Here is a 216,178-nt window from a genome sequence, read left to right on the forward strand (position 1 = left end):
AGAGAGTATGGCTGCCCCGGCCACCCCCGTGCTATGCCTGGTAAAAGCGTGAACAGAAGTTCCGCTTGGAGGTGCGTTCCGGCCTTCCTGAGCTCAGAGTCGATGGGATCAATGCGTGTTTTTACCTCTTCGGCATGTGATAGGAAGGTCGTGGTGAGGAAGCGGGTGGTTGTAGCATTTTTGGGAAAACACTAAATGAAGGATTCCAAGTATGAGGGCTGCCGGCTGCAGAGGGGTCAGATACTTGCTCGCGCAGCTCTGTAGGCTGACTTGCTGTTGCAAAAGTTTACCCCAGTATTTGATCCGGTTGGAGAATTCTGTGTGAAAAAGTAAAAAGCATGCGGTGAAAATATCACGAGCTTCAGTCTGCCCAGATGGTGCTTGCTGAAAGTGCAACAGAGGAGAGAGAGTTTTGAATTCCAAAGGGCTGTCCCAGGAGAGCTGTATTGATTTTTCCCTCTGAATTAGAAGTCTGTGTTTGCTTAACTTTTCAATTTTTAACACCTACATGTCATCGTGACGTGAATTACCAGACAGATTGCATTTAAGGAAGGAGTGTTTCATGGAAATTATTACATAGTAGTTTTAACTTGCAGTACCACTGTGGTACAAACCTAAGCGATTAAGGAAACTAAGCCAGAAAAAAATAGTCCCAGTGCACTTTGTTAGAGTAGAAGTGCTTTGCCCTCGCTTTCTTGGTTAACCCGCGCGATGTTGTCCTGTGCATTGGCAAGAATAGTTCAGTGACCGAGAGAGAGCGAACAGTAATGAGTGGGATAGGACCTGACAGACATGCTGTTGTTTTGTTATTTGCATGTAGAGGAGGAAAAGGGCAGAAAGTTTGTATACTCTCTGGTGTGGGTGTCTTGGAGCAATGGGTTTGTTTCGAAACGATGTCAGAAGGTTCAGAAGCAGTGCTGTGGTCTCCACCAGTGTAGCGTTACCCGTCTGTTTCCAGGCATTCATTGTATCAGTCCTGCATGTGGTTATCTGGTAATGTAGGCCTGAATATATGAAGGGCGTGAAATGTCACACTAGGGTTTCCACTTAGACATGAGGTGGGTCTGTCTTCTGGGCCTCTGAGCCTCTGATACCACAGTTCTTGACTTCGTGGTTGATACAGACCTTAGACGGGGAGGGTGAATGGAATTCCTGGCAAACAGGTTTGAGTTTGCACTCAAACAGACATCATCCATGCTGCCGGCCTGTTTGTTCACACTCTTCAATGAACCAGTTTGCTCCCTAATGAAGCCAGCTGGGACTTGGCCCAGGCTTGAGATCTGCCCCGAGGGGCAGCAAGAATTCAGCCAGGCCTGAGGAGCTGTAGCAGGACTGCCTGTGTGCTTGCAAAGGTAGCAGAGCAAACAGCACACAGACTTGAATGCCTTGTCATCCTCCACAACCACCTGAGCTGCCAAGTGAAGTGACTAAGAACTAGTCCGTGTTGACTTGCTTATATATCATTTAAGAGCAGGGGTGTGGAGGGTTAGACTCTAGAGGGTGATTGAGGCATCCTGTACGCTCAGAGGGATCCCCAGAAGTCACATTATGGTGTTGCTGGGTGAGCCACAGCTCCTGCTGCCGAACATCAGAGGTAGGCCTCCACATCTCAAGAGTTTTGTGTCTGCTTTTGGTCACCCATGTGCATAAGATTATATGGGCTCACTCTGTGACTCCTGGGCTCATCCAAAAGTATTGTTCTAGGGAGAGCTGGAGACTCAGCACAGTTACAGAGCCTAATACGTTATCTGCTGCTAGAGTGGCTCAAGAACCGATTAGAACAACTTCTTGCCAGTTTTAGAGGAAAAATTAACTGAACGCTATTTCACCTCTTTGCCCCCTGACCATACGTGTGAGCACAAACATAGATGACAGCTGGAGAAAAGTCAGAGGGCAATCCTGCACACTTCTGGGATAGCTCATAATAGTTTTCAGCCGTAGTGAGCAAATTCTATGGTCTGGTACCTTTCTGGCACCTTACGCTGTTAATTTTGGGTTAATTTTTCTCTAATGCTCTTTCTACGTCGGTGTAGCTTTGTTGTTGGTGCGAAGGTGACTTAAACCAAAATCAAGCCTTTTGTCTTCCCTTCCTGTTTTTTCCAGACATATTTTGTAGTGTTGCTTGCATCATACTGGAAACAGGCTAGATCCCAAGCCCGGAGCATGGGATGTCATACATGTGCACACACAAACATAGGTGTATACCCACAGTGCTGTCTGAGCCCTACAGATGTACTGTCTCGGATTGATTAAACAAGCGCATGTAGTAGAAAAGAGAGGAAAATGCTGCTACTAATTTTAAAATAGGAAACAAGGGATGTTTTCATTCTCACCAGGAAAGGCAATTTTGAAGTTAAAACACCTCATTGATGGTGCTAATACTGTGCATTTAATTTTCAACATTGGAAGAAAAGAGATGGTTTTGTTCCCACTAGGGAAGGAACTTCTAAATTCCACACTGATAGTAGTGTTGTTAGAGTCATTTGGGGCTTGATAATAGCTTCTTTTGGCAAGATATAACTAAAATCTCAAGGTGAATCATGCCAGTGTCTATAATCATGGTTGCACCTGCACTTCCTGTATAATAAAGTTTATTTCTGCCTTTGTAAACCAGTGAATTATTATTTCTTCAAAGTCAAGTCCCGCTGAAACACAGAGGGCAGTAGCCCCATTGGGTTCAATTATGTTCTGTGCAGTTAAGGTTAATATATAGTGACACTCTTTATTCAACTTAATATGAGAAGTGTGACCTTAACATCACAGCAACGCAAAGATAAAGCTCAGAGTTATTGCCGCATAAAGGCAATAACAGAGGGGTCTTACTGGCCTGGCACAGTAAATCCTCTGAGCACCATCTGTAGGTTGGTCCCTGCTATAAGTAGTAAGTAAACACTTGAATGCTCTGGCTTAAGTTCATTAGAAATACAGCTTGAAGAAGGATGGGGAAGAGCTGTTTAGCTGTTGCCTAAGATAACGTATATGCTCTGCTGGAGCAGGTCGTTGAAGGTCTCCTAGCCAGGCAGGGGACAGCGCTTCCAGGGAGGTGTGTCTGCATGTGCCAAGGTAGCCAGTCATTACTGTTCAGTAAACTAAGCCTTGGAATAAAAGAAAATATTTGCTAAAAGAGCATTATGACTATGTAGGCTTGTCAGTGGAAGGGAAGTTAGAGCAAATCTGTGTTTTTATTTCGCCACGGTTGCACAACTGCTGTTATGCTACTCCAAGCAGCTCTGGATTACAAAATCATCCACTAATCAGATTTCTCAGTTGATGAAAATGTATTGTGTAACTGCAGTGGATAAAACTAAAGGTAAAAATGAAAAGCTTAATTGATAATAATTTTCCTTTATGCGTATGTGCTCTTATTACTAGCCTAAATACAATTTTGCATTTAGTACGATGTTATACTTGAAATATATAACAATGCCTACAGTTGGGTTGTCAGTTGTTGTCCTTTAAATGAGTTTGTTAAGCTTAACTGCAGCTAAAGGTAGCATATCATGTGCTAAATTTTGCTTGCTAAACTGTGCTTCAGGTGGCATACCATTTGCTAAAGATCCATGGCTCGATGCAAAATTTTCCATACAGAGTATGGAAGTGCAGGATGACTTTACTGTTACCAAACATGATGTAAGAACAAAGGCAGGAAAAACAAAGGGCTTTATCTAGGATAAAATGTGTGGAGATCTTATCTTTGAAGTACTTAAATGCCTTTATGCTCTAGAGCAGACTTGGAATTTGTCATGAAAAACTGAATTGGGGGGTTATCCGATCTTCTGAGTACACTTAGCATAATTTATAGGCCTTTGAAGAAAATCCACATTCGTGACTTAGCATGTGTCCACACCACCTTTGCTGCTACTGCAGACAAGGCTACGCCAGCTGTGGGCTGCAGGGCCCAAAAGAGACCTCTGTTTGCCGCTACGGACTGGGTCTCTGGGCTGAAGGTGAGGCTATGGAGACCATCCCCTGTGCTCCCAAAAAGCTGCTGTTTTCTTTTTTTAACAGGTGCCCAAACATGTCTGATAGGGATTGTGAGGAGACCAGGACCTGACTGGGGAGGGAAACGGTAAGTACAGAGGCAGGGGATACGGTGACACTGAAACTACTAGGGGGTAGAAGAGCTTGATCTGAGAGTAATAAGGATGGGATACTGGGATTAAGTGAGGAAGGAAATGAAATTTTCAAGGAGAGGTGAAGGAGAATGAGTTCAAGGCAAGGGGACAGGTACATATAGATGAGGAATCAGAGGGAGACTATATGCAGGGAGTCTAGGACTAAGAGAAATAAGAGAGGATGGATGTGGAAGCCAGTGAGGAAACCAGAATTGGAGTACGTTCGTAGAGCCGGCAAAATCAAACAGAATCAAGTCTTGATGCTGAGCAAAGGGACAAGCTGTGATGGGAAGGGGAGCATTGATGGGGGAACCACTGGAATTTGAACAGTTACAGAAAGGAAGGCTAAAACTCTGCGAGCACAGAGACATTAACCTTCCAGTGTTTTTTTCCACTGCAGTAGGCATCTACTAGGGTAAATAAGACAAAATATTCTGCCGTTCTGATTTAGTATAAGTTAGTTTCTTGTCTTCTCTCTGTGCTATAAAGGAACAAAAGAAATCCATTTGTTTGCAGAAATCCGTCTTGCAAGCCACCTTTACAAAGTTTTTAAGTAGGAGGCCTTAGGCCTTTGGCAGACAGCTCTACCCTAGAGTTGGAAAAAGCAAGAAAACAGCCTCAGGAATCTTAATGCAAATATTGGCATGAGTTCATTGTAATTCAAGAGGATTCAGGAAAGCACTAAAAGGGCAGGGAGGTCTTATCTGAAAAAAAAATCTATTATGAAGCTATAACATACTGAACTTTGTGTGTGTGTATATGTATGTATGCAACACATACACGTCTACATATATGCACATTTGTAATACAATATAGATATGTGCAAATATGTTTTGAAAATACTTGTCTTATTGAGAATGTAAGCACCTGTAAATCTAGATATCCCTGCTCCTTCAGTCAAACTATTCATGCCTTGGAGGAAAAGAAAAATTACAACTAATATTTTATTGGCTTGGGTTGTGGATAGGTACATTACGGAAATGGATGCTATTAAATCTTTATACCATACTGTACCAGTATGAATTTTGAATGTGCTACATATTTTGCAGGCACAAATAACTATTTTAGAAATGAAATAAGGAGCTTTCCTGAGACTCCAGGCAACGATGTCAGATCTCATTTGAATTACTGCTATTGAAAAATAATGGTTCTGTTTTTCATTATTGTTATACCAATATCTCTAATATCCTGCAATTTACCTGGTAGGAACAGCACCTCCTGAAAATACAGAGCTGTTTCATGTGCCGTGGTATTTTTGTGTATCTTCCCTGTGAATAGGCGTGATATTTCACATTAATTCCACTGGATGGCACTAAAGGAGACAAGATTGCATGGAAATAGCTCCAGAAGTTGAGTGTTAACTCCCAAAAAGTGAGAACAGCTTACTTTTTGTTCCATTACTGAAATAGACAAATGTGGGCTCATTTTCCATCCTGGTGTAATGATTTGTCATCAAAAGCAACTCTTCAACACTCCTAACTGTAGTTCCAGGTTTTGACAGCAGCAGAATTAACAGTGGAGGCAGAGTCAAGGTTTCTGAATCTGAATACTCCTTCTCCCCTCTAAAGGTAAAGGCTAAAAGATGTGGCTTTGGCCCATTCTGGATTCTTATGTGAAGGTTTACAAAACAGCTGAAGAATTTTTGGTCCGTGTCCTCTATGACTATACTGTTGATACTGGCCACTTCTACATTATGAGCAAGTGCAAGTATGTTAGCTTTTAAACTCATTTGAAAAAAAAAAAAAAATCAGCTACATAGGAGTTCATTCAGAATTAAAAGCTTCCACCTGTTGAGGAAATGTATAGTGTTTCAGAGAACCTCCTGACTTGAAACTCCATCTGCTGTCCCCACACAAGGACCCCTGTTTTTCCCTGGGTAGGGACTTTGTGATCCTGCCTGGAAGGCACACAATTACTCTCTGTCAATCAGACCTGTAACTTGGGAGTCGTCTTTGACTCCACTCTCTTTCTTGACCTGTTTATCTTGATGTATATGAATTTTGTTTCCTTTTCTTCTCTAAAGTCTCTTCTTATCTCTGTTCACATCACAGATACGCTTCTTTTGGCTTTTGTTATCGCTCATCCTGCTTATGACAGCTTTTTTTCCTATGCCTGACCTGACCTGTCAAAAAGGTCCCTTGAAACGCTATTCTTGCACTTATCTCCCTGGCCTATTTCTGTGGCTTCTTTTTGTACTTACCTCTTTAGTATATCTCCATAGATTTCCCTGTCTCTGCAAGCCCTCTAGCCCTCTGAGAGTGCAGTCTGACAATTTTTCTGGCAGCTGTGCTGGCCTAAGACAGTCTCTGCTCCCAGCCATTCGCTCCTGTCTCTTTGATATGCCCGCTAGTTTGCTGGCACAGTTGTTCAGTTCAGCTGTGTGGTAAACCAGATTAGGAACCTGATTTGGCTGAAAAGCAGTATGGGGGAGGGAGGAGAGGCACCTTTTTCAACCAGCTTATTTCTCCAAGCTAGTCTATCAGGCAGCACTTCTGTTGGTGCAGCTGAGGGGTTGGGTCTGGGGCAGAGACAAGTGGTGAGAGACGCGGGGATGCAGAACATCAACGGCTTATGCTTGTTTATGTGGTGCTGTTGCTAGTTCTTGAGTCGTGACCTGATTTTGACGATAGAGCTAAGCCAAGCTAAGAGCTAGCTGCTGCCAAAAGGGTAGTGCTGTTACCTCTTTCCTCACCCCTCGTCATGGGTTGGTTCCTGGCCCTTCCCTTGTGCCAACACTGGTGCTTATCTCACCCAAGTGAGCCAGTTGCAGGAGCTAACTGGGCGCAGAAGCATTCACCTCTAAGGGTTTGCCTGGCTGTTCTGCTGAGTGCCCATGGAGCTCACCCGCTCAGCAGCAGCCGAGTGCTCCGTCAGCTCTGCCGCATTCTCAATTGCACCACAACACTTCACAACTTCGCCTTTTCCTGTCATCTACTCTCCTCTTCTCTCTCAGTCTCCATAACTACTCCATCTGCTTTTCTCATAATGTGTTAATGATGTCCTTTTGGTCACCCTCAACATATGGAGTATTCTTCCTGAAGCTATTGCTGCATCCTTCAAATCTCTCAAGATTTTTTCTACCTTGACATATAAACTGCCAGCTGATAACACCCGATTCAGTCGCTTGTAGGAATTTTGGATTTCTTTGCTACACTTAAATGTGTCCATGTATTAGCTTGAAATGTGCATACTTTATCAGTTTATTTGAGAAGCTAAAAGGGATTAAACTGCCACAGAATTTTTTTTTTTTTTCTGGAGGGGAAACAACAATTCCCAAAGCTATGCCCTGAAGGACATGTACATCCCTAAGGTCATATAGAAATACCAGAGGCTGATTTTCGATTCCTTCACACCTTGGATCATCATTCATGCTTGTGCTAATGGACATAGCATTGCTACTAAGCAGTTTACAGTAACATCTTACAGAATTGTAAATTAGTGCCCCAGAGACAAGATAGCAGAGAGTCAGCTCTTACATGAGCAGCTGAGCATAGAGACTTTGGGATTTCTTTTCACTTAGTTGTTTTCATTGTTTGGTTTCTTTTTAGACAGCGTAGAAGCATATCCTAAACACATTTTATCCTAGTATTTGGGTATTCTAAGCATTGTTTTTCCTATTCAGTTAAATAGGAAAATATATGGAAAAACAGCAGTGAATGAGGCTTCATGTTGCCTTGGAAGCAATAAAATAAAATTAACTGTGTTTGCTATTTAAAGAAAAAACATGACAGAGGGCACCTCTACACCATGCAATAGAGCACAGGATTTAACAAAGCATATACTCCTCGAATTACTTGCAGAATAGGAAGCAGCAACTGTAGACTTGCATGTGAATGCTGCTGCACCCAAAGTGCTTAACCCTGTTGGTAGGTGGTGCTAATTGGGTTGGAGGTGGTGCTAATTAGGTTAGATACAGCTCTGTGGTCATGTAAACCCACAGTGCCTGTGATCCTGGCTCAGACCTGGCTAGAGGATTCCACACATACTGCTGCATCAAGTCGTATGTGCGCACCCGGAGAGAGAAAGTGTTTGCCCGTGGCCTCTTCTTCATTACCCCTGTAAGGTTTGGCTGTGGTAACAAAATGGATTTGCCACATACAGGTGTCAGGTGTGGCTTTGTGCCAGGGGCTACCTCCCTCTTGGAAAAAACAGAAGATGCCCTTTTAAGTATGTATTTCAGGCTGTGAGTTGTTACTGTGGAATAATGGGCAGCCAATGTAGCTGCTTCTTGAAACTTGTTTTACTTCTTAATTAAGACCATAAGCACTGAGGGGAGAAGGGGGTGGTAATCTTTTCAGCCACCATAACTTTATAGAAATTGTGAATATACTGCAAGGTCACGGAGGCAGACAGCAGTATGGCAAAGAGCAACGCACAGTCTCCCCCAGTACATTTATCAGGAGACCCACCTTCCCTCTTCAGGGAGACAAAGCAATGTTTCAGGTTAGAGATAACAATCGTGACTACAGCATAAATCTGTGTGTAACTGGGTGGCAAGTATATTCCCAGAGTATCTGACTGCAGAATTGCTGTCTTTTCAAATAACTGATTAATATATCCATAAACATAGGATTCTTTCAAAATAATTTGAAGATTCAAGTTGATGTTTGTATGAAGGTTGGTGCTTATTAGGGAGAAAAAAGGTAAACTGAAGAAGCAAACCAAAAACACTGTTCAAGAGGCAGTGTTCAGAATGACCTGTGGGATGGAGAGTAGTGGAGCATCTTTCTCCTCTTGTATTTTTTAAAGGAGCTCAAGCAGTCATTTGGGCAACTTCTGCCTGTTATTTAGTTTCCATTTGACAGACAGATGAGATAGAGGTTTTTATTAGAATGTAGTAGAACCATCAGTAATTAGCCCATGGCAAGTTAGTAAGGAACTATGCAGCATAATATATTTGGGCATAGTGGATTGAGATTTGACACCTGTGAAATTATGAAAATTAATAGCTTCTTGATAGTGGAGTGGTTGTTCGTGGTGTTTTGTAAATTGTTTAATGTCACAGGGAGTGATCTAGTTCCCTGAAGATTTGAGCAATCATTGTAAACTTTATAATGTCATCAACCTATTTTTTTTATCCAAGGTATGACAGTGATAGTGAGCACACAATAGCAGGAACATAGATGTTAAAAAATAATATTGCTAAGCAAAAGGCAGGCACAGAGTAAGTAGTCAAGAAAATGAAGTTGGGTATTTTTTTTTATTTTTTTAAATCCTTGTTGATGCAATTTTCAATTAGTTTTTTTTCCACTGTGTCTGCCAGGAAAATTTATGCATGCACAGCTAGATTTCTCTGAGTTTTAAAGTCATGGCACTTAGCAAAAGGCTTTTAAAGAGACACACACAAAAGCCAATGTTATCCATGAAAATTACGTAAATATTTATAGGCACTATATGTTTGATTTCTGTGTTGGCTTTTTTTTTTATTTAAAAAAATCCATCTGCTGCTAGCAGATGATAAATATTTAGATCAAATTTGTGTCTGGGATACAAGGGCACTGTTTTTTCCAGAAGGGACATTATGAATTTGATACTGTAGGTCCAGCCTCAGTTCCCCAACTCAAACAGCACAGCAAGCACTCTGGGTGCATTCATAGAGTTGTATAAAAAGCCTCCTGGCTGGAAGGCTATAAGCAACCTCAGTGATCGCTTTGACTAATCTCTTTCAGGAGTTTTCCTGAAGGCTGGACTGAAGTACAGCTCCTGGGAAAATACTTTATTTTGCCTGAAAGACTACAAAGAATGGTGACTCTACCACCTCCCCTGGTAAGTTGTTTCAGTGTTTAGCTACCCCCACTTCTAAGAAATTGCACCTTATTTCAATCTTGAATTTGTCTAGCTCCGGTTTCCACCCATTAGATCTTGTTATGTTTCTGTCTGCAAGACTGAAAATCCCCCCCTACTACCGAGTGTCTTTTCCATATGTATATATGTATGCATAGTGACCCGGTCACCACTGGTCTCTGATAGATTTAATAGATTTCTTAAACCTTATACCCTAGATATTCTTTTTCAACCTCTGGGTCAATTTTGCTGCCCTCTTGTCTGAATTTTTTCTAGGGTTTACATATCCTCCTTGAATTATGTGCGCTGGTTTTTCTGATGCTGTGTGTAGAGCAAGTATCGTAATAGTTACTTCCTTTTTCTCATACAGCCGATAACCATTTATACATTACAGCTGATATTTGCTGGATACATAGTATGTATTGGTAGATTAATAGATACAGTCCCTAGAACTGTGGAGGTGTGATGCTTGCACTCTGAATGTATGTTCACATTACCTGGTGTGTGCTGTGAATTAAAGGAACGATGCCTACTGGCCTTCTGCCATATTATGTCCCTTTTTTTACTTAGATGACCTATAAATCCCACTAATACATATAAACTGTAATCCTACATTTTCTAAATAAAGGGTACTGCTGTATGGCTTTTAATTCCTGTAGTAGAGAATTCTAAAATCACAGAAGTGTTTGGGAAGGACATCTGGAAGCCATCTAGTCCAGCTCTGTGCTTGAAGCAGGCTATTGCCAACACTCACTCAGGAATGGATCTCCTTGGATCATCTGAAAATTTTGTCCGCAGCTCCTCCAACTCCTTATCTACTACACCTACCCACTTTTTCTTGTTCTGTCATCATGCAGGCAAATCTTGTTCAGCTCTAACATGAACTCAGTCAGGGAACACCTCCAGCTGAAAAAATGGTGCTTTTTTTTTTCCCCTCCAGACTTGTTGAGTTTAATTAGGCCCTTGATCCTGTCCTTCACAAGTCTGTATGACTATGGATGCTGGCACACAAGTGGTACAGGAGCAGATACGAGCATTCAAAAGGAACTGCTTACGCAGCACAGCTTTGCAATTGAACCACACAGCTCTAGCGGTTTGCCAGTGCAAAAAAGTGAGGTTGTTCTGCTTCCACCCCTCCTCCTTGGCCATGCATTTCCACTTTTCTGGTGGCCAGGGTGAGCTGAACGAGAGGAAAACAAACCTCACCATTAAAAAAAAAAAAAAAAAAAAAAGTAGTTATTGAATGGTTTATTGAGTAGCAGTGCCAGTTGGGGCAGGCTTGGATGGCACTGCACCTGTCAGTGGCAGCTAGCCATTTGGTTGGCTTTGTTGCAATGAGAAATTTCATCTCTGGAGTGCAGTCCATAGCAGTTTATCCTTATCTAAGTCAGAGCTATCATGGTCCCTCCTGGTATTTTTGCAGCTGAGCAGCAGGTTGGTCCAGGGAGCTTTGCGGCCAAGAACTAAGCTTGCCAAAAAAAAAAAAAGAGCTGCTCATTCTCGACTGGTTTCAGGGAACTGATGTGGCTGAAAATGAATTACTATTTTATACAGTGAATTTTCAGCCAAACTTGCGACCTGATCTGATGCAGTGTGCTGGTACATGTGGTGAGAAGAAGAAGGGAGAAAGGCTGGATCGTGAATTTGTGTCCTCAGACGCTAAGTGTCCATGATTTCACTTGTTCTTTTCCTCAAGCACATTATTGATGTGACTTTTTGTGTTCACAGTAGGTCTGAAGATTATTGTAAGATGTTGGAAGAGGCCTGTTGTGTATGGAGGCATGTGAAGTCAATGTTCTGTGGATCATTTTGGACTCCGTGATTATTTAATGACAGCTTGTGTTTACAGGGACTGACTCAGTGACCCAGATGGTCTCTTCCAGTCTTATGTTTCTAGCAGTATCCTTCCTAAGAGCACCCTACTGTTAAAACTGTCAAGAACTAATTTTTCTTTATCCTGTACTTTACTTCAGCCATTTTCTAATTTCTTGCATTTGCTACTCTTCCGTCCTTGGCTGCTGTACTTAACAGCAGAGAGAGAAAGAGCGCAAGAGAGAGAGGAGTGCTTTTGTTCTTAGCTGTGCTAGAGATTTTCCCCAAATGTAGCCATTAGAGACCAGCTGCAGACAAAGCAGCACAGGCATTTGATTTTTTTCAACAATACTACTTTTTGAGCTCCTGTCTGCAGTAATTAATTAGCATCATTGCTGAGCTGACTCCCTGTGGGAGTGCATGATCATGCCAAAAGCCAGGAAGGGAGCAGAAGCTCCCAAACCCCTGAGTAGGCTACTGCAGCAACTTTTGTCATCTATAGAATATTTCAAGAACATTTCAAGTGACGCTGGTGGAAAAGATTCACTTTCTCATCTGTGTGAGGGGCTTGCCCAGATTCAGTTAGGCTGCTGGCTAGGATCAGGCAAATCTACTTCCTGGGCAAGATTTTGTCAAAGGCTGTATAAAACCTGAAGGGTTGCTCTCAGCTAGTGCATCTTCATTTTGCTGATATGGAGACAGAATTATAGAATCAGGGTACAAATCAATGACGATGTAAAGGACTGGGGCTGTTGTGCCAAAAGCTAGCCCAGAACCAAAAATCTGTCAGCTAAAAATCAAACCTAAGTCCAGTAGAGACACAACTGAATCCAAACAAGCCAAAATGAAAGTGCTGGCACAAAAGTAAACAACTTCCTTCAGGTGCAGAAAAACAGCAGACACTGAGAGTATTTACAAATCACTTTCATGGAATATTTTTTTGTAGGCTTGGGATGCCATGTAATATAGTTTAATTTCTTCTCTCATTCCCCATGCCTGTTTCAGAAAAGAACGAGAAATTTAATCCAAACAGAGGATTAAGAAATTTCAGTAACTGGACTACTGCCATTATCCAGACAATGGGCCAGCTTTTTAAATGCTTGTTCTTGATTGAATTGAAGTCAATGACTAGCAGAGGGAGCAGAATTGGAATGCAGAAAAGAGGAAATGAAAAGTCTAGAAGAACTACACAATTATTTTACCTATTACGCCCTTCCAGCAATGCATCCCGTAAACAAAGCAGCTCTGAGAAAGGATCTCTCCTCACTGGAGAATAAGGTTAGGGGCAACTTTCAAGAGATGGACAGAGGAAAGAGAAATGAGATTTAATATAGATAAATGTAAGGTAATACACCTGGGAAGAAATCATAATTATTATATATACGAGATCAGGAGCTGCTGTTTAGAAAACAGTAATAGAGAAGAAGGCCTGGGAGCAGTGGTTTATAATTAATTACTGCAGACAGGAACTCAAAAATCTAACACTGGAGTGAAAATCAAATAAGTTCTTGTTCTGGGCCAGCACCAGAAGTTTGTTTCTACAGAGAGTGCATGGAGATCGTTTACACAAACAAGAGGAAGCTGGCAACAACACAAGCAAAATATTAAACTTACGGCTACTGTGTTATTAATTTTATTTATAAGCTAGAGCCTTGACTGCTGATACCATAAGCACAAGCTTGTGGTTTTCTATTTGCTGAATACAGTAAAACAATACAATAAATGATCTCCAAGATGCAAACTCCAGAGTTTGTGGAAGAGTGGTTTCTCCTGTCCTCATATATAAATTCAAACTAGGGGCTTAAAAGCAATTAGATTTAATCTAGCCAAGACTGAGGATACAAACTCCCTTTCTTAAAGAAAAATGCTACAGCTGAAAATGGCATAGAGAGAATTAAGACAATGTAACTATTCCATAATTTAGTAAGAGGGAATCTGCTGGTAAGAAATGAAGGCTAAATGTAGAGCTATGCTTCTATTTAGGTGAGAAGTGTTGCTCAGTAAATGCACTGAGATAATGAACAAAGATATCAAAACTGCATTCCACCAACGACCAAATGAATAATTACTATGCTGAGAAGACAGTGTCACGTGAAAGCTTGCCAGACAACCCAGACGGAGTGTCATAAAGAACTGTCTGATTGCAAGACCTGGTGGCTGTGTATTTAGGAGTTCATAGACTTGTAGATCAGAACAAAACACAAATTGATTCTAGTCCTAGAAAAGAGGGAAAACCCTAATAAGGCATAGGATGCAGAGTATTAAAGATTTACAGGACTATTTCTTCCCGACAGTGCTGTGAGCTAGTAGCACAGGGTAATCCTGTCTTTGATTCCTTACAGGCCGTGCTGGAAAGGTGGCATGTCTCCTCACTATAAGGCAACCTTGGGGTGGTATCATTTCTTCCGAGGCTGGATATAGCTTGGGCTCAAGCCACCAGGCTGTATGCAGGCACAGAGAGAGGCATTGGTTTTATGAGGGCAACTTTTTCTCCTCCTGGGAAAAGGATGGAGAGCCCTATACCTCAAAAAGCATTTGTTTTGATCAAGTGCAAAACTGAGTAACTTTTTTAAAAGCAGCAAAAAATATGGCAAGACTGTATAAAAACTTTCAAAACTGAAATTTCATCTTCCATCTGAGAAGGCAGATAAAGCTACATAATTAGTCAGGGAAGTGTCAGTCCCTTTCTCCCCACAGCCTATAGAGGATAAACTCCAGGATAAGCTTTTCAGAGACTGCAGAGCTTCAACTACAGAGGGTTTTAGTTTGTGAAAAGAGGTTTGGAGCATGCGATAATTAGCAGCTCACAGCTGACTCTTGCTAGCTGTCAGAGTATTCTTTGCTATCACTGCATGAAAGTACTCCTGTAGGTCTCCCGAGTCTCCCTAAATGTGTGCTGTTGGCTTGATTTGTCCACATGGAACTTTTTAATACAGAATTTTGTCAGTGTACAACACTTAAAGGCTTACAGCAAATCCCTTTTCCCTGGCAGAACAACACCTGGACAGAATGAGAAAATAAAGGTCTTTTTCTTGGACAAAGTAGCAACTGCTTTACTGTTTATGCTATACCAGACCTTTACAATCCAAGGGAATTCAGTATGCTGGGAGAATCCACGGGTAGCCTGCTAATCCAAATCCACATCATCTTTGTATCCCCAAATCGGTGCTCAAGAGTTCTGGCAAGAAACAGGCCTTTTCTTAAGGCTCGTCCTTCATCTCTGCTTGCTCAGTTTTTAAGTCCCAACGGGAAAACTGTAGAGACACTGGGAGAAAGACGGTAACTATAAACCAATGGCTTTAAACTTAAGTGAGGTTCACCTTTGTTTTAAGAAAGCATACACCAAGAACTGTCCAGTTTTTACCTGCAGTTCAGTGTGTGCTGAAGTGTTTTAGGACTAACGTGGTTTCTGAGTTCGTCTTCATTACTGCTGCTTTCCAGACTGCAGTCTCAGATTTGTATGAATTTCTTATAAAATATTTCTAACCTTTAATTACAGGACACTTAATGGTAGGATGCACTTGTGCTGGCTCTTGTCTCATTCAAGCCAGCTGTTCAAATTGTTAATCTGTGGGCTCTAGTCTGTTTTCTACAGTTGATTTCTGTCCTGTTACTCCTTTTATCTTTTTCAGCTATGCCCTGCTTACCTTCTCAGCTCCCATGGCCTTCTGCCTCCCTCCTCCCCAGAACAACCTGCTGGGAGCTACGTGCATAACATACATGCACTTAACAACACTTTCATTGTCTTTCAGTCAAATTGCAAAGGTCATTTTCTTGGCTTATTGTCCCAGTCCTGTCACTCCTCTTTTTTTGCACAATGCCATTGGCTCTCTTTTCTTCACTGTGTGAAATACAAATTACTTCTCTTCCCTTTACTTTTCAAGCCCTATGTCTCTACACCACCGGGAAGTAGTCCCTCATTGCCATTAGATAAATAATGGCAGTCTTTTAACGCATTCTTGTACATTCACTTTCATACTTTCACCCATGCTGCTGATTATGTATAGCAGGAAATCTGTGTAAATACCCCTAAGCCTGTCTTCCTCTGCTTTTCCACGTGTCTTATCTCAGCCTCAAGGTTTGTCAGAGTCCAAGCATAGCTACATAACTGTTTTGCTAAATATACTTTTTCATATGAACTAGTATCACATCTTCTTTCTGCTCATCTTCTTTCTATAAACCTAGTAGTAAATAATAGGCACTTTAAATTCAAAACAGCCTCTTTGTTTTATGTCTGTACAATACGAGCTACAATGAGGGTAGGTTTAGGTATAGTTTCAAGAGCAGTATTAATACTAAAAACAAAGTAAACCAGATTGTCTTGTTTATAAGTCTGTAACAAACTTCCAGGAAGTAGCTCCAATGGAGGATGTTCGATTTGCCATACCAAAGTTGCTTTAATCTGTTGATTGCAGGAATAAATTTGCTATAGGGACTAAGAGGGAAAGAGGGGGACAGGGACTGTGCCTTTTGTGGTGACTGATACTGGCTTAGTAGTACCAGACTGCACCCTGAGGGGCTGTAGTCACCCTATTTGTCTCAGTAAGATCCATGCTGAGGATGGTGTGATGGGGGCACGGTGGTGTGTTTTACAGGTCCCTTACCAGCATCACAATCAAATTCACCACAATGCTGACAGGACAAACATCTGCCCACATCTGTTCAGAATTTTGGTTTTAGAATGGGGCTACATGTGGTTCTACACAGTTCTGTTGAATGGAGAGCTAATATGAAAGGGCTCCCCCACCCCCCACCCCTGATTCTGTTCCTTCTGGAAAATCTGTTATTTTATCATCTCATGTAGGTAAAGTCAATATTCTGTTTTAAGGTATACCTTCTAAACAGCAGTTGGAAGTGATGAGACTGGAGCAGAATTTAGGCTAATAATAAAGCCATGCAATTTAAGATTCTTAGAGACTGAAGGCATTCCTGAGAGGTGGACAGAAAGCTAGAGAAATAGTGTGATTTACACACTTTCAATATTTAGCAGCTACAATATCACATTTTCATTCATGACCATAAAGTGCCTGGTTTATTCAGGAAAAATGGTTCTTGTCGAACAACTTAGATACTGTTCTCTGGCAAGATTACAAGTATATTTGACAAAGATGACTCTATTGACATAACACACTAGACTTTATGTAGGGCATTTGTTTTATTCTGTATGGCAGCCTGTGTAAAATTGATATGTGAGAAGCAAACAAATTAAACCTGTTTTTCTATATTGTTGTTTGCTATGTCACAGCTGCCCACAATAAGCCTGCCTCCTTTCCATGTTTTCTGTGACTTTATTACCTCATAATGTCTCTAGTTTAAAGAGGTCTAGTCTTTGCATAATCTCTAATATCTTGAAGTATTCAGAACAGCAAATAATGGGTACAGGAACCAAAGCAGTTTGTCACTGATCTTATCCTTTCCTAGTTACACCCCAAAACTGTTAAGGTAGACAGGTCTTCTTAGTTTTATAAAATAAGTATTATCAGATTCCTACTTGAATCATACATTTGTATATGAATAAAACACATGAATCAGTGATGCAACCATGGAATAAAGCTCATGAACTGCATATTTCAAATGAGCCCAGTGCAGGACATGACTCAATCCAGTTCACAGTGGATCTATTACCTTTACAAATATCCAGCTATTATTTGCACGCTGTTGGACTAGTTGCAAGGGAGTCTATGGATTGAATAGTAAAGGGGCAAAAACTACTCTCGCAGTCCTCAGTAGGACTGGAGCCCGGTAGTGTGAACACACATGCCAATGGAGAGCAGAGGGCTGCAGGTCCCTCTGGGATGGCAATCGGTCCCTGATGCCATTCACTGATGTTAAGTTACACAAAGTTTAATCTCAGTGATTTCAGTACAATTTTCAGTGCAAATCTCAGTAGATTTCTTACTAATTTCTCCATGCAGGCAATGAAACATAAAACTTTTTTTTTTTTTTTCTAGCGCTCAGGAACAGAGAGCACTGATTATAAAATGTCTCTTTAATTGTCTAGTAGTTTGGCTAATTAAGGTGACAGGCCATGAAGTTTTAGAACATTTGTGCTTTTAAAAGGTGGATTATACACCCAGTAAACACTGCTAGATATTTGACTCTTTAGTATTCAGAAAGACTTGATTCCCAAGCTGCAAAACCTATTAATCATCGGGATGTTAAGTATTGATTCTAGCAGGTACATAGTAAAAAGGCCTTTGACTTAAGTCATTCAAATAATGCACACACCGTATGAATAAACCATACACAGGCAAACCCTGTCGGACCACAGCTAAGGAAGGCTCCCTCCTTTAAGTGAAAAACTCCCAAAGGCTATACATTTATGTCTTTTTAGCCATGAATGTGTAGAGAGCTGGGGCTCTGAATATTTGTCTAGTGTATGCAGGAAAGAGAAAAATTGTTTTGTATTAAATCAGTTCAATTGTCAGCAGTCAAAACATTTCATTTTCTTCAAAAATATATTTTGATTGAGACAATGCTGAGACAGGCATATCTGACTATTAAACTAAGAATTGTGTAATTTGCTATGAGAGAGACAAAATTAAATACATTTTTTAGAGGCTTGTAATCATCTGATATGTTCTAAAGTAACAAAGTGCAACCTGTATTGTGCTTAAGAAAGTTTCTTGGGATTATGAACATGGCTGTAACCAGCAACTAGTGTTATCAACAGAGATGTTAAGTGAAGGATTTACTTTGATAGACTTGGAAAACAAACTCTTTTAGTATTTCAGCCCATAAATCCTGAAGAGAAAGATGCTATTCTTTTAGGTCACTGACAAACTAAAGAGAATCTTTGTTTGCAGAGCTCCACAGAGTTAATACTGTACTGGTTAATGATTTCACCATGGTAATTACTTTCTAGGGTCTGTCAATCAGGCAATTTTAATGTATTCAGCATGGGATGGATTATTTTTGTGCAATACTGCTATTTTACCTGGTTTCATGCTCTTTGTCTATCTGTCTGTCCATAACAAGTGTTGAATCTATGGACCAATTTCTGCCAAGTTTCAGAAGATTGTTTTTAAATATCAAAACCAGTTGGAATCATGCAAGTTTTGTTTACTTTGACAGGTGGGTAGAGAGAAACTTACATGAGGGCTCCCATGGTAATAAGGTTTTAGAAGAAGGTCAGCTGTTACCATTTCCTTAAGGTATGCTAGATGACTAGTTGGTATATGGCAAACTCAGAAATTGTACATCATGTGCTACCTCTTGGCAAGCTCGCAGGTAGGGGATGAGGTGGACTAAAGAGTACGTGCAAGTGATAGTTGTGTATTTTTAAAGGTACACATCCACCATTAACTTAATTTTCTCCTGCCCTGCACTAAATTAGCAGTTCATGAGCTTTATACCGTCGTTGGATTACTGATTCATACATGCTTTGTTCAAGCAGGCATCTAATAATACCTCTTTTATGAAACAGAGAGAAGGCAGGTCTAACCTTATAGTTTTGGGGTGTAAGTAGAAAGGGACAGATCCCTGGCAAACTGCTTTGGTTTCCATGCATATTATTTTGCTTCATGAATATCACAAGACATTAGAGATTATGCAAAGATTGGACTTTTTTAAACATGAGTTCATTGAGTATGCTTGCCAGTGTTTGTAAAGGACTCTGGCACCCAGTTGGAGTGCTGACATTGGTTTCAATTAGTGTGTGATGAGTCCCTTTGTCGTTGAAAGCATCGTGTTTAATAGTATAAATAGACAGAGCAACTGGCTAATAAAATGTAAAGTGAAATGAAATCGGTTTTAATATGTTTATAGGAGCTGGGTCATGACTTTTTTCAGCACAACAGTTGGAATCACAGCTTGGAGAAACTCGAGAACATCTGTTATTTCTGTTGAAAAATACAAGTACATTGAGTAGCTCGCACCTTTGAAATTCCTTTGTGGGGGTGGAAGACAACTCCTCTCCAACACAAAGCTGATTTACTCAGGATTTGGAGAACATTTGACTGGTTCATCCTTTAGGTCTGTCATAATTCAGACACAAATGTTCTTTGGAGGGAAGCTCTGAAAAAGTTTTTTCCTGTGTGACTAATCAGTGAGGTTAGTTGATTCCAGAAGGAAAGGCTAAAATGTCTTACAAATTTGCAATACATAGTAGTTAATTTTGCATATAAGCTCGTTTAGTTTGTAAAATACATGAAGTTGCTGTCTTTAAAAAAAGCCAGAAGTCTAGTTACAACTGAACTGCAATCCAAGACTAAATTTCTTTTTTACATCTTAAATGCAACTTTCTTATATTGTTTGTAATAGATTTTTGGAAATCTGTGTTCTTCTGTAACAAGTCCTAGGGGTAAGGAAAAAAATCAGCAGGAGCTGAATCATCAACACACCTATCATGTGCACATACGTGTTACACCTCGTGGCTTATACATCACAACACATAATTGAAAAATGTTCTCCTCTTTATGCTTGAAATTCTTTGTGGGTACCGAGTCTTTTTTTTTGACCTATAAATATGAAACCTTTGTGTCAGCACACACCAAGGACTTAATGTTTTACAAACACATTCACATCCTCCATCAGCCTCCTAACTAGCATTGGCTAAGAGGCTTGTTTCTGGGCTCGTGAAAAGGGTCTGAGTAACAGCTGGTTGAGAAAGAAGATTCCTGGACAGGCCGATGTGCCTGAAATACCAAGGAGAGCACATGACCTCTCATAGCAGACATACTAGTCTTTGGAGCAGACGGTGTCTAGTAAGTAAGGATGGGGGCAGAGAGAAGGCAGCAGTAATGTGGAAAGTGGTGTGGTAGTAGTGATAAGAGCATGGAGCATAGAAGAAATATCTGCAGGTGTGAGAGGAGGTGAGGGTAGGAAATAGAAAACTGTAATAGGCTGTAGACTGGAAGCAAATAATGAGTAGAAGTGGGAAGGGGAGGCTTTACGAAAGACAGTTCTGTGCCCTATTCCCATTTTCATATCTAGACTGGGTGTCCGTTTAGGCGACGTCTCCCATGACATACAGATTTTCCTGCAAGTAGCGTATAATGTAACAGTTTTGGCAGATGGGAAGCTGCAGTCCTCCTTGGGAAAGTTAATCCATTGAATGGAATGTGGTAGTTGAACAATAACTCCCCAGAAACAATTCACACAGGAAAAGTTTAGTTATAGATTAACCCCAAATAAGGGGGTTTGATTGGTTAGGCAAACCTAACGTCAATTCAGTTTAACTCAGAATAATGTATTTTGTTCTACTTTTTCTAACAGGATAGAAACATTTCAGGAAAATTGTGATCTGGACACTTAATTTTCCAGGGAAAAAAACCCCAAACATTTTGTAAAGCTTTCCTGGCTTCCTCTAAATCAAACAAAATTTAATTTAGATTAGGTTTAGTACAAATGAAGAAATGACAGATAGCTTAGGGTTTTCTTATTTTTTCATGTTTGTTTTTTTGCTTTTCTACCTCCTGTTTCTTTAGTGTAGCTTTGTGAATTTTCCCTGTGATTTTAATTTCTTCTGGATGTGCAACATCAGTATTTATCCTGGTTTTCCCTCTCATGGAACAATCCATGTTTCTCATGTCTTCCTCATGCTTTTTCCTTACCTCTCTTCCTGTACCTCCCTGTGACACCTTGTCAGTCTCCCTGATTTCTATACATATATATTTATATCTATACATTTCTATACATATATTCTTCTCTGAATTCATCTTTCTCTTTCCTCTTCACCAAATTCACCAAAACCACTATCTTACATGCTTTTCTAAAGTTATTTTAAGCTGTAATTCTGATCTGCCATTAACTTCTCATTCTTTCCCTCAGAGTCACATACTGAGTTATGTTTTCTTTCACATTATTAGGAAGCAGGCCCTTCGGTTTCCTTCCCTCTTCGCTCCACTCAGAGCCATGATTTTATTTTTCTAGATCAAGAAAATCCTTTTCTTTTTCCCCTCAGTTATTTTTCTTCCAGCTTCACCTTTGCCTCTAGGAGGAAGAATAAGATAGTGGATTTTGCCCCTTGGATAGCATTCCTCTCGACATGAGGAAGGATATTTCTGTTCTTGATGGTGTTTAGTCATTAACAAAGAGAGTTTGCTTTGCAAATATTTGTCAATAGTTTAGTTAAATAGTAACAAAAAGCAAACTGTTTGATTGCAAATCCAAAATTCCTTCTCCTGTAGTGGTTCAAGTGGTTTAGGTCATACATAAAAGGGAATTTCAGGTTACAGAGCAAAATACTTAAGAGGGCTTTTTAGCATGAAAGTGTCCATATACTGCAGGAACAATTACCAAAAGTATTCCTATTTCAAATTACATGTAACAACTAGAAAATAAAAGTTACAAGTTACCTTATTGATACTTTAAAATATATTAAAACTAACTGAAAGAATACACACATTAAACTTTAGACAATACAAAGCTTATTTTTCCCTCGAGAAAAAGAAATCATGGCCAGAGTACAAGAGTAGAGATAATTAGAGATTTGTTTCTTCTCTACCTCCCAAGGTAAGGCTTAATCCTACAGTAATCTCTTTATTGAGAGCCAAATGTTAATCAAGGAGCCTGCTGCACAGATTTCAAACTAGCATTTAGCCCATGTTTTCAGTATCTGGGAAGGAGCTGTCCTATGAATTTATAGTCTGCGTTGTTTTAAAGAGGTATTTTGATACAATTTTTATTTTATCCTGCAATGTAATGCATTGACATGGCTTCATGATACGTTTGCTAGCTTATATTGTGATACAGAGAGAGACTTTGCATTCATGACCAGTAAACCTTCAGAGCCCTTCTGTCTTTTAGTACAGAAAAGGGGTTTGTATTGGGCACAAAATAAACAGCACGCTCGCTCTGTGAATGTGCATAAACCAATTATCCTGGAACAGTTTTGCCTTTGAGCATTTCAGCATCATGATGCCCCATTGTCGAGTGTGCTTTAAGGATAAATGCCCAATGAACTTGGGGTTCATTCGAGTGGGGTAGATGTTAAGCGAATTGGCCTTCTGTCTTTTTTATTTCCAAACTGTGGCTTGTAGCCTTTTAAACTGGTTTGGTCTTGTAATTCCCAGGCTAGATGGGAAAGAGAAAAGTAGCAAAATGAGAAGAGTACCGGCTGAGGTTATTGGTTTTTTTTTAGAAAAAAGGCCTAAAGGTTAGATCCACAAATGGGTTTAAGTGGTATTTATGTATGTGAGTTTAAAATTTACACCGTGCTGCCATTTTGCATTGAAGGATCTGTGATCCACAGGTGCCTGCTCCTCTGATAATAAGGTTCCCACATAGCACATGCCATGCCCAGGGGTGTCTGACTCTTGGTGGTACTGGAGAGCTCTGGGCCTCTGTCATCTACGTAGGTTCCACTGAGGTTCACAGGTGAGGTACCTCCTTCATATTTGGAAATTAATCCAGCTGTCATTCTGGACTTAAGGAGCACAGGCTACATGCAAAACACAGCTATCTCAGGAACAAGCAGTGGTGCTTTTTAGGAGAGGAAATACGGAGACGGGATTCTCTATTGGCCTGGGAGAAGAGTCATAATATTTAATAAAACAGCCTGCGGATGCCTGATTCATACTCAACTGTGTAAATTGGATACCAGTCCAGAAGGAGAAGTGGGTGGTCTACAGATGAGCGTCTCTGGAAGGGATGGATATTCAGTGGGTGTGGGTATCCAGGTGACTCTATGTGATGGTGACCCATCCCTATACTCTGGCCTGAAGGGTTGGGTAGAAAAAATGTTTTGCAGTTTGGTGGGTTGACACGCTATGCTTGTTTGTGTTTAAAAATGAAGTTCAGATAGAAAGTTTTATTTATTATCTTAGGCTAGTAGAAAGGCAAGAGTGGCCTCTACCCTCCCCTTGTTTATCCAAGGATTTAAAGGTTAGAGCATTCATGTGGACAGTCAGTACACAAAGTCCATTTCATTTACTGCTTGCAGGAATTTGAAAGGCAATGCCCTAATTGCCAGGTTTTAAAGTGTTCTAGTAGTCTGGTTAGGAATTCCCTTTACTGAAGTTTTGCATGGAATAATTAAATATGCTTTGGATCGAGAAGAATGAGTGTCACCTGCTGGTGGGAGCACTCCCAAAGAAAAGGGAAGGTGGGGGTTTCTGGCTCTTAGAAATAATTACTGTAGGATAGTTGCCAAAGGAGGGACTGAAAGCCATGTGTCCTCCCTTGTGCAGATCTAACCACCAGGCTGTAGAGGTTGCTGTCTTTACACACAAAAATTAAAAACTGGGCCATTCAGTTGGGTACTTTCACACTGAATTGAGGAGCACAGCAGCTCCTCACTGCTGCTCCTGAACCTGATGAAGCGCACTGGCTAGAGTCATTTGTGTTCAGTTTTGCTGCATTAAAGGCAAAAATCTCCATGTTTTGTGGGGGAGGGAGGTGGTTTTGTTTGTTTGTAGAAAGCGCTAGTTTGGTAACTCAGCAGTTTCTACAAGAACATACCCATTCACCAAAAACTCTGGTTGTAAATGGCATTCCTAGTCAAAAGTGAGTACAAGTGTGTGAGCATACCTAAGCAACTGGGACACTCGTTTGAAATCTAAGGGACAGAGGTCAAAATCAGTTTGAATAGGCTCTTTGATCTTAGCTGAACACCCAAAACTGTTTACTCATTCTGTTCCTGTAAGTTTTTTAAGCCTATGAGTCCACCTCAAAGCAAAACAAAATTCTGAAACTGCTGCAAGTCTTTGTCACTGCAGAAAGCAGTCCGCTTCCTGCCCTGAGCCAAATAAAAAGCAGCTCAAAAGCTCCTGGATGTCGTCTTTATGCTACAGGCGTTGAAGTCTGCCCTCTTTTCACCATAGGGATGGGAAGTTATTGTGGGATTGAAGTGCAAAGGTATAACCCTGAATTAGCAGGAAGGAGGCTTAATGGTGCCTGAGTACCTAATTAACCCTCAGATGTGCCTGGGGCTGTGAGGAACCTGTGGCTGCAGCTGGGGAGGTGGCAGGCAAGACCTACAAGAGGAGGAAAACTTCCTGTGGTGATAGAGCTTGGCTACATGAAAATCACGAGATTCATGTGAACTACTGGAGAAATGCAGCTGGGAGCAGAGACATAGGTTTATGGTCTGTGCTTTGCATGAGAGAAGGCTGGGAATTAAATGGAAGCTCTGCAGAGCACTGTGCTGTTAGAGGGGCAGATCTATTTGCTCTTCAAGGGATGCAAGAGTTGAGAAGGCTGTGCTCCCCAGGAGGAGAAGTGCTGCAGCAAGGCCTTGCTCAGCACCCTGAAGGTAGCTCCATGTTTTGTTTTGGGTTTTTTTGGTTTTTTTTTGATGCGTGGCGCTTGTGCTTAAATCCTGACTGGGGCTCCAGTTTGCACAGTTCAGCAGGATTTGTATGGCAGCACTGGTGTGGAAAGTTGTTGTTTGCAGACAGAGATTAGATTGAACAAAGGGAAATGTCGAGTGGTTCCTTGGAAAGCGACTGATACCTTTGATAACTTGCCCCACAAATTAACCTTTTCCCTCCCTGGAAAAAGCTGTAGCAGGGTCTGGGCAGGCCCATGGCAGGGCAGCGGGTGCTGTGTAGATTTGCTAATCATGTTTCTGAGACACTGCTTTTTGCAGTTGTTTCCTGGCTTTCATAAACAATGTCCTAGCTGCCCCCTTGATGTGAATGTCTGGTGACACCCAGGTGTATTGAATGAGTGCTTATGGGTTTCTTTCTAATGCCTGAGATGGGGCTTTTGGAACTTTGCTTTTGAGAAGAGGTACAGGTGGCATAGCTTGACAGACTGGTTATTACCACTGGGAGGTTTTGACTGCAGGACTTGTTTGCTCCCTAGGCCTACCTGAACCCGGAATTTGTGACTTAAAAGGGCTGGTGGGATATCCCCCTATATACAGTCAACGCAAGCAAGGAAGCTTTTTTTTCCTGCATAGTTCTAACTAGCTTCAGCCCTCAAGAAGAGACATGAGTGACGCAAGATTTTCTCCCTTAATTAGTTGTATCTATAATGGTATTGTGAGGAAATCTATAGGTTCTTGTATCTATTGTTACAAAAAGGCCTATAGAGTTTACTGCTGGTGACACAGAGCATGTCTTGCATCATATTGGTGTGGTGTAAGAGCTGAATCTTGTCGCAACACAGGACAGGCCTAAATTCAGGAAATCTTTCTAGGTAATACCATCCTGAACTTGCACACTACCTGGCAGAGCTTTACTAGATTGTTCTGTTTCCATTTAGAAGTTACTTTGCTTAAAGGGGAAATGTTTAATTGATTTAGGGAAGATCTAGCCCAATCTTGTCTTAAGCAATTGTCTGTCTTGCAAAACCAAAATTGTCTATCTGTAGCTATGATACATATTTTGTCTCACTGTATAAAGGTTCTCAGCTGCTTTTCCTCTGCTAACTTTATAAATGGGAGTTTTCTCTCTTTATTCACCCTCAACACTTTTAAGTGGCATATATTAGAAACTGTGTTTGGCCTCTATCACAAAACAGGGCTGAACAAAGAAGAGGTGCTATTTATCTTCTAACTCTTCAGAGCTTTCATCTTCTACTGTGGCAGTGTATAATGTTGAAATGTTAGGTTCCGCTAATAGGCAAAACCGAGGTATTCTAATAAGAAATACTAAAACTGGCTCATTACAGCTATTCCTGTTAAACGTTAACTTTCAATTTAAATTACATGCTGGAAATTGTATTAGAAACACTTTTATGATTAAGAAGTTGTTTAAAAAGTCACTAAAATCCTCCTTAGGCATACTTATGTCATCTTATACTTTTATCTGTGTGTCTTAAATCTCACAATGCATCTCTCCATAATTCCCACTGGTATGCTGAAAGGTAGTATTAAGAAGATCATTAAGAGCATAGTCTCTTTATGTTCCCATAAGCTTTCCATTAATTTGCATTTAGCTGTCTAAACTACAGCAGAGTTAATATTTACAGCAAGATAATACATTACTAATAGAAATGTGAAGCACGCTTATTCCTCCTGGTTATTAGTACTACTGTCTGGGCACAGATGTGTTTTCATAGGATTTATTTGCTTGCTAGATACGTGCTAATGACAAGTGCACCCAGAATCTTGCTGGACATGCTCAAATTCCTAAGAGCATTCTGCCCTAAAAACTTGATTGTGTACCAAGCTGTGAGGCCCCTCTGTGTTTCCAAATGCCCCTGTAGAGTGGTGTTGGGAACATTGGCAAGCAGGCTTTACTCTAGATAAACATAACATACAGACTGTAGAGCAACAATTTTGGCTGAGCTCATTGTGTATGTACAGCTCCATTTTGGGAGAATTGTATGTTCGGGTCTAGCAGTGGGTGATGAGGTTACAACCCATACACAGTCAAGAAGTGATTTGTGTTTGTCAGAGCAATTGAATTAGGCTTTCTGCACATTCAGGCATGCATTGCTATGTCTAATGATCAAAAACTGGAAGCGTAGATTTGGATGAAATTGCAGGACTGTGTAAGCTGGTACTCCAGGCATGAATCTACTCTGCCTGTACTAGCAGGCTGCTGCTTTTATTTGCTGTTAGGGAAAGGAACAATGCTATAATCTTTCCAGATGTGATGAAATGAGGATTTTTGCATGTATTTGCTACTTGTCTGAAGAAATGTGTTAGCTTCCATCAGATGGAGATGTAGTAAATTTCATTGGCTCAGCTTGTTTCTCACTGCCGGCAGCCTTCCATGCCTTACAGGTCTGTTTTTACTGAGACCATTTCTAATGGAATTGGAAGCAGTTTTAAACAACTGTTTGTTTAAAAGCTGTCAAAGAGCTGAGGAGAATGAATGTTTCCTTTAACTAGCCCCAGGCAGCCCATCTGATCATGGGCTGTGCTCCTGGTAAGAATAGGGACCCAACTTAAAAGCAGAGAAAGTTGAGGCAAGTGGTGTTACTTAGCACAGCATCTAGTTTATTGTGCGCGGGTTGGAGCCTCAGTGAGCTTTTGCAATAATATTAAATGTGGCTTTTTTTTCATCAGGCCTGCAGGGAAACTGTTACAGAAGGTTTTAATCTTTTTTTTTTGACTGAAAGTCCTTCAGGACCAGGCACTAACGTTTTGTATGCTGTCATAGCCTGTCTCGCAGGCTGCTCCATTTGTGCCTAGGATCACTAAGTAGTTGTATAATGAAAGGAAAAACAAATGGCGAATGACTCTCAATTGCTTTTGCTTGTGCTAACTGCGCTAAGGCATTTGTTTAAAGGAAAGCTTTTAGCATAAATAGCTATGCGTACAGAAACCAATTAAAGTTTTGAGAGGTCTACCTAAAATTTCTATTTGCTTCAGCAACAGCTGTAAGAATGAAATAAACAGAATAGTCTGACAGGAACCATATGCCCTTTCTCATGTTAGAGCAATAACAATCAACTTGTCGTACATTATTGCACTAGTGTTAAAATGTTTGTAAACTATGTAATAAGGACGTTTAGCAGTTAGTCTCTCAGACGCTAAAGAACTCAAGCTGCATTTAATTGAAAACTTAATCTTTGAAAACTGTCAGCTCAGGTCAACAGAAGAGAAGTTGTAATGTAAGAGAGGTAAGTATAATGTTAATCAGTAGTCTGTTGTAACTTTCTCTGAGGTATGTAACCACTTGGTTTGGTTTATGAATACACATAAACTGTGTCTGGAAATAACCCCCTAAATGTCTCTCATTTAAGTGGAGAGGAAACTTCCTTGTGGGGAAACTGTCCAGAAGTGTTGTTCATCACTTTACTACCATTTGATCATGGTTTTGCAGAAACATATTTTTACATTTTGCTTGTTTAAAAATCGTATTCTTATCAAGGATATTAGCGTAGATAGCAACAGAAAACATTGTGTATGTGAATGACTTCCTATGTGATTTAACCCCAGTTGGCAACTAAGCCCCACGCAGCCACTCACTCCCCACGGTGGGATGGGGGAGAAAATTGGAAGGGTAAAAGTGAGAAAACTTGTGAGTTGAGATAAAGACATTTTAATAGGTAAAGCAAAAGCCACACAAGCAAAGCAAGCGATTGACTCACCACTGCTTCCTATGGGCAGGCGGGTGCTCAGCCATCCCCAGGGCAGCCGGGCTCCCTCACACGTTAATGGTGACTTGGGAAGACAAACACCATCACTCTAAACATCCCCCCCCCTTCCTTCTTCTTCCCCCAGGTGTATCTGCTGAGCATCGGCTGCCCCTTGGGCCAGCTGTGTCCAGCTGTGCCCCCCCAGCTCCTTGTGCCCCCCCCCCTGCTCGCTGGTGGGGGGTGAGGGGCAGAAACGGCCTCGGCTCGGGGTAAGCGCTGATCAGCGATAAGGAACATCCCTGTGTTACCAGCTCTGTTTCCAGCACAAACCTAACCCAGAGCCCCATACTAGCTACTGTGAAGAACATTAACTCTGTCCCAGCCAAAGCCAGCACAGTGGTTTGTTTAAAAGAACAAGCTTTACTTAAAAAGAGGTAAATCTGGCAAGTCAGGGCTAGTTTATGGTACAGTAAGTGATCCTAGCCTTCTTGAAAGTGAATACCTAGAGATAATAGCAGCATAAACGTAAACTACAGGTAAAATAGGCTTAAGAATACTACCACAACCCTTTACAACAAGCACCTTTTTGGTGTTGAGCTCCTGTGAAATCTGACTTTTAAGAAATTCAAACAATGGGAAGCATTGCCATATACGTAAGCCCCTGCCTCAGGTTGAAGACTCGTTATGCAATCTGAGTTTTACCTTGGAATACTTATGGGATGTCTGCAAAGGAACAGAGTTCTACTACAGCTTTCCAAAACTGAGAGAGAAAATAGAATAGAGGCTTAAGGGGAGATTGTTTAGTCCTGCTTCACTTGCATTTAGTTCTTCAGGCTCATGTTTCCCATTTCTTCTAGTGATCTAGTTATGCCTGACATCATAGCATGAGGAAGGTTTATATAATTCTCGGAGCTTGTTCCTAAGTAATCTTTTAGAGACATGGATTTTTTTTAATTGATTTTTTTCCACAGTCCTGTTAGGATAATAAAATGAAGGCAGCTATTCTTTACCTTAAGGCATATCAACCTAGTGACATTTACCTTCAGATTAGGAATATAAAGCAGCAGGAGATTGATTAAAGCACGATCTTGTTTCCTTGCGAATGTTACCACTGTCACATCCTACTAAGTTCTGGCTTGTGTTTTTATTGACCTTGGGTGCCTCAGCGGTACCTCAGTCAGGAAGAAAGATGGCTGTTATTATTATTATTATTTGAATCAATACCTACAGAGAGCATCTGGGACAAATTATGATGTATTCTAAAGGGACAATCGAGACTAGCTGGAATAGAATAGGTATTGGTGGGGCAGGGAGGGGTGGGGATACAAGAATAGCAAGAGGTAGAAATATCACTTCCTGGAAAGGAAGGAAGCACAAAGTTCTTAGCCTTCTATACGTAGCTGTGGTGTTGCTGCTGCAATAACAGATCCTGAAGTTGAGATTCCCTCCCCCCACCCCATGGATGTCTTGTTAGATATCATCTTGATAGAGGAGAGGGTTACAGCTGAAGTTGATAAAAGGTGTCATTCAGTTCAGAATTGCTTATTTTGGCACAAAATAAAATAAAAAAAGCTAATGCAATTTTAAACAATATTTTTGGATTTAAAGATTGGGGATGTGTAGCCCTGACTGTGATTATAGGGCTTGAGATTTATAGCTTGCTTGTTATTTACTCTCTAGGATGCTAATGGGATCCCAGAACTATGTATTATTGGAATTTATGGGCAAATGGCAATGTAGCAACATGCTGAGTTGTTGGAAATTTCCATATTTGCTGTGTTTTGATGAAAGACTCTGTTTGGAAATGCGTTTCCTAATTTGGTTTGGCTTCCTTGCTGCTAGCAGACTCCTTGTAAGGTTATGTAAAATAATTTTGTAGTTCCCGCAAGAAAATGCGGAATGGCAAGATATGTGAGAATGTAAGAAATTAGTCTTTTTAATCTTCTTTATGTGAGACTAAATATAGGCAGCTTGAGGGGGAAATGAGGTGTCCATGAAGGTGTGTCCACCAGAAATTCTAGAAATCTGTTTGTGCCACACGTCCTTTTGACACTTGGGAGCACTAAGGCAATATATCTTCCTATCCTGTTCTTGGGATTTGTGCACAGCAGAGTTCTGATTAATTAATAGGCATTGGGGTACCTAACTGACTTGACAGTACTTGTTCAGGGATGAGAAGGAAAGATATAAGGAGCAAAACATGTACATCTTTACCTTACCTGGAATCCTAGAAAAATCTGGCGTCAATAGGCGATTGAAAAGCTAGACCATTCCATGCCTGTTAATAAAAACATTACTGCTGCTGTGTAATTTTCAACTATTCACTCTTGCAGGATGAGGGAATTACAGCAGGGTCACTATTTCGATCCAAGACTCTGCTGGTTTATACCCCCGGTAACTTAATTTGGTAGGGTTTAATAGTGATTTCTGTGCTGCTTAAGTTACAGATACTTGCTATCCTTGTGTTGGTTTGGTTTTTATTCATTACTGGATTGTACTCCTGGCATGTTCTTACTTTTTCCTGATATATAATGGATCTCTATTGAATTATTGAGCAAAACTTTTAAATAAAACATCAAAGAATTCTCTTCTACTATCAATTCTCCTATAGTCGCAAGATGTATCAACCCTTAGGACCACTTTCCTCATCAGAATACTGACACTGCTAGACTTATTCCTAAATATGCTGTGCACTACGATGTTCATTCAATATAGCCTTTTTTTGTTTGAAAGGGAAATGATTTGCTTTATAAATACGCAAAACTAGATTGCGTCTTGTACAAAAATCTTACACAGTATCTGTTTTGTTCTTTCTGGCCACCTTAGATGTGCAATAGCTTATTTCTGCTCTGAATCCCGTTTTATAGGTGAAGAAAACCAAAGTACTTACTTTTAAGAAGTAATTTAACTACATTTTCTGTAAGTCTGTTATCAGAGTTGAGAAAAAGACCAGAGCCTGACTTCCAGCCCTTGTTCATCTCCCTTGTTCTACATGGTATATACTGCTTTGCTTGGCCTAGAGAGCCACACTGAATCCTGACTATGTTATGAAACTCTGAACTGTGATTATTTGTCAGCAGTTGAGTTTGTGTGGAGATGAAAACTTAAGCTCAGGTCTTCTCATAGCCACTTGTGTAAGCTCTGCTTGTTAATGCTTTTTGGGTATTTGTCTGCTTATTTCAATGCATTAAAACTGACTTTATGGTTTTGATTACTGTTGTACAATAACTTGATGCTGCTTTTGAGGTTCTTGTCAGTTCTGTAGAACCAGTAAGTCTGTTTTTTACCTGGAGGGAAATTAGTGTTTAGTTTGCACGTAACAAAATGAAGAGGAGGAATAAAGCACTTCTCAGTTATTCCAGAACCCCAAGAAATAGTTTGTAGTGTAAGTATTATGCTGTAAGGATAGATGAGATGAGGCTACTGGGAACAACATTCCGTTTCTGAAAGTAGAGCATAAGCTCTGATTCGCAGAAAATGAAATTTGGAACAGCTTATCATTATTATTATTTTTTTAATAAATGAAACACCAAAAGAATTGTGCATGTTTATATATAAATGTTTGATTTCTATAGGCAGTATTAAATATATATTTCTGTCATCTGGCTATTTTTCTAAAGGCTGGAATAGGCTTGCTAGGATATCTCAACTAGAAAGCCTTTCTATTATGTCTTGTTCTAGAATATATTTTACTGTCTTAAAAGGAAAAAGCAGGGTAATAGGTTGTACAAGCAGAAAAACTTATTTAGGTGCTGATTTAAAAAAAAGAAAGAAAGGGGGGGAAGGGACTGACTTTCACCATAAGCTAACACTGTTTCACTGGCAAGAGTCTTCTGTAGGCTTGGCCTGAGATGAGAAGGTGGTTTTTTGTAGCTAAACATGATTTCAGTAAGTGCTTGGACAAAATGACTAAAGAACAGTGTAGGTCTATTGAATGCAAAGACACCACCTCTAGATTCAGGAAGCCCGTGACATGCATTTAGGTGGAAGCTGGAGAAGATGTTGCAGAAATAGCACTGTCCGCTTGCCCTGTTCTTCTGCTCTTCCCTAGCATCTACTACCAGTCCCTGACAGAAATGGGATACTGGCTGAGCAGTGCTTTGGTGTATGGCTGTAACCTGGGCTCTTAATGTACCTTCTTGGATTTGGCGTGATCTGTGTGTGTCTGGGCAACAGAAGACTTTTCTTATTGTTTGGGGCTGTTGGTATGTTTTCAATTGAAACTCTTTGATCTCTTGTAAATAACCGATTCCCCGCCCCCATTTAAAATCAAAGTAAAGCAAGGTAGTCAGAGACAATTCAAGATGTATTTAGATACAAACTGCCTTTTGAATCCTGCGACAGCCCACCTGCTCGACTGCTTCTCATATGAAATTCTAACAATGGGGTTTCTTTGCTTTATGATCTGAACTATTTTATTTTTTGCCTTCAGGGTCCTAGATATGTGCCTGTAAATTAGGTTTTTATCTATACCAGATGCTCCTGGCAATGAAGAGTCTCAAGTTTTCTGTATTAATTATCTAATACTTAAAAAGATCTTGGAAATGCTACATATATTATGTTTTAGTTTGCAGCATTTCTGTGAGGCACACTCTCAAAGAAAGCTGTTTGTCTCAGTTTCTCCAGCTGACTGTAGACCTTTCTTGCCTTTACTGCTGAAATATTAGTGGGCAGCTCTTGGTTTTCTATCAGCTACTGCTTCTTCCCTGAGCTGTTGGAAACTCCCAAATTATGCATCTGTAGCTCCTGTTTCATTTGCAAGAGTCATTCATTTCTGCCCTTAATTCCTATTCCAGCTGGCACTGGGGACTGTGGCAGTCCGAGGCTGTGCTGCAGTACCTGTTGGCACTGTAGATCCTTCGCCTGCAACCTGTGTATCTTCCTTCCAACACACTCCAACGACTTTTTGTCTGTTATTGGTTGTTACTTACTAGGCTCCAACAGCGTATTTTTCACTCCTGCTGCTCTCTGATACAGAAAGCTAAAGCACACAAAAGACAAAGGAACCAGGATTTTTGTTATCTTTTCACCATGAGAACTCACAAATTTCCCTGGCCCGCTTCTCCTGGTCTTGCACAAATAATGTAGCTCTGTAGCCAGCAGTGGGTCAGAAAATCCTGTTGCATTGGGAGTGCAGGGCTGTGATGCAGCACTATGGCTGTATGCTGATAAAAGCTGTTCCCTCCTCCGACTGGTTTCATTACAGCTGAGCTCCTCTACCCCATGAGGATTGCTGGCTCTGCAGTTTAGGCTATCCCAGATCAACTGGAGATAGAACCGTGTTTTCCTGTGCAAGTCTGAGAAGCCAGTTTATTTGCTATCTTTTGTGGAAAGTGGCCTGATGCCAAGAAAGGTAAATGTTCTGTGTGGTGGCTGTGGGATGATTCGAGCACCCAAATGTTTTCTGTGCCCTAGAAAATAATCAAAGAGATGTGACTGCTCTGTAATTCAGAGGGAGAAAGTGCCAAAGCTTATACTGACTCACCTTTTCTTCTGGTATACACTATGCCTTATTTAGGCACACTAGTAGGAACTGAACTCCAGATCTTTAGCAAGATGTTCCAAAGCTATGTCCTTTCCCTTCCTTCTCATCAAGCCACCCCCCTTCCAGTCTTTCACAATTTGGACGTGATTGCGATTCAGAAATTTGAAAAAGGCTGCCTCACTCTTGCATTTGTGGAGATGTAAGTTTTTCAGGGAACTCGGCGATCAAACATTTCTGAAAGCAAACTGCCTGCAGAGGTGAGAGACAAAGGCTTTTCTGTCAGGGCTACATGGAGGGATACCTGCATGTTCCCCATGATATCTAGCAGGGAGTAGAGGAAGGGCAATGCTTGTCAGCCCCCATCTTCTTCCATACGTGTGCTAGGGGCTGGGAAAGGTCCTTGTCCTCTCAGCATCATCAGAAGACAGAATGGGTGTGTGTGCCTCAAAGAACGTGAACATCATACCAGAATTCCAAATGATAGAAAATCATAAACTGAATGTGATTTAACGGTGGCATCATCATCAACAACAAAAAGCAACTTCCTTGTAGGGATTGTAACAAGAAGAATGTTTTGTTTGTAAGAGAGCGGACAGCGCCCATCTCTGTGACATTAACCACTATGTGCTATTGCTTAAGAAAGGGGAACGTAAGGGAAGAACAAGAACATGGCCTTAGGAAATACAATCTGTATTCCAGTGCTTCATTAGAACAAGTTGCTTAGGAATGCTGTGCTTTTTCTGTCAGCAGAGATTTTTAAAGAAAAGCTAAGTAACTGTTATTTGTCTGTTTGCTTTGTCTTGTATGAAAAAGATGGACAAAATGACTTCTAATGCTGCTTTCAGTTTAAATGGGAACTACATTTCATTGTATTCCACCTTTGCGGGGAAACTTCTGAGGTTAAAAGTATTTCTGCACCCTGCTCTCCGCAGCGTTCCTGTGGTTGTGGTTCCTGTAACTGGACGTGTAGGTCAAACAGAGAAGTTCAGTTGCACTCCTTGAGGGACAGAATGCCTGTTTTCCCCTCTACCACAGCAGCAGCAAATTCTGCGATTGTTGTCCTGCAGAGAAGTGATTAGGTAAAGAGAAAGCATGATAATATGATGTAGCATAAAGGGTTTTCACATGAATACAGATGCATTACTCCCAACCACAGAACCTATATTTTATGAAAATCATCATGCACTTGGTGCCAGGAACACTTTCCTAATTTCATGCCATCTGTGTATCTGGCAGAATGTTACAGGAAACTCATTTGTGCATCCACTTGGGAGTGTATCCTTCCTATTTAAAAAAAAAACCAAACCATTTTTAGATCATATCTTACAGTGGAAGATACTAGATTTCAAGCAAACTACTGTTGAGAGAATTCATTTTTCCCCATTTTATTTCTTGGGCTAGAGTTCTTGTTTTCTCAAAATGGTGAAATGCAGATACCAACACACCAATATACCAACAAGATGGTGCTATTCACAATATTTCCAACTTCAGGAGAGATTTTAACGAGTATTTTTTTGGTCCTACAAGTGTATGATGACAGGAACATACCCATGACAATCATGATGGTAGTGGTGTGAAAGAAGAGAAATTTATTTTCCTCCACTGATCCTCTTACGGAATGATCGTGTGCACGCTGTATTGAACCCTGACAGTGGGAAGGTAGGATCACCACATGAGAGATCACCGCTGTTTCATCTGTTTAGAGATAACTGTATGTATAATAAGATAGGACCTTTTAGCATGGACAAGACCTCTACATAAGGTTATCAGAGGTATATACCAAAAGGAATAGTTTTGCAATAATGAATTAGTGTGGTGGTTTGGGCTGGGACAGAGTTAATTTTCTTCACAGTAGCTAGTATGGGGCTCTGGGTTCGGTTTGTGCTGGAAACAGAGCTGGTAACACAGGGATGTTCCCCTTATCGCTGATCAGCGCTTACCCCGAGCCGAGGCCGTTTCTGCCCCTCACCCCCCACCAGCGAGCAGGGGGGGGCACAAGGAGCTGGGGGGGCACAGCCGGCACAGCTGGACACAGCTGGCCCAAGGGGCAGCCGATGCTCAGCAGATACACCTGGGGGCAGGAGAAGGAAGGGGGGGACGTTCGCAGTGACGGCGTTTGTCCTCCCAAGTCACCGTTACGTGTGACGGGGCCCGGCTGCCCTGGGGATGGCTGAGCCCCTGCCCGGGGGACGTGGGGAGTGAATTCCTCGCTTTGCTTTGCTGGCACACGCGGCTTTTGCTTTACCCATTAACCTGTCATTACCCCAACCCACCAGTTTCCTCACTTTTACTTTTCTGATTGTCCCCCTCATCCCATGATGGGGAGTGAGTGAGTGGCTGTGTGGGGCTTGGCTGCTGGCTGGGGTTAAACCTTAACAGAAGAATAGTGAACATTACATGAGAACTAGGGACTAGTAGATAAAATGATCTAGCAGCGAGTTTATAATGACAAGGGATAAAATGATGCAAGGCACAATTAAACTGTGGAAGTTATTGTTGGTTTGGATGTAGCAAGTGTGCTTTAGAGGCAATTTCATAGGGGAAGGGTCCATCAAAGGCTACTAAATATGATGATTTAGACTAAAAGTCCAGGCTCAGAGATCTTTACGCTGCAGGATGGAGACAATATCAATCTATCCTTATCACATTGTTATGTTCTTTTCCTGCTGGGCTAGATAAACTTTTGGCATGGTCTGGCCTAGTGCTGCCATTCTTGTAGCTTTGCAAATGTATACCAAGCTCAGTAGCTTGTATCTCTGCATTTTCTATACATTCCTTTAACATGTACAGTTGCTACCTTTTGTTTACATGGGATTTTGTACAAAATAATACAAAGACTTGAGTATATTGCAGAATAGTCACTTTCCCAGTATCTCTTGCATGGTACTATGTAAAAGAAAAAGTAGACTCTTGTGACTGACCAAAGAATTCAAAGCAGATGTTTGCTAAAGTGAACACAGGTTATCTTTATATTGGGAAATACCATTTGTAATAATCTTCATGATTGTTTTCTTGCAGTCAGAAGCTAAGCTTCTTCACTGTGTTTCATTTAAGCTAAAGCATTCTCTGTTTAAATGTTTGAATCTGCGTTACAGAGTTAGCCCTCACCCTATGCAAGCGTGTTTAGAAAGTACGTGATACTTTGCAGAAGACACTTAGTACCTTTCCAATATGCAGTCATCATCAATGAGTTCAAACAGAAATAACTATCACATAACTATTGCAGAGGTGTGACTGTAGAAGTCTGCAGCAGTTTTCTCTCTCTCTGGGTTGATATTGAACATGGGCAGGCGTTATCTCAATCTACTGATGCAGAATTATTCAGAACTCCTGCAGTCTCACTTCTCTCAGCTATGCTGTATTTCGCAATACATCATGCATTAGATGTGTTAGTGGATTCTGTGCATCTTCCTTTTCACTTCTGCAGGCAGGATTTGACATCTGAGGATGCTGCTGGGTGGCTGCAGTCAGTAGGAGGGCCAGGGGAAAGTGAAGGGAGGAAACTGGTTTTCCTCCTTCCCTCCTGGCATGCATCCCTTCCTCAGGAGTAGCCATAGGCATCTCTACTTGACTCCCTCCTCACAACCCCCCTGAAGGAACCTGAATAGATAGAGACCTTTTAGCTTGCTTGATGTAAAGTAGGGAAGGTGAGAGGGAGCAGAGAGAAGGGATGGGGGTGAATATGGTACAAGATGACAGTAAGGTGTATATTTAAGTTCTAACTAATACTGGCAAATGTTAATGGTTTAATTTGTTAATGACAGGATGTAATGAACTCTTGAAACTATTAGCTCGCTTATATTTCAGTTGAGGGGGATATTTAAATCTTGGGAGGGAAGAAAAGCTTTTTTTTCCTTTTTTTTTTTTTTTAATAGCCAAAGACATCTGCAACGTTAGAGAGAACAGTAGCTTGCTAAGAAAGACCTTCCCTTTCTGCATCTCCTAGCTCCCTGCACCTTAAAAGGCAAAACACTAAAACAGTTTAACACACTAGAATCTGAAGAACAATCGTATTTGAAACAACTACCATAAATTTGTTTAGCTGCTTTTCTCCCTTCCCCCCAAATCTCAGTTACAGCAGATGAGCAAAATGCCACAGGAACCCCACGCTTCCTTCACCTCTCAGAAATTCGCATGGCTCATTTCACACTCTGGCTAGCTTGACGTTAAAAGGCATGTGCAGTTTTCTAATTTACGGTTAACAAGTCCATATTATCTTTGTAATCCCTATTGTCATGCAATAACATTTCCCCACGTAGGTTCAACTGGGTACTACAAATAATTTCTCATAAGTTTACTTGATAATAACAAACACATCTTAAGGAATGAGAGAAAGCTTATTATAATAATTGTTTGCAGGTGTTAAATGAAAAGCATTATAGAAATATGTGTAACACACTATTAAACCAGAATCTCATAATAAGGGATGGATAATGATAAAGAAGTCTACACATTTCACGGCTCAGAAATTAATTTCTTAGACTTCCATCATTCAAGGAAATCACATTCCAATCACTGTTCAGGTGACATGAGTTTTCATACTTACAGTAATCTCCTGTATTGACAGTACATCAGAAATAGTTCCCTGAAGAATAAGGCTAATTTTCCAACCCAGTCAACCCTCACTGTGAAGTCTGGATTGGGATGGTGATGGAAAAGTTTCTGCAAAGGTTGAAGTACTGAGCCTTAAAGCATTCTTTATTCTTACGGAGTAATGATGGCAAATCTACCCTCTCTCATTTCAGTCTTTTGAATAAGTCCGTAAAGCAGACATAGGCAGTTTCACCTTGCTGTGCTTGACTCTTTCAGTGCCTTTCCCTTCTAGATCTTGTCCAACTGCCATTAATCTTACATGATATCTTTTTTTCAAGCTTTTGATTAATCTTACAGAAGTGAAACTGTTAGCAAGGTCTTTCACTCCCAGAAGTACATTTCTTTTGCATACCTGATAGGCTCTTGTTAAAGTTGCTTAAGGAATTACATCCAGTGTTTGAAGCGGGAAGGTATGCAGGGTTGGGTATGTGTGTATGCATTGGTCCTTGCAATACTGAAAAGCTGGGAATGTGCCCACTTGAGGAGGGAGGTCCTGTTCAGAGGGCCAGCAATGGCTGTACCTTCTTCCCACGTGAAAAGATTCTGCATATCCCCTTCCTGGCTTTTCTGAAGCTGCTGAGCTGGCGAGTGCTCGCTGAGTCCTCACCTTCCACTGGTGCCCTCAGCCCAGCATTGCCTGGCTCTTGGCATGCCAGCCCTGATGACCAGGGTGCATCAGGAAAGGTGATACGGCCTTTGTGATGATTTGCTTTGTCTCTGCAGGACTGTCGCCTTCTGCTGTAACTTCTCCACAAGATACTCAGTCGTTTGTTTTGTGACTGCTTTGCTCTAGCAGCATCCTAGCATTCACTGAGGGGCACTGTCTTTGGATGTAACACAGAAACAAATAATGTAGTCTCGTAAATCGTCACCTCTGAATATTGAGTTGGATGCTTTATGAAACAGTAAGGACACGATGAACTAACTCCGTGTGTGTGTGTACGTGTGTTTAAAAGTTATTGTCTTTTTCCCTTCTAAAATGGAAGTGGTCATTATTTTCATCCCTGGTGTACCCCTCTCCATACTGCCTCTCTTCCCTGCCTTTGCAATGGCCTCTAAGTGTCCGTAATTAAAGGTTGCTGCTGCGGATCACAGTAGCGTTCAAGCAGGAGTATCACAACCAGTGCCACGCTGGAGTGTGGAGTATTTGTAGATGTGTCACTTTCATTCACTGGCCTTCTCAGGTGAGCACTACATCTACCCTTCCAGCTCTGTGTGAGGCTGAGGCTGACTTGGTACTGTAGTTTCAATGGGGGAACCAAGGAGGAAATCAAACGGAAGAACAACTAGAATAACTTTAGTAATAAATAAATAAAATTCAGATCACTTCGCTTCATTAGCAGGCCAGAATGTACCTGCTGTCACTCTGTTGCAAAGCTTATGGCACTCATTTGTTGGAGACACAGATAATTATTCAGGGAGAAGTCAACCTCTCTCTACTGTGGTGCTCTCTGAAGCACCCTGAAAATACAAATAATTATTTTTGTCAAAGTTCACTTAAATCCAGACTAGAGTAAGTCAATAGAGAGAACAGTCAGAGTTGTATTCTTTCCTTGGTGCTTCTGTTGGTTTCACTGAAGGGCACATTGGATACGCAAAACCAAAAGATGCTCCAGTGTCACAGAGAAATGGGTTCTTAGTTGGGTAAGAAAATGCTAACTCCCACAACCTCCAGTTCAAGCAATAAGGTGGAAAGCAAAAGACTGCCAAGCTGAATGAATTAACTCACTTGTAGTAAGATGCTGAAGACACTACCTTGCCAACTTCTGACAGCAGCTATGTTTTACTGGCTGTAACTAAGGTTCAGTTATAGAAAATCTATACGCTGGCTCTTATTTCCATCTTTTGCATATGTATCCGTAAGATGGGAATCTAAAGGTAAGAGAGACCTGTGAATGGTTAATGAAAATACTAGGTATTTAAATGAGCAACGACAAATATTTAGCGAACTCTGTGTCTTCAGATTAGCAGAAATTATGGTAGTGTCTGGGGAATGTTATTGGAGACAACTATACTTCAGATGAGCACGCTTTTGGACCCTTGGAGGGGAATAAAGAAGCCCACAACTTGAACGTGCTTATGGCTTGTGAAGGAACTGAAAGTACAGGAGTCAGTCTCTTACAACACACTGACTGCTTTTGTGGGATTAAATTGCCTAATCCGCTCCCAAAGTGCTGCACCTGATATTTCTTTCTCCTTACGCTGACTGTAAAACATTTGGATAATTGTGTGAGCTGCAGAGCTGTGCAAAGACAACAATTCCCTAATACTCTTTGCAGGGGGTAAAGTGTTAGTGTATCTATTGCTGGCCACGGAGGTTCCCAGAAGAGTTAATGTAGTGCTAAAGCTTTTAAAGAAAATATGTATTACTTGCAATGAGATTCAGAATCCTTGTGTTCAGCCTGAAATGGTTTTATGGGGAGTAAAAATTTAATGCACTTACCTGCATAAAATGATACGCATGTTGACCATCACCATTCTGCTTTAGTCTAGGCAAAAATCCATTTGCAAAATGAGGTTTGAGTTAGTTTGAATGAGGTGATCTTCAATGCTTTAAGCAGTATTACTGAAACTGTGTGCACCTGATCGTGACCTGCACTGTATTCTTGATGGGCATTGTCTGTAATGGGAGGTGGGAAAGCTCCATGTCTCACACAACTGGCTGATGAAACCATCAAATGGCAACAGCAGCAAGTGTAAGATGTACCGAGCTGTGTGTCTATGGCAAGTGCCTAGCATCAGGCAAGCTGATGCTCCAGAGAGGCTCTGCTGGCTCCAGCATGAGGCAGGCACTGGCAAAGTGACCAGAAGTCTCTCTTCTCTGCAGCTCAGTTCCTCATGTGCTGAGATTATTTTAGCTGCTTCAGCCTCTGAAGGATGGCGTCCCTGAATGCTACGTACATCAGGCTTTAAAGTGTATGGGGGGGGGGGGGGGGGGGGCGAAGGAAAAAGAAAAAAAAATGCTCTACACTCAGTCAAAACCCCTGCTAAACTCATCCTCACCTTCATTACCTTTAAGCACGCTGGTCAGTGGTAGTTGTACCCACTCTTCCTTTTCTTCTTGACAAGCTTGGGTTAGACAAGCACTGCCCGTGCTGCGGAGCCTGCCAGGGTGAGCAGGGGAAGGAGAAGGGACAGAACTGTCCTGGAGCAGCTTGCTTGTGCATGGGCCCCATGGCACTGGCTGGGGAGGTCCCTGCCAGGCAGTTTCCCTGCCCCAGTGGCTTGGGGGGCAGTGGCTATCACCACTGAAACCCCTTGAGATCTGTTGTTTCAGGCTGTTGCAGGTATTGGCAGACGTTTTTTGTCATTGCAGTGTAACAGTGCACCCTGGGTTTATGTTTCAAATTACCCTGAGCAGTAGGGGAGAAACTGGTGGGAGCCCAGTTCTAGCCCTTAGGCTTTGCAGTAACTCTGACATGTCACCTTCTGTGTAGGCACAAGTCTACCAAAGTAAAGTTATTCTGGGAATGAGGCATTTCTAGATGTGAGAGAAGGAAAGAAATAACGGTGGGGAGGAAAAGTGTGAAAGAAGCACAAGGGAGATAAGACTAAGGCAGTTACTGACCCAAGAATTTACATATCCCAGTTCAGGCAGAAGATCATTTCTCGTTTTGTGAGTTTGCTGGGTTTTCATAAGATCAGTAAGTTCCAAGTAAAGACATTTCAGACCTTGTTACTATCCTGGCAATAAAGCAAGTAATTTTTTTTTTTTCTTTTCTTCTCTTCTATTCCCCACTGGAAGAACAAGGATTCTTTTACAGCCTTGCACAGGATAGTATAAGGGAGCTTTGCTTGCTCTAAGTTAGTGCATGGTTAATAGTAAGTTGCAGAACATAATTGGCAGATCTTACTGATGCAGCAGTCTGAATGCTTCTGATTGATTGCTGAAATTTAAAGGCTGGCATACTGCTCCAGCTGTGGTCAACATTAGCAAAATGAATGACCTTCACATGCCTGATCTTGTGCTGTCACACTGTATTGACTGTCAGAATTAAGAGCAGAGAAGAAAATGTTAAATGTTCACCCAGAAGAGAAGTACAACAGGCTTCCAGTAATAGTCTGGCAATAACCATAATTTTAAAGTCAAATAAGCACGTAGGCCCTGAATGAGCAGGAGCACTTCTGAAGTGTAGTTGTTTATCTGAAAAAAAAGTTACTCAAATGGCATTATGGTGTTTCTCATTGAATGTTGTGATGGTTTCCAGAACTAGCGCTCTTGCTCTGAACAGAGAGAGGGGAGAGAAATGACACTGCCAAATCTGAAAATAGTCTGGAATCTGAATGAATGCAGGGTTGGTCTTCTTTCTTTTGCCTAGTGGATGGACAAAGTTACAGCCTTGCTTGCATCAATTTGTGACCAGTGTTGGCAGTAATATCCTTGGTGATTCCTGTTGTTGTGCATGGTAATTTTTGGACCAGGTGTAAGCTGTTGGACTGGGCTGGTACACCAGCAAAAAGGAAATAGATCATTGTTCCTCACGTTGACTCTTCGCAGCCTGTGACGGGAAAAACACAAGGGTTAGAAATTAAGACTTAAAACAGAAACGGGGAAGAAGAAATCTCCTTCCAGTGAAATTTCTTAATGATTTCAAAATCCTGCAGGATTTTGGAAACGTTCAACAAGTGATGTTATGTTTTTCCATCACCCGATAACCCATCACTGCTGAGCAGCGTGAACACATGCACACGTGTACAACCCAGAGGTGTTTTCCAGTCTTTCTTGACTTCATTGCCTATATGCAAGAATGTACTCATCTACGTATTTCTGTTCTCAGTTCACACTGCTCAGCTCCCTCCCGTACAGGCTGTGATGTTACATCTGTGGAGGGGAATAGCAGGCAAATGGTCTCCTCGCTGACCCTGTCGACAAGCGCAAGTGTAGCTGACATGACCGCAGGAAAAAAAGCAGCGTTTCCTAATGGGGTAATGGCATAATGGTATCTTGCTTTGATCAGACAGGTACTAGGCAGTCCTGGCCCCGGGAGCACTGAGTGCCAAATGTTGTTAGACACTAAGTGTATACACTCAGTGCCATCTGGGACATGGGCTCTAGGAAAGGGGACACTGAGCTGCTGTAAGCTGCTACCTTGGTGTTGCTGAAGTCCTAGGGCAGGTAGGGTTTATGCTGGCTGATGATCTGCCTGGGTTCATTATGGTGGAGGGATGTCTAGGATTTCATTTTCTACGGTACTTTCACCATACCCGTCTCCTTTTCCCCTTAAGAGTCAGTCAAAACAAAGCCCATTTTAAAAGAAATGAATGTAGAAAATGCAAAACATAAGGGCCTCTTACAAAGCGTCTTTTACAGTGCTGGGGACATAAAACAGGGCAGTGGAAGATAAGCCATTATGTATGTTGAGGAAGTCTAAGAATAAAGATTATAGGCAAACAGTCTACCTTTCTTTACAAGGCCTTGATTTACATCCCTGAAATCTCAAATTTAGCTATTACAATGAAGTCCTGTTGCACACAGAGCTGCTTTTTTATCACCACTTAAAATCTAATTAATCCGTATTGAAGCACAAAGATTTCTGTTGTGTTTTAGGGTGAGGGGTCATAGAGCCCTCTTTGTTCATCCTCAGGCTTGTAATCATCAGGCATTGGGATATAATTTTACCAAGCAAATTGGAAGGTAACAGATCAAATCCTTATCGGAAAGCCTAACTCATGGTTTAGTGAAGTCCTTCGTCCTTTATGTGAAACTTTATATTCATGACAAACAAAAAAGGGTTTCAGAGCTTACAAAGGGTTAATAGCAAGGGCTTATATTTGGGGCAGCAGAGAACTAAAATCATCACAGCTTCCACCATCACTCAAGGTAGCGGTTCTTCCAGAACTGCGGGGGAGACCTTCCTCCTCAAGCTTTCAGGACTCTGCTCTTATAATGGCCTTGGTCTATCCAGTGATGCAATTAAGTGGCATCCTATTCTCTCTGTTGGGATGGGTCCTGTCCTGTCTCACGACCTATTTACCCCAGTGGAAAAATCTTAACTTGGAACTGAATGAAATGGAGATCTGGACCATGGGACTCTGGCAAGCTTGTGTTGTCCAGGAAGAAGGGGGCATGCAGTGCAAGGACTTCGATTCTTTCCTAGCTTTGCCTCCAGAGCTCAGGATTTCTAGGATTTTGATGTTTTTTTCCAATGGATCGGGGCTTTTGGGCCTTTTGCTCTCAGGATTGGGGTTGGACTGTTTGAAAATTGGTGAAAGACAACAGGAACAAAAGAAACGGCTGTTGCTGTTTGGAGGAATGCTCTTCTGGATATCGGGGATTACAGCTATTGTCCCAGTTTCTTGGGTGGCCCATTCCACAGTCCAGGAATTTTGGGATGACAATATACCAGATATTGTTCCCAGGTGGGATTTTGGGGAAGCGTTATTTATTGGCTGGCTTGCTGGATTTTGTCTTATATTAGGTGGATCCCTACTTAATTGCACAATCTGTTCAACTGAAGTCCATCCATCTTCGGTCCATTATGCAGTAGCAGAACAGCAAGATCAGTGTCAACACTTGGAAACTGAAACTAGGCCTTAAAACGGAAGGTTTTAAGCAGTACAGAGAGACTGTCCGATCTTTTCCAAACTCTAGTGCAAGCCAGAAGCTTGTTCCAGTAGTAATTCAAAGGACTCTTTGTTACCTAGCTGATTTCCTAAACTTATGTCTGTTCTCTCCGTAACTGGTACTGGAAGGCGGCGCGTTTTCTCACCTGGAGGACCGTTTAAAACTTTGTTTCACAGCAGAATGCTGAAGTTTTCATAGACCACGCAGAAAAGGTGCTTTTGCTTTCTCAACTGCACTGTAAAATCCTGAAAATGAATATGCATGTTCCCTTGCAGCTTGGCTTTTAACCAAAATGTGCTTCCTTTTCATATTAGCCGATTAAATGAGCCTCAAAGTTTGACTCCCTGTTGCAACTTTCCACTTACCTAACGCAGTGACCTACAAACTTGCAGTTCTCATGTCCTGAACAGTCTCAATACATGCATCAAATTGTCTTTCTGCGTACTTAAGAAACTGTTATGCTAAGAAAACTAGGTTGCTGAAGTTCTAGCGAGCTTTGCAAATGTCTCTTTTGTGCACGGGGTGTTACGGTGTGGGTGCTTCATACCCAAGAAGTTGTGTTTTCCCAGTCTAGCACATTAAGCTGCCATACAAGTTACTCCGAGTGTTTCTGGCACCTGCGTACTTTATGCACCAAAAGTAGGCTGAGAAATGCTGCTTTAAAAAATACTCACCCTGTCTTCTTCAGGTATTGAGGCATTATGCATCCTAACAAAGGCTCCTTCAGCTCCATTCACTTACAGCAACGCATTGTTCTGAACGTATAACCTTTGACTTTGAACAGATTGTACTTAACCAGCCCCAAAGCAGACAGCTTCATTTGCTGCAAGTGGAAGTGCATCACTGGGGTATTAAAACTTCATTTAAAAATGAACCCTGAGAGGCTGAAACTAGCAGAGCTGCTGTAATGCTTTAGCAGACTGATGGAAAGCAAAGGAGATGCTTTTCTTAAAAAAAACAAGAACAAAACTAATGAAAGGTGAGCCCAGCTGTAGCCACACCCTTCAGCCACCGGTTTACTACTTCCCTATCCCCCAAACACTGCACATAGAACCAGGCAACACCAAGCAGGAGGGGGAGGAGTATTTCATGCTTTATAAAGCATTGCTTTAACTTTTGCTTGTGTTCAGTATGACAAAGAATTGAGCAGAACAGTGTCCGCAAAAGGAAGCGCTGTAATGCTTCTGTGGCTGCTGACAATGAACTTGGTCCACAGATGCAGGCTCCAGTTAGCTGGATTTCTTTTGTCTGTGCTAGGATGGATTTTAACCAGTACCGGTAACTATTTACGACTGGAAAAATCTCAGCTTAGCCCAAAATGTGCTGGAGCTTTGGACCGTGGGACTGGCAAGCCTGTATAGCCCAAGCTGTAGGAGGAACACAGTGTAAAGATTGTGATTCTTTCCTAGTTCTGCCTCTAGAATTCAAGATTGCCAGGATTTTAGTATCTACATCAAATGGACGAGGACTGCTGAGCCTTGTGATCTCCAGTCTTGGTTTGGACTGCCTAAAGATGGAGGATACAGAGCAGAAGCTAGAGAAACAGCTGTTACTACTTGGAGGAATACTCCTGTGGCTGGCTGGAGTTCTGGCCTTAGTCCCTATTTCTTGGGTTGCCCGTGCTATAATGCAGGAATTTTGGGATGAAGACATCCCAGAGATTGTGCCCACATGGGAAACAGGGGATGCACTGTTTGGTGATTGGTTTGGTGGATTTTTTTTTTTTTTGGTTATAATTCTAGGGGGATCTCTACTCCTCTCCACAATCGCTTACCATCTGACCATCAATTACCAGAGCAGTATGCAATGGCAGATATGCAAGACACCCATCAACATCTGAAAACAGAAGATTTTATGAGGGTAGATATCAGGTTTTCAGATTTCTTACTCTTGCATTACAGTTAAGAAAGGTCTGCTGAATAGACAGGTTACTGTTTACAAGACTGGGGGGAGAGATTGTGTCTTACTAAGTAGTTCCTTTAATTACTACTTACATTCAATTTTAATTACAGTAATTGACGAGCTATGGAGATCTAAGTCACCACTGTATTTCCCCAAAATCTGATCAACTGCAGATTTTGTTTTTGTAGTTTTGCTTTTTTTTTTTTTTTTTTTTTTTTTTAGGAGACTATAAAATCTTAATCTGTAGGCATGCACGGAGACTTGACCAGATTTTAAGTGGCAGAACTCCTACCTGGGGCGGCTTTAAACAATGTCTTTTTTACAGAAATAGTTTATGTTCTGAAACATTCTGTAGTCCCAGTTCAACATGCATTACAAAAACCTAATACCTTGAATGAAGATCCCTGGACCTGTATCATTTTCAGCAAACTAAATGTTGTCAGACAATGTCATGTAATAAGAGATTCTCTGGGTGGCAGTGGTGGGGAGAATATGACCAAACATATCCCTGCACAATCTCCCTTTCTTTAAGGAAAGCCAGTATTTCAGAGTAACAATGAGATATGTCCAGTGAAGAGGTAATAGTGCTCGTTGCTAGTGCAGTTTTTACCTAATGAAGGTAAAGAACTAACTTCAAGTATATGAATCGGTTTCTGTGTAACTTATCCTACGACTCGCCAGTGATTGATGTGAACTTTCTATAAATCGCAATGATTTTACACTGACAAAGCTACAGCAGCCATCTGTTTCTGCAAAGAACATATAAAGACATAGAAGAGCAATAAAAGAATACAACACGGGTCTGGAAAAGAACTTTGTTAAAAAATGTATTTTCCAATCACTGAAACACATGGAAAGTGCAGAGACAAATCTATGTGACGTACTTGCATACTCTTACAGACAAAATTAGAACAGAAACCATTCAGAATATAACCTGATTAAATATTTAGTTCAGTCCTGAGCATTTGATATTTAATACAGTATAAACATAGCAATAGAAAAAAATAAATCTTAAAATTATTTGATTTGTGTTCTTTTACAATTTCTGCTAAACTTCGCTCATTCAGCCAAATATTCTTGTACCAGCAAATATTTAATTTTGATATATGCAACTGCAGTGACATTGGTACCTGGAAATAGAACTAATTACATTCGTTACATTTTGCTGTGCAGAGTAAATTCCACTTCAAGACTAATATTTATAATTTTAAATGGATGGGGATTTATTTGTGTTATTGTATTATTTTAGCTTATTGAGTGTTTCAAGTGTGAACAAACTGAATTAGAAAAAAACCCCAAAACTCCAAATGTAAATTGTTAAAAGCTGCCTACTAAAGTTGAGCAATCTGGAAAATGAGGAGCATGAATAAGTTTAAGTCTGTCACTTTTAAATTAATTTTGCAAGCTAAAGCCAGAAATACTTAAATTTTGATGTCACCTCATGCTTACAAATCAGATAATACTTTTTCTTTGAAAATTATTCAACATGTGAGAAGAAACAGCTAATCTGGCAAGAATTTAGATAGCTCTAAATATTTTTCACAATAGCATCCTTAATGTCAAATATTTTTATGGCCAGAACTGAACTATATTAAACCAAACATAAATAAAAGACTGTAAATAAATAAAAGAAAAATCATAAAGTACACCTCTAAACATCATTCTACAAACAACTTATATAATCAAATTGAGAAGTTGAAACTGTCAACCTTCATTTCACCTCTACATTAAATAATTCCAGATTTGGTTTTGTTATTTCGTTGGGTTTTTTTTTAAATTGACCTTTCAAACATGAATGTTATCTCAGACCCAAGAAACAAAAAACAAATGGGGCATTCATAAAGGATGTTCAATCAGTCATCTTGCCCAAAATAGCATGTTTGGCTATACAGTTAAGTGAACGGATGCATTTGTGCATAAGAAAACCCTTGGGTGTTACACAGACCTCTCATCTCAGAATTGTCATTTTGAATTTAAGACAGCTGCTATCATACCGTGGTTATATTTGCTGCCACTTTCTCACCAAGTAATTATAGCCTTTTTGAAAGATGAAGTCCATGCATATGCGGCTTGTTGCTTGGGGAAGAACACTTTCGCCAGTGAATTAAATATATCTGAGTGCAACATATTAAGTAGAAAATGAAATAATTCCGTTATCTGCACTGTCCACCTACTTACACAGTACCCACAGGAGGTAAGACCCCAACTGCTTTACCAAGACTGGGCTGCTTAAACACCTACATCTAATGTTCTGGACTTCTAACAGAATACATCCAAGTTGATGCTGCTTCCTAGCAGGCTGCTTCATGTAAGACAAATTTGAAATCTGCCCTTCACATTATTTATTAAACCTGTGCACCCTCACCTGCATACAGGGACTTCTAGGCAGGAGCTTTTCTTTTTCAGAAAGGGTTTACCTTACCAACAAGACTTCTGGTATCTGACTTAGTATGTGACAGATTTTTCTCCTGGTACAAATACTTCAATGAAACATCTTCGTATTTCTAAACCTAACAAACACTTTGACGTGTTCGTAGTTGGCAATAAGACAGCCCTAGGACAAAAGATTAACATAGAGAAACCCTCATTTTTAAGCATACAGTGGATATAACTATTCTGATTTCAATGTTGGTATTATGAATTTGATTCAGCTTCCAGTTCAGAAAACAGCTGCCCCTTTTCGTAGTCTCATAATAAGCTTTCAGGGTTTCTTGTCTGCCTTACCTTTCTCACTCTCCCACAGATGCAAGAAACCTTTTAGTGCAGGTTGAAGTACTGTACATTCACAAAACTAAACTCTGAACTCCGTCTCCTCCTAGAAGTTATTAAAAAACAAAACCAGAAGAAGTTTTTTTCAAAATTCCAATGTGGGTGATGAATCTACTTAGCAGCTGTTGCGAGGCAGCCTTGATGTTTTGGAAAGGAGCTTACACTTGTCATTAACTTTAAACTATAAAAGTCACACTCTTGTACAAAAATATTGCATGGCAAAACAGCCATCTTCACAGTCTGCTCACATGAAAATAGTGAAAAGATAAAACAATCTTCTGTTGAACGTAATATTTCTCAACAGTGCAGTTCAACAGGATACATGCTTAGTACTGCCTTTGTTCCTTTGTTCCATCTTTACAAAATAAACACACACATGCAATACATACAAACTGTACAAAATCAGCATCAGTATACCAAAATTAATCTACTTTGGTTTTTGGGTTGTTGGGGGTTTTGCCATTTTTTTTTAAGCATACAACAATTCAATTCACTATATTTTACAAATAAACATATCAATAGTGAATGTAAAATAGAAGATCTTTAAAAGCAGGTCACTGGAACTACAAAGTTCATCTGAAAAGAGATGAACAACTGTAAAAACACTTCAATGAAAATGCATTATTATACATCATCAGCTGGAAGGGCTGGTATACTGATCTTTGCTCTTGTGAAGTATGCAATCTTCTCCCTGAAATTAGAAAACAAGTTATTATTTTACTATTTATGGCATGCCTCCAATGGTGTCTGCTGTAGAGTTGCTAACGTTTGAGCACAGTTCTTAAAAATACAAGTTTGGAAAACAAACAGTAAGGAAAATATGCAGTGAATGTGTTTACAAGTGTAGCATTCTGACATAATTCCCTTCTTAGGCAGACTTCTGTAAAAAGCAGCTCCAGTTTTGAAAAAGAAAACCACATCAATATTTCATTAATAACTGCAATGGTAAGACTGAAGTATTGACCTAGTCACTGAATTTCCTATGGTGGTATTTCAGTGCTGGGGGGTGGCGAAAAGGCAAAATAAACCATTGTAGCCTGACTTGGGGAAGGGTCTGGAGGAGGCTCGGAGAAGCAGAATTTCCAACCCATTTTCTAGTTGCTTCCCTTGTGCTGTTACCATTTCTGTCTCCTACCAACTGAGAGACTACTGAAGCATAGCGAGTTGACACCAGCTTGTCTGCCGGCAGCCTGGAAAGCAGATGATGAGTATTGGGGGCTTAACAATTAAAGCTCAGAAGGGTCCTTCTTCTTGGGAGCTTCAAAAATGCCTCTGTGCGATGAGTCTGTGAGGCCGCAGCACCGTAGCAAGCCCAACTAGCAGGGCGCCTACAAGTCAGCCTTGGGAGGCAACTATTTGCCCAGTTGACTAAACCACGTCTTCCACTGGCAAAGCTTGACTTCGCATCGAAAACAGTAGCTCAGAGCAAAACCAGCTACGTGAACTGGATTCCTTGGCTAGCTGTGTGCTGATTAGACGATAAAGGAGAATGGAGTCTTACAGTAGGACCTTCCCTGCAGGGGAATGATGTCGTGAGCCCTATTACGTGTTCCTGTCAATTTGGGCAGCAGTCTGTGATGACTGTTAAATGACCAGCGTCGACCAAACCTCTTTTTCAACATTTGCACAGAAAGTGAAAACTGTTTGAAGATGCTCTGAATGTCATACTGAAGTGACCGGCTCAGCTTCCTTGCTGAGGAACCCTTTTCCTTTCTCTCTTTTCGCTTTGATTCTGCATCACTTACAGTTGCGGTTTGCAGTATGTGCCTCACAGGCCCCACTTTGCTTATGGATTTCCCAAACTGCTCATAACAGGCTGGCTTGAAAAAGGAAAAAAAAATAATCCTCCAGCTTACTAGGAGCTGACTTAAATTTCCTATTGTGCTGGTTAAACCAAGACATCTACACAGGAATCCAGAAATCAAGCTTTTAAAAAGTGACAAAACAGATCAAATTAGCTTGCAGTACTGTTTCTATGTGGAAGAGTAAGCATTGCATTTTTCAATCAACAGTTTCATATGTATTTTTATACAGAAGTGTGGCCTTTGGGCTGCTAGTCTGCCACTTACTGCCCAGCCTTTTAGGAATTTAGACCAGTTAGAAGAAAGGTTTGAGATAGAAAGCGTGCAAACTGGCTTACGGTAAGCAAGAACACTTGATTAATTGCTTCATGTAATCAGTTGCTGTTCCCGCAACCAAAAGGAGGAGGGAAATAAAAAGGAGGAGGGATTCTAGATCCTTCTTGAATAATAAGTCTTGAGTAAGGCACAAGTATTTAATCAGTTTCCTGATGAGATGTATACTGTTCTACTTCTGGAGGCGTGATTTGTTTCCAGTACCTGCCATCACTGGAAAAGATCCCGTTACTTAAAGCCCACTGTCTGTCTGCTGTGGGGGACGTGAGCCACGGCGATGGTCACACACGTCCTTGCCCACAGCAGATGCCACGCAGAGGTCTGAAACTTTTCACTCTGCTTCCTCATGCCACAGCTCAGCTGCCATACTGCCACCTCTGCCACGTAAGCAAGTTACCGAGCCCTGGTCCTTTGAAACTCCAACTTTGAGCTATGCTAGAAATGCACAATGTTTCTTGCAACTCAAAGGCGTGTGGATTTTTGACTAATATTACAAGGCATGTCTGGTTATATTTAGAAGTAATTCATGTTACTTCACCACATTAAAGAGTAGAAAAGCAGAACAGGCCATACCTGAATGACTGCACCTGCAGTGGCACTTTCTGGCTCTGCTCCCGTAAGCGGCATACATCCTTAGAAGCTTTCCTCATCAATTTCTCAGCGCTTAAACCTTGTTTCTGTTCTTCTTTTGACTGTTCAGCCTGTAAACAGGAAAAATAACTCTGTCTTGCTAATAACGAACAACTACTCATTTCAAAGAAATGACAAGCAAAACACCCGGCAGTGTTAGGTTTACAGTTGGACTCAATGATCTTAAAGGTCTTTTGTAACTTAAATGATTCTAGGAAAATCTCTACAAAGAGTCAGCAAGACAAAAGACTGACATCACAAGCCTAAGCCATGGGTATGAAATAAGGTATCAGAACTTTTCCTAAAAAAAAAAATAAATGAAACACATTCCATGCCATCATGGGTGGCTACTAGGTGTTCTAAATTTCGATGAGGCATTTCTTAAGGCTTTAAGTTAGACAATACCTAAATTTGTATGAGTAAATGTCTATCCAAATATCTTTTTAGAACTGGGAGATGGGGATTCTCTTTCCATGTAAAACACTTTTCTATCCTAATGAAAGCTGTCAGGAAAGTTGCCTATGCCTACTCTAAAATGTCAGACAGAAAAACCAGAGAAGGTGTGCTCTCAAAATACACTTTCAAATTTTGTTGAGTTGTTAGCAAAGTTAATATTCGTGAACTTTTGTATTTTTATTCATGACACAACACCTGTTTTGCATGTGAGGCTCACTTCTTTCATCTTCATTGCAGAGGTGTAAAAGACAAGGAAAGTGAACGGACCACCAGTGGTAACTGAGATCAAGGATCTTTCTTGACCTGTTGTGCAGCTACATACCCACCAGTAAGTTACACTATTTCTGTACCTCAGTATTGCTGGCTCTATTACATATGTCTTTACCAAGCACTGCTGTGTCAACAGGACAGTTGCAGTGGTACCATCCACCATTGCAGCGATAGACTGCTATCAAGGGTTGTATTTTGTTTTTTTAAAAAATTTATCAGGGTTTCTGAATGCTAGTAATTGTAACAGCAGACCTTTTATGTGGGCAGTTACCTGGATTTCTTAGGCAAATGTGCACTGTTCATATGCAGATGAGTCCCCTAACCCACCCTTATCACCCCCATCACGTGTGAGATGCAGGGCATGGGCAGTGCAGCACTGTGTGTACGCTTAGTTTAATTTCTAGACTGCAGGGACTGTCAGACAGATGTTATTTACTGCATTCTGAATTTTGCCAGCCATCAGAATTTAATAGAAGCAGTTTACGTTCTGAAATAATTTTTAAAGTTCTTTAGAGGTTAATTTTTGATGCTCAACTTTAGGCACTCAGACTTGAAAAATGTCGGTATGTTACCTCAAAGTTAACACACACATCCAAGCCAGAAATAGCAATCTTCAAACTTGGTTTGTAACTCAGGAGTTCGCGTCTCCAGTTCTGAATTCAACCCAGTAGACTCCCAAACAACAAAACCAACTAATTAAAAAATGTTAGTCCATACTATCAGTTTCATACTGGGTATTCAGAGCGATCTGTTCGCAGCAGGATAGTGGTACCCTCTGTCTGTTGAAATGCACTCCAGTGTTTTATATGAATGCGTTTCACATGAAAGAGCACCACCCTTTCAAAAAGTCGCTCAAAATCCAGTCAGCTTGTACTGCTGGTTTTTTCAGTCCCCAGCTCCAAAATAGCTAGGATTTAAAAATGAAATTAACTTATAAATACTGTTTTCCTTATTAGTTAGTGAACATAAATTTGCAGGCTGCAACTGGTAGTGCCTTAATTAATTTTACATATGTCACTGGCCATATGTTTTATCAGCTCCCCTAGTTAATATTTATCATCAAAGCACTAAACATACAATATTTCAAAATTTTCTAATTTTATCTTTTCTTTAACTACATATGAGATTCTTGTGACTACCACATTTCAGGTTAACACCATAGATGACTTCTTTGTTTTCATACTCCCTATTACTATGTATTCCTTTCTCTCTTTCTTTTTTTTTTTTAAATTCCTTTTAATTTTTTAGGATGCTCTCAGAGAAACTTCCATTTCTGCCCAGTGTCTCTAAGAGTGTGCATCTGAGAAGATATGTACATGACCAGGTTTATATTCACATCACGTTCTTTGCATGATTTATAAAGATAGTGAATCCTCCATCTATATGAAATACAGAAAAACACACCGATACATGGGCCATACATTCAATAACTGCCAAAAATCTGGCACTTATCCGCCAAAGCGAAGTGCCAGACAGGAATCTCTGTGTCTGCACTTAGCTTAAGCTGAAACGCTAATTCCTGTCTTGTTCTGCAGTGGTTTTTGTATAGAATAAAGTGAATCTGAAGAAAAACTGTTAACCGCTAAACACCAGAACACTGGAACAAGGATGTATTTGTGGTATTAATGACATAATTACTGATTACCTCTACTTCTCTACTAGAAGATGTACTAATAAAAAATAAGGATGATCTTTACAGACATGTACAGGAATCTTTTTTGGACATACACAAAGAGAAAGTACATCAGAGGACTTGAGGTCTCTGAAAACTTACTCGCATGGAGATTTAAGACTCAGATATTGAAATACTACATGACTTCCCATAAAAATTCAATCTAAACAAGAGAAATGCTTCTGGTGCACAGAATTACCTACTGTTTTCTGATGTGCAGGTACCAGTGGGTTTTACATACTTGCTGTACTTCGGAAGGTGTGGTGTGGTAGGGAGGGGAGGGAAGGTATGGAGCCTCTGGATTCGGCTGCAAGCAGAGTAACTGCGTGCTAGCAAGCAGCCACTGATTTTCAACATCCCCCACATCTGCGGTTTCATTTTTCACTTGAGACTCTCTCAATTTCTCTGGCACTTCCAGCTGCTGCATTAGTCTGCGCCATTATAATGCCTGCAGGATCTAAAAAATAATCTATGACAATGTTCTCCAGGCTGCTGTGTTTTGCTAACCCAAGAGGAAACACTGACAGCAGAGTACAGCATTCTCAGGGTTGTTTTGCTCCACAGGGTAAGGCTGCAATGACTTTAAGGGCAGAAAAATTTCCAGAAACTTTGTAAGCACTCTTCAAAGGGGTGGAGTGGCTGTGATCATTGTTCTGACTTTTCACTTGGAGAGAAGGACTTAAATGCTGTGCTGCAGCCTGCATATATTTTAGGAATTTATATCATCACAGTGTGTGTTATGGTGTTCATCACTGACACAAGAGACATAAAATATGACAAACCTATCTGCTGCCTTGAAAGAGCCAGCTGAAATAAGAAAGTGCAAATCCAAAGGATTTAAAATGTTACATGTTGCAGAGGCATACTCTATTCCAGTGGGAATAGCTTTAGAGTGGCAGTAGTTTTAAATTAAATAAACAATTAAAAATTATCATTTCTGTCCTGCATCCAGCATTACGTATAAACTACTAAATAAATTTAGCTGTGCTTTTTTAAAAGCTACTCTTTTTATGGGTTAAAACTTAGAAAAATCAAATTCATACAACGGAATCACATGGTAAAAACCCACAAACATTGCGCTGACTTATCCCATTTTGCCCAAGGGTTTTTCGGGATACTTGTCAATGCTCAGCCTAAACTCTGCTAGTATTTTATAGGCATTTTAGAACTCTGCTAGCTATAGGCAACAGCAGATGCCAAGGAACGAGAGACAGGGAGACACAGAGGACAGAACAGGGCATAAACGTAAGAGCTAGGAGCACATACTGGGAAATAGTTTTCTTTCCTAAGGTATCAAACGATCAAGGACTTCTTGAAGTAGGTGATATCATTATGGTTAAAGATCTTGGATGGATTTTTCTTCCATGAATTTATCAAACTGCTTTTTGAACCTATGCAAACTTGCAGCGCTCAGTGTTCTGTGCAAAACATTTTTACTCTTTCTAAATATTGTGCTACGTTTGCTTGCATTTAACCTGCCACTTCTTCAATTCCATACTTCCCGTATAATAAAACAAAGATTAATTGCTCTCCTCCACCTCACTCATGGTTTTATAGCCTTCAGTTGCAGCTACTTAGCCACTCCTAACATGGAAGCTGTTTCCTCCTTTGACCATCCTTGTTGACCCTACGCAGGTTTTATTATCCACTTTGAGAAGGAGAACCAGAACTGAACAATGTTTAAGCTACAGGCATAATATGTATTTCTATCATAAAACAATGATTTATTTTGTTCCAGCTTCTTTTCATAGTAATTCCTGTCCTATTTGCTTTTTGACATTTGCTGATCACTGCAATGTTTCTGCTGATGTTTTTGTTTCTTGTATCTGGAGCACCTCATTCCTAACATCCAATTCAGAGCTCAGCTTTGTATGTGTAAATATTGGGATCATCCCTTCCCTCCTCTACACAAGGCTATTTACTGACATTCAGCTTTTAAAAAAAACCAAAACAACAAGACCAACAACTATTGCTTACATATTAGGAGGTCCTCTGCACCTTGTTAAAACTGCTTTCCATTTTTATTGCTCTGAATAACTTGGTATCATCAAAACACTAATCTCTATTGACTAGAAATAGCTAAAGAGTACAAATGCCTCTTGGATATCACTAGCAACCTCCCCTCACTGAAAACTGGTGTACACCGACTGATGTAGGTGGGAAGGGAGTTCCAGGGGGCACCTACTTCAACCTCCTGCTCAGCGTAGGTGAAGCCAGAGCCAGATACTCAGGGTCTTGTCCAGTTAGGCTGTGAACATCTCCAGCTGTGGAGGCTGGGCTTTGCGGGTTTTTTTTTGGCTGGTTTTTTTCCTCCCCTAACAACCTCTCTGGGCCCCTATTCCAGTGTATGATCACCCTCACAATTTAAAAAACCAACCTCCCCAAATCATAACAAAACCCCCACAACATCCAGCTTCTTAATGTATCTTGCTGGGATTTTCCACGCTCCAACTTTTCACTGTTGCCTCTCACTCATTCTGTCCTGTTTCTTGTCTTTTATCCACGAGGGCATCCCGTTACCTTATGGCAGTTTAGAGACAGTGCATATATACTCGTATTGTTTTAGAGACCATCGCACAGAGAATAGAAATTGGGTTTCCTTTGCCAAAACTAGAAAAAGTAGGTCCTGCATAAGGAAATGAGCCTTTCCCATATGCCCCTACCTCTATATGTAACAGTCACTGCCTGTCCCTACCTGTTACAAACATCTTTTGGCTACAAATTCTCTGCATTCTGCAAATCACCTGCCACTGAAGGACAAAAAGCAATATGCATGTCTGTAGAAGTACAGCTAGGACCTGAGAATTTTAAATTAACTTTTAAGTAAATGCTAGTTTACTAGACCACAAGTATTACTCCAAATAACAGAGTTTCTACTCTGAATTACTGAAGTCTTTACAGGGCAGAGAAAAACGCTACCTCAAATTGTAGTTTTAAATGCTGTAGTATTGACTAATAAAGAAATATTATTTACACTACACAATTCAGAGTTGTAATTAGTCAGATGTGAGCTTCTGTAAAAACCTTAAACATGACAGACTGACTAACAAATTTATAGAAAAGGTAAGGAAGGGCATATGTGCATTCACTCACACAGTACCTGCATGCTGCTCATACCTGTTTTTCAGCTTGTTTCAAGAGTTTTTGGAACCGTTCATCCTCTAGCACACACAGGGGAAGGTCTGTCTCTCCTCTGCCTTTCATTTCCTCAAGCTTCTGTTTGAGATCCCGCAAGGCCTGAAGCTCATCATTCAGACGATTCTGTCTTGTGCGTGATGCCTGGAGGTCCAGCTCCAAGTCAAGGGAAGTGCGTATGGGGCACTCTTGCGTAGCTCTTCGCATGATGGGTTGGCAAACAGGCTGAATCATTTGGGAGACAGAACAATAAAAATTAACATCTAGAGAGGCTACTGTAGGGTTTGACATAATACGGTCTGAAAAGCTTGAGTATTTTTTAGTTTTCTTTAACAGAAAGCTGCTATGATGAGACCCAAGTCCAAAAATTCATCTGTTCTAGAATTTTTCTTCAGTCACTAGCTAAAAATAAATGCAAAACTTTCTCCAGCCAGGTGTACAATGATATATTTACAGGTTAAAACTGAAAAAACTGTTCTGATCCCCAGGATGACACAATGCCTAGAGACCAACACTATACAGACTTCCCCGCAGATTTCAACTAGTTTATGTATTTTTATAAAGATTTGCTTTTTCAAGGCCTAAGCAAACACGTAATGTTACAAGCTCTGTAAACATGCATTTCTTTAGTGTATTTCACATTTTTTACTGTCCTTTTCACAGTGACTTTTCATATGAGTAAGTCAGGCAGGAGAAGCCATCCCAGACTATTCAGTATTTCTTCCTTATGCCAACTGTAATCCTGCTACCTGTTAACAACCCTTCCGCAGAAGTGGGTTTTTAGTTACAACTGAAATGAAAACGTAACTCTCAACTGGCGTAAGAATGAACTTGTCACGGTTTAACCCCAGCCAGCAGCTAAACCACACAGCCGCGTACCCCCCCTCGCCCAGCAGGACGGGGGAGAGGGTCCGAAGGGTAAGCGAGAAAACTCTGGGCTGAGAGAAAGACAGTTTAACGCAACACAAAAAAGGAAGAAAACAAACAAATAAATACATAAAATGCAAATGATGCACAGCACAATTGCTCACCACCCACCGACCGATGCCCAGCCAGTTCCTGAACAGTGGCTCCCCACCAGCTTTCCCCCCAGTTTATCTACACCGAGCACGATGTCATATGGTACGGAGCACCCTCTTGGTCAGCTGGGGTCCCGGCTCTGTCCCCTCCCAACTTCTTGTGCCCCTCCAGCTCTCTCGCTGGCAGGACAGGAGAAGCTGAAAAATCCTTGACTCGGTGTAAACGCTGCTTGGCAACAACTAAAACCACCAGTGTGAAATCGACATTGTTCTCATCCTAAACCCAAACCACAGCGCTGCGCCAGCTACTAGGAAGAAAACTAACTCTACCCCAGCCGAAACCAGGACAGAATTCCATACAACCTTCCGTCCTTCTGCTACTCAAACACTCTTGGAGAATAATAAATCCCCTTTAAAAGGGCATCTGAATCCTTGCATTTCCACCAAAATTTGCTCAAGACAGCTGTTGCTGATGTTGACCTTTCTGCAGCGTAAGCCATCTTGGGTCACTTCACAGTATTTGGTTTATTTAACCCAGAGCCCTTTGACTACTGTAACAAGCTGAAGTTGAACCGTAAATGCCGTGATGCTGAGCACCAGTGTCTCGCTGCTTGCTTCAGCCACAACTGGAACAACGTAAGCTTTGGTGGGGGGGGACGAAGTAGGACTGAGACCACTGTGTTGAGATTTCAACTTGAAACTACACAGGACTACATGTGGTACGTGCATCGCTTTTGCTGGAACAGTTGAAATGAAGCATATCGTTTAAGTTGTTGTTACTCCTTCTCTCCCCACGCTTTGTTTTAAGCCATATCCAGGTAACGCAGCACGTACCTGCTTAACTCTTAGGCTCCGCCGTTCTGTGGCATTTCTGACAAAGAGCGACTTTTTGGCTAGTGTTGAGCTGTCACTGTCACTTCGATTCAACTGTCAAAATGTACATAACAAACAGCGATATAAGGCATCTTCATATACAAATAAAATCTGTATTGATATAACCAGTTAGAAAACCTCAGTGTTGATATACATGTACGTCACTCTTAATATAAAGTAAACAAATTTTCAAGTAGAATAAGCACCTACTCTAAAATTCTATTCCTAAACCAAGACAACCGTTGATCTTACTAAATGAGTAGTAAGCTGACTCTTTAAGAATGCAAGGAAGGTAACTATAGTTATTAAGTACTGCCAAAATCAGCCTGGCTGCAGATTATAAACTATGGATTTCATTTACCTGGGGCAGGCTTTTAACAAATTTACTACAGGGAAGGTAAATTACTGTAGACATGCACCTGTCCAATAAACAGTATTTTTGTATTATTATTATTATTTGTCACAGGTATAGGTGTGCCTACAGCTTCCTTCAGAAGCACTTCCTGCTTCTCAAAAATACACATCACGGCGCAGCGGTCGTTTCTTCTTAATTATAGCATTAATTCCACATACATCAGTGCAGGCTGACTGTTAGATGCATCAGCATATGTGGTGGTAACCTTCAGAGAGAACAGAAGCATCTATCTGCAGAATATTTATTCCACCTCCTCAGAAAAGGTGAGACAAGGAAGACTCATTCTGCTAATAATTCAACAGCCAGAGCCAGAGCCCCGAAGCATGCTTACACAGAACCGACTGGGAGCTGCGGGAGAGAAATACAACCGCTTGCAGTACAAATACACCTCTCCAGAGACAAATCTGTCTTTTCACCGTGGAGCCACTGCTGGGAGCTCTACCCCTGGATACGCACAGGTGGCTATCAGCACTGATGTTCTTTAAGCACTTTCCAAGGGAGATTTTTCAAAGGCACTAACAGACTTTGGGTCTGTCCTTCAGGCCTCAAAAATCCTCCTGTGTTTTATAACATCACACGAGTAGGTGCTTTCTTAAAGCTCGGCCATCTCTGCTGAAAAGAGCAGCCGGCGGAGAGCCGGAGCGTATCCAGCGGGTGCTCTCCTCTAAGCGTAGCACCACAAGGCCTGGAAGGCTGGACCCTGTGCGGTGCCAGCTGGGGACTGGGACTGGGGAGACCCGCGCCGTTCAGCCCTCTCCGTGGCCTCGGCTGCAGCTGCGGCGCTCACCCCTGAGCCCCGGCGGCAGGCTGCCAGCAGTTCGGAAACGGCAAGAGATGCATCCGTGCAAACGTGGGTTTCTCCTAGGGTGCTTTACTCCCAGGCAGTACTGTACGCAATGAGAACGAGAAAGAATGGTTTACTCCGTTTCATTAAGATTCTGGCTTCTGGCAGCAGGTCCATAGCAATGGTCAAAGCTACAAAAGCCCAATGCCCTTCCAGATGCAAAAACCTCAGGCGTTTATACTCACTAAACTGTCAGAGCAACCTCTACAGACAGTAAGCTAAGGCTTTTTTTTTTTTTTGCCAATACAACTGATTTCCAGTGCACAGGAATGAAGATGAAGGCTAGGTTTTGAATTCTGCCAATAATCTATCCAAGTTACATAAAGATTGTTTCAAAACGATCTGCTGTGTTTCATTCTGAAGGGTGTATGGAATAGCTATTTAAGTATGTAGCTACTGACTATAGAATATTTCTTTTTAGGCCAATAAGAATCACAGAGAAGTTCTCAACTTTAATGTTCCCAAATGATGAAGGCAACCACTCTCTATTTGAGCTGGAGAAGAATTAAAGCACGAGTATTATTTTTTTAACAAAGTCACACTTGTGTGAGTAACTGTAGAAACTAAAGATCAAAATAAACTACCTTTTCTAGGGGGCCTGTAAGTATAAAATCTACAGAGCTGGTAATGCATGCTTAAATCTTTAAACACATGATTTTCACAGTTTAGCAGGAACTAGGCTAACAATGTAAATAGATTTTTCTTTTTTTTGCCCCTCGCTACCATAGATCTGGAAAGACTGGAGAACTTTGTTGCCACAGCCATGTTTAAAACTCAGCCCCTAGGCAGCGCTCACACATCTTTCAAAGATGTAATTCCGACAGGATTTGGGCTGCCCAGGTCAAAAACCAGTTGAGATACAAAATGAGATTTAAAATTGATGACCGAGCTCTTTCCACGCTGTTACCTTTAAACGGTTACATTATTAAAATATGGTAATGCAACAGCAGTTTACAGTGAACTCTATTCTATGTTTTAACAAATTATTTTGCTGTGTGAGAGCTGTAGTTGCTGACATGGAGGGAAATGCACGTTTTGCAGACAGCCAGCACAGGCACCTGTGTTACTTCTTTCCAACAGGATATATTTTTGCCCTAGCCAAGATGTTTTGCAAGAGTACACAACTCTGCTGAAAGTCAATTCTACTATGCATCAGGTCAGTTAGGGAAAGAAAGGATCTAGAGAAAGCACAGGCTCTGCCTCTCGTGGAGAAAATTGGTACATGACTCACTGTCATTAATGCATCATTCCCAAGAAGTTAAATGACTCTTTAGTTAATAGCTCTTCGTTCCAAGTGTTTTTCCTCTTACCCTACAGATGTATTGGTTCCGCTCGCCTGGAGAGAAGGTTTGTGAGCGCACTATCATGCTGTTCCTGACAAAGGGACGCTGTCTTGAGCTCCAGCTGGCTCTGTCCTTGGGTCGGACTGTTGCGTTCTTGTTAACCGATTCCTCAGTGTTAGTCTCTTTATCAACCTAAGAAAAATAATTTAGTTTATAAGAACTACTATACCCAGACACATGCCACCACATAGTTTTTGTGCCTTTGGATTTTACGAGCGTTTTTGTTACCTTGTGGCAGATGGAAAACCAGCAGCAGCAAAAAGCATCTTGTACATACAGAGAAGCTATGCTAAGGAAATAAACACAGAATTCCCAAAATGCTTAACTGTGTGGAAAGTCTTTGAAGGTCATCTCTGTATCCAGGAAAACCAAACCAAAGCTTTTGCAGAAAGGCCTTTGTTGCCCTGCAAATGTCCTGATGCAACCACAGTGCAACAAGTGTTTTGCTTTGCCATTTGCAGGCATTATTATTGTTGTTACGCGTTTAGATTTATTTTGAGAACAGCAAGGTTCTGCGATGCTCCAGGTGGTGCCTGTGCACACGGAAAGGGGCAGCTGGGAAGCGTACATTGCCCAGGTTCTTCCACGCATACCATCGTGCAGCCCCCAGGCCCCAGCAGCAGGGCTGCTTTATGGCAATCTGCAGAGCTGCACCAGCCTTGTGAACCCAGGGAAAAGACATTTTGCTAGCTGCTGGCCCTCGGAACGGCCTGCTGCCTACTACAGGTGCCCCACACATGCCACGGGGAGCCTCAGGGGCCGACACCCCCATGGGTGGCGCAGCCTGTGCTTGCTTACATGCAGCAATCACCTCGACAGCTGCGCTAGAGCAAGCACCGCGGCAGCTGGCACATCTGATGTAACTGATGTGCACTGGGGCATTTTCTTCAACTTGGGTAATTTAAGGAGGTTCACGGTTTTCAACGTGCAGGTGATAAATGCAACGACCTAAATAGCACGAGTGCAGCCCTGAGAGGACCTGGCACACGGAGATCTACGCTGTGGCTGGCTCTCCAACGAGGTCTGCTATGTCTTTCACTCACTGTCCAGATCATCCAGCCCAGGCTTAGCAAAACGCCTGTGTGCGTGCCTAACCTTCAGACGTTGTCCTTGGTGGCTCCCCTTGCCGCGTTAGGGCTTTGATCTGTATTTGCTTGCTACCCAGCAGACTGTCAGTCCTTTTATACCATGACCTTAGCTCATTTGGCATCTTGCCACATTAATTGGAAGTTAATTACAGTTTCCAGCAAGTCCACTGAGGTGTTGAACTTCTGTATCGTCACAAACTTGAAGGAACGAGATGTCATTCTTTGCCCTTTTACCTTTGCTATTTTACAGAACCTGTGGGTTTAATGCATGCAAGAGTGTTTTCATTAAGATGCAGAAAGGTGGTTTCAAATCTTTATTTCTAGAGTGTTACCACGTTAGGGATACGTTTACTAAAAACTTACTAGAAGTGCTTTCAGAAGGGTGGAATATAATTTAAAGCAAACAGTTAACAAGAACATGGGATTAGAATTTATGTACAGCGTGTGGGTAGTTCTACAGTACACTGTTTGATACACATTTTGGAATTTTCTATGATTAAACTTTCCTCCTCTGCTAAGCCAGTTTTTGTATTTCACACCCTAAAATAAAGAGAAGAAACAAGCAAATCCCCTCACTGGTTTAAAGATCTTGACCCCTGTTCTATCTTCCCCCCTGTTTATCAGATGAATCAGGAAAAAAGAGGAAACAACAAAACAGATGTGCAAAAATGTTTTAAGTATGTACCGGTTGATGCTACTGAACTGCACTTGTGTTTTGAATATTCTCCCTACGCAACAAAAAACAAAAAGTGAAGAAACACATTTTTAGTTAATTGTCTTTGACTTGGGAGTTCTGCCTAGCGTGTCTGCTAAGTGTCCTCTTTGTAGTTCAGAACTGACCGCCCCGATTTCATTAAAGTCCATACTGACAAGTGTGCAGCCCGTGTGTGCGTGGCCAAGGCCATGCAGCAGTATTCTGCATTAACTGCTTAAAACCAGACCTGCGGACGCAGTAAGATACCGTAGGAACGCGCGTTTTAAGGTATTCACCAGTGTTCGCATTACAGCAGCTTGCTGGCTTCCTTGGGCCTCGTCACTGGGCTCTCCGTCCTTCTCTTGATCCATTTCTGGTGCATCAGCGAGTAACCCCAAGTCCTCAGCACAGCTGCCTTCTGCTGCCAGCTTGATGCCATCTTCCTCTTCATCCACAACTTCATCAGAGGCTTCTGCGAGCATTTCTAACCTATACGAACAGAAGCAGCCCACGTTTATTCTTAAAACTGAAAACACCCACCAGAGGAAGACTTCAGAAGGCCTAGGCCTTCACCCAGCATAACGTATGCGTTTTCCTGACAGGGCAAACACGAGTATCACCCAGACGCTTCCGTTAAGTTCTTGTGAAGCACACTTCATTATATGCTCCAGTAAACCCCAGCAAGCTCTGCTACCTTCAAGGTCATTACGACAACACTGCACTATGTTCAGTAGCTGAAGGTTGACAATGTTGAAGGACTTGGGTTGCAATAAATCCATAAAACAAATGAGCAAGACTCCCCTTCCACCATAATAAAGCATGCATTCATTTCTACGCTGCAGCTAAGAAATTGCACAGGAACAGTACTCAACACAGCAATTTAGTAAGAAATCTGTTTCTTGAGAAAGCTCACAACTCCTTCAAAAACAAGACCATCACTGGAAGCACACACACTGACTCTGCAGCCTTCCTCAAATCCTATTAGTTGCTTATTATAGTTAATGCAACTAATGTTTGATACAAGACATTCTGGTACGCTTCCAGCGGCTCGGCCTCCTCAAGTGGTTTCACTGGAAGATGTATACGGAATGCAGGAGCATCAACAGTAGGAGTTAACAGAGCAGCCAAGACACTTGTCAACCTAAAAGAAGGTGACTGAATTGACCACACAAGGGAACAAGACCTCACCCCAGTTCCAGTGGTGGTGAGGCACTGGCCCAGGCTGCCCAGAGCAGCTGTGGGTGCCCCATCCCTGGCAGCGTTCCAGACCAGACTGGATGGGGCTGGGAGCAACCTAGTCTGGTGGAAGGTGCCCCTGCGCATGGCAGGGGGTTGGAACTAGACGATCTTTAAAGGTCCCTTCCAGCCCAAACCATTCTATGTGCTTATGAACTCCTTCAAAAGTACAGCTCTTTCATTTGTCTAAGAATAGGAGGAATAAGTGGAATCATTCAGGCATGAACAGAGAGGGAGGAGAAGTGGCTTTACCAGTCTTCCTCAGAGCCCCTTTGCTCTTGCTCCTCCTCCTCCTCGTCTTCAGCCAGCTCTTGTTCTACTGCTTCCAGCTCAGCAGATGTCCTCTCTAGCAGAGCTGACACAGCATCCTGCTCACAAAAGAGATGAAAACAGAATTGAGTGATACACAACACAGAGAAAAAAACCCCAAACAACTCTTGCAAGAGCTGCATTACCCTGCTGGTCCCCGACACCAGCAAAAACATGACTCAGCTCACAAGTATAAGGGGTTTGAACTGTCAATGCATAGCACATTAACTGATTGTTCTCCGTCAAAAATAGATTGTTTGTAAAACAGTACTGCAATCAGATATGCTCCTGTCATCCTTTAACGTCTAGTCTCTCCTCATACTTCTAATATCCCTATGTAATAAAATGTTGGTTCTTAAAAGTTACATTTTTTAACATCGTTCTTTTAAGAAGGTGTTGCATACTTGAAGCAACTGCACTGAAAATGCTAAGTATGCAAATTCAAATAATTAATAAATAGCAATTTTTAATGTGTGCTTATGAAAATAAATGGAAAAATTAAGGAAGCTCTTCAATAACATTCTTTCTAAAGTGAAACACAGCTTAAGCATTTCAAATTAGGGTGCAGTTTTGAATCCCACTAAGCAGCATCAGCCCTATCCATACCTGCTAACAAATCCGGACCCACTCAGGCACAAAGTCACTACAGGCAGAAGCGCCTGCAAGACAACAGGGCTTGGGACCTTCAAGGGAGGACAATTCATTTATTCAAATAACCACAGGGCAATGGCACAATTAGAATCTGTGGCTTTTTTCTTGCTATTACAGTAATAGCCGACACATTGCTCACCAAGTCCAAAGAGTCCAGTGACTGCTTGGTTAAGAGAAACACGGATTCTTCATTTTGTTCGTTTTTTTTGCCAGGAATTTGCTTGCAAGGCAACAGGTTGTACCACAGAGTACAAATCTCATCAGAAAACGATAAATCTGCCAGACTGATCTGAGTCCCAGCCTGCACAAAATAAGAAGGGGGAAGAAAATTGTTTAAATTTGTTTTATTTCCTGCAGAACAGCTGAAAACAAATTCTACAATATTTATCATGTAAAATAGGCAGCACGAATTTGACATGAATCTTAATTCCCTTTTTAACTGGACAGTTTTCTATTTCCCTAGTTAAAATAAATAGAAGTACATGGAAAGCTCCTTCATATTGCCTATTCTGCCATCCTTTATTTCAGCCTGCAGAATTTCTCCCCACATGCACACACCCCTAACCCTCTACATCACTGTAACGCACGTGTCTGCTTCCTACAGCATCCAATAATGAAAAACCGTGTCAATGAAACCTGCAGCATCAACTCATGGAGCAGCAAGTTTCAGTCAATTTTTCAGTGGTTCCACCACAAAAATCATCAATACAGCAAACAATAACAGATGACCTTGTTTGCTCTAACCAGTGAAGAAGCAGATGAAAAGTCAGGAAAGAGATTAAGAAACCTTTTCGTCTGGACAAGCACTGATATCCACCGAGTTGGCACTGGGGGAAAAGTTATGAAGTACTTGTGTTGGGGCTGTGCCTCGGAGATTAAAATACTCTGTTCTTTGGCAAAGCAAATGGTCTTCACAGCTACCGGGCTGCGCAGGTGGCTGCTGTCAAGACTCTGGTCATGTTGCCCAGGGCTTTCTGCTGGGGGTGGGACTCCCAGCTCTTTCTTTTGGCCTTGGGATTAACCCATATGTGGTTAACCACAGTTAACCCAGTGGTGGGGTTTTTTGTTGTTGAGGTTTTTCCTTCACCTTTGCAGCCTGCATTCTGTTGCATTTTTGTTCTACTGCCCTTCCCTTACCTGAGGGGAAAACCCTTACCTATTGAAAAAGGCCAACGTATTCCCCAGGAATTAACTTCTACGTTTTTGAACGTGAGAGGCTGTTCCCGGTAGTTGGAGTTGATGAAAACCCCACCAGATTCCAGCATCTCTTCAGGGTGTTGTAACTAAAAATCTCACTGTGCTAAGGCAACTCATGGTAAAAGACTAAACTGAGTTGTACCAGACCACGCAAAAGCAATGTGAATGTAAATGAAGCATCGCTAATTAGGTGATGACTACAATTAACAAAATCTAAAAAGTGCTGGTTTCCAATAGGCTGGTCTAGAATGTCATGCCTTTTTATCATTTCTATAGATCATAAAACCTAAAAAGTTCAATATCATATAATTCCAGCAATGTGTAAAAATGTAATTTGGTTTGTTCTTCGTGACAAGTTGTGCCAATAAAGGTTTGTTTTGGGTTTTTTTTTTTTGACATACTATGGCTCTCATTCACCTTTTACTTTAAATTCTAGGGTTAGAGTAACATTGCAATGCAGTTTATGGGTTTTTTAATACATAAAACTGTAAAGATGGAATAGAAATCTGTAATTAAAGGGTGAAGTTAATGCAGCGTTAGAAGTATCAAAACACCTCCTTAAAAGTTCCATCCAGGATTAGATTCTGCATCAGGAATTTCAGAGAAAGGTGGTATTAAGTACTAAGCGACAACCAAGCTACGCTTCAGTTTGTCTCCAAGTACTGTGGAATTTTAGTGCCTTGACCATCCAGAGGGGACGTCACAAACAAATGCATGCCCAAAGGTGTCAGAAATAAAACTGCATACCAAGCATTCCTCCCGACGACTTCTACCGACGGCACAAACGTCTACTCTCAGCGTCTTCTGTAGCAGCGTGACTTGGGAAATGGCCACTCTGAGTATCTCATTGAACAATATGGTTTCCATGGCAGGATGAACTTTTGTGCGGAACAGACAGCTGATATCAGTTGAGGATGGAAGTACTGCTACTCTAATATACCTGCCAGAAACAAAACCAAAAACTTCACCTGTATTTAAACTGTCACTTGCTGGTGATGCATTACAGAAGTTGACCCCATCAGCTACAGGACTGCACGGCAGGAAAATGAAACAGCAACAAATTAGAGGTGGAACGGAAAAGGGCTGAAAAAGAGAAGTGAGAAACTCCTCCTCCTCCTGCAGAAACATTTCCCAAAAAGAAATTTCTGTGCCTGGAAGGTAGTAGCAAGAGGGATAGCTATTTCTGTCTCTATCCAAATTTACCCTCCGGTTTAGTACTGTGAACGCTGAAGATCATGTCACAGATGGGAGGAAACACGATCTTCATGTTAATTAAAAAAATGAGAAAAATTTGGGTGGATGTAAAAATTAAACTCTTCGAACGATGCGAGCAGCACTGAGAAGAATTGATGTCTCAATCTTTTCAAGAAACAAACAGAACAAAACCTCCAAAGAAACCAGAAAACTGAGGAAGATGAGGAAGAAAATAGCTACGGCCACAGCTGCTTAAGATCAGTTTGTATTATATTAAGTGAGATTCAGCAGAATGCATCTTGCAAGCCTAAGTCTAAGCACAGGGAATAACTTTAAATTATTATGCAGCTGCATTCTTTTAATGGGACGAATATGAACGGATATTATGCGGATAAAGGTAATACTAGCTAACTTGCAGGTCTCACTTTAGCTGGAGCTTGATAGAGTAAAGACGTTCCTAATGCAATTTGTAATGTTATTTACCTACTGCACAGCTTCTCATACACGTGAACGAGCACAGTAATTGTTTTACATCTTTTCAGTGCCTATGCATTAGTCTATTTCTGGTATTTGCTTTAAATATAATTGACATTCACTACAGAATGCGATGAAGCTAGCTAAAAGCAAGAAGAGAAAGTGGGCCAAGGAAAATTATTCTGGAAAGAAACGCGTTCTCCCCCAAATTATAGTACTATTGCTATATTTTCTGGTAATGACTTTGTACATACTGTTATTATTATTAAAAACTTAGTTTTACATTAATCAAACCAGGTCTGTGAGGTATAGATTAATAAATTAATAAATCAGGTCGGTGAGAAATTTGATTTTGTTCTTTGAATTTGGGCATAGCCTTTAATTCCCCAATTATGTCGAGCTTCTTAGGAGAAAGAATAAGAATTGTTTGGTTTGCAGGTATAACCTGGATCGCGGGTACCCAGCCCTGACAGACCAATCCCACAGTGAGTGGTAGTGTCACGTAATTCCCGTAACGCTGCTGCCGTGTTCACATCAATGTAGGTGAGCCATTTGCATGGTCTACTGAAAACAGCCATTTATTTAGCTTAAGCAATTAGGAAACATTTAGAAAAGAGGTAGGAATAGAAGAGAAAGTATATTAAAAGTATGTTTAAAAAGTGGTTCATTGGACCTTTCTTTTAATAACTGTTAGCCAATTTATCGGCATCAGGCCAGAATGAAGGAACTAAAAGACAAATTGTTCACTGGCTTTGTTTTACAAGAGTGCTTACTTTCATTTTAATTAAAAAAGTTAAAGTGTCAACCAATGCCTCAGATTTTGCTGTGACAAACCTGTGACTTCTAAACCGATGAAAAAATGATCTTGACACAAATAATTAGTATTCAGCTAGGCTCTACCTACTCTCGAAGTGAACAGCTTTTACAAACAGCATGGAAACAGGTATCAATCAGTACGACCTCATGTCAGATCTATTCCTCTGTGTGTGAAGGTTCCATACGGTACTAATCTATCCAATTTGATGGTCTAGAAAATACAGTTATAACATAGCATCGCTTTCCAGACCCAATTTTTACCATTTTACGTATCTGTGCAGTATATACATATATGTACACAATGGCAAGTGACAGAAGAAATGCTGCTTGAAAGGTCCTTCCTTTACCCTGTCCCTTCTCCTCCTTGTTTTGCGTAGCTCTAGTTTTATTAAACCTTTTTAGCAGCAGCAGGTCCGGACTTCTGCACTGAAGGCACTTGACTACTAATTACAACTTCATTCTTTAATTCCTAAAAAGATGCCAGCTATGACCTACCTTTATCTTACTGAACATTTTGTTTACCTTTTTTTTTTTTTTAATATGTTCTACATCATCTACTTTTCCTCTCAGTTGTGTCAAACTATTCTTCTACAGTTTTTCTCTGTTCTTGCTAGTTCTCATGCTAGTGAACTTGGAAGGTCAGCAGGGGGAAGACGGAGGTCAGAGAAGGAAGAATGGTAGTAGATAACCGTTTGCTATTAAAACCAAACAAAAACAAATGGAAAAATCCAGCTACCACCCAGACCTGTATTTCTATACATCCTTTCCATATTCAGTGGCCTCCTATTGAGCTGCCAATCAAATTCAAGGTGACGGGGTCGGGGGGGGGGGGGGGGGGAAGGGAAGCAGCAAGAAAACCAAATTTTCCAAGGATCAATTATGTTCTACCGTAATCTTATTAAGCTTCTCAATAGTTTAAGAAACCTTTCCAATCTGCAAAAAAGCTCACTGAAGTACAAGGTCCCCAAGGAGCCAGGGCAAGCTGCACTGACTTGTACAGATGAGAGGTTTGGATTAGAGTCTCAGCGGTAACGTTCTCTTATTCAGACATTTGTGTTCATTTCCTACATACGATTTCCACTGTAATTACTTTTAGACCTTTCCTGTTGGTCCAATTCAACACAAGAGCCAATTCTGAACAGACCTCCAAGCCGCAGTTGTTAGGGATGGCGTATCTCAGTGTGGCTGTGCTTGTCCACTTGCAATTTATCAAATTACTACTTAGCTTTAAAAGATTGCTTAAAAGACACGTACCTATTTAAACTTCATTTTACATCAAAATGCCACAAAAATGTAAAAAGGTGACGTTCTGAGTTGAAAGAATGGCAAAGTATCCATGTTTTTAGTAACTACAGAATAGCTGTTTTGCACTCACAAAGCTACAGAACGTTTAAAAACTCTAAACAAAGCATTATTTTAAAAAATCCTTTCTGTTCCACTTTAGTGGAATATACAAGTTTCCTGATAACTTTTTTCTCTTGCAGCGTTGCTGGATTATGTAGAAGTATTACTACAGTTTGAAAAGTGTTATACATATTTCAGTGCTGTTAAGCATTAAATCAACCCATTCCTTTGGAGAATTTGTACATTTATTATTATACGCTCCTATTTCAACACTACTGCTCAGTGATTGTTTGACTTACACTCTAGAGCCAAGGGGGACAGAAAACGCTGGGAGATTTCTGAGCTGTACGACGATGATCACAAAACTTGAATTGCTGTGGTCGTATCTGTTAAAGAAAGGACAACATGAGGGAAGTTTACTATTCGCATTTATGTATGAACAGATATATTCCCTCTGCTGGTCACTTACCTGAGTCCTATTTGTACCTGGGCAGTCTCTAGAGTTGTTGCATCATCTTCACTATATACAGTGTCCTCGGTTTCATTTGGTCTAGGGCAAACAGGCAAATACTCAGATTTAGAAAAATTAATAGTTCGCTTTCGGCAATAATTCAGGCATGTGTACACAGGATGTATATAGATCCTCCTAAACAGGCTGATTTAATTACAGTGTGCACTCCAAACGAGAATTTCAGAGCCCAGACAATAGCAATGCCTGTTTTAGGGACAGTCGCTGCCTGGATGGTTTGGCAACTCCAGCAATGCATCGGAAAGGCCTCGGGACGATTAATGAAGCAGGCCAGGCTAACAGGCAACAGAAAAAACCCATGACATCTTCCTATACATACTTAGTACTTCTTTATCCCCCGAATACGAAACTGGAAATTAAAATTTGTCATAAACATCAGGCCACATGTGACACGGCTTTGGAGAATATTTGAGAAGCAGCAGCTCTGTAAAATAAATAGGCTTCTGTGCAAGCAAGAAGCATCTTTCCTCTGAGTCTGTTTCCAGAAGTATTCAAAGAACCAAAGGAACTCAAGCCTTGCAGCTGAGGAGCGACTCTAGCATTGAACGGAATTGCACAGAATCCATGCGGCAAAATAATTCCAGTCATTTTCTGGGAGGTTTGAGCGAGGATGTGGTATTAATGTGTTTCATTGATTTTTAAAACTAGACTGTTGGGATCAATAAACAAGATCAAGATAGAAAATGCCGAGGTAGGAAGTGTGGAGAATGACACAGACATCCCAGAAGACACGGCAGCATTATCTTAAGACTGCATTTAGGGGTTTGCTTTTTACTATTCATTTCCTCTCTGACAGCTAATTTGATAGGGTGAATTTATTTCCTCCCCTGCCTTAAATTACTCAATACAAAGGACTGGCCCATACAGCAGAAATCACTGACTGTAACTTTAGGAGTACACTGACAAGTGGGAAGTCATTCCATACACAGTGCTCGTAAAAACACTTTTACTAAACATAAGCGAGTCACACATAGGCACTCATTACCTCTTCACTACTTCCTGCTCTGTAATAATGAAGAGTACCCACACCTGGAGCTACCACGGAATAAAAAGAGCCTGTAAATCTTAGCTTGTACAAATGGCAATAGTTTCCTTTTGTACACAGGCTCAGGGGATGCAACTGTTGTCTTTCCTCTTTTCCTGAGTAATTACAGGAAGACAACAGGAACTTGTTCTGCTTTCCACCCATCCCACCACCTGCAGTCGCTGGAGGACAGCCAAAGGCTTGCTCCACAGAACATCCACAGCTTTTGGTCCAATGTCTGTTCATTTCTATCCACTGGACTTCTAACTAGAGCAAAGACTAAGTTTTTGCTCACAGTGGCTCAGAACTGAAACAAAATGGAAAGGCAATAATGCTTATTGAACGAAAATACAGTCACAGCCACTCAGTCAAGTGAAGGTTGAGTTTTTAAATAGATGGGAATTTATTTCAGCCTAAGAAGTTGCATTAAGTCTAACTTAAGACTTGGAGTGAACTAACACTAGGATTCAGAGTTCAGGGTGAAATACGGGTCCATGACCTAAGGTCAGATTGAATGGGTGTTGTATCACTTCAGGAGACGTCCCTTTTGTATTTGAGCTTCTTTTTATTTGGTCTCATCTATTTTTATTACCTTTTAAGTTTTGAAAGGCTTGACAAGTAGAAGTAATTTCATCAGAGGCCAATAAAGCCCATTTATGATACATAATGCACCTTTACCTGTCATAACAGAAAGGCATTTAGGCTGGCAACAGAAGACATGTGTCTACATCTTTGTAACCATCCTGCTAAAACATCTCCCTCAATATTCAAAAGGACAAAAAAATTCTTAGCGTCAACAACTTGCCAAAACTGAGGTGAAAAATAAAGAAAGATTTTGCTTTCTCTTATAGTTTGACACAGTCTTGATTATGCAGTCTGAAGTTCGTTGTTCTCACTGCCAGAAAACAGACAGTACTGTATAAACTAGTACACAGAATCCTGTAGAAGTTACGTCTTGTCAAAAAGCAACAACAGCAAATACATTTCTTACATCCTGTTCACCACAGTGAAGCATGAGCATTAAACCCCTAACCTGGATTATTTTTATATCAACATTACAACTGAGGATTTTCTTATCTTTCCTATAACCTCTTTTTTAAAAAAGAAAATATTAAAGAGAACTCCTATGCAATCTGAAGATTGTACCTAAAAACCCAAGGAGTAACAAGAGTCACTCTGAGTAGAGTTAATACAGCCACATGGCAGAACCCATGTAGTTTAAATCTAGCTTTTCTCCTAGGAACACTCCTAGCAAGAAAAAATAAAATAAATAAAATTCACCAAGATTAGAAGGTAGCATATTAATGCCACTCAACCAAGTTATACAAGCACACTGATGCAAATTTATTAGCTTAAAAAAAACCCCATCAAACTTCACTGTTTGGTAAATGTGCCTTCCTTTCAATATGAAAGTACAAAATATTTATGGAAATGGCAAGACTGATGAACTACTTATGTCGGTATCATGTAACTGCTTATAGATATATTTAAATTCTTGGTGGGAAGTCTTGCATTATTTCTCAAACCTACTGTTTCACAGAAGCTTCGTATACACCACTATCTCCAGCTACAGACTCATCGGACACGGCAGCAGATACACAAGCTGCCTTCTCCTCAAGCAGGTGACCAGCTGTTCTTCTCGGTAAGCCAACACCTACAGAAAGAAAGAAGAATGAAAATTAGTCCAAGAGATAAATAGTCAGAAAGAGAGAAGTGCATCGTTTAGAAAGTTGTCAAGCTGAGAGTGGTGACCCTTAACTCAGCATCACCGAGTAGTTTTGTTTCACATCATTCAACATTCTGAGACTGTACTGCTGTCACCACGTAGTCTGGCTAGGGCTATAACCAAACTGATAAACTCGATAACGTACAACTATTGCTTCTTCCCAGAGATACAGACACCTAGTTCATCACCGGTATCTCTTGAGCTAGTTATTATCCTTCATTGTCTTATTAACCCTCGTCATCTTGGTCTTTACACCTGTATTTGCCACGTTCACATTCTGCACTGTACTGACACTTTGGCTACATGAAAAGTGCTTGCCTACTGTTCATGAAATATTCAGAAGTCAGACACACACCCTCTACCCAGCGATTTAACTGCTAGAAATAAAAAAAAAAACAACCCACCTCTGGTTTACTATCATCAAAACCTTTTTATGCTACAAGCTCTCTTTACTATCAACTACTATTTAGCCTTAATCTCCGACTCGCGTTCACATGGTACCGTCACGCAGCGAAGCAGCAGCGCTCGCGGAAAGCCACGTTCTGCAGCACAGCGAGCTGAGGGCTATGCAGGACTTTCATCTGGCAGGGGGGGAGGATATTGGTATGCATGATCATCCCCACCTGAATCGTGACTTTACATCTTGTGAAGATGTTTGAAATTTAAGGCTTCAGATTAGATGACTGATTGCTGCATTTGTGCTTTTATTTATGGCAGTACGAATGCTTTTTCCTTGATGATGAAGTGCTCTTCCCCTTCCCCCCCACCACGTGAGGGGTGAAGGTGATGACATGATTTATTGATTACCCTTAGGAATTACCACAGCAGCCTGAACTGACTTTGACAATGACAGAGACTGACTGTGGAAGAACTACACGATATTCCAACTTGGTTTCTGACAGCGGGGGCATGTGCAGAGGAGCAAATATCTGTATGGTTCACCTGTACAGAAAAGTCAGAAACAGACAGAGAGGCAGGTGAGCGCTGCATTTAAAGAGTCCACGCAGATTATTACATGAAAATACCAGCTACGCTGTCTTCAGGCACGTTTACCTCCCTCCAAGTTAAGATTCAGCAGTTGTCACATTTGTAGTCTTGTAAAACTGAAGTGTGGGGGCTGAAATTTTTCCTCATGCAGGTTTTATGCCTCTGGCTGAGTTTGCTGACAACCTTCCCAATTCAGCATCGCAGCTCCAAGAATGAAATTGGAGTAGAAATACTGAACCGACCCCAGGTCTATGTCTCACTGCTAATGCACTGAAGCCTCACCATGAGGCCCGTTTGACTGTGGAAACGAGAGGTACCGAAGCATAATTAACATCTGGCTTTTCAAAATTGGAGTGCTTGCTTTGGCAGCCTTCATACAGTTTTAAAGACAATTTGTATCCTATATGTGACACTACACGAGGAAGCAGCAGTATAAAGAATCACAGGATGAACTTGTATTGTAAAACCGTAACTACTTACAGAATTAAAGGGCACCCTGACACTACCCAGAATTACAGGTCCTCAAAAAAAAAAACCACTCCAAAAAAACCCCAACAACTCGAAAGTGTTGGACAACCACATGATGCCTTTGAAAATAACGGTCTAAAGAAATCATTTTTAAAACAAATAATTCTGATTCCTCATGGCCCTGTGTGTTCCCAAATGCCAAGCCATTTTAAATTCAGTCCTTAGACTAGATGAGTTGCAGCCAGATTGCAAAGTCAGACAGACCAAAAGTTGTGGTTGATTTGGGAAGGACATACTGCTGCAATACGGGCTGGAAAAGTAATTATTTTTCACATATGGCTCTAAAGCAAAAGAACTACCGTGTTCCACTATACTGAAAAGACGAAGGACAAAATGACCCACCTCCACCCCAAATCCCCTTCCATATTCTTGCACTTGACATTTCACAGGTTCAGACCATTGGGACATCAGTCAATTTCTTTTCTTCTTTCTGCACAGTTGAACAGAGGGGGGACTCCCATCCTGTCCTACGTATACCATACATTTCTGGTGCCACATTGCTCTGGTCAATATTGAAATTACTACAGTGCTGCAGTAAGCTGATCTAATTGACCAACAGACATTACAACACTTCTTCGAGATATATATGTCTACAGACCTATAAAAGCAATTTTTTTTCATTAAGATATACGTTATGTATCAACATGTTTAGGTACTTCTATTAAGAACTGGCAAACTCCAGGCACAGGGAGAGCCTGGCAACAAATCTAGCACTCTAGAGAGCTAGGCTGAAGCTAAGACACTAAAGACACTGACATTGGTTAGCATCTTCACTATCAACTCAGGACCAGAAACGTGGAGCTGGGAACGCTGGGTGCTGGTAAGGTTTCCAGTAGGGCTGGCCAGTGCCCAGTACTAGCAGGAATCTGGCTCTCTCCGTTCTTTCCTCGGGAAAACAGAGTCACGGCGCAATACAAAAATGGTTTGCAGTATACTTAAAGGCAATGACACAGAACAACACTACAAAAAGTCAGTAAATGTGAGAGAAAGCACAACATACTCTCAATCCTACCAAAAGGCAACGCTCTAAGACTGAGGACAAGCTGTCAATTCTTGACAGCTGGGATTTTTGAAGTTCTGACTCCGCCGAAGGCTTTGACAAGATAAGACAACCAAGTACGCTGCACGGCTTTTATGCAGACTAGAAGTGGAATTCATTACACCTAATTCAGCCATCTCAAAGTTAACTTTAACTAGTTACTAAGGATACCTCAATAACTTACAGGGTCATTCATCCCATCTTCCTTAAAGAGAAGTATGCTTTAGGACGAGATGACTTATCCTTTTGGAAGTTACCCACAGGCTGCCAGGGGAGCCTAGACTAGCTTAGGAGTTCTGTTTTAACTCGGATAAAAAGCTAAAAGCTTTGAAATCCATGTTAATAACGGGGAAAGTCTCACTGTAACTTACATGGCATGTGGTCACTTTCTCAACTCACATAAAAAATGAGCCGCAGATCTTTCAGCGACAGCAGGTTCAAATAACTAGATATACATACACACATAAAAATTCCAACTCCTAAGTCCAGAAATCTCTTCTACTGAGGATGTCAGTTTGTACCTTATTCTTCAGTGAGAAACAAAGCATCTGATTTCAAGTTACCAAAAGCCACCGGAGGGTATTTTTGCTCTACCCCATACATCCTGACAAAACCTAGGAACACCATGTATCCTTCGCGTCTTCAAGATCCAGTATTAGGTTTTTCTGTTATTTTTTCATGACAGGACCTGCAGTACATGAACTTGCCTTCTGAGATAGCTATGGAAAAATAGATGGAATCGGGGTGATCATAGCTCTCCGCAGCCAAAACTACAAGTTTCGTAATGTCCCTCAAAATGTCTGGCTGCCCACCATGGCAAATGTGTGCTGACCCAGGCAGTCTTCAGCCACGTGAGGTACCTCCCTGTGCAAAAGCCAGCCGTTAAGTTCCAAAATTTCCCGTTACGTGTATATGCGATATTAGATTTTTTTTTTATTACCTGAACTTCCTTCATGTAGAGAAGGCAGAGGCTGCCTAATGCCTTCATTAAGATCTTTATCATCTGTAGAAATCCGAGATGCTGCTCTGGCTTCAGAGTCCAATAATATTTGGTTCTCACAGAGACTAATGCCTGCAAAGTCACCCAAAAGGTCACAGTCTTCAAAGTCCGTAGCGAGGTGATGCAGAGGGGAATTTTGAGCGGACACCGAAAATGCAGCTTCTAAAACCAAAGGGGACCCTGGGGGGGACAAGGAGGACAGCGAGGATCTGGAAGACAGTGATGTCACAGATTTGGGAGGTTCAGTCAATTTGGGATGGTCTGCAGCTGAAGGAGAGTCACTGTAACCCAGTCTCCCATGGGAACTGACCACTTCATTTTCGTGAATGGTAGTGATCGGCCCCGAAGGAATGTAACCACTTTTTTCTTGCAACATGAAGTCAAGTTTATACAGATAGTCCAAATCTGTTATCTGATCGCCTTGGTTATAGTAGAGATCCGTGGAGCTGAGTGAGTTTAGCGACCCTCTGCTTGATGTGTTGAGAGATCCCCGGCTGGATGCCAGAGATCCCAAACTGCTCCCTGAAGACACAGATAACGTACTAGCTGACAGGCTGCAAAGAAAGCACAAACACGTACACTGATGTTACTAAACTAAACCAGCGGGACACGGTACGAGGAGAGAGAAGACTGACTGGAGCCGCGCTGCAACAATTTACAACGGAATGCTGCTTGGGGCGTTATGGTTTTTAAGCACCCGTTCTTGGCTGAGATCAGTGTACCCAACCTGCACGCTACCAGGGCAATTTATCCAGCTTCTGGCCTGTTGCCAAAGCCCCTTTATTTCTGGAGGAGGCTGCAGATTTGACAAACCGATCCAGCAGTAACAGCACCTTTCTCAGCCGCTATATTCCCTCAAAGACCTGCTCCGCTGACGTGGGCACTCGCGGGGTCAATGTGACGGGAGGTGATGGCAGCAGAGGAGTGCTGCCACCTCTACAGCAGTTCATACAGCCTGCCCTCTGCCCACAAACCTGGGAGAGATGGCAACTAGAAGCAGACAACTTAGAGCAGAACTGTTCACATACATATGACAACACACCCCCTACATGCACGGGAAATCCAGCTACCCAAGCATGGCAAAGGCCGTTACATGTAATCTTCTCCTGTTAGTAACGGGAGATAAGGAGCTCTGCCAGGCCAGAGAAACTGTGTGTCGTTGCCTTGGCTCAGGATAACTCTGCTGGGAAAAAAACATCAGGAAAAATAATTCAATGCAGCCCTTTCAAAACACTTAAAAAAATGTGTACTGAACAGTAAGAGAGCTATCAACTTTAAAAGTTTTGCCACTGGGCTAGAAAACTGCTTTCAACAGGACAAAGAGACTCCTCAAAGTCCAAACAAATGAGCACAAAATACTCTTTCCCTAACTAATCACCAACCAAGATGCAGTTTATGGGATATGGCTGAGATGTCTGAAATAGCTAAGGCAGCCTAGAACCCAGAAATCGGATGGTGTGGCTTATTGTGAGACAACCTCTACAGAATGCTTAAAAACATTTTTCCTCTTAAACTCCCATTTTGATTTCTCAGAGAATTGTAAACATTAACGTAGTATCTGATTGCTGTATCCCACTGGGTCATGGCAGAAATTAAGGATTTTGTACATAAATACAAAGGACACATGGTTTGGTAGCCCAGGGTCCAGATGTGAGAGAAACTCTTCCCCAGGACCAGTTACATGTATCATAAAATATTAGAATTCCCATCAGAGCAGTGAGTTTGAGTTCACAGTTGCTGTAACTGATCGCTTTTTTGTTATCACTATGAATTTCATAAACCCAGTCAGATTTTGAATCAGTGACTGTCAGGAAAAAAAACCCCCATCCTGCTGAGGATACATTTCTGTCTACAGAAAGAGTAAGTCAGTGTGGAAGAATAAAACCAGAATCAACTACTCACGTATTTATACGCATACAGGTCCTCATTAAATCTCTCCAGTTATCATAAAGATTACAGTTCTGATGACTCATTTTAGATAGAACTCTGAGAAACCAATTGGTCTCCTCAGTGACAGGATTTTGAAGATATGACCGATTAGAGAATTCCCGATTTATTTATTTATTTACACTGAAGCGAAATAATGTCTGCCTGCTTAATTATGGAAGCTGTGCAAAAAATCCATTCCATCCAGTCTTGAGTGCCTACTGAAATGATAAAGGCACACCGGGTTTGCATGATGGCAAAATGCTTGAAGCTATTACACTTGCATTTTCTTACTTAAACAAATTTTGTTCAGCTTCCAACTAAGAGAAAAACCTAAGAATGAAGTTGAGACATCCAAGTCCACCAGATTGTTGCTGGAAACAGGTTTTACATTATGCAGTACGGTCTCACCTCCTAAGTTGTGAATGCAAATAAGTAGTTAACTTTGTAGTTTCTTCAAGTTTCTGTACTAACTCTTTTCTTCTCTCCTCCAATTTCAATCTGGAAAGAGAGGTACATATAAGTAAAGCAAAGCATTAAAAAATAATCTGGAGGCTAAAATACTTTATAGATAAGGCAGAAACAAAGTGAAGATCCCTCATATTTTCAACTGGTTGCCAACTACTAAAATCCAATAGACTGTGTTAAGCTCCCAGTTCTATCGTAAAACCCTAACCACCTCAGCAGAGCGACTTTATCTGCAGAATACCAAGCAGTGTAACAAACCTGCTGAGTGTACAAGCAAGCAGAGTGTCAGTACATTCACACTGTACCAAGGGGGAACGTGCACCCAATAAAAGAGGAACAGACGAGCACTGGGAAAATAGCTGCAGCTTCAGGAAAGTAAGATCTGCACTATTACGGTTTTAAAAAGCCATGCTGTACACTGGCTCCCCACTTAATATAGTCTCGGAAAAAAAAACCAAAAGAACACCGATAGCAGAATCAGTTCTGATAATGCAAGAACTTGAGATAGCACTGCAGGAAGTTTAAAATTAAAATACTCCCTTTGATTTCAGAGACTTCATAGAGAGACAAAGTCCAGTAAACCAAAGCAGCATTCAAGCACAAGGTTCCGAGATGGTGGACCATATTTAGGACCGTATTTACTTTGGTAAAGGTTTCTGCATCCCCACCAGCTTTGTCATCACCTCAGAGCCGCACAGCATTGTAATGCTCATTACCAAGGTTCACCTTTATGAAAAAGAAGGATTTCTTGCCTCCTGCACGGTTATCCAGTGTAGCTCTAAATGCACAAACGGTGGAGCTCTCCCATTCCTTTTGGCTGGCTCCTAGCAGAATGGATTCGCTAACCTTTACAGTGATTTTTTTGCTTTTATAATTGCCTTTTATCACTCTATTTACAACACCAAATAAATTGCTTTCCCTCAGAGGATTCAGCTAAAACCCTCCAGTAGCTGTGGATTAGTATATTCTCCTTTAGCCTTTGCTCAGTCAACTGATACATGTCACAAGTTCTCAAGCAACTAATCTGAAAGACAAGACATTACCTCCCCTACTTAAAGAAAAAAAATAATTAAAAAAAGGGTTGATGCTCATTCTCAGAAGTATTCCTTTGGCCCTTCTGGCATTTCAAGGATGTATAAATTAAAATTCAAATGCAGAGAACACTTCAAAGAACAAACCCCAAAAATCAACCATTGCTTTCTTACGCAAACTGAATGAAATACTTGGGAGTTCCCAGAATTCACTCTCTTTGAGTGTCAGATACCAGTAAAAAAGACATTAAGTCCTCAATTCAGCAAAGCATGAAAAGCACTTGCTTACACAGATGCTTATTCAGCGAGCAAATCTGGGTTATGCAAAGGTGAATAAGTTACCCTGAGGTCAGCCAGGGTGTGAACTTCCACTCCACTGCTCCGCTGCGTGTGCTCTTACACCGCAGCAATGCGCCCATCTGCCAATACCTGCTAAGACTGTTAAAAGCATACATCATACTTCACTCTTTGCTCACGAAGACAGGTTTCCAAACCAAGAATGATGCTCATCTATGGTATCAGATGCTCTTTCCTACCGTTTTAGTATTTATCAGTGCCTTCTGTTGTCTTTTAAAGCCTCATCTATCCTGCTTTTCCCAAGCAGGAGTGCCCTTCACTAGCTCTTTTGTGGCTTTTCAATAGTGAACTATCATTTTATCTTATTTATCAAGGAAGAGGCACAAAAATTGCTGTATGTGTTCAACTACTAATGGTAAAAGGCAAGAAAGAAAATTAACAACTTAGGAACTCTGACTGGAGCCCTCAAAACAGATACCTGGAGTTATTCCACTGAATTTGTACTATTAAACTAAAAGGTTTGGTGGTGGTGGTGTTTTTTTTTTCTCCAAAGCACAAGCAAAATTTGTTTTTCTTTATTATCTTAAGGAGGTTGGTAAAATGTAATTTAACCCATGGAATTGAGCTCCTGAAAAAAATTCTTTCCTGGATGTAATTTGATCTACTAGTTATTAAAAGTAGTAGTATTAATACCTGTACATAAATTTCAGAAAGATATTAGCCATAGTTAGAGACACAAGCTAGATGATGAAATCACCCCTGGAAGTTCCAACAGGAAGAGGAGGAGAAAGCAACAGGAGGCAAGAGGAGGAGGAATTTGAAGAAAAGGAGGAGGATCTGGAGAAGAGTAAGACGGGAAAAAGAGGACCTGGGGGAAGAGCACAGGAAGGTGAAAGATAGGAAAGAGTATGAAGATGAACAAAATCAGGGGGAAGTGTTCAGCAAAAGAATAGAAGAAATAAAAGCTGGAAGAAAAAGAGGAAGAGGAGGAAGAAAAAGGGAAAAAGGAGTAGGAGAAGGAACAGGAGGAAGAAGTGGTTGGACTCAATGACCTTAAGGGTCTTTTCCAAACTAAATGATTCTACGATTCTGTTTCTTCCCCCTTTACAAAAACCTGAAAGGAAAACCCAAAACACCAAAACCAAACCAACCAAAAAACCAAAGCCACCCAAATCAAACCAAAACCCCCTCCTCATGTCAAGCTCAGACACAATCCATAGCTTCTTACACTGTTGCGCCACTATCAGTACCTGTGAAAACACTGGAAATCTAAGGTATTGATGAGATTTCATGAAAGAACCATAGTAATGCAACAGTGCAGCACTTTGAAGATGGCGAGGCTCCTCCACCGATAATGGAGAGAAGACTCTTCCTCTCCTCCAAGAAACAAAATGCTGATGCTTGATTTGATACAACTAAGTGTTTCCTTCCCTCAAATAAACATTTCGGGAGAAGTTTCACCATCTGAATCCTTCTAAAAAATGAAGATTTTCTTCATGTTTATAGCAGACACATCAGAAACAATCCTCATAATAGGCTGGTATGAAAGTATTGATGTGCTCTGAAGTCATAAAGGGAGACTGTTTTAATATCATAAACAGCTGCAGGTAGAAATTCACTGAATACCAAAAAAGCAAACCAGAAGCAACCATAAATGGTTCAATCAGCAGTACATGACACGAAATCTTACAGTAACCTCCGAAAAAAATATTTCTGTGTTTTCAGGAACAAAAATCAAAAGGAAAAAGATCTGAAGAAAATAGAGAGGGGAAAAATTAAGCTCTAACAACTAGTTGTGTCACTATACCTGGAAAAAAAAATCTGCCATTTCGTTTGTTCTTGACAGTGGGAGACAGTTTTACTTGCCCTTGGCACTCCAAGTTTGGCATCTGACACGTATAGGGAAACAGTCAGGTGCACAATCTTCTTTGGCACTAAACAATCAAATCCAGCTACCTTTTTACAGCATGTGTCAAGATTTAGCTGTTACAACAGCATATTATCAAAATCTTAGATTCAATTTATTTATTCGTGAATGTGTTTTTTTTTATTGACCCCTTGTTCTCCATTTACTAACGAAAGTCAGAAGGCAACAGATCCATGCTACTTTAGATACTACTAACACAGGCGGGTTACTTCTCCTGTAAAAACACGGTTCCAGTAGGACGTAACCCTTCTAAACCACATCTGGATTATCGAGATGATGCAGTTTAAATTATTATAAAGTGTACAAATATGTTTAAAAGTCATGCCTAATACACATATACGTACTTTGTAAACAAAAAAAGCTTCCTCACTACTCAGCTACAATTTAGGACCCAGCTTCTAATGCCACTAAGAGGAATTTCGCCACTCAGTGAGACTGGAGCAACAGCAGGTGTTTCCTAGCAGAGAGAAGTAGGAAAGGCTTATAATGCTGATTGCATTACTTCAAGAAGGCATACTACACTGATACACACAATGACATTTTGTGTTTATTGCATTTTATGTGTGCTAGAGGTGCCCATAAATTTATTTCCATTTACAGTTGATGAAAAGTCCATTTGTGACAGTCGCCTTTGATTTTCTCAAACTCTGAATCTGGCTCAAACAATTTATTGTGGGAGTTGTTTCAGTTACCAGTTAGGTAGCAGCAAGTTAGGAAAGGTCTGCAGCAATTACACTTCTCCCCTAAACTTTTTTTTTTTCTTTGCTTTTCTTTTGGTTGCATTTTTGTATGTAATAAAACTCACAATGAAAGGCTTCAGATGTTGCAACAATCAAGATAATCTTTGTAACCTGAGTTCAAATAGTTTACAGCTATTATCAGAAACGAGTGAATGATGCATTGCCCTCCTGCTGGTATGTTGACATTCCTCAGTTATTTAACATCTGTTGCAGGCATTTTCATGCTGGTAACAAACACAGAGTAACCGATATCGCAGAGCACATACAGGGTGTTCACATTCTCTCACTGTACAGAAGAGTTCTTTGTGTTTCTGCCCAGTGGGCTAATAACGAATTTAATTAAGATCTACATAGAACAGTTACTGAAGGAAAACAGCCCATCAAGGCATAGTTCAGGGTCTGCAACAAGTGCAAAGGTTAGATTGCAGAAAATGGCATTTAGTATTAGCAAAAGACAACCCCTTACCTTTCAGCAAGTGCTTGACTGGGTGTGCTTTTTACAGACAGCAGCTCTTCTTCAAGCCTCTTCCTTTCTGTTTCTAGCTGCTCTAGCTCATCTTGAGTACGTTTGCGTGGTGTAATAAACTGGAGTTCCTTTAAAAGCTCTTCTTTTTCATTGATTAACATCAGTTTTTCCTTTTCCACATCCAGTGCCCCAGGCCAGGCTTCAGTATCTAGCTTAGAGAGTTCAATCTTCAAGTTAGCCATGCTAAAACAAAACACAGCAGATTTGTCTGAGCCCAGCACAGCTCACAAATGCCAGGAAAGAGAGAAACATTAAGAGTATTTTGAAAAGTATCAGGATATAACAACATTTTCCTACGGAAAGCTCTAACTTTTTAATTAGTTTTGCTTCACAAGAATGGGACTACACCAGAAAAGCAAGCCACCTATCCAGTCCAACCTCAATATCCCTATTTGTTAAAAATGAATTGCTCTTGTTCCAACGCCGAGTTGAAGGAGAAGTCGTAATCTTAATAAAAGTTTTAGTGAAAGCAATCTGTCTGGTAACAGCAGCGGCACTATGCTTTACTCATCGAGGAGCACAACGGGTTTCTCCTAAGCTGCTGGAGGCCAGCTGCTCCTCAGAAAGAGCAGCGACCGTGGTGAAGGAACACGCACTATAGCAAGGTGCTCACTTCAGCGGCACGCATGCACGTGGCTCTTAAAAGGCAAATGCACTGCTCTCCTACGCAATTAAAAGAAAAGATCGTGAGACAGCGGCTACCTAAAGAGAAAGAAGATTATTAACTCAAGAGTTTGAGTTTGTGCAACTGCTGTTTCCGTCGTCGATGTCAAATCACAGAGTTAAGACACCCAAGACTTGGTTATTTATACATCTTGTGCAGATCAAGGCGTATGATGGAAACAGAAATTTCCCTGCGTTATTACTGTACTATAGCTGTAATATAGCCCTGCCTCGATCGGGTTACTTCCAGCATTCGCTCTCCATAATCCCTCTGTCTATTGGCTCAGCAGCACAGCTTAAGAAGTGCAGGTCCTGCAATAAACTCATTGCCCACCGGGAAAACCTAAAAACTCCGGTTATAGGTGCCACATACCTAATAAGATTATAACTTTCAGTCGCTTCCAGCCTTAGTCACACCTGAACCAGGTGCATGGCTAAAGATATGGAAGCTCTGGAACTCCGTCAGAGCTCCTAGCTTTCTGCACCTCTTGCTGGTAGGCTAGGAAAAACACAGAGAAAGGAGAAGGCAAAACAGAAAGATGTTCCCATACAATCTAGGGCAAGAGGAAATGATCTGTTGCTTTTATTTATTTGTAGCTGCCATAGTTAAATACACCTAAGTCAGCTCAATAATGGATGCAAGTCTGTGCAACTTCAGCGTTACCAAACCATCTAAGGTAAGGATCCCTGCTGTACTTCACAAGCACATGATTTGGTACGTATAATCTTCCTGTAGCTCTGACAGATTCCTGGGAAATTGTTTTTCTTCTTTCCGGTTTCTTTTCTGTGATTAACTAATAAAACTAAAAATGTCAGTTTTATTTTGCATCTCCAATATTAAATTTACAGTACATTAAGGCATTTATTTCTGGTCAAAGGTAAGAATAATTAATACTGAGTATAACTATCCCACTGCTTATGCTAGAGGCTTAAGAGGAACCATCCCCCTTTCTTTTCCCATCGGTGACATTCTCACTGGCACCTCAATATAACACAGCAGCTTTAAAAACGAAAACCAACCCATACTCCCAACAAACCCCTGGTTTGAGTCAGGGTATCTTCACAGAAAACCAAGGTAAAATATACAGAAATACTATCAGCAGTGCTACCATAATCAGATGGTGAGATGAAAAAAATGAAGCATTTCAACATATTTTGCAGCTGTTACATATATCATTTATATTCAACAGTCCTTTAGAGGAGCAGTACTCTGAGGGAAAACAACCAAATAATTTCAGATGGATAATGAAATGCTAAGACTTTCATCTCCAGGTCACTGGTTCTAGCTAACCTTGTTCTGAAAGTAGCTGTTACTGACAGCTGTTTGATGGCTTATGGGATGAGATGGTGGTCTCCAAACAGTTCTTTTGCTCCCTCTGCTACAGACAGCTCTCTGCTACTGTAACAGACACTCTTTTCAGCTGCCTTAGCAGACAGGCAAAGGACTAGATGGATATAAAAACTGAACCAGTCTCGCACTTTTGAGGAAGTCCTTGCTCAACAAGGTCAACAAGGAATATTAGCTGTATCTTCACCACATCAGGATAGGATTGTCAGCATGCTGTATCACATCCTTTTGAATAACAATTGCAACTTAATTCAGCATAGTTAATGTCAATATTCTACCTCTTCAAGACATTCTGCTAAGTAACGTAACACACGCAACATACAGAATTATCTGACAATTTTCAAGTAGAGAAGTTCATTTACAAGAGCCTCTCTTTCTCTTAGTTAACACAAAACAACTAAGAATTTGCACATTTACTATTTCAGAGATGGTCCATACTTAGTAAGTTATAGTGATGATTACAAAGGCCATAATAATTAGGGGGGATGTAATTAGGTACTGAACTTTATGTGCAAACCGGTACTTATCTTCATTATTCCAAGATCTGTACTCTTTATTAAGTTCACCTAGTAGTCACAGATAAAACCAGTATGTGCAACCACTTTAAAGACTTTAATGCTGTCTTTCAAGGCATGCAATTGTCTTATTTAAAGCCAAAAAGAATATTAATTACTGGGAAGTTTTCGGACAAAATTGAATAAAGATACCATTTAAAAAGAGATCATTTAACCTTGAAACACACTGATGTTATATAGAACAAACAGTTATGGAAAGGTAAGTACAGAAGCTACTGAAATTTTGACTCACGTTCTCGGCTGACTAATTTGCGAGCAAGTAAGATCTAACGCAGCAGTACTCCATACTCTGATCACTGCACTGTTTTTCTTCCCCCTCGCCCCCTCTACCTCCTACACTACCACCCCCTTATTTTTTTTAAGGTAAAAGTGGTAAACTGACTTATTTTTTTGATTGACAGGAATTTTTTTGTTCCAACAAAGGAGAGAGAAAACACAATGCTGGGACTTCTTGTATCAAGACACAGTCAGAACAGAGGATGATCCGATTTTGGATCAATGATGACTGAGAAAAAATGCCATCTATCTGCATCTAAACCACCATCTAACAATTAATATTATGTACACAACGACACTGAGCCAAAATCGTGTTCAATACTGAACATACACAATAGCCTTAGCACGGTTTGATTCATGCATTGATCATATAATAAAGTTTTATGATCCATAATGAGGACGTAAAAGATTACTGTTGTTACTGGCAAGCGTGGTAGCTATTGCTCTGTATGAGAGGGGCAGATACTTGAAATTAGGCAAAAAAACGTTGGTCGTGCAGCCTTCTGCCTTTAAAACCTAACTATGCCTTTACTTGGTATGTATAAGCTGCAAATTTCATTTCCTAGTTCTCTAATTAATCATGCCACAGTATTCAACTGAAATAATACTTAAATCTCAGATTTGATGCGGTTTAGGCACAGTTTTCACCTGGGGAAAAGTGCTGGGTTTTTATTTTATTGCCTTGTTTAGTTCTTTATTGTAAAAAGGGAACTCTGGGTGTGGAAAAACTTTTCAGATTTATACCCCCCTTAAATTACAAAGTACCTCCATAACAAAAACCACAAGGTTTCTGAACAACTGACACCTACCTAATTTTGTGAAAAGTATTAGAACAGAAAATAATACAACACAATTAATAGATTATTAATAGAAAGATACCCCCTGCACACTGTTTGGTTTTTTTTTAATAGTAAGTCTTGCCCCAGTATTATGCAGCACTTCTGGAACACCAGAAGCCGTGTCATTCTAACCCTGAACGTTCTGCTTTGTGATGCCCATTCTTCAGGGCTTTGGCAATTCATCACAACGGCACTACTTTCATGAGCAACCTCTGCAGAACTTTAGTTGAGAGGCATTCCACATTCATCACTGGAGCGGTTCCTAGTTTCTTTTCTCCTCAGGTTAAATTCATTAAAAAAAAAACCCCAACCCCACAGTCATAACAAGTATTTAAATTATCCAAAGTCCCAGAGAAAAAAAAAATAAAATTATTAAGCCTACTGAATCTTCACTGGAAGTCTGAAGGAACTCTAAAACTGAAGAGCCTTCAGTGGTGTAGTAAACTGAAATTATGATCCCAAAGAAGATGGACATAAATAGCCTGGCGACTCCTTTCAGTGGAAAGCCAGCTCGCTCTATTCCCTTAATCCTGGAACTGCCATTAAGTTGTCACTGTATTTTTTTTCTTAACACATTCAATTTAGCATTAAAGGTGAAGCCTGCTGTTCAAAAGCACCGGCTGCTCCTGGAAGCCTGCTTCTTGAAGGAAAAGAAACGGTTCGCAGTAACGCCACAGGTTATTTATATATGTATATATATATATAAAGTCCCAGCGAGCTGCCCACCAGATGTCAGTGCGAGCTCAGTGGTAGTGCTCCTGCACTCGGAACATCGCGAAGCAACTCACACGATTACCTTCTTTTTGCCTCTTCATATTGAAGACTTAGTCTGACCTTCTCTGCTAAATTTGATCTACTTCTTGCTCCAACCTGTTGCGAAAAAAAAATAAAATAGTATTAGCCTTATTACTGTGTAAAGCTGTTCAATGAATCAACAAAACCTATACGCATAGGCTAGAAAAATTTAAACTTAAATAAACCCACGCTCACCGGCAGCCACACCTTGCTGTTAAATGCCTAGTTAGGAATCTACTCAGATGTACAAAACAGTGCTGTTTTCTTCTGATCCAGTTCATCTATTTTTAACTACTGCACTACCATTTGTCCATCTATTTTTAACTACTGCACTACCATTTGTCCATACTCCAGGGTAAAGCAAAAGTGCTTTCAAAGAAGTCTTGCAGCGGTTGCACCCAGAATTTTGATCTCCTACTTTGAACTCCACTGAACCCAGAATTTAGAACTAAGCCAGTGCATTTCAAAGTAAGACGAAAATAAATTCGCTACAAAACATAAACAAGCTTAGCTCTTTGTTTGGAAAACCTAGTACAATCTCTTCCTTACAAACTTAGCTCACAGAACTTCAAAGATGGTACCAAACTGAGCACAGCTTTCTGTGTATGTAAAATATGCTGTCACTGAAACAGAGGTTTTAATGAATCCCTGAAAAAGTACTTCCACTAAGTTTTTCAGCTGTGTGAAATTAAATTGCACATTTAAGTTCTGAGATCTTGTTTCTGAAAATTAAAAACATCTTCATAATGAGTTAAGCCTGTAAGGTGAAACATATCCTATAGAAAGATCCAAAAATTACTATCTACTTATGGTAATCTTCTAAAGGTACTGGAGCTATTTGATGAAATCAGATAGTCATAGATGCTTCATGGCAAATTATAAAGTTCATCTGAATCTTGAATTAAAGTTCAAGGAGGAAAAAAACCCAGACAACTGATTCTAAGTAATTATCTCAAACATGTGTGTGTGTGTGTGTGTGTATAGACACCCACACTCCTATCAGCAAACAATCGTTTGATTCCAGTTCCATTAACTGCAGCATTCTGATTCAATTTCTCTTTACATTTGACAAAATGGAAAAAAGCTCACCTCACCAGAAATGTCAGTCTGAGACCCTGCATCCAGAGTTTGTCTAGAAAAACACAGCTGGGAGTTTACAGAGCTGGAACTCAAGTCTGGTTCAGATGTCTCAGTGGTCTGGTCAAGACTGAATTTCTCTCTCAGCTTTGCAAGACTCTGTCCAGGAAACAGAAAAGGAGTTGGTGTTCCTTTGCACTTTGCTGTGTTTATACCAGTTTATCTCCAAAAGATGTTTACAGAAAAGACTCCAATATAACAATTCTGGGTTTACTTCATATTAAGCATCTGTCCTTTGAAGGCAAGCAGTTGGTAGTTGATGCTAAGGGCGAACAACGTGTGTGACAATGTAAAAACTACTCATATGGTTTTGTGTCTTCTTTTTGCATTTTATGATTTTTTTAAAATTTGTAAACCAATTAAATATTTGGTTGACTAAAAAAAAAATATCTGCTTTCAGAAATGGCAACAGAGCAATTTAGATTTGGAAACTTTCACTGATTTAGAAAACCATGCACCTCAAAAACACATCTCTCAATTCTGTCCATTTACTATTTTAAATTGAGGTTCAGAGGTAACAGGTGCATTGTACCTTACATATAAGTTCAGAAATCTGTATTCTCTTGACGGACAGAGTGGCTTTTTGAGCTAGGAACATCACAGGCTTCAGTTTCTGCACCTGAAATTTTATTATAACACTAGGCTCAAAGAAATTTGCGAATCCCTTATAAATATAAAACGCAGAGTATTTATCATTAGGAAAATGAGTCATGTTAAAACAAATCCACACAGAACTTAGGTCAACCATTCAAACTACCTTCATTAAATCTTGTTTTTCTCTCTCCCCTGAACTTATCGCCTTTCTGATTGACTTCAATTCACTCAGGATAGCTTTGGCCTCACACAGTTCGTACCCGCTCTGGCCTCCAGACATTTTTTGGTCAATTCTGTGGAAAGACAGACTATTAATACAGAAGAGAGAAAATAACAGTAACGTCTCTGCTGTTCTACTTCAGGCAGAAGCACAGTTAGAGAACAGAAGGTAAAGAGGCAAGAGATACCATTTCCTGTAACAGACATGCAAAGAGGAAAAAGGACATTGAAGATTCCATTAAAATTTTCCTGGGAAAAATGTCACGCTATCTAACATACACACAGTGCCCAGAGAATTTCTTTTGCTGACATCAGGAAATCTCATGGAAAAACACTTCTGCTGGATTTTAAAGCACCCCAGCTAAAGTACGTGGGCCTTAGCAAAGGCAGAGGCTCCACAAGCAATTTTAATTAATCCAGTCTTGAAGACATAATGGGCACAGAGCACTGAAGACTCCTACACACGCTACCAGGAGCATAGCATTATTGCTGACCGTGCCCACCATAACTCTCTGCAGCATGGGAGCTTTTGGGAACACCTGTCATACTACTAACTGTTTGTGATCCTTACAGAAGGCATGTTGATTATTAGCAGCACTTCTCTACCCAGACCCACATCGTGAGGTGGACAGACAGGCAAGCCTCTCGGTTCTGATCAGCCACGCAGAGAAGAAACGTAACCAGCACCATTCTTGTCTCAGCTTCCCTCTCATTCACTCTAATCCAAGGCATCAACCATCTCCAACAGCTGTTCTGCTCAGCCAGTCACCAGGCTCTCTTTATTCACAAAATCTCTGGATAATTAATACCGTATGTCATAGACCGAACAATTTATTAAATTCCTGGACTATCAATTATTTTAAAAACTGTACTTCGAAAATAACACAAAAAAACCCCCCCTAAATTTAGACATAAAAATATATTTCATTTTAGTCTTTCCATATTTACTTCAAGAAGTACAATTTGTAAACATTTCTCTGATCTCCAGTTTAACTGAATATTTCATAGCATCATAGAAATGACTGCAGCTGTGCTTCACAAAATTAAAACCACATCCATCTTCACAAAACTCAAGCATTTAGCAGGGAATAAGTTCTTTTATAAGGCAATTGGCTTTCTGTTTTTATCATCATCCATCATCTTTGCTGGAAGACATTAACCTTGTGAGTGAGGAATGAACAAACATTTTAATGATCAGAAATGATCTCGAGCATCCCCTGCAAGAGCAACAATTTGCACAACACACCTGTAACTTAGTCTATTTTTCTTCCAGTTTTGTGCACAAAGATACCAAGGATCTAAAGCGGTCTTTAAAGCTGTGAGCATGTCTGGTTTCCTTTTTCCACGTTTCAGTTTTTTGTACAAATTAGAATTGCATTGGTGTAAGAAAATTACCTATGTGACTCAGCACTCAGATTCCTATTCAATGATATATTTGTTTCAGCCTGAAAGTTCTCCAAACTCTTTCATAGGTAGGCACGCACTTACTGTCTGACAACACTCAATTTTTGGTAACTTATCAGGTTGCTAAGGTCAAATAGATATAGGATATGCCAACAATTGGGATCATGAACGAGCAGTTGGGTAATACACCACACGCTGCCGAGTAATATGATGTGCCACATTCAAATCACAACTGCTTTATTCTGTATATAATTAAGATGGACAAGAAGGATCTCTGACATACAAGATATTCCATCATCCTGTTTTAAATTAATGGGATTAGTACTGTTTGAAAGCGGCTGACTGAATTTTAAAAACAAATGTCCATTGTGTTTCTGTGGAATGCTGCTGACAGTTTCTGAAACATGCTTTGGATTCCTATCAAAATGGCTTGTGAGCAAGCTGCTTTAAAACAATACTTCATTGTTGAATTAATATAATAAAACCAGCATGATTGGCTAACCTTTAATCCTGGGACAGCAGCATGAGTTTTTATTACCTTAAGCTTTAGAATCAATAAGTCTTTCTTCTAAATTTTGCTTCAAATGAGATCTGATTTATGGTTAAGTAAATTCAATCAGCTACCCCTTTCTCCCTTCACTCCTCGCTAGTCTTTATATATTTAAATAACAAAGAAATCTTATATTTATGTTTTAGTCAAAATGAAGGAGGACAGAGACTTGACTGGCATCCTCCTAAAGTGCTGAGGGTTTTCAGTTCCCAACTGACTTCAAACTCTTCATACCAGAAAAAAACATTTTTTCATCCATTTTGTTATATCTCCGATTATGATTGGCCATTTCCTGGACCACAATTTTTTTCTCCCACTTAAGAAAAATCCTATTATATAAAACTGAGCTATTAAAGTACACAGGCAATAGCCTACAAGATGTTTTGGTTAGAACTGGGAACTGAACTCCAGCATCTCAGCTCCAAACATCATCCTTTGCAAATCCCTTCTTTGCATTTTCAGACTCTACCTGGAAGATGGAAATGCACTTCCTTTTTTCCCCACCTTTTGTCCACCTTCCCTATATATTCTGCAAGCTCTATTTTTACTTATCTGACAGTACACTGCCATACGCAGAAGGTCCTGAAAAAAAGGGTAGATGAATCCAGACGATATTACATTAAAGCCGCAACATTGCTTCTGCTACTGGGACTAGAATACTAAGAATATACTCGAACTAGTGTACTAAGAGCACACAGCTCAGCATTCTACTGTGTAAATGTATCCTTAATGTATGGGTACATACCACAATAAGGAAAACAACTAGCATTAATAAATTTCTATTCACACGAGTCAAGAAAACATGCTTGTTAGCAAGGCTTCCTCTCCAGCGAGTTCTCTGTGGTGACAGTTCCAGTAATGTTTCATATTTTACGGCCCAACTTTTTAAGTCAGGAGCAGCAGGGAGTGCTCAGACTGAAAAAAAATGCATTCCCTAATAGCCCAACTGGTTAAATACCCATAATGCTCACCCAGTTCAGCATCAGCCCGTTGGACACCAGGCATGCCAGCAACTGGAACAAAGAAAGTCAGTTCTCTAACCCTCAAATTGTGACTCATTTCAAACCCTGCACAGCTGTGTACCATTCATACCTCTGAGAGCAGCACCCTCCTCCATCTCTCACTCTCTCTAGCTCAGAGGTGGGGAATGAGGAAAGAAATACCTAATTACTTTTTCAAGTGTTTTAATTTTTTTTTTTTAAACATGACATGCGAAGCAGCTGAATTCTTCCTTGGGACCCTTTAACCACCATCCTTCTTTCTGCCTCTTTGCAACACAAGCAAACCTCGTGGAAAAACAAAGAGGAGGGGGAATAGATTTCTCATGTTAACACTTGCACGATAGGTTTCCCATTTCTACAGATTTCCTGCTTGCTAACTACAACAAAGAGTTATTAGGTGCTCATTTCTGCCCCCAGTAACTCTCCCATAAGATGGATTCAATTCCACGCCAAAGAAAGAAATCGGGCAACTGAATGAAGTCAGTTTCAACTATTTTCTTTTACTCACTGTTGCAGTGTTTCAAAGCCCTGTTCCTTGTACAACAGCTCTTGCTTCATCTGAGAGAGTTCCCTCTTCAGCTTCTTAACCTTGTGTGTTAAATCAAAGCAAGAGTTAGAAAATTCCTTTTGTTAAACAGCGTAACACATGGCTTTGAACAATTAATGTATTCTCTACATCAGATGAGACTAAAAAAAAAAAAAGAGAGTAAAGTGTTCTACTGATATATATTAAAAACAAAAGGATCTGCTCTCTTCCTGATGTCTATGGGCAACATGCTTTAGTATTAAAGGGACACAAGCAGATTAAATCACATTCTTTATTTGTATTGATACCACACTGTGTTATTAAACCTGAGAGAACTTTAACAAGTAATTTACTTCTCACTTGTTAAGCATGCATTCCTACTATCCTACAGGGACATGCCTGTTTATTTTTAGGCTTATTATATTTTCACTTTTTAATTCCAGGAATCTCTCAAGTCATTTGCACTGTAAAAGACAAAGCGTGGACTCCTTTCCCCCCCGCCATGAACCAACCATCCTTTCTTATAAAGCTTTAGAGACACTGGATCCCTAAATATATAATCCACATTAATTTAATTCAAAGACAACAATCACTAAACACATTTGGATCGCAAATATGTGTCTATTTAAAAGAAATGTCTCTGGCAAAACATTCCCTACTTTCCCTAAATATTCATGCTCAGTTGCTTTTTAATCTTAATATTGCTATTTCAGATGTTAGCAGATGTGACTACCCTCAAAATATTTATGAACCAAGATCAAATTTTAAAATCCTCCATTTAATTTTTTATGACCCTAAATAAATCCCCTTAGACCTCCTACTTGGTGCAATTCTTTAAAAAAAAAAAAATAATAAATGTGGGATTCCCGTGATGCCAGGTGACTAAAAGCACCGAGCATCAGCAGCTGCTGTTGCTTTCCAAGTGACTTCAAATGCTTTGTATGTCTAAAATAACCAGTGATTTGTGGGGTCTTCATATAGGCTTGTGATGGATATTTAGGCATTTGAGTTTGTAGCTTCTGGCTAATGAATTTTCTGTGACAGAAATAAAATGTTTTCAATCTCCATTTTCTCCAAAGCAAAATCTGTTCTCTACATGAAGTGTTTAGGTTCCGGCTTCTGGAAGCTATCATCACTAGTTGTTTTACTTGACAGAAAACTGTTTTTATTTTGACCATACTGAATAGTTAGCATGATAAATAGACAATATCTCTAAGTACACATTCAGCACTCCTTAACTACTACTGCTTCCCTCACTAGCATGAAAACTCCAAGAATAATCTCTCAAGCGTTCTGTTCAAGATATAGAAAATGAGCAGATTATCACCTCTATGTTCCAGGTGATGTGTAAAATATGAAAAAAGTCTCAACTTTTCTGAGAAACACAGAATAGCTAAATTTTTAATTTTTTTTTAAAAATCAGAAATGTGAATGTACAGCAATAGCAGAAGTTAAACTTGGTTTCAACTTAGAGGATTGGATCTCTCAGAAACCCATACATTTTTCTTCAAGATCATCTTCTGAGTATCCTCTGCTGTAAATTCATCATCATTTCATTATCAAGAAATGCGAGTTAGGCACATTACCCTAGAAGGATGTGACCTACATCATAATACAGACTCTGTGTTTACTGCATCATACTTGCACTAAACTGTTCTTGTGCTCCTTGTCTTCTCCTTCAAAACTTTCATATAATTCCTGCTTTTTCACAACTTTTCACTTGTTTTATCCTTCACCTCCTTCCTACTGCTTCTGCCCATCATCTTAAGGCACCTGACAGGCCTCTCGCTTCCTTCTCCTAACGGCACCTTCAAGGAGGCTCCTGTGCTAACCCCTTTCTACTCCCAGCACTCAAGTACTAGTGAATCAACAACACCCCCCTAACCTTATTATTTTATAAAGGTGCATCCCCTGCTCACTGCACGTGCATAAAACACACTGTGGTCACACACGCTTTGTGTTGCTTGAACTATCTTACTGATTACTAATTAAGACCCCGAATGGCCCCACTCACAAGTCTACTGCAGGATCAGGTTCTTCAATTTTAGTCTTGTGAAAAAGGTCTTTCTTCTCCTGCTTATTTCATTTAACAGCTGTCTGATTTCTGACATATTTTCTCCATGACCTATTGCGCTATAAGCAATTCATGTATCCAAAAGGCTCCACATGCATATATTAAGCACAGCTAACAAGGAAAAGGCCAAAGGCCAATTCAGAACTTCCTCAAGTGCTAAGCTTCCCCCCTCCAGCCACCATTAACCTGATGATACCAGTAAGCCTCAGCCACTGTGAGAGAGAGAAACAGGTTTAGTATAGCTGACCTAATAGTTCGCTAAACAATGTGTGAATTCTAACAAGCTGGCTGGCAGCTTACTAATGACTTAACTTTGTTTCCCATTAAGTCCACACATGCATATACTGTAAAATGCCAAAAGGTGGCACATGAGCAAGCATCCTCAAACATTCAAGTAAGGGTAAACTATGATAACAGTCATACCTCTCTTGCCATCTTCCATGAAAACCACTTCCCAGCCCTAGCATCACAGGGCTCCACTTTTTCTTATCTCAATAATTTTCAAATCCAGTGGCTTTGGATGACAACACACTTTATGCTGGTACAGATATTCTTGGACTGCACCCTTCTAAACTCTGTAGACAAGATTCAGGTCACCTGTTTTAAGCACATATGCAACTTGGACTTTGCCACGCTAATAAATCAGGTATTGGGAAGCAGCAGGATATTAGGCTCCTTGACCCCACGAAACAATGAAGAGAGGAGAGCATCTCCCAGAAAAGAATTACTGTGGTTAACATATCTGCCTCTCTTCTCAGTGAACAAATTGTAGATCTGCAGCCAAGAGGTGATTCAGTGTTTCTGCATCTTGAACCGGGAGGTGATCAGAGCTAAGTAATGGGAAAAACAGCACAGGACCATGTCTGAATTTCCCCCTTTGACTTGTAGGTGACTGTATTTAAATTTGGTCATTTGTTTAGCTCTTCAACAGCGCTATTAATCTTCCAAAGATACTAGTGATCCCCTTGCCAAAGAGAACATCTGTTACTGCTCCACTTATTTTAGAAAGAAGCTCTCGCCTTGTCTCTTCATTCTTGTTCCTGACAGGGTCCTTACTGCTGTTGATTCTCCCTACTAAATTTTTCCTCCCACCTCCTCCAGTGTGGAAATAAGTTCTCTCACTAGCCACTTGCCCTTCTCCTTAAAGGATAAGAGACTACAAATTGAGATTGGTAAGGATGAAGAGGTGTACAAGCAGTCAGGAGGGCAACATCTGGATGCCAGTTTTACACAGCGTATTCCATCCCCGATTTATGCCGAGCTTTAACATTTCAATGAGCTATTCCACAGCTCCTTGTAAACATTGTTGGGATTCCTAATCATAACTCTTCCTCCAGGTAAAGGAGGTGGTTAACGTTCTCAAGGCTTCTACGCGTGCCGCTCTGTGCAGAAACCGGCAGGGGGCAATGGAAGAGCTGAGGAACTGCGCTGCTTGTGCCGCTGCTCCTGCTGCTGCTGCTGCTCCTGCTGCTGCTCCTGCGGAGGATGCGTGCCAGCCTTCAGGAAGGCGCTGTGCTGTGAGATTTTAACCTGCATGGTTCGATCTCATTTTTTTCATTATTAACTACAGAAAGCCTAAGCTATCCATACAGCATTATATGCCAAAGCTTAAATAAATCAACTCCCTATATAGATTTTAAATGTCTTCCACACCATTTCCTCCTTATTCAAGATAAATTCACTGGAGACTAATGAATGTGTGAATGCAAGTTCTTTATATGGAGTCTGTTAGTGACCATGCTGAACACAGTTCACCGAATAACGGATTTTTGTTCACTGGAAATTTCAAAATGCAAACACAAACTTTCATTCTTGATCTGAACTGTTCCATTTTGATAAACGGAGCGAAGTTTCACACCATTACTGAAAAGTGTTTTTTTAAACCAACAGAAATTTTTGAGGCAGTTCATGTAGCCAACGGTGCATTTCTTACAGAAGAAAGGTGTGTAAAAACAAGTCATCTAGCTGCAGCTCACCTTGGCCTACTACTTTTTTATTTTCACCTAACGATTTTTACTCTTCCTTTCAAAAACAAAAGCATCCAAGTGAAAATGGTTATCAGATTTATTTAAACCCACATGTAATTAGAATATCTGTCGAAGTTTCCCCAAAATATGTTATCTGAAAGTAACAGACAGAGCTTTAAAAATTCATTTAAAGCCTCTGAATGGTATTTAATGAGAATATCAAGTTTCAGTACCAGGGTACAAGATACATCTGCTAGTTCAAGCTTCGCTTATTCTACAGTCATAAACTTTGCACACAGAATACAAATGAATATGAGTTAAGCACTCTCACCCTTAATCTTGTAGTGGAGATTTCAGCCTTCAGAATGTCAGGGTCATACTTTGTGCTTGATGAGGAGCCTGAGAACACTTTACACGAAAGACAAAAAAAAAAAAGGAGAAATATTTAAGTACTTTTAGATCATCAATTAGTCCCTTCCTTGATGAATTCTCATTGACCTATGTGTTGGTTTTGGCTGGGATAGAGTTAATTTTCTTCATTTGGATTTGTGCTGGAAACTGTTGATAATGCCGGGGTGTTGTAGTTACTGCTGATCAGTGCCTACACAGAGTTGAGGCTTTTTCTGCTTCTCACCCCACCCCAACCAGCGAGTAGGCTGGGAGTGCACCAGAAGTTGGGAAGGGACACAAGCCAGGGCAGCTGGACCCAACTGACCCGAGGGATATCCCATACCGTATGGCATTGTGCTCAGCATATAAAGCTGGTGGGAAAAAGGAGAAAGAGGGTGACATTCAGAGTTACAGCATTTTGCCTTCCCAAGTAACCGTTACGCACGATGGAGCCCTTGCTTTCCTGGAGATGGCTGAGCACCTGCCTGCCTGCCCATGGGAAGTAGTAAATGAATTCCTTCTTTTGCTTTGCTTGCATGCACAGTTCTTGCTTTACCTATTAAAGCGTCTTTACCTCAACCCACAAATTTTCTCACTTTTACTCCTCTGATTTTCTCCACCATCCCACTGGGGCGGGGAGTGAATGAGAGGCTGTGAGGGGCTTAGTTGCCGGCTGGGATTAAACCGTGACAATCTAAAACTACAAAGTACAGAAAAACATATAATATTTTAAAAAATATATCATTCTATAGAGTAGTCAGCATTGCAGGATGGCAATAATTAATGAATAATCAAAATTCCCCCTTTTTTTCCCCTGTCACTCTCTCTCCTCCTTTGCTCATCCCAGGATTCTAAAGCTGCACCTCATTCTCCCTGGCTTTCTATCCCCATTCTTCTACCTGAGCCATCTTGTGATCACCTCTTCCTGGAAGCTGTGATTTCTAAGGAGATTTCTGGAAAGCAGGAGATTTATTCAGAAGTCTCAGAGGTCTGCTACTCAGTTCTTCCGCAGCTGCCCATGTTAATTTATCACACTATCTACTTCCAAGAGAGATGTCTGGCCAACAACAGGCCTCTGACGGCACTTTACTGCATGGCAGTTCCTTGCCCAACACTGTAACACGTATCCCTACTTCACCCCTGACCACAGCACACAGGCTACAAAATTATTGTATGCTATTCTTGTAAAGCAGAAACAAATTCCCTTCTTGGTCTATTGTAGATACCTGTCCACACGGTAGGGTCATTTCTGTACGCAGCCATGAAGTGCAAGAGATCCTACTTACTTTGAACCTAGATTTGGCAGAATTTTGTTCCGAAAAACTGCATGACAAAATAGATTTCAGAGCCAACTGCTCTAAACCACAGCTCAAAGGAGTTCAGTTGTATCAGAGAGAAGAGGGTTCTCTCCAGCAGAATATCTTTGTATTAAATAATAATAATAACAAAAAAGTAGGGATGCTATCTCTAAAAAAGCCAGAGTACAAGGTGTTCATAGCAAACCTTGAAAACTCATCTTAAAGAGAAACAGGATCCCCTGCAAGGCACAGATCAAAGAAGGCAGATTGTATTCTCTCCTGTACTTACAGCTTGTACGAGAGCTTGATTTTTCTTTGTAGGCATCATTCAGCCGTACATACTCATCCAGTGCAAGTGCTAGCCTCTGTTCTTTCACCTGGTACAGTTCTTTCTGAGTACTGAGAGCATCCTGGGCTATCATAAGATAATCTTTTAACATTCTCTCTTGTTCTTGCCTCCATTGTTTCCTGGGATCTTCTATTTGCGTTGTTTCTTTATGGGAGAAAAAGAAAGGATTTAAAGAGACCTCTGCTGAAACCCACCGACAACTAAATTGTTTCTTTGCATGTAATCCACAATTATAGAACTCCAAACCATAGCTTGTCTTTCATTACTAAGCCAATGCTCAATTTTATTTAAGGTTTTCTTTGCCACAATAGCGTGTGTAAGAAACAGTATTTAAGGGATTGATTGCAAAATTAGGAATTAGCGTGCAACAGGTAAATGCTTACTTAGATCATTTCTACACCTTCAACCTGGAATTAATAACATGGTGAAACTCAAGAAAAAACCTTATTTTTTGCATCAGAGTGTTGGGAAATAACTGGCCCATGAAGTCTTTCAATGACATCTTCAAATTTCTGAACAAAAATGTAAGTATTCTTAGCTATTACATTTTTTTTCAACCCTCCTCCTCCCCACTTCATTACAGACTTAGGTTATTCATGTTCTATAGTGGTTACCTCTCTCCTTTCCCTCTATGAAAATGGTTTTATCTTTTCCCCTGTAACTGAACTAACAGATCATTAACTCTCCAGATCACCTCACCTAGCTCTATCCCTATCCCTGCTAGGCATCTGATCCAAGATACAACTTTCTTTTATGGTCAATAGGCAGAGAGGGTCACCCTCAGAGGGCACTTCACTCCATCAAAGACAGGTGCCCAAGATACATGGGACTGAACTGGGTCTTTGAGGTGTCTACTTCTTCCCACTGACTACCCAGGTAATATAAATGAGTAGGCTGGAACAGACCCTTCATTCACAAAGGATTTCAGATCAACCTTTTCAACTCCAGCAGCCACACAGAAGGCAGACTTGCATAGAATGCATAGACAAGAGGATCTGACATAATGTAATGGTATATATTAAGAAAGCATGTGATGAGATCAATCTAATTGTAGGTTTTAAGATTTTTTTAATGTACACATGCAATAAGGAAGAGTTAAGGCTGAACGTTCAACCGTATCATTAATATTTCCTGACTTAGTTCAGCACTTTTTGAAGCTGTATAATGAATATTCTTCCTTTAAATCTGTACTAAGTACAAACACGTTTTCATCAGACATAGCCATGAAAAGCTTGAAATCTAAATGCAAGCATGCCCCACACTTCATTTTCTTCTTGAGCTACGTATTACAAATCTACATAGATCTACACAGATAAAAAGTAACATTCAGTACTGAAGTATTTAAGAGCAAAGTATTTACTTCAGAATTTTTATGCAAAAAGGAGGAGGTAATTTATTCCCTGGGTTAGATTTCTGCCACTTGAGTTCTCTGAATTGCTTTACTGGGAGAACCAATGCAGGGGGAAAAAAATGGGAACATGTGTCTGAAGATGGAGGTGGGGGGAGCAGGGCAGGGAGAACTGCAGCAGAACCAATCTGAGTGAAAGCACTCTTTTCACCATCGTATATCAAAACAGATTTGTAACAGCAAAAGCAGATAAGGGCACATTCTGGTTAATAACAATTTCCCATACAGAGTAACTACCAGTTTTTCAAACACCTGTTTTGGTGTTAATATCACATAAACCAGAAGACATGCAAATAAAAAGAAGCATCCCATAAAACTACCCCTGGGGAATCCTAAACTGACCACGCCTATGGAAGTACTGATGCTTTTAAAACCAAACAAATATGCACACATATACCCCCCTCTCCACCATTTACAAACACAACCAGCTTTTGTATTTCTGCTTGGGAAAGGTATTAGATGCGCACAATGGATGCACAGAGAGCATAAATCATGTAAACCCAAGTGCACTGCATAAAAGATTAAAGCAGAGCAGCTTTATACGCAGTTGGTTTTCCAATAACCCCGACAGGAACACTCTCTCCAAAAGACTAACTATAGCTACAGACACACACACACACACACACACTCACATCCATGTTTATAGCCACCTGCTCTTTTTCACAAAGATACCAGGCACACAAAGAAGCAAATCGATACCTTTTCTCTCCTGAACGGTCAACACATGTCCCTATCTGTGGCCACTTACTGCTGTTGTGCTTTAACATACCTCCACATTCACAGGTATTTTAAGAAGTGCTGGTTTCCAGACCTGTCCTTTTTTGTGAAGCAGGATGAAGAGCATGAAGGAGGATTCTCATGGGTCAATGATCAAATAGGATAAATGCAGTTATGTTGGTTTTGTAGAAAAATGTAATGATGTGATTGTGTTTTAAGAGTGCAACCAGCAGCCACCAAATAATCTTACAAGATTGGAAGGTCTCATCTTCGAGCATGTTGTAGGTAATTGCCTTGTAGGTTTTAAGTGAGGATTGCTCAACATGCAGCCCAAAGACCAAATGGAGCCTGCAGAGTTCTAAAACGTGGCCTACAGATGCCCTGTCCTTGGGACTGCAAGAGAAGGACAAAGCTGATCAACAGCAGATTGTCTTGTATTGCTGACAAAGACAATCAAACATATTATTTTTTTGCCTCTCCAAGCTGCATATGTAAAAAAAAAACCAACTCCAAAGCTATGGTTATACAAGCTAACATCTATTATACTAATAGTCATAAACAAGTTAAAGGTGACACTGTGTTTTAAAAATTGCACCCTAATTTTAGCATACTGAGGTTTGGGTATTTGCTTGTGTAGGTACATTGACTGGTCAAATTATTCTCAGCCAATTCGATCTGCATGTATTTCATTCTGGAACAAAAACTCACGTGGGAAAATATATAAGCTGGAAAAAGCAGAGCAGTACTGAAATGACTATGCCAGAATTGTTACTCAACCTTTACCAAGCAGAAAAGGCTCTGGAATATTTTTGATTCTAGGCCTTCTTAAATATCACAAAGTGGAAAATCCCAAAAAGCATATCACTTGTTTGGCAAGTTATTCATATGTGTATGTATATATATATGTATAGGTATCTACACACACACACACACCACACACGTGTGTCTGTAGCAGTACCATATGCTTGTACGTCTATAATTTTCAGTGGTCGCAATTTTAATCAGCAGGTTTACCCCACAGAGAAAAAAACCCACAAAACAAAGAACTATGGATAATATTTCTGGTACTGTAAGTGCGGCATTTTGAAAAGTCTGTTCATTTGTACCTTCCAAGAGGCAATACATTTTTCTGAAAAGCAGAGGTCTTTCAAATATTTATACTTCTCAGAGTAAAGCCTCACAAAGATAAGGGGTTTGTTTTCCCTTAGAGGAGAACGTTTTAAGCACCTGCTGTTAAGGTCAAACTAGTATACACAAGAGTATTATTGGGATAGTTGCATGCATGTCATTGAAGAAATAGCTTGCCCAACATTTCAAAAGGAGATGTGAAGTCCTTCCTGCTTAAACCAAAGAGTGAGATTTAAACCACAAAGAACATCCAGACATTTTCTTACCCTTATTATTCAACAGCTGTTGTAAAATAAACTTGGGAGATCTCATTCCTTTTTTAGGGCAGATGAATGTTTCCACTGGTGACTGCAACAGGATGCCTTACAACCTTGTCTGCAGCTGACAAGAATCATCCAACAAACAGATTGCTAGCCAGGCAGACAGGGAGGTGGTGTTTCTGCTGGTCAGGTGAGGAGTAAGCACTGATTATGGGCACTAGACAGAATTTAGGGTTGGGGTTGTACCTGTTCTAGAAAATGCTAACTGGACTTCAACCATCAGCACTGGAGAACAAACAAACCACCCCGCTGGGCATGACTTCTCCAACACTTTTGGCATCACCGGATAGTTAAATTCAAGAGTTCAGCTGTTTCTTGTAGAGAAAATGAAGAAGATAGAGTGGCCATCATTTTCCGTGGCATAAAGTTAGATATGAACTAAAGGAATCTCCTTAAAATGGATCTTTAAACAACCAAGAGTTGCACATCGGGCTCTATTGAGAGCACTGCTTAGGTTTAAAAGAATCTTCATCTATCAACCTCCTCTGTCCAATCATAATGTAGAATAACAACCCATAGTAACAGAATGAAGAAGGTGGTGGCGTACCTAACATTCAAGTTAGACACTCCTAATTTGCCTTGGTTTTAGTGTAAATTGGCAAAGCCACTTGCAAATAAAAATTACCCAATTTTCTTAAGAGATCTTGATTTAAAACCAATTATTTTAACTTTAAACAAACTACTGCAAGTGTGTAGTTAATAAATTCATACAAAAACTATAACCAAGCAATTTATTTCCTCCTGTTTTTAAAGATGCGAGTGACAACCCCTACTGGGGGGAAAATTCTGTGAGACAGAGCACGCTTGTGGTCTCAGCCAGCGGAATCGCACAAGCGGCAGGACGGCACGCTCCACCCAAGGACGTTCCTGTGCGCTGAAACGATCACGGCTCCGTAAGGCAGGAGAGGAAGCTGCACTGGCTTTAATCATCCTGCTATTCATGAAATGCACTCTTCCTGGCTCACTGCCAGCCGGCTTCGATGCACTTAAACTCAGCCCAAACAATAATTCAAAGCCAACACGCCAGGACTGACTTTATGCCTTGGAAATTTTGTTTATTCCTTTGACTCAAACTTGCTTCAAGGGCAGCAAAGTTATACATGTTCTGTGTGCTTATACATACGAGATACATAGGATAGAGGCAATAGTCAGGGATGCCATTTTTTTTATTAAGCAAGATATTTTCATATGTTTTGTTCCTGTCTGCTATCAGGAAGCTCTGCCAAATTTTTACAGTCTGCTTGAACAGAAGGAAACTATTACCTTATCAGCAGTAGATTGTATTTCCCTAAAATACATGAAATTAAAATCCCACTACTAAATCCCACAGGGAAGGGAAGGGAAGGGCTCCCTGACGCCCTACTGCTAGACATGAGAGAACTGGACATTTTACTACAGGCTTAACAATAAGTGGAAGCAATAGTTTTCCAACATGTCCCCTTGCCAAACAAAATAATAGCATCGACTGGCTCTAGAGCGACCCACATGTAAGCTGCCTTCAGTCAGACACGTTGCGTTTAAGCAACACAGAACAAGTACTCTCAGGGAGTCCCAGTTAAAAAAATGCCAGAGGTGCTAGGTGGCTGCTTGAGAAGGACACACAGACAGCAAGAGACAAAATTGTGACACTTTTCAGGATGAAAAGTACACTCTCATCTGTTTAAACACATGCCCTTATTATTCCAGTTTGTAAGTGCAGCAGAATCACCATTGCAGAAGAGACGGTATTCCAAGGGAAACTAGTTGACCTGGCTAGAAACAAGGACCAGAGACTTCAGCTCCCATGGAGGAGCGCCCGGGGGGGGGGAACTGCATGTCACAGCTGGAGCTGCTGTAACAGCCCCCCTTCTTGGCAGGGACGGCTTCCACCACATCACCTCAGCCCACATTCCCCAACGTTACACAACCACATGTTCTCTTTTGCACAGTCGCTGGTGCTCATGCAAGCCCGCACAAAGCCTATGCAATGTACTAAACCCACCCAAACACTCAAAAAGATAATACGAAAGCAGAAACATCACGTTCTGGCAGGTCAGGTGAGTTGTGCTATGTCACCTAAGGTCCAACAAGCCAGTATAAAGGAGGAAGAGCCACCCAGCTTGGGAAGGAACTAGACATCCCTTTTTTTGGCAGCAGTAAGCCTACTCGCAGATCTAGTTATCCATTAGAATCTTAAGTATGGATCTATGCATCAATACCATGCACCTTCTCCCTCACAGACTAACTTACAGGAAAGTTTCCCTACCAGGAAACGAGGGCTACAAGGCAAGAGACGGCAAAACGGCAGCAGCTGCCCCCTGAAAAAAGGAGCGCTCAGACTGACGCAGAAGCGTGCCGCGCACAGCCGGCCATGCTCCGGGCTGCACCACGTCGCAACTCAGCTAGATGCTTTGCGTCAGGGTGGCGATTTCTCAGCGTTAAATGGCAGTTTTCATCAGTTCGCTAAGTGATGGAAAGGTAACTCCACGACACCCGACATCTCTGGTTATCTTGCATGCTAACCGCAGGACTATTACCTCCAAGCACGCTGAACCCCACCTTCAAGAGAGCAACACAGGCCTCCAAGAGCTGACTACATTCAGGATCCCTCAGTCACTGGTGCTTCTCCTGAAGCCCAGTGGCTGTTGAAAGCGTGCAAGCTAAGCCCAGATTCTTTTTCCAACGCCTTCGGTGTGGTAGGATTACGTCCTACTCCACACGGATGGTTTGAGGAGGGGATACCTGGAAAGCAGCCTACCGCGTGCTGAGGGCAAGCCAAAGGGGGGCCACTTGCAGCAAAGGAGAACCCAGATTTCAATGGCATCTCACGCCAAACTCTCTCAAGATGGCACAAACAAAGCCAACAACCACCCTTTGACATACAACATCAGAAGAGGAAAATAGTGTCTGACATCAACCATCGCAGGGTAACGCAAATTAGCTTAGTGGTGGGTGGTGAAAGCAATTTTATCAACATTACATAATCACTATGGATACGTTTATTCTACAAGTATATCCCACGTTCCTTGATAAACAAACTGGCTTTCAAATCTGCAGCACTTTTGCCTGCAATCAGACAAAAAAACACTCGGGGGGGGGAAAAAAAGACTGCAAATATTACTTCATCGTACTTCAGCTGGCACAACAAATATTGCAGGCAGCTGAGATGCAAGTCTTAATGAACAGCAAAGGAACAAATGCACTAGTACTAGTTTCAGGAAGAATAACCAAGTGTTATTAGACTGGCGTAAGGAATGCACTTTATTGCTTACATACTAGAGGCTTTCTTATTCCTTTCCCCCCCCACTTTTTAGAAGACTTACAATTCAAACAACAAAAAGAAGCAATTTGTACCCCAAAATTTGAGGAAGAATGCACAAATATTACATCATTTCACCCTGATATGTTTAATAGGTACATCAAGAATATCACATTACAGAGAGAGCAGTTTCAGTAAGACACTGAAGCCCAACAAGATAACACATACAATGTCTTAAAAATGATCTAACACATTAATGGATACTCAGAGCAAATCACATTCTAGCACGTAATAAGATGGAATATGGGTTCTAAAGAGAGAAGACATGGAGGAAAATTAGATTATTCAGAGTATGCTTGGAAACGAGCTCTCTACAGTTTGTTTCCTGCCATAGAACTTGCACACAAAAAATGCCTCCTCCCTTCCAGATACATTCTTCACTCTTCCATAAAATAATTCTGGGCTTGAATTTGAGTAACGAGAGAAAACGAGAATGTTTTCCAGCTATAGTGTGCAAGCATGAGCAGATTTCCAAGAAATATTTATTCAGAGATTTTTATGAAGAAATACTGAACGCGTTATCCTTATGGCACATTAGTTTCCTCTACATATCGGGTAGCATATGCTTACATATCTTAAAGAGTCAAATGCAGTAGAAACTCTGAGCGTTTTGCTCTACATTATCCAGTAAGTAGGTAATGTTCTACTGCTATGGCTATCAGAACTAAGACTTAAGGAAAAAGATGCATGTATGATCTTTATATAAAAGTCAGCAGCTAAAATGATCTTTAATCCAGAGCCTTCATTGCTTGAGCCCTCCTTCTGTAGCCAGCGTGCATCAGATTACTCTAATCCCTTCCTACGGCCAGGGCACGATAAAGATACTTACCTATAAATAAGATTCAAGATAAGACACACTGCACTTGGGTTTTCACCATATGTGTTTGCTGACAGAAAAGAGTCTTCACAATTGTTTCCCAAACGCTTGCACGTCACCACTTGCTTCTGATGGTGGCGGGTCGTGGGAACAAACAGTGCACGTTTATGATCACGATACACCATTCGACTCCCTCAAGCTAATGATAATTGCAGACTCATGGTGGGATTTTCAGATTTATTCCTTGTTTGAAAATAGTTTGGCATACTTTTATAGATGCAGATGCACTACAAGTCCCAGGCTGGAGCAGAGAAGAGTCAGTCTATCCACAAAAATCCCTCTGTTAGATAAACCAGTTGCACAAGCGTAAATTGGCATGAAAGCCTTTAAGATTACAACAGAAACAGAATACCCATGTTAAAATATTGTACTGTAAGTGTCAAACAGTGTAGGTAAATAGCTAGGCTTTGAAATTTTAAGAAGGAAGGAAAACAAGAAGGGAAATCGGGACCTCTGATGAATTCTGTTCTCAGCTAAGCAGACACAAATCCCTCTACCTCTACGCTTCTTGATGTTTTATCATCACCAACTCAATTTGCTTTTTCGTTGTGGATGGAACAGTGATAGAAAGCTGTCTCTGGGAACAGTGATAGAAAGCTGTCTCTGGGAAAGGTACATTTCATGCTTCCAATGTGGACAATTAAAACTAACAAGGGAGGAGCTGCAGAAGCAGAGAAGGCAGATGTCCAACACAGTTTTGAAAAGTGGTGGGGGTGGAGGGCAGGGAGAAAAATCATCATATTGAATAGAGAGTGGCAAAAAAGGAGTGATGTGATGGTCTGAAATACTACTGGGATAGGAGCAGCTATTCCTTCCTATCCTTATCTTTTAAATATCGTCATTCAGTTCCTTTCTGTTATCTTTGCTGCTTGACATTACTAACAGCAGAGTATGTATTCTATAGGTTAACTAGATCTATGTGATGAAGAAAACAACTACTTGCCTGGTTATTCCTGAGCCTGAAAAATAAGAACTGTAAGTAAAGGGGATAAGTTATTTAGGAATACGTAGGGTGTCGAAGGCAAGACAGAACTTCTCCCAGCCCACGATTCCCCCAGACTATTCATGTCAAGCCAAAAGTACAAGTTTCCCATTCTTGCTCCCGTTAACTCCACTGCTGTTCATCTACACATACCCCACGCAATGATCCAGATCAGAAAACCTGAGCAACTGGGGGAAGGAAGAGGAGGCGGAGGATGACAACTCACACCCCTCGGGAAGCAGACTGCTTCCCCAGTGTCTGTGTTTACTACATACACCCACACGATGTGGGGGCAGGAACCAGAACAAGCAATGACTGCTGCTTTAGTTGCCGCCACCAGCTGAGAAGTGCACCTGGAAATCACAGCCTCAGAGTCAAAACTGCTTCCCGGCAAGCCTGCGCAGGGCGCGGAACGGATGAAAGTTCAAGGGTGTCATTTCAAATACCTTTAACCAGCGCTACCACGAAAAGCAGCTGTCCCCTGTCTCTTCCGCCTGCCTATTCATTCATATCTCGCCAGGTCACCTTCCCTCTCTTGCTTGCATAAATAGGGGTGTGGAAACGAGAGCAAATAGCAACTTTTTTTTTTTTTTTTTTTTTTTCCATACCAGATTAGTTTCAACTCGAATCAAGCTCCCTGATCTGATTCACTGTCTGGCCATGCAAATGTCCATGCCAGTATAAGCAAAAACATTGCAGGGACAGAACAAAAGGCCAGAGGTAGCAATAGAGCAGGACCAATTCTTTCAGAGATTGTATCAGCTTAAAAGTGTTTGCAAATAAGCTCTAAGAGCATAAATATTTGCATCTCGGCCACTTAACACCTGACGTTGAAAACCTTGCAGAAGAATTGGAAAATTTTGAAACTGATGACTTTGCCTGTAGATACATGAAATAAAATGGAGTAATAGGTTCGCGTTATTTTTAGTATTGCCTTCAATTCCTAACTGTGTTATTTAGCACAATTAGTAAATGTTAGCAAATTAGCTGAAGTAGATGAACACACGAGTACATATATGCAATAACAATTGTAAGAGTGACCAGCGTAAGCGATAAAATCTTGGGACTCTCCCAAACCACAGTAAGAAGGATCCTGCACCAAAAGAACTCCCCGGTCCCTGAACACTAAAAAACATCCCTTCAGTCATCCCCCTAACAAAGGGCGCTACTGAACCACAGGGTAAGCGTTTAGGTTCTTATAGTATTAGCTACCCACATCATATGCATGTTCTGTCTTGCCAGATGGCCTGTAATCTGGTCTCCCTTGAAGCTGAAAGCATCACATTAAAACTCCTAATTGGGGTAATATATTCATAATGACCTCAGTTAGTGTTTCTCAAAGTGGGTTACATCACCCAAAAGGATCATGAGAAAGCTCTAAGGCAATCAGTAAGAGCTAGAAAAAAATAAACTATATTTGAAAAAAAAAACCAAAACCAAACACCCTCTCATTAAAATATATAAAATTATAGAAAATGTGTGATGATAATAAAACCAAATTATACTTAAACATACTGACACCAAAAGAAAGTTCCTCAAGTCTGAGGGAGTGTTTTACAATTGTGGACTGCTCAGAGACAGCTCTTATCCCCATGTGGAGAAGAAATGGGAGATTCCACTGGGAGTTAAGGAAAGCAGGCTTTTCTCAGATTTGTATGGGAGAAGGGAAGGTAAAGGACTAAGACTGATGATTACACAGATGGGGAAAATATTTAATTTTTTTTTAAAGAAAGGTATTTTGATTCAAATACATTTTGAAGATTTACAGAAATTTGGCAAAATTTTTAGAACTTTGCAAGGCTCAGCCTAGCACTGTTTTCTTGAAATCTGTGGGAGTTTTGCTAATATCCACCTTTCAAGACAAGTGGAATTAAGTCCTACACGGCCACTAATGGAAATTCCATCCATCCTTAACATTTTCAACCTTGAGTTTTTAACCGAAAAGGCACGAACAACTGTCAGTAAGACCTTCTGAATTTACAGTCTATGGCACTAAGGTCTGGCCTGCTGCTCATAGCTTATTGGGTTGGTTTGAGAAATTTAACAAGATCAACCATTTTTACTATGATGGCTCCAAAGTTCTGTGGACAACCTGACACTCCATAGCTGTATCAGATGTAGCTTTGTACAGATGCACACAGTAGGAACAACACTAGAATGAGAAATGAGAAAGGGGCAGATAATAAGAAGTTGTTCAGAATAATTAATTATGGGATGCAAGAGGAAAGAATCAATGGGCCCTTCCTTAAACATTTTGCTGAACTGAATCCAGCCAGAAAGCAGTGGACATGAAATGTCTTTAGTCACCTCTCCCCACGTAACATAGGGGAGCAGATTTCTTCCCAAGGCACTATCCCTCAAGCTGCCATTTATGGGTCCCGAAATTCCACTTTATCCAACCTGTTTTTCAGGCACCTATCCATTTCATCCTCCTCCTGGCAATGGGTACAGTCGTTCCCCCTCATTGGGCTTCTTTGTCCAGTAAAAGAGAGAATTAACAAAATTATAACTGATACAGGTGAAAGAGTAAAGGAGTCTTCCTTGTTCTAACATAGCCACTGTCCTGACAGACAATTTTAACGGTTCAAATCCAAAAAGCATATTCAACACATCTGAATCATTACACTCCTAATAAAGCAGCAAGATGCAAAACCTGCTTTCTGGAAATGCTTTCCTCCCTTAATTATTAGTGACCTCCACACCAGAGATTTCAGTGGCGTCAAAACAAGACATGTTCCCCAGTAATGAAGTAGAAGGTTTAAACTCCACGTTTGGCACGTCAGACAATTAACCTACTTATAAGATTTTTATGCAGTTTACCTCCCAGCAACTCACGAGTACTCTCTTGACTGCACAAAATACAAAACTAAAATATACCACTTTACAAGATACGAAGCTTCACTGAAATTGCTACAAAGCAGCACATGTATTAATATAACAGGAACCAAATACACTACTGAACCTGGATGGAAACCAGTTTAAGTACACCAAAGTCCAAAAAAGTACACCATTTTGTCATCCATCATATGCATTAGCATAATGCAAAGAAATCTAGCTAATCACAGTTATTTGTCCCAGCCACAGACACACGTACAGATGGATATATACAATTCTTCTCTATCAAGTGGAAGCAATGATCCAGATCAGAAAAGCTGAGCAGCTGGGGGAAGGAAGAGGAGTTTGTAGCATGTTCAAATTTTTCAAGAGAATTTCAAGACTACGCTGTGCAAGCCTCAGCAACTTACATGTGTGTAAAGCAGAACTTCAACCCATGAACAGCTTATCATATTCAGGAATTCACCCTCAATGCACAGAAATAGCATTTCAAAGTAAGGAAAGTATTTAACCTCTTTCTGGGGCGGGGGGAAGTAGCAAAGCTACAAGACTGAGATTTTTAGAACTGATTAAAAGTTTTAAGCATGCATGAAATAAAAGAGCATGATTATCAGAGCAGTGATCTGAAAGCACTTTCAAAACACCCAGAAATGCGGATTGCCTGTCAAAATTTTATAATTTAAAGTTTTATAATTTTGGCCAAAGCAGAAGTTAAAGACAAGTTTCCTCTGATAGCAGCATTTAGATTCAGAAGCACATTCTTTACTTTCTCCACCTTTCGAATCCAATCAAGCGTGTCCCTATTTTTTAAAGTTCAGGAACGTTTAACACCACATATAAGATCGGAGGACATGCACCGTTACTTCAAAAAGCAGGGTTATAAAAGGCCGGAGGTTATTCGGTGGGATTCAGTTCAAGGTTAGGTGTCTACCTGCAAGCCTTCAATAAGCACTGTACTGACTAGACAGCTATCGACTACAAAAGTAACTTAGACATCTCAGGGTTGATTCGCTTGCCCATATATTTGAGGTGCCATGGGTAATGAGCCTTGTCTCCAGCTTTTGCTCCACAAGGCCGTTGGTCTCTGACCGTCCATGCCACATCTACCGACCTTGTGCAGTTGTCTCTGCTAACCTAAAGCATCTGAAATGGCCGTAGACACCTTACTACTTTTTCAGTACGTAGCACTGCTAGTACAGATGCAGCCGCCTACATTCAGGTGTTAATCTCAAATAGAATCTCTCCTATTACGTGATTAAAGACAATTTCTGAGAAAATAGAAAAAGGGATCAATTAATATGGAGTAATAAAACACAGAAAAAGACGACAAAAATGCTTTCAGGAACATACTCATTTCAGTAAGCCTAACAAGCATTGTATCTCAAATTTTGCTATAGTTTTGTATGGTTTAGACATAATTCCCATGCAATTAAAAATATAAGTAGAAATGGATTTAGTCATACCAGCAGATTTTCTTGTAAGCCTTTTGAAGCCAATAATGTTCTACCAAAGGGCAAATTTACCCCAGTATTTTGATTCCCCGTTCCCTTTCCACTTACCACAAAATATAGCATTACTTATAGCCTGAAACATATTCTGGAACATTCTTAGAACTACCCTACATTTGCCAGATCTCATATACAAGTTAAATACCCCTCGCTCCATATTACCTTATCTACAATCGTTCCTTTCAGTAGTTAGGCTGAATCCAGTTTTTGTTACTCATATAGCTGCCAAACATCCTACACTTTGCAGATGCCAACAGATGTAAACCATCTTTATTTACTACGTTACGTGGACTTCTTCCACGGAAAAAGTCATATGAATAATATTGAGCCAGCTATAATACATCTGCAACCAACCCCCACAAACCCATGCACACAAATGGGATAATTTCTCTACTGGAAAATCAGAAGCTGTTACTTTTAACTATGCTTCACTTATAATAAATCTTTCCCTACTCCCAGTTATGCTTTAGAAGATTCTCAGGAAAGTCTAATCAAGATAAGACTTCTTACATGATCAGAAACTGAGAAATACTTACGGTTGATGTGATCAATATAGTATACACCAATCTGAGGATCATATGCAGCTTCCCATCCCCATGGCAGTTCATCCCCAACACAATCCGCAAACGATAAGGGCTTTGTTAACCTATAAACAAAGAAACTTGTTAATGGTAAAGCTTTTCTCTCTTCCATACATATGTTTTTCATATTAATTCCTATTATGACAGAAGCTAAAGAAAGATAGCAGGGAGAAAGGAAAGCAGGTTGTTTTCTCCCTCTTAAAGTTTAGGCTCTTGACTTTTTTCCTATTCCATCCTTCTGAATTCATTCACTCCAAGAACGTAATACAAGCTGTTGCAAACATTTTTCAGTACAGCCATTCAAATGAGAAATTCACTGCAACATCTTTAAAATTTAAGTTTAAAATTAAACAATAACCAATAACTTGTAAAAAAAAATATTAAAAATCTACACTTGTATTTGTCCCCAGAAGAACTTCAACTTTGAGTCTGTGATGACAGCACAAGATTTTACGGTCATCTTTTCTAATGACCACAGACAGGAAACTCAGGAAAGAGAATACAACCACCTAAGATGCAGTTAGCAGCACTTACCAATCCACGTACTTGACTAAAACAAGCAGCAGTGTGCATACAGTAGACATAAGTAACATTTAATGGCCTTTAGATGTTCAGATGGTGCTTTTTCACAAAGACAAAGTTTTTCATTTTAGTAATGGAGGCATCTATTAGTTAAAAGAAATAGATTGATGATGATAATGCATGGACTGTTTGCCAACTGAGGCTGAGCAAAGCTTGACATCATCTTTTTGCCTTTTAAAGAAAAAAATAATAAAATTAAATGAGTATTGAGTTTCCTGTTGATAACCCACAGATAAATGTCATATCTGATATACTGAGATACTGAATAGGAAAACCAAGAGATTTAAGATTTTATTGTCACCATAGCAACAATATGATTAGTATACATCCAGAGTTTGGGGGAAAAAAATAAATCCTCTGAGTAAGATTATCAAGAGCAGTTTGTGGGACACACGAGCATCAGCTCCTTTACTCACTGCTGCTTAAATTAAGTTCTATCACCTAAGACTGTTTTTTCATCTCATCATTAAAATTACATACAAATAAAAAGCTAAGAGTCTAATTCACATATGATTTTTTATGTTTCAGTATGTTTTCTTCAATTAGTTTCTGACCAAAAAAAAAAAAAAATGGTTTATCAAAGTTTTTGTGAGGAATAAAAGAGAAAATAGTACATTTTACTTTCTACAAAATGAATTCGCTTTTTGTATAGAAAACATCAGGCAGAAAATACTTTACAAAACTGTAGAATTAAATTCTTTATGCAGCTGAGAAAATAGAAATTTGAGCAAAGGTTTGATTTAGAAAACTGTCCCACAAATACATTTTTATTATTGATGGATCTGACCTACCAATTCTTCAAGTAGCAAAACACTTAATTCCTCTAAACTAGGGTTGCAGAAATTACAAAGAACCAAGCTCTTAGGATCCAAAAACCTTTTGAATAGTGATTTTTTAAAAAATTTTTTAAAATTGTAAGCATGAATCTACTTTCTTATATTTCTCCAAAGTTCACACATAATCTTATGAAGGTTACCAGTGCTTAATTTGAGGTCCTGAACACATTAACATGTATAAGGCAAATTTGCTAATTTATTGCCACTTACAAACTGCTATGAAAAACAACCACACGCATCTAAACCTATTACAAAAATCTGGCAAGACCACCAATGTGGTATTACATCTGGATCACTAGGATATAAAATATGGATTCTAAACAGTACAAGCAAGCTGTGAGAAAAGTTCTGTTTACTGGGAGACATTCTGCATGAGAATGGCCAGCCACAGACACTTTTCTCAGCAGAGTGAGAAGGTAGAGCTTCTGAAGTACCTGTCCTCCTCCTCCTCAGCTGTAAGCCACTATATGCTGCCTCACGGTCCAAGACCTCTTTTTAGAAAGGAGATCTCAAATGGATATGACCCGTCCTCCTCACTACAATGCAGGAGAGCATCCCACTGAAGCTGACTGGGGCAAACTCCCCAGTGACCTCCAGAGAGACTCCAGGTCCGCAGCAAGCCAAGCCTACCCATTCTATACTTTCCCAGCGCCAACATACAGTTTTAAATCCAGACGCAGCACTGCTCTGAGCGAGGCTGTTCTGAGAAGACCTGCCACTGCTCCTCACCTTCCTCCTCCTCTCAGGGCAGCAGAAGCTGTGCTGCTGTGGCCAGGATGGCAATGACACAGCTCAGGAGGCAAACAGCTGGCTCACAAAGCGGCAGCTGCCCAGCACCACTGTATCGAATACACCTGCCCAAACGCCACCTCCTAGCAACAACCAGCATCACTTCAAAGGCAACCGTTTTGTTTGCAAACAGTAATAGCTAGGCAGAAAGAGACGGCTCTCAGGAAAGCAGGAGAAGCTTTTTAAAGCCAGGATAACACACACCACCACAGCTTCAGCCAGGCTGTCCACAGCACGCCGAGGACTGAACACGGGGTACGCGTGCCAGAGAGTTCCCAGGCCACTACAGCTCAGAGGCTGCATCAATCATGTAGAAGCAGCAGCCCTTTGGTGAGTTCGGTTTGTCGTGTGAACCTGTGCCAACTACAAGGGCACATCTTGCTGTGAAGAAAATCCTGCCTCAAATTAGGTTACATACGTGGATTTTCATAAAAGACTTTAAATTGAATAAAAATAAAAGTTCAACATCATCCTTAGTTTTAACATTATAGCATTAACTCAAAATACAAGTCTTGTAGTTCAAGTAGAAAAAATATTTGAAATACCATATAGCAGGGTAAGGATGATAACAAACTTGGATAAACATGGCCAGATGGCCTCTAATAAATTCATTTAGAACTCTGCATAAGCATTAATTTCACCAAACCTCTGCAGGAAGGATATAAACCCAGTACTAGCCCGTCTTTTCATCTGCACTCCACACCAATTTTCTTTTTAATCAAATACTGACTTCTTACTGTTATAGCACATTCCGTAGATTAGACAGCAGACAGCTCTGGCCATGTGGATGTTCTGTCCAGGTGTTATCACTTGTCAGAAATCGGACACCGTGAGAATGAATAGCAACCACCCTCTTACCCCAGACACTCCATAAATTAAAGCCACACTAAAAAACTGTGGAAAAGTACTTGGTGAACCACTCTGGACCTTGAACAAAAGAAGAAGAGGAGGGAGACAGAGGCCCTGAAATACAGACAGTACTGAGCAAAAATGAATTCTGCTCTGCTGGATCATGCTTGGCCATTGCAGCCTTAAGACCTGAACTATGTCAGAAGAACTGCTCCTGAGCAGATTTTTAAAACATGAACAGGTTTGTACATAACAAGATCACGATTGCTTAAGAGTCTTACATCCCCGCAATGTCTTTTTTGTTCCAGTCTTTTAATAGTACAAGATTTTTAAGCCCAACATGAACTTTTACAATGGAGCAGAAATCAGCACAAGGTGATACCCAATTGATTAGGGATCTCATAACTGTCCCAACATAAAGAGTATTTGCTTTCAAAATAGGTATGGCAAATGGATGAGATTAACATGACATGAAGGTAAGTAAAATGCAAGAGAAAATTTTCCAGACAAAAGCTGAAAGCAAAGAGAGTTACGAGATATTATTGGAAAGGAAATAATACCTAGGAGCATGGACTGAAGGAATCTTGTCTGCGTGAAGATCATTATCTGTGACATAATAACCTATGATAGACAGACTGCCGTTACATTCATGAACCATGACCCAAGAAAAATTAGGTTTATTGCACCATAATAGAGGATTAAGTGCTGCATCTCAGGGCACTGATATTCTGAGGTAGTTTATAATACTTTTTCAGTCTTTTTTTGTAGTCTTCCATTTACACGTTCTTAAAAGAATGCCAATACTCTAAAAAGGATGGCTTAAAAGTCCACATTAAGTATACTATGAAGTTCAATTAGTAAACAAAAAGTGGGATTTTTTTAAATGCACATCATTAAGCAGAAGTATTCCCACCTATAGGCACTTTTTTTTTTGTTTAACCTTACAGAACTCCTTCCAAGTGAAGACTAATTTATCAGCCTTTAGCTCGCATATAACATTTTTATCTACTCAACCCTATATGGCTGCAACACTCCCATTTCAGCATATGGATTAAAATGTACTCCCTGGATCAAAAGAACAAGAAGCAGGCAGGCATGTGTATCAAGAAGTGGCTACTCTTAAGAAAACCAGGAAGCGTTCTGTAATTCCATTATATAAATAGTATATAATTATGTTACTGCCAGTCACTTCACAGATGCTCTGGGAAACCTAGGAGACAAATACAGTTTACAAATTGAGAAGCTGTATTACCACCTCAAATCCACATTTTTCTTTAAAGTTTTCAAAATATAAAGTTATTCAAGATCTTAAAATGTAGATTCTACAATTATATATATGGTATTATTAACAGTTAATATTGCATCTGCAGCCATGCCTGGAAGTCTGTATATGCATCTAACATTAATGCAGAGGCTGATGATACTGCAAAATGGAACTGTAGCTACCGACTGATGGATTGTCAGTGCAATATTGTTCCATTTGGACAACTTGCTTGCCTGATGTACTCCCTACGACCACAAAAATACATAGAAGAAAGGTTCCTTCCTAAGGTCAGGGTCCACAAAAAACAAGAAATTTACTACATATACTAGTGAATGCTATCTTTCTGTCAAGATATGGACAGCCCACAGTATTTCACACCTCTGTGATCTGAGATTATCAATGTGTACATTCTTAAAAATGTGTATGCATATGTATGTGTAGACATATATGCATAAACACACACACACGCTATTTTTAACACATTGTTCCATGCAAGAGTAATGCTACATTCTACTGCATACCTTCTCAGAGTCGTTTTTTCTCCAAAATCTATTTGGGATTAAATCAATTGTAACACTGAACCAGAGGTTATCCATATTATGATTCGGATTCTACTTTATCAGGACTTCATTAGGACTCTGGACTTTGGTCTTCGCTCTCTTCCAAACTCAGCTGATACCAGCATCACTGACCTCCTTAGCATACTCCCGAGACCTGTTTTTATCCATACTCTGAAGGGCTACGTGAGAACAGCTTGACATTGTTTGCTTAGATAGAACTATTTGCATCAATTTTCTCAGGGTAATTTATTGTGATTTATAATATATGTGGTATAATATAGGGTGTGTGGAAGAGAGAAACGTTACAGTTGGCAGATCTCAGAGAACTGGGGCGTGGGGGGGGAATGGGACGCAACACAGACAGGCAACACACTCCACCCCACCCCCCAACAAATCTGAGACGACTTCTCCTCAATTAGAAAGGAAGCCATTGCAGGTTGGTAAGAGGTACATAAATACCTGAGCATTATGAACAGGTTCATCTTAATCTCTTTCAAAATGACTTCCAAGAATACCTCCTTTGCTGTGCTGCTCTTGACCTACAGTCAAGACTTGGAGTTTTGAACTCACTTATAACGAGGATCAATGCTGAACTTCTATAGCAACTTCAATATGCATTCAAACTTTCACCAAATCCCAATTATCCCCTACCCAAAAGGGCATCATGTTCTTTGCCATGTAGCAAGGTCTTGTGTGACACTTACGTGAAGTGCTGTGCTGATTAAATTTCACACCCACTCATTCTCATACATAATGATGTATGTTATACATTATTTTTTCTTAGAATGCAGTACTTGCTAGCACTTTTTCTAGACAGAAACTGTTCTGAAAAATATACCTCTTCTCCACACTCCAGGAGCTGAGAAGACAAAACATTAAGTTACTATTTAGATGTGCAGCAATGAGCATCTATTAAAAGGTAACAGAAGAAACCCAATGATACATGCACACTTTCCTGGAAACTGGCTCGTTTACCTACACGCGCCATTACAGAAGGGTGGTTACAGATGGCTTACTGATAACAACACAACTGTAACACAAAAGTTTCCTCTAAGCGCTTCCCCAAAAATATTTTCAATTAGCACAATGATACAGAATAGGAACACATGATCAGCATCAGCTAACTACTAATTCTGCAAAAGGATGACTGAAAGTATTTAATTCTTATTTTGATCCAGTAGCTCAAGATCAACAAATGTAAAAATTCAAATCAATTGATCAGGTAAAGGAATGTATAAACAGAAGAAGAAAAACGTTCTAAATTCTTTGCTAGAACTGGAATTCTAGCGAACTGCTCAAGCTGGATCCTAAAATCAATTCAATTCTTACCCAACTTTCCAATGCTATAGGCATTGTGACTTTGGAGGATCTATAAATGTATCTTCTAATCCCATTCCAAATATCCTCCCAAACATGGATTTGACTCAGTTCAAGCACCCAAGATAGATTTCTTATATAAAACTCAGGGGTGCAATTAATCTCTTTAACTTCAAAAGTTAGTTATCTAACCTGAATTATTCCTTTAGGTTCCCTAGAAAAGCTGATTCGGCATATCTGTTTAGATTGAAGATGAATGACATTGAAGGCTTCCCTCTTTCTCTAGTGGCTACAGGAGGACTCTGAATGCAAGGCTCCTTTAGCCTATACAAGGTAACTGAATTTAAGAGGGATGAATACTACCCCAGGAGCAGAGTGCATGCAGAAGAGCGAAAAATACCAAGCTGTAGATCCACATTGCAGGTCAGAGTTAAAGAGAGGCACTACCGCTTCCTATGGCTGAGGTCACTATCCATTAACAGTATGAAAGTCAATTACATAGGGAAGACAAATCTCTCTTCTACAAATTACAGCAGCTGAAGCCATAGCAAAATGGATTTATTTTCTATTAATAATACTGCTGTCACTTACCTAACTTTAAAAAGTGGTAACTGGGCCATTTATCCGTAAAAAGGGGCAGAATTTGCATGCCCATAAAATACACTTTTGCCATAACCTTTGCTCATTCAATTCCAGAAACTAGCAAATCCTATGCACAATCTTTCTGTCTTAAAAAAGCTAATTCACGAGTCTGTTGACAGGATTTCAGCTTCTAAACATCATATTCTTAACTCAGTAGGGCCTTCTGTTCAGGCATCAGAGCAAGACATTATGTACAACCTTTGCATTGTTGAGGTACATTCTCTTTTAATAAGGGTATTATTAAGATATACTGACACTTTATTACAGGTATTATGTCGAAAGAGTAATTAAGTGGACATCAGTACCACATTAGTACACACCAAACAAGGAGTGGCATGGTGGCAGCTCCTGCTTTAGAATAGTGGTGTAAAATGAATAAATACGCAAGGTCATGCATCTGTTTACCTTGATCACAAGATGCATGAAAGTTAACAAATGCCTGTGTTTAAAAGACAGCAAACATGCACATTACCTTTTCTACACCAATACAGAATTACTAAAAGTAGTTCAAACTCAAATCTTTAATTATGAAAAATTCTCTATAACATTAAATTACACTGCTTTATGCCTATAGCCACTAGCATGTACTGGATACTTAAAAACTAATTGCAAAGAATAAAGTCACAGCAGAGTACACACTTTTAGGAGGCAAGGAATTGGTAACTCCATCGGTAAGTATTTCCTGAACACATTTAATTAATTTTCATGTGTTTTCCAGATTTCAGATCACTTTGTTCCTGGTAATACAAAAGACAGGTAAAACAGTCAAATTTGTAGAATGGAAACTTGAAATATGTGGGCACTGATTCTAATTTTCTAAAAAACTACAGAGGTATAGTATAATGTTTAATAGCTTGCAATTTCTATCCTATGATTCTTTTAAGCCCTTGAATACTTACTACAGACAGCTGGCCTTAAAGAAAGATACTTCTTGGGTTTTGCAGGGTTTTCTTGGTAAACAAAAATGTATACACATGTAAATAGAGGATTATACTAAGAGACATACATAAGTAAGTTCACCACCTTAAAGCTACGCGGAACAGCTAGACATTATTTGGGTAATGTACTACTGGGATAATGGGCTCTCACAACTATTTTACAAGCTCAGAAACTTGGGTTTCCAGTACTGAACTCACACTGACAGTGGTTTACAACATCCTGCATTTACAAATGAGCTGTCAGTTCATGTAGATAGGACTAGACCACATTCAATTATGTTTCAGGGAACATCTAAGACTTTGAAAACTACAATTTCCATTAAAAGGCTCTCATCTAGCTAGCCAGCAGCCCAGGTGAACACAATGTTGTGCTCGAAGCACACAAAGATCAAGCAGAAACTCAAATCTAGTATCTCATCTTTTTCCGTGCTCATAGGGTTTGGGGTTTTTTAAACCTTTTTGGAGTACTGCGTAGCAATTTCTTCTCTGTAATTTAGGCAGAGTACTCAAGGCTGTTTTGAAATGCTTTGCTACAAATCGTAGCGGACTGAACAGTGTCTTAGTTCCCAGTTAGCCCTCCAGAGAGACAGCTGCATTACTAACACCACGTGAAATGGCAGTATCAGCCCATCATCAGTTCTGACTGCTTCTGCCAAAGGGTCTTGCTGAAGACCAACTCAGAGTTTCATACACTGTACCATGGCACACAACCGTTCACACTATTCAGTTAAGTACTGGTTAGAAATAACAAGCTGATAACTCACCAGACTGGTGTAGGAGACAAGCACTAACTACAGCAGAAAACTGTACTCCATTCTGCAAATGTTTCCAGAACCACTACTCGATTTAGTTAAACGTTTAACTGCTAGGATAAGGATGAAAACAAACCAACTAACCTTTCTGCAACCCCACTACAACAAAAAATCCTAAATTCAATATTTTTATACATCACTTACTAAACTTGTACAACATCAAAACCCATCAATCTGACAAAAGTTCTTAGCTTCCAATATCTATTATGAACATAACCATTTTAAGGCACTATAGACATGTATTTACTAGAAAAGATACATTCCACATAGAGCGCAGGAAGTTCTTTAAAACTAAAACCTACTTACAACTGCAAAAAAATTGAGTCTACTTATTTTAACAGCAGCACAAGTAACTCTTCAAAAACACAACCTGATAATAAAAACAGCCGAACAAAAACACCCCTACAGAATCAACACTATCCCTTTAGACAAATATAGGACATATACTTGGGGTGTGGGGGGGGTGGGGTGTTGCCTTAGAGGGGCCAGTAAAATCTGCAGAAGTAGTGAACCAAACCCAAAACCAGGAAATCCACCAAGTAGGGGCGGGGGGTGGGTGGGGGTGGAATCAAACCAAAACAAATTTTAAAAAATAATCTTATATGGTGGAACACAGAGTTTTACCCAAAAATACCTTCCTGCTTCGCTCAGGAGTTTTGCAAGAATCCTGTAAAATTATCAGCAATCAAGTGCTTGCAATATATTAACAAAAATTACCATCCTTTTTATTTTTTTATTTTAAAAGACTTATCTTCAATGCTCAGAAATCCTACACATCTGCAAATTCCCTAAGCTTTATGCCATACAGAAAAGGATGAAAATTTTCAGGTCCTCTAAAGACCCTGCCCGTTTCCTCCACAGAAAAAAACCACAAACCAGGGTGTCCTTTTCACACATGTGTGCACACCCAAAAGGAAGCAAGGGAACACGCAACACACAAGATTTCAGTACAGGAGACAGAAGATAGGGGGAGGTGAGCACAGAAGGAATATGCTGCCTTCCACCTTATGGTAAGATGCTATGTGCATGTTAATGACTGCCATAAAATACATGGTAACAGCAATCCAGCAGCGCATAACTGCCTTACAAAGGGGTTAGCATTAGCTCAATGTCAGCTCACTGTCCCTTCACAGGTGTTGCTGAAAAGGCGTATGAACTGAATAGCTGAGACCCAGAAGGAGAAGAATGGTTTTGGGAAGGAAGGGACCCACACCCACTGGTTGCAGGACCAGGTCAAACTGCCTGCTGGCATGGGTTTATTTGTTTCCTTTTCCTTTTGATTATGATAAACTGGTTTTGGTTTTTCACTCAACAATTACCACCAGTGAAAAAAAACCCACCCTCAAGACAACTATATATTTTGCTACATTATTTTATCATTGAAGGTACTGAAAGAAACCCAATACTTACGTGAAAAGGAGAACCAATACTTTCCAGCTCAGCATAGTAGCTATTTGTGTTTGTAGGGCAACACCCCCCCCCAGCCAAATCACTACTTCTAATTTGTTTACCCCTTTACCATTGCCAAGTTCAACTCAAAGATGACATTTTGAAAGGTTAGGGGGGGAAGGCGGGGGGGCAGAGCAGTGGAAATGGGTTATGCCATGAATGTTTCCTCCTGCGTTTTTCTTTGACACAGCAGTTGGTCCTGCACTGGCGTGTAAGCACTATAATATTAGACACCTGGAATGTGAGGAATGTCTGATAACCATACCCTAGCACGGGGATAATTCCACAGCCATAAACCAACGATACGACCTTTGAGCCTTCCCCCGGAAAGCTCAAATGCAGTGACATTATGAAAAGGCTATTATGTGCAGTGTTGCTATAGGTTATTTGTATATACATGACCATACACTGTTGATAGAGGGAAACCACGTTGTTATCAATTGAGTACACAAACTTACCTATTGGTTTTAAACTAGGTCCAAAAAAACCATGATCTTTTTCCAGTAATTTTAAGCGTTCCCAATTCCTACAATCTCTACCTGCAAACATGGAAATGTTTCCTTTACCTGTCCTGTACCACTATGCTTCTCATTTCATGCATTTGTTATCAAACCATTCCTCTACAGTAGTTGTATCCTTAGAAATCCGCAAGTTAAAGAAAAAAAAAAGACAGACACATACCACCCCACCAAAAAAAACCCCCAAAACCTACCAAAAACAAACCCAGCCAAGCACTGGTTTGTGAAAAAAGGCACAAACTCTGCAATAATGTCCATATGCAAACAGGAGCAACATCTGTCCCCAAAATCTTACCATTTAATTAAAGCTTGATATAACAAACAATGGGAGGAAAATATCTGTAGATTGGAACACTTTATTAGAATAAATCAAACCAGAAACACTTAGAGACTTATAATAAATATGCAAAACATTTTTTCTGTTATTTTGGATGGCTTTCCAGCTTGGTTCTCTGTCAGGCACGAAATATCAAAAGCAGGCTCTGTGGCTGATGGTTAACTACTAAAGGGTTAAATATGGGACATTTCTGTAGTGTGAAAATTAAATCTGGGAAAGAAAAATGCGTTTCAAAGAAAGAACACAGTCAAAACCAGAAAACAATCATGATAGTTAATGTCAGCATTAAAAGATTTTCCCTCTGCCTAACCTTTCCCCTTCCTCTTCTCTGTAATTTCATACACACGCTAGTCCAAATCACCCCACTACCCACCTCATCAGCTACAGAAAATTATTTTGAGAATTTTGTTCTGTGAACTCCCCTTCACTCCTCCTGCAAACAAATGCCTGCATTGCAAGACACCTTTGGATTTACAGAGAGGATATTTAAAGACTCTCCTCGCCTAACTCTGCTGCCACTGGAGTCAGCAGGAGCATTACCAATTTCAGTAGCTGGATACTTCGATCTGTGACAAGCACTTTTGAAAAGTACCATCCATCTGAACATCTCAAATAACCTCACAAACATTCAACTTCAGCACTGTGAAGCACTCCAAGTACACAATCATTCCAGAAGCAGGGAAGAGCAAACTTGAGTTAACTGTCCAAGGTCATTGCAATTCAGTCACAGACCTACAAATTGCGCCCAAGGGGAGAGAGCACCCCATTCTGACAGTTATTCTCAATACTGAATTCTTCATGTTCTAATTTCTCATCCAGTCACTTGCTTTGTAACAATTTCTCATGGGTACTTCATGAAATCATTGCATGTTTTGCAGTACGCTGCAGTTCCTGTTGCAAAAAGCCCGAGTTAAATGAAGAGCTCAGATGGTACACAACCACTTGGCTAACCTCTGGACACTGGTAAATTCTATTTCCCGATGCCACAGAAGGAGGAATCTTTAAAATGTGTTAACAATTTTTTACTTTGAAAACAAACACACACCCTCCACTGATTTTATACAACTTCAAGCAACATAACATAAAAAAAAAAAAAAGGAAGAGGGAATATATGTATATTTTAATATTAATAAAACACCACTAAAAAAACCAGTCTGCCAACCCTTGCTGCAAACAGTTCAGAAAGTTCCTTCAAGTCATTTCAGCTAGGGTTTCATAGAAGACAGCCTCTAGAAAAATCTCTCCATTCTGGACAACAGTGTGATGGAAGCCACAGCCTGACGTGTATTAGTAAAACTGAAATAATGAGTAAGGGCTGTAGCAAATATGTTTGCTTCATACAAATCATACAGTTCATACATCAAACTTAAAAGTGCAATATGCTGAAGTGTCAGGGTACTATAGAATTACAGTATTGTAAAATTAGAAGAAGATTTCAGATATATGTTCTGGCCTATATTTTAATTTCTCCCACCAATTATTTTAATATTGTTCACTAGTTCACAATGCTTTATTAAAATTAAATTGCCTTTCTTTGTATATTCCAAGACACTCCCAAAATAGTATTATATTAAACAAAATCAACACAGAGTTCCTTCAGCACCTCTACTGTTTTTACATTTCTTTATTCACAATATTAACGGAATTCAAGTTTTAGATTAAATTTATTCCCAGTGGCAGTCTGAGGAATGGGAAATATGCAACAATTATCCAACAGGAAACATCTAAGTGTTCTGCTGTGACTTCCTTCCCACACACCCACTCCCAGAAACTGCCTGAAAAAAACCCACCCCAAAACCTGTAACAAATGCAGCAAATTTTCTGGTAGGAGCTAGCAGGAATACAGCACCTACACAGTTGGTTGCAGCATTGCTTTCTATTGAAAAAAAAAAAAAAAAAGAAACCAGTTTTTACCTCTCATGTCAAACTGACTAAACATCCTTCAGGTCAGATATGCTTTTTGGTTCCTAGAAAGGTGAAGTTCAAAAAGAAAAAAAAAAAAACAAACCCCACAAAACAAAAAAGAGGGGAAAAAGAAGGAAAAAAAGGCAACACCCACCCACCCCACCCCCCAGAAAAAGGCATGGCACACTTATAAGCCTTTCCTCTACCCTCAACATAGAGTTGCTTATCACACATTCCTCTTTACCAAGTACGTCTGGCACAAACAGTTGTTCAGACCAGGGGAAATACTTCCAAGGCAGTAAATTTGTAAAGATTGCTGAGGAGTTTTGTGAGACACTCTAAAAGGGAGCCTGGAGCTGTCAGATGAGCTAGTGCTCTACCTACCAGACTGGAATACAGCTGTCTACCTTTCCCACACGTGGAAATGCACTCCCTTCAGGTTTATTAGCAGTTCACAGCACTGATTTAAAAAGATTATTCTAATCCAGGTTAAAGAATTACTTCAGAAAACACAGTACGTATTAAAACCTAGTCCCTGGCTGTGGCTGCTAATAGGACAGAGTAAATAATCATCATTTCTTCAAATAAGCATACAAACATTAAAAGAACATTCACAATACTCCGATGAGTAGCCAAGAGCAATCTTTTACCAGTCCTGTCTTTGAAGGTGAAAGCGTATGTGAGAAGGGGAAAGAAGATGAGAACACAAGAATGAGGTTATTTCGCACGTTTTCAAATTCAATTGCTTAAGCTAATGCTTAGAAACTCAAAATTACGAAAGGAAAGAGGTTATGCACAAAAATCTGTGACAAGATTTTGTACCACTGAATCACTTTTAATTGGATTGAGAGATATTAAGTATTTTCGCCAACATCACCGAAGAAGTATTCAGCTTCTTGTGGATGGCTCTTTGAATCAGCTCAGCATTTAGCAGAAGCCAAAATGCCAAACAGCTTATTTACAAGTTAAGAGGAAAGAAATATAAAACAAAAAACATCATAATATAATTTCTATAAAGCTATTGTGTGATTACATTTTAATACTGTGTTCAGTTCTGATAGCCCTGTACTTCCACACCACAACAACAGCTAGAAAGTAAAACCAGACAAGAAGATACAGAGAAAAGAGTGCAACGGTGATCAGGGTATAGAATGGAATGTAACGTAACTGAACGGATTAAGAGTATTCATTTCTGAAGTTGCTTACAGAGCGGAAATATTATATACAAGGAAACGAACAGGCAGCACTTACTCTCCATTTCTTACACTACAAGGAGGCACACAACGTACAGACAGCAGGCTCAGAACAAAGTTCTGTACAACACACAACCATCTCTGGACCTCACTGCTACAGCGTTTTGTTGAGATAAAAACTGTAATTGCTTTCAAAAACACAGTCCACAAATAACACAAAGAATAGATCCACAGTGAGAGTAAATGTGATATTCCAGATGCAACCATTTCCCTATTGGAGCTTCTACTCTAAATTCACTCTTCTTCTAGCACACGCAGAAAGATTAACGAGATCTGCCACTCCTTCCTTTCCTGAGGCTCTTAGGACTGGAAATCAGAATGCCAAAGACAGAAACCATGCCAGACACAGTACTTTGTCTTAAAGTAAATTTAAAGAAAAGACTCTAGCTACATAGAACCTGCTGGCCTTTATATTAATGATTACAAAGACAAAAACCCCAAACAAACAAACAGAGAGGTGATACTTTTCAAGATAGCTACTAAAATAGCAGCATAGCTCAATGGTATGCCACCGACTTTATCCTTTGGCAACAGAAAGGAACACATAATAGACAAATCCTAAGAGTTAATTTACAAAGTGAAAAGAATGTTCTCCCCAATGGGAGGAAAAAAAAAAAAAAAAGGAAAAATAAAAAAGGATTTTGACTTTGTGCACACTTCAAACTGGACCCCTGTTAGAATTCTTAAAACTGCCTCACTAACTACAGAGATCATGGAGCTACTGCAACTCATAAGCAAAGGTATCTTTGAAGTCCCTCTAATTGATTATTATTTAATAAACATGTAGTTATTTAACAGTTTATAATAAGTCGCTAATTTCTCCTAACTTTTTTCCTAGTCATAGCTAGTCTCCACTGACTGAAAACATGGTATCAAATCTCTTCATCTATCCTCGTCTTGTAACAGCAGCCTGCAATCCAGGCTTGCCTTCTTTTGGGCTAGTGGTCAACAGGTTGTATTCCACCCGGAAGCCGGTAAGATGCAGATTATCGGAGGGACCTGCCCTGTTTAACATCTGTATCAACCAATAACATCTGATCTGGAGAAGGCATCACAGTGCACTCTCATCAGACTTGCAGATGACACCAAACTGGGACACACACACAATCGACACTGTCAAGGACACGACCGCCGTTCAGAAGGACTTAGGCTATAGGAACGAGCCAGCCTTCTTCAGAGATTCAGCAGCTCCTGCACCCAGGAAGCAAATGCCCCTTACAGCGATACAGGCTGGGACTGAGCAGCTGTGGAGCAGCTCTGGGGTCCTGGTGGGCAGCGAGCTGGCAGTGATCCATTGCCCTGGCTACAGAGAAGGCCAACAGCCTCCTGTATCAGCAAGAGCACGTCCAGCAGATGGAGGGAAGGGATTACCCCCTCTGCTCTGCACTCACTAGACTGCATCTCAAATACTGCAACCAGATCTGGTCTCCTAAGGCAAGAAAAACATCCACAAATGGGATCAAGTCCAGGGGAAGGCCATCACGATGGTTGGGAGCTGGAGCACTAGCCCTGTGAAGACAGGCTGAGGGACTGGGGTTTGTTCAGCCTGGAGAAAAGGCGGCTTCAGAAGGATGCAGCGGCAACCTGCCCCTACCTACAAGGTGTAAGTTGAAATAAGTTCAGCCTTTATGTAAGGGGGGGGGGAATTTCACCACAAGGACTGGCATGTGGTGGGACAAGCTACTCTGAGAATTTGTACCTGAGTAACTCTGTTCTCAAAGCTAACCACGCTTTTTACATATACTTATAAAATCTTTGCTATCCCCACACTTCCAAACCACGTGTGCACACATACATCTGTACTCACTCCTACTTTGCCTTCATTTCTTGGAGCTTAGAACTCCATCGTTGTGTATCTTGACTACGGAAAAAAAGATCTTTGTTATTTGCCTATATCACACCAAATACTCAGGTTCCGTAATGGATCTAACCTGGCTATCACAGCTCTGCTCTTCCTCCATGGTAGGCGTTCATGCCCCTTCTCTTTTACTTGTGCTGGCACTCATCTGACTGCATAGTAAGTCAAATCAAAGAACAAAACGAGTAGGAGAGATTTAAATTTTGTAATTTTTTTTTTTAAATAGTTTAGCTGCCTAACCAGTTTATCACTGGTACAAAAGTCCATGCAAGAGAGGGTTGAACCACTTGCAGTCCCAGTTCAGGTTGGTATGAACCAGTCATGAAACAGAGTCCCTAACAGATACTGAAATCCTGGTTCTTGATGGAGATCACAGGTAGTACTGTAACATCCGTGATTACTCCTCCTCCTCCTTACAATTAAGCTATTAAAACAGACAGATAAGACTAAGCAAAATTGGAGAGTTGCTTAACTACCTTATACAGTTTTATGAGTTGAAAGTTACGAGGCTGATTTTGGTAGGTTGAGGGGTTTTGGACTAACAACCGTAACTGGTTGCAAAGCCCTATTTTTGAGAAAAGGGAAGAAATTACAGAGAACAGCATTTAAGAAATGGAAATGGTTGTGCAATTAGGAAAATTTCTATTTATTGCAATACCTTGGTCTACTGGCTACTTGAATTTCAAAGCAGAACAACGTGCACCAGTGAGGTGCCCGATCCTGCAAAGGACACACAGCTTCACAGAACAAGCCAAGGAAACTTCCATGTGCATCCTCCTTCAACATCAAAGTCAAAGGCAGGCTTGCCATTGCCTTCAACAAGGCCAGAAGCAAACTTTGTAGGTGATTAACACTTCAGTTATCTGACTTTTGTCATGTTTGCCGAATTAAAACCTATAAAATATTTTGTCCTTTGGTGAGAGGTTTTACTTTGCCATTTTTACTTTTTTTTAGCCAAAACTAATAATTCCTTAATAAGGCTCTAGTAAGGAGAGTTTAAAAACGATTGCTAATGACACTGAAAAAACAACAATACTGTCTCAAATACTGAGCAGAGGCACTTTCATAGAAAACAACACCTAAGCATAAACAATTGATTAAACAGTAATCTCCCACGCTGTATATATCTTTTGTACTGGAAGAAGCAAGCTGCCATATAAGCAATGTTTCAATAAATTCAGCTGACTAGAAAGCTGCAATTTCACAGACTTCTGGAATTTCTCAGACACAGTATTTTTAAATGATTACTTCATAAAAATCACTTTAAGTATTTTGTTAGATGTAAAGTTTTTATACAATTCGAGTAATGAAAAACCTCAACATCAGCTCACACAGTGGAAATACACAGTCAGTCCTTTCCAAGATAAGCACTACATCTCCACTTGCCATTTATTATACTTTTAAACTGAATAGAGAAGATTGCTCTTAAGAGATAGCCCAGGTACAAACCTCTACTATCCAATTACTTATGTAATCTCTTTAAACTTCTCCATGGAAGTCTCCAACTATCTCTCATAAATCAATCTACATCAGTTGCTTTTGTGAAAAATCTTTAACATAAATATTAATACCGTGAGATGCTATTTTTCCTCCAATTCTACACGATATCCTTAGGTTCCTTTGGGAAATTACTTCATGTATCATTCAAGCTTTTAAAACAAAACATATCTGCTTGGAAGCTAGGCTTCTGACTCTCATCCTATAAACATCGGTCATCTAAAACAATTTCCAGAAGTATTGGAAAGCTTAAAAGTACGTGCACTGTAATTAAATAGCAGTCAAACTTCTAATCTGTTGAAAATGCCATTGGGTGCCTGCATGCATTTCAATGCTCTACAGTATATTAAATAAAGCAATGAAAACAAACACAAGGAAAATCAGTCAGAATATGTACAAGCATGGAGTTTGACCTAACAAGAGGACAGATTTTCAAGCCCACATCAGTGCAAGCAATTCTTTTTTAGCTTATCTGCAGGCACTCTGCATGGCTAAAGTTCTATTTTAGAAAGTACGTGAAAAGGTTAGGGAAGAAAGAGAGGACCGTGATTATTCACAGTCCAGCCAAAATCTGTTTTCTGTGTTTCAGACTCTGGGGATTCCATAGTAAATTTAAGAGAAAAAGCTGGAATTTCCTGATCTGGCAGATATAACCTAGGGTGGGGGAAGGATAATTCTCAAAAGAGCTTTCAAATGTGTGCTTGGAATTTTGCCGGACAGAACAATGATTGATTTAAATCAGCCATAAAAAGAGAGATTTGATCTTCTGTCAAGTCTTTGAAATGCTAGAAGTTAATAGGAATCATCAGTGCTGTGTGCTTGTTTAATGAAAAATCCATTCTTCTACATTTAGTTCTAAACATTTATAACGCACTTATGGGCTGATCATTTCATGCTTTCAGTTGTCCAGTACACCAAGTATCTCTTCCTGTGCCATGCTATGAAGAACTGAACTTTTATAGGCAAAACCAGTAAGGAAGGTAGGGTTTTGCAATAAAATAAAGCACTTGCATTCCTTCCTAAAGGTGATTGGCACAGCTTTTCGCTGACTTTTTCATTATACAGTAATTTTATCCTCTCCCAACCCAACTCATGTGTTTCATCACTTTTTACACTGAACAAATAGCGGACAAACTCTGCTCTCTATTGGAAGCCCAGGCGAAAGGGTCTGTCTTTTTTTCTGACTTCACTGCTTCATGCCAAAGATACAAAAAGCATTTCATTTTGCCCGCCACATTTTCCCTCCTTCACCTTACTCCTTTCTCTGTGTTAAAATCATTGTATTTCTATCACTTGTATTTACAATAAACAGATTATAACAATGTCTCTGGTTTGGTTTACGTAAATGTACATAAATAGCAGTATCACTTGAAAGAACGAGAGACATGCACCAAACAATACCAGAGCAGTCTCTGGGTACCAGTGGAGCAACACTACTGCTCATTTCTTAACATTACAGCATTTCAACCATTATTAGCATTTCTGCACCCACACATACAAGACACCCTGTCTAGAAGTGTTTTCTGGCTTCGAGAGTCTAATCGTAACAGCAGACATCTTTTATCTGGAATCCCAGAAACCACAGAAACCAGCCCACAACCCCCAAAAACACACAGAGCCACATTCAGTTTTGCTGCTGACATCTGGCTTCATTTGACCAAAGCCTGCAGAAGAAACGCATAGCCTTGTGCAGCGGAGATGAACAGAGTTTGCAAACTTAACGAACAGCGTTATCTTCTTGTTTTACCATGCCTGGGTTGTTCTTCCTGTTGTCTCTCTACAAAGCCAGCTGCTGGGAGATAGACAAGGAAGCAGCAGCGCTTGGTGACCCTCGCTGGCAGCCAAAGAATTAGTCTGGTTGATGGAGCGTGGCAATGTACTGTGCCAGCCGAAAAAAGCAGGCTAGAACATTTTTTGATCCTTTTACTGGGCTTCGGGAAGACAAAATCTCTTCTTTTCACAAATCTGACTAGGAAGCTTAATTGATGTCCAAAGGGCCTTTACCTTATTGACAGTCACTATGCTTAGGCTATGATTTAGGGTAGCCTAAATACTTGTGAAAGGGCTGTAACTGACAGCGTGCTGCAGTATGGATAACTGCTTCAGACAGAGAGGACATAGGCAGAATGATCCATGTGGCGTGATGCTCCCGTGACACTCCCACCATTAGGCAGAAAGACCATTAAGTGTGTCAGCAGAGCGGAGTGGGACAGAGTATAGCTTGCAGAGCATGATTCACAGTCACTAGATGCAGAATGAGGTAGAGAAGGGTCAGAGAAATACCTCCGCTGAGGTATGAGGGGATGTCCATAGCATGCAAACTCCTCCCTAAGACAATAACAAGAACTGAAGCACCCCAACCCTGACCTTCGCATCTTTGTTTCCTTCTGGTTTGCTTTCTCCAGCTGCTACATGCCTCAGCAAAAGAAAGCAGAAAGGGGAAAGCAATTTCCAAGGGCAAAGGTAGTGCAAACCACAGCTAGGGCCCTCTGAACTTGGTTTTTTGGGGATCTGCAAAGGCAGGCCTGGCCAAGCATGTCTTTGTGGCCCAAGAAGCAGAACTAACATGAACTGTACAGAGCAAATCCTGCTCCTCCTGCCAGTTGCTAACAATCCTAGTTGTGGTGTTAAGCTGCCAACAATCTAAATCGTATTGTGGACTTCAGGGCACTGAAAAATGTTGCGTTCTTCTGCTGCCATCAGCCTTACCTACCTTTTATTTATTCCATTCTATCATTACAGATGGAGTGATACATTTGAACAGGCTAAGACCCACTCTTTCCATCACACTATCTTCTGCTTAGTCACTCAAGCTATTTTCTGAATGAAAAGAGAAAAGACCAAATGCTATGAACAGAGGGCACAGAGGACATGGCAACTGAAGCTGGGAACTGCTGTTGATAAAAATCTGAGGAATTTATGGAGATTACAGATAGTCTTTGATTGGTTAAATACTTCTAGCGATAGGCATACCTCTCAATGCTATCTGAAGGACAACAATTAGATTTCGCAGGAATTTCTAAAGCATTGTTTCTTTTTATTTATTTGTATGCTTTTCCCCCCCGAAAATTTTCAAAGTGTTTCAATTTCCAAACTGAAACCTAGATTTTCCTGTCGCCTTGGGTTATGGCAGTTCAGGAAACAGGCCTAGGATGTTCAGGTACCTTCAGGGAAGATGGCTTTTCAATAGCATCAAGTCATTCTGAGCCAGGAAAGAGACTGGAATCAGATTCTTTCACATTCCAGACCAGTACCTTGACTAATAAGCAATAAAATCTTCCCAGTCTTTTACAATCCCAAAAGGGCCTCTGACAAAAATTTTTCATCAAAACAGAAGAACGGAACATTTTATACAGATTTATAAACACTGCAACTTCTGGAAAAAATTGTTTATTCAAATATTCCAACCAACTTCAACTGTCACTTTGTCTTACAACATACATTTTCTCTCTTTTCTTCTGCCTGTCTTGTTTTTCCACAGGAGGACATTTCACTGGACTGTCACTAACAAGTAGGACACTACTGCCATATCGATATTTTCAATAAAGTTCATTAAAGCAGTATTGCTTTTGTACACCACTATTATGGATGTCACTTGGAGCTTTCCCTGTGACAAATCTATCTCTTACAAATTAAGGAATTTCCAGTCCATCAGCAACTATTAGTATAATAATTATTCATTACATAATTTACAACTTCCAGTGGAAGAATAATGCAACATGAACTGCAACTTTATAATTTTTAAAAGAAGTATCTCGGTGTATCTTAGCTTGAAATGACACACTTTTTTTTTTAAACAAGAAAAGAATTAAAGATAGAATTACTATTCTTCCTAAAATTTCCAGAATCTAAGAAACAAAGCAAACCACGGAGCACAAAGAAGATTAGAAAATGCTAGGATCATCAAGAACCCCATGTAATTTAAAGGCAGCTTCAAGATAGCCCCCAATCAAACCAAACATGCAGCCAGCAGGCCAATTCTTTCAAGTATTCATCCACAGGTAGTAATTTAAAAAACAATCACAGTGGTGAATAAAAGCTGTTATGATCTATGAAGTACAGCAAGGTGCCACTCAGGAGAGTTGTTTTCAATCATCCATCTCTGAAAGTGCCTCCTGGAACAAACTTTAAAGTGTGTCCCTTCCAAAGTCACATTTGAAAGAACAGAAAAAAAATCCTAACCAGATGCTTCTAGTACTAGTAGTAGTACCACCTTTAACATTACATTGCAAATAACATAGCCCACAACACAGGTAACTTTAATAAACCAACCACTAGATGTAAAATACATTTTCCTCGCCAAATTCTAAAATTCGGGTTATTAGAAGTACATGCTAACTCCCAGGTGTTGGAGATCTATATTAATACCAAATAGAGCAGAGCTGGTCTTCAAAGTGAGAAAGGAATTTAATTTCTATACTTATGCTTCTAGGGCTGATAGCTAGAGCAAAAGGAAGCTTTAGACCATTTTATAACACTACTGAGGTGGACAGTGGTTCCGTTACTGTAATTATACTGCAAAACCTCCCACTACCTTCATAATTCCTATTCCAATATAGCACATTTCAGTCTCCTTTATCATTGCAGCTACTTGATCATCACCTAATTGTTCCATTAAAGGCACAGGTGTTTGGGATTAAGGACTTCATGTCAGTGTACAGTAAGAAGTACTTTCCTTGAATTTAAACAGATTATATCAACACATTACTTCTCTGAAACTAGTCTTTTTTCTAAAATACATTGTTTAGTTAATTTGATGATTTAACCCTGATAAGGCCACATTTACCCACATATGCCTAGTAAATAATAATGAAGGAAAGGCCAGTTATAAAATCCTGAAATATTTCTTTTTAGTAATAGCAGGCCAAAAAAAAAAAAAAAGGTAATCACAGAATAATGTACATGGGAAGGAACTTCTGGAGGTCATCTGGTTCAAGATGCTGCCCAAAGCATGACAACTCTGAAATCAGACCAGGTTGGTCTGAGTCATGCCCAAAAGCACTCAGGGCAGCCTGCTCTAGTGTTTACCCACAAATCCCAGTCTACACTGCCAACTTCTTTTGAGTCAGTAAATCACTGCAATTCCACTTGCAGTTATTTTTAAAGCTCTTCTGGAATACAGATTATATATTGGCCCATCTGTTTCAATATAATGAACAGTATAAATTCTACCTCCACTTTAAAACATTGTGGTTTCAATTTAAGAAAAATAAACTAATTTTCATCAGTTGCTTGCTGTTACTTTCACATACTTCAAGATTTGTATGCAAGACTAAAGTCAGTATTAATTCAGTACACATTCTGTACCTAATTTATCCTTAGTCTCCACATCATCCAGAGATCACGCTTGCACAAGATAAACTCTTCAGTACCAAAGCTTAAGGAAAACGATCCATCTTCACAGAGTTAAACAAAAAAAAAAAAAAGGAGGTAAATTCACTTTTCACTGATGAAGTAGTACTATATGCTTTTCTTGCGATATGACCTATAATGGGATTTTTTTTCATCTTTACTCTTGCTTATTTTAAGCCTTTCTACTCTGGTTCACAGCAGAGTTCCTAACAGCTGGGAGGAATGTCAAACAGAAACAAAAGGTGGAAAGGGAAATATCTTCAGCCTTTACTAGCACAGAATTTTCTTCACAAAATCAAACCTACAGTGTCTGCTAGTCTCATTTCTCCCTTTCATAAATTCATCTAAGCATCAGACCACCCAAACTGACAAGTGCCAGCTGAATACTGCCCCATTCATATCATATCATGAACCATTTTATTCTCTCAAAGAAAATTAAAGATATTTTCACATGAAAATCAAATATATCTCAACCAGATAGCCAAAACTGAAATACAGTAACACACCAATTTGTTTCTCTGAAATAGAACAGTGAACATGGGTTTTGTAAAATTCTGGGTTTGCTTCTTTTTATCACAAAAAAAATGTTAAACAGACTGTTGATTATATAGATTCTCTGCCCACTGTCCTTTCTTCCAAATTAGTATCTGATTTCCATTAGCTGGTATATTCTTGGGATATTTCTACAGCAGATCCAAAGGTCTCAACACTACAGATAAAAAACCTGTCCCTAAATTGCCTAGCTTGGACCTTGATGAGCTTATCTACAGCAGCAGGAAGTTTATTTACCCTCTTTATTGATTAGCTCAGAATCCTGAGTTCAATGTAGACATTCTTGAAAAGAAATAGATCGCTCGCCATAGGAATGGGCAGTTTGAAAGATTTTGCCATCCCAATGTTCCTTTTTAACTTCATCATCAACCAATGTCAGGCTGACTGACAGCCAAAGGAGATACCCTGAAGAGATAGGATAGCACTTCTCTGAGGAGAAAGGTCGCACTCTTTGGCTACATCTCAACTGGGAAAGGTGGGGTTTGGGAGTGCTTACAATCTCCTGAGTTGCCAGGCACTCTGTAATTAAGGAAACTTGGTTAAGTACCAGTCCCACCTCTCAGTACTGACTTCTGGATCAGATGGGCCAAAAGAGAGCTACGACCTATTCTGGTTAGGACTACAGTTCAGGCAACTGCGAAACTAAGTTTCCAGGGTATGTATGTCCTGACACACATACTTCTGTTTAGATGTAACCATTCTTAAGTCAGGGCCAAACCTCATCTTGGCACTAGGAGCCACTGTAAGAAGGAGAAGCTGCAGAAAAGATTAGTATGAAATCTCTCTCCCTCTAACTCTCTCACCAAGAGTTTAAAACCAGCTAGTTCAACAATTGCTAGAGATCAGAGTATTCACATGACACGAAAGGTGGAAGAAGAGAGCCCAAGAAAGATTATAAACGTTGTGCAGTGGAATACCTCCAACCAGAGCTTGCTATCTAGCACAAAGAACACATCTACAGGACAAAAATATATCAGGTTTCACACATTTCTCTGCTTACAATATTGTTTGCTTTTAATAAAGCATATGCACAGGTGACTTCCTGTGGAGAGATGAATCCCATGTATTGGTCTAAAAAGCTGAGAAGAAGTAATGTTTCCCTTTAAGCTTACTACCCTTCAAAATTTTTGCAAGTATCCAATCATCTTGTGTTTAAAGTTTAGTATTCCATTCTTAAAAGTTTTTCATGTAATCAAAATACCCCCATCAGGACATCAGCATCATCAAGGCCACATGAAACCTTTCATGATAACTGAATATTACTGTGTTCATCATCAGTGCGACATCAGGTTTAAACATCACTGTGTGTCTTAAACAGATGGAAACTATCCACACCTGAGGGAAAAAAAAAAAGAGAGCGTTCAGATGAAGTTCTAATACTGGCCATTTAAAAAAAAATATCATCTTTTAAAGTATTACAAAACAGCTATTTATGACAGCTTATTCCCCAAAGACCTGTTAGAAACCTTATCTCAATAAGTAATGACAGTACTGCCACAAGGAGGGTCCTCTGATAAATACTGTCACCCCCTCAACACCAGACATCTGCAGTGAAAGTGTTTCACAAGAGCCTCACACAGCTGGCTGAAGCTGCTTAACTATCCAGTACACCTGCCAAATTGAGAATAAAATTAAAAATGAAGTGTTGATCATGGGAAACTGCTTTGGTTTTCCTTTTATTTTTTTTTAAACTAAATACTCTTCATTACATTTTTAAAACACCAGCCACATTAGGCACCACAACGATGATGTCTAGAAAGAAAATACCTTACAACTTTTCAGCAAAACCTGACTGACAAAGAAAGGACATGAAACATCAAGAATAGGAGGTTCTAAAGATTTTTAATACAAAACCCTTAACTGTTCTGCATTTGTCCTCGAAGTTTATTTTCTGGCCAAAATTTTGCCTGGAAAAATAAAATTTTGATAGCTTTTATGTATTCTGAGCAAATGGGCCAGCCAGGTCCTAAACACAAATCATCAGCCCACCACAGTACAGAAGTCCATGGCTCATTTTAGGTCATTGTAAACCCTGCTAGCAAGCGAGGCGCAACAGTAACGAGACAAGCAAACAAGAACATAAGCAAGAACCAAAAAGCCTAGTCTGTATCTCCATAATAATGTGTTTTCCTGTAAGCAATTCACCTTCTCCACCATAGCATCGTTAATTTAGCTAACACAGCAGTGTAACCAATTAACAACTCCTTAGCAAACCTCAAACTTCAGTTCACTAAAGTCTTTTTCTCAGAGTAGATACAAAAAGAGGGCCTAGAGATTATAAATAACAGGAAAACCAGAAAAGAACATGCAAAGCTCAGAAACTTGAGAAATCATCTGTTTACTGCGTAAGTTCCTGTGTACTAAGCCTTACTTACTGCAGTAGTAAACCACTGACAGCACTAGCCTGGCTAAAAGGCTTATGCTGTTTGTGTGCTTTGCCACATCCCATAATTTCTCTAGTCATTTGAACACTATTTCAGGAATGTCCTGGAGAGGTCTCGGATGATTATTCACAGCCATAGCATTCTACTATTCACCAGAATGATTGTAAATGTGTTAACAGTTCATTTCAAACATTGCAATACTCACAACATGACAGAAAGGGGTCTTTGCTCCTTGTCAGATTCCTGTCTTGAATTGCATCCTCTTATGTACAATCATTTACTACTGAATGCTTCAGCAAAATGTATTTTAAATATTTAATACATCCATTCCAAATGATCCTTCTTCATGCTGTAAGCCACTAAAATACCACCTCAGCCTGCTGCTTCTGTGCAAAACAAAGCTGGCAACTGCAAAAGAATGTGGGAAATATGAGAAACTTTGGCAAAACTCCTACTGTCCAGGAACATTAAGATATGGAAACACAGAAAAAAAGACCTCAGTTTCTGAGGCTTCTCTATAGGTCTACATTCCAATCCAGTACATTAAAGGAAACACTATTATTTGCTTCAGAAGGGTGAAATTCAAGACAGACCCTCAGAGATCTCATCTGAGCAGTATCCTGTTTTCTCTATTTCACTCTGACTCCATGGACATTCCAATTCCAGTTTTGGCAGTTTGTCACTCTGTTCACTCTGGAATTTAGTACTGAATAGTTTTGTGTCTTAAACTCATACTGTAGCTTATTTTGCAAATGTCTCTGACAGAAGCCCATAGCACTCCAAACCAGAATTGTTCACCACTGTAAAATTCCATCCAAACTAAAAAAAAAGGGGGGGTGGGGGGCAATGGTAACTGCAGGTCTCTGCACTAAAAGTCTCAAGCAACAAAAATAACAAAATACCATTTAGGTCAGATCCTGCAGACAATAAAACTGTCCATTACTAGAAATGTGATTAAAATCAATGCAATACCTCAGGGAAAAAAAAAAAAAAACAACAAAAAAACAATCATATGTAACACTTGCAAGGTCACGCTTGAAAATTTATCACAAATTGCTGTACAAGATGGCATAAAACATTAAGACAGCACTGACAGAATGAGCTGAAAAGGTCTTGATTTTTCTTTTTTGTGAATACACTGAATATACACTGTATAGGTCTTGGGAATATGGGGGACAGATTTGATGGACAGTGGGCTTAGGAACCCCTGGGAATACAACCCTGAGGGTACATATGGGACTTAAGGCACATCCATGACCTAACTTCTATTGAAGTTTTAACATCAAATTAAGAACAGAAGTAATGTGTTAATACGTTCCTACCCAGACATCACTTCCTAAAGAAAATAAGCTACTAAGCTCCTAAACTTCTAAAGGCTCCTAAGTTTCTCACAGGATGCTTGCCATATCTCTGTGAAGATAATTTAAAAAATTAAATTACATTATTTGGTGCTGTACCAAGAAATTATGTATACAAAGATACTTCAAGCTGAGTAGTCACAATGTAACCCAAGACAGCAAAAGTGTTTTAAAATGTAAACCAAGCCCCAATTAACAACACACATTTGACAAGAGAAGTACAAGTACACTTAAAGGTGGTCATTTATCGAACAGAAATATCACTTGGCTCACAAGGAAATTTTGTATCGCACGCATCTCAGAATAAAACACAAAAGATTTAATATAGGTCAAAGCAGCTTTATAAGCAACAGTAACCACAGATTATTTCACGGAAGCAAAGTCCACTAGATTCCATTACATGTCCCACTTTCCCCATTGCCCTCCCAAAAGCAAGAGAAACATGCAAATGTTCCCTGCCTTGTTCAGCTCCCAGCTACTCCGGCCTTACTGCGCTATAAACCTTTCCCCATGACAACTGGTCTCCACTGGATCTTTACGGACAGAAACCAAAACCAGCACCCCCTGGTCAGGCTCTGCATTGGTCAGGCTACAACTGGGGAGAGCAGCAAGCACCTAGAGGTCTTACGCAGCCAGAACAGCTCATGAACAAGAATCAAATCACAGGATGAGACTGTAATCATTTGCTACATAACAGCATTTTAAAAATCTAGTTCATTTGCTAATAAAGGTATTTTTAAAAATATCTAGTTCATAAATCTGAATTGCATCTCTTTCTTTGACGCACAGTAACTGTTTATTAACAGACATTTTGCACAGGGTTATTTCTAACAGGAATTTAGGGTTTTCATAGAGGCATCCTGTTAACACCGGTGAAAAGGCAGAAAGCTGTAAATCTACCTAAACTTTTTTAGCATAATCAAGGAAATCTGATTTAAGAATGGACTAGGCTTTGAATAAGAGTACTCTTTCTCAGTCAGATCATCAGACCATGAGACAGGCACTTCTGGACTAGACTACAGTTTATCAATCCACAGTGTGAAACAAAGGAAAAAAATCCACCCCATTGTTTCCTCATCAAGAGCAAATAAATGTCTTTCCCTGACAATTTTCTGCAGTCCACCACAGACAGCGAGCAAGGCTAAAATGCCCACTTTTTCAGCTGAAGTGGGCCATACCTCCTCTCCTGGAAGTTTTAGAGATCCACACAGCAAATCACCCTATCCTCCAATGACCATAAGTGTCCCAGAGAGTGACAGGCAGAAGCGACCAGAATTGTTCCTCTGCAGTGTGATCCCAATAAAAACACTGCCACACAGCTATGTGACAGGGGACACCTGTGCTTTGGTCAAACCCTGTTACTTGACGAGGTGTTACTAAGGCATACGCCTGCCATCTATTAGCTAAAAGGCAGGCACCATTCGTCATGTGTCAGGCGTATTTACTGCCATATGGCATGATCTGCTTGTACACAATCTGCAGAATATCAAAAGTTCATCTGCCACATGATTAAAAATACCTGCATCTTTGTCAGACATTCTCAGCTCTATGAGGGAGGTAAGCTCTTAAGTGCGAAGGAGTAAGAACTCTTCACAGGTCAGATCTGGAGGCCATAAGATATGCTTATGTGGACAAAACTGCAGGTTAGCACTTAAAAGTACTTTAAAAAGAAACAGTAAGCATGTAAAGTACTGATCCTTCATTAACAACACAAGAAAGTTGCTAACACAAAGAGAGCATCCTAGCAGGATGTAGCTGAAGTAGATTCTTCTAGATCTTTTCCTCTATACCAAAAGTTTTTTTTAAAAATTGTGTTTCTAGACACTGAAAGCCTGATTATCAGGACAAACAGTATATTAAAGGAGGGCATCCCAGTACGGTTGCTCTTTTTGTTTTTCAAATAAAGAATGAAGTTTCATTTAATGAATTGAGAAAAATAACACAGACATACCAAAGCAGGTCCAATATACAGTATTGCACAGCACGCAGCAAGAGTATGCAGAAATTTGCTGTCCCAAGACAATACATCTTTACATACCCAAACAATGACTTTGAATACAGTATGTTTTGAGTTGATGAGATAAAATTCCTTTTCTTCACACACAAACAGTATGCGAGTTCAAAGGATAGCATCTGATCTTGTCCTATGAGATGCAAATGATTGTTTCAGTTGACAGAATACATTCTTACCACTGACTGACTACCTCTAGCCCAGAAGTCCTAACCAACTAAAACAATTCCAAAGGCAAATTAGCCTTAAAAAGTATACTTACACACACAAAAAAAAAAAAAGAAGCGGGGAGGGGAAGGAATCTCTCCCCCAAGAAGCCCTTTCATTAGCCTTTTAAAAACAAGAGCCACAGATTGACTTCACTGGGTACAAACTTCATTATCACTAGTGATTTTGCACAGAAAAAGTCACTGTGAAGAGCAACAGTATTCAGCAACATTCAAAATGTGCTATTTAAAAAGACCCCAACCCTACACCCACAAAGCAAACCCCTACAAAATATTTAAACAACACAAAAAAAGAAACCTTAATTATTGCATCACTACTCTTTTTAGCCACTAGCTGCTCCTTCCAAATGAAAAGCAAGTCAATCTGTCCATACGGATGACTCCCTCAAATACATGAAGACAAATGGCTCCAGTTTGCTTCACACAATAAAACATTCAAAGTCTTGAATTACACCATCATTCTCGTGAGACACTTTGCAGCAGAGTCTAAAACATATTTAGGAATAGTTGGGGGAAAATGCACCAAAGTCAAAGAATTTCTGATCTACTTTCATACACAGTAGAAATTAGCTATTCATAAGCATATTGTCAACAGCTGCACATTCCTGGAAAACAGGATCTAATTCTGCAACCGTGCAATAAATTTCTCTTCAACAGGATCTTCACAGTAACAAACATCTCAAAAGTCAGTAAAAACTTCGTAATATCATAAAGGTTTCCTGGTGACAGAAAACACGCTTAGGATCAAGAGGTCTGTGGCACTTGTTCACAGCAAAGCAAAGGTGAACAAAAAGACACACAAAAACAAAGGAGAATCCCAAAGAAAGAAACAGACACCTAAGGTGATAGTTCTATGGCAGCTAGGCTTGATCTGCAGCTTTGTTTCTACAGCACCACTCTTCCCTTTTGCTCCCAGCCCTGGACTTGCCTCCTGCCTCACACCAGCACTAGTATCCATTCAGTGACACAACGAGCTGATTCTGCTGGAAAACAAGGGGTTTCATTTTAGCCAAATCACGTCCTGGGGTCAATTTACTATTGGTGGCAGAAGACAGACAGGTAAACAGAATGATGAGACAGTCCAAGCTTAAGTGGGCTGTGTTACCCCTCTGCAACCCTTTTCCACTTCCCTTACAAGTTGCTGTAATAAGAATTTACATGTCCCAGCATAACAGTTACGGAATCTTAGCATTGTTTCTATTCATGCCTTTCTGAAAATGTGTCACCATGGAAATACTACTGTATGTTCATTCATTTTCAATCTCTTCCATGAGTATTCTTCTAGATTTTAGTCATCTGTGTGATATAAACATTGTGAAATCTCAAATGCCTATAACATTTAAGGCTAAAAAGAAAAAAGTAGCAAGAAACCCAAAACAAACCTATTTCACAAAATTCAACTTTTCTCTAGATGCTACAAACATCAGTAAGTAGAAGTAGAGAAATCGTCTTACCTTATTCTAATAACCTTGATAATACTTTCAAAGCACAGAATTTTAACTGAAGGATTGAACACAAGTTATTTAACTGAAGAGAAACAGGAACTCATAATGTAATCTGTACAGATCTCTGAAGTTGTAAATAATTTGTTCTATTTGATTTATATATTGACCCTTACCTGCAAAAAATGGAAACTTCTTTCACGGCCATTACTTCAAAGTAAAGACAGTTCCCCTCCTCTGAAAATGTTAAGACAGTTCTGAAGTATTCCTTGACTCAACCATATTGTAGTAGGACAACATCTCTAGCAAGCGGCTCGGCTCCGTTCATTTGAGAAAAGGTCTATTTTCCTTCATGTGCATAAATTCTCATTAAGGCTAACATTGTGGATGACAACTACAGTAATACCATCTTGTAAGTCAAGATAAGTTTTAATCGAAAGAGCTCTGGTAGGCATGTACTACAGACATAGGTCTGGATAAAACCACAGTCTAGACCACTTGCCCCACTTTAACATACCAGGTCACAGTCCTTGGCTTTACCCAGCGGTACATACTTTGCACACATAAGCAAATACTGGCTTGTTAACTTCACATGCTCTGAGATGAAAGATACAGTGCAGCCCTATTACTCCCACAAAAGTAAAGAATAAAAGTGTTATCTCAGAGTTACTGTAGCCATTTTCACTAATGCTAAAATCAACAACACATAGCCCCAAGCAAATGACAGACTGGTTTAAAAAAACCCACATATACAATCACTATGTATTTTAACACAGTCTGATGCTATCACAACTATATTAGCACTGTAATATTAGAATTCTGCTTTACACTGGATAAACAAATGAAGGTGTCAGAAGTTCAGACACAGCTAGTCTCTCATTGCAAGTTCAGTACTTGCATCACGGGTTTTATTTTGAATAAATATACATCAATTAAATAAAAGCAGTTCCCAACCTGTCACTGAAACCAGAACGAGATACCAGACAGTTTCAAAGGGAATATGCACATTCCTGAGCAGACTAGGAGACAGGAACAAATTATGTGGAATTAGGACAAAACCCAGTAAATTATACCACACGATGAAACAAGGCAGAAAAAGATACTTGGGGGGGGGAAAAACCTGTCGTCCTATCTCACTACAGGATTATTGCAAGTTGTACACCTTGGAGTGTCATCAAATGATCCTCTACTGATTTTACAAAATAGGCAGGTGATTATTTCTTATCAAGGTTAGAATTTCATAAGGTACATTGAGGCAATCATTTAACAGCTCCATGTCACAGAAAACACTGTTCCCTCCTCAGCTACTAGCAAACAAGGGAGATGCAAGGGAAAATGGAAGGGGTATACGAAAGGGAACCCTTCAGTGATGGTTTACCATTAAATTCATTCCTAGCAAGCAGCAGCCAAAAGAAAGGATCTATCAGATAGTTGCTCTAGTTGTACCTTAAATCAGCAAGGTTGAGATTTGCACTTTAAAACAGAATTAAGATCCATCCCTTTCAAAACGTAATGACTAACACTCCAATTTAACATCATTATTCTTCAAAGGACAGAGGAATCATACTCCTACTTGTTGCCTAAACTTTGTTCCCTTCCACCCACCCAAAAGTTTTAATATTTCAGAATTTTTTCCTATTTTAGCTGAAGTCCTGCAATTAGCCATTTCACACAAGACTGTACTTGCCTCAGACACCAGACACTTCAAACAGTAAAAGTTAATTCTACTCATCTGTCACAACAGAGCTTACTACTATGCAAAAAAGAATTGAACCAAACATATTTTCCAACCTCTGATGATGCCTCCCATCACGTTGCTTCATTTTCTGCTTGCCTCTTATTTGCTACCTTTAACTTTTACCAGCACAGTAACTTGTAGGCCTCCTATTTCTCCGAGTCTCCACTGTGACTGGAAGCCACCGACCATGCACCCCTGAGCTATGATAGTGCCCAGAAAAGAGACAGGATGGAAGTCCCCCTGCTCAAGTAACTTCAGCCTCAGCATCGTTCCTCCTCACAGCCTCTGCTGTTCAAAGGACAAGAATGAAAAACTAAGGAGCAAAGTGCCCTTCTTTTTCTAAGGGATAATAACACCCAACATTTAATTGCTGCAACCTAATAAATGTTCTAATTCAGACAAATCTTGCATTTGGATTCTGACTGCATCTGATTACAGAATTCCATGAGAAAAATCGTAGTGTTTTCCCCTCCCCAAAAGATGAAAGCAGCAATGGAAACTGCATTCCCTCTCCACATCACCACGAAGGAAACTCTTTCATAATCTCTTAACTCAAAGTTCTCTGGTTTCTGCACATCTGATGCTTCTCAAGCACTTTTTTGGTTACAGAGTTAGCAAAAACTCCAGAAACATTCTAGCAAAAGTATACTAAAAACTATTTCAAATGTACAAATATTGTAAACAGATTTTTCTCCTCAGTGGAAAGAGAAGTTAAAAGTGGGCAGAAAGAATGGACAGTTTTGACCATTGGACATAAGCAGCTCACTCCTTACAGCTCTGACAGGAGTGCAGAGAAACATTTAAATAAGGATCACTTGTAGCTTCAGAATTTGTCATGTAGGACTCTTTTAAGGCAAGCTATGAAGAAAAAATTATGTATATATATATATACACACACATTTTGAGTCAGTGGTGATCAGCAGTGGAGCATGGCCAATTTACTATGAAGAAACCAAGATACGTGAAGCCCTGCATTCCTGGCGAGAAAACCAAACACCATCCGACTGCTTAAGAATTCAGAGTACTGAGATTCCTGTCTCCTATTCTGCTCCTCCTTGATGCTCTACTCTTGGTTCCACTAAGGGATATAACAAACATGAGGCCTACTTAAAACATGTTGAACAATGGAAAAAAGAAAAAAAAATCCTTTTCAAATTTCTGTGTCCAGTCCAAGCCCCCTTTAATTGTCTATCAGGAAAAAAAACCCAACAAAAAAAAAACCAACCACCACAAACCCCACACCAACACCTTACTGTAACTCAGTATCCCTGGAACTTGAAAAGAAAAAAAGAAGAAAAGTATCAATTCTTCTAACCCTTTCTCACCTTTGCATCTGGCTCATCCTCTTCAGTCCACAGTTGTCTTTTTTGTAACTTTGTCAAAAAGTAGCAGGATACAATTGATATTTTGAGCAATTTCCCTTCTTACAATAAACCAGTTTCAGAACTGTCAAGATGAGCGAGTTCTCAGTTTGCTGTAGCTTGGAGGAGTTATAAACAAATAACATCTATATATTTAGTGAGTGAAAACGTTACTACAATTCCCACATTCTTGCCTTTATGTTTCTCACATGTTATATCTTATTGAAGTGCTCTCTCTTTTGGGCCACCAGTCTTCAAAACAAATCAACACAGTATTCGGAGAGAAAAATCACTGTTGAATATTGCAAAACATTAAAAACCTCTGAGCTTCCACAACACTCCTAAAACACAACAAGCCAAGTCACTCTTGCCCTTACAAGTGTGAGATTCTCTAATGTCAATGGGATTACTCAGATAAATGAAGTGGGCAACACTGAAAACTGAGCCCCAAGCTTGAAGTTGATGGGAGGTTTCTTTCACAGCTGTACACAAGGCTATCATTATATTAACAGGCCTGCACCACATAAGCAGTAACAAATACACATACTATCAGAGCAGTCTAGAAAAGCACAAGAGAAAGCATCACCATGTTTACAAAAAAAAAAAAAAAGGGGGGGGCAACTCCCCCAGCATCTTCCAAGAAGCTTTGAAATATGGCATTTTCAACTGTCAGTTTACTTCTAGACATGAATATTTCAAACCAGTAACAAAGAGGTTCCTAATTGTACTCAAATACACCTGGCAACCAACAGACATATGGCTGATGTCTCACAGCACTAGTCTTCAGTATTTTTATCTTCTAATTCAAAGAGGATACAAATTATTTTAAAATATTGAGCGTGACTTTTCTGTGTAATCATCCAGGGAATGCAGTGTAACAACAGCAGAAGGAATATTGTCTATAAAAACTTACCCATTCTACACTTGCTTTGCCAATGAAAAGTTTCAGGAACCCACGTACTATAATATTCCACAAGTACATTTTGAAAGCTTTATGACCTCCATCAGAGAAAATAGCTGGGGGGGGGGGGAGTAGTCCTAAAGTATCAATAAAGAAGGGAAAATGTTTTCAGACTTTCTGTAGAATCCATTATCTTCATTTTGACAATTTAAGATAAGTTTTAGAAACAGCATGAATCCAGATTTTGACATACTGACAAACTTGGAAGATCACTTCTCAATTTTTCTGACAGCAAGCCCTAATTATGTCCTGTATGGTTTCCAAACATATATTGTCTAAATACTTGGAAGACATAATGGAATCTAGAGGAAAGTCGTCACAGGACTTTCAAGCATTTCACCTTCACTTTTCCAAACCAGGTCAGCAATACAAATACAGACCGTATATACAAATACTGTAAGCTGCACATTAAATGGGCTTGTCAGCCTCTTCTGTGCAAGCAATTCAACTTCACAGTTGAGCCACGCACACTAAAGCATGGATCCTCCCAAGCACCTAGGGCAAAATCCCTCTTTGTTTGTTTTGCATGACTGACACAGGTCAACAATTATTAAAAACACCACTCTTTCTGTAAAAAAAAAAAAAAAAAAAAAAAGGGTCTTTACTTCCTTAGCTCTCATTACAGATTATCAAGTCTCAGGGCTTGATTTCTCTTTCAGCAGAATTCATTTCAATGATTTCTCATTGGTAATTAAGCTACCAATGAAACAATATTTACCCTATGCCTATAGGATGGCAAACACACAAGTGTTACTCCGCTGTCTACTCTGTTAGTGAGAGTGAAGACTCAAATGTTTACCACCGAGCATGAATACTCTTGACCTTTTCAGGATTACAGAATGTGTAAAAAAATTTTTAAATTCGTATACTCACAAGGTGGTATTGTAACACATACAATTCAATGTCACATTTGGCTTTCCCTCAATCATACCATCTTGTCTTCGGCTTTACAAACACAAATTAGAAGTCTAAAACTAAATAAAACTTCAAACCCAGTATTTCTAGAGAGAGTAAACCCAGAAGGTTTTACTGTCTGCAGTAAAAAAAAATAAAATAATAACCAGCTAAGAAGGCCAGGTGCAGTAAACAATGCTGTCCTGTACACCTTACCACCTCACTAATATTTACAAGGTATTTCACATGTTTTGAAGCACAAAGGAACGTAAGTATTAAGTTTGCCACTACTGGAATTTGCTGTTACAGCAAGGGGGGCAGGAGTAGGCCTAACACAGCACATGATGCTTGTCAAAACCCTCCCCACGCAACCTACAAGCCTGCAAGCTTTGTCACGGCTACCTTTCCTCATTTCACCAGGGAAATATAAACCAAGGCCTTCATTTATAATTTACTGCAGCTTGTTCCATAAATTTATAATGGCTTTTAAAAGTTTTCGCTAAGTAGACTCCACCGTTTTCAACAGCAACGTTGTATTTCACAATACACGCAAAGTTTTGGTTTTTCAGTTACTTTTCAGGATCACTTCGGACAAAACACACGTTTTACAAGAGGTCTCATGGGCGTCTATCACCCACTACCAGAGACAGGCACTGCAGAGCGCCAGAACCCGGCCGAGCTGAGCGAGCGGCCCCGGTGACTCCGTGCGAGCCGCCTTCCAGCCGGTTACCGCACCCGCTGCGGACCTTCCGAGGCGGTTTCGCCCGTTTGCAGCGCTCAGAGCCGGCCGGGGCAGCGAGCACCCCGCGCTGCGGCCGGCGGGGCGCTGAGAGGATCCGGGCTTGCCGCGGCCTAGCGAGCACACGAGGCCTCCCGCAGCCCCAGCTCCTCTCCCCGGCAGCGCCGAGCGCTCCGGCCGGGCGGGCCGCGGGGCAGGCGCTCCCGGGGCCGGGGGGGGGGCCGGGCCGGGAGGGACAGGCGTCCGGGATGCTCCGCCAGCCGGGAGGGAGGCGGCCCCTCTCCGCGGCGCCCCGGGGAGAGGGTGGCCGGGAGCCAGCACCTCTGGTTTAGGAGGGACTCGCAAACTTCTGTACCTGCCGGGAACTCCCCAGACGCCAGCGACCCCCGTCGCCTCCGGGAAGAGCGCTACAGGCTCCACACACGCCACACCACCTCCCCCCCCCTCCCGCCCGCCCCGAATCAACTCACGCAACGAGCTTAAACACAGGCTGCACCCCTGCCGACGGGCAGGAGAGCACGGCGTGCCCGGCTGCGAACAGGGGCTACTCCTGCTTCCCCCGTCCCGAGCGGGGGACCCTCCGGTGCAACTCTCCCCCCCCCCCCCCCCGCCCCGCGACGGGGCTGCCTCAGCGGTGAGGGGGCTGCCTCAGCGGTGAGGGGCCCGGCAGCGCCGCTCCCAGCCCACCCCCCACCCCCGCCCCGGGCCTCGCCACCCACCTGTCCCGGGGGTCGATCCAGCTGGTCTGCTTGGTGTTGTGGTCGATGTAGAAGACTTTGCCGTCGTAATCCCACGCCTCCTCCCAGCCATCGGGTAAGGGGAGCTGCCCATTCCCCGCTTTCCTAGGCATGGTCGGGCGGCGGGGGTAGCTGCTCCATAGGGACTGAAAGAAAGACGGGAAGCGGGAAAAGCCCCCACCGCAGCCGGGGGGACGGGGAAGGGGCCGGCAGCGGGGGCTGGGGGGCACGCAGCGGGCCGCTGGCGGAAGCCCGGGAAAGCCCTGCTCCGCGGCCGGGTCTCAGTCCACCATGCCTGGGCTGCCGCCTCGCCCGTGCCGCGGCAGCCCGGGTCAGGGTTGCCGGCGGAGCCCAGCTGCCGTCTGGGCGCGGGGAGCCCGGCTAAGCCCCAGGCGGCCGCGGCCGCCGCTCATTAGCATGAGATTAGCATCCATCTCATCTGCATGCACATTCCTCCCGCCGCATTCCTCAGGGTTAACCCTGCCGGCGCTGCCCCCCCCCGCCCGCCGGGCTGGGCAGGCCCGGACCGCGGACCCGGGCCACAAAACGTCCCGCGGCGGAGCGCGTCGGGCAGGCCGGAGGGCGGGGGGTACGGGAGGGGGGACAGGCGGCGAGGGGGTCCCTCCCGCCTCCGAACGAGCTCTGCCCGCTGGCGCGCAGGGGCCTGCCCGGCGCCGGGGGTGCGGGACAACCACCTGAGGGGGAGGGCGACCTCCTGCCGCCGGTGCCCCCGCGCCTGCAGCTCCCGGGCGCTTAAGCACTCCGGACACGTCCCCGCAGCCCTTCTGGGTAGGTGGGAGGGCACGGGAGCAACCCCCCCGCCATCAGCCGCCACCACCGCCCCCCGCCGGGGGAGAGCGGCGCGAAGGGGCTACGGCACGGCGGGGCGAGTGAAGCGGCGCCCCGGCGTTAGGGCTGCCGGTTGCCCGGCCCAGCGTCCCTTTGTCCGCCAGCTTGCTGCCGGCCCCGCGTCGGGTGGCGGCGCAGGCGGGGGATGCTCGGGGGCCTGGGGCACGGGCCCCGGGCACAGGCGGTCCTGCCCCGGGCGGCCTGGCGGCGGGGCCGAGCTCCCTCCCCCGCCCGCGCCGGTGTCCCCGGCCTGGCTTCGCGCCCTGCTGAGCTCTGCCGAAACTCCAGGGAGGCCCAAGGGTTCCTAAATGGATCTTAACATTTAAAATTACCTGAGTTCAAAATCTAAATTAAAAAGGGAACCCTTCTTTAACCCTAGCAGTATCTAAACTTGCCGTCTTTTTGTTTTCCCTTTTTTTTTTGTTTTTTTTTTTTTTACCAGAAGCACCAGTGGAGAAGAGGCATACACCACTGGTGCCCTAAACTGTTCTGGCCTACAAAGCAGGCAGCTCAGTCCCATCAAGTACAGAAACCAGGTGTGAATTACTTGTGCGTTTATCTTAGCTTGCCACAGGAGAAGAGTACTCCGGGCTGGTTACCATGGCTCAGCTGATAGCAGGTAACTTAATGAGCTCTATTAATTTGCATGTGTATCTGATTCCCAAGGTTTGGCACCAGAAGTAGAGCACCTATGGGGGAATATGACTCTTTAGTGGCTAGGACTCCTAGGTAACCCGAGTTTTAGTTCCCGTTTCCTAGAATGTTTAATTTCATTTCACTTAAAGCTACTGGTTTGAAGTAACAAAATTTTCCTGGGAGAGGAAATCTGAGACCTAGAGCTGTCCTTTTATTACTATTTTTTAAAAAATCTGTTTGTCTACTCCATAATGGTGATCTTTAGCGTTCAGCTCTATGAATTAGTTTTCTGAGACAATTTACACTTATTAAGTACTGGACTTGTTCAGTGTATAACAAGTTCTTGGATTCCACTTCAGAGGCCACTTATCTGACAGGTATTGCAGTAACTAATTTACAGGTATCCAGGTCCCGCTGTTGCATCTGCTTCTGAGTAGAAAAAAGTACCAGCAAGATATGATTTTAATTTAGCTAACTGCCAGTCTGGAAGAGCTAAGACCTTTTATTATTTTAGTCATTCCACTTATTTTCATATCTGTTGTATTAAGGTGATGTGCAAAAACTGCATACATGGAGTAAGTAAGGCCTTGGTAGTTAAGAGTGGAGAAGAACTGAGCTGTCCTAACTTCAGGATATCTGTGAGAGTTCATTCACTTGGGGAAAGCAACAGGATCATTGCCTATTAAAGTGACACTCGTTTGTTTTCATTGAGAATATTAAGTTTCAATGAGCTGATTGGTTTATAAAGTCCCATCTTGTTTTCCATCAGCATAAAGAAGCCCTTTTACTATTAATTTACATTTGTTTCCCTTTAAATAGTCTACTCAATTTTATAAACTTGTTGATAGGTGACATCTTACAGGGAGAAAGTACATGTGGCAGTTGTAGGACAGGGTAAACTGGATTTCCTTTTCCCTTTTAAAGTTCAGTTTGTGTTATCAGTAAGACATTTTGTTATGTAAGTTGATAAAAAGCTATAGAGGATATACTTTTCTTTCTTAAACTAGCTGCCAGTTACTTACCTTTGGCATTAACAAGGAGCTTTCATAAGAATACAGTCGTCTTCGCACTGACAAAGCAGACCTGTTATACAGCAGCAGTCCTATACTCCTGCTCTCTAAATAATTCACACAAAAGAAAGCATGAGATTAGAAAATCTGTAATAAGACAAAACCGGAATCTCACTATGTCAGTACTTCCCCTGAAATTAATTATGGCACTTGAGGTAATACCTAATTCCTATTCTGTGTCACCACCAAGGCAGTCAGAACCACATCTTTGATCCATGTGGATGTGCATCTGATTTATAACTGTCTTTACTGCGGTAAAACTTCTCATCTGAAAACATCAATGTTTTCAGTTGCACAAACAAATGGAAATTGCAGTTCTTAATTTTTGGAAATTAATTTACTGAGGTCGTTGCATCATTGTCTAATTTGTGTGTATATGTTTGGGTGTGCATATACAGACGTGCTTATGCTGCTGCATTGTGTTATGCTCTCCCCTTCCTCCCTCGGTTTTCCATTGTTTGAGTACCTCATTGTGTCTGTATTTATAGTTAGAGCCTACAGTTTATGACTACTTAGAAATTACAATATCTGAAGTCAGACTGACAAAAAGTAGGTAATATTTGCGTAAATAATGCCAGACCTTTAATATTACCAGTAAGAACATTTAGCTTTTTGAAGGACTGCTATTGTTGTATAAAACAGAATCCAATGACCCTCTTGTTTTTTGCTTTTTTGCAGTTTGGATTGGTAGAAAATAATTTCTTCTGCTATGCTTTAATATTTTTTGGTATGTCTTATACAGGAAGGCAGAACAGGTGTTCGTAAGGATTCTTTCTAGCCTAAAATATGCTTTAAATTCTAACGAAAAGTAGTTTTTTTTAAGTATACCTCCTACATCTCAACTGATAACCTGCCTAGCACGTTGTGCTGACATTGTCAGCTGACAGCATACCACAGATTGTTTGGCTTAATTGCATAAGACAGCATAGTTCAGAAGATGTAAGCATGCTTTATTCAAAACACAGAAGGGTGCATATGAAGGAGTTGTCCAAAAGCACGGAACAATGTAGCTATGTCATGACTTAAGTATTTATCAGTAAGTGTGATAAATAACACGATATGCTCAATGAAAAGGAGTTAATTGTTCCTCTCTTTTGCTTTGCATATGCATGTTTAACCGGCCTGGAGAAGTTAATGTTATAAGTAGCACATAGTTAAAGGATTGAGTTAAAGGGAATTAGAGGTGTAGCTATTTTGAGTCCTTTCTGCTTGCTGTTGTCAGCTAGAAGGGGAAAAAACGTCAGTGTGAAAATTCAGAACCCAAGTGCAGAAGTGGTTGAATCCGGAAAGGGGGTCTGTGCCGGCAGGTGCCTGTGCCCTGTTACATAACAAGAAGCATACCCTATTCTAGTCAGTACTAATGTAGTTAATCTCCTGATACTCTTTGCTTGCTGCTTCTTTCACAGTAAATCTGTTCCTGGGACTGACTGTGATCAAAACCGGCATGTTTGTACCCTGTCCTTCCATAACAAGAGACTCCCTTAACTTAATGATCCACTAGAGTGATGTCCCAGAAGAAATTTACAGCTGTTACAGCTCTAACTTGTACTACCCACAAATGGCTCTGAATCAAGAGCCGCAGCTGTCTCCCTGAAAGTCTACAGTTCTGTCTCCACTGCTTTCAAACAGAATTTGAGTGCAGAATGAATTATGGAGTATGGTGACAGAATTAATTTCTCAAAACATCTGACAAAAATGGTGGAAAGTATGTATTGGTTATGTTGGGGGTTTTTTAGACACTTAAGCCACAGTACACAAAACAAGTCTGACTTCCCTCATATACAGCTACTGTAGAACTCTCAAAAATACTATTTTCAGCATTATAAATATCTGTTCAACAACAGTGAATTTTATCTGACATCAATATTTTTTTTAAAAAAAGCACCACCAAAAAATAGGACTCCTTTATGCAGTGAGATTTTTAGTTTTAAAAAGGGGTTACATTACAAAGTCCTGTGAAGAAAAACAGCGTACATGCTTGAGGGACGAAACAAGGAGTGCTACTTTTACTGTTGTCAGCTTCTGATGCACGTATACATCTGAGAGTAAAAGACCTTCGAATAATATTGTTTCTGGTTGCATTTACGATGAAAGTCTGCAGAAGCAATGGAGCCAGATAATGTTTATGCTCATTCAGCTTTTTTCATTACTCCAGAGCATGCTCTTTGCACTTATATTCAATTGGACAGCTTGCTGCTAAAAAAAAGAATGTCCTACAGAGACTTCCCAGAGTGTCAGTGAAAACGACCATACCAGGTTCTGCTTCAAATGACTATATGCTAGCTTTTTTTCCAGAATTTTGGCCTTATATTTGCCTTCAGGTTCATCTAGGAGACAGTAATGAGTAGTTACGCATTTTGAGTCCTTGCAGATGTAGTTCTAACCCTATAAATCTGAAAATAAGTTCACAGAACAATTTAAACTGATTGTTGTTCTACCCTACCCTAAACTTTTAATCAGACTAGAAGTGATGGGGTAAGAGCTTTGCCTCAAAGATAACTATGGAAATGTGTGTAACATTTTCATGGTAAAATCTTCTCAAACTCATCCCAAACCACTCATTAAACTAACTTGGCATTCAGTTCTGTTAACTCTTACTCATACTGCTGATATTTCTGGGGACAAAGAAAGAAGAAGATGGAGAATTTTGGTTTTTTCAAAAACCCCTAGGACTGATGAGTCCAAGTTAGCCTCTGAGGCGTATTCCCACAGAATTTCGTGATGCAGTCTTGGTACGTTGTCTTGGTATTACATCTTCCATAGAAACAGTCTCGCTGTATTTTTTTAAAGGATCTCTGATACTTGTAGAAAAGTTAAATTTGTGTACATTTCATCATATCTATGGAACTGCGGTGTCTAGTCACTGCTGTCTAATGGCTTTGGAGAACTGCAAAAGCACACCTGGTCAGCCAAGGTGGTTCCCAAAAGCCAGGACTTCTGTTTTGGCTGCGCTTACGGCAGAAGCAGGCCAGCAATAGAGGGTCTCTGCTCATCAGCAGGAAGGGAAGAATGGAGGAGTTTCTCAGTAAGGGCTCCTTTGGTGGAGAGCAGCGATTAATTTCCTTAACTATTTAAGATAGTCCAAGTAGTATATAAGTGCACAGGTTTACAGAACTGATGCCTTTAACAGTCCATCTCTACTGGTGCAAGGAGTGAGTACTCCCATTGCAGCCAGAAGAAAGCACTTAATATATGTCTGCGATGTTGTATCTAAGGAGGGCAACAGATGCGGATGAAATACAAAAAGGAATGTTTTAGCAATGACATCCTGAAGTATGTTTCTTCTCTGTATCATCCATGTGCTTTCAGAAAGGCAGTGCAGTAAATGAAGTAGGCTGGACTAATTGACTGAGTATTTAACACCTGCATTACAAAAAAAAAAATAATGCTGTGATATGGAATCTCTAGCTCCTGGTTCCTCTGGCTAAGGGAATCTTTCTTCTAAGAGATTAAACATCTTATTTAAAACACAGAACAAGTACAAACCTGCCAGACTATAATATGAAAAAAATGCTGCTTTTCTCTTTTACCAACTCATCACTTCTTCTTACCCCTCAAAAAAGTACAGTTTCTTTGCATGAATGCAAAGTACTTTGATGTCTATCCTGGCCAGCAACAAAGGAACCTCAATTCCATCTTATTGCTAACTAAGGCTAAAAACCACGCTGCAAAAATAAAATCTAAATCTGTGCAACTTTATAGAAAAATGGAACTGATGCATCAATACCAAGATTTAGCACTTCTACGCTGCTAGAGATGTTGCTGAATTGTATGAATCATCCCATAGCAATTTTAATTCTAGTGTGGTTATCCAAACCCCAGAATCCCAATGTTTGCACTTTCTGGAGGACTGAAAAAAAAATATGGAAGAACACAGCATGAAATTATTATGTCCCCTTTGCAGTGGACATATAAAAAAAAAAAAACAAAAAGAAAGTGTTAAGTGATTTGATGGAGTAAAAAATACCTAAATGAAATAGTATAGGGATTAGGAAATAGGATGCTTTCAGCTCCTGAGCTGAATCTGTTGAACTGCATTGTGATATTTTTATTATTTCAATATGCGGTCTCAGAAATACTTGAGGTAAGTTTTGTTATCACAAGGAAAGATTATAATTCATACAAAAATTCCTTTTATTGAGTATCTCATTTTCAGGTAAAATGTGTATAAAAGTTATCAATTCCATATGGTCAAACATATGGTATGAAATACTTGTGTCCACTTACAAGACACATGACAATATTTCAACAGCTCTCTCCTTTGAATTTCATGGTGGAGAGACATAACAAAAGCATAAATTTTCGTTAGCTGTATTTGTATTTTCAAAAATGAACTACACCAACAAACAACCTCCAACAGCATAAAAAAATACACTGAAGAATAATTAAAAGAAAATAATACAAAGCTAGGCAAAGTCTGCAGAATTTAAGTATTAAAACATAATCCTTGGACTATGGTATGTCAGAGCTGTCGCTGAAAATCAGCTGTTCTGTAAAGGTGTGAATGTAAAGGCAAAGGATGTACAGTTGGTGCTTGTACCAAAGGAATCACGGAATCACAGGATGGTTGAAGTTGGAAGGGACCTCTGGAGGTCATCTTGTTCAGCCCCCCTGGTTAAGCAGGGCCACCTAGTGATGGCTGCCCAGGACCATGTCCAGACATTTTTTTAACATCTCCAACAAGGATGGAGATTCTACAGCCTCTGAAGGCAACCTGCTCCAGTGCTTGGTCACCCTCACAGGAAAAAATTGTTTCCCGATGTTCAGAGGGAGCCTCCTTGTTTCATTTTGGGCCTGTCACTGTACACTACTGAAAAAAGCCTGGCTCCCTCCATCTTCTTTGTACCCTCCCTTCAGGTATTTATCTAACACTGATGAGATCCCCCTGAGCCTTCTCTTCTCCAGGCTGGACAGTCCCAGCTCTCTCAGCCTTCCCCCGTGTGTGAGGTGCTCCAGTCCCTTAATCATCCTTGTGGTCTTTAGTTGGGCTATCTCCAGTATGTCACGTCCATGTCTCATGTATGGAGAAGCCCCAAACTGGACCCAGCATGCCACGTGTGGCCTCACCAGTGCTGAGTAGAGGGTCACCTCCCTTGGTGACCTCAGGTCACCAAGGATCACCTTGGCAATACTGCTAATGCAGGCTGCTGCTGGCTGCCTTGCTGCAAGGACACTTTGCAGGCTCATGGTCAGCTTTTTGTCCACCAGGATCCCCGGGTCTTTTTCTGCAAAGCTGTTTTCCAGCCAGTTGGCATGGAGCACGTACTGGTGCATGAAGTTATTCCTCCCCAGGTGCAGGTTATTGTGTTTCTCTTTGTTAAACTTTGTGAGATTCACTTTTGCCCATTTATCCGCATCTTTAAAGAGCACGAAAGTGTGCCGCGTAATTCAAACAGACCAAAACAAAGAAACTACTACGCTGCAAACTGGCTTCTTGAACTCTAGGCCAGAGGTGCTCCTGTAAGCGAGCAGCCAGGTGTTTAGCATCAGTGCTGCTTTCCCTTTAGCCTCACTAGACAATCAGAACAAGACATAAACCTCCTCAGGACTGCAGTCTCTGCAGCCTTCAGTGGTATTGTGGATATCATCACTCACAAAACACCTTGGTTCCTCTACGGAAGCATTAATACATGTTTGTACAACTTGATATGCCACCTTCAGCAATAGAAATAAATAAAAATGTTCTTTTATACGAAGAAGAAAAATGGTGTTTTCAAACAGTGGCTCAGAAACTCTGATTACTTAACCATCGATACCTTTTTTTCAGAACATAACAAATGTGAAAGAAGTATGATACCCTTATGCAGCAGCCTGCTTTCCACTCCAGGAACTCAGAAACAATTAAGTTGGGCTTTCTTTCAGATTGCAGAATTAGGCCTTTCAAACCAAGGAAATAAAGTGGAGTGTATCTTCAAAATGTAGTGGAACAAGGGTTGGTTGATCTACAGTTTCCATCTACTTTCACCCCATATAGTTAAACAAAGATTCACGGTAATTTTTTGATACATTGCTGATGGGGGTGGGGGCAGGAAGGGTAGTGTCACCTTTTTCTGTGGCACATGTTGGCTCCAGCTCTTTTCCTTGCCTTCCCCTTCCCACCTCCTTTCTTACACCTCCTCTCTCAGATGCTCCTGTCACTCTGCAGCGGTCAGGTCTGATCTGCCAGGGCTGGGGCCGCAGCAGAGCTAACACTAACAGACCTGGCTTACTCCATGCAGCTGGTGTGTCTCCGTGCTGCGGTCCCCAATGTGTGCTGTCGTACCTGTATCAACCACCCTGCTCCCTTCGGAGCATCCCACATACCCACTCCCTGAACACACTTCGTGCCTGTAGTTGTCTTCATACCCGTTGCCGTGATCAGCCAGCAAAGGACCACGCTGCCGACAGTGACATCTGCCGTTAGAGTCAGTGGCTGGGGTCACCACTCAAACCACCCCACTCTTGTGAGACAGGAAAAATAGGGGCAAAGCCAGAACAGGAGTGCTGACCCCTGGATTCTGCTCGGGAAGGGCTCTGGGCGGAGGTGAACGTGCTGCTGAACAGCACCAATAGCCACACCAGCAGCTCCATTCGGTGAGAGGTGGAAGAAGCAGCAACTGGAGGTTGAGAGCCCTTGTCACCCCTGGAATTGGTTGTAACCCCTGGAACAGGTGTGCCTTCTACACTAGTTACAGGGAAAGAGCCGACCTGAAGTTACATGTAACATCAGTAATCGCAGGCACCGCAATGCTGTTAAGAGAAAGCAAAGATCTGGCCGATTAAATAATGTATTTTTTAAGTTTTAGGTGGTTTTTGCAGATCACGAGCAAGTTAACACAAGCTTTTCTTTTGTTTTGGTAATAGGAGGCAAAGAAATGCACTGAGACAGGTAAGAGGAAGTTAGGGAGTTGTTTATGAAAAGAGATTTTCCTGAATCAAGTAAACCCTTGAAGGAAATAATGTTTCAGAATAAAATCTCAAAAAGCAAAAAAATTCTCAAAAGCAGATGTATGCACATTTTATGTGCATAACACCACATGAAAGAGTAATACTTTTCTGTATATATATATATATATTAAGAGATCTTTTCTGATGTATCATCATAAATGATGAAAAGCTAAAAACAGAGAAAACTTGTTTGCTGTAGTGAACCTGTAGTGCTACTCCTGCCCCTTATCCTGTAAGGCAAGAAAGAAAAAGTAGCGTACACTGCCTTTTAATGCAGCAGAGGCCATTCACCAGTCATTTTGTTTAAACTCCCCTCTCCGGGAAGTGTATGAAATATGGAGTAATTCCAGAATTCCACAAATGTGGAATACACTTCTCCAGCAATCTCATTTTAACAACGTATTCTAATCCATTAAACTCACTCTGGTGAGCCTGCAGTGAACCATGATATTTCTAAATCAAAATAAAATCAAAGGCCTTAAGCCAGACTGCAGAGCTAAAATTCTTTTTCATATCCCTTCACTTTATTTACAGAGGATTCTTATGTTCAAATGTAGCAAATCATCATGACAGAATAATTATGATGTCTTGTCATGTCATATTTTTTGAAACAATGTCAAATACTGAACCGAAGGACCTGCAGAAAACTAATAGTAAAAAACCCCAAAGCCAAACAGTGATGGATGAAAGACAACTCGTAATGAGCATGTCAAAACTTTGTTTTCTCTGCTGCTTTACCTGACAGTTGATACTTCTGCAGCACCAAATCCTGTTAGTGCAATGATTTAAATCCTTAACATGATACCCTATTTGATCTGCCACATAGCTGGGTACAGGGCAAACTGTCAATTCCAGGGTACGACGGGGCTTCTTAACCTCTGCAAAGCCTTGCTTTTCCTGACCAGCAGTGGGATACAATCTACATGGATTGTTACACATGATTTCTGAGATGTGAGATTGTCTCAATGTGTAGCTAGGCTTTTTCATATTTTTAATCTGTCTACCTGTATAAGCAAATTGTTCTGGGACAGGTCATAGCAGCAGACTTTCATGAAAGCAAACGCAGAGTGGGTAGAAAGAAAACTACATTGCTAAAGTAAGCAAGGATAATGGAATAACAAACCAAATAGAAAAAATAATTTTTAGAGTTGCCTTTAAACGATTTCAGGAAACACAAAGAGCTGAATGTTAGTAACTGTTTTATTTTGATTTGAAGCAAGTCAAGCAGGTGAATTTTGCATCCTTTTCAAATACTGGATTTTTAATTTTAGTGCTCTATACATCCCCCAATTAAGCATAGACACAGGAAAGAAGTAAACATTTCCATGTCAGAATTCTTCACTCTTGTATTTAATTAGATGTGTTTAAATCTCATCTTGCACAAGTGGAAATTACTATTTCTATTTTGCAAATGTACATAATTTGATCAAATCACGTCTTAATCTCCTCATTGGTAAGTTTTCCACTATAAAGCTCACTTTCCTTTAATCATTTTAATTTGTCTTCTCTGTATCCACTCCAGTTAAAGGAGATCTTTCTTCAGTTTGAAATACCAGAAACAGAACCAATTCCCCAGCAACAGTCACACTAATGCCAAATATAGGGATATGTGGCAACTATACACTTCTGCTATAGTTTCCACACTTTTTGGCCACAGATTGGATTAACGCTGTCTGCCACAGCCCCTCACTGGGACTTGTGTCCAAGCAGTGCTACTGTGACCTAAGCTCTTCTTCTGTGACAGAGATTCCCATAACTAAGACCACTGTCCTCAAAAGACAAGCTGTGTACTTGTTTCCTGGATACCTGACTTGATATTTTTCCTATTGAAACCCACTTTTGGCCATCATATTGCCAAGCTCTAATGCCTGACCCAGTTCCATCACACCTGTTTTTTCACAATTTACTCTCAGAGCAGGAAGTTCTATCAGCATAATTTATTAATACTTAACGTGCCTTTTCCCCAACTACAAGACAGAAATATTACTTGAGCATGTCTGCTTTTTTTCTGCATTATTTCTAATTCTGTTTTTGCCACCTGTGAATGGACCAATACCTTTGGTGATACCAGATTGTGAAAAGCTAAAGTACACAAAGTCAAAATACAGGATTGAAGGTAGACCTGTCTGTTTGAGTTCTGATGCCATCAACATTTTTCTGTGGAAGTTGATACACATTTTAAGGTTCTCCAAACAAAGGTTTGTGTATACCTTTATTTTACCAGAGTCCATTTGGATTTAATTAATGTAGCATTAAAAATAAAAAGGGGTAATTTTTCTTTTTTCATAATTTTTAGTATAATCTTAATGCCATCCATTACTCTTAAAATCTATACATTTTATCCAGAAAGGCTACACAATTTCCTATAATTTTAAAAAAGTGATGGCTAATAGTTATAACAACAACAAAAATATTATTCAAGACCTTGCTTCAGCACTACTGCTCTTGGTTTATGTCATTGGTACCTTATTTCACAATGTGTAATTTTATACTAGCTGCAAAATAATTTGGACTATCTATTTATTAGTTAGTCTGGAATTGTTTTGTAAAGATATAGTAATTACGGGTTTATAAGGTAATTTTGCAACCCAGGAAAATACACTCAACCCCCCCTGGGCTTAGAGAAATCCAGTAATCTTGAGTTTCTTCTGCTAAGGTCCCCTTTGACATATTAACAGGTCTCTTGAACACTTCTAATTTCCTGTCTATTCCTAGATGGCCCTTTCTGTCCCCAGCCCTGAACCCTGCCCCCTTTCCAAAAAATCTCAGTCATCTGTCCTTTGGGGACAGCTTGGTAATTGATGCACTGATAAAAGTTTGTCACTTCTGCTGCTGCTCTAACTCTTCCCCACCTGCTTGAAAGAGCTATAGTAACAGCACCGAAATGGACATAACCCCTTGCTGTAGCATATCGTCTTCTGCTATTTGTGGCTCAAATTGATGAACACATACTGCCGTCTGCCCCAGGGGTGTTTGAGAGGGACCTTTTGGAGCCACTGGATTGTGACATTGGAAAGCAGCAGACCCCTTTGGTTTCTGTAGGAGCAACACCTGGACCCCTCCTTCCTGCTGGGAACACTAGGGACAGTATGAGGTCTTTTGTGTCCTGGACTGTGGAAAAGGGCAGCTTCCGCCTCAGCAGCCAGGCTGCATTGCTTCGCTGAGTGGACCTGGCTGATGCCATCCTCATCCTCCTGACACCAGCACAGTTTTAAGTAGAGAGGATGCTGGCATGTCTCTCCCCTCTCAGCAAAGCAGATCAATAGAACTTTTCTTATTGCTCAAGGTTTCATGTTTTCTACAGCCGTAGGCAGACATTACAGCTGGCGTTAAGCATATCCAGGTCTACTTTCAAACCACTAGCTTAGGCACTTGAGAAATACTGATAACCATCTGATAATTTTGAAATAATAATAATAATATGACTCTGGAAGGCTCTGAAAGTGAGTCTCTGTGTAAAATGTATGTAGGAAGGGGATGAATCAGAACCAGTTATGTTAATACACTATTATATTAATAAATCAACATGTTCATATTATTATACCCAGGTTTATATTATTAAATCCAGAGGGGAAACAAGTGTCACAAAGAGGTGAACAAAGGGTTTCTCCTGGCAGGATGAAACTATGTGAGCTTAAAGATCCACGGTGTTTCAGAAGGCTTGAGGCACTTTAAGAATTCAGTCTTTCTAACTGCCTATGCGTAAAAGATGAAAATCTTCTGCATGCTTAGATTTTAAGATAACATGTAGATAACAAGTCACATATGCACAGGTACAGTAGAGCGTTTGGAAGGGCTGAATGTTGTAAATTAGGAGAAGCTTGGAAGCTTAGCAAAATACAACTTTAGGTTAAGTAGCAAAAATAATGGTATGTGTATATATGTATAATCTGAGAATAATTTAGGTTTTGCTGTTTCTTGCTAAGAATGATACCTTTAATCTCTTTCTGCATCTGAACACTTATTTGACAAACATAACCACAATTTTTTTCATCAATAATACAAAAATAGTGCTTCAGATAAAAATATAGTTGTCATGGGACAAAACTGTAGGTAATATATGCAGAAGTTACAGTAGCATCCAGAAGTTCATATTTTGTTGCCATTGCCATTAGGGAAAACCTTTATTAACAGTTCGCATTTTTTTCCTCAGCAAAGCGCTTTCAAAACATTTGCTAATTAAAACCTTTATATCTTTTAGACAGTAAAAATGCCTTTTCCAACCTGCAACAGCTATGTAACTTATTTTATTAGTGGTTTAGTAATGAAGTCAGATAAACCTTTGATTTAATAATTAGCATTTATAGATTAGCTTCTGCCTTCAAAGCACTTTGCAAACATTAACTAATTAATTCTTGCAACTCCCCTGTAATTTGGGGAAACAGGTATATTCATACACCTTTGCCTATGGTTTAGGAAAGAAAGTATTATCTCAGACATTTTATGCAACAGAGAATTAAGACATATAAAGGAAGTTATTCACCTAAGTCCAGAAAGATGACAACATTGTCCGAGTACTAACTAAATTATTGTTGTGGTTTAACCTGGCAGGCAGCTGAACACCACACAAGCCATTTGCTCAACTCCTCGCCAGGTGAGATCAGGGAGAGAATCGGAGGCGAGGCGGGGAAGTAAAATTCATGAGTTGAGATAAAAACAGTTCAATGCAACAGAAAAGGAAGGGAAAATAATAACAACGAGGATGACAAGGACAACGATAGAATTGGAATACACAAAAGAGGTGATGCACAACACAGTCGCTCACCACCCACTGACCAATACCCGGCCAGTTCCTGAGCAGTGGCCCCCAGCCAGCTTTCCCCCTAGGTTATGTACTGAGCATGATGCCATATGGTATGGGGTAGCCCTTTGGCCAGTTGGGGCCAGCTGTCCTGGCTGTGTCTCCTCCCAGCTTCTTGTGCCCCCACAGCCCTCTCGCTGGTGGGGTGGGAAGCTGAAAAGTCCTTGACTCTGTGTAAGCACTGCTCAGCAGCAACTAAAACATCAACATTATTCTCATCCTAAATCCAAAGCACAGCACTGTACCAGCTACTAGGGAAAAAATTAACTCTATCCCAGGCAAAACCAGGACAACTATTCTCCTCATCCTCTTCTGTACTCCAGTCACTCTGCTCTTTCACTGATTTCTTCTGGAGGGGTCCAGCCAGGTCTGCCCAAGCAAAGCAAAGCTTTGGATGCTGAGCAGGTCCCTCCATCTTCTCTTTACCCAGCCTCTCAGGCCACTCGCTCGTGGTATGCGCATACCTCAGGGACGTGTGCGGCAGGTGTGGCAGGCGAGCCAAGTGTTAGACTTAACAGGTCTCTCCCAGGGATGCTCCTCTGGGCTCGCTGGCCTCACTAATGAACTCTGCCCACCCTGACCTACCTGGTGCTATCTCTCCCTGGCCATCGCCACGATACAAAGACAAAATTATTTTTTAAAAAAGCAGTGTTCTCCTGCTGACAGCCTGCTTTATTTCTGCCTTGAGTGCAACCTGCTACAAGTATTTATTATTGTAAAAGAGGAACATTGTTCCCATTCCTTCCTATGGGTTTACTGTTTTGTTACCTACAATAATATAGCTTTCCTGTCTACTGCAACCCATCTAGCTACAATGTTATACTGCATTTTAGCCATATGATAGATAATTACCTCTGCTTATGCTGCAGGTGGAATGAGTGAAATGAGCTGCGAAAAGGCTGCGCCCATGGCGCTGATATCAGAGGACAATGAGGAATCATTTGCAGTGTTTCGACTGAGCAAAGCAAGTAAGTTTTCTTGACTCACAGGCTTTAGGAAATTTCCTGAAATTAAGATACTTTTTTTACAGCCAATAGAGGCCATTAACAAGATGTCAAAATTAATAAGTTGTTTTCACTGAATTTAAGAATTCCATCACGTACAAAGGCCCAATTATTTATCATTCTTTGTTTTTACTAAATGTTGGGAATTAACATTATTGTGTAAGTTTTGTGTATTTTGTAAGTGTATTTTTGTTTGATGAAATAGTAAGCTAAATATTAATTGTATCACTGCTGTTTCTTTTCAACATTTAAAAAGATCTAAGAAACTTCAGGACATTTTTAGTAGCTCAACTGAAGCAAGTTTTCATACATCTTGGTGTCTTCTAGCAAGAGAAACAGAGTGAAAGAGCAATGGAGAGATATCTGTTAATGCGTACTTCATCATCACATTCAGATAAACAATACAATTAAATAATGTAGGAGATTTGTAAAGATTAGAGAATTAGGAGCTAAGCATTCCTTGGTGATCAGCTGTTTGTTAAGTATTGAAGAGTAACTTTTTGTGATTCTGTTTCTGTAAGCTGAGTCTGTCAAGTGGAGACTAGTAGAAAAGAGAACAGTGCTGCATTTTGTATTTGGTGTGCCAAGCACTATTTCTCTATGGAGATGAACAGATATTTTTTTTTAATTTGCTATTTTATTGTATTTATAATTAGCCGTCTGGAAAAAAAAAAGTTCTCTTTTAGCATCTGCAGTGATGCATTGATTCTTTCATTACAGCAAATACACATGACCCCCGGTGTTCAACTGTAAACAATAATAGTTACTGGCTTCATTAGGAAGCTAGCAGATGGCTTATAAGTTCTCATGGTAGCTTTTATCCATTTGAGGCTTGCAGCATGCAAATGTTTGTCTTTTAAACAGGATAAAACAATGTAAAAGGGGCTCTGTGCTTTGTTTTTATTAGTAGCAATTCATTTGTATTGCAGATTTGAATCTGAGTATCTTGAGTGCACTGTCAGTTTTTCCTGGCTGCAGGTAAAATACTCTCTGGGCTTTGCCTCTGCTTCTGTGGCATTTTCTATACCAGAAGAAATGAGGTCAAATAGCACTTCTGATGCTTTGATAGAGCGGTCCCCCTTCCCCTTCCCCTTCCCCCCTTTCAGCAGAGAGGCAGCACTGCCTCTAGTTTACCCTACATGGACTGGGGATCTGACCATGGAGATCATTGGTGCCATTTTGTAGTTCCAAAATGTGATTTACCCAGCAAACATTTTACAAAGAAATGGGTTTGTACAGTTTTGGAATACCTGATGAATAACAACTCATTTACTGTCATCACCAGTCTGGTGCTTGCAGTGTGATGAACTTCAGGGTGCTTCTCAGATAGGCTGCAGGCAGTTGCAATGATTGTCAGACATAATTGCCACATTTGTTACTTAACTGGGCAGAGCTATCTGAAGAACAGTTAATCTTCAGTAAGATTTGGTAAAGCACAATAGGTCTTTTAAAGCAGAACAGTTTTATTTTAGTGCGTGAGTCTTTGGTGGCTTTTCTCATACTTCTAATACAGCCCAGGCTCTCATTACTATTTTCATGTACTCAATTTTTTGTTGGTAGCTGGAATCAAGCTACATTGTCAAGAAATGGAAGCAGGGGTTGTCTATTAAATATGATGTTAAATAACTTCAGTTCTCTTTGAAAGCACAGACCCGTGGTGGTGCAAACTCCCTCAAAAGTTGTTGAGTTGCACCACTGTCTTTCAACTGGATTTGCACACGGAGCAACCCATAGGTAGTTCATTGTTTATGTTCATGCAGTATTGACTGCTCATGGTTTCTTCACACTAAGGCATAAGCATGTGACTGGTTGATTTTTATGATACAAACGCCTCTCTTCAGACAGAAATCAGCCATTTCTTTCAGAAAGGACCATCAAAAATGAAGAAAGGACCATCAAAAAAAAAGAAACTTTTTTACAGGAGAAGTCTTATTCTGAGGGCTTACATGAACCTGACTGCTGCCAGGGTCCTGTGTTTCCTTATCGTACAGTAAGGGTATGAGTATCAAATTAGGGGGCTTTTTTGAGTAAACAGTGATCTAATTAATCTTCAGGGTTTTATATTATATTTCCATGTTATATATTCAGTTTTAAAGTTCAAAATTACTTTTGTTTGGAGGGACATCTGTATCTCCTGGAACAGATTCTGGAATTTTGCTTTCAAAGCATGTATTTTCACTTTTTACCCTCTTTTGTTTTATTTAAAATAGTATTTGCATAAAAAACTTTCTTTCTTCTAAGCACATCTGCTCTTGCTTCTACCTCACCTGAAGATCTAACCCTTTGCATGTGACATCTTCAATGAAGAATAAGCAGCAGGAGCAGATGAGCTTTCAAGAAATAAAGATCCTATTTTCATGCAAATGTACGAGTAATTAAAAACGATGGGAGGAAAAAAAAAGGCAACTCAATATTCAATACCTTCAAATTTAATTTGAAGTATAATAGTTTTAAACTTTTGCATAAGAACTCCCAGACTTTAAGTGGTTTAGTTTTAAGTGCGGTAATAATTGTCATTCAGATTAATGGGTTAGTTTTTCTTATCAAAAGACACTTTTAAAATAAATTTGGGAGTAGTAGTAAGAAGGTTTAAAGATTATTTTTTTTTTTCCCTGTGGTTTGAAATAAAGTTAGTTAAATTCCTAAGTAAACTGAACTTCCGTTCAAGTCTGCGGGTTAAGTATAGCTATACTCAAAAAGCCAGCCTAAGGCCTGCTACAAGCTCCACATGGCTTCCACTATGGAAAGTATGCCAAGCTGTACCTTCAGCATTTGCTGTTGCTTCATTAACCATCTCACTTTCCCTGAAGGAAGCATTTCACTGAAAAACAATACTGAAAAACAAAGACTGTTTTTATTAAGTTTTGCCATTCCTTATTAATCACTTAAAAGCTTACAAAATCAGGAAGGGGAAGATAATTTTTGGTAGTAATGCATCCCACAATTCTATCCTTTTAAAACCACTGCCAAAATTAGGAGAGTTTTAACATACACCTATTCTGTTCTATTCTGTTCTGTTCTGTTCTATTCTCTGTCTACAGTAACACAGAGTTTGAAATTTGAGCATTCTCTATTCTCATAACAAATTAGCACAGTTCACAACAAAATAAAATCATTGCCTAAACATTGGACCTAGTTTCATTCATCTTCAAAGCTGTAACATTTCAAAGCTGGACTGCATAAAAAACTTTTGCCATTTTATCCTTTGCTATTTAAATTAATTACTCATTATATAGAAGTAGTCACAGCTCCCAAATAATAGGTGCACCTTTATTGATTAGCAATGTTTGTTTCTGATGGGTTCGGAAAGGATGGGCATTACATATATATTTACACACACACACATATATGTAAAAACAATGGAAAGCTATATAATTTAGATCCCACAGAATAAAGAAGTGAGGTATTGATGATTTATTGATTACAGTTTACATTTAGAAGAGAAGATACGGGAGCTGATAAATAAGGTAAATATTTTAAAATTCTGCCAGTAATAATCTAAAGGGAATATGTGATTTGCAGTAATACTTGGAATAATTCCTTCACTAATGCTGGCAACTAGAATTTCTTGTACAGCAGGCTGAGGTATGGCCCATGGACTTCACGGAGATTTGGTAATGCCCCACCCGCATCAGCTATTTCTTCCTTCCTTTGAATTCTGGCTTGTTTTTTGGTTTTGGTTTTGGTTTTGTTTCTTCCTAGTAGAAGGAGGTGGACCACAAGAATAAAGCGACACAATTTTATGGAAAACCGTTACTGTAAATGCTATGAATAAGACCTACCACTACATTTCAGTGCTTCAAATTTCAGTGGAATTACGAAATGGAGGAGGCTAATAGAGGTTGGGTGTAGCTATAATGGGTATGGCAACCTGTGCTCTATTAATTTGTTCCTGGATAAGATTTACTCAAATATTTTAGCTTTACTTTCTTGCAGACTGTTGGAACTTCATCACAGATTTGCTTAGCTGGTGCCTTAGGCAGCTACACCAAGTGTTTGAATTTCTTGTGATAATGAACAATTAAAACTAACTGAAAGCACCTATATTTTTATAATTGATTTAGCAGTTGATTGTCTCTCAAGATTAATGATTCCCCTGTGCTCAAAAAATAATGTTGTCAGTTGATGCCTGAAACCATATTATTTTTATTGCAAACATCACGGATGAAACATAATTTTTGTCAATTATGATTTGAGGGGATGAAACAGATTGTTCATAAAAGTAGAGAACATAAAATAAAATTTTCAAGACCACCACATAGACCATAGCTGATGACCATTTAGTTATAAATTAGCTACCTGTAACTACATTTGATATATTAATTCTTCTCCATATAGAACATAAAGCAAGGAACTCACAGGAAGTCTTTTTTTTATAGTACAGTAGTAAGATTGCTTCCATTTCTGCTTCTACCCTCATTTCATTTTCATAGCTTCATTCACTATATGCCTATTTAAAACATTATTATATTTATTCCGACCTATTAGAAAGACTTATAAAAATATTCTGGATGTCTTAAAAGCTTTGTGAAAGATATAATTAAATGGAATATTGTCCAGAACAGGATCCCAAGAAACTATTCACAAATGTATTTGGCCTATTTGTATTCATCATTGTACTCACAAAGAGTAAGAATAATACCACTGATGCCAGTTGTGCTAACAGCAGATGATTGTTTTGCATGTTCTACCAAAAACGGCCGTTAGTATTGCAAAACTGAGCATTCAAAAGTTAGAAACTGACAATATTATGAGAAGAACCATTAGGAGATTCCTTTAAGGAGGGAAACTAGGGATAATTTGCATCTTAATGTGTGGAAACAAAATCTGGAAATCTTCCAGAGGTGGATATCTGAATGTCTCGGAGGAAAAATTTTATATGAGAATATTAGATATGAAGTATAAATCCGAGATTCATCAGAGAGTTTGACAGCGCCTTTATATTACCATCACCCAGAAAAATGATGGAAATATCTGAGATATGTTAAGAATTAAGAGAGGACAGTCATAGACTAATTCAAGAGAATCATAAAAGTAAACCATAAACACACTCCGTATTGACTTAGAAAAATTTAATAATGTAGAGAATCTACAAAGACCAACACAGAACAGGCCAGCATGGGAGAAATTAGTTCACCCCCTTGCTGTGTGAAGGATTCACATGGGGCAAGGAGGTTTATTTTCTTCTCAGTACCATGATCCCCAGCACAAAAACCTCTCAGAAAGGATCCCCCACAATCACTGCTTTCAGTCCTATTTTCTGCATAGGCATCTGACATCAGTAGGAAGGCAGCTGTATTGCTCTAGGTAGTGAAGGTTAGAACTCACTGAAAAAAGACCTATTCTATTCTGTTCTGTTCTGTTCTGTTCTGTTCTGTTCTATTCTATTCTATTCTATTCTATTCTATTCTATTCTATTCTGTTCTGTTCTGTGCTGTTCTGTTCTGTTCTGTTCTGTTCTATTCTATTCTATTCTATTCTATTCTATTCTATTCTGTTCTATTCTGTTCTGTGCTGTTCTGTTCTGTTCTGTTCTGTTCTGTTCCGTTCCGTTCCGTTCCGTTCCGTTCTATTCCATCCTATTCCATTCTGTTCTGTTCTGCTCTGCTCTGTCCTGTTCTGTTCTGCCCTATTCTGTTCTATTCTGTTCTATTCTATTAATTTTCTTAGGCTGCACTTACTGTCTTACTTACTATTCCTTCCAATAACGAGGTGTGATGACTATCCTCATTTAACCTCTGTCCTAAGAAAACTAGGGAACATACAGGCATCTTTTGGTTTTGCTTTGTTGAGGAGGGGTCTGTTTTATGGTTTAGCTGGTCTGGCACACCAAACAGAAGGTAGTAACCCTGTATGATAGTCTTTTCTTTCTGAAATAATTGTTTATATTTTTTTCTTCCCCCTACCCTCAGTCCCTCCAGAATTTTGTCTGTCATACAAGTTAACCAGTCATAATATAGTAATCCTGATAGAAGCTGACAAAGAGACAACTCTGTCAAGCCATAACCTCATGTTGTTCGTCCTCTAGCTTTCAGTTAGCTTGGCTTGAGGCTGCAGAATACTGACGTCTCAGATCTTGACATTTCAAATCTATGAAAAAGCAATATGGAGAGTGGAGAATGAGTTTTATGTGTACAGAATTGACTCAGAGTCTCAGAAGATGAGCAACAGGTTAGAGTGTCTGGACAGCTGCAGGTTTCACGCTGCTTTGCTGCAGGATGAATAACAAAGCAAAATCATCATCTAGCACAGTTCAACAAAGACAACTGCCTGAGGGCAAGCATTAGTCCCAGATGCAAAGATGTAACAATCCACAAACAGTCCCTAATTATGGACCAAGTTGGCCACTTACCGTTGTGAATTTTCAGTCAGAGTAGACTTAGTGTAGACTTTAGTTATATCTTTCACAAGGTAGACTTAGTGCCTCTGTGAGCTCTTCATGTAGCATCACTTATTTCTTTGCTTAAGCTTCAGCCAAACATTTATGTGTGAGCTGCTTTTGTCAAAAGAATAAACCATCTCGATGCTAATGAGTATGGTCAGATGCGCTGAAGTGTAGCTTGCACTTGTCTTAATCTTGTCTAACTGGTTCTCCTAAAGGCTGCATTTGGAAACTGAAAAGGCAGGTGGAAGACTAAACCTCCATGTGACTTAGGTAAATCAAGGATTTGGTAGCAAGAGCACTGGTTGCACTCACGGCTCTTGAGTATGCACCTTAAGGGGGAATTCACACTGCAACACTCGAAAGTGCAAGGATATATAGAGCAGTGATGAATTTAGCATATACTGCACTAGTTAGAGAGTATAGCAATGAAGAACATCACTTGGTGCTTAATATAAGCATTTATGAAAGACCTTTTTTTTCCCGCTGAAGTATCACAGCAGTCTTCCAACAAGTGCTGTCCTTCACCTGTATATTACCTTCTGATTTTCTGAGAATAACTGGAAGATTCTTGGAGAAAGAGAAAAATTCATTTTGATATTTTGTCAGTCATTAATATGCCTACAGTTCAGTGCACAAAACCAGCCAAACAAGTAAACTGGTGGGAAGAACTGTTAATCTGCGTCTTCCCGGGACATATTCAAACTAATATTCTAGTTTTCAATTCTTTTCACATTCCTTTGTACTATGAGTCTGGATTTAGTATTCTTCATGTTCTGCATATAATTTTTGTCCTTTCTAGCTACTGTCAGGTATTGAATGGCTATTCGTATTTTTGTGGTATTTTACATTCTTACCAAATCGTTTTAACATAATGTAATATAATAACTTATTTAGTTACCTTATGTTTTAAACTTTGTATTGAACACTGCCAGGTCTTTGACATGTTCAGTACAGCCCATAACATAGGGCATAATCTTTGTTAGTTTTTAAACTTCCTTATGCTTACTTTTATAAATTTTAAATTTTCACTTCTATGGCATATACATATCCACTTTTCTTCCATTCAGTTTGAACTATATTCATGTTCATGACCAGCTGTATTCCTGACACACCAAATTGCACACCCTGAAGCTCTGTCCAGTTTGTTAGTGTGATGAAGATGAGAATCTAATGCTAAGCTCTGTGGTGCTTTGTCATCTTCCTTTTGTATTTATGGTCATTCCTTGACCTTGTGAGCAAGCCAGTTTGTTATCCAGTTGAGTATTACTTCCTTACCTTCTTACCCAATTCATTAATAATGTATCTGGTACTGGATTAAAAGCTTCCTTGGAATCCAAATGAATAATGTATACTTCTTTACTCTTGTCCACTTTTATTTTCATTTCCTCAAAGAAATTAAGCTAGTTTATTATGCATTGTTTCCATTTTGGTAGTCTTCACACCAAAATACTGAAGATTCTATTTGCATGGAAAGTTTGGGCAGTTTACCATAACAGAAATGTTCCTCTTGTATTTTTGAATACCTGTCACAGTGCCATAAGCTATATTTAATATTTTACTGACAGTACCTAAAGCAATGTATTTGGTACTGCACCCAATGCAAAAATATATTTTCACATAACAGAAAAGGAACTACAGCCTAATACAGAACAAAGTAGATTCCATCAGGAAATACTTTAAAATGTCATGAAACATATATTTTACACACAAAAATCTGCCAATCAAGTTTTTATATCAGTTACAGTTTCATAAAGTACCCTGGGGTGCGACTCTGTAACAATGTGAAGACAACAAAGGAAATACGAGTCTGCAAAAATGTCACAAACACATTAAATCTAAAAAGTACCCATTAAATTTGATGGAAGAAGAATTACTGTTCCAACCTATTAGACTGTTATATATTTGGAAATGGAATTCCTTTAAAATTCCTTGCCACTGAAACCCCTATGAATTCCGTAGGGATTCACGGTGAAAAGAAGTCTGATTTGAGACTTCTGCCATATGCTGTTCTTTTGACTTCACTGAAAATTTTGTGGGCATGTTAAGGGAGATGCAGGCTTTTGTTAGCAACACTTTTTTTCCTTATACTTCATTTTTTTGTGCTTTATTAATTGATATCAATTTTAAATAAGGACAAAAAATACAGAAGAATGTAAGCATCTCTTTGGCTGTGTGAAATCAGAAGAACGGAGCCCGAGTTTGTGACTGTCCATGCAGAGAGAACATAGATGTGTTCTACATGTAAAGCATGGTCACATAAACTTGACCATTATAGCCAACTTCACAAGTTGGTAGTCGGCCTCAGATTCTAGCTTAGAGGACTGGTTCTCCAGTCATTCATGTGACTTAATGCTTTTACCACACTGGCTGACCTGTCCTGGCACTGCATTTTGAGAGTTTCTCGTCCCTGGTGATTGTCCATCATGACAATTGGTCTCTTGGACCACGCAAGCCCAAAGCCTCCTGAACTACACTAGATGTAGTTGTAACTGTGGGGCCAAATAGTGAAGTGACAGAGCTGACATCTCTGTCTACATAATCTTGGACCAGTGGGTATCCTTCCTGGCACGTTCTCTTTCACCCCCTTCAAAGATGAGACATTGTATTGTATCTTTAGGGAGGTCACTGATCTCTGGGACTGCAGCAGTTCTTCACCACAAACCTTTGTCCCACTAACCATTACTTTAATGCTATCACTGGCACATACTGTCATCTCATTATCGGCTCCCTTTTCGAAGTAATCTATGGATATGCTGAAGAACATATCTCAGGCAGACCACTTGTGACCTCCTCCATTATGAAAACCGACCATTTACTCTGATGCTCTCTTTTTCATCTTTTAACCAACTATTTATCCATGCAGGAAGCTTCCCTTTTTAAGCCCTTGTTCTTTAGATAGGTTCAGGATCTCCTAACCTAATGTTGTCCCTAAGGAACCTCTTAAGGCCTGACCTCTACTCCCATGGAGTTCACGTTCTTACTCTCAGTCCCACCATCCCTGTCAGGATTGTATTGAAACAAATCTTAATCATAGCCTAGCCAGAGCTCAGGTTCAAATGGTGGACTTGACACTGTTAGGTTTATGGTTGGACCCTATGATCTTAAAGGTCTTTTCTAGCCTAAATGGTTTTATGATTCTCTGATTCTAAAAAGAGCTATATGGCAGAAGTCTTGGAACTTACCTGTGAGAGGTCTTTTATGCTTTTGTAGACATTTTTGTGCATGTTGAATCAAGAAGCACACTCTTTTCAACTGCCTTTTCTGAACTTTGTTGAAGGCTAACAGTAGGCTTAGGCTGAAGCCTCGTAGCATGCTTAAGGCCCCTTGTATGATGTTCTCCCTGGGAATCTCCTGAACACCTGCCCTACCTTTCCTTGCAGTCCCTTTTCTACCATCAGTCTCATCACCCCCTGTAAGCTTTCTGGTTTTTCAAACCTTGGCCCTAGCCCTTAGGACTAGCCCTAGCCTGAGGCTGGATTCATGTTACATTCAATCCCGTTACAGGCTAAAGGGGTCATGCCTTAAAAGAGGATGTAAGAATGTAGTGTTAGTCCCGTTAATGTTTTAATAATCTAATGGTACAAATTACCCCATTAATACAGAAATAATACATTAACAATAGTTAAAATTGGTCTATATAAACTTCTTTGTTTCTACTCAGTTTCTCAGGTGCTGTGCTCACCTTCTGCATGTCCCACTGGCCCCTGTGGGGGGTCACAATTACGAGTCATTGGCCTCCTGAGTCCTGTGCTGGAAGGAGTTTGATGTTCACAGTAGGAGTTTCCTTCCGCTCTGTTCTGGGGTCTGCTTGGGTTTTCTTACTACAGTCTGCATCCTTCTCCTTGATAGAGTCTGAAATTTGCCCCACAGCCTGTCACAGCCCCTTTCCATGTAAAAAGGAACTTTACAATGAGACAGTTAGGCTTTTCTCGTATAGAGTATCCACAGACCAAGCTCAACCCAGTTAGGCAATACCCACTTAACCACTAGATGATTGTCATACACTGAAAAAAATAAAATTAAAATCAGTTCAAGTCAAGCCCAGCCCAGACAACTCCTGAGACCCTGTATTGTCATTTCCTCGTGTATTTTCCCCAACAGAATTCTAACTTTTCCCAAATAGATCAGATCTATCCAGGTGTCCCCTAATTCTGTTATTTGTCATAGTTTCTAGTAATTTGCCCAGTACACATAAGACTTACATTCCTACCATTCCCCGGATTTTCTCTGGAACCTTTTTAAAGAATTGATGTCACATCTGCTGCCTTCCAGAAGCAAAGCAATTTTAAGCAATAGGTTATACCCTGCTGTGAGTAATTCAGCTCTTTCGTCCTTGAGTTCCTTTAGAAATTTGGAGTGAATACTATACAGTCCTGGTGATTTTCACTTTATCTATTTATTCCATAATCTCTTCTACAGTAATTTCAATTTCAGACTGATCTTCAGATGAGTCCCCCGCCAAGAAAGGTTCTGATTTTGGAATCTTCCCAGTTCCTTCCTCAGTGAACACCAATGCAAAGGGTTCACTTAGCTTCTTTGCAACGACCTTGTCTTCTCCGAGTACACTTTTATGTCCTGAAAATGAACTGGCCTTGCAGATTCTGGCAAACGTCTTGCTCCTGATGCGTTTGGTAGAGAAAAAGATTATTAATTTTGATTCCTTTGTTAGTTATTCTTCAGATGCTTTTTGGTCTGCCTTATTATGTTTTCACATTTAACCTGCCAGAGTTTGTAACTCTTTCTTCCTGTGTCATTTGAACATGACTTCAGCATTTTCAAAGATGTATTTTTGCTTCTAACAACCTCACTTACCCTGCTGGTTAGTTACGCCCACTTCCTTTCACCTTTCTGAAGTCTTTCTTAACAGAAATTAGGTATTTCTACTACAGTATCCTTAAATAGGTTCCTTGGTACCTAGACAGAGTTGGGACTCTGAGCTGCCCTTCACTTCCTTTTAACAATCTTCCTCTTTCTTAACTTTGTTACTTTTTTTGTCATTAAAACAAAACTGTAGGGAAGAAGTTCCTGGGTGTAAGCCCGGAGCTGTTCCTTGACCATGATCTAGTCTAGATGTTGTCGAAGGAGATTCCTGGCGTGATTCCATTCCTCAGAGCTGGGTCTGTAGAGAACAAAGAAATGAAGATGTGGGGAGATATGGGCGGATATGTGCTTGTGCTGTTCTAGGACTTTCTGTGTTCTTAATGTGACCTTGCTTTTTCCCCTGCTCCCATGGATAGTTAATTCATGCAGCTGCCCTGTGCTTCTCTCCTTTGTACCACCATTGGTTTTGACGAACAAGTGTCCCTACTTGTATCTTTGTGGCACTCTCACGGACATTTTGGGACCATAGCAGTGGGGAGTGACTGGACTTTTCTGACATTGTATCTGGAATGACGATGGTAATTGGAGTGATGCTTTACACGGTAAAACTACAGAGAGTAGCATGTGCCTCAAGCTTCCCTGCTAGAGCAACAGGGACAACTCTTCACTGTATCTGTTCAGTGACATAGCTGTTTCATGAATCTTGCACATGTAGGGTCAGCAGAACCAAAAGGAATGGCTCAGTACCGAGGCCTCTGTGCTGAAATCAGTTGTGATGAGTGCAGTGAATGATTACAAGATTGTGCAGAAGGAAGTTGTAGGGCTCTCCTCTCATCAGCCTCAGGCAAGGGACCTTGTATGCCTTGGGTAACATATCCACCAGTCAGGCTCGTAGGAAGGTCCACTGCTTAGGGTGGTGGCCTGCTTCTCCGAAGTATACTATACCTTTGGGTACAGAGGAACTGACCATCTGGTCTGGGAAATCTGTATCATGGCTAAGACAGTTCACTTATGGCATTCAAAATCGATGACTATTCAAAATAATGAGGTGTGAAAATAACAACAGGCTGGGATTCTTCTCACTTCCTTTCTATGGTACTTTTTCAGGCATCTAACGTTCTTTACTAATGTTTCTCTGCAACCCAGTCCAGAAACCCTTCGAAGAAGAGGTAAAGCTGAGGTGAAGCTGAAATGATTTCAGCTTTCAGCTGAAATCCAAAAGTTAGAACTTTTTTCCATGCCATGGCACTTCCCAAGTGATGGAAACCAGCAAAAAAATGGAAAGCTTGGATCCTGCCTACCACTTAAATTTAAAAAAATATTGTCAAATGTGAAAATAAACAGGTAGGGTTAAGCCATTCTGACATATTCCAAATTTGGCATCAAAGAGACAAGCTTGTCACAGTGGGCTCCCACAAAAGTTGAGGAGATAAGATTCCTGAGGCTTTAATCAGCTTTGGCTGATCCTGAGCTGTCATCCAGTGGTTTATATACCTGAAACATATAGTCATGGTTACAGTATGTTCCTCCTTTAGGATGCACAGATCTCCGCTCTGCAGAAAGTAAAGCTCTTTTGTAAGATCACAACTAAAGATTAAGATCTTGCATAGCATAAATACTGTTTTTTACTTATTTGCCCTCTAGCAGTAAGGCACCACTATTATGGGTGGGATTTCTCCTTTACCAGTACACTTGCTATATCCCCTTTCCAGCACTATCCATTTTGAGCTATAGCTATCTCGCTTATTTTTGTTCTGTTCATTAATATTTGCCAGCGGGTGGTCATGAATACAACAGAAATTCTGCGCAAGCAGTCAGTACCTCTGACAGGGTTTTCTTGGTCCTACTGCTGTTGAATTATCAGGAGAATAGAGCAGAAAAACATTTTTAGAAAGCTGTGTTTGATGTCAAGTGGAAACAGAAGACTACCTCCATCAAGCAACCTTGCTTTACTGGGTACCTGATGCACTACAACTAGCTAAATATAAATAGCTTTATTAATATTTCTCACAGCTTCAGGCTTTGAGAATAAAATCATTAGCTCTTATGGACCATAATAGTTCTCATATAATCTGCAGCTCATTTCAGCAGCCATCATCTTTCATTTGTCAGCTCAGAAAAATTGACAAACTCAATCCAATGCCTGTTATTGACTGCAAAAGCTGCTATTTTCCTGGTAATTATCTGAGTTCATGCCATAAGTCTGAATTTAAATGCATAATTCAAATTCTTTTGAAGTTATATGAGTCTTAGCTGTTTCATTCCTCTGCATTATGCTTGACAAATTTAGGTCCTATTTAACATTTCTAATTATTTTTTTTTATCCTCAAGGAAATCATACTTGTCAAGCTATTCCATAAAAACATAATTTTGGAGTAAGAATTTACTCATGGAAGCATACTGTCATCTTCACATAAGCAGAAATTATGAGTCAGCTCCCTTCCCCGATAAATTAAGATGTGACTTTATTTGCCTTGTGATTTTAGAGGCTTTCAGATTCACTTAGTTCACTTTTTAAAAGTAGTTACAATTCACTGTTTTTCTACAAAGTCTAAAAAAATGTTTTTCTGTGAATGATAACTTTTCACGCTAGCATTTACTGGCTCAACTTTTAAGTAAACCATCAGCTTTCAGAAGATTGGAAATAAAATAATCAGAAGTGGTAATTATGAAAGCACCATAGAAGGAAGAGCTTTGATAAACTAACAGTATAATTAGTATGGAGAGAGAGCAATGGAAATTAATGTTTGATAAATTGCACTTTGAAGAATATCTGGAGTTGCATTTCTTTGCAAAATTGAGAGTAAAACTATTTGCTTATTAAAAATTATGATTCTCTAGATTTGGAATCAGAATAATGTCAGAGAGGCTGCTCTGACATTAGTAGACTGAAAAAAAACCTGTGTTTTTTTTGAATTATGAAAAATGTAGAAATATAGCATTATAAACATGGTAAGCAGTACCCGCTCCCTAAGGTAAACTTCATTTGGATAACAACTGAATTTTAAGTTTATTTTGAACTTCAAATGTAGGCTTGTAAAACTCGGAAGTGTTCGAAAATTCCTGCAAGTAAGTGAGGTAGATGACATGATGAAAAATAATGAAATGGTCAGTTTAGACTAGGACAAAGCTCAAGACTCTGAAAAACTGTGTTAATATAGTGTGTGTATATGGTTTTATACATACATACATATATATATGTGTTATGGTCAATTATAAGCTAGTGATAACTAACATTATTTTTTATTTTTAAAAAGAAGGTTTGAAAAGATACTTTAGCTCAACATTTTTACTTGGCCTCTGTAGTTGGCATATGATTGTAATCGTAAATGCTTGGATATCAGTGAGTATTGTTCTCCTCACTAATAAAAGGTTAAGCAATGTACAGGAGAATAACCTGAATCAAGGTCAGCATTCCAGACAATTTTTTGCAGCCGATTTCTGCGAATGAGTCACTAAGGAATTTACCTTGGAAGCATAGGAAGTATCACAGACTACACAAATCTAAAACTCATAGCTGAAGTCAATGTAACCATTGTATGGGACATACTACTGAAATAAAACTGCTGTGGGTGTAGTTCCTTCCCATGCTCTAGACAATTTATGTTTGTTTTATATCTTGAATCATGAGAGTTTATATCCCTCATACATTTTAATACTAACATAACTGTTGCTCTTCTTATTATTCATATAACAGCATAATTTTTTTTAAGACCTCTGTAGCTGTTGTCTCCAAGATGTCTTTCAGACATGACTTCACAGGTTAATTAGGTATCAAGAAAGTATTCTCTTTTATCATTATTATGTGTGTCACATTTTTTTGTTTCTCAATGTCTTGTATTATGAAAAAGGGTAAATAAAGACAAATATTTTACCTAGTCATAAACATTATATATGTCTGTTAGGGCAGTATGTCATTTCTCCCTAGCGTGGAAGCATCTAATTGCCTTTGCTGCCTTCCATTGTACTGCTTCCCCTTCTGTTGTATCCTTTCATATCCTGGTAACAAGAATACTGAATATAGTATTTAAGAGATGCTGATGGAAATGTCTCATCTTACAGTGTTTCAGAGTAGCACAGAAAGCACAGATATCCAGTTTAATTTTATTTTGAATAGTGTTGTTCAGAGAATATGAATTTCACCATAAGCCTGGGCCAACAAATCTTATTCTTGGGATTCTTCTCAGGACTGAGTTTATGTGCAGTTGTCCACTAGAGAGCAGGCTGAGACCAACAAACCCATTTTATTCTTGTCATAAACTGACTTTGAACCCAGGTGTCTTAATGTAAATCGTTAGTACATTAAAGCACTGCACCTTCTAGCTTCAGCTGTGAGCATACATACTGCTATCAAACTTGATGGATATAGCTGGTGAAGCTTAGTGACCTAAGGTGGTGATAATAAAGTATTCTGAAACCTTGATAACATTTTATTCTGTCACTATGGTTTTCTTGCTCTGGTGACACCAACTAATTTGTACTGCTTTACAGGAAATTTCTGTATCCAGCTTTTTAGCCAGTCTCCAGTTCCTTACACTGCTCTTACTCTTCTCAGTCAGACTGAATTTCTTTCAGAGACAAAATATTGCTTGATATTGATTCCATTGTGCTAGATATTTTCAGGTTCTCGTACTGCAGATCAGCTGAAGCGCTGGTTCAAAATCTTGAAGAATTTTCTAACACAAAATGTACAAACAAAATGACCTATGCAGTATCTCCCAACAAGAATCCTCTGTTCTCTAATCCTTTAGAAAAACATTAAAGTCAATTTGACAGACCCTTTGCATGGAAACATTTTTATTCTCAAAAGTTGTACTAACAAGATTAGCCCGTTTTCACAGAGCCCACAAATTCTTACTATTTTTGGCCTGTTTCTCATTTGACTTGTGTAAGACACTCATCTTCTGTGGAAAAATGCTCACCCCAGAGGACATATATACCAGTGGAGAGGTTTGGAGTTCTCCCTGCTACTGTCCCTATAGAACCCACTGAATTTTTGCAGAAGTAATAGGGAGGATTTTAGTTTACTTTCCTGTAAATGAAGAATATCGCATTTCAGTTCCCTTTTGCTTCCTCAGTTTTGAAAAAAATAAAGTACATCTGTTGTTTATTTTATCTCCCTAGGCTTCTGTGAAGGCTGGTCTCGGAAGACAATTTTTCTTCAGTACTTTGAACCTTAATAATACTCTATTGTATTCTGAGAAATAAGAATTGGAAATATCTAACTAATGTCTGTCTTCCCTTTCTACAATCTATAGCCCATCCACCTTTGAATTCCTTAATGATTCGTGCTTCAAAGATCGCATCCCAGTCTTTGCCTTCTTTACCTCATCATCTGTCTTCTATAGCATGAAGCTGCTGTGGCTTCACGTTAGAATTCCTCATTTACCATATACTGCCTTTGCCGTCTGAGTCAATGCTTTCCTAATGTGAATATGGTTTTCTTTATAATGGCTTTAAAGTTACAATAGCATTAAAAATATGGATACAACCTGAAAGATAAAAAATAATTTTAGTAGAAGCAAATGCTCAGCTTGGGTTCTTTCAGCCTGAACAAATCATGTCCAATGCAGACAACTAAAATGTTGTAATAGGAAAATGCCAGGAAATCTTGAAAATGAATCATATTGCCAACTCTGCTTACAAAATATATTAGGTTTACTAATGATTGTATTTCCCCTCATATCTACAGAGGGAGCACAGAGTTCCAGTTCTTTGAATTTGGGATGTCAAAGGTATTTCCTGACAGCTTCGGCTCACTTTTCATTATTGGCAAGTTAAAGCAGTGTGGCTGCTAGCTGCTCTTCTGTAATTAGTTCAATGAGTTTAGGAAACAGCCAGAACTTAGAAGAGATGAAAAGAAATCACATATTACATGATAGTGGCACCTGAGCTACCTCTGCTCTGCTATCAAGCTAACACTCAGTATGTTACTAAACGAAGGCTTCATGCCTCCTGTTTCACAGTTCTCTCAGTGCTACGTCCGAGGAATGGAGCAGTTACTACGGAGAAAGGAACACACCTTTGGTGCCAATGGGTATTTGGGGGAAATGGGAATATTGGCAAACTTGAAAGGCGAGTAGGTCAAAGAGATCTCATCAAGATGAGGTGAGATACAGAAAAAAAAAAAGATGATTGCAGCAGCTCTTTTTGTGTCTCTTTTCTAGCTGAAGTGTTATATCTTAAGAATCCTGATATTTTTTTTACCCCAGTCCACGAGTTAGCTGAAAGGGTAATTCATTTCCTATCAGAGAGTGGATTTAGGTTGTTTACTTAAAACTTTCCATGCTAAATCCCCTATAAAGATGTAAGAAGATGATTCTGTATAGCAGCTCTTAAATGAAGATTTAAGTATTATCACACCATAATAATGAAATCTAAAGATACAGCTAAGATAAATGACAGGCATTTATACATAAAAATAGGAAAACTCTCTATAAAGGAAATCTGAAGCTTATCATAAACAAAGAAAAATTTGAAAGGAACAAGTAGGAACTTGGAAAGAAACTCCACTGAGGTTAAAGGAGGCAAGCATAAAAGGAATTTATATCAGGAAAACAAAAAATAAAACTACAGAGAGCAAACTAGTTGTCCAGACATGAAGGGATACATGTATTCAATATTATTTGTATGTGATGGAAGAGTAAAGGTTTCTTTCTTCAGAATGTGCCTGATGTGGTGATTACAGGTGATGTTACTGTCCAGTTGGAGTTTTTGCAAATTGATACACTACACCAGATTTTGGGACTTAGAGAAAGTTCATGGAAGTAACGTAAAAAGCTACTGCATCACGAAAGAAAAAACATGCCAAATCGGAAGGGATGGAAGTAGAAAATAATCTTCTTAGATATTAAAAATAGCCTTGAAAAATAAGGGGAAGGTAACAGAAGAAATAGAAAGCTGTGAAGTATGTAGGCAGGTGCTGAGTACAGAAGCAGCATGCCAAAAAAGTGAGATTTTATACTGAAAGCAGAAAATTAATTTTTCACCTCTAACTGGGGAATAGCTGTGATCATGATGAGTATGGGTGGGCAAAGAAGGTAATTCGTATTTTGGAAGAGAACACTTCAACTTTAGGGTTGCGAGAATACTTGCAGTCTGAAACTTTATGTCTCAGTTTACTTTTCAAAGGAGAATTTAGCAAGATTTTCTGAGCTTTCCGGTTCTGGATGGTGATAGAAGAAAATATCACATGCAGTATCTTCTGGTTTTCTAGCACTTATCTTTGTCCTGTTCATTGTACTAGCTTGCATAGAACAGGGAATTTGGATGCCAGGGCAGGTATGAATGGAACGAAGGGTTTCAAAAGTAGAGGACTGGTCAGAGACACAGATACAAACATTAAAAAACCCCAAGCAAACAGAGAAAGTATTGGTAAATAACATACAGAAAGAACACATCTAGCTAGAGAATGTACTGATATCAAAGAAATTACAAGGTGATCCGGGCACTGGGAAGATAATATTTGTCTATAACTAGAACCATCAGTATGAATAAAACAGGAAAACAGTCAAAATTAGGAAAAACAGATGCTCATAAAAATTTTAGATGAGATGAAAAATAGCTGTAATGTTAAAAATGGAACAGAAGACTGTTTAAAAAGTATTATTTATATACTCATTTGTGACCCCAGTCAGAATAAAGGGCAAATAAAAGACAAGTCTCAGAAAAAACTCTTAACTACTATTCAACGAGGTGAAAAGCTGGATTTAGGAAGTTAGCAAACTGAAGAAATTTTGAATCTGCAAGACTGAGAATGTGATACTCAGTGTCTGACTTGGACAGGAAGGAAGAAATCTTAAAACCGGCACTTGATTCTAGTTTTCAAGAAACAGATGCCACAGAAAGGTAAGGTAATACACAAGCCCTCAAAATCTAAGAATAGAGTAAAGATTCCCATTAAGACATGAAAATCATAGAAATACCTTAATATTGTCTGGATTCTGTCAGAGATACTCATCATCATGCACAACAGTTTCTGGCATTCAGTGTTTACAAATCTGTAAAAAAGTAAGCATCTGAACACAGATTTTGATGTCCTGAATTTTGGCACCCAAGCTTGAAAATACCGGATTTGCAACAGGCTTCCATCTGCACCAAAATTACCATGATACCATCCTATTTGGTTTTGATCGAAGGCTGGTAATAAGTTGTATTTCTTACCATCTCTATTAATAAGTAGTTCCACAATTATATAATGTAATGTATCAAGTACACGTGTAATGTATAAACTATACGCTGAAGTTGAAACTCTTGTAGCAACTCTGAAATGCTCCCTATACAAAATGTTACAATATAAATACCTAACAGCTTATTACAGTCTATTTATGGGCTGGTTAACTTAACAAGCTGCTGCTGCTAACCCTGTTTAGGTCTTCCAGCAAGGGGGTTCCATCAGTAGGACTTTGTTCACGGAGCAAAGCCTGACATTGGAACAAGGGTGATTTGATCAGTGAGAAAGCCATAAATTCATATTCTTAAGAACTGCAGTGTATACCAGCAGCTGCGCTTGTATTGAATACGTTCTTGGTGGGTAAGCAAGTATAGGAGGAAAAGTTTAACTTAAGTAGAAATTCCTATTTGGAAAAATATTTGGAAGATGAGACTTGCCTAAAGAATGAATCCCCTTCTCTAACTGAAAATTATCCTGTCAGTGAGAAGTACTTCTGTGAAAGACAGACAAGAACCAGATGTTAAGATATAAAGACATATTGTCATATTTATTTATTTGTCTTTCTCTCCAAATCTAGTAATTAGTTCCTGAAAAACTCATTCCATTAGAGAAAAAGACAACAGTTCATTCGCAATTTCTTTTCACTCTTGCCTTAAGTTTTGAGAGTGATTTCAGGGTGGTCTACCAAATTGCATGCTCCATATCCTGGCAAATTGCGAACTGTCTGAGTGACAACTTACACATATACTGTATGTGGGGAGAGATCTTGCTTGCCAACAAAGTTAAAAGAGTGTGTTGGCAAGCAGCAAGAAAGTGGGGAGGGGGTCTGAAGCTTGAGGTTTCCCCAAACTCAACTTAGTTTGCTTTTATCAACATTAACAAAAGGTAGAAGATGTGAAAATTTCACAAGGAGTAGCTAAAAATATAAGCATCTCGACAGTTATATATTTAGCCTGTTTTCCAAACTTGTATCACTTCTCATTAATTCAATTAATTAAATTTAAGAGCATCTAAAATATTTGCAATCAGCTCAGATTGTTTATTGACATCCATACAAGGTCATGATGATCCATGCTTGGGACTTTACAGCTTGAGAGACAAACCAAAGTAACCTATAAAAAGGCTACCTGAGGCACTCCATGCTTCTTCACATACATTCTCGTTCTGTGGAATAAAAGAGGAACATGTAAGGACAGGTCTAGAGTGTCACATACGAAATTAAAAGAAATTCAGCCTATTTGAGTGCATGCCTGTCTTAACAGGGGCTTTGAGTCAGAGCGCTCCAGTTCTGTCACAGAGATCAGAATGGTTCTGAGACAGATGAAGGGCACAAATAATCTTCTAGATCACAGCATAAGAGAGCTAATGGAGAGGAGTATTCAGACAGCAGATCCAGAGGAGCTCCCATTTTTGCAAAGCCGGCAGCTGCCAGAAAAGTCTTACGGAACCTACCAGGCAGCAAGACTTTGCCCCACACCCGTAGCAAGTCAAGCTATCTGCCATCAGTGCAGCCCTATGCTTAGGCCACAGGATTCTGGCCTAAATTTCACCTAATCCAGGTGTAACTTTCCCTAGATATCTGTAACCACATAACCTACTTCCGTTGTGTGCATGAAGAGGCTGACATGTCAGGTGCCACCTCCATAGCACATTGTCAGAAGAGCAGTCACAACTTGGCCACAAGGGAAGTTTTCAGTATAATTCTAAAAGAAAAACAGGAGAAAACCAAAATGTACCTAGGTTTACAGAAGATGTGTAATTTAGCAACACTATAGGAGTCTATGAACTAAAATCCCAGCAGAAGTTCTCCTCTTCAGTCCATATATCACTGCTATATTACTAGGAATGCTGAATGTTGTTGGTCTGCTTTTTGAGGAAGAACAAGACAGAAGAGTCAATAATCTTTGAAAAATAATAATAAAAAAATAATGTTTGTGGACTTAACAGATGGAGAGATAAGACTAGTTTCAAATTATTATGGAACCTTATTTGCTAAGCATGACGAAAACATTTAATTTTCATATTTCAAAAATAATTTGTATGTATTTTTATAAAGTTGAAAACTGCACTCCAAAATTAAAAACCTCATTGATGAATAATATAAGCAGTTATTTTGCAGCATGTATTCTTTTCCTCTCTGACAGGAGAGAAGAGAGCAAGAGTTTCTTTTTGAGGAATGGAGATTGTATTATTTTGAATTTGGTTCTGGGGATTTATAGATATTAGCTGGAAAATATGATCAATTCAGAGGAAGGAAATAGTTTGTAAGAACTCCTAATCAGTGTTCACAAAACAGAAAATCCATCATTCACTCTGTATGATCAGCATATAAGCACTGCTTTTTAAAGATTAGTAGTTGTTACGGTTTGTCCACAGAATCTTAATTATGAAAAATTACAAATTTGGCATGGGTAATTGTAGCACTATTAATTTTAATTCACATTTCAAGAGTACAGAAAAACATATACAGATAGTACAAAACTTTTTGAACTGAATTACACTAATTTTTTCTCCAGATTAATTAAATGAGTGCTCTTTAACTCTCTTCATGATCAACCATAATCAGGCCTTTCATTTCACCTTCAGGCTTCTGCTTTACTGAGTGATGCTACTTTCATTAAATTTTTTTTCTTTTTCTTGCATTTAAATTGTTCTTTTTCATTCATTAACAAACCGTACAGGAACATTTGTTGCCCATATGAAATTGTGAAAACAGAAATCTTGCAAACTGAAATAGCTATATGATTTCCCACTCTGAGGGCTGGAAAATTTGTCAGCTGAAATGTAACAGGCTGCTTTTGCCAAATTTCAGTTACAACTGAACAGGAATGCCTGTGAAATTAAGTAACATTTTCATACTTGATGGTTTGTCAGTTGTTAAAAAAAACACAATAGGTACGTGGTGCAGCAATCTAAATATGAAAACATGTTAGTGGTGTGTTCCTCAGTTTTAATCACTCCATGCCCTCTCGCTTTTGGCATAGCTTCAAGAAGAAATAGGAATATAGGAGGTCCCCTGACTTACCTGACTTTATGCACACGATGGTGTACTGGACTTGTGCAAAACATTTGACGCTGTGGACACTGCAACTGAGTGCACTGTCACCAAGCTTGCTGATGACACCAAGCTGTGTGGTGCAGTAGAGGGAAGGGATGCCATCCAGAGGGACCTTGACAGGCTTGAGAGGTGGGGCCGTGCAAACCTCATGAAGTTCAACAAGGCCAAGTGCAAGGTCCTGCACGTGGGTCGGGGCAATCCCAAGCACAAATAGAGGCTGGGTGGAGAACGGATGGAGAGCAGCCCTGAGGAAAAGGACTTGGCGGGGTGTTGGTGGACAACAAGCTCAACATGACCTGGCAATGCGCGCTTGTAGCCCAGAAAGCCGACTGTATCCTGAGCTGCATCGGAAGAAGCATGACCAGCAGGTCGAGGGAGGCGATTCTCCCCCTCTCCTCCGCTGTCATGAGACCCCACGTGGAGCACAAAGTGTTCTGCTCTGGGGCCCTCAGCACGCAAAGGCCATGGACCTGTTGCAGCGAGTCTGGAGGAAGGCCACGGAGATGCTCAGAGGGCTGGAGCACTTCTCCTGTGAGGACAGGCTGAGAGGGTTGGAGTTGGGGCTTTGGGGAGACCTTCCAGTATGTGAAGGGGGCCTACAAGAGAGCTGGAGAGGGACTTTTTACATGGGCATGTGGCAATAGGCCAAGGGGGATGGGTTTAAACTGAAAGAGGGTGGCTTTAGATTAGATGTAAGGAAGAAATTCTGTACTGTGGGGGTGGTGAGACACTGGCCTAGGTTGGCCAGAGCATTTGTGGGTGCCCCATCCCTGGAAATGTTCAAGGCCAGGTCGGATGAGGCTTTGAGCAACCTGGTCTAGTGGAAGGTGTCCCTGTGCCCATGGCAGGGAGGTTGGAACTGGATGATCTTTAAGGTCCCTTCCAGCCCAAACCATTCTGTGATTCTGTGATACTAACTTACCTGGTGTCCTCAGCTGTGCAATTTGCTATGCAGGTGGTCAGTAAGGAGGAACTATAAAGAGAGCTTCTGGGATAGGGCTACTATGTGCCATGTTTCCCAAATATGTCCTTTCTCCCAAGCTGAAGTGTCCTCCTAGGAGAGGAAGAGGAAGAACAGGCTGCAGGAAACCATTCTCTCAGCCACGTCTGTTGACCACATTCGGCTCACTGGTGCAGCACACGTGCAGTGCGAGCTGCACCACTTGCACTCACAAATCCCCTCTTGGGGATGCCCTCAGAAGCAAGTGTTTTCCTTTTGCCCATCACTGCTCTCACCGAGTTTGTTGCATCTGTCACTGCCTCCGGTGGGAGCTCAGCCGGGCACGTTTGGTGGGCTGGGGCAGTCTTTAGCTGATGTCTCGCAGCCCCACAGCGTGAACATCTGTACCTTGCTCCCATCTGAGTGTCTCTGCGAAGGCAGACCCTGTGGCAACCACTAGGCAGCTCCTCATGGAAGACAAACAATATCAACACTTAATATTTATCATTATATCACTCACTTTGCACTGTAATGGGGTGTATGTGTGTGTATATATGTATGTGTATGTTCAGCTACCAGAGTGTCCTGGGCGACATCTAAGACATGGCAGCAGCCGAGTATTAATAAACCTTAACTTGCTTTCCACATCCATTTCGTATCGAGAGAATAAAAAAGGAGTTTTAGACATGTTAATATGTTAATGGCAAGCTTTCATGAATGGCGTTTACCTCAAGAGCGTGAGCTGGGTGAAAACCTGCATGCTGGTGTGGAAGCACCAGGCCGGCAGCAGCGCCGGTCAGGCAGCCGAACACTACGAGAGCGCGTACTCGAGTACCGCGGTGACAGCACCACGGAGGCCCACGGAAGCCCCGGGGTGGAAGCGCCCCCCGCCCCGGCCCAGCGGGCTCGGTCCCGGGCCGCCACACGTGCCCGCTGCCGGTGAGGGCCGCCCCCGCCGCGCTCCTCCCCGCCGCCCGCCCCTTCCCCGCCCGCCGCCGCCTTGGCGCCAAGCGGCCAAGGAGAGCGTGGCCGCGCCGGGATGAGCGCCCAGCCGCCCAGCCGCCACCGGAGCGGGTACGCTGCCCGGGCCCGGCCGCGCGTCGGCTCGCCCCGCTGCCGCCCGGGGGCCGCGGGTGTGGGGACCCCCGTGATGCCGTGTCCGCGCTCTGCCCCGCCGGCCTTCGCCCTCCCCTAGCGCCCTGCGCCCCTCGCACCCCGGACTGACCGCACTGTCTCCCCTTTGGGCCGGGCCGCTCCCGCCCGGGGGTTCAGGCCCTTAGGGGGGGCGGCGGTCGCGGCCTGCGCCGGGCGGGCGGCCGCCCCCGGCCTGTGAGGTGGGGAGAGCGGCGGCACCCGCCGCGGTCACCGGCTGCTTCGGGGCAGCGGGCCCGGCCCTGGCTGGGGCCCTGCGCGGGGCAGGGGGCAGGGGCGAGGCGGGGGGCGGCGGCGGGCGGCTCCGCGGCGCGCAGGGACCGGCTGAGGGAGGCCCTCCGCGCGGGCCGGCGTTCCTGGGAACCCCTGCGGGGCCTGGCCCGGGGCGCGGCCTGCTTGCTTTGTTTATTTATTGTCATCCTGAGGATAGGGGAAAGAGCGGGTAGGGTGCCTTGTGTTCGGTATTTCCTGGAATGGAGACCGGCATGAGCGATATGCAACTAATTAAAGCCAAAGAAGTGACTGTGCCAGTAAGATACCTTTGGTGAAGGGATATTCTTGTGCAGTTGGGGTGCAGTGTTTCTGCAATGTTTATATTTGCAGGTTTGGTGGGTTATCTCTCACAAAAAATTTGAATATAGTTAATTTTCAGTGCACAAAGTATCATTTTTCTCTAAGAAAGGTTGATTTTTCCCTTCATCCCTTTCTCAAAACCTTACCGGCCCGTAAGGAGTAGGTAATGACCATGTCCCGGTACCTGTATGAGGGGAAAGATGACAACCTCAGGTAAAGGAAATGTCACATTCATTTGGTATAATAGCAATCAAAACCAAAATTTTGAGACTTAAAGAAGAAGCTGGTGTTGAAAGTCGTCAAGAACATACATCCCATTTGGCTTATGGGGAGCAAGAGCATTGCCAAAGATGTTTAGTTCCTATTTTTAGTACATGCTTTAAGTCTTTTTATTTTAACCTTAAGTTCTGTGAGTTGAGCGACAAAATGTTGATGTCCTATAGCATGCTTGATACTGGGGGAAAAAGCTGGTACAATACAGTGGGAACATAATGCATGTGACATCACAGACAAAAAAGCAGAGGACAAACTTAAAAAAGGGGGAGAAGGGAAAAAAGTGATACCCACCAGTTTTCCAGTTGTGCTATATGGTTGTGTAGCTGACTATCCTGATTGTCGTATGACAAAATTTGAGGTGATGTATTCTGGTTTAGGATTCTCACCTAAACTTTTCATTAAGGTACACTTTTTTTTTTTTCTTAGTAGCTGAATGAAATGTCTTCCTTTTTCAGATGGTGTTACAGCTGATGTGAAGCCTAGGTGGATGAAAAAGAACTGGAAAGGGAGGCATTGTCCTCCAATTATAGAATTTTTTTCTCTGTTTTCCTTTAAAATATGTTTTGAAAAAAGTTTATGCAGACTTTTCTGCAGACTACTAATCACTCTAGAATTTTAGGATTTTTCCCCCCCCTTTCTTCCTGAGCAGTGTTATCTTCATGGCTTTCAGTTCCCATTATTTTTATTCATAAGTTTTATGAATTATCACAAGGATAAGCCTTAGTTGCTTATTTTACAGCTAGCTATAATGTTTTCTAGAGTAGCTTTCATTCATGCAATTCTAGAACTTAGAAATAAGCGTAAGGAAGATGATCAGTTGCCCCAAATCCATAAACTTAATTTTCCTGTGTGTGCTTGACTGCTAGCCAAGGCCTTGGCTTCTGCTCAATCAGAAATTAAGTGTTTTATACCCATTTCACACTAGCATTCCTGTGCACTGAGGGAATTATCTCGCCAGACACGATGATGTTAAGTAGAAGTAAATCAGTAAGGTTGGTTTTTGGGTTTTTTTATGTTCTCTTTGATGTAAGCCTTCTGCTCGTTTTTCTTACATGCGGTTCTGTATTTATGAGAAATGTACCGAGTAGCTTTTTTTTCTGTTTTGAATAAATAGGGTTGCTAGGGAATAATTCCACAAAAAGAGATCTCATGATCTCTTAGTTCAGAGTACTGTTGTCCTGCTGGAGCCCTTTCCCAGAATGTTTTATTTGGTGTAGTCCCTCATTGTGTGTTGCATGCCTCTCCAAAGACATCACTGTGATAGTCATGTAGTCAGGAATGTATTAAACTGATCATTTAAAGTCTGATGGTGTTTTGGATTTTGGAAATCTGCTTTTGTGAGATATTTTAAACTGTCACTTAAATTAGCTGAAACACTTTCTTGGCATTTCAGTTAACCTGTCAAAGTTGAATTTGGCACAGAGAGGTGTGAGGGCATGTCTTAATTTGTTCTTTCTGATGTGAGCTTCATGTTTTCTGAACACTTTCTTAGTAGGATATAGTCCCAACCATTTAGTTATGGTTGATGGTTCAAGCCAGTTTGGGGCACTCTGAGAATTACGTACTTGATTTGTGTGTTCGCTTTGACAATTGACAGTTCTGGGCACTATTTACAATGTTGTGGAAGCGTGAGAGGGGTTTGCTGGTTACAAGAAGGGTGTATGTTTCTCTCTCCTCACGTTGAGACTATGGCCTTAAAGATGATCCTCATTCATTCCAAGAACAAGCCAAAATTGCTAACTTGTAACGTGCCATATATGAACTATTCAAAACCAGCAATTTAGCTTTGGTAAATAGCACCCTGTAGGTTTCTAAAGTACAATTTTATTATGTGCTCGCGTTGTCTTTTCTGAAATAGTGTAACCTCTTTATGACAAGGTAACTGCCAGCCTCTGATATATGTTTTTGGTTATAAAAATAATAATTAACAAAATACTTGTCGTCTAATGTTTTATTTGTCTTCCAAAAGTGCGGATACTAGTGTTGCTAGGAGATGGCTTGCGGCTTGCAGTCACCTGTGATGTAGCTTTCTGCATAGCTGTGTATTGCTAGAAGGGTATCTCAGACTTAAGCTGTAATCCTTGGTAAGAGGAGCCCAAGAAGAAAAGTACTGTGCCCCTTGTATTTTAATAGGCTAATAATTGTATTTGAGATATTCCAATTATTTTTGGTTTTCAAGTGTAGCGATGATAGGTGAGAGTTGGGGGGAAATTTCTTTGAATGTGATCTTTTCCTTGAAATTTGCAAACCTTGAAGATGGGAGGGAGGATACCTTTCTTCCCTTTCTTTGAGCTGAAAAGCACAGAAATTCCCATGTTGTGTCGTACACTGTCCGAGCAGTCTTTCAGCCTAAGGAGGCAAGAGAAAATGATGCACTACTATTTTTTTTTTTCCTCCCTTCTTCCCCCAAATAAACCCCCCAGCGCAGGAAAAGAAGCAATCTTTTGTGCCCCTTTTGTACATTATATCTAAGAGAAAAGTTCTTGAACCCATCTCCTCTCAGTTTTTAAAAGGCTTTCGTAGGACATAAGAGAAATTTAGTAGGGGACTATCGGAATGGCCTTAGATTTTTGCTGGTAAGTGTTGTAATGAGAGGCAAACTCATGGCAATAACTACGGGCAGAAATGAATGACTGCCTAGGAAGCTACCAAATAGAAATCTAGTGAGCACTTGTCATAGTTGTAGGCAGAAGTACAAAATAGTTTAGATTAGAGGCTTGCAGTTAACGCAGTCATCATAAAAAAGATTATGTTGTTTGGGTGAAAAGAATGCCAGTACATGATACCTGAATCTTAGAAATATACAAGGTGTTATCTATAAAGGATAAATTGCTCTGTCTTTGAATAGCTCAGTGCTCTGAATAGCTCAGCCTTCTTATCTGAAACTGAAATTTGCAACCTCACTTGGAAGCCTTTCCTCTGAAAGCAAATGTTGCATATATAAGTTCCTGGAAAGCACATAACACTTGATGGTTTTACTATTAAAATATCAGTGAATGTACGGTTTTCTTAGCCAGATACTGGTCCTGGTTACTTTAAACTTGTGCACATTGAAAGAATATAGTCTGCAACAATTCTAGCTATGCGTTGTTTGCTGATGGCTGTTTTTTTCCATAAACTATAGTTTCAGCAGTGAAACATCTTGCAAAAAAAGAGAAGATTATTTGGAATGGCCTGAATATTTTATGGCAGTAGCTTTTTTGTCAGCACAAAGGAGCAAGGATCCAAGCTCTCAGGTAAGAAGGCAATGTATAAGAATAGCATAAGCTAATCTGTATGGTGCATTGCATCGGATGCACATGTAGCTTTCAGGAATTTCTTATTACAAGTTACTTCAGTATATAGCTATTCAATTTTTAAGATGGTCAGCACCTTTTGTTACAGAAATTCTCTTATTGGGCCTGACCTCATGTATAATTCTGTGTGTACGTTTGCAGCTTGGAGTTTTGCAATCTCTTTATTTGGAGCTTAAAATAACATGGGCATTTTCTCTCCTTTTTCCAGTAAATATACTTACTGTTGGAGGAAGATAAAACTACTGAAAGTTTGAGATTGTAATTTTTTTAAGACACAGCATTTTACAAATTCCTTTTCCACACCTGTAAGAGTATAAAAATTCCCTTTTGTTTGTTCTTGGGTTGACTGGAGTTTTCCTCTAGTTTGGTTCCTCCCTCAAGTTCCCTTTCCCCCTCTGCTTCGCTGTCTGGCCCCATTCTTTCATGTGCTTCTGTTGAACATTGGTTTGAGGTGATTGATACATCTCCTGAAACATGCTGTTGTGCAGGACCCAGTCATTCTTGTTAGTCTTCCTTTGTGTGAAAAAGTTCAGGAAGCAAATCCCAGAAAAACCACGGAGTAAAATGCATGTTAACAGTCTGTTCAGTTACTTGCTGGCTTCTGCACATAATGGCTTAGTTCTCTGAAGGTTACTCACTTTAGGGCTAAATTTTTGTTACCTGAGGGCTGGTTGATAAGTGTATTGTGTGAATTAAAATCGGTACTCTTGCCATTTCAGTAAATCTAAAATATGGGCAGAAAACATACAAATGGGGCACTTCATGATTCTGTAAGAAAGGTCCCAGTGCTGTCTTGGATTGAAGTAATAAAGGGTGAGAGTCTAAAAGGTCTGGTATTTTGACGCACATTTGCATAAACAAGCCAGAAAGGTTTGTGAGCCTATCTTTGCTTAGGTCAACACTACTGCATTTCTGTCCCATCTGCTATACCTTTTCTTTTGCTTCTTGCTGCTCATACTGCTGCTGGAAAAGCTAGTTTGGGGAGTTGAACTGACAGAAAACTTAGGTTTAGTAGGATTAATTCAGTGCCGGTTCTGCTCCCTGAACGAGCATCATTGGCTCCCAGCGAGCTCCCAACTTCATCATTGGACAAGGAACAGCGCTGGCAGGCTGGGATGGAGACTGCGTGACCAGCGGGATAACAGGGTTGCATATGCCCTGATTTATTTTCCTGTTAGGTACACCAGTTGGGTACAATTGTAGCCTTGCTCACTAGATGGTGTGATACTATATAAAGTGAAGCTTGTCTCTTAAATGAAAATTGTAGGACTGACTTGTCAGATTTCGTCTTTCTTGTTCATCCATTGTTTTGCATGCTGTTGGTACTATATAAATCTGATTTTATTTAGGTTGGTGCCTGCATTGTAAATTCAGAAAACAAGATTGTTGGAATTGGATACAATGGGATGCCTAATGGCTGCAGCGATGATGTACTACCCTGGACAAGAACGGCAGCACACAGGCTAGACACGAAGTATCCTTATGGTAAGGCTTCTTGTGCTTGACGGGTCACACTTGTGATGTCTGTGTATGTGAAAGGTCAGCTGGTAAAATATCGATCAGTTTTTCTTCTACTCACCTTATGTTGTTAATATGCCTGTATGTGGTTCATCAGGATAAAAATCACACCTCTGAAAAGAAATGAAAACAGTCTTTATGAAGGTCTGACTTTCCCCGTGAAGTGTGTTCAAAAATGATTAACCATTTTGGATTGTGTAGTGAAAACTTGTAAATATAATGCAGCTCATTAGCATGCAGTTGTAGTGTTTGCAGATGATTGCTGCTTCTGTGTGTTGTCTCCACAGAAATTACAGAGAACATGTGTATGCAAAACAAGTAATTGGGTCTAAAATACAGGTATTAGAATTGTAAACTCCACTGTTGGTCAGAAATTCCAGTGTTCAGGTGTTCATGGCGTAGGCAGTACATATTATGAAGGAGCTGAATTTTGTTTGTCTTGAACTATGTGATTGCATTCTGTCATTCCATGCAATTTTTGCTGCCTCTGGTGTGCAGTGGATCTACCCTGCTATGGGTGAGGTGACTTCCATTGTTCGTTTCAGCTTCTGATTTGATTCACATCTACTAATTGGGCAAAAGGACAGGAGAACAAGGATGGTTTCGTGGTAGAAGTGTCTTGAGTGCTGCTTTGGATCGTGTCTTTGTCTTTGCAGCAGGCGTACTGTGGCCTTCTGCAAGCCTACTTTCAAGGGTCCTCTGTGAGTCTTGGTGCACCTATCGACAGGGCTGTACAGTTACTCCTTTGGGCCAGTCATGGTTTGCAGGAGCCAAGGAGACAACTTGCCAGGCTGCCTTAGGCTTCATGCCATGAGAATGGAATTGAGAGCTGCCCTGTGGCCTGCTATAGCTGATGCTGGGAAGGCACCCTGGTTAGGACTGATAAGGAATCAGGGAGCGTATGCTTGCTTAAATCTCCCTTCTTCATCTTTCTGCTTTGACACCAGCTCCTGCTGCACTTCTGTGGCGTGAGACCAACGCAGCAGAAGCCATGGGCACAGGAAAAATGGGTATTAGGAGCTCCTTCATCCTTTGCTGCATCTCTGCCTGTCCTGGGCTCAGGAACGGCGGGGGGAAGAATTACAAAACGGAACAAGAACCCAGAGAGATTTTTTTCCCTTCCCCCTGCATGGGTGGGAGGAAATGAGCACCAGAGTTCAGGTTTTGCAAAGAGACGCTTACTCTTTTTTTCCAGTATACAGCATTTATCTCTGCCTACTAATTCTGTTTTTCACATGTAACTTCTAACAATTGGTCTGATACAGAAATTGGACTTGCATGAGTTTTGACATTCCTTGTGTTCACCCAGAGCTCTCTCTAAAAACCGGCATTACATTTTCTGGTTTCCCATAGCGTTGAAGTGAAAGATGATATGCAGTGGCTCAGCACCTAATTCATCAGTTTCACATTTGAGTTCTTAAAACCCCGGTACTTTGTCCTTGTTCACTTTACCAATTTATTATAAAACCTCTAATGTTAACTCCTAAGCTTGAGACAGTTTCATATTATTTTTCATAAAAGATGTATTACCAATACTAGAGCCAGCAGCTGCCAAATTTGAAGTCTGCTCTAAAGCACAGAAGCACTGGTTTTACACATAATGATGATACCATAATGGTACAACTTGGTGTGACTGCTCTTTATTTATAGGCTGAGGAAACAAGTGTTAGCCCATTGATTAAATATAAAGTACTGGAAACAGAATATTGATTTTGGTTGAATCTTTATGCTGCTGTAAGGTCTCAGTTCTGAATTAAGACCAAGATGGGTGGGCTCTGGGGCCTGAGGCTGTTCCAGGTGCTCAAATCGAAACTGACCAATTTAAACTAAAAGTGCTGTATGAATTTGTGAGGGATCTTTGTACAAGATGACCTGAGAATTTTTGAGGGTTTTTTTCTTTAGTTAACTCTGACTCCAAAAGATGTGGAGTAAAGTAAAAATCTCTATATGTGATGTTTAAAAAAATGCACTAACCAATCTAACAACTTGGAGAGATGAGTTCATTTCTAGGAGTTGGTCTAACTACTGCCCTTCCCCCCAAGAATCTGTCTTCACCTCATTAAAAAAATCACAACTTTGTAACATAAAGTGTCTGCTGTGATGAATAAACAACCTATTTTGTAATTCACAGATCATTTAAACTCTAGCAGTTTCTTATTAATCTTGATAGCACAGTTGACAGACCAGACAAGTATATATGTAAAAAAATTGTCTGCTTTAAAAAATTCTGCTAGATGCAGAGACACATAGAATTGCTGCTAAAATCTCATTAAACTGTCATGTTTTCCTTTCTGCCTTTGCTAATCATCACAGCATTTGTGTAAATTGAACTTGTTATCCTTGCTTTTTCCTGACTGGTTTGTTCGGAGATGGTACAATCTTACTGTGTGCTCCAGTAGCTTATCATGGGATTGCTGGCATCTTCATCACTGGAGCTGCAACGTAGCTTATTAGGTAAAGCTGATAGTAACTGTGCATATACAACCACGCTAACATGGAAGATGTCTGCTAGAGCTACTTCATCCACCTGCAGTGCTACAGAAAGGGGCTGGGGTTGGATCTGAATGCTGACCTCCTGGTTTTACTTACTGTTGTAGGTCAGGCATAAACATTAGCTCACTTTCCATCTGGACCACTCTGACTAGTTTCTCAGAACAAAGCCTGAGTATCGCTCTGCGAATGGCTCACTCAAAGGCTGCTCCGGAGGGCAGGGTGGAAAAAAAGGCTGCAAGAAAACTGTCATCCTGCATAGGCCTATAATGCAAAGCCCGCTTCTTAGCTTCTTAACCCTCCTCCCTCCCTCAGGCCATACTGGGGGGTATGCAACAAGTACGCTGTTTCAGGCTGTGAAAGTTCCACTCCGGTGGGCTGCAAAAAAGTCACCTTGCTTCTTTATGCACTTTGAACTGAGATATACAAAATAAGTATGTGGTGCCCTGAGACTCTCGAGATGTGGAGCCTTGAGGAAACCCAGGGCCAAGTGCTATGTAATGCTGATGGCGCCCTGAGTAAGATGAACGTGAGTCAGTCTATGCCAGTTGGCCTCAGGACCAAGGGTGGGTCCCTGGTCCTGTCTGTGTTCAGCGGCATAGACGTAGCAGGGGATTGGACCCAGAGGCTATCTTTGTGAAGTGTGTTAGATGATCCTATAATAAATTTATTGAGCTCCAGCAAAACAGATGGATGCGTTGACCCCACAGCTCTGATCAGATGCACTGTTCCATGACTATAAAACTTCCACTTTCCACCCTAAATTTATTTGTGGTTAGTTTACACATTCATGGTTAATTTATACTTTGTTGTGTGTGCCAGCATTGTTCTTTTAGCTTGTCTTACTCACAGCAATTAACCTTTCCTCCTTTTCCCCCTTCCCCTGTGCACTAACTGATAACAATAACCTTTTGAACTTCTGTTGTAAGACTGAACAGGCCTGTCACTCTTAAATTTTACTGTATCTTGAAACTCATTGGCTTGAAATTCACCAGTGTCTCGGTTATCTATGTCTGCTGCAATGTTCATTTACGTCTGCTGTAATCAATCCATCCCACTCCTACCAGTTTGATGCCAGTGCCAGCAATAGATGCCCAAAGCCTGAGGCTTTGGAGATCACAGATCAGCAGGAGGGATCACAGGTCAGCAGGAGGGAACAGAGGGGGATCACAGGTCAGCAGGAGGGCACCTGAAGAGCAGTACAAAGGAACAGCCACTTTAGCCAGTAAGTCAGCTGCATGGGGATGTAAATGCCCCTATGCAAATGTACGTAGAATCTAACTCTAACTGGAGTTAACAGACATGCACACTCCTGCAGGGCTGTAATCTTATCAGCTTCACTGAGACAGATGTGGGATGGCTCCTCTGACCGGAGTGTTGGGGTGGAAGGACACAGGCTCTTCAGGAAGGATGGCAGGGAGATGAGGGGGGGTGTGTTATCTTCAATGTCAATGACCAGCTGGAGTGCATGGAGCTCCACCTGGGGATGGATGAGGAGCCAACCGAGAGTTTATGGGTCAGGATTAACTGGAGGGCAGGGACAGGTGACATTGTAGTGGCGGTCTGCTACAGGCCACCCAACCAGAAAGACTGAGCAGATGAGGCCCTCTACAGACAAGATAGGAGCAGCCTCATGTTCACAAGCCCTGGTCCTCGGGGGGACTTCAATCACCCCAATACCTGTTGGAGGGACAGCACAGCAGGGCATAAGCAACCAGGGGTTCCTGGAATGCATTGATAACTTCTTTCTCCAAGTGATAGGGGAGCCAACAAGGAGAGGTGCTATGCTGGACCTTGTTCTCACCAACAAGGAGGGGCTGGTGGGGAATGTGAAGCTCAAGGGCAGCCTTGGCTGCAGCAACCATGAAATGGTGGCATTCAAGACCCTCAAGGCAGTGAGGAGGGTGCACAGCAAGCTCACTACTCTGGACTTCAGGAGAGCAGACACTGGCCTCTTCAGGGATCTGCTTGGTAGAGTACCATGGGAAAAAGCCCTGGAGGGAAGAGGGGCCCACAAAAGCTGGCTAATATTCAAGGATCACCTCCTCCAAGCTCAGGAGTGATGCATCCCAGCAAAGAAGAAGTCAGGCAGAAACTCCAGGAGGCCTGCATGGATGAACAAGGACATCCTGGACAAACGCAAACACAAAAAGGAAGCCTCCGGAGGGTGGAAGCAAGGACCGGTAGCCTGGGAAGCACGCAGAGAAATTCTCCAAGCATCCAGGGATCAGGTTAGGAAAGCTAAAGCCTTGATAGAATTAAATCTGGACAAGGACATCAAAAGTAACAAGAAAAGCTTCTATAGGTGGTGATAAAAGGAAGAGTAGGGAAAATGTGGGCCCTCTCCAGAAGGAAATGGGACACCTGGTTACCCTGGATATGGAGAAGGCTGAGATACTCAATGACTTTTTTGCCTCAGTCTTCACTGGCAAGTGCTCTAGCCAAACTGCCAGTCACAGAAGGCAAAAGCAGGGACTGGGAGAATGAAGAGCCACCTAGTGTAGGAGAAGATCAGGTTTGAGACCATCTAAGGAACCTGAAGGTGCACAAGTCCATGGGACCTGAGGGAACTGCCAGATGAAGTGGCTAAGCCACTATCCATTGCGTTTGAGAAGTTGTGGTGGTCCGGTGAAGTTCCTAGTGACTGGAAAAGGGGAAACATAACTCCCATTTTTAAAAAGACAAAAAAAGCAAGACCTGGGGAGCTACAGGCCAGTAAGTCTCACCTCTGTGCGCAGCAAGATCATGGAGCAGATCCTCCTGGAAATTACGCTAAGGCACATGGAAAATAAGGAGGTGATTGGTGACAGCCAGCATGGCTTCACTAAGGGCAAATCATGCCTGACAGATCTGGTGGCCTTCTATGATGGTGTTTGTGGATAAGGGAAGAGCAACTGATGTCATGTACCTGAAATTGTGCAAAGCATTTGACACTGTCCCACGTGATAGCCTTGTCTCTAAATGGGACATGGATTTGATGGATGGACCGCTCAGTGAATAAGGAATTGGCTGGATGGTTGCACTCAAAGAGTTGTGGTCAATGGTTCGATGTCCAAGTGGAGGCCAGTGATGAGTGGTGTTCCTCAGGGGTTGGTATTTGGACCAGGGCTCATTAACATCTTTGTCAGTGACACTGTAGACACTGCAACTGAGTGCACTGTCACCAAGCTTGCTGATGACACCAAGCTGTGTGGTGCAGTAGAGGGAAGGGATGCCATCCAGAGGGACCTTGACAGGCTTGAGAGGTGGGGCCGTGCAAACCTCATGAAGTTCAACAAGGCCAAGTGCAAGGTCCTGCACGTGGGTCGGGGCAATCCCAAGCACAAATAGAGGCTGGGTGGAGAACGGATGGAGAGCAGCCCTGAGGAAAAGGACTTGGCGGGGTGTTGGTGGACAACAAGCTCAACATGACCTGGCAATGCGCGCTTGTAGCCCAGAAAGCCGACTGTATCCTGAGCTGCATCGGAAGAAGCATGACCAGCAGGTCGAGGGAGGCGATTCTCCCCCTCTCCTCCGCTGTCATGAGACCCCACGTGGAGCACAAAGTGTTCTGCTCTGGGGCCCTCAGCACACAAAGGCCATGGACCTGTTGCAGCGAGTCTGGAGGAAGGCCACGGAGATGCTCAGAGGGCTGGAGCACTTCTCCTGTGAGGACAGGCTGAGAGGGTTGGAGTTGGGGCTTTGGGGAGACCTTCCAGTATGTGAAGGGGGCCTACAAGAGAGCTGGAGAGGGACTTTTTACATGGGCATGTGGCAATAGGCCAAGGGGGATGGGTTTAAACTGAAAGAGGGTGGCTTTAGATTAGATGTAAGGAAGAAATTCTGTACTGTGGGGGTGGTGAGACACTGGCCTAGGTTGGCCAGAGCATCCATGGGTGCCCCATCCCTGGAAATGTTCAAGGCCAGTGTAAGGTGTCCCTGTGCCCATGGTAGGGGGTTGGAACTGGATAATCTTTAAGGTCCCTTCCAGCAAACCATTCTGTGATTCTGTGAGATAGTGAACATTTCTAACCTGCACCTTCAAGTGTGGGTTCTGCTCAGCTCGGTATTGAGGAAGGGGTTGTAAATTTGTATGTACCCATATCCAAGTGCATGAGCTGCTACTGAAAAAACCATCAAAATGTGGTAGGTAGTGCTCATTTTACCTTAGAGGATGCAAATGTTTGCAAGGCATTTGGATATTACAGGACTAGTGATATGGATCACATGTATTGACACTGTGCATTCCATGTGAGAGTATTGATGCAGATTAAAACTCTTCCTTCTAGCTGTAGTGTGTATTTGCACAATGTGGCAGTATAGCTTGTTCTGTCAGAAAGCACTGGTGTTTTTCAGAAGGTCTGATTTTGTGCTATGAAAAATTACTTTTGTTGTTATGTTGGAACCAGCTCTTTCCAGTCTGCCATTCAGTGACAGGAGTGGGGACGTTTCTGTGCAAATGAAAGAAAATGGAAGGCCGGTTTTGAATACCTGCTTTACTAAGATGTTATTAAAAGCTTTTCCTGAAGCATTGTGTTCAGTACCACTTCTGCTTCTTAATAATTAGACAGAATTCTGGCTTTCAGAGTCAAAAGCGAGTGCCCTCTGTTTCTGTTAGAAGAATCCAAGGGTTCGATGATGCTCAGTTTCCTCTCATCGATCATTTAAAACGCTACGTTTTTCTCCTGTTAACACAAGTCTTCTCACTAATGCTAGTTGCTGTGCTCCTGCTATGCCCTCTGTCTCCACTATAATCTAAGAACACCCATTTGACAAACATCTCTAATTAAGAGAGTTTTAAATTAAAATGACTGGCAAATTTAGAAACCTATGAGCAATAGAGAAAATATTGAGTAAATTTGCTTACAAATATTTATACAGGTTCAGATACGATAAAATATGTGCTGTGGCAAAAAGTATGCTCTAATTGAACAGTACCTGCTGTGAAAAATGAAACAAACTGTTATCAACATTTCCTCATGTTAGGATTATGAGCTTTTAGTCAATTTCTTAGAGAGATGAACACTCGAAGATATTCAGGCAAATGTTACTTTCGTAGAAGCTGTTATTTTGACAGCACAAAACTTGATAAGGCACTATGAAGAAGTGTGATGCTCTCTCTCCAATTGGCAGTGCAAAGCTGAGGCTTCAGCTGGAAAGAGGATCTATAGGAGACAGTCTTCACCTACACCCACTCACTCTCTTGTCCTGTGTGGATTTCTGTCCAGTTCTGGTGTCAAACATCTCTAGAAAATTTGGAGATATGGAAACACCAAAAATTATTTTTCTCTTTCTGCTTGCCCACTAAGAAATGTCTCTTCTGCTGAGAGCAGAACGAACTTGGAGCAGGATGGGAGATGGGAGGAACTGGGAAATGGGGTGGATTAGCTACTGCTTCTCAGGTTTTGAGAGGGGCTTCGCTGGTGTGCCCTCAGCAGACTTTGTGATGTTCATAAATGGTCTGAGTGGTTCCCATCTTCACTTCCCAGTTCTCCTTTTGCAGGGGAGAAAGCAGTGATGCTGGGGCTGTTCCCTTTTTCTGACTGCAGTCTGAAAAGGTTGGGACTTCACTGAAATCCCATGGCGTTACCCTTGCCTCCCTGCCCTGACCGCAGCAACTGCTCTTCCTCTAGCACACAGAGCAAGAAAGAGAGCAGCTGGAAGGGCTGAGGGCAGTGTCGGCCCAACATGAGTGTCCTGCCATCCCCTAATGCTGTGGCCAGCAGCCCATCCCTATGCTTTCACAAAGGCTGAAAAAAAAAGGTTGACGTCATTCTACAAATTCCAGATCCATTATCCACTGTTCCCAGTGGTTGTCAGTCCAGACCTCGTTCTTTTAAATAGTATTTCAGTCCATTCTGTCATCCTTGCTATGTCCAGCATCAGGCATCCGGTGCTTAAAGGATAACTGGTAGGTGGAGCTTGGACAAAGATGGGATGGGTAAGGGATGAACACAAAAAGGTCAAGATTTTACCTAAAGACTGAGGAGCGGGCCAAATTACAAAAGTCTTCGTGTCCATTTCTGTGCCAGGTTTATGTTGAAGAGTGCTGTGCTATTGCCATGTATCTGTATTGGGAACCCATAGTATTTATCAGTTTGGTTAACATGGCAGTATAAAAACTTATGTTAATAAGTCAGAGCTTTCTGTGTGACAATGCATATCACTGAAATGTATTCTTTTCAAATGTAACACCATATTTAGTGCGTAATTTCTCAAAATTGCTTTTCTGGCTCAGTTAGCTAGTAATTAATCACGTAGAAAGGTCACTCCCCCCAGCCCCACCTTGGATTGCTTTTTGAAAAGTGATGTGTTATGGTGGTCCCTACTCCAAGTTCCTCCTCAAGCACGTAAGCCTTTCAACAGTATTAAGAAACACTTTGACTAGACCTTTGGTTCTTACAAAAGCATTAGAACACTTTTAGTAGGTGGAAGGAGTACTTCTGACTCTGGAACTCACTAAGAGTATGTTCATGTTAAGGGGTTAATCCTGAACAATGAACATTGATAGGGTAAGTAGAGGTCTTTTATTTACACGTAAGCTTAAGGATGAGTGCTACCTCATATATGCAACATAAGCAGTATGTAATGAGGAGAGATAGAAACAGTAGCAATTAATACTACCACTAATGAAGCAGTCATTCCTCTGGTTGGTTGTTTTTTTTTTTTCTCCTCGGCTCTCATGAATATAATAGCAGGTGGTGGGAATGTCAGAACACACACTAACCTCTCGTTGCATGGTTATTTCTTCAGCTAATGAAGCCTTTAGAGAATACTTTTCAAGCCACTTTTCCAGAATGGAAACCAGCGTTGCAGACTTAATGTTATGTTGGCTATACATGAATATTATTTTTTTAAAAAACCAAAATACTGGGGCACCCCGTAGAGTATTGTAAAAACTCTTTAGTTTTACTAGTCTGTTTAAATACACAGTTTTCAGAGTTCTGAATACTGTGCACCTGTGAAAGGTTATTTCAAGTTAGCCTCTTACTGTCTGAGTGAGGACAGTGTAACTCTTAATAGGAGCTCTTAACAGGTTAGACAACTTTGTAACACCCCAAATGTAAACTACTTTGGTATTAACAGGAGGGATTTTGGACTCCTGGATTTTTCTTCTCTCTCTCACTAACGCTCTGTTCAAAGCTGGGCAGGTCCATAAGAAAAATCTGGGGATAATAGACTGTCTTATCTATAAATTGGTCAATGCCTATCTGCCAGAGAGAGGGGAACGCGGGGAAGAGGGAAAGAAGAGTGGTGGGACAAAACCTAAAAATATTTGTCTGAAGCCTATACCTCCTTAAGGACCATGTAACATAGTATCTTTGTAAAGGCCAGTAGCAGTTGTCTAAGGAAATGTATGAAACAAAGACACGTAATGAGAGTTCCCTGGAATATTCTTCCAAGTTCCAACAACTGAGCCAAACTGGTTTTGTATTTAATAGCCCAGGAGAAAAAAAAAAAAAAAAAAAATTGGAAGGAAAAAGATTACTTTTGGAATCAATGCAAACTTCTAGTCCCATACTACTTTCTGCAGTAAGTGCAGTAAGAAATAGTTGGTTAGGCCACAGTGTGCTTGAAAAACTCCCCTTGTTACGTTTTTAAAATGAAAGCCTGCTACTCTTGAAATTATGAGTCTCTGTTTCTTCTTTATTACTGTTCCTGTGTCTCCTTTCCACACTGGAGAGTCATAGTTTTTCTTAACTTCAGATTGTGTTAGGATGATCAGGAGGTAAAATTTCTCTTTTCTCTCACTCCAGCTGATAATCTTGTATGTTATTTTTAGCCTGAATGTGTTTTCGCTTGTGAAGAGGTTTGTTGTTGAAAGTTTGTAAAAAGTCTGCTGAAAGAGCCTTTCTTTCTCATCAGTGCAGGAAGGAAACTTGTTGCAGTACTAATAATGAAACTTGTCTGGTTTTATGGCTGAAGATTTCTGAGTTCAGTAAAGGAAAAATATTTACTGAAGGAATTTTTTGGGGTTTTTTTATTAGTTCTGTGAGCCTTTGCACACATTCCCTCATCCTTCTTTCTGGAGGCCTTCCATATTTTAGACTGCTGCCTAGATCATAAGTAGTACACTGTTCAAAAAAACTTGAAAGTGAATGTTTCTGTCCTGTTAACATAACGTAGTTCCAGTTGTGGAAATAATGACACTCTTTTTCACTCAATCCTCTGTAACCCCAGAAAAATAATTCTCTGACTATTTATTGTGAAGGCTACATAAGATTAGTGCAACTCAGTGATATACTTTGAGTTAAATGTATTTCCTGTATTTTCTAAATGTATAGGTTCATATAATTGTGTATCTTGTGCACTTAATAGTATATGTTTAAAATACAAAGTGACCCAATTACACTTGCAATAGAAACAATAATAATAGTAATGTAAACTTTAATGTGATGGTGCTTGGGTGGTTTTTTTTGTTGTTAATTTCCTATTTTGTATGTTAGTTTCTGGCTTTACTGGTTGTGAGAAGGTGTGTGGGCAGCACGGTCATAGTGGTGCTGGGGTCTGCTTGTAGAAGTTGACACTGAGCTTTCTTTAGCGAGTGTTTGGTCCTTTGTGACTTGTCTATATGGGAAAGCTCGTGTGCTGTAACTTCGGCTGTAAATCTGTCGTGCTTTAGCTGTTACGTAGAAAATTCCATGTAGAAATGTAGCGCATACGGAAAACACTTGGATTCGGCAAGGATTGCTGTGTGCTGGAGGTAATGCACTCAGTTATTCTTTGTGTGGTGAGATCATTCGCACAGAGGTCAGTATATAGTAGCAAGTATTCTATGAACTTGTGCTATGAAGCTGCCTGTTTTAGTTTTTGCATGTAATGCAAAGGTGAAGAAAACTTTTTTTATTTTTATTTTTTGATCAGTTCTTCAAAACAAGCAGTGGAAAAACTCTTAACGTTGTCTGCACATGCAGGTCTTTAGATGAGTTCAAACCCACACCACACTTCCGCACCTGTTAATGAAGTCAGTCAGGGCAGCAGGCAATTTCTTAGTAGGTAGGTACATAAATTATGCAACTTGCTGTCACTCCTAGGAGTAAACAGGAAGTTCTCTCAGAGATCCTAATGTTTTTTTCAGAGGTTCATGGTGGATGACACAGAAACTGCACTCTTCTCACCTGTGTTAGTAACACATTAGATAATCTGCTGATGTGTACAGCATAAAAACTTAAACCCTAAGGCGCGATCTGTCCCGGAAGAGCCATTGTGCTACGGTGAAATAAGGCAGGATAGTCTGTTGCTACCTGGCCTGTCTCAAATCCATGGAGAAACAGAGGACTTTGTTTTCCTGCTTGGGAAGTCTGTCACCTTTTAATGAGCAGTAAACTCGCTTTAATATTAAAGCTGGGACATTTTTATGGTTGAGTGTGTCTTGTGTATTCTTGGGGTGAGAGAATCATGCAGCAGCGCGGAGCTGTTCTGAGACCCAGAGGACAGAGCTGCTTGGTTTTACTTTGCGATTCTCCTGCCTTTAAGAGTGCACAGTGTGCTCTTATAACCGTAAGACTGTTCCTATCTGTGCATGTAAACACATAAATGAGCTGTTTTATACTGGCAATTAGACACTCCAGGGAGTTGTGAAGCTGTGAGATACTGCTTTACTTAGGGTGGTTGCAACTACTTGGCCCACAGCCTACAGCTTTGTTGCCTGCAATAGGTGTTAGCAAATGGCAATGCTAATGTGCTTAATGATATCATTACTAATCGGCAGCCTGGTCAGAACAGTTGACCTTCATTGATCTTGGTATTTCTGCTTTTATTTCTTCCTCTGCCCTTTATGACAAGCTGTGCAAGCTATTTCCCTTTGAAAGGATGTAAGCAGTTATATTGTAACACTTTAATTTTAGTTTGACTGATTTATTTTAATGAACAGTATTATGAATTGCTGCTTCTTTTTTTTTTTTTTTTTTAAATCAGTGTGCCATGCTGAATTGAATGCCATCATGAACAAGAACTCAGCTGATGTGAAAGGCTGCAGCATGTATGTTGCCTTATTTCCATGTAATGAATGTGCAAAGCTCATCATCCAGGCAGGTAAGGAGTAGTGCCAGCTTGATTTGTCAGGGTTGCAGTGCTGCCTGCTCATTGGTATCTTATCATGGATGTATTTGATGTTAAATTGCTGCTGTTAGATCTAAATTAATTGCACTGTCAACTTCCTAAGATGCTACTTGTGGGGTTTTTTTGCATCTGAATGGTGCCAAATTTTTCCAGTGCTAATTGCATCTTCTGTGATTCTAAGCGTGCTTCTAATTTAGGTTTGTAACTTCTTAGACCAAGAGCTGCCAAAGAACAACACAGGCTTTGCATATAATTACTGTCAATTTTACTGTGCTCTGACACATTGAATAGAGTAGGGCAGAAAGAAATAAACTTCTGCATGGCAAAAGGTCTGTTGGGAGTATATACATGAAATTTTAATTTAAATGTGATGCATGGTAGATATTTGAAGATTTTAAAATATCTTTGCTCATAAATGTCATAAGACTTCTATGATCCTACTTTAATTATGTCTTTCATTACAATTGTTATAAATCTGTGCCACTGCAGCAAGTGTGCTGGCCTAAATGTGTCTCCTTTTTTCAGATTAGGCAGTATCTGCAGTAGGCTTCAGTTCCGTAAAAATCTGTGCTTAAGGTAGCACGTATTTTGCTCATTGAGTAAAACCTTGCAATCCTAGCATGGATTGCTGTTCTGGGGAGTCTCTCTCACCACTAATGGCCACGTGAATCTAGAAAAAAAAGTAGCAACCAGAGTGCTGCTTTATTTGGTCAGTATGCTTTGAAATTAAGAGAAGTGAAGGAGGAAAGGTAATGGTGTTCTGTATTTGTGCTACATTTATTTATGGAATCAAAATCAAACGGTCTTCAGGGCAGATTGGCTGCTTGTTCTCAGTGTAGTCACTCATCGTTTTCCTTCTGCACTTAGGTCAGCACTAAATTGCGATGTATTGATATTCGTGTTGTCTGGTAAATACAGTAAGAAGTTGATAGGCTCTGGAACGCTTGTGAATTCTCTTGGGTTAGCCTTTACGCTTCTCCCCTGCCTAGGTAATTTAGGCACAGATTATTCAACAATTTGAGACAGCATGCATTTATGAAGATTTGAACCTGTGATTGGGAGTTATAAAACACAGAACAAAAGAAAAAAGCATGCCTTTATAGCTGTGCGTTTGGAAGGGGAATAGGATTTGGGGTTTAAGTTCTTTGTGGGGAATTTTATCTATATTAGAGAGGTAGAAAGATAAGTTTTCAATTACTTTTGCAAAAATGCATGATTTCTAGTCTGTCTATCTTGCGGTTTTGCCTACAAGTTTTTGGTTCTGGTTTTCTGAGTTAAACTTAGGTGAAAGTGGAGAAAAACATTTTTCCAGCGTTTTTGAAAGAACAGTCTTCACGAACAGCTCTGCCTTACATAGCCTTATTCTTAAGTACAATCTGTAGTATTTTGGGAAGTAGAGGTGTACCAAGGAGTTCTAGAGCATGTGGATGAATGCTGCCTTTTCTGATTTTGTGCACCAGGCATTACTTTTTTTTTTTCTTTGTAATTCAAACATTTTTTCTATATGACTCTTTCAGGCATAAAGGAAGTTATTTTTATGTCTGACAAGTATCATGACACTACTGAGATGACAGCTGCACGGCGGATGTTTGATTTAGCAGGTATTATATACAGGTAAGAGAATTTTGGATTACTTTGTTTTTATTTTGGAAAGGAAAAAAATGGTGGGCAAAGGAGTCCAACTTTGGGGCAAAGGTTCTTCTTCTTTGTATTGTGGAACATCTTAATCTTTGGTAGTGTTTGTAGAGGGCTGGCTCTGTATGCCTGCAAAAGGTACTGGATTGACAGATGGTTGAACTATTCTTTTTGCCTTGTGTATGGTTAAATTTCAATTTCATAATGTTTGTATGAGAAAACGGTCCATTTGGAATACTCATTTAGTTCCTGGACTGCAAGTGAAATTGCTAATGTGATGGTTATTTGTTACGTTGTCCTCGAGAGAGTCATCGCTGACCCTGCTTTGAGCAGGAGGTTAGACTAGAGGATCTCCTGAAGTCCCTTAGATTATCTGAATTACCCTGTTCTCCTATGAGTTCAACTGAAATGACCAGTTGACTTTTTTTTGTGGATTACCCACTCCTTATTGAAACTTCAGTATGTTTTTGTTGCAGTCAATTTGGGAAGGCGTTAGACCAGCCACCCATAATTAATTCTTGTTGCCTATAGCTGTCCAGTCTTCTTTGGTCAGCTTTTCTTGTGAAAAAAAGGTAAAACTTGTAATATTTGCCTTAAAATAATGAGAATCTGAAAAATGTTTGAAGAGTGGGGTTTTTAAAGACACTGATAGAGATACCTAAAGACAATCTGTTCAACAGCTAGTTTGATACCAATAACATGCTGTGGGTGAGGCTAATTATGCAGTCAGGGAGGCTTTGCAACTCAAAAAAGTTTTACAATATTAATATAAAGACTTGGAAAAAATTGCAAATGTAACAATTCTGACAGATGAAATTTTAGGATGAAAGGTACCTACTGGGCTAAGAAACATCCATGAAAAAACACAGCAGTACTTGAAATGCAGTTTTAGTCCTTCAGTGTATTTCCTGCCTACTAAGACTATTTGACTAAGAAGCATAAATCATTCTCTTGCAAGTCAAATCTTGTAACTTCTCTAGGGTGAGAAGTGTTTCTTGCATTTCAGATTGGTGTTCTGAACAAAGTATTCAGAGTTTCTGTGGTCAGCAGCATGTGCTTTTCTGTGTAGACTGTTACTCCTTCTTGTATTGATTGTTAAGGATGTAGGTGGTACTTAATGAATCTCTTGAACTGAACTGCAGAGCTTAATTAGGCACTAAATCCACACTATTTGCATAATCCTTTGTTTACTGGTAGACTGGAAAATACATGCTTGGTCCCCAAATACCTTCCTTGCTAATTGCTGTAGCAGATGCTCTAATGATAATAAAAGGAAACATTTTGTGGCAGTATTAATTTTACAGTTCTAAAGTTACAATTTTAAAATGATTCCCTCTTAACTAGTTTGGTTTTTCCCAATATGATGCATAATGTGATCTATTCCCCTAGCACAAAAAATATTTTAATATAATGAGGCGAAGTTTGAAAGTGTTCTTTGAAAACCTGGCAGGAAGTGATCAAAATATTTATCAAAATATGTTCCAAATATCTTTTATATATACATATGTAGGCAGATATGGGTATATGTAATACATACACAGTAGAATAAAATATTTTTATGGATACATATATTTGTCCTATATCTGTAAATATACATTAAAAATATTTGAAATATAAAAATATATGAACAAAAATCCCAGCCCTGGTAACATGATGCTACCACCAGCCGCTAAATTGTTACAAGTCCTTTGACTCCTGGGTAATTTATGAACTCCAATAGCTGAAGAATGTACAGGCTAACCCACCCCATGTGTCTTTTTTGTCTTAGTCTTTCTTGTCCAGCTTTCTCTCAGTGTGGTGCACTATAATTGGCTCCCATAGTGATGAAAACTACGTGAATCCAAGGAGGGATTTTTTTTATTCCTTCAAAAATTTAGCTGGAGCTAAAGCAAGCAAAATGTTTTAACTACTCACTAACTGATATCTGTATTTTTCTTTATTTTAGGGAATTCAAGCCAAAGTGTAGCAAGATCATCATTGACTTTGATTCAATTAACAGCAGACCAAGTCAAAAGCTTCTGTGAATTAAGTCTCATTAAGTCTCTAGAATAGCGTTATTATCCTTTTCTAAAAAGCTGCTAATACCTTTCATCTTGAAGTTACTTGCAACTTTTTAATGGCTTCTGTAGCTAAAGTAGACTGCTAAGAAATCCAAGGCATTAAATGTCCCCCACACTTCATCTTGTCATGTGGAATCTAAATCTTCTTAAAACTTTTAATGCCTTTATCAAAACTGCTTAAAAAGTCTAGAGACATGTAGATGAGACGGTATAATGTATGTAAAGAAAACTGTTCTGATTCTTGCTGTATTCATCACCACGTGCTCTGATAGGCTGTCAGCATTGATTTAGACTCCGTTTACAGCTTATTGTAGCCAGTGGTAATTGGAATACGCTAAGAAATGGTGATCTCTCTATTGGATATGTGGGTCTATAATCGTTGATACTAATAAAGGACAAAAAAATGTTATCCATGCAAATACTAATGGTCCACCTAGCGTAACACTAATATGTGAAAGGTTATACAGCTTTAACAATGTGTGACATTCTGCCTGCGTTATCCAACAAATGAAACACTGGCTTGTCTTTTAATTGCTGTGTAACTGTCATGCGTCGGGAGAGGTGAGAGAGGAAGTTATTCTGAGAATGGTCCATGCTGACCGAGCTTTGCAGGTGCTTTCAAGTCCTTGTTTTCCCCAAGACTCCAGAACCTGAGGGAGTTGAGGAACTAAGTCATTTGGCTCTTTGCCTTTGAGACTCTTAACATGGTTTTCATGTGTAGAAGGAAATTATTTTATTGGCCTAAGCTGTTTATAGACAATCCAACATAGCTCAGTCTTAAAATCAACCTGTAAGGTAACAGAATCATTTTTTATCTTTTGAGAGAAACTGGAGATAGGCAACCTATATCCATATCAGTGCCAAAAGAGGTAATTACGGTGTTAGCTTGTTTCCCAGTGCTTGGCGTACTACCTTCATTTTCATAAATGTTGCCTAAAATAATATCCTTTTTAATTTTATCTTGAGATCTGGGAATAGATTTGAGTTCCTTTTCTCTAATTTGATTTTTAAAAATTAAATATGCCTAATGGCTTTGTTTAGATAACATTGGTGGTTGTTTGCTTTTTTTTTTTTTTTTTAATGTGGTTATACTTCAGTGAGCTTTTATTTTCTCTATAAAAGCTTTGTTTCATATTTTGGGACATTATGTAATTTGGCTTCATACCAGTATTATTAAAGTCTTATTAAAATCCACTACATTGAAGTAGACTCATTATTACAATATTAAGCCATGTGCTTGGCTCCAGAGTGCTGCTGTTTTTGCAATCATATGCAAAGCATATTTTGTGTATTTGTGATATTACATAAAGTGTAATGTTCATGAACGATTTGGCTACTAAAGGGAGCATTGTAATGTATTATAAGATGTGTCCATTTATAAAGTAATTCCTGACTTTCTATTTTCCCTACAACTGTTTTCTACCTCAAAATTGGTCTGTGGCTCATTGCCAGAAGAAGAAATTCGCACATATGTGGAGGGGGATGGTGAAACCTGAAAAATTACTTTAATAAAACGTCACTAAACCAGCTTATGCATATCTTTTTCTTTGGCCTGAATTAGTAAGTAGAAGCATTTTGAGTTTTACTGGTCTGACAATGGGACAGAGGGGAGAGAAGAAGCGGAATTTTTTTGGTTTGGGCAGCAAAATTGCTGTTTTTTTCATAGATAATCGCTGATCCAAGTTCAGACTTAGGAGATAAGCATTGTGATTCCGGTTACTTGAAGTGTTTTTATGTTAGGCCTTGGATAATGGGAATGTATAATGTGCTTAAAAACTCAGGAGTTTTTTGAACCAATGTCCAGGTGCTTTTAGGAATGTACTGTTTTTCATAATGTCTCTTTCTTTTTCCCCCCAGGACTTTCCTGTTTGTGTAACTGAAGAGCGTACCGGAGAATGTGACAGGATTTTAGGTTTCTTCCGATCAGTTTTTGATCTGATAGAGCCACATACACAAGCTTTCAGAGTGTCAGTTGACTCAGGTTAGTAGGTGAGCATGCTCATTTCGAGGGCAGCTTTATGGAAAGGGAAAAAGCAGATGCACAACTCTTGAGACAGCGCGTGCTTATTTTGAGGTTAATGTTTTACAGCCAGTCTTAAAGAAGAGTTGACCCTCACTTTGTGTGCGTGCCTAGAAATCTGTATGCTTCTGGCTGTTTGTGTTT

General features: G+C 40.4%; 4 protein-coding genes across 10 annotated transcripts; 3 read left to right on the top strand and 1 right to left on the bottom strand.

Moving 5' to 3' along the window:
- The first annotated feature begins 44,480 nt into the window (after positions 1-44,480).
- On the top strand, positions 44,481-45,627 carry CLDN22 (claudin 22). Its single transcript, XM_056326368.1, has one exon. The coding sequence runs from the start codon at positions 44,597-44,599 to the stop codon at positions 45,245-45,247; it is 651 nt and encodes a 216-aa protein (XP_056182343.1). The 5' UTR covers positions 44,481-44,596; the 3' UTR covers positions 45,248-45,627.
- Positions 45,628-45,675: 48 nt separating this feature from the next.
- LOC130143610 (claudin-22-like) lies at positions 45,676-88,750 on the top strand. The gene is given in 6 exon segments (XM_056326367.1): positions 45,676-46,562; positions 46,564-46,617; positions 46,619-47,046; positions 47,049-47,134; positions 53,404-53,494; positions 88,476-88,750. Coding segments are annotated over 5 exon segments (702 nt in total). The 5' UTR covers positions 45,676-46,452; the 3' UTR covers positions 53,428-53,494; positions 88,476-88,750.
- Positions 47,988-152,741, bottom strand: WWC2 (WW and C2 domain containing 2). Of its 3 annotated transcripts, none has more exons than XM_056326363.1 (23): positions 152,292-152,741; positions 115,103-115,212; positions 101,434-101,637; positions 99,788-99,864; positions 95,398-95,477; positions 91,879-92,008; positions 91,074-91,220; positions 89,986-90,059; positions 85,429-85,671; positions 80,911-81,000; positions 78,514-79,127; positions 74,824-74,947; positions 72,210-72,290; positions 72,040-72,126; positions 68,660-68,852; positions 66,855-67,016; positions 66,008-66,123; positions 64,831-65,008; positions 62,705-62,869; positions 60,097-60,189; positions 58,226-58,468; positions 52,654-52,781; positions 47,988-50,636 (listed from the first exon to the last, which is right to left on the bottom strand). In XM_056326363.1, exons 1-23 carry the CDS (start codon positions 152,420-152,422, stop codon positions 50,570-50,572), a joined length of 3,537 nt encoding a protein of 1,178 aa, XP_056182338.1. In that variant the 5' UTR covers positions 152,423-152,741; the 3' UTR covers positions 47,988-50,569. The 3 variants fall into 3 exon arrangements, with proteins under 3 accessions (XP_056182338.1, XP_056182337.1, XP_056182339.1); XM_056326362.1 differs by having other exon boundaries at positions 64,816-65,008; positions 152,292-152,738; XM_056326364.1 differs by lacking the exon at positions 152,292-152,741 and adding an exon at positions 143,719-143,811 and having other exon boundaries at positions 64,816-65,008.
- Positions 152,285-215,541, top strand: DCTD (dCMP deaminase). Of its 5 annotated transcripts, none has more exons than XM_056326374.1 (8): positions 152,285-152,385; positions 153,601-153,777; positions 167,462-167,560; positions 196,105-196,210; positions 197,620-197,755; positions 210,176-210,292; positions 211,837-211,933; positions 213,900-215,541. In XM_056326374.1, exons 4-8 carry the CDS (start codon positions 196,160-196,162, stop codon positions 213,976-213,978), a joined length of 480 nt encoding a protein of 159 aa, XP_056182349.1. In that variant the 5' UTR covers positions 152,285-152,385; positions 153,601-153,777; positions 167,462-167,560; positions 196,105-196,159; the 3' UTR covers positions 213,979-215,541. The 5 variants fall into 5 exon arrangements, with proteins under 5 accessions (XP_056182349.1, XP_056182347.1, XP_056182344.1 ...); XM_056326372.1 differs by lacking the exon at positions 152,285-152,385 and adding an exon at positions 152,943-153,098; XM_056326369.1 differs by lacking the exons at positions 152,285-152,385; positions 153,601-153,777; positions 167,462-167,560 and adding an exon at positions 191,965-192,047 and having other exon boundaries at positions 196,099-196,210.
- Positions 215,542-216,178: the final 637 nt, after the last annotated feature.

This window comes from Falco biarmicus, chromosome 1, assembly GCF_023638135.1.
Source record: "Falco biarmicus isolate bFalBia1 chromosome 1, bFalBia1.pri, whole genome shotgun sequence".
Classification (NCBI taxonomy): domain Eukaryota; kingdom Metazoa; phylum Chordata; class Aves; order Falconiformes; family Falconidae; genus Falco; species Falco biarmicus.

Coding starts and splice junctions, on each gene's coding strand:
- CLDN22 (XM_056326368.1), top strand. CDS start 44,597: ATGGCCTTGGTCTATCCAGTGATGCAATTAAGTGGCATCCTATTCTCT.
- WWC2 (XM_056326362.1), bottom strand. CDS start 152,422: ATGCCTAGGAAAGCGGGGAATGGGCAGCTCCCCTTACCCGATGGCTGG. Junction 115,213..152,291: donor TGGATCGACCCCCGGGACAG/GTGGGTGGCGAG, acceptor CTTTGTTTATAG/GTTAACAAAGCCCTTATCGT. Junction 90,060..91,073: donor AGACTGACATTTCTGGTGAG/GTGAGCTTTTTT, acceptor TTTTCGCAACAG/GTTGGAGCAAGAAGTAGATC.
- DCTD (XM_056326369.1), top strand. CDS start 192,013: ATGAGCGCCCAGCCGCCCAGCCGCCACCGGAGCGG. Junction 192,048..196,098: donor CCCAGCCGCCACCGGAGCGG/GTACGCTGCCCG, acceptor CATAAACTATAG/TTTCAGCAGTGAAACATCTT. Junction 211,934..213,899: donor TTAGCAGGTATTATATACAG/GTAAGAGAATTT, acceptor TCTTTATTTTAG/GGAATTCAAGCCAAAGTGTA.